The 288,358-nt window shown below is 38.4% G+C and overlaps 13 protein-coding genes and 2 non-coding genes across 32 annotated transcripts; 7 read left to right on the top strand and 8 right to left on the bottom strand.

The window, feature by feature from the left end:
* Window positions 1–106,843: 106,843 nt before the first annotated feature.
* Window positions 106,844–109,950, bottom strand: tmem53 (transmembrane protein 53). The gene is made up of 3 exons (XM_067363256.1): window positions 109,762–109,950; window positions 109,453–109,556; window positions 106,844–107,814 (listed from the first exon to the last, which is right to left on the bottom strand). The coding sequence occupies exons 1-3, from the start codon at window positions 109,814–109,816 to the stop codon at window positions 107,116–107,118; spliced, it is 858 nt and encodes a 285-aa protein (XP_067219357.1). The 5' UTR covers window positions 109,817–109,950; the 3' UTR covers window positions 106,844–107,115.
* A 3,031-nt stretch (window positions 109,951–112,981) lies between these two features.
* On the bottom strand, window positions 112,982–114,487 carry opn4.1 (opsin 4.1). Its single transcript, XM_067363033.1, has one exon. It carries the CDS (start codon window positions 114,485–114,487, stop codon window positions 112,982–112,984), a length of 1,506 nt encoding a protein of 501 aa, XP_067219134.1.
* Window positions 114,488–117,701: 3,214 nt separating this feature from the next.
* LOC137002813 (PX domain-containing protein 1-like) lies at window positions 117,702–119,752 on the bottom strand. Its single transcript, XM_067362715.1, has 5 exons — window positions 118,823–119,752; window positions 118,650–118,744; window positions 118,436–118,550; window positions 118,246–118,348; window positions 117,702–118,125 (listed from the first exon to the last, which is right to left on the bottom strand). The coding sequence occupies exons 1-5, from the start codon at window positions 119,070–119,072 to the stop codon at window positions 117,912–117,914; spliced, it is 777 nt and encodes a 258-aa protein (XP_067218816.1). The 5' UTR covers window positions 119,073–119,752; the 3' UTR covers window positions 117,702–117,911.
* Window positions 119,753–120,376: 624 nt separating this feature from the next.
* On the bottom strand, window positions 120,377–128,326 carry si:dkey-154p10.3 (zinc finger protein 260). The gene is made up of 8 exons (XM_067362714.1): window positions 128,061–128,326; window positions 127,016–127,532; window positions 125,341–126,043; window positions 124,830–124,917; window positions 123,650–123,874; window positions 122,786–122,919; window positions 121,108–121,231; window positions 120,377–121,016 (listed from the first exon to the last, which is right to left on the bottom strand). The coding sequence occupies exons 2-8, from the start codon at window positions 127,529–127,531 to the stop codon at window positions 120,797–120,799; spliced, it is 2,010 nt and encodes a 669-aa protein (XP_067218815.1). The 5' UTR covers window position 127,532; window positions 128,061–128,326; the 3' UTR covers window positions 120,377–120,796.
* Window positions 128,327–128,547: 221 nt separating this feature from the next.
* prpf4ba (pre-mRNA processing factor 4Ba) lies at window positions 128,548–141,483 on the top strand. Of its 3 annotated transcripts, XR_010891923.1 has the most exons (17): window positions 128,548–128,681; window positions 128,990–130,156; window positions 131,429–131,569; window positions 131,963–132,109; window positions 132,191–132,272; window positions 132,668–132,875; window positions 133,604–133,677; window positions 134,011–134,101; window positions 134,223–134,370; window positions 134,592–134,729; window positions 134,821–134,974; window positions 135,057–135,171; window positions 135,291–135,442; window positions 135,531–135,617; window positions 135,899–138,862; window positions 139,532–139,580; window positions 141,080–141,483. XR_010891923.1 is itself a non-coding variant. In XM_067362883.1 (15 exons), exons 1-15 carry the CDS (start codon window positions 128,635–128,637, stop codon window positions 136,100–136,102), a joined length of 2,955 nt encoding a protein of 984 aa, XP_067218984.1. In that variant the 5' UTR covers window positions 128,548–128,634; the 3' UTR covers window positions 136,103–140,549. The 3 variants fall into 3 exon arrangements, 1 of the variants encoding a protein (XP_067218984.1); XR_010891922.1 differs by having other exon boundaries at window positions 135,899–139,580; window positions 141,080–141,482; XM_067362883.1 differs by lacking the exon at window positions 141,080–141,483 and having other exon boundaries at window positions 135,899–140,549.
* A 234-nt stretch (window positions 141,484–141,717) lies between these two features.
* On the bottom strand, window positions 141,718–153,506 carry LOC137003793 (uncharacterized). The gene is made up of 4 exons (XM_067364074.1): window positions 153,438–153,506; window positions 145,079–145,148; window positions 143,200–143,282; window positions 141,718–142,780 (listed from the first exon to the last, which is right to left on the bottom strand). Exons 2-4 carry the CDS (start codon window positions 145,103–145,105, stop codon window positions 141,718–141,720), a joined length of 1,173 nt encoding a protein of 390 aa, XP_067220175.1. The 5' UTR covers window positions 145,106–145,148; window positions 153,438–153,506.
* Window positions 150,343–152,715, bottom strand: ccr9a (chemokine (C-C motif) receptor 9a). Its single transcript, XM_067362539.1, has 3 exons — window positions 152,414–152,715; window positions 152,186–152,256; window positions 150,343–152,042 (listed from the first exon to the last, which is right to left on the bottom strand). Exons 2-3 carry the CDS (start codon window positions 152,237–152,239, stop codon window positions 150,996–150,998), a joined length of 1,101 nt encoding a protein of 366 aa, XP_067218640.1. The 5' UTR covers window positions 152,240–152,256; window positions 152,414–152,715; the 3' UTR covers window positions 150,343–150,995.
* A 6,853-nt stretch (window positions 153,507–160,359) lies between the features above and the next one.
* zgc:136930 (uncharacterized protein LOC563946 homolog) lies at window positions 160,360–170,424 on the bottom strand. Its single transcript, XM_067363253.1, has 9 exons — window positions 168,412–170,424; window positions 168,236–168,296; window positions 168,017–168,112; window positions 167,257–167,436; window positions 167,041–167,166; window positions 163,465–163,685; window positions 163,079–163,116; window positions 160,551–160,583; window positions 160,360–160,403 (listed from the first exon to the last, which is right to left on the bottom strand). The coding sequence occupies exons 1-9, from the start codon at window positions 169,035–169,037 to the stop codon at window positions 160,360–160,362; spliced, it is 1,425 nt and encodes a 474-aa protein (XP_067219354.1). The 5' UTR covers window positions 169,038–170,424.
* A 7,078-nt stretch (window positions 170,425–177,502) lies between these two features.
* Window positions 177,503–184,700, top strand: bfsp2 (beaded filament structural protein 2, phakinin). Of its 2 annotated transcripts, XM_067363325.1 has the most exons (8): window positions 177,503–178,119; window positions 178,334–178,416; window positions 178,698–178,854; window positions 178,937–179,098; window positions 181,963–182,091; window positions 182,176–182,411; window positions 182,581–182,666; window positions 184,568–184,700. In XM_067363325.1, exons 1-8 carry the CDS (start codon window positions 177,691–177,693, stop codon window positions 184,609–184,611), a joined length of 1,326 nt encoding a protein of 441 aa, XP_067219426.1. In that variant the 5' UTR covers window positions 177,503–177,690; the 3' UTR covers window positions 184,612–184,700. The 2 variants fall into 2 exon arrangements, with proteins under 2 accessions (XP_067219426.1, XP_067219425.1); XM_067363324.1 differs by lacking the exon at window positions 184,568–184,700 and having other exon boundaries at window positions 182,581–182,762.
* Window positions 184,701–184,758: 58 nt separating this feature from the next.
* Window positions 184,759–196,008, bottom strand: klhl18 (kelch-like family member 18). Its single transcript, XM_067363323.1, has 12 exons — window positions 195,838–196,008; window positions 194,130–194,260; window positions 193,887–194,027; window positions 192,365–192,563; window positions 192,109–192,269; window positions 190,289–190,425; window positions 189,972–190,194; window positions 188,915–189,019; window positions 188,015–188,126; window positions 185,757–187,916; window positions 185,569–185,634; window positions 184,759–185,486 (listed from the first exon to the last, which is right to left on the bottom strand). Exons 1-10 carry the CDS (start codon window positions 195,970–195,972, stop codon window positions 187,530–187,532), a joined length of 1,731 nt encoding a protein of 576 aa, XP_067219424.1. The 5' UTR covers window positions 195,973–196,008; the 3' UTR covers window positions 184,759–185,486; window positions 185,569–185,634; window positions 185,757–187,529.
* Window positions 196,009–202,919: 6,911 nt separating this feature from the next.
* On the top strand, window positions 202,920–246,378 carry nrbp2a (nuclear receptor binding protein 2a). 4 transcript variants are annotated; one of them, XM_067363989.1, is made up of 20 exons: window positions 202,920–203,521; window positions 218,043–218,075; window positions 226,585–226,707; window positions 226,886–226,987; window positions 232,891–232,980; window positions 233,086–233,126; window positions 235,042–235,136; window positions 235,231–235,254; window positions 235,602–235,685; window positions 235,906–235,961; window positions 236,059–236,154; window positions 236,238–236,421; window positions 236,537–236,639; window positions 236,734–236,784; window positions 236,878–237,013; window positions 237,462–237,515; window positions 237,609–237,672; window positions 237,838–237,893; window positions 240,729–240,809; window positions 243,075–246,378. In XM_067363989.1, the coding sequence occupies exons 1-19, from the start codon at window positions 203,402–203,404 to the stop codon at window positions 240,780–240,782; spliced, it is 1,566 nt and encodes a 521-aa protein (XP_067220090.1). In that variant the 5' UTR covers window positions 202,920–203,401; the 3' UTR covers window positions 240,783–240,809; window positions 243,075–246,378. The 4 variants fall into 4 exon arrangements, with proteins under 4 accessions (XP_067220090.1, XP_067220089.1, XP_067220091.1 ...); XM_067363988.1 differs by lacking the exon at window positions 240,729–240,809 and having other exon boundaries at window positions 202,924–203,521; XM_067363990.1 differs by lacking the exon at window positions 240,729–240,809 and having other exon boundaries at window positions 202,926–203,521; window positions 236,238–236,370.
* A 714-nt stretch (window positions 246,379–247,092) lies between these two features.
* Window positions 247,093–265,328, top strand: puf60a (poly-U binding splicing factor a). 12 transcript variants are annotated; one of them, XM_067362697.1, is made up of 15 exons: window positions 247,102–247,165; window positions 247,953–248,023; window positions 251,015–251,124; window positions 251,725–251,820; window positions 252,833–252,922; window positions 254,550–254,618; window positions 254,914–255,075; window positions 255,172–255,264; window positions 255,368–255,581; window positions 255,890–256,080; window positions 256,385–256,441; window positions 258,236–258,307; window positions 259,671–259,782; window positions 261,721–261,968; window positions 264,617–265,328. In XM_067362697.1, the coding sequence occupies exons 4-15, from the start codon at window positions 251,740–251,742 to the stop codon at window positions 264,914–264,916; spliced, it is 1,689 nt and encodes a 562-aa protein (XP_067218798.1). In that variant the 5' UTR covers window positions 247,102–247,165; window positions 247,953–248,023; window positions 251,015–251,124; window positions 251,725–251,739; the 3' UTR covers window positions 264,917–265,328. The 12 variants fall into 12 exon arrangements, with proteins under 12 accessions (XP_067218793.1, XP_067218794.1, XP_067218798.1 ...); XM_067362696.1 differs by having other exon boundaries at window positions 251,683–251,820; XM_067362694.1 differs by having other exon boundaries at window positions 251,627–251,820.
* LOC137003963 (small nucleolar RNA SNORA57) lies at window positions 252,522–252,655 on the top strand. The gene has a single exon (XR_010892059.1). It is a non-coding gene; the product is annotated as a small nucleolar RNA SNORA57 (small nucleolar RNA).
* On the top strand, window positions 254,697–254,834 carry LOC137003962 (small nucleolar RNA SNORA57). The gene has a single exon (XR_010892058.1). It is a non-coding gene; the product is annotated as a small nucleolar RNA SNORA57 (small nucleolar RNA).
* Window positions 265,329–268,613: 3,285 nt separating the features above from the next.
* LOC137003307 (cystatin-like protein) lies at window positions 268,614–270,364 on the top strand. The gene is made up of 4 exons (XM_067363417.1): window positions 268,614–268,857; window positions 269,028–269,132; window positions 269,250–269,315; window positions 269,435–270,364. The coding sequence occupies exons 1-4, from the start codon at window positions 268,684–268,686 to the stop codon at window positions 269,570–269,572; spliced, it is 483 nt and encodes a 160-aa protein (XP_067219518.1). The 5' UTR covers window positions 268,614–268,683; the 3' UTR covers window positions 269,573–270,364.
* The last annotated feature ends 17,994 nt before the right edge of the window (window positions 270,365–288,358 follow it).

Genomic DNA, 288,358 nt, shown 5'->3' with positions numbered 1-288,358 from the left:
AGTTACATTTTTATATTTATGTAGACTACACAATAATATTCTTTTACACTGTAATCCTTTTGTTTTTAATATTTGGCATGTTTGTGTGATGCGCATCCCTGTGTGTAATAAGCAAAGTCAACGCACACTGTGGACGCGCCCAGAGGCACAGTTTCTACCAACGCGCTCTAACAAAAAAATATTGCGCCATTGACTTTAGACTTTAGACCAGGTTTGAGTTGGTCTATGGCGCAGTCTATTTTCAGCTCCTTGCTCTGTGCGCCTGAACACACCTCTTTTTTTAGACTAGCAAACTAGTAAACACACTTGTGCTGCGCCTTGCGTCGCATTGCGCCGGGTGTATTATAGGGCCCAATGAGTTTTGATACAAGATTTGGCAACACATTCTAATATGTCATAATCTTCTGGTTCTGTGTTGTGCATTAAAGTCCATCTTGTTTTATCTTTATTAGCAGATGGTTTATATAACATTCAACCAGGAGCCTACACAGCAAAATCCCCAGAGTTAAATCAACTCTGCTCAGATTACATATAGTCCCTCTCTATATAGTGTTAAAGTAACACTGAAGCAAAATTAATGAGATAATTAAGCGACTAAGTTATGATTGAGCATTAGTGATGAACACCTGCTGTTAACAAGCAGAATCACTGAAGAGAAACACAATAACTACAAAGGACTTCCAGCCACAGCCTTAGATGAAATGAACTGAAGATAAAAGACATTAAATCTCTCAAGATCTGATTAAACAACTCCACAAACAGCATATCATCTCATTAATTTTAGCTCTGTTTCAGTGTTATTTTAACTCTATGTAGAGAGGGACCATATGTTCTCTGAGCAGAGTTGATTTAAATCTGGGGATTTTGCTGTGTACTACGAGGCCTCAGCAAACGTCCAATGAGAGTGCAGGAAGACTTAATATTAATGAATATTTTTTTTATAAAAAAATAATTAACAATAATATTATTAATATATTAAAAACAAACTAACTCACTCCCAGTTTCTGATAATAATATATTACAGTTGATTTCATTTACAGACAGACGGATGGACGGACGGACGGACAGATAGATAGTATGGACCAAAAACACTGAAACATTCTTTAAAATATCTTCTTTTGTGTTCCAAAATTCATACAATTTTGGGTGAAGTGATTTTTTGTTGATTTTAAGAACTACAAATGTGTATTCAGTTTTTAGTAGTATTCCCCAGCACTTCCTGATATCATGTAAGGCTTTCTGTGGCTTTTAAACAGCGAGCGACAGCAGGGAAGACAAAGAGAGGTGACGCTTATGACAAATAGACACTCATGGCTCAGTCTTTCACAGTCTGGTCAAAATGGCCAATCCATCATAAACTGGCCCTTCCCCAACAGTGAGCAATAAAAGTGAGCGGGGAGCACGGCGTGTCTGGCGGCATGCAGCAGGCCCATCAGGGACACGGCCGGCATACTGGAGTCAGGAGTGACAGCGCATGGACCAGGCTGATTATGCCGCCGTTTCCCTGGCTCGCGGTCCGCGCCATGTGATTTGGGAGGACAACGATCAGTGTATGAATGTTTTGGAAGGCTGTGCCAGCTTGTCAGAACATTAGACGTGCTAATGGAAAAGCTCCCCTCCACACACACACACACACATACACATGCGAGAGCAGCATTACTGCAGCCTGTCACACTTGGCTGGACACTAAACTAATGGTGCAGCAACAAAGAGACAGAGAGAGAAGCAGCAGGAAAATAGTTTTTTGGTGAGAAAGGACGAGAAAAAACTCTGATGGAGACAGAGAAGAAGAGGCTAACAGCGAAGAAGGATGGCAAAGATAGAAACGGCATACAAATTAGGAAAGCGGAAGAGTGTCAAGGTGAGATGAGCATGACGAGAGATCGAGAGGGAGAGAGACTCATTATTAGTTGTGAGTGACGTGGCGGGGCCATGATGAGCATTATGCCCTGTTGGCAGGGACGCCCAGTCAGAATGCAGCAGGCCTGCCACCTCTTCCCCCAATCTGGGAGAAAACAAGCCATCCCCCTGGGGGAAAAGACACACGGGCCTTCACCGCATGGCAGCTCCTGACACCCTCGCGTGGCACAGAAAACCAGACGAGCCGGGGCGGCCGACGGGTACAGCCAGGCATTATCATTCCCTGCTCTCATCCCAACATGTAAATATGTATTTTGTTATCGCAATATGTGCCAAAGAGGACGCTAGGTGTCCAAATCCGGACACATGTAAATAGCGAAAGTTTGTCCAACTTGTTCCAGGTGAACGCAACCAAGAAGATGTCAGGCGAGCGCTGTCAAATCAGCAGCTGGGGAAAACCGTCTTCGTGACTCGTCTTTGAAACCGAACGCGTGTGGAGGGATTCCTCCGGAGCGCCGGGATGGGTCGGATCATCAAACGATGACTACGGCGTGCCTTCCTGGATATGAATTCAAACAAAAGTCTACATACTAAAAAGGAGCAATTGGATAAAATTCTATTAGGTAGTTAGTTGGTTAGTCGTTATCACAAGTCATGATGACAACCAACCCTCTTTATCAACCGCAGCCATCTTTCCCCCAAGCCTGGACACAGAGGTGGCTGTGTCCATTCCCGAAGTCGCCTCCCCTACCGCAGAGATCCTGCCAAGCGTAAAAAGTCTCAAACTGTCGGCATCTACACAGCACTTCAAAAATTCATCAAAGCTAACAAAAGAGGGCATTCTGTCCCCACTGGACCCCCACATCTAAACACACACACACACACACACACAGAAGTGTCACAGTAAACCTACAGCTAGCACTTTTTCCTTCCACCTCTGGTCGATTCTTCTCATCCTACCCCTTCTCCTGTGCAAGCAAACAGAATATGAGTGTTAAAAAAGAGGCGCTCTCACCGACACTCTCTCTGACAATTGCTTTATTGCGTCTTATCGAGGAATATGAAACTGTGTTGCATGACATCTCGCGGTAAGCCGAATAGATATGCCAATTCATTTTTTTTTCCCGCAGCCAGCGATTTGACAAGCTAGACTGCCCCTCTTGAAAGGCATCAGTCAAGCGCGGCGCTGTCGCCCTGGCTTTTCTCTCCCTCCGTCGCCCTCCCTTCTCCCGCCGGCTCTCTTTTTCCCTGGCAATCTGTAAGCCTCGCCTCCAAAATTGAAAGGCCCAGTCGCTGACAAAAAGAATGAAAAGAAAGAAGAAGGTAGGGGGAAAAAAGGCATAGCCCCCCCCCCACAAAAAAAAGGAAAGAGGAGGAAAGTGGGGGGAGAAACGATTTAAGTATTGCAAATATAAAATGATAAGAAGGATATGTGGAGGCTGCTGGAGATAACATTGTGGATATCATAAGCAGAATGGAAAGGAGAAAAAGAGAGCGAGCGAGAAAAGGTGCTAAAGAGATTGGTGCCATAAGCTCCAGGTTGAGGAGATGACACCAGCACTAATACGAGTGTTTAAATATTTGATGCTTTGGGATAAAGAAGGATCGCCTTTGAACGGTATTGAGTGTCTGGGGGAGAATCTATTAGTGAAAATCTGCTGTGATTTGACAGCAGCACCACGGCCTGGTGTGTTATTCCTCAGTAGTTCCAGCAATCTCCTGCTCCTCTCTTGACTTTAATGTTTCTCTGCCTTGCTTCAGTAAGTGCTGATTATCACTTTCTCGGGTGGAGCGGGGTTGAGAGAGCCGATGGTGAGACGAGGAATAAGAGAGAGAGTGAGAGACAGAAGCAATGAGAAGGACATTATCAAATAGGGATGTACTACAAAAAGGTCATTTCCTCAGAACAACTACTGTTGAAAGTTTAAAGTCAATGTGTAATTTTAACATTTTACGGCAGAAGATCTCTCGCTGTAATCTTCAAAAACCAACTGAGGAGTTATAGCTGGAACACTCGTAGCCTTACTACCCTTGGACTATTATAAAAGAGTGGAAATATTTCAGCACTCGACTGAAATTTGGTATTATAGTGCAGCTGTACACTGTAAACCCGAACAGTATTACTAACTTATATAAAGATTGAGTATACTGCAATTAAAGTCTGTTAAATCACTGATGCAACTTAAAACAATTACATTTTCTGAACGAAGAGATTAGTTTTATTTCTGTGTAGCTCAACATTTTTGAGTAACCCCCTTATACTTAAATCATTATTTTTAAGTTTACTGAGCATCATCCATGTCACATCGTTGCTCTAACCGATGTTATTAGAAGAAACCATTCAACATTAAACTGACTTCCAGCAGATTTCAAGTTCCCAGTATGCTTTGCGTCACATTAAGGAGAATACATGTTGAAATTGAGTGTTATTTTGTGTGTTTTTGCACAAGATAAATACAGGGGAAGGTGTGTTATTGTTTAATGTTCTGTTATTTTGGTATTTATAGGCGTTTCTGTGATGCTGAAGTTACTGTGGTTAGGTCGAGAATGGGCTGCAAAACTTCAAGGCTATAAATACGGCATGTTGATTAACAGTTCATGCAAGTAAACAGTAATAGTCTCTTTGATGCTTACATTAGCGTATGCTATAGTGTGCTGTCAACTAACACTTAACCATAAAGATTAGGTGTTAGTTTATACAATATTTCAATTCAATTGTAATTAGCGAGTTTGTGTAGTAAAAAATATATATTTTTTAAGTTCTACTAAAATAATCTTTGAGTTGTTTACTTAAATGTATTGAGTATTCTGAACTTATCGGGTTTTACAACCACTGCGTCAGAATAATTGAAAAATGAGAAACATTACGTATGGTAAACAATAGTTTTAGGTACAGTGGACTTAAGCATTAAATACAATTTTTCAGTGTGACTTAATTGTTATTTATAATTATTGTTTACTTAAAAAATTTGAGTTGCTTTACTTAAATTTTTAGGGTAATTAGTGTCTACAAAATTTTTTGAGTATTCTGAACTTTTTGGGTTTTACAATGTAAACTAAAGTAATTTGTGCACTAAAACAGAACTGCAAAAATACATTTTCAAATGAGTGACATTTGTTAGTCAAACAGATAGCCTCGGCCAAAACTAATGCCATTGGTTGAGCCGATGTAGATTTGTTCTATCCAGTCACTTTTAATATATGTATAAATGTAAATGAATAAATGTTAAAATACTTTGCAATTTAATGTGCAGCGATAAATATAAATAATTTGTAGGTTTACCTCCCTGCAATGTGTGAACAAACAGGTTTACCACTTCTATATCTATAACTTTGGCTCAGATAAATAAAATAAAACAAAATAAAATAAAAAATTACATTACATAAAATTAAATAAATCACTTCTTTTCCGCATTGCACTTCTGCTTTAGCTTGCATACTAATTTAGCTTACACTAGAAACTTGGCATTGTGTACCGCAAATATTAATGACTCTTAAAAATGTTCCTCATTTGTAAGTTGCTTTGGATAAATGCAAAATGTGAATGTAACGGCATAAGTGGAGAATATTTTTTCTGCTATTTTGCTGAATATTAAAAGTGTACAAAAGACCTAAGGAAGTAACATGTTGAAAAAAAAAAAATGTCTACCTAAAATCAACCATCACATATAAAGTATAAGCAACACGTACCATGTATTTTGGCTTTTACTTCAGTACAGTTCTCTACGACCTCTGACAGCAAACGAAACATTGCATTTCCCTTCTCACCTGGTCCTGATTGAGACTAGGCCCTGGTCTAGCACCAGATTGATGTGCTGTAAGCTTATGGCCAACCTTTACCCTGACAAAATGAGAGCAGTGTTCTACAGATTGCAGGTGTTACTTCATGCCAAATAGCCGTGCCCCTACAAGACCCACAGCTGAATAATGCCTCTGCCTTCAATTTCTCCTCACATCAACACATGGATCTCTCCTTATGAACTGCTGTGAGTTATGTTCACTACTGCCAAGTGTTTTGACAACAGAAATTTGAAATAAAACGTTTAACCGCTTTTAAGGTTTTAAAATATTTATTTATTCATATAAATATAATGAATATTTATCAACTCATTTCAATATTTAAAAATCATTTTTTATTTATTTATGATTTAACGCCATATCGGCAGCAACATACTTAACCCTTGTTAACATTAAAATATATGTTTTCATTATAAATTAGGAGTGAATAATTCTGTTATTGTGGCTAGTTAGCTGATAAATTGCTCCAAGTATTTGTTAATGCTCACCATTTACAGAACACATGACTCCTTCCCTTTTCCATGAATCCAGAAGTTTGGAGAAGCTTACAACCCTAGTGAGGAACATTGGGCCTACTGAGAAAGTGAGTAAGATAATACACTGCCACACACACACACCACATAATGAACCAGACACACTCCATAATGCACCCATCCTGCCTCTCTCCTCCATCACCTTCATGACACCAGATTAGGGTGGTGAGCACACTTACACACACACACACACACACAGAGAGCCTTACAAGCAAACATGGCTGTTCCGTTTCATGCCGTCACGGTGTCTTGTCACATTTTCCTCTTGTCTGCCATGCAGCTGGGCGACGGCCCCCCATGCACGGCTGACATGTAAGTGGCCTCGTCTCCAGGCGATCGATAGCTGCTGGCACTTCCTTCCCTGGCCAGGAAAAAACAATTAAAACCCATCGATCCTGCGCCGATCCGAGCCATGAATATGCAGGAGCTTCTCCTTGACCTTCAAAGCTCGGGGAAAGCCAGGTGACTTCATTCTTCATGCGACTGGCACTACACTCACTGCTACTCTTTTTTTTTTTTTTTACTTGTCTATGGATATGTTTTTATGACCATATGTGGACTTCCTGTTTTCACCGCACCAGCATTAAATCTCTTCTGATGTATCATGATGCTCGATCAGCTTTTATTGTGTTTCTTTGTCATGTTGTCACATTGGCAGAGCATGTCTCTTGTATGCCACTGTCTGTTGTGCTTACAGATGACATGCTAATTATTGTCGGGCAGGGAGCAAACCCTGAAGATGTGTGGGAAATATTAAGAGCCCGTCTTTACTCTTTGTATGTGCGTGTGGGGCCAGACTCGACATGAAGCTCTTTGATTACCAACAGATCAATTATGCAAAAATAACAGGTGTAACGCATGTTGTTTAGCTAGTGTTTGTAATTTGAATGTGCACTCAGTTGAAAATGTTTAAATGAGTTTACACAGAAAATGTTGTTTGGGTCAAACTTTTCGATCCTGTGTCATTTAGGCTACATTGTGAACTGAGAATAAGGATTTAAGGATTCTCAATTTAATTTTATCATTTTATAATAACTTTATAATCATAAGTCATTGATGTAGTTGTCATTTGATTTATCATTTAATCATTTACTGACATCATTATTTGATTTATATCATGTAATCATTTATTCAGATTTTTATTTGATTTACACAATTTATTTAATCGTTATGTTATTTTATGTTTTTATATTTATATTACTTTACTTATTTCCATGCTCTTGCCATGCTCGCTGTTGTTGTTTAATCTTATGATTGTATGGTTTCAAAGCATGTTAGTCTTCATCAGTAAGAGATAAGAAAATGTCTCCATTTCAAGGTTTGTAACATCACAGGACGATGTTGTGAAGCAGTTATTTTCCATTGTTTTTGCTTTGGTATAATAATACTTGTAAGATTTGTACTGAGCATCAAGACATTCAGACAAAGCCTGAGCTGCACTGAAACATTCAGACGAAGTCTGAACATTGAAACATATGCAACTAAAATTATTCAATAAACTTTGTTCTTTTTACTATCATCACTTTGTCTTCTACTTCTGCTCTTCCCTGGCTTTCACAGTCAAACTCTCAGGCTGATATATCAGGACATATATCTTCTGGCAGGGATTCTGCGTCCGGGGTCGGATCTATTTGATATTTCTGATGTGAAGATCCATCCGACCTAAAATAGGCATAGTCGGCAAGATTTGGCGTAGTCGGCAGGATATCTAATAAGTGTATGTACTAAATACAATGTATAAAAGCAAAACAAATTTATGGCAAGGACAATGAAATATGATAATTACCTTCCAATATTTTCATGTCAACATAAAGCATTATAACTTAATATTGTTTCTAAGTGAAATAATCGGCTTTTATATTTACAGTGCAAGTGTAAGTATAAAATGTAAGCCAAGGCAAATCATTCAAATATTATCTGAAATATATTTGCTTTGAATTGACATAAATATTGTTGCAAATCAGTTTTACGGAGAATAGTGAACAAGCTATTTGTGACAATGGTGAGGAAAAACTCTAAAAGAACCAACAATGTAGAAAGATTTAACATGTGCACCACAAGACAGGACAGATGAACACTAAGAATTCTTTTCATAGCACATGAACATTTGAGTTTTATTTCTTAATTCTAAAAAAACACAGCTGCAGAATAAAATGTTATTTCCAGAAGAAAATATTAGTGTATTTTAGTAGGAGAATTAAATAAAAATATGAAATATTATTGAGTCTTTAGAAATCAGAACGAAACTAATACAGTAAAATGGTAGATATAAATTAGTAAATGTCTTAACATTTACTGTATTAGACATTTCCTTTATAGAAAAAGACAATCATTTTCACAGCATAGTTTGAAAACCCCTGATATGGGCAATCTGCAATCTCACTAAAGAAGGCTGATTGCTGAAACGTTTGATTGATCTTGATGTGCTTTGTCGCATAATAAAAAACTAATAATTCACAAAACTAATAAGACACAAGCGAGTGCAGATCTTTCATTCTTCAATTGAAAGTATTGCAATTTTCACTGATCCACACATCCAAAAAAAAAACAAAAAAACAATGATTTTATCTTTTTTGGCTATCTGCAATCTAAAAATCTTTTTTTTTCTATATAAATACTAATACAACTACTTTGAGATCAAGTCATAAGAAATAAAACTGTTCACTGTTTCAGATCAATTCAGATAATCTATCCAAGAAACACAAAAAAGTCAAAATAATGTGTCTCCTTGATTTGCGCCCGGCTTTGACGAGACTGATTATGTAGAGCTAAATTCAATAAGTCCCCTTTTATTGAGCTACAGCTTTGGTGAGGATCAGACAGACAACAGACTATGTGATGTGGAGTGATGTGTGTACGTGTGTTCTGTGTGCATTCTTGCATGTGTGGGTGTAAATGGCGGGTGTCAGCGTAGAGCTGAGAAACACATGGCTCTCTCTCTCTCTCTTTCTCTCTCTCTCTTTCCAGGCTAAGCTGAAGCGACAGGGTGTCCGTTCAGGCTGGCATGTTCTCCTGCTGTGAACCGAAGTGCAGCATGGGTGGAGCTGGAGAGGTTCAAGCTGCCATTTATCAGCTTTTCTTAGCATCTCTTCAGCCTGGCTGCCCCCCAACACATCCACTGTGTCTGTCGGCCCCAAGTCAGCTGACAGCCAGAGAGAGCAAAGAGAAAAAGACACAATGAGAAAGGCAGAGAGAGAGGAATAGTGATACAAAATGACTGCAGTCACACTCACCTTCATCCACCACACCAACACTAATATGGGCTTATTGGACCCTGACCACGGTCTCTTGAAAAATAACTGTTGTTTCCATCACAAGTGATTGACATGGTCCTGTTTGCCTGTTTTTGATTCTTTCTGGACCTATCGTATTATTATTTCAGCATGGGATCACAGAGGTTTTTTGGTTGCATGTTAATTTAAGAGCTGCAATTTTTGAACATTTTAACTGGAAATTTACATGACACAAAAAACATGGGAATAGACTTTAGTAGACAGTACAGATGTCAATTGAGTCACGGTACGGGCGTCACGGTTCGGTGCATGCGGTCAGATGACGAATAAAGTCGGTCACAGGGGATCCACACTCCAATCCAGAAGGGGGCGTACGCGGTAATGCAATGCTGTTTACTAACTGCCACAACAGGACAAAGCACAGAATAAGAACAGACAGACGATCTGTGCATGTTTTCATGCAATCTCTCAACCAGTGTTTCAACCACAGAAAGACATTAATAAAACAGCTTGAGAATAATATCTCACAAAGCATTACATTTACATTTGAAAACATATTTAAATCAGTTCATGTGAGTTCAGTGGTTCAACCTTAATATTATAAAGCGCCGAGAATACTTTTTGCGCGCCAAAAACCAATATAACGACATTTCAACATTATAGTGATGGGTCGATTTTAAAACACTGCTTCGGAGCTTCACAAATCGAATCAGTGATTCAGATCTCCTATCAAACGGCTAAACTGCTGAAATCACGTGATTTTGGCGCTTCAAATCAGTGATTCGATTCGTAAAGCTCCGAAGCAGTGTTTAGAAATCGGCACATCACTATATTGTTGAAAAGTCGTTATTTAGTTTTTTTGGCGCACAAAAAGTATTCTTGTCGCTTTATAATATTAAGGCAGAACTACTGAACTCACATGAACTGATTTAAATATGTTTTTAGTACCTTTATGGATCTTGAGAGAGGAAATGTCATTGCTCCATATGCAGGCCTCACGGAGCCATCGGATTTAATCAAAATATCTTAATTTGTGTTCTGAAGATGAACAAAGGCCTTACGGGTGTAGAACGACATGAGAGTAATTAATGACTGAATTTTCATTTTTTGGGTGAACTAACCCTTTAAAGAGAGAGACACAATTTGTTCAATAAACCACTGTTTAACAAAAAAGAAGCAATTTTATGTTTAGTTTTCACCCCCCTGCTGTACCAAACCCATACCGAACTGTGACTTCAATATTGAGATGCGTACAGAACCATCATGTTTGTGAACCATTAAACCCCTAATAAATATACAGTTTTTTATAGCAATTTTTAACAAACTTCAATGTTGTGACGTCAACTGCTCAGTTTCTGTGGCCATCATAACAGGGGCAACTATCAGTGGCCGGCCCAGTCTACAGCCAGACAGCACTTCCACTTGTTTAAAGCCAGAGTGGCCAGTGTGGCAGTAAACACTAAGGGTATAATCAATGTAGGCCAGCACTCATTGTGAGGCAATTTCATTTGAAGTGCCATAGGTCAGGCCATTCTTATTCCACACCACACCAGGCCAGGTCAGACAGCTGCACCATTCAATATCACTGGAAATGTACACATATTGAACACATCACAGGAACAGTTTCCCAAACCAACATCGATGGCCACTCTGAGCCTAACTCCACAGCACACGGCATCTGGAGAGGACACACATGCTCAAGTCTCCGTCACAGAATTTTAGAGCTGTGATTTTCTATTGTTTTAAAATGTGGGATGGTATCTCATCAAGAAAGAACAGGCTGCTTTCAACACAGAGTCAATTTGTGTCTTTTTTCTAGTTTCTTCAAAAGTTTGCCAAATATATATTCTGCAGGAATACATTAAATCGATAAAAAGGCCAGTAAATGACATTTATAATGTTACAAAAGATTTCCATTTCAAATAAATGCTGTTCTTTTTATTTAAAAATCATTTTATTTATCTAAGAATCACAGTTTCTACAAAAAAAATAAAAATATTAAGCAGCACAACTGTTTGCAACATAACATAAATAAATTACATTGTAAAATATATTTAAACAGAAGACAATTATTTTCATTTTGTATTATTATTTTACAAGATTACTTTTTTTACTGTATTTTTGAGCAAATAAATCCAGCCTAAGTGGAAACTTAAAAAAAAAAGAAAAAAAAAAGTAGCCTATGTATTATGTAATAAAGGTGCCGTAGAACTTCTTTTTAAAAGATGTAATATAAGTCTAAGGTGTCCCCTGAATGTGTCTCTGAAGTTTCAGCTCAAAATACCCCATAGATTTTTTTTTTTAATTAATTTTTTTAACTGCCTATTTTGGGGCATCATTAAATATGAGCCGATTTAGGCTGCGGCCCCTTTAAATGCTCACGCTCCCCACCCACGGAGCTCGCGCTTGCCTTTAACAGCATAAACAAAGTTCACACAGCTAATATAACCCTCAAAATGGATCTTTACAAAGTGTTCGTCATGCAGCATGTCTAATCGCGTAAGTATGGTATTTATTTGGATGTTTACATTTGATTCTCAATGAGTTTGATAGAACTCCTTGGCTAAAGCTAACATTACACACTGTTGGAGAGATTTATAAAGAATGAAGTTGTGTTTATGAATTATACAGACTGCAAGTGTTTAAAAATGAAAATAACGACGGCTCTTGTCTCCGTGAATACAGTAAGAAACGATGGTAACTTTAACCACATTTAACAGTACATTAGCAACATGCTAACGAAACATGTAGAAAGACAATTTACAAATATCACTAAAAATATCATGTTATCATGGATCATGTCAGTTATTATTGCTCCATCTGCCATTTTTCGCTGTTGTTCTTGCTTGCTTACCTAGTCGGATGATTCAGCTGTGCACATCCAGACCTCCTGCCCTTGTGTAATGCCTTGATCTGGCATATGCAAATATTGGGGGTCATACATATTAATGATCCCGACTGTTATGTAACAGTCTGTGTTATGTTGAGATTCGCCTGTTCTTTGGAGGTCTTTTAAACAAATGAGATTTATATAAGAAGGAGGAAACAATGACGTTTGAGACTCACTGTATGTCATTTCCATGTACTGAACTCTTGTTATTTAACTAAGCCAATATAAATTCATTTTTTAACTCTAGGGCACTTTTAAATGAAAAAGATTAAAAAGTTAAATTAAAAACACTCTGTTGTAGCATGGCCTAAGCATTGGTTCATTATTTCTTGACATCTCATCCATGTGTATAAATATAACTACCAAAAAAAAAAAAAAAGAAATCTAAAACAAGTCTTACCAAACAAACAAACCCAAAAACCTCCTTTCCTCTTCACTTGGCCTTCATTAGCCCGTCTGCCTGCTAACTGATCTAAACCTCGCACAGCTGGTTGACTGACTTCAACTCATCTGCAAATAATTCAGCCACAATTAAACAATTTAACAATTTCCTTTAAACCAAATATCAAATTATTCGGTCAATTGCTCACACCAGGGAGAATTATTGGCATGCGTTCATAACTGATGATCTCTGAGGCTCAGCGCTAGCTGAATGCCCAATGCAACAACTCAGAGGCAGCTGCCACAAAACACAGAGTTTACATTCATACAGCATAATATAAATGCTCATGTTATGGCTGTTTAGAAACCATAGCTAAAAGGAACCTTGAACCAAATTATGCCAAATCAGCCAGGGATACAGGTGTATAATCTGTCTGTAGGGTTTGTTGATGCATGTAAGATATATGGTGAGACAGACACATGGAGAGAGATCGGTGCGCGTAAAGCCACAGACGACCATGTCTGTTTGAGGGTAGTCAATTTTACAGCTCAACTCCTACCACAGACCTGACAAATCAATAAAAGTTAAGGAGATAAATTATTTAAAGCCAACTCTAATTAGTTAGCTATTCCCGTGCTATGGATTCCTCTACAATATTGATGATGGAGTCCAGTTTACAGAACGGCAGGTACTTGCTCTCACTCCCACTTAGAACTCAATTTCTCCAGCCCACCGCACAGGATCAGATGTGTTTAAGTGATTATTAAGAACAGAATATAAAGATTTAGATGCGAAAAAATAAACATCTCCTTCACAAAGCCTATGCATTAAGAAATGTATGAATAGTTGAGTAATAACAAAAAGAGTGCATTTTTGCTGTATTGGGGGGTTGGATTTGAGCTGGTATTGATCCATCTAGCTAAATATAAACATGGCTGCTTTAATATTTATTTATTTTGTGCGAGTGTGTGATTTGCTTTGTGTTGTAATCTATCTTGTAGAGAAAAAAAAACGAATCCTTTTTTAGGATTATTATAATTATAATTAAAATCCTTAAGTTAGGATTATTACAGATTGTGACTTATTCACAAAACACAAAGCACTAAGAAAATAAAATAACTGTTCTCTATTTTAATATATTTTAAAATGAAATTTACTCTTGTGATGACACTCCAGACTTCAGTGTCACATGATCCTTCAGAAATCATTATGCTGATTTGGTCCTCAAGCAACATTTCTTATGATTTCTATTATTATCAATGTTGAAAACAGTACTGCTGCTTAACATTTTTGTAGAAACTGTTATGTCTTAGTATGTAATATTGTGAATGTTATGTAACGTCATTCAATATTTTTCAGGATTCTTTGATTAAAAAAAATAGAAAGAAAGCACATTTAGTTGAAACAAAAATCTTTTGTAAAATTATAAATGTCTTTACTGTTACTTTTGATTTAATGTGTCCTTGCTGTAAAAGTATTTAAAACTTCTGAACGGTAGTCCACACATGGTACATGGTCTTGTGCACTTTCTGCATTTAAGAAAAGCCAATTCAGGTGTTTAGATTACAGTGTTGTACAGTACCTATAAAATAGGGTTTGCTAATCCATGGGGGTTCATGAAGAAAAAAGCTAATTGACTAAATCATAAAAATGCAAAAATTAAAAATAATTAAAAAATAAAACCAAATCAAAATTTGTTAAATTTACCTGCAAGTCATGTGACCATCAACCAACATCAGAGAACAATAAACATACAAATGTGTTGTTAAATTATTGAAACATTTAAGGGGGTACTTCATATTTTAGGTCAAATGGGTTCAACTGATTCACAAAACGTTTGGAACAACCTACTTATCAAAATAGATTTCCAAGATCAGGACTCATGCAAAGTGCTGATCATGGTGTTATCGATTCAAATCATTCCTTTAGTGAATCAGGTGCTAAAACAAAGCAAAAAGCATGCGACTCCTTGTATGTCCCATCTGTACAGCACTGTATCCTCACAATAAAGAGATTCTACTGGATATTATATATATATGTGTGTTTAAATAATGAACAATTCAATGCACATCTAATCATCAGATAAAAATGCATTTGCTAAATTATAATTTATTATTTGCTTTTCCATTTAGCTCCCCTTTTGTCTGTTTGCTTCTTTCTTGTCTGTCCTCGCATCTCTTCTATCCTTTGTTTGGGAGAGAGTTGTTATCAGACACAAGGGGTGGTGGGAGGGCAGACTATTGATCATCTCTTTTAATTACCCCCAGTGTACCAAGAGGCCTAAATTAACTCCCCTCTCCCCTGAAATAGCCATGAATATTTCAGAGGGACGAGCGCCCACTGTTTGTCACTCACGTTCACTCCTGTTCATCTCTTATCTCACACAGTTTCCCCTCTTGGGTCAACACACCACTCACAAACATGTCTGACACTCTCAAGAGTCTGAGATCGTTACACACGCTAATAGAGACAGATTTAAAAAATTAACCACCTAAAATGTAGTATATTACACTTATACAAACATTTATTTTACTGTTATACCCAATATTATAAATCTATACTTTTTTCTGCTCCCAATAACAGCCCAATTGAACCAATAATGATTACATAAAACCTGTTAATTGGTACTGTTGCATCCAATTGCACATATATAAACATGCAAAGTACACACACGTATATTATGTAAACACAAACTTTTATTTTGGATGCGATTAATCAGGATTAATCGTTAAACAGCCCTATTATTGCCATTACCAATATGTTCACCATTATATTGTGTATCCTTAGAGAGGAAACTCTATCTCTTTCTCTCTAGAAGCTAGAGTAGGCAGCCACATTCTCTGTATCCCCCAGACTCTGTAAGCCCCTCCATCCTAATGACAGGTTTTAGTAGGGACATCTGCATGGCAGCCAGCCAGTGACACTCCGTAATCCACTGCCATGTCGCAAGCTGTCAGCCATGCCAAGCCCTGGCACAGGCCACCACTGGGCCAATCAGCCGGCATTAGGGCGAGCTCTACACCCGGCAGCTCTGAATAATGACCAAGGCCTACAGCAGCAGCGAGACCCATGGAGACAACCCAGATCAGACACATACACCCTTGTCCTAACTACCCTCCTAGGCTCAGCCAGTTCATTACTACATCAGCCGACCTGTTTCACTGCTATTTAAAGTTGTATGTACAGTACTACTTTTTCAGAGTTCAAATGCTTTAAATAACAACATATATAGACAAATTTAGACAAAATGAAGTTAAACACACATAGAGAACACTTATTAGCACTGGGAAGTTGGTAACACTTTACAATAAGGTTTCATTAGTTAACATTACATTGTAAACCCTGACGCTCAAAATAATTAATTAGATTGAGTAGGGCAAACTCAAATTAAACAAATTAGTTCAATCAAATTAACTTTTATGAGTATTTAGAACTTTCTTTTTCTTTTGAGTTCACAAAACTGACACATTTTAAGTAATCAGAATTGTTTCATTGTTTTGAGTTTTATGAACTTGTTTCTTTTAATTTAGACAAACTTAAATTTACCTGAAACTGGGCTGGGATTTCTGTTTCCCAGCATGCTTTGCCATGACATTTGAAAGGGAGAACAAATACAAAAATTAAGTGTTGATGCTCAAAATACTCAGATTTTTCAAGTTAAGAGTAATTAAAATGTATGACTACAAAACTGAAATCTGCCAGTTCTGCTTAGTTAAACTGATTACATCATTTTTTTTGAGTTTTGCTAAAACTAAGAATTAACAATGCTTCTAGCATTTATTAATCGTATAGTTAATGTTAATTTCAACATTTACAAATACATTATTACAATCAAATGTTGTATTTCTTAACATTAACAAATTATTATTAACAATGCACTGTGAACTAACATGAACAAACAATTAACAGCTGGATTTTTATTAACTAACATTAACAAAGATTAATAAATATTATAACAAATGTATTGCTCATTGTTAGTTCATGTTAGTTAATACAGTAACTAATGTTAACAAATGAGACCTTAAGTGTTACCGGGAATTCATTTTGGCGAATTGGTTTGTTCAGACAGTTCACTGATTTGTGTTCCCTAAATTCTCAAAAAAGCACACTATGTTAATTTTTTTGGTAATAAAGTTATGCTTTCATTTTTAATAATAATAATACTAAAAATAAAACAAATTATTATCAGTGGGAAGTCTGATTCCTTTTAGTAAATCAGTTCGTTCAAAAATTTTTGTTTTAATGAACCGGTTCAAAAACAACAACAACAACAAAAAAAAAGAAAAAGATTCGCTGATTTGTTAAGTCTGTCAAAAGTCTGTCTCCATCATTAAAACAATTGAAAAACAGCAAAAATGTAAATAAATAATAATAATAATAATCACCATCATCATCATCTAAAATAACATTAAAACAAAACAATAATATAACCATGATAAAATAATCGTATAATTTATAATGACTTTTTTTTGCAATTATTTAACAATTAATAATAATTTTAGTTTTTCCAATTAGGTTGATTTCATCAAATGTTGAGTAATTGACAAACGCAATTTGCTAATCTGTTCGACTGAATTTTCAAAAGAAACCGGTTGCCGGGAACAATTCATTCACAAATCGGACTTGACTACTTTTTACAATACACCAGCTAGACCTGCTGTAGGATGCCGCTGAGATTATGTATGAAAATCTTGTCAATAAAATGTTTGTTCGCTTTTCCTTCTTGTTTTCACCCAATTTCTTTTTTCTTTTTCTGTTGACTCAAGTAATAAGACAAAAACATCAAGAAGACAACAGCCCGGCTCCCTGCTGTAAGCTAATAAGCTGTATCCAGGCTCTGCGTTCGTGCAGCAGTCTGTAGGTAATACGCCTGTCAGACAAACCCTCATTTGTGTATCAGTGGATCAACAACTCCCTGCTCTGAGTGGAAGAGAGACAGAGACACAGCAAGGCAGAACAGCGGAGCGACGCCAAGAGACGAGAGCAGACACGGGACCGGGGCAGGAGCGAGGGAGGATGGGACATGCTGTTCTGAGGATGAGTGAAGGTTGAGCAGGGGGAGACACGGGCCTCGTTCTCCCCTCATCCCGACTCTCTTTCTTAATTGAAAAGGAAGAGAGTGTGGGCCGTTGTCAGGGCAAACAGTAGTCAGTCAGTCAGTCAGTCAGTGCATTATTCCACAGTGCTTGGCTAGGCTCCCCTTCACTGGCTGTAATTTAAATGACTGTCAGGTCAGTGGCGAGAGCAGCACCTCTCCCACTAAAAGGGAGGCTGCCATTGCCTTCGCCAGCCTGCCACGCGGCTGATTGTCTCTCTCTCTCCTCTCCCAAACCAAATGGCAGGGAGGCACAGCTGTCACCCACTGGTCACAATGCATTTACTTAGTGACAGAATTCTAATTAGTCGGCAAGGTGGTGTCACTAGACTGAGAAGAGCGGAGATGGAGAGAAGGAGAGTGGGATAGAGGGAGAAGGAGGGGGAAGTCAGTTGGAGAGGATAAAGCAGGAATCGGATGAAGTAACACAGTGAGGTTGCAAACAAACCGCAACATTCACATATTTCTCTGCTCGTAGGACTAAATTACAGACTCTAGAGTCACCAAAGCAGCATTAGATGAAGCAGGGCTGCCAACTTCGGAGTTCAGCTTGGAGTGAGAATTTCACAATTAGATTTAATTTGATTCATAAGCTTGCAATTTGATTCTGATCTTGATTTCAATTAAATTCAATGTTGATTCATTTCAATATATTGTATATCCAGTACAGTTTATGTTATTTATTCTCAAGGAAAAAAATCTCTCTGAACTAATACTATAAACTACAGCCTACAGGGAACCATGTCAGCCGTACAGGGTTAGTTCACCCAAAAATGAAAAAAAATTCTTACTCACCCTCATGTTGTTCCACACCCATAAGACCTTACGGAACACAAATTAAGAATTTACACTTCAATCAGTGGTTCTGAGTGTGTATCAAACTGCCAAATTCATGTGAACCATTGAAATTTCGAAATGTTTCGAAACACATTTCGAAGCCTCGTTTACTGAAATCACGTGACTTTGAAAGTTTGATTCACACTCCGAACCACAGATTCGAAACAAAAGATTTGTAAACCTTCAAAGTTTCATGAAGCAGTGTTTTAAAAATGGCCATTACTAGATATTGTTGAATAAAGTCGTTGTTTTGTTTTTTTTGGCGCACAGAAAGTATTCTCGTCCCTTCATAAAAATAAGGTTGAACCACTGTAGTAGTCACATGAACTGTTATGTCTTTAGTACCTTTCTGGGCATTTGAAAGTGTAAATTAACTTGCTGTCAATGGAGGCCTTTAAAATTAACAACTGATTTGTATACAATTGCATATACAGTAAGGCAATTATTTTATAATAACACCATTGTAATCACTTTTTAGTGATATAAGTGAATGTAATAGTGCAGTTCTTGTTGTTGATTTGAAAAAACATTGTAATCAATTGTAATCGATGTTGAAACAATGTTGAATTTTGAAAACAGTTGAGGCAGTTGCTGTGATTCTTTAATGAACAGAAAGTTCAAAAGAACAGCATTTATTTGAAATAGAAATCTTTTAATACACGTCTTTACTGTCACTTTTGACCAATTTAATGTATCCTTGTTGAATAAAAGCATTAATTTCTTTTAAAAAATACAAATACAAACTTCTTAATAGTTGTAATGTATATAAAATAATATATTTTATATAAAGTAATGATAAGCTCAAGAAGTGAGTCATATGTTGATTCAATAACTCTCTGGGGTGCGTTTCCCAAAAGCATTGTTAGCCAACTAATATCGCAAGTCCTGTCGTCACTACCAAAGTTCAAAGATTTGGTGTTTACCGAAACCATAGTTTGAAGAGTGTGCATGTGTGTACGTGCTCTGGTACGTAAGAAATAAAGAGAATTAGTCCTCAGATGCCATGTCCGCAATTTATAGCAAAAAGTCTAGCCTTAATTCGATCTCAAAATGATTCAGTTAAAAGGTGCCCTAGATTCAAAAATTGAATTTATATTGGCATAGTTAAATAACAAGAGTTCAGTACATGGAAATGACATACAGTGAGTCTCAAACTCCATTGTTTCCTCCTTTTTGTATAAATCTCCTTTGTTTAAAAGACCTCTGAAGAACAGGCGAATCTCAACATAACACCGACTGTTACGCCCCCAATATTTGCATATGCCAGCCCATGTTCCCAACATTATGAAAGGGATTACACGTCTGGATGTGCACAGCAGACTCATCAGACTAGGTAAGCAAGCAAGGACAATAGCGTAAAATGGCAGATGGAGCAATAATAACTGACATGATCCATGATAACATGATATTTTTAGTGATATTTGTGAATTGTCTTTCTAAATGTTTCGTTAGCATGTTGCTAATGTACTGTTAAATGTGGTTAAAGTTACCATCGTTTCTTACTGTATTCACGGAGACAAGAGCCGTCGCTATTTTCATTTTTAAACACTTGCAGTCTGTATAATGCATAAACACAACTTCATTCTTTATAAATCTCTCCAACAGTGTAGCATTAGCCGTTAGCCACGGAGCACCATCAAACTCATTTATAACCAAATGTAAACATCAAAATAAACACTGTACTCACGCGATTAGACATGCTGCATGACGAACACTTTGTAAAGATCCATTTTGAGGGTTATATTAGCTGTTTGAACTTTTTTTTATGTTGTTTAAGGCAAGCGCGAGCTCTTGGGGCGTGGAGCACCATATTTAAAGGGCCACACACCCTGAATCGGCTCATTTATAATGATGCCCCAAAATAGGCAGTTAAAAAAATGAATAAAACAAATCTATGGGGTATTTTGAGCTGAAACTTCACAGACACATTGAGGGGACACCTTAGACTTATATTACATCTTTTAAAAAAAAAAAGTTCTAGGGCACCTTTAAAGAAGTTATTACTCCACCACCTGCATGACATCATTCACCAACGTGGCTGATCAACAGGTTTGTGACAATACGGTTTCGGGAGCTAGCTAGCTAGTTGATTTGTTCAACGATGCATCGTACTATGGTAGTGAAGCAGCGAGGTACGTCATTGTATGGGAAAATGCACCCCTGATGGTTTCATCAGACTGAACTAGTAAGTCTTACTGGAGTTTGTGATTTACTTTTTTTTTTAATGACGTACCAAAATCTGTAAAACTACAAGTGAAAATACCTCAAGAACACCCATGGCCAAAAGAAAAACTGTGCCATTTCTGAAGTAACCATATTCCTCCCAAGAAACTAAACTGGAAACCTAACAGTTTAGAGCACTCAAAACAACCCTGTGGACCTGAAAGAGGGCAGTAATAACTGGAGGCAGTGATGAGTGAAGCTGCAGGGAATGCACTGCTTCACCCCTTCCCTGTGCGGACTGCAGCGACACGAGTGGGCCTCATCTCCTGCTCTCTCCACAGTAAAATGCCTCCTGAACAAGAGGCTTTTAAGGCCCTTGAAGAGTTCATCCAGGCCCCATTACCATAGCTCAGGAGTGGGATGTCGACACCTGGCTGGCCGAAGCACCAGAAGCAGATCTTGAGGGCCCTCCAGGAAGATAGCTAACAAGAGCCCTTTCTCTCTCTTCTTCTCTGCTTCTCCCTCCCCTCTCTTTTTCATCCCTGACTTTCACCCCCAACAGCACAAACGCAATACACAAGCACCAGTGGAGACTGGCAGGCCTGTCAGGGGTCTCCTAAGGTGGCAGCTGAAAGGGTCGAGGGTGGCGATGGAGATTGCGTGTGAGAGGCCCAGGTCACAGCACATTTACTCAGTGACACAATTCTAATTAACCAGCTACTGCTGTGTCACTGCACCTCACAGACAGGGCGCACACCCACCCGTACACACACATACCAACTGTGACTCAATACAAATGCTTCCGATTTCATAAAGTGCAGAAGGTAAGAGAAATGTTTTAAAAACTAATTTACAAACTCTATGGAAGATGTCTATTACAATTGATTGATTGGAGGAATTTCTCCATGATGTCTATTTTGAGTGATTTTGTCACCTGTGCTAAATTTTTACAAGATGCACCATAAAATGAGTTCCTGATGATCTCTTTATGAGGAGATTATGAAGAAATAATTTCCTTAAAAGACACTGTTATATGGTGTACAGGTTTCATTGCTGTGATTTTGTCACGTATTGCACTTTCTTTAGACAGGTTATTGAAATGATTGCAATTGATGACTCAAAATCAGCCAAACAGCTCTTCAAACTCAGTTATTCAGACATAGTGCTCATGCCGATTCCTCAGATTCCTGCAGTCTCAAACCCAAACAAAAGCATATCAAAGGTTTTTAAAGTCTTAAAGGGATAGTTTCCAAAATGAAAATTCTGTCATTAATTGACCGTTCGCAAATACCTGCCTCCTTTAGTTACTGTTATTATGTTCGACAAGTCATGCCGCTCTCATGCCACACATCATGTTCTCAAAAATACATTGCGGAGCAAAGAGGACACTGACAACTAATCGACAGACAAGACAGAGAAGGTTACTTTTGATATGAAACAAAGTCTCAAATTTCAAATTTTGTAATTTTTAAATAAAATGTAAACAATAAATACCATTTTGTGGCTCTTTAATGTGTAGTGACAGATCATCTCTTCTTACTAGTTAATCTATATCATCAAATAAACCTGAATGAGCCACATTTCAACCACAGAAAGACGTTGTCACGGAAAAGAAGACTGGATACAAATGCAAGTTAATATCTCTTTAATAGAGCTTCACGCCAGGTAAGCAGACAACAAACACACAGCAGCAACACAGACAGCAGGAGAGGGATAACACAGGGACTTCGATGGGCGATGAAGTGTCCGTGATGAATGATGGTCCTGAATGATGAGTCCGTGTGTCCGTGTGAGTATCCGTGAATGAAATCCAGAACGAGTAATCCAACGAGACAGACAGGTAACAGGGAACAGCGATGAGAATCCAATCCAGGAACAAGAAACACGAGAAACAACGGGACAACACCAGGACTTCAACAAACGATCTGACAAACATGAGACGAAAGACAAGGCGTTATATAGGCAGGTGTAATGATCCACAGCTGCCGCTGATTGCAATCAGAGAGCAATCAGCGGCGACGCCCACACAGAACAATCAAGTGACACATCCCAAAACCTACACACAGACAACAGTATGAGACAGCGGATTAGTGAACCGTGAAAGTACCCTCCCTCCTAGGAACGCCACACGGCGTTCCCAGAACTCCTTACCTGTTGATTGTAATCATCAATAAGGGAGTGATCCAGAATGTCCCTAGCAGGAACCCAACTTCTCTCCTCCGGACCGTAACCTTCCCAGTCCACCAAGTACTGGAATCCGCGTCCCCTCCGCCTAGAGTCCAGAATACGATTAACCGAATAGGTTGGTTCCCCGTCTACGAGTCGTGGCGGAGGAGGAACCGGAGTAGACGGATTAAGATGAGAACGGAAAACAGGTTTAATTTTGGACACATGAAAGGCAGGATGAATTCTCCTGTACGCCGGAGGCAATTTGAGGCGGACTGCCACTGGACTAATAATTTTAGTGACAGTAAATGGGCCAATGAATTGGCAACGGAGCGGAGCGGAATGTTCTTAGTAGAAAGCCACACTTTTTGACCCACGACGTATACGCGAGGCTCCGACCGGTGGCGATCGGTCTTAGCCTTGGTACGCGCCCTCACTTGCAGCAGAGTCTCGCGGGCTCTGTTCCAAGTGTGGCGGCACCTCTGGATGAAGGCGTGAGCGGAGAGGACCGCGACCTCAGACTCCAGACTGGGAAACACAGGTGGCTGGTAACCTAGACTACATTCAAATGGAGAAAGGCCCGTAGAAGACACTGGCAGTGAATTGTGAGCGTACTCAATCATAGAGAGTTGTTGACTCCAGGAGGAAGGATTCTTGGACGACAAACATCGCAACATTCACTCTAAATCTTGGTTGGCCCTCTCAGTCTGACCATTGGTCTGGGGATGGAACCCAGAGGAAAGACTAACCGTCGCCCCCAGTAACTTACAAAACTCCTGCCAGAATTTGGACACAAATTGGGGACCCCTGTCAGAAACCACATCCACCGGGAGGCCATGTAACCGGAAGATGTGATCAATGACCGCAACCGCTGTCTCCTTAGCAGAGGGTAATTTGGCTAAGGGTATAAAATGGGTCGCCTTCGAGAATCGGTCCACCACGGTCAAAACAACCGTATACCCTTTTGAGGGTGGGAGGGCGGTAACAAAATCTAGTGCGATATGGGACCAGTGTCTCGAAGGGACAGACAGAGGTTGGAGTAACCCATCTGGAGGTCGGTTGGAAGTCTTACCTGTGGCACAAACTGAACAAGCCAAAACAAAACTGCGAATATCACGAGCCATGGCTGGCCACCAGAATCGTTGCTTGACTAAAAACCTAGTTCGATTAACCCCTGGATGGCAAGCCACGTTAGAACAATGACCCCACTTGATAACGCAGGACCTTATCCCCTCTGGCACAAACAAAAGGTTTGTGGGCATCCGGGAGGAGGCGTTACCCCTTCTAAGGCCGCTAGGACCTTCGATTCGATCTCCCATGTAAGAGTGGAGACCACTAACGTCTCGGGAAGAATACACTCGGGAGTGGACGGGCGTTCGGAAGGGTCAAAAATACGAGAAAGAGAATCAGGCTTGATGTTGTTGGAGCCCGGGCGGTACGATAGAGTAAAGTCAAAACGTCTGAAAAAAAGTGCCCACCGAGCTTGCCTAGAGTTGAGCCTTTTAGCCGATCGTATATACTCTAAATTCTTGTGATCAGTCCAAACAATAAAGGGAACCCCCGATCCCTCTAACCAGTGACGCCATTCTTCCAACGCTAATTTGACTGCCAACAACTCTCTGTTACCAATGTCGTAATTGCGTTCGGCAGGAGACAAACGATGCGAAAAATACGCGCATGGATGCATCTTGTCGTCTGAGGGAGATCGCTGGGAAAGAACTGCACCTACCCCCACCTCTGACGCATCGACCTCCACCACGAACTGACGCAAAGGATCAGGGGCAATCAAAATAGGAGCCGAAACGAAGCGGCTCTTCAGTTTGGCAAATGCAGCGTGGGCTGCATCTGACCACCTGAAGGTCGTTCTGGGGGAGGTCAAGGCGGTCCGAGGCGCGGCTAGTTGGCTGAAATTGCGAATAAAACGCCGGTAAAAATTAGCGAAACCCAGAAACCGCTGTAGGGCATTACGGGAATCTGGGTTTGGCCAATCCACCACAGCCCTAACCTTGTCAGGATCCATGCGAATTCCCTCAGACGAGACGATGTACCCTAGAAAAGAAACAGACTGTGCATGAAATTCGCATTTCTCCGCCTTGACAAAAAGCCCATTCTCTAGCAGCCGCTGAAGCACTCGTCTGACGTGTTGAATGTGCTCCTGGAGAGACGATGAAAAAATCAATATGTCGTCCAGGTAGACATATATGAACTGGTCAACCATGTCTCTCAACACGTCATTGACGAGTGCCTGGAACACCGCAGGCGAGTTGGACAGCCCCGAAGGGCATGACCAAGTATTCAAAGTGTCCTCTGGGGGTGTTAAAAGCGGTCTTCCACTCATCCCCCTTCCTGATGCGGACCAAATGATAAGCGCTCCTTACGTCCAATTTAGTGAAAACGGACGCTCCTTGCAACCTCTTGAAGGCGGAAGACATCAACGGCAAAGGGTAGGTATTCTTTACCGTGATGTTGTTCAGCCCCCGGTAATCAATACAAGGTCGCAAAGATCCGTCCTTCTTCCCCACAAAAAAGAACCCCACCCCCGCTGGAGATGAGGAAGGGCGGATGAACTTAGCCGCTAGAGAATCAGAAATATATTTCTCCATGGCCTCCCTCTCAGGAACAGATAGAGAGTAAAGTTTGCCTTTAGGCTGAGACTTACCGGGAACTAAATCTATCGCACAGTCATAGGGATGATGAGGAGGAAGAGAAGCAGCCCTGACTTACTGAACACTTCCTTCAGATCGATGTACTCCATGGGCACGTCAGACAAATCCACCGCCTCCTCCTGTAAAATAGAAACAGACACCGTGGGACAAGCAGACAAAAGACAAGACTTGTGACACTGGGTGCTCCACTCAGTGATGGTTCGATGTTGCCAGTCGATGCAGGGATTGTGTTTGGTGAGCCAGGGATGTCCAAGAACAACAGGTGCATGAGGTGAGTCCATGAGCAGAAATTGGGACATGTAAGTGTGATTACCAGATGTGACGAGGGTGATGAAATCAGTAGTATGGGAGACACTGGGAAGAGACTGTCCATTGAGAGCGTTGACTGATATGGAGTGCATCAGAGGTGATGTGGGTAAACCGTGTTGTCGTGCGAAAGAAATGTCCATGAAGTTGCCCTCCGCCCCAGAGTCCAGAAGTGCGTTGCAGGTGATGTTATGCGTTGCCCATCTCAGTCTTACCGGGAGGAGGGTGGCTGGCGAGGACTTCTCGGCGGAGATCCCTCCCGATAGTAGCCTTGAGTTTACTATCGGGCTTGGTCTTTTACCGGGCAGGTCCTGATGATATGTCCTGATGCCCCGCAGTACAGACAGAGACCCTGGGACCTCCGCCTCTCTCTCTCCTCCCGGGAAAGCCGAGCTCTCCCCACCTGCATGGGCTCAGGATCAGAAACAGGACCGACCGTATCCACCACGGAGGAAAAACGACTGCCGCCTCCGCTGTGCTTCTCTCCAGATTCTTCTAAAAGCTCTAACCTCTGTAAACGAGAGTCCACCCGTAGAGCGAGTTCAACCAGTCCATTGAAGGTCTTAGGTAGGTCCAGTGCGTAGATTTCACGGTGGATACGATCGGCCAGCCCATGCAGGAACACATCCCACTGTGCCTCCTCGTTCCACCGGCACTCCTCCGCGAGGGTGCGGAACTGAATGGTATAGTTGGCGACTGTGCGGTTGCCCTGTTTCAGGGCGGTGAGTTGATGGGCGGCCTCCTTTCCTGCCACCGCACGTTCGAACACCCTCCTCATCTCGGCGGAGAGTGCCGGGAACGAGGAGCAGCATTGATCTTGATTTTCCCACACCGCCATTCCCCAGAGTGCCGCCTTACCGGTCAGGAGGGTTAGAACAAACGCTACCTTAGATTCTTCCTTCTCGAAGGTGCGTGGCTGCAGAGCAAAGTGAAGAGAACACTTGTTAAGAAACGCTCGACAAAAATCTGGCTCACCAGCATAGCTCTGTGGGACAGGAAAGCGGGGCTCAGGCAGGTCTCTCTGCTCCGGTGATGGTGGGGGAACAGGCGGTGGGGCTGGCGCAGTGGGAGCGCGAAGTTGTTGCAGCTGCTGGGAGAGCTCGGACACCTGTGTTACCAACGCCTGAACAGCGCATCCGGTGGAAGAGATGCTCTCCTGCTGCTGATCCATGCGAGAAATACTGTGGTTGATGAACTCCGTGATAGCTGCTGAACTTGCTGCATCCATGGTTGGTCAGATCGTTCTGTCATGGAAAAGAAGACTGGATACAAATGCAAGTTAATATCTCTTTAATAGAGCTTCATGCAAGGTAAGTAGACAACAAACACACAGCAGCAACATAGACAGCAGGAGAGGGGTAACACAGGGACTTCGATGGGCGATGAAGTGTCCGTGATGAATGATGGTCCTGAATGATGAGTCCGTGTGTCCGTGTGAGTATCCGTGAATGAAATCCAGAACGAGTAATCCAACGAGACAGACAGGTAACAGGGAACAGCGACGAGAATCCAATCCAGGAACAAGAAACACAAGAAACAACGGGACAACACCAGGACTTCAACAAACGATCAGACAAACATGAGACGAAAGACAAGGCGTTATATAGGCAGGTGTAATGATCCACAGCTGCCGCTGATCAGCAATCAGCGGCGACGCCCACACAGAACAATCAAGTGACACATCCCAAAACCTACACACAGACAACAGTATGAGACAGCGTATTAGTGAACCGTGACAGACGTCAGTACACATAATTTTCAAGTTCAAGTCCACCAACGTTAATCTACTAACTCCCCTGACTGCTTTGTCGGACAAAATGGCAGATTCGGCCTTATGATTGGTTAGATCGCCTGTCAATCAAACTCCCGGCGAAGGGTCAATTACTCACTCACATGTCGTTCCAAACCCATTAGACTTTCGTTCGTCTTCGTAACACAAATGAAGATCTTTTTGGTGAAATCTGAGAGATTTCTGTCCCTCCGTGACAGTCTATGCAACCAATATTTTGATGCTTTAAAAAGTTCATAAAGAGATCGCAAATCTAATCCATATGAATCGGACGGTTTAGTCCAAATTTTCTGAAGACAAGATCGCTTTATATGATGATGAACAGAGTGAATTTAAGCTTTTATTCACATATAAACATTGATCAACGAACATAAAAAGAAGCTCAACCTTACATGCTTGACGCACGAGAACAAACGTCATTGGTTCTTGCAGAAGCTCAAACATGAACCTCATTGGTTCTCGCACGGCAAGCAAACATGCTACAGCTTCGTTTACCATAACTGATGTGTGCGTTAATTCATTTTAATATGTGAATAATGGCTTAAATTAAATCTGTTCATCATATAAAGCGATTGAGTCTCTTCAGAAAATTTGGACTAAACCACTCAATTCATATGGATTAGTTTTATGATCTCTTTATGAACTTTTTAAAGCATCAAAATCTTAGTTGCATACACTGTCTATGGAGGGACAGAACACTCTCAGATTTCTTAAAACATATCTTCATTTGTGTTCTGAAGATGAACGAAAGTCTTAAGAGTTGGAACGACATGAGGGTGAGTAATTAATGACAGAAAAGTAAAGTAAAATACTTTTAAAAAGTAAATGTCCAGATATGTAAATTACTTAGATGATTCCACAGAGGTAAGTATAAATAAATAAATCAATTTTACATTTTTATTTATTTATTGTAATCTATTATTATTTTTTATTTTTCATTCCCATTTTAAATATATGCCCACATGTTTCACACTTTGAAAACTGCTGGTCTAACCCACTGTCGCAAGCCATACTCTCTCACTGAACGTAATGGCAGGCAAAATAACAGGAGAGATCACAGTACGGGTCACATGAACACTGGCAGGAATGTCAGCCGATGACCTGACCTTGTCTGCTCCACACACAAACTGCTCTGGCCACATTATGCAAATCAATCTCTGCCCAGATACACCAGCACAAGGAATAATCGTGCATATGTATGTGTCTGGGTGTGCATTTGGCTGTATCTGTTTATTTGTGTGAGTGTGTGTGTGTGTGCGTGTTTGTCTCTGCGCACAAGAAACAGTCGATGAGGGGGTATTTGAAAGGCATGCCTGATAAGGTGATGTAGCCAGATTCATTTGCGCTTGGGCATAAGGATTAAGAGGACAGAATCTGAAGATAGAAGACAATTGAACCCTGTTTAAAGCTTTTCCCTCTCTCCCCCCTCTCTCTCTCCCTCTCTTTTAATTTGTACATGTGTCATGTCCTCCTTCCCACCCCTCTCTCCCTATTCAACAAGCTCGAGTCATTAGCGGCTCAGGTGGTCGACTCAAGGTTAAAGAGAAAGTCAGTGAGGAAAGATAAAGGCTACGGCTATAAGACAATAATGGAAAAGTCAAATTAAAATCACTGCTAAGTTGGTTCTGGGGCGAAAAATAGAGATGATGGCTCCATTAATGAGGGGAATATGGCTGCTGCTTTCCACGAATATTTCTATGATCTGCCCTTTTTGAAATTCATGCATCACTCTGGCGGAAAACCGGTACATGAAGGCCTAAGTTAGAAAGGAAATGTGGTGGGGCAAAGGAGAAGGTCAGGAGGAAATCTGATGTGTGTGGATTTGCACTTAACCGGTCTTAGTTAAAGCTGACATGGCAATGGCTGCCCATCAGACTGTTTTGACAAGTGCCGGCAGAAATCGTTTGACACCACTCTTCTCCTACTCATCATAATCATTTAAGGGAACTTATATTCGGCATTTCAATCTTTCAATTCGAAGACATAGAAGCTAAAAGATATGTGCTAATATAGGCTGATTAAATCAGAAAGTAGAGGAGACTGACCACTTACACAAATATATGGGAGAGATTGTAATGATAAAGTAATGATAAAGGCCTTTAATAAAGGCAATGCGTTTGTGTAAGAAAAATGTCCATATTTAAAACTTTATAAAGTAAAAAACTAGCTTCCGACAGACAGCCGTACACATCGATTTATGGCGAATGAGTAACCCCTGACATGACGCATTGACGAACGCAGAAGCAGAGGATAGAGCAAAACAAAACACCGGTCACGAATTAGAAGTCTAAAATGAGAGAAATGTCGGAGGATTTCGATATAAGAGAAGAGGAGCTTGAGATTGTTGCACAGCCCTATTTGTTTGAACCACGAGAGGCACCTAAGCTCTAACTCCTACATCGTGTCAGGGGTTACTCTTTTGGCGTAAGTCGACTTTGCATAGGCCGTCTGCAGAATATAGTTATTATAGTTTTTAAAGTTTTAAATATGGATATTTTTCTTACACAAATGCATGGCTTCGCTTCAGAAGGCTGTTATTCAAGCAAGTCAGCATATTAGAATGATTTCCAAAGGATCATGTGACACTGAAGACTGGAGTACTGATGCTGAAAATTCAGCTTTGCCATCACAGGAATACATTACATTTAAAAAATAATAATAATAAAACAGAAAACAGCTATTTTAAATTGAAATAATATTTCACAATATTACTGTGTGTTCACACCGCCGCCGGCAAGAGCGTCAAAATCCGCCTTGGCTGCCCTGCCAACAACGCTGTACTGTGCGTTCAAACAGCCGCTGACGGGAGGGTCAAAGTAAATGACAAGTTGTGGCAACCAATCGGAAACCTCTCAAGCGAGGACCTCTACATTCCGATTGGTTGCCGCCAAACCGCGTCATAGCTCATTACCATAAGTTGACTTCAACTCTCCTTGATGCTCTCATCATCCAAGACGTGCTCACATTGAAAATGAATGACTTCCTGTCACTTTGACAGTCTCGCCGGCGGCGGTGTGAACGCACGGTTACTGTTTTTACTGTATTTTTTAACAAATAAATGCAGTCTTGGTGAGCATAGGATGCTCCATTCCTGACTCCAAACTTTTGAATGGTAGTGTAAAAGAAAAACATAAGTTATCCGTCAAAAAAAAAAAAATTACAATTTCTGTTTCAATCTGCGTTCTAAAGTCGGAGTCAGAAAGCAAGGGATTAATCAAAAGTACTATTCTTTTGATGACCACGGTTCCTCTTTATCCATCTAACGTTACTGTAATAATGGTTAGAAAAACATACATTGTCAACTTACTCCAAAGAGACAGGATCTGTACTTCTATAGCTATCACAGAAAATAGCTGAATGGGGTGTTTCCAACATGGCCGTCGACTAAACTGACTTGCTTTCAGGTGACTTTAGATTAGAGAGAATCTATAAAGCCAACACTGGCCCCTTTCAACTTCAACCAGCTCCAATTTCTGATGTCAAACCACAACAGGTCATAAGTCACAACAGAACTTCCATGCAAAATGGATGTCATAGGAACACTCAAGTGACAGTGGGCTAGTTAATTTTAGCCTGAGAATGGCAGGCAGAAGAGCTTCCACTGTTTGGAGGCTTGTTCACCAAGGCCATTGCTCTGACTCCGGTGACCTCACTGGTGAAGTGGCACACTGGAGTAGGGCATAGGGGTGCAGAAGTGTGACCTGTAGGAGGTTAATACATGCTCATACTTCATACTGAGAGGGTGAGCCCATTTAGGGTAATTTCTCAGAGTGCACTAGCCATAGCTACTTCAGTGTTAAGAAGTGGCCGGCGAAAGTAGGGCCGCTCTGTTCATTAACATGCCTGCCGCAGTGAAGCACCTGCCACAGTGGTTTGATGGAGTGCTTTTGCATGGCCCCCTCGGCTTCCCCAAGCCTCCGTGGCTCGATTACACTTTGGATAACTTCACTGGCCTTGGAATAATTCATTTCTGCTAATTCCTCCTCTTTCGGGTCCCACCATGCTGGGCACAAAAACCCCATGCTGTCATCGGTCCCCCATCTCACTGCTTTCCCTGTAAAAAAAAAAAAAATGTAAAGAAAACGCCCAGGCAGGGAAATTAAATGTCACCATAAATAATCCCTCCTACTGTACAGGCCCTGCGGGATCAGGAACTGGCTCTTCTCCATGTTCTTGGGCAAGAGACGACAGCGCTAAGTGATCTTTGGCTCTGTTGCGGCACCCCTCTGAGATTTTCACTCTACACTTTATTCAGAATTAACCAATCAGAAGCGAGATCTGCAAAAAACAACCCAAGCCGTTTTATTACTCCCTTATTTTCACGTGCTTGTTGTACTATGATGTAATAATCATGCTCTATGTAAATGACAGCGATATGAATGTTCTCACCGCCGGCACATAATGATGATCGCGTGTGTCATACAGCCTCCCCCGAGACCAACCTACATCCTTTTTATGGTAGTCATTCTCATAAAATGAAGAGCCATTCCTAGGCATGGTGAGGAAATAAATTAAGCTTGTTCTTGTCACGTAGGAAATAAAGCCTGTAAGTTCCATAGTTTTATCTATATGCTCTTCACTCAGATACAAGCGAGAAGCAACAAAGAAATCAAAATAATAGTTTTTTTTTTTTTGTTTTTTACACTTACTGTCGATGCAAATAAGGGAGTCTCAATAAGTGCCTGCTGTGTCCTGGAATTTAATGACGGTGTTCTCTGTCCCACTCCAGAGCCTGGCCTCTGAGAGGAGGAGAATCCAGCACATGGGAATAGGATGATATAATGATAATCAGTACACATGGTAGCCACACATATTCCCATTTTAATGGCCGATTGTCCTGGAGAAGACTCGTTAATTGGAGCATATCTACCCGAACTTGTGTTTAAAATAAATAACAACCCCAAAAAGTACATATTTTGATTATTGATTCCCAGCATCCTGTTTGATTTTGGACAAATGAAAAAGCAGATGATGATGAACCCTCGCCATGTAGTATGTGTGTGTCTGTCTTGAGCAGTGTTGATGTATTTGTGTCTAATGAGTGGTTTAGTGTGAGAGCTAGTTAGCACGGGGGAGTGTTTGTGCAGAATCGAACGGGCTGATTTAAGGTACGGAGGTCAAAGGCCAGCCCAATTACGTCCTTGGCGAGGGCGCCTCCTGGCTCTTTGATTCTGCACTTCTAAAGGGGCAAGGGAGGGGCAGGGGTCTGTGGCAGCCGCATTATGGGGGTGTTAATTGGAGCATGTTGTTTTAGACGGCCTAGCCATCAGGGCAGGCCACAACACCACCACTGGTCTAATTGCAGAGGCAAAGGCCTTCATGTTCCCTCACAACTGTAAGCTTTTACATGTGCCCGTACACTGCAAGCACACATTCTAGTCCACCAATGTAAAACAGACATTTTAAGTTGTATATACAGCGAAACAGTGCAACTTGTTTAGCCTGTCAGCTAGCACAGAGCAGTAAAAGTTCACACATTATATTTTGAATAATCCCTGCTTTGTTATGGCATGTTGTGTAAATTCTAAATCTCTGTGACACAGAGAGGATGGGATCTATTCAAACTCCTCATTTGCAAGCCTGTCACCCAAGCCATAGCTCTCTGTAATGTTTAATTACAGACTTAACAGAGACAGGCTTATAATCAGTCAACTCTGCTCAAATAAAGCCATCCTGAAAGATGCAGGAAGCTTGTTTCTGATTTATGAGTAATACAAATTTAAAATAATTCAAAAATAATTGTAACTTTGTATCTCACAATGTAACACTATTATATATACAATTTTACACTCACAATTATGACTTCTCTCAGTGTGACTTTATATGTAATTTTACACTTACAAACTACTTCTCTCAAAGTGAGAGTCTTTAATCTAAATTCTAAATCATCGCAGGGCAAAGAGGACACTGACAACACGTCGACAGACAAGACAGAGCAGGTTACTTGATATTAAACAAAGTCCCAGCTTTCAAACTGTGTAGTTATTAAAGAAATTCAAACAATAAAAACTGTTTTGTGGCTCTTTAATGTGTCGTGACCATGGTCATGACAGATTGCTGTAGCGCCTCAGCTCAAGAGGCTCGTTAACTGATCACCTCTTCCTACTGGTCCATTTATAGCGTCAAATAAACATGAATGAACATGAGAATCAGTGTTGTTTCAAACGCGGAAAGACGTCAATATACACAATTTTTCAAGTTTAACTTCACCGAGGTTAATCTTCTAATTACTGGCTGCTTTGTCGGACAAAATGGCGGATGCGTTCTGATTGGTTAGATCGCTTGTCAATCAAACTCCCGGCGAAGGATCAATTAATCTAAAAAAAGTTGCCATCTAAAAGTGGTAACTTTTATTTCTACAATGTGACGTAGTATCTCCCAATTCATTTTTTATAAATGTATTTCTCTTTCTATTTACAATTACAACTTTTTCTCCCTATGTGACTTCATATCTCACAATTACGACTCATCTAATTGGGACTTTATTTCTCACAATTACATTTCTCAAAATATGACTTCTCACAACTGCAACTATTTCTCAAAATATAATTTAATTTCTCACAATTGCAACATTTTTTTTTATAATTACATAGTTCTGCCATTAAACTCTAGATGGTGCAAGCTGATAGGTCTAACTTATTTGGTAGCGATCATGTCATTATCTACAGAGCACAGCTGATTGGTTGTTGTTGCATCAGTGGCCAATGAGCTATAGCTCAACATTGAAACAAATACCGGAAGTGTATGCAGTCTGCAGCGTGCTTTCAGAAACCCTCCACCTTCCCCAGCTCCACCTGTATAGATAAGCTATGGGGGTTAATTCATATATGTTACATGTGCAGCAGCAGGAGCAGCATGTCTTACATGTTCACAGCAATATCTGTGAAAGTATTGGCAGTAGCAAGTCTCTGTTCTTGCTCTGCAGAAGCAGCAGCAGCAGCAGTGTAACAGATCTATTTCGCCAAGACCAAATACATTAACATTGCCATATCTATTACCATGCCAATCTCCATTACCATACCAATCAGGTTAATTTCGAGCTACAGGCAAAACAAGTGAAAAATGTCAATTTTGGTCAAAATTGAGTTTTTTTACAAAAATTAGTTCATTAAGCCCTCGTCTAGCAATCCCAATGCTCAAAATAGCAATTAAACATCTAAAAGTATCTTTATTTGTACATTTTCTGAGAGGAGTATCCTTTGACCATGAAAAATACCACATTTCTCTGTTTGCTTCTCGACAACTTGCACTTCCCCTTAGTACAAGTGCAGCTTTCCAACTTTGTGAATATTCACTGTGAATTCTCGATGGCATGAGTCTGATCCAGTGAAATGTGATTTTAAATCTTTGTTGTAGACATTTTAAAAACTCTGTTGTAAACAAAACGATCTTAGCACACGATCCCGATATACACATATACACAGAATTACAGTATTTCAAAAAATCTGTCTTCATGCAAATGTTGTTTTTTATGACTTAGGTGAACATTTGGTTAACTGTTTGGGGAAAACATGTGATGTGTAACATTATATTAGATCCGTTTGGTACAGTAGGTCTTAATATATAGACTGTCTGTTTCATTAATGTTAATCAAACAATTGTGGAATCATGGAAAAAAGTTGAATATGTATATTTTTCCTACAGATATGGGTTTTGACTTGGTTTGTGCCAAATTTGGTGGTATTGCTAGGGATGTGGTATGGTTGCTAGATGATTTTGTTTTGGAACCTTCAGAAAACTTAAACAACTTTTTCTCAAAATTGACTTTGCTGACTATATCAACTTCAAACAGGTGTAGCTCAGTCATTTTTTTGTTGGATTCCAACAAATCATACATCATTTTGAAGTTTTTTTAATAGAGAATATGAGAATAACAACTTTGCTCACTGCGACTCATTTTGCCAGCACGGATCACATATGATTTAATTTCTCACAATTGCAATTTTTTCCTCAGACCGATTTCTACTTTCCCACAGTACTACTTAATATCTCACATTTGCTAACTCAAATCTCACAATTGTGATTTTTTTTCTTATTTTAATCTCTGTCTCACAATTACCTTATTCATAGCCTTTTTCATTTTTTTATTCTGAGACAGAAGCAGGCTTCAATATGGTGCTGTGCTGCAGAAAGACGACACTGAGACACATTCAATAACTGAATGAAAATGCAACTGATATTATCATTGATATTGTCTTCTTTAGGTTTGTTTCAATTCAACAGACTTCAACAGATACCACTGACACCATAACGTCAGCTCAACCTAAATGGTTGTCCACATATCTACCTCTCTGCCCTCTTCAGTGTAAGAGAGATATTTGTGTTGTGCTGATTATTGCTCTCTTCTGCTCGTCAACACAAAGTAATTTGTGCGAGATGAGGTATTGAGCGGTTAAATTGTGCCACCGGCACGTTTAGCCTGTCATAAAGCATGTCTTCTTTATTGGGGTGGCTCTCCAGGCCAACACTGTCCACTGCTCTATAATCCAGTGCTAAGAGCTCTCTCCTGGGCCTCCATACAGCGGAAAATGCCTCTGATCAATGCTTGTCACAAGAAAACAAGGTGCCGAAGGACTGCTGGGATTTTTAGACATGCTCAGGTGCTTTTTGAATATGAGCTACATTCCCTGGTTACAACTTAGCTACAGATAGTACCTCTTCTCATTTGGTCAGAAAAAAATGTTTGGTATTGATTGTGAACAGACTGCAGATAAGTCCTGAGTCAGCACTCACTTTTATGTGTGAACATTATGACGGGACAGGGATGAGAAGTGCCCCAACTAACAAATAAAGAGGTCTGGAGACAAAGAACCTCATTGGAATTACAGATGCATTTCAGAGCCATGCACGTGCAAAAACAGATCCACAGATGTCTAAATTAATTGATCGCATTATAAAAATTTTCCCTCTGAGAGTAATCAGTCAGAGCTATTGATAATGGGGCCTCGTGCCATTGGCCTTGTGTGTTTATTCATAGTGATATGTTACTATGCCTTTGAGTGCCTGAAGCTGGAAAGATGGATGAGGCTTCTGCTACCACAGCCACTGTATGAGCTATTGTGGACAGTATATTGCAAATCTCTCTTTCTCTCACTCTCATTACACTTAATCTTTTTCAGATCTTGGAGCATTCACTGAAATGATGTCTACAATTATGTCGCCTGCTCAACAAAAACGTAATAAGATATATTTATACATACTTTAATGTTCTTCGCAGATGTTTTTTTTTACCCAAGCGAACTACAAAAGAAAGCTTAAGAAAATAAAAATAAAATTACCTACACATTAAATTGCCTGTGTCATGTCCTGATGCCACTTATCTGTCTAAACTATACACTCCTACAGAAAAAATACTGCTAATTAAAAAAAAGATGTATGTACAATGTATATTGTCCATACTGGTATGTGTTGTATAATGTTATGCAATTTCCTACAGTATGCCTACTGTCAAAAAAGTTCAAAATCGTTCAAAAATTGTACTTCAAACATTGTATGAACATAAAAACACTAACATGGGGGTCAGATTTACTAAACAGGGCAAATTAGCGTGAGAGCGCAATTCCACAAATGTGCAGATGGGAGTGGCAAGTTTTGCACGTGATCTACTGCTGATACACAAATTAAAGAACACAGATGCAGTCAAATTACATTAAAGACATGATACTTTGAGCTTTATTCTTCAGCTACAGGTAGTCAGAAACGTGAGGCATGTCAACAGAGCTTGAAAACTGCAAGGGCTTGTGGTCCACAAAGTTTAGGTGCCAGAGCATGGTAGGACCAGCAGTGCAGCTGATGACAGACCTTACAGATCAGTTATAAAGCAGAACAGAAGAGTATGTCCCTTGTGGGACACCGGGAATGAGGGTTAAGGGTGTACATTTCCCACTGATTTGATATAATCGGTTATCCACAGAGGGCACAAGGCTTACATTTTAAACTTTCAACATTTCAAATTTTTGAATTAATCAGAGCTTGTCAAAGTCACACAAACTTACAGCCGCATTCTAGATAATCAAAACAATAAAACAATGCAGGATTTCTATTCAATTACATTTAATTTTACAATTACATTAAATTAAATTAAATTTACAATTACAATTAAATTACAGCACACAAAAAAGTCTCATGATTAATCCAGAATTACTTTCAGAAGACTGACATTGTGCTTACATCTCAGTTCTCTGACCTGTGCTAAATCCAGTTTAAAAAGCAGTGAATCTCACAGTCCAAAAAGTGTCAGAGCATAGTATAAATCAGACCATGTCTGTGTCAAACAAAATACAACAACCCCACCGATCCTGCAGCCCAGCGCCGGGGCCTTTCCACCCCCATGTTACGTGATGCATGTAGCCTGATGGATGGTCCCCTTTCCAGGGTAGACACCATGATGAACACAATGCCTGGAGACAAACCATGCCCCCCTCTACAGGCCTCTGCTCCTCAGATGCACCCCCCCCCCCACCCCCCCACTCCCCCACTCCCTGCACTTCCATTCATTCTGCTGCTTTTATTTATTCACACGCTCACGGCCTGTTTGTTTTTTTAAGCAAAACAAATTGAAAGGAATAAAAGCAGGCGTGAATTGCGCTTTTTATATTCCTCTTTGTGTCAAGAAGTTTAGCTCAGGGTTATGCATCATGCCACATAGGTTATGCATAAGATCTCGGCTGTAAAGTATGATTAAAAGTGCAAAAGGATACTCATAGAGATGTGTAGGGTTATAAGACATCCTTTCAGGTGAAAGGTCCAGAAAATTTCTAAAACTGCAATGATATTCAAAAAAATAAATGCAAATGAAATGCAATGCTATCTAGAGGACATCAATCTTCTTTCCACACTTTATCAATTTGTAACTTATAGCCGTTTTGGCTTGACTCTCCAGTAAGGGATGCGCCTGAAGCCTTATTCTGAAAGGAACAAATCATCTCTTTATTCTGGAAAAATTGAAAATAAAACACTTATAATAGAATTATAGACAGATCATCCAACAAGGACAAGCACAGTAATATTTTTGTATGTTTGGTAGACTGATTATACAAAAAGTACAAGGATGTAGTAATATTTTTAATAATAGAAAAATAATCATTAGACTGATTACCTAACAAACAAAAATATAGTGAAAATGTTAACAAAAAAAACATTTTAATGAACATTCGTAAAATTACAATGCAATGGTAAGCCTGTAAAGCCAATATGACTTAGAGTGAATTTTATAAATGCTAAATCTTATTTGAATTTTTTATCTTTATTCTACAAAAAAGGTTGTAATAAAAATATTTTTAATATCATATCATTTTAGGCTGGATGATTAATTGAAAAGTAGTCGAAACCTCTAACTGAGGTAATTTCCCCATTTACTTTGGTTTTTTATTAATACTTTCCCCTTAAAAACATACTACCTCGTGTGTAGTCACGTGACTCTGCCCCATCCAGTCAGTGGCATGGAAGCAACACGGAGGCGAACTCAAACGGTGAGTCAACACACAGCGCGCAAGCGGCGAGCCCCGAAGCGAGATCACTTTCACTTGCGTCTTCACTAAACTTTGTCAACTGTATGTGTTTTAAGGCCTGCCAGTTTGGACATTTAAGCGATTTTAGATCAGATGTGTATTATTATATTGAGCTACTGTGCTGATGCATTGTAGAACACGAACACTCATACAGACAGCAGCTGCACATCACATGAAGACTGCGCACACAGAGAGGAGCGCAGAAACTCGTTGTCAATGCTGTTGTTCTGTGATGTATTACTAACGTAGCTTAGAAACTCAAAATTATAGCATATATTTTTTCTACTTTGAAGTAACTACTTACAACCCGCAGCTTCACAATTAATAGAGAGATGGTATGACTAATTCACACACACAATCGCTCTCTCATTAATGCATTCAAATAAATGTACTGGTACTGTGCTAATTTTTCTGATTTACAATAAGCAGAAATCTGTAAGAAATGTTACGAACCATAGACAAAATAACTGTTGAAAGAGAGCTGTTATGTCAGGGCACTCTTTCATTAGGAAAAAATATCCCACCTTTAATAGTCAAGCATATTTACAGTACAAACCTTGTCAGTGAACGATGAGGGTAATCGAGGTAAAATGTTCAATTTATTGAGATTTTGATTTTAGGTCATATCGTCTAGCCCTAAATCATTTATAACATTCATGAAATCAAATTTTATGAAATATACAAGGCATATTTGCTAAATGGAACTTAATAGAACATCTAAAACTTCCTGTTTAAGCCCATCCACATCTGGTTCTATCCAAATTTGGATACAGATAATTTTTCAATGCAACAAATACACATATACTATATACACATAATGGCACACCTCCACTGTCAATTTCAGTATTAGTGCAAAAGTTTCCTTCAGCACCATGGACAGCAACTGTGTGGCAAAATGGCCAGCAGATCATTTCCACCTGCTTATGTTGACCAGATAGGACAGTCTCTTAAACACCCACTTTAAGACTGGTATCTGTTCAATTACACTAGTTGGCTAATCACATACTAGGCATAGTAAGGTGAAAGCGCTTTGAAGGTAGGATCTAAACATCAAAGCTGCAGTCATTAAAAGCAGGATGAAGGAAGAAGCTGCAGTATGTTTTAGAAGCTCCTCTTCATTAAGAAACAGATGGGGGGAAAAACACAACACAAGTGCAATCAAATGAAGTTTCCCGACTCGGCTTGTTCGGGGCCAACTGCTTTCGTCAGCAGGACAAGAGCACGTGAGCGTGCAAACGGGAGAGAAAGCGAGACAAATCCCCCGAGTGTAACTCAATAAAGGCGAAAGTGTCACATTGACAAATGAAGATGGGGAGATATTATTTATAGCTGAGACTATGTTAAACAGCCTGGGTTTGCTCTGTGTACTTTTACTCCGTTTGGAAAAAACGACCAGGCTAAATCTTCTTCTTGGCGGGCAGTGATAAATAAGGATGGAGGGAGTCACCGCCGGTCTGCCGGGCAGGCGGCAGGGATGTTGTTGATGCTCATTCATGTTTACCCTCAACCTCAGGCTGCTCCATCACTCCTCTTCCCCACCCTCCCTCCTCCTTAGCTATGCTCTGGCCCTGCGGAGGGAGGAAGTGTGGGAAACAGCCAGTCGAGAAGCTTGACAGAGAGCACTGACTTTAATTTTGTCCAGAGGGGGATCAAGCCTCTCTCTCTTCCCCACCTATTCCTCGATCTCTTTCTCTCGCCCCCGGAACAAACAAATATTTGTCCTCATTATTAATTAAACAGGGCGCCGAGAAGCACAAAGGTAAATTGACGACAAGCCGTCCTCAAGCCCAGCACACAAACCGCCGTGCACAAACACTGCACAGAGCGGAGCTCGTGGAAAAACGACTCGCCGGTTGTGATTTACGAGGCCCGTTGCACGCAGGCTCGGGCCTGCACCAGTAAGCTATTCATAAACAAAAGCAGCTAAATAATGAATGTCTCTCTGGCTGTGCGGCCTGCCCATGTGGCGGTTAAATGAATAGGAATTAGTGGGGAGGAGTGGAGTCGGGCCCTGTGTGATGTTGTTTATGTGTACGGGGATATTCATTTATCTCTCCCAGTGTTCGCTGCCATGTGGTGAGGGCTAGACCACAGAGACTATAAAATGTGTGCGTGTGCTTCCTGTTCATTTTTGTCCTATCTAACAGGCCACTTGTGGAGGTGATGTGATGCCAAAAGAGAGCATTTGTCTGCTGAACACTTGCGATTTTGAAATACATTACCAAAGTAGTATGTCTTGGCCCAAAAGAGCATTAAAGAGAATCTGAATTATCATGATCTTGGTTAAACTTTCCAATAAGTTTCTGTACATTACTATTAGTTCATTTCATACATGCCTAAGATAAAATAATTCTACATCTTTTACAGCATTTATTAATCTTGTTTAATGTTAATATTTACATTCACTAATAAATTTTTAACATTTCATGTTGCATAAATTAACATTCGTATTATTAGAATGTACAATAATCAATAGTGTATTTCTTAAGCAAGCAATAAGGTACTTGAGGCTGTGTTGTATCATGAATAAGTCACGACTGAAGGCCGCTGCAACCCCTTCAGCTGTGACTTATTCACGATACAGCACTAGCCTAGAGTACCTTATTGTTTTATAAAATGGTTACCACACAATACAAGTATTAAAGCCACACTTTCATGAAGTAAACTTTCACTTTAAGCCTTCCTTCCGCCGGAAAAAATAGTCTCTGACAGTGAACAGCAACAGAAGTTACATTATTACGCCATAAGATGGTAGCAAAGACTACACTTTATGAGTGTGTCAGTTAGTAGAATTTACATTGAAAAGACTGAATTGTTGTGAACACAAAACAAGACGCAACTGACAAATGCTTTGACTAGCGCTGTCAGTCACGGGAAAACCCCTTAATGTTAAAAGGACAAGTTAATACATTGGACATTAACATTATTATTAATGTTAATGTCCAACATTAACATTATTGCAAATACATTTTAAATCATATGTAAAATGTATAATTTATTCCTAATTTTTTTTTTTTTTTTTTTGGTCATATAAATTCTTGATATATTTACAGTCTTTAAATTTATTTTGTAAATTCCTCACAGGAGGATGGTGATCATATATGATAGTGATTTCCCTGCGCATAATTTCTAATTAGTGTTACAACTGACCCCATGTTACAGTACAGCCATCCCCAGTCTCCCTCTACCTAATGTTATTACTAATGTCAACGTTTGTAACATTTTACCATGATCTCCTATCGGGACGTCTAGCAGCTCAGATTCAGCTTCTCCAAGCCTCCAGGTCTCTGTTTAAACTGTTTCTTATGTCCATGATTCAGCTGGATGTTAGGAATGCAAAACGCTGACCTTTCCTCAGTCCAGCGGCCCAGCCTTCAGTCAGCACTCGTTTAATGGCACCTGCCATCCTCCACTGGCCGTCCATGCTTTTGCAGGGGGCATATCTGTCAGCAGTGCTGAATTAGTGATCCGTGTGATCTGATAGCAGAAGGGGCCCAAGGCCCACCGCAGCTCCTGATACCAGCCAGAGAATTCTCACCTGAGGCTGAGTGACAGCCAAACAGCAGGGGATGGACAGGCAACCCATGTCATTCATATTCATTCAAACGTGAATACATTCGCATGGACATGCTGGCGCAGACACTCAAGCAGGGTCCTGGTCTCGCACACTAAAGATGGGCAAGATATTCATCCGCATTCTTAATAGGAGTAAGCATCACATAACATTCAAACGAATGATGAATCACTGATCGTAACTCTCAGTGTGTAAAATCAAAGTCTCATCACAGTGATCAGCTGGATTGAGGGAGGTCCCTCTCGACTCATTAGGGCCCTCACGCTGACCCTAGAGCTTCTTATTGACTCTGATGTGAAGAGTATCACAGGCAGCAGAGAGAGGACTAGCCCTGAGCCATCCTTTAACCTCCAATGACATTTAACTAAAACCCAATCTCCATCTCTATGAGTGCTAGCTCTGAAACCAAGGGTAAGAGAGAGAGAGAGAGATCATGAAGAAAAGAGAAAATTTGGATCTATTCATGCTCATCCATGATCACGATCAGTTTGATATGTAGAACATCATTTTGAGTTATAAGTTTTAAGTAAGGCTAACATTAGATTAAAATGTAGAAATTGTTTAAAAATGACACGTGGACATTCGATTAAAATCCTTAAGCCTTAAAATCCCTGGTTATACCACCAAATGTGGCACAAACCAAGTCAAAATCCATATCTATAGGAAAAAATATATATTCAACTTTTTTTTTCCATGATTCCACAATTGTTTGATTAACATTAATGAAACAGACAGCCTACATATTAAGACCTACTGTACCAAACAGATTTAATATAATGTTAAACACATCACATGTTTTTCCCCAACAAACATTAACTATGTTTACTTAAAACAGATAATACACATAACACATAAAACAGATAATGCTTGCATGAATACTTGCCAAATACTTTTTTGAAATATTGTAATTCTGTGTATATGTGCAGGCCTATATCTGGATTGCACGCTGTCTAAGGCATTAGTCAGCATGAGTAAAACTGTTTTATTTACATCAGCATGAGTTTAAAAATCACATTTCATTGGATCAGACTCATGCCATCAAGAATTTGCTATGAATATTCACAAAGCTGGAATGCTGCACTTTACAACGATACCAAACTTCAGAAAACATACAAATAAAGATACTTTTAGATGTTTAATTGCTATTTGGAGCATTGGGATTGCTAGATGAAGGCTTAATTAACAATTTTTTGTTAAAAAAAATAAAAATAAAAAAACTAACTCAAATTTGACAAAAAATGACATTTTTCACTTGTTTTAATTGTAGCTCGAAACTAGCCCGTGCGCATTCCGACTCATTTTGCCAGCATGGGTCACATATATATTTCATTGTGTATGTGTGTGTACAGTACAGTGTGTATATGTACAGTGTGTATATGTGTGTGTCTACAGGAGGAGTAGCCACAGTGAGCTCTATTACCAGGAGAGAGGTCAAGGTCCAACACACTGGGACATCATCATCTCCATCTTATCAGCGTTGTAATAATTTGACGATAAAATAAAATAAATAATAAAAAGCACCATAATCTCAGCTAGCTGGAATTGGAAACTTATACAAGGGTTAGCGACTGGAGGTGGATGATGCCCTTGGGCCTCTGCTGTGCACTGGCAGCAAGGGAGAGAAAAACTGAAAATGTCCTTCTGTTTGACATATTGCACATCATGTCGCCCCTCTTTTACGGTTCTGCAATCTTTAGCATTTCACAGAAGGGTTTCCGTGTGCAGGTTAACTAGTAGCCAGGGGCTACAGAATTTCGTGTGACAAATGGAACAGTCAATTGGAATGGGGGAGTGCAGCAGGCAGGGTGGGGTTTGGAGGGTTACAGCGCATGTAGGTGGACTGATCTGTAGTTATTGGGGGGGGCAGATAAATCTCTTCCTCTGTAGCTTATGATGGCTAGATCGAGGTTTGGGGCTTGAGTCCTTGCTCAGGGGCAGAGGTCAAGAGCCGGAGATTGTAAGGAGCCATGAGGGGGAATCAAGTAGAGGTGGGCCTTTTTACGACATTCTGCCCCCGTACCCGACATTGTTCTTGGTCATATTCCCTCAGTACAGAACTAAAGCTTTGCAGTCTGTAAACATAGTCAAAACATTCCTAAAAACTTTAATGTCAATCATTTGCACTGCCACTGAGGTGCAACTCCATTTCTTAGATAAACGATAGATAGGACGATAGATAGTACAATAGATAGTACGATAGATAGAATGATAGTACGGTAGATAGTACAATATAGTACGATAGATAGAACAATAGATAGTATGATATAGTATGATATAGTACGATAGTACGATAGATAGTATGATAGTACGATAGATAGTACGATAGATAGATAGACAGTACGATAGATAGACAGATGGTATGACAGATAGTACAATAGATAGATAGTACGTTAGACAGATAGTACGATAGATAGACAGATAGTACGATAGATAGTACGATAGATAGTACAATAGATAGATAGTACGTTAGATATAGTACGATAGACAGATAGTACGAATGATATCACGATTGAATGATAGATAGTACGTTAGATAGACAGACAGATAGTACAATAGATAGTATGATAGATATTACGATTGAACGATAGATAATACGATAGATAGTACGATAGATATTCCGATTGAACGATATAGTTAGATAGATAGATAGATAGATAGATAGATAGATAGATAGATAGATAGATAGATAGATAGATAGATAGATAGATAGATAGATAGATAGATAGATAGATAGATAGATAGATAGAGCCTATACACACACACTCAAATAATTTCTAATATATAACTATATTAACATTACTATAATATGGCCACTTTTTAGCTTTTTTTTAGTTCTGCACCAAGCAAATAAGAGTCAAAAACTCACTTTAAACATTCAACACATTCATTAAATGTCATTTATACTGGCACTGAAACTCCATTTCTAAGTTCATTTATAATGTCCTAATATGACAACGAAGCACCTGTGAAGAATCCCTGGAGTTTTGCCCTTTCACAAAATTGAGCACATTTAACAACCCTGTTAAAAGTCTCTGAAATACATCAGCTGAAGGACTCATCGTTTCTCCTGTCACCTTTCACTCTCAGAGGAAGCAAGTTTTCCAACAACCCCATCTCATTTTTCATCCTCACATTCTTTAGCTCACACACACACACACACACACACACACACACACAAATGCTCCTTCGATCACCCCTTCGTTTCTCTGCTCTACAAATGCATTTGTTCAATTCCTTCAGCAAACAGATTAGAGGCTTCTTATCTGAGGCAGGAGTACGTGATAATGGCTTTCACCAGATCCTTCCACTGTCACAGATTAAAATGGCTCTGGCTGAAGCGTATTAGCAATCACTTTTTTCTTCTACATTTTTTTTTTTTTTTTTTGTTTCTGCTTGCCATTGGATTTCCTGTCCAATCTATTGTAGCAGGACCCTAAAGATACAAGGAGAAGTCAGTTTCAATCTGATAGGTGATTGTTTTTTTTTCCATCTCCCTGTTGCTGATTCCCTGGTCTGCCATCGATCGATGATTCGCCTGGCTGCTCGTCACCTTGGTGTGCGTGTGTGTAATAGTGTCAGTATGCAAGTGTGTGTGTGAGTGTGCGCACAAGTGTCTTAATGCTCACCTCCAACACTTCCTTTAAACTTGATACGAAGTGATTGATCTTTGGGTCCAGTGAACAAAGGCAGACAAGTAGGCCTGCCAGAGAGGGACAATGTGCTTTTCCACGCAGCTACAGAGGCTCAATTACAGGGTTTACCTGCAGTCCTTATTTGATCACAACCCGGGCCGCATCTCAGAGCTTTGCACTTCCTGCTCTCCACTGCAACACACTAACAGACACTCCACTTTGCTTAATGTACTATAACTGGGATCAGACTGCTGGGATTGCAGCTTGAGTAGGTTAACCCACCAGCTTACTGCACAATCCATTAATAACTCTCTCCTTTACTGGCTTCACAGAAATACCTGTCCGACAGAGTATCGACGCACATACTGCAGCTTACGAGATCACAGAAAGAGGAAGTTTGTCTGATGTGTACAAAAGTACATTCTGTCCCATATGTGACAGTAAAATGTGTTATATGGACTGGCTAGCTCAGGAAAAAAAAACAGAGCTGAAAATAACAAAAAAAGGAAATGACACACCTCCACACTAAATTGATCTGGTTGACCTTTAGACCTTTGCTTTGACACTTCCTACTCCCCCAGGTCGGCTGTGAACATCTGAGACACGTGCAGATTCCTCTTAGGCCCCCTTTCACTTGGCATTAACATGTGCCTTTATAATCTGTTTTTACTCATTTACATGTTCATTCCGACGACAATGCGACCAATGCATTCAGATATAGGGGAGAGTGGGGTAAGATGAGGTAGTGGGTAAGTTGACCCACCCCCTGTAACTTGTATCATCAAAGCAAATTCATACAGGTCTCAAATATTTGTGATACATATTGGTGATTTAGCAAATGTATAAAACCATGCAAATCATTTAAATATTAGCCGGATTTGGTAAGCTAGCTATTTTTTTTCCAAAACGTCAGCTATGGGGCGAAGTGAGCCAAATTCTGTGAGGTAAATTGACTTAACCCACCATAAGGCACTTAAGTTAAAGGGTTAGTTCACCCAAAAATGAGAATTCTGTCATTAATTACTCACCCTCATGTCGTTCTACATCCGTAAGACCTTCGTTCATCTTTGGAACACAAATTAAGCTATTTTTTGATAAAATCCAATGGCTCAGTGAGGCCTGCATTGACAGCAAGTTATTAACACTTTCAATGCCCAGAAAGCTACTAAAGACATATTTAAAACAATTCATGTAGCTACAGTGAGAAAAGCAATGAGAAAAACAAAATAACGACTTGATTCAATTTCTAGTGATGGGTGATTTCAAAACACTGCTTCATGAAGCTTCGAAGCTTTACAAATCTTTTGTTTCGAATTAGTGGTTTGGAGAGTGTTTCAAACTGCCAAAGTCACGTGATTTATGTAAACGAGGATTCGTTGCATCATAAGTATTTTGAGATTTCAATGGTTCACCACTGGGGGGCGTGACTTTGGCAGTTTGATACTCTGAACCACTGATTCGAAACAAAAGATTTGTAAAGCTTCAAAGCCTCATGAAGCAGTGTTTTGAAATCGCCCATAACAAGATGTTGAATAAAGTCGCTATTTTGGGTTTTTTTGGAGCACAAAAAGTATTCTCTGCGCTTCATAACATTAAGGTTGAACCACTGTAGTCACATGAACTAAATATGTCTTTAGTAGCTTTCTGGGCATCTGAAAGTGTTAATTTTCTTGTTGGTAATGGAGGCCTCAGTGAGCCATCGGATTTATAAGAAGCCATATTTTTAGAACCCTTTGTCTCAGTTGTATTCTGATCATTTAAAATGATAGGTAACATCCTGAAATTATTTTAAATACTTTCATTGTACTTCTGCCTCATTTTCCCTTATCTTGAGGACAACATATGTGAAAAATGGCTCATCTTACCCCACTCTCCCCTACCTGAGAGGTTGTTAAATGAATTTAAATGAATGTGCTTTCAGTCGTTTCTTGTATTTCCTTTTTTTTTTTAAATCCCTCAGTAAATGTTTAATTATGCAGTGAAAAGAGGAAAGAAAAATTATAAAGAGCACTCTTTGGAGAGAGAAATGAGAGAAACAAGATTTTAAGTATAATTCACTAAAATAAATCAATTAAATAGAGTGAGCAAGAGGGGAGTGTCTGTTGTCTTTTTCACATTAAACAAGCAGAATAAAAATCAACAACATAGCACTTTAATGTCTTGGTCAGTCAAAGTGATGTATATTATTTTGTAACCCGTGTAACTTTATTACACTACTGTTCAAAAGTTTGGGGTCAGTAAGCTCCTAAATGTTGCATAACTTTATGTAAAGTGTGATTCGGAAGCTACTGTGGTGTCAGTGAAGCTCCCTGGTCATGCGGGGTACATTAGCAAGCCGGTGCAGCCTTCACACACATTCCTCAGCCATGTCATCGACAGGAATTTACTGCATGCAAATGAAGCCGAGACGTGCACGAATGGCTTGGAGATGAGATATACATATTTAATGAGATAAAATGAAAGGTGGAAGAAGGAGGTAGGGAAGAAGGGGTTAGGGTTCCAGATCCTCTCGTTTGCTTGTTTTTATAGACTGGTCCCTTACAAGCAAGCAAATGTCACAGCTGCTGTTAATCCTGCTACATCTGGACTAATGAGGCAGCAATACACATACTTGTGAGAGTGCGTGGGTGTGTCGGGAAAAAAAAGAGAGATACTAAACCACTTGTGTATATTTGCACATGACTGTGTGTATATGTGTTTCTCAGCAGTGCTGCCCGCTGGAAGGTCCCTCATTTCCCCTGGGGAAGATGCTCACTGTCTTGGTTTTATCTGCGGTTAGAGTGATTATAGAGACGGTCTCTTAATGAAACCCTTCTACAAAAGTGTGTTAGGGCAGTCATCGTCAGCCCAGCAGGGTATTGTCTTAATCACAGAATGGACCTGACATGGAGATTCTCACAAAACACACTAACTAGATTCGTCTCTCTTTCAGTCCTGCAACCCAGTTTTACTAACTGATTCATTCTGTTTGCTCATTAGGGTGCCTATGTGCGGTAGACACTGTAGTGTAGTGGAAGTGACCGAATGCGTGGTGAAATGTATGTATACTGACACTAAATTAAATCTAAATTTTTTTTTTTTAGAATGTTCTTTTAATTGGAATGGTGACTCAGAAATTAGAACGTACAAAACACTGCATAGTTCCTATGAGTCAGCATTCAATGAAAACATCTTAAATCATTTTGACATCATAAAAATAGTGAAAATACACACTTATAGTGTGTTGCATAATAAATTAATAAATAATATCCAAAAATATTATATAATTATATAATAAATAAATGTAATAAATTATATCAAAACATATATTATTTAAAATACAATTTAAATTAATTTTTGTATGTTTGTATTATAAAAATTAAATATACATATATGCATATATTAAAGGTGCCCTAGAATCAAAAATTGAATTTACCTTGACATAGTTGAATAACAAGAGTTCAGTATATGGAAAAGACATACAGTGAGTCTCAAACACCATTATTTATTATTAGGGAGCGCGTGATTTAAAGGGGCCACAGCCTGAATCGGTGCATAGTTAATGATGCCCCAAAATAAAAAAATTAATAAAAAAAAAATCTATGGGGTATTTTGAGCTGAAACTTCACAGACACGTTCAGGGGACACCTTAGACTTATATTACATCTTGTAAAAACTGGTTCTAGGGCACCTTTAACAAAAATATAGAAAAAAATATAAAAGTAAAGGCTAGACAACCACTTACAATAATATATTAATTATAAAAATACAATAAAGATAAACAACACTTGCACAGAGATGATCAAAAATATTCAAATATTAAAAATTTATCTATATCTATATATATATATATATATCTATCTATATATATATATATATATATATATATATATATATATATACACACACACACACACACACAATAATTAAAATAAATGTATGTGTGCATTCACCGGTTAATCAGTGTTTGACAACACCGGTAATACCGGTGTCACTGGGACTTGGGGGAGGTTGAGTTTTCCCCTCTTTTTCCACCTCACTTTAAAAGCGCTTACAGTGTGTGTCCACTGGCGCAGAGCAGTGTTTTCTATTAATTCCCATGGAAGCTCAACTTTCATAGGAATGAACTGAAAATGCTCGCTTTGCTCCGCACCAGTGGACACACACTGTGCGCATTTTACTTTTGAAAATTAATGCCAATTCATGTGCTGCAATTGATTGAATGATGGGTTCTTTATTGATCTTCATGAAAAACACAACAAAACAGTACAATAACAAACTAGCTTAAATAGGCGCTTTTACATTTCACTTTGAAACCAAATCTTCCACCATCGCCATAAGGTGAAATCTGACTCCTGCTGCTGATCTGTGCCAACTCTTGTTCAGCTTGTTCATATATATATTTTGTGTGTGTGTGTGTGTGTGTTTGTCCGTTAAAAATAAATATTGTTTGTTTTTGATAAAGGAATTGCCTATTTATCCTGCTTCTTGAGTCGGTCTCAGTCCAGGTCAGTTCAGTTTACATTGAGTTCTGTGCTGTAATTGTAGGACAGTGTTGGTGTGCTGGTCTAGAGTTGCCAGGATCCTCAGAGGTGAAGAGAGCCTAGACCTGCTATGGGTTTAAATCACTAGAAAATTGTTTCTTGCAAGCCTGATTGTGTTGGTAAATGAAAGTATATGTGACTTTGGTGTCCCTGTGTGTATGTGTGTGTGTGTGTGTGTGTGTGTGTGTGTGTGTGTGTGTGTGTGTGTGTGTGTGTGTGTGTGTGTGTGTGTGTGTGTGTGTGTGTGTGCGCGTGTGAGTGAAGGAGCGAGCGACAGAAAGAGTTTCTTTTTTCCATGGCTTTCTGATGGAATAAAATGGTACAACTAAGTGATTATAAAATTACTGATACTAAATCCATGATCATAAGTGGATGTCTAACCTTTCTTTTATAACGACTTTCTAAGAGAAATTTCTAAATAATAAAGTCATTCATATTCTGTATTAAACATGATGCTGAGCAGGAAGCTACCAAAAATTACACATGAACCCCAAGGCTATGAAGGCACACCGATAAACAACTGCATTTTAGTACAGTAGGTTGCATAAAACGGCAGAATCACGTGGCAGCGAGTTACCTGTAAATTATTGAGCACCCTACACATGCCACAAAGCTGCAAAATGATAAATCATCTTCGAATCAAATAGAAACATCTCCATATGAACATAATGAAAAAAAACAGGGAGGTAACATCTCCATAGGGCGACGGGACGGAGCTCATACTGGGGATGGGGTTCTAGTGCCCTGGGCTGGCAGCATCTTCCCCATTACTCTATTGTGTTGTCCTGGCCTGGCCTGTCTCTGTCAGCATACCATTATTATGAATAGTGAGCATAATGCGTTGCCATGAATAGGATTGTCTGCCTGATTGTGATGTATAGTTTTTCATTACTGCTCCCCAGCCTCTGCCATTAGGCATGTGGAAAACTCTATTTATCCCCTAATTTGTAAAAATCCCCTCCCTGTCTGATAGCAATCAGAGGACTGTAATTGTCTGTGGAGCAGTGACGGCTATGGCTTGATGAAGAGCTATGTGCGCAGAAGAGCAGGCCGCCACCGCTGGCCAGGCCGATCGCCCCCGTACAGCCGCCACGAACCCCCGCGTACAACCCCGCACCTCATCCCTGCACGCAATTAATAACCATTTGCAAATGGCAGACATGTAACAACCCTCCCGTCTCCATCTTCCAGCATCTTCCTCTCGCACACACACATACAAATGCAGACGGGTGAAAAGGTGTGACGCCAGTGAACGGACAGGCAGGAGAAATGAAGACGTGGCAGGGTGGTGTGTTAATTAATGCAAATGTAGCATGGAGCGATAACTTCATCCACAGTCTGAGCCCCGCTGTCTCACCATTGCTACAACCGCCTAAATTTTTCCAGCTCAACTCTGAGGCTTCTCTGTAGGCGACACTATGTAGTAAACTCCGCCGTTAATTCCTACTGATGAGAACATGTACGGACAGCTAAATGAAAGTCATTGTTGCAATTTTGGAAAACCACCTCCTCCATCCTCCACCAGTGTAATTCTTCTAATTTGCAGCGAGGTCTTAATATATGCGTGTGCATTATTTTAGGCAAATTTGAGAGTTTTGCATGTTAATCGGGTTATTCTAATTTATGATACACCATTATGCAGATAATACTGAATTACTTCTTGATTGAGGACCACTAGCGAAGCCCCTACCCCCACCAAAATCAAAAAAGAAAAATTGTAAACGCAGTAGCTACACTCCTCACAGTTAACGGTCTTTGTATTTTAAAGGGATCCTTTTAAGTAGATGTCCGTCTTGATAAACACTTTATGCATATCAGCTTCCACTTGTGGCCTGGCAGTGAGAATAATGGCTGTCTAATTGACTCATTTAGGGGCCTTTTGCCTACAGGAGGACTTTGCATTAAATGTTTGATCGGCCTAATTTCCAAACACATCATTAGGGCCATCTCAGGCCTCTTAATAACAACTTTATGAGGCTGCTTTAAAAGTCTTGCATCTTTTTTTCCTTTTATTTTAGGCCCCTCTCTTGTTTCGCCAAGTCGCTGGTCATAATTAAGTCAAATATTTCAAAATATGGTAATGCAGAACCTGTTTGAATAAGTGTCTTCCATTTCCATAATTCTATTATGGTGTAGAGCACGTTAATTGGTTGAGAGTGTGGGTATAGCTCGGTGGAAATGTTGCAGTAATTACAATCAGAGTGGTCCACCAGAGTTTATGTAAACACACTGCCTCACTTCTCTTAAGGAGTGGACAAAACGTAAACTGCAAAATGGATATGATATACTGTAGTGTATTAGTTGGTACACATTATTCCATGCAATTACTACTGGTAAAACACATTATGGAAAGAAAGCATATGCTATAGAAGAAAAGTGCAGAAAACACTAAATTAATGCAAAACATTGGACACAACTAAGACAGTGAAAATAAATATATTATCCAAAACCTAAATGAAAGAGTAAAATACTTATATTTATACTCATTTGTATAGTATTACAAATCATATTGGAAATAAGAAACAATATTTATCATGAGTCTTATTTGTTTTTAATTATACTTTCTTTTCCATACTTGTGTGTGCGTGCTGGCACGCTTGTACATCTGTGTTGATTACTGTGTTTCAGCAGATCATGCTGTTGACATCCTGTCTAATTTCCATTCAGTTCGTGATGAGGAACTCATTATACGTACTACAGAAATATGTGCAAGTCTTTTAAAGATGTACATTAACACTGAACATATGTGCTCTAAATATATAGAGTCCATGCCGTTAATGTGACAAACATAAAATGATTACAAATATTACTGTAACATCTTATGTTTTAAATAGATTAAACATTAAGGGCCATATTTACTAACAGCCTGCATCAGCGCAAACCCTCTTTGGTGTTAAAAAAAAAAAACTACTGTCAGGATTTACTAAAGACACACAGTGAAAAATTAGCACTGAAAAGGCATGGACACAGATATTTTTGCAAATGATCTTATTGCACATGCATTTGTAGGAGTTTCCCTTTCAGACGCAAATCTATGGGAGGAGAGTATTTAAATGAATCGTGCAAGGTGATTTACTAAGGTTTGCACTAGTCAATTTACTCGTATTTGTGTCATTATTTGCGTCAATATAAAGATTCTGTTTCTTATCTGCAAATATGTTGTGCAATACAATACACATCTGAATGTTACTGATATTTCTAAACTTTTTTCTTTTTTTAAGGTTTCATTCCTTATTCACCACTAGAGGTCACTTATTCAAAACAATGACAAAGATGTAGCTTGATGAAACAGTGATGGAGCATGGAATCATGGGAGCTGACGTGTTCACCTCCACAGCCGTTTTCACTTTATAAGGTAATCTTAGGTGACAGAACCCACATCAAATAATGAATAATTGTGGTCCATGTGTAAAACAAACAACTGTGGCTTGCTAGATGCTACCAGAGATTGTCGGCTTTGACGCTACAACTACTACTTTCGTATTTTTTTAGGAAGTGCACTTTTTCCATGGTTCTACCGACAACTGAAGGTAGGGGGGATGTGATGCCATTGACAGGCGACATGATGACACGAGCAATGTCACTGGTAAAAACTGCGGATATCGTTGGATTTAAACATTGTTGCATACATTTGGGATAATGCAAGTACACAAGTCAACAAAATATATAACATCAGTGTTTTCTGGATATTTTAATGCAAAAATATTACATATAGTACCTTTAAGATCCAGTCAGCCCTCCTAAACAATCTATAATCTATGTTTAGTTGAGAGGGCATGTTTGTCATCTCTCCTCAGCAGACAGATTTCATTACAGAGGAATATATGTCTTCCATTTAATCCCTACTAAGGTGGAGAGAGGCGCAACCCAAAGTCATACCACATAACAATCAAGCATAATTTTTAATCTTCAGCATTCCCGATTCGAGACTGTTTACCCTCCGCCCGTTGTTAGAGAAACAGTGTCAAAACACTTTAAGTGAGACAGCAAAGAAACAGCGAGAAAACATTGTGCACACTTGTGTCTCCAGCATCTGTAATTAACCTTGATGCTTACTGCTGTTGTTTCCATTGATTTTTTTGTTTCACATGTAGGTGAAAATTGCACTTTAAGTTACCCTGAGTGTTTAAATTAATAATGAAACCACAAGAGTGCCCTCCTCTGACTTTCAATTAAAACGATCAAGCTTATCGGATCAATGAGGAGAGGAGAGGAGAGGAGAGGAGAGGAGAGGAGAGGAGAGGAGAGGAGAGGAGAGGAGAGGAGAGGAGAGGAGAGGAGAGGAGAGGAGAGGAGAGTGCACTGCTGAGCTGGACATGGTCGGCACGAGACAGCAGGAAGTTGGAAGCATAAACAAGCATGTTCCAGAGGAAGCAGGTGCTGTAGGTTTGTATCTGTTAGTGTTTGGAGCTGTGGATCCCCAATCAGATGCTCATCAGGCAGATGCATCCGGGTCTCATGGCCAACACACCAACAGACAGCAGCACCGCCCACATACTGGCAACATAAACAACCAGTCAACCGGGCAAACAGGCTGACCTGTCAGGTCACAAAGGCCAGATGCCAATAGAATGATCACATTTCTAACACTGTCTATCTGCTTCTGCTTATTATAGTGCTTGCAAGACAGCTTTGTACTGATATTTCTCAAATATTCGTGTAATAGTTTATTTTAAGCCTGTGCTAAAACTTTAGTACTAAAGCTTTGGACTCCAAAGGTGTTTTGTGTTTTTTACAACTACTTCAAGAAATTTTAAATTAAAGTTTGAATTTTTCCCATTTACTGGCACTGAATCTCTGTTCAGCATATAAAATGTGAAGACATCACTGTGACATTCACATAATCAATCATTATTGGGCTTGTCTTCTCTTACATTTTATTAGTATTAAGTCTCTTGCTTACCAAACTTTTATTTTTGTTCAGATAAAACAGTAAAAACATTAATATAGTGAAATATTACAATTTAAAGATGTAATATAAGTCTAAGGTGTCCCCTGAATGTGTCTGTGAAGTTTCAGCTCAAAATACCCCATAGATTTTTTTAAATTCATTTTTTTAACTGCCTATTTTGGGGCATAATTATAAATGAGCCGATTCAGGGTGTGTGGCCCTTTAAATCTGGTGCTCCACGCCCCAAGAGCTTGCACTTGCCTTAAACAACATAAAAAAAAGTTCAAACAGATAATATAACCCTTAAAATGGATCTTTACAAAGTGTTCATCATGCAGCATGTCTAATCACGTAAGTACAGTGTTTATTTTGATGTTTACATTTGATATTGAATGAGTTTGATAGTGCTCCGTGGCTAACGGCTAATGCTACACTGTTGGAGAGATTTATAAAGAATGAAGTTGTGTTTATGCATTATACAGACTGCAAGTGTTTAAAAATGAAAATAGCGACGGCTCTTGTCTCCGTGAATACAGTAAGAAACGATAGTAACTTTAACCACATTTAACAGTACATTAGCAACATGCTAACGAAACATTTAGAAAGACAATTTACAAATATCACTAAAAATATCATGATATCATGGATCATGTCAGTTATTATTGCTCCATCTGCCATTTTTCGCAATTGTTCTTGCTTGCTTACCTAGTCTGATGATTCAGCTGTGCACATCCAGACCTCCTGCCCTTGTGTAATGCCTTGATCATGGGCTGGCATATGCAAATATTGGGGGCGTACATATTAATGATCCCGACTGTTATGTAACAGTCTGTGTTATGTTGAGATTCGCCTGTTCTTCTGAGGTCTATTAAACAAATTACATTTATATAAGAAGGAGGAAACAATGGAGTTTGAGACTTACTGAATGTCTTTTCCATGTACTGAACTCTTGTTATTTAACTATGCCGAGGTAAATTCAATTTTTGAATCTAGGGCACCTTTAAAATAACTTATCTATTTTTAATATATATTTTAAAATGCAATGTATTCCTGTGATGGCAAAGCTAAATTTTCAGCATCATTACTCCAGTCTTCAGTGTCACATGATCCTTCAGTGTCACATGATCCTTTAGAAATCATTCTAATATGCTGATTTTGTGATCAAGAAACATTTCTTATTATTATCAACATTGAAAACAGTTGTGCTGCTTAATAATATTACGGACATTGTGATTTTTAGCATTCTTTTATGAATAGAAAGGACATTATTTGTTTGAAACAAAAATGTTTCATAATGTATGAGCAAAAAACAGCAGTAGTGAGTATATATATATATATATATATATATATATATATATATATATATATATATATATATATATATATATATATATATATACACTTTTATACTTTTCATTCCAGTTTATAGCTAAGGCATGTGCTGCATTATGACAACACAAAAAAACAAATAATTTACAAAGATCCAAAACCTAAAATTTTAACTATTCTTTTGCTGCCTTGCAAGCACTGATATTTCAGGAAACGCAAATCTAACCGGTACTCTCACACCTCTGACCAGGACTTTGACAAGAGCAAATCTTTAACTGTGAGGTAATGTTACCAACCTGGGGCGAGTGATTTCATTGGCAGGGAGGTGAAAACAAGGGGAGGATCCAGTCAATTGTCAGGCCAATGTCAGAGGGTGAAAGTGCAGCGAGGTGACTCAGCGTTAGCCTAGGTAATGGCTTCCTCTTCCTGCAGGCCCGGTGTGTCCTGCTTCATGGACCCACCCACAGTTTTGGCCATGTGGAATCATGCCTACAATAACAGCCTCCAACACACGGGGAGGGCAGCAGGTGGGGATGGGCCTTCACATCTCTGCGTCAGTGCTCATATTGTCTAACTCTCTGACCGCGAAACAGGAGGATGTTTGTGAGAGAGAAGACTGTTTCTATCTCCCCTCCGTCTCATTAAAAAATGCCCTCATGGGAAAGTCCTTCATAGTTAAGTCACAACATTTCCCCTCAGTGAAAATAGATAATGAGAACGGTTGGGGCAGAACATTACTGTGATTCAAAATGGTGCAAATCACACTTATCAAGTCATCTGGACTCAAAACAAATTATGGAACATGGCTAGAGGCAATGAATGCACAACAACATGTTCAATCAATGCTAAATTGAAGCAACAGTGAAGATCAGCGATAATATTTAACTTTTTTATGGTCCAGCATTTAATGAAGTTAATTCATATCCCATTCCTTTAGTCCATGATCCTCCACCAAAAACAATTTCTCAGTTTATGACAGAAATCATTGGCCCATGATTGTTGAGCTGCTTGATTGCTTGGCACATTTAGTTATGGATGAGTGACACCTGCTGGTGGTTAACATAAGCAATGCATCAAAGAGCATCTTTAGTCTTGGTGAAAAACGCTAGCACAAAGCCATCAAAACCATATTGCCCACTGTATGTAGAGGACAGTATGGGAATATGGGAATGATGACCTGCTGACCAGGGTCCAATGAGTTTCGGGACAGTTGACCTTGCAGACCACTCTTGCACTGCCACTGAAAATTGTATGTTTTACTTTTCTTTTGTACATTTATTTTACGCCTTGCAAACTGAAACGTTTGGTTTCATGTGATTGTATTCTAGAAATTTCTGCTCATTTGTAATTAATAATGTTATAGCTGTTTCATAGATGTGGTTTGTGTCAAAATTGCAAAAATAAGTTGTTATCATTTTTAAAGCATCAGTAAGAACATTTTAAATTTTAAAGTTTGGCATTGTATGCTAAAATGCAAAAATGTGTTTATGAATATGAAGTAACAAACCTTCAACTGCTTTTATTTCCAGCAAATGTCTTAACTTGTAAATACTTGTATGAACATAAAAATATTCAACAACTGACGCATAAACTAAACAAATTTCACAGAAATTTGATTAACAGAAATGGAGTCCCTGAACAAAGCGGGGGTCAGTATCAAAAGTGCTACAGTGCACCTCATCCTCATGGACTGCAGCAAATCTGCCAATTCTTGCTGTGAGATGTTACTCCACTCTTCCACCAAGGCACTTGCAAGTTCTCAAACAAGTCTGGAAGGACACATGGTTACACGTGGATGAGCAGTGCAGCGACCATCAGCTGTTCTTCCTATGTTGCTTCCTGTAGCAATGTCTTAGGCATCTTAAATTATGGACATTGCAGTTTATTTCTCTGTTCACATCTGCAGTCCTAATGCTTTCCTGCAGCAGGATTATGGCATGTTCACGCAGATGAGTGGAGACCCAGGGCATCTTTCTCCTAGTGTTTTTCAGAGTCAGTAGAAAGGTCTCTTTAATGTCTCGCATTATTGTAACTGTGACCTCAATTGTCTACTGCCTGTAAACTGTTAGTGTCTTACAAACTGTTCCACAGCTATATTGTTTATGGTTCATAGAAAAAGCATGAAAAACATTGTTTAAAGTTTAAACCCTTTCCAATAAAGATCTGTAAAGTAAAATTATCTTTAAAATACAGTATCCTGAAAAGGGAAATTTAGCTGTAAATTGTTAAAAAAGAAAATTTAATAAAAAATAAAAAATATTTATAATTTATATGATATAAAAATACTATATATACTATAAAATATAATTATTTTGGTATATAAAATAATCATACCAAAAATATAAAAATACTTTGCTATAAGCAAAGTATATTAATTTATATTATAATAAAATATACAATAAAAATATATATTATTATATAATGTCATTGGTCCCACTGATCCCTCTGAATCAGTCACAAAGTTAAGAAATAAGCCAAACGGAATCTGGTTGGGAACTCGTTCTAAATTTTCCCACTCATCATTGGAAGAAATAGCAAAAACTGTAATGTTCAAATTTAAATTGATACAAAAACACATAAAATGAGCATCAGCATACTTCGCCCTCAGAACAATATGCTACTAAATTTCCTAATTTGTTCTAATCCCTAATGTAAGCAGTGGCGTCCTGGGAGGAAGTCATTGGAGTCTGGCTCCATAAGAACTTGCAGTGAGTGGATTACACATGCAGCTCTCCTAAGCCCAGGCAGCCCAAGCTGCATTAAGTACAGTTAAATATCAACCACTAAATGAGATCTTCTCTTTGCTCTGGGAAGGGGGAGAAGATATGGGCGCAAGGGGATGGAGAAGCATCAGAGGGAGACGCAAAGAAAAGGGAGGACTGTTTTCCTGGTCACTCCGCCTTTCTGACATACCCGCTGAACACAAATATCATTCATTAACAGTAATCTGCCATTTTAACACTGATGTATGGTCCCTAAACACCAAGCCACTGGTTCACATCCCTGGCTATAAAACACAGGGACAGTTTAAATATGGACCTGCTGGTCCAGGGATGACTGGCTATCCGTCTCTCCCTCCCTCCCTTTCTCCCTCCCTTCATCCTCTTGTCCTACCCTCAAGCAGAGCTCAGGTGCCGCACCATCGCGCCGCAAATGAACACATTTCCAGCGACCAGCACCTCTGATGGCTCTATGATTTCTGACAGGTCAACAGCTGGAGAGAGAGAAAAACAAGCTGGAAAGAAAGAGAAGACCTTTTAAAATCATCCTAGAGTCCTTCTGCTTAATCAACACAATATAGTAAAAAAATGCCTTTAATGATTAAGAAATCCAAGATGTATACTCAACTGGTGTATACAAGCTCAGATAATGGCAGAATAGAATAGAATAGAATAGAATAGAATAGAATAGAATAGAATAGAATAGAATAGAATAGAATAGAATAGAATAGAATAGAAGCAGTAGCTACACATTTTCATCTAATTCCATGGCCCACAGAGAAGACGGGGACTAATTTGGCAGACCTCTGTAATCAGCTCCGTTTAACATTAAGTTGATTAAGGCAAGTTAATGAACACTGCGTTACTCGAGTGCAAATAACGTGAAAGAATGAACACAATCCACTCATTTACACCGAATTTAATTGTGCCTCAGCATTCAAACACTGAGTTAGTGGAAAAGTTCATTTTTAAAAAAAAGGCAAGAAAGTTCAGACACGTACAACAAAAATATCCTTAAAATAATAGCATAATTGTTGCCATGAAAAACAATGTGTCACGTAAGCTTATCGGCAGTCTTGACAATTTGGTCTATTTAAGATTATTATTTCAAAAATAATAATTGCAATTGTAATTTACAAATTTGCACTGCAAGACAAAAAACACATTGAAAGATATACATTTGCAATTGCAATAAAATTAAAGTTGCAGTCGTGATATACAAAGCCACTTTGCGAGATATGAAATTCACTTGCAAATTCAGTTACACAAAATGCAGTCAGAATAGCAAGAAATAAAGCCAGATTTAAAAAATTAAAAATAAAATTAAAACAAAGTCAGAATTACCTTTTTAAACCTCACTGTTTTTAAGAATAATGAAAATAAATTCATCATGCATTAAACATTTCAATGTCTTTAAAAATAATACCACACTTTTTTTGTGGTATTTGTTCCCCTGCAATTTGTACACACCCCACCAGGGGTCTGCAGCCCGTACTTTGGTGAAAGCTTGATAGTTACCTAATTATTTTATTCAATTAAACTTTGGATGATAGTCCAAATGGCAGCATATTACTATTTATTTACACAACAACAAAGCACTATTTGCACTGAAGTACAATTAGCATCACTGTCTATATGGCATCCACCACATGCAAATACTATATGTTACCATTTACAAATATAAAAAGAAACACTAAATAGCATCTGTTCTCTTAATTTATCACCTAGAGTTGATGGAATTTGCCAGAAGAACATTCACACTTTTCCTTTCTGTGTATATCGTACACAAATACAATGGCAAAACAAGATTAATTCAGCTATTGGTTCGTTTTACCCATTTGAACCTGCATAATGAAGAATTTAAGTTTTCTCTGAGAGACCCCTGGTGTTGCGGGAGACGGTACAGACTGTGAATCAAGGCAAAACTCAGCGCCAACCCCGGCCCAGCTAATGCAGACATAAAGCTTTCCCCTACAAATGAATAACTGCATATCTTAATCAAGTTAGCATCCAGTTATTTCGGCTGGCAAATAAATATTTCTATAATGTTATACATGGGACTCTTTCCCATCAGGGCTGGGCTATTAAAGTGATTACATTAGAGCCCCGATAGTATGAGAGATGGACATACTGTGACTTTTATGTGCCGGTGGGCCACAACATACAATTACAATAGCAAAAAAGTCATTTAGAAAGATCGCAGTAATATGAGAATGGACACGGTGAGCTGACCTCTCTGTCCTCTCATTTCAATGCAGCCATTTTGTTTCATGCAGTGAGGATCCATGGTGGCTCAGGGGGTAGTTTGTCCTCATTAGAGCGGCTCTGAATGGGAGCGTGGCACGGGCGCGTGTCCGACACAATCTGATAACACAGCTGAGGAGTGGGGAAAATCAATCTGCTGTCGGCATGACGAGGGGCAGTGTGAGGAGAGATGGCTTCCGTGGCATAAGAAAGCAGGAGAGGGTCGGAAACAGAGTTTAAGTGAGGGGAAAAATGAGTCATGTTGTTGGCACTCAAACTGTAGTGATAGTGATGATGATTTTGTGTGAGCAGAAATGTGCTGACACTTTGAAGACTAACATATAGAGCATATAGACAGACACATACACACACACTGCTGCCACTGCAAAGTCACTGCGATATTTCATGTAAATGCAGAGTGAATAAAGAGGCTGGATAAATTGGAAGCTCCACAGTTAAGTTTATCATGACCTCATTTTTTAGATGATCTTATAAGTAGTTACGTACAATAAATTTTATTTCCACCTTTCCATTTTCTTTTACTTTTTATCTCTCTCTCTCTCTCTCTCTTCAAGGCTCAGAACTGATCAGATGTACACTACCCTTCAAATATTTGGGGTCTGGAAGATTTTTTTTTAATGTTTTTGAAAGGTCTCTTATGCTCACAAAGGCTGCAATTATTAGATCAAAAAATACAGTAAACAGTATTATTGTGAAATATTATTACCATTTCAAATAACTAAAATGTAATTTCTTCATATGATGATAAAGCTGAATTTTCAGCATCATTACTCCAGTATCTAGAGTCACGTGATCCTTCAGAAATCACTCTAATATGCTGATTTGATGCTCAATAAACATTTCTTATTATCAATGTTGAAAACCGTTATTCAATATTCATTATTTTTGTGGAAACCTATATACACTTTTTTTTAAACTATAATTTTTGTCACAATGTAAAATTCTTCACCGTTACATTTGATTTAATCAAATAAACTTGATAGGGGTCATATTCAAATGCACATAAACATGACACATCTGTTAGCCGTAGGTGCAAACAGCGCTCATGTTAATTTGTGCCAAGCTTGAACCTCTTTGTTCAGATTTTGTCTCCTTCCACATTAAATTTATGAAAATTGTGTTTCTAATATTCCTTGAGCCTGGCCCATAACGGCCTTATTAAATCAATTGGGTATGATTACACTGGATAAAAAAAAAAAAATCAATGCCAGCCTGTAATTGCATATTACAACGTTATTTTCTGCATTGATATTGATAATATGTATGTTTACATTTCACATGATTAAAATCAATGTTGTAAAGTGAGTTATGACAGTTCCCGTTGATGAGTCACATTTATGGAGCGTGGTTAATAGGGTAGTTGATGCTTCACACAGAGTGCCATCATTTATCTCTATATAGAAAGCTTCCAAGGCCAAACAGAAGCGCTTTCTCTCTAGCTATCATTCTAGTGTTTCCTGATTGTATATATATGCAATTTTACTATTAATTTACCAAACTAACAAAAGAATGGTGCATGTTTAGTAAAATTGTTTTTTGTTGGACTATCTACAATAAAAACAAAACATTTTTCAATTTGTAAATTTAATTAAGGGGAAGTGTGTAACATTCTTACTTATTCTGGAAGTAAACTAATCGTAAGTTGATTTCTAAAATAATTAAATACATTGCTCAGTTTGTGTGAGCATTACAACTAGCCTGACATAGCAACAACGGCTAGTGGGGGCAGGATTATCTGTTTGTCGACCAATAACAGACAGGAGGAGTGTTCAGGGAAACCTGAAAAAAGTAATTATTTTTCGCAATTGCATTTTGACCAGGCAGTAGCGCAGAAATTAGATACTTCACCATCAAGTCCCTAAATAGATTTACATTAGATTTAACTGAAATATTTATAAAAAGTTAGAGGGTTGTTTACTTGCATTCAACTGGAAAACAAGGTAAACACAAAAAAACGGAAAGAAAGTTATTTACAACGTAAGTGCATTAACATTTGACGAGTGGTGTACAATTTTAAAACTGTCCCAATTTAATCTTGAAAATTTCCCCACTTTTGTATATTTGCCTCTGATTCAATCTTCTATTACAGACAGAATTTGCACTTCCATTCCTGCTCGAGTGACGCGCCCATCACCCAAATGAGATTGGACTCCTCTGAAGGATGGATGCCCCTCTCCAAACTGTTTTCCCCCCTCTAAATAGCTGCGGCACTTTACGCTGCCACTCAAAGAGCGTTTTGTTGGTGCTCGGCACCTATGACGGCCTCACTCCTAATTGTGTTAGGGGGCTCTTTGGATTATGCGTTTTACTTTGGGATGCAATGTTTACTGCATGTTCCCCATATCAGGTGCCTCTCCTGCAGTTTGTGTGCGTAACCAGATCCACCTCAGGGACGCCTCTGCAGTAAAAAAAAAAAACAACAACACACAAATGTGGGGATACATTTGGGGACACATACGCGTGGTGTAACAAGAACACACAATCCGCTCTCTGAACTGACATCTTGATCTTGAAAATACCCCATCACCCACTGTAAGAGCAGGTTAATTTAAAAAAAAAAAAAAAAAAGGAAAGTCAATAACAAAATGTATATAGATATTAAATTCAAGTAAATTTATTTTAATAGCAATAAATTAATATTTGAATTTATTAAGGATACTTTTTTACTTTGTGTTCTGATGTATATATTAATATTATTAGCATAACCTACTTAAAGGATTCTGTCATCACTCACCCTCATGTCGTTCCACACCCGTAAGACCTTCGTTCATCTTCGGAACACAAAAAAAGCTATTTTTGATGAAATTCGATGGCTCGTCAGGCCTGCACTGAGAGCAAGTTAACTTTCAAATGCCTAGAAAGGTACTAAAAATATATTTAAAACAGTTCATGTGACTACAGTGGTTCAACCTTAATGTAAGGGCGATTTCAATACACTGCTTCATGAAGCTTTATGAATCTTTTGTTTCAAATCAGCGATTCGGAGTGTCAGAGTCACGTGATTTCAGTAATTGAGGCTTTGTTCGAAATTTCAATGGTTCACGTGATTTTGGCAGTTTGATACACGCTCCGAACCACTGATTCAAAACAAAAGATTCGTAAAGCTTCAAAGCTTCATGAAGCAGTGTTTTGAATCCCCAATCACTAGATATTGTTGAATAAAGTCAATATTTAGTTTTTTTGGCGCACAAAAAGTATTCTCGCCGCTTCATAACATTAAGGTTGAACCACTGTAGCCACATGAACTGTTTTAAATATGTTTTAGTAGCTTTCTGGGCGTCTGAAAGTCTAAGTTAAGTTGCTCTCAATGCAGGCCTCACAAGCCATCGGATTTTATCAAAAATATCTTAATTTGTGTTCCGAAGATGAACAACGGTCTTACGGGTGTGGAACGACATGAGGGTGAGTGATGACAGAATTGTCATTTTTGAGTGAACTAACCCTTTAAAGTATACTTGTGAATTAGAACTTTACAAGCAAATCTGGATTCTTTGGGAAGGACATATTGTCAATATACTAAATTGAGAAAGACTACATTTCTAAGAACTAATGTAATTCTAAAAAATAATAATAATACTGGCACTGTTTAACAAATAAATAAACACTTGGTATTTCTGAAAAAGAAAAAAAAAAGGTTTGTGCACTCCAGGGGAAAAGGCACTTTCCTTTTAGCTGTCAGACCATTTTTTGTTAAAGACATTTGGTCTATTAGGTAAAATTCATAATCCAGCCTTCTTACATGTATGATCATAAGGCCAGGATTGGGAAGTGTAGGGAGAGGACCTGCAAACCCCACCCCCCGATCCCCAGGTCTCAGTCTGCTCTGCCGGTGAAGCTTTAACTTTAATTAAAAGTTTCTTCCCTGTAGGTGACCTACATCCCTCTGCAAGGTGACTGAGAAAGAGAAGAAACTGATTATAAAAAAAGGAAAGTGGGAATAAATGATGGAAGTGTGGCAGAGCGAAAAAAGCAAGACGGAAAGTTGATTCGCTAGTCGAAAACGGAGCCAACACATAAAATAAAATAATCAGTAAAATAAAAAATATATGTAAAAATCATTATATTATATTATATTATATTATATTATATTATATTATATTATATTATATTATATTATATTATATTATATTATATTATATTATATTATATTATATTATTCACACATACAAAATAAACTTTATAGCATATATACTGTATATAATATACAAGTATATATCTAAGATTGTAAAAACCTTTGTAAAAATCTTTAGCGCACTTTTTCTTTTCTTTTTTTTTTTTTGTCTTGTTCATCAATCATGTCTGATAGACAAAGTTATCTCTAAAGAGAGAGGTTCATTACAGAGGACATCTTTCGAAGATTCTTTTATCAGCAAGTGTTGAAACACTATGTCAGTGCTGATCATAAATCACAGAGTCATGATTATAAGACAGCAAGCATCTGTCTGCTAACACTTCCCCTGGCAAATGATAATTGAGAATCAGACTCTCAGGACGTGGCACCACGTTACACCTCCCTGAGCTCACCTAACAGAGGACCCCGATCTTCAGGAGCTCCCCGTGTTCCTCAGCACGGCCCGAGGGGAGAGAGATGGGAGAGAAACACGGGGGGCTGGTGGGTGGGTCGAGGACAAGGGAGCTCTCTGTTTTACTTAGTGTCTGTCTCCCGGGCCGGCTCGCAGCTGAGCCCTCCTCTGACTGGGACTTTATCTGCGTTCAATCACAGCGCAGCTCCAGCAGGCCAGATCGTTGGCCACCCCGGGCTCCCGGACAGTGAAATATGGCCACAATTAGCCCCGGACACAGTTCAATGATGATAAAGCGCATTCGCACCTTTTACGCCATGATTAAAAGGCCTGCCCGCTCAGCCACTGATAGAGAGAACTAATTTCACATTATTATTATTATTATTAGCATTCCTTGATTGTAATGCACTGACCCATTCCTCTTCCTCTCCCTCCATCCCTTTCTTTTGTAGCATCCAAGCCTCGGATAGATGCCGAAGGGCTCTTTATCATTTACACATCAGCGGCTGTGCATTGCTCCCCTGTCTGCCCCATTTATTTCGCCTCTCTTTTCTATGTATACCTATACCACTCAATCTTTATTCACATCTATCAGCGCATACGCAGGGCGGCCCATCTGCCCGGGGCCACTTCTCTGGTGCCAAACAAACAAGACACCTGCAGAGAATATTACACAGTTCCGTCAGCGGACACCCTCCAATGTCATCCACGCAGATATGAACCCCACTACCATGGAACAGATACACATATACAATCACACCGAGAAAAAAACAGGCGCAAAGTCACTCCTCACCCGAAAAGAGTTGATAAATGGAGGGGCCATAATGAAATGGAGACATCAAGGAGCATGAAAAGAGAGGACGAGAGAAAGAGAGGGGAGGGGGCCGTAATCCTGCAGGAACAGAACTGTCTGCGGAGAGAGGGGAAAAGAACAGGGGAGTGAGAAAGAGGCAGAGGAATAAGAAGGATCGCCTTTCGTCCGTGTTCCATCAAGGGAGAAATTACACATTTACTAAGGTTTTTTCTTAGGACGACGGCCCCCATAGATCAAACCACTGGATGTACGAGCCAATTTTCAACATGAAATATAGACACCAAGAATCAATTTCACCTGTGTTCTCCCCCACCACCCCCTCCTCACACCAACGGCCGGACCCATGGATCAGACCATGGTTTATGTCTTCCCGTTATCCGTACACTGTCCAATACACCTCCATTACGAATGTCGAGCGTGTGTAAGATATAAGTATATTAAATAGACTTATTTAAATAAATCATGCTAGCTGGATCTGTAATTGAGTCTGGAATTTTTCCGGAGGTAAAAACCTGCTTTTTATCCTTTTACCAGGACGCCATGGGACACTAAATTCCAGTATTATGGGAATAACCAACAAAGCAAATGTACAAAAATGAAATGAAGCAAAAACTATAAATCAATAAAAATGCATACGATTTGATTACCTTTAAAATATAAGCACAATTTGCATAAGCACAAGTATATTGTGTTTATAAATAACATCGCAGCGTCATATGTGCATTCCCGGTGGGAAAGTTAATTACGACACTCCCAGCACATATCCAGACATTATCAGGGGAGAACGAGCTTGTGATAAAGAGATTATTCTCATGGTTTGTTGTGTATGAGGCAGTGGAGTATACGACATGTGGTAATGCTTTTAATATTCACACAAGCAGCGTTGATGCTTACACAGCTGTGCGTTCTGCACCTGGACAGCAGGAAGTGACTCTTAAGCCCACTTCCGCTTTGCTATAAGAAACACACACAGCGGATGTTCGGTGTGAACTGGGTTCTGTTCTTCACTGGCTGATATACAATAGAGAAACTTGATTTTTCTACATAGCTGAGGGAACAAACTTAAAAAAAAATGCAGCAAAAATACTCTAAACAATGTTTTCGAGTCTAAACTGTACACTACTTACATAGTCACAAGTTAAACCTGTTAAACATATTTCCATATGATATAATAACATCTATGCAATGTGAATTAATCAGGATCAAAACTGTGTATAAACTAACAATAATTATAACAACTGAGTATTCACTGTGTTTTCTGTACATTGATGATTTTCAACATTGATAATTATAAGAAATGCTTCTTGAGCACCAAATCAGCATGTTAGAATGATTCCTGAAGTGTCATGTGACACCGAAAACTGGAGTGTTTGCTGCAGAAAATTCAGCTTTTCATCACAGGAATAAATTAATTTTAATATATATTAAAATGGGTCAATGACATGACGGGTCTTTTTTTTTTCTTTTTTTTTTTTTGTCTAAAAGCCTTAATAACAATAAAAAACAAAGATATGACATTTGGAGTAACCAATATAAAGGGACTATTTTGGATTAAGTCATGCATTCAATATTGTGTGACAGGATGCAGTATTATTCACCTGCAAAGGACCACATGATCATGAAGCAAAGTAACTAACTCTCTTTTAACTATTTGAAAAATTCTTGTTTACACTTGCTCATACGCATGTCCCGAAATATCAGGTCATTCAGTACAACCGCTATAAAACATGGAAAATGTTGTAATATTTAAAAAAAAAACTTGTACTGAATATAATATTTTTGATTGTCCTTTTGCTAGCCAGCTAGATATAAGCCTGTTAGCATTGTTTGAAATTATTGTCATTCAGTATAACTAAAAGTTTAATTTGGTAATACTAAAATTTTGGTTAAACCGACTGACTTTTTAGTGACAAATTTTGTCCATCTTGTAAGAAATTACAAAAGCAGTGCTAACTGATTATAAAAACCACACAATCTCATTGTTAACACTTAATAAAACTTAAAAATTAATTATATCTCCATTATTATTATTTTTTTACACTTCTAAAAACCTTATTTGTCAATGACCCAAATAGAAAATAATTATTTTATTATATATATATATATATATATATATATATATATATATATATATATATATATATATATATATATATATATATATATATATATATAAAACACTGTTTCTCTGTGTGCATGACAAGTCTTCTGAAAGCTGCCTCCACTCACCACTGAAGTTCACCTACAGTCATTGTCTCTGTCAGAACACAATTACTCCACGTCCAGGAAAGGGGCCCCGGCGATAAGCAGTGGGAGGGTCTTCATGTAAAATTCACTTAGGTGCCATATTTTTCCTCCTGGACAAGATTAATTGTATTATAACTCGTTTCAGGAAAGAATAATGGCAGGGCCGCCGTTCTCCTCAAACACTCCGCTCACGGGTATTTCTTAATCCATCCTGCAGAATTGAGGTTAAGAGGGATCTCCTGGAGGTTATCTGACTCCCCTACAAGAGCCAGCAGAGATTGATGGGCTAAAGAGACTGAGATGCGATGGTCATATTCATATGGTAATGCCCCATTGTCGCAAGCAGCGCATGGTTTTCCTAATCTCAGCTATAGTGAAATTGAGCCAAGCGCTTTATCATGTGCTGCAATGATGCGGCAGAAGACGCCACAAAGCAGAGTGTGTTCGGAATTAGATGCGTTTTGTAGAACATGGATTATTTCCGGTGGAAATCCGAGAAGTAAAATAACACAATCTGTGGCTCTTTTGGTGTTTTTTTAATCTACAGTATGAATTCCAGTATGTGAACAGATGAAACATCTTGCAACTGATAAAACATTTTTTTAAAGGGCCGTCCATTCAGGATTATAGTGTCATGTCATGTTTTTCCTATATCCATCAACAATGTATGTATAACTGAGCACATATTATCAGATTTAAATCCTTGTAATATATTGTGCAATGTATAAATGTCAGACAATTCATTGTGTGATCATGACTAATAACACTGAGTTTCAATAACTGGCTCTGTCTATTCATCCATGATCTGTCCAATATGGATTTTTTCATATTTATTTTGACTGCTGTTCAGTATAATGCCATCTTAATCCTACCACTTGTAATGCTCATCACTAAACACCACAATACAAGCTTAAAGCTAAGCCAAGTTATATAACAAAAATGACAATCACAAAGCATTTTGCAAAAATTAAAAAGTGGTGTTGTAGAAACAGCTGCTTAGTGTTTAAGTCAACAATATACTTCATAATACTTAATCAAATGTCATGTAGCAACTTTCAGTGGAACGGGAAACTATCCCTTTAAACATTTTTATAACTGTCAAGTGGTCAGAACAAAACAATGGCTTAGTGGTTAAAGTACATGCTATTTAAACTCATGCAGGTGATACAAGTTTCAAATCTAAGGATGTGTTCACACTTGTTGTTTGACTCTCTTGAGGGCTTTTCACACTGCGCCTAACCCCGGGTTATCGTCGTTCTAAAAACCACTTTTAACCCCAGGTAAAGGACCGTTTCACACTTCTAATTTAGATGCGAGGTTAGCACCACTTTTTACCCAGGGTTATAAAACCCTGCTGTTAACTCCGCATTGCGGTGCCAAACTTGTACAGTGTGAAACAACACAGTGTCAGAATGTTACAACTAGATGCTTAGCAGACAACCAATCACATGCCTTATATTCACACGCTTTGGGCAGCCATGGAAATGAATAAACCGCGTAATGTATAAACAATCATTTCTGGTTAAATGATAGGAAAAATGTCAAACAGCGATGGAAAACGCAACAATTAGAGTGAAGAAGAGACTCTCATTCTTACCTTTATAGTTCAAAAAGTTCACTCAGAAAAAAAACTTGATATTACAGCAATGCGTAATATGAGGATGTGCAATGCTAGAGCCTTTATGTAAACAGGTCATGTGCTGTGTTTGTCCAGTCAGTGACAATGACACCGCAAATATGACTTTATCTCAAGGTTTAGGAATGTGCAGTGTGAAACGGTAGCTTATGAATACTAAGGATTAATTGTTAACCCCGGGTATAGTATGATCAGTGTGAAACGTGAATAAAGATAACCCAGGATTTCGTTTACCTGGGTAGAGTGACCCAGGGTTAACTATTTCAAGTGTGAAACGCCCTTTGGTTCTTTTGGTCCGGACCAAGAAAAGAAAATAATAAATTTAGTCCTTGTTCGCTTGTACACTTTTGTTTTTAACACCAAACCTAAAGATACAAAACTAAAAAAAAAAAAACAGCTTGACACATATTTTGCAGCGGAACTTGTCGAACATCCAAAACAATGTTGTGTGCTGGGCTGTGTGTACATCGTATATGATGGAGCTGACAACTCGTGAAGTGCTTATAAAATGTGTAAAGGAGTCAAAACAGCAGCAGGAATCCCTCTGTCACACACACAAACAAAGATCTGCTGTAAGGAGACGTGGTTCTAATGCCCATACCAAACTGTGATGGGCAACATCACGACTATGAAGAGAAAAAACAGGTATGCTTGAGCATTCTGTCCTTTTTAGGGTCGCATCTTTAAATATCATGTCCAGTTTTTGGTTCATTTACATGTCTTTGGTCCGTGTTGCAGTGTTACCAAGTCTGCGGTTTTCCCGCGGAATTGGGCTACATTTACACCGTTGCCGCGGGTTGTTTTTCATGTCTTTTTCATGTCAAATAACGTGATATTTAGCCACTGGAATGCGAATTTTACCAGGGGAGCCCCGCCAAAAATGCGCGTGTGTGTTCACACTTATTCAAATGAACTGCACTAACAGAGCAATCACACCAGGGTTCATTTTAATCAAACCAAACATGCCAAGTGTGAACGCACCCTGACTTGTGACACTTCCTGATCCTGTTCCCCCTCTTTTCACCCATTATTTCCTGTCCTCTCACTGTCCCTATAAATAAAAGTGTCAAAAGGCCAAAAATAATATTGTGCACTCTGATTAAGCAGAGTTGATATTGTGACTGCAGCAAACCGTCTGACCAATAGCTCGTTCCTGCAGTGGCATGTGGACAGATATCTGTAGGAGGTTTTGATTAAGTTGGATGCAGTGTTTTTGACTGCTGGTCAGTCTTTCAGCACCCATTGGATTTCTGTATCCAAGTGCTTGTGCGTGCATTTTTCTCCATATCATCTGCACACCGCCCAGGTCGCTAATCAATAGGCATATTAATCATTCAGGAGAAAAAAAATGTGACAAACCAATTATTAATCTGCCCTGTCAAGTCCAATACAGTAATGAATTTACTAAAAATGGTCTTCACTTCATCCATTCATTAACTGCTGATGGGTGGCAGACTTCACAATGTCACTGGATTTTCTCTAGTATTGATGCCGGCCTGGCAGCTAATTTACAACCTTGCCTCTTGTGCAGAGCCCTAGTCTGCACTAATAAAATGGAGCTTGATAATCGTTAAGGGGCCTGTCGGACAGCAGGCATGGCTCTGTCTGCCTGCACCAAACCCACAAGCACAACACCATCTCCAAAACTAACAGGTGTGTATACAAAATGTGGATGCGCCTATTACCAGCTTATGTGTGTTCTTGTGTGTAGGTTTACTCTCTACAGCTGCAGTAGTTGACAGAAAGGCAGGTTGCACTCTGGGAAGAGAGAGCCACTCACTGTCATTTCCATAGTGGGCAGCCATCTCGCCGTCTGCTCTCTCGCACACACATACAGCCTATTAAGTTCACAGCAGACTATACACAACTCCACGGACCCACAACTGTCACTGCAGGGGGCACCAACTTCCCTTAATCATTTACTTACAGTATGTCTTCATCAGCCTTTATTGATGGGTGTTTTATACCCCACTAAACCTATTGACTACATAGAGATCAAAGACAGATGATGCATTGAGAAATCATTCACTGGGTGCAACTCTCCCTAGTAAGTTCAATTAATGATCATTCCATGAGCCAAGCAGCTTGTGATTCTTTATCTGCAAGAGAAGTGATTGGAAATATCACAAACAAGCTGGATTTGTTTTAGCTAGGCTTCAAGTCCAAATCCGCATCAGAACAACAACAGCTCTGGTGGGCCTAGACTAAGATCATGTACTATTTATACACTTACTATTGTCGAGTGCTGAACCCTCTTCTCAGCCCCACAACCCCGAATTTGCATACAAATGAAGTTCTAAATGGGCTCAATGACATAATTGACTTGCAATTAGAAATATTCCAGAGCTGGTCACTTTGCAGTGGACAGAGCACGAGCAAAATGAGGGGAAAAAAGGCCTGTTTAGCATATTAATGAAGCTCATTAGCTGTCACTTCACCGAGCTGACAAGAGGACTTATATATGCAATGGCCCCACAGCTTAATTTGAAATGTGAGTTCTCAACACTAATTGTTTTTGAGCATGTTTCTTTAGATCATTGTGGAAATCGTGTCATTTTGGCAGCTGCGGAAGACGACTGCGGGCAATACAGACTGCACGCATCAAATCTAATATCAGAATGTTTCTTTAATTCAATTGACATTCAAATGCGCAAGATGGGATATACAAACATGAAAAAATATGAGCAAAGAAGGGTCTTCATGCTCAGTAGCTGTGCGTGTTCAATCGAATCAACACACAATAATGAAATAGAGGGTACTTTGGTGGTACTTTCATTCATTTGATGTAAACAAAAATTGCAATATTTAAATATCATATTGTTTATATTGTACTCCAAGTTATTATCATGGTCTCTGACCACAAAATGTTATATCATCACCACGCTAAATTTATATTTATGCATTTAACTGATGCTCATAGGACCAGGTTTAAAGTTTTCTCTTTTATTATTACTATTATCAGGGTTTTTCCTGCATTGAGAATTACGAGGCGGACGCCTCCATCAAATTTCGTGCCGTCTCCGGCTGTCGAGTGTTAACAAATCTCAGACAGGGAGTCACATGCTCAGATACCCCTTTACCACAGTTACGTTGTGGCTTCCTGGCCTGTGTCCATTCTCAATCCGTTCCGCCCATCCCCACTGCAGAAAATGGGATTCCGTGCCGAAAAGATTGCCTTCGCTGATTCGAAACAAAAGATTCATAAAGCTTCTAAGCTTCATGAAGCAGTGTTTAGAAATCGCCCTTCACTATATTGTTGAATAAAGTCATTATTTTGTTTTTTGGTGCACAAAAAGTATTCTTGTTGCTTCATAACATTAAAGGCAGGGTAGGTAAAAAATGTATAAAAAAACTTTTTTTCAAAATTTGTTTAAACTTTATTTATATATCAATACATAATTAAAATGTAAGTACTCTGGAAAAGAAAGTATAAAAATCGAGTGTCTGTAGACCTCTCACGACTGTTTTAAAGACAGCTCATTATTTCCATTCAGTCCACCCCCTCCCTTCTGGGCTCCTTCCAAAGCCACGCCCCCAAAACGCATGAACGCGCGACTCCGACCACTGAGCTGGAAGACGCATTATTTACCTGACACGAGCAGAGAGGAAGGAGCACAGTGCATGTAGTGACATCTTGTCAGAATCACATGTAATAAAAATAACTTTATAATTATGAAGATAAACAAACAAGATGTATTTTAGTACTTACTATCAAGCTAGCATATTGATATTGGTAAAGTTTAAAATATATATTTTTTGATTAGCTAACGAGCTAGTTATCTAATAAGGCAAAGCTAAAAACAGGTTGCATGATACACGTTTTTCCATTACCATCATTTACACTGTGATGAAGATGAATTTCGTGTAAGATTCATAATGTAACGTCTGGACCAATCAGCCACACAATTATTCATTGTATTTAATGAATTACCCATAAACTCACTCTCCCTATCAAAGTTCTCTGAACTCATCCCCCTAAAACTGTAACCAGCATCCCAATGTTGCTAGCACACAGGCCAACCTAGGTGTCCTGTTACAGTTATATGGTACTTTTATGATCCAGAAGAATTCTGGAGAGACTAGTGACTCATTCTTCCTGAGAAGGACAAATAAACTCTCTTAATCCTATGTATTCTCTATATAACCACTTGGGAAATGTATAAACATGTATCCAAGTTTCCCATCTCATGACTTTCCTTTTATAGGCTTTATTCTATGTATTAATTCTCTCTTTTGAACTAATTTGGTATTAATGTTCCATAGTTGCAAATGTATAGTTAACTGAGATCACATTGGCAGCATGCTTGGTATCTACGGACTCCAACTTTCATTTCCTATTTGGTAATTTATGTCACATGTTACTAACTCTGTGACACATTAGTATTATAAGAATCTAGAAGGTTATTCTCTCATTCATCCAATCCAGTGTCTTATGCTAATATCTTGCTACAGAACAAAGACTCGTAAAACTTCCCTCTGAAAGGGGAACTCCTTATTGGCTCAGACACCTCAAGAGGGTGTGACATCTTCACCCCTTATATTCACTGATCACAAGGAACCCCCTCTCTTCCTGCTCTTCCTCCTCTTCTTCTCTTTTACTGATGAATGCTGACGTCAAGATGATGCTTTAAGAAGCTAGAAGCTTCTAAGGAACCCCAAGCTTGTGCCAGGCCTCGGCCTAGACCTTCCATTCACCAAAGATCCTCTGAATCCAGCCGGTTCTCTTTCGTCAAGAAAATATCAGCAAAGATTCAACGGGAGCCTCCACAAATTGCATCAGGACAGTTTTAATTCAACTTGGAGAGACATGCAAGTATCAAACTTAGTCTCATTATCGGATACATTGAGTATCCTTACCCCTTTTAAAGAAGGGCCTGTTAAAACTAAACTGATGGTTTGCTCAAGGCTGTTGATCTGCTGAATGTCCAACTATGCTGTAACTTCTTGCTTCCTGTACTCTGCTTTCTCTCTCTCTTGGTAAACTGTATGCATGTATGTGTGTGAATGTTAGAGTAGTTTAAGTGTTTAGTCTAGTTAATAAAGTCTTGTTCATGTCACACGTAAGGTTGTCCGTGTTTTGCGCTCATGTACGGGAGTCCCTATTCATGTCGGTCCTGACTACAGGCTTTTAGTAGAATAAGATTGTTATTTCCCATAACCTGGAAATGAACATTTCTTAGTTAATAAACAATTAACACTGTGTGTTCATTGAACAACAGGTTAATTGATTGTAATATTAATTTTATTACATTAAGTTAATTTTATTGACTGATTAAAATATTAATAATTAATTATAACTAGTTATGATTAATTATTTATATTTATTTTGAGCTAATTTGCTACAAATGGTGGAGAATTCGGGGCATGAATAAACAAAGGTTATGAGCTTAAACCACTGTCAATTTAAAAGTGTGCATTTGATAATTCCAGTCAGAATATGTCAGACGATGCGCATTTTGGTCACTAATTGCTGGCTTGTTAGATGCTGATAAAGTGATGGCTTGAATTGACATCTCTACTGTAACTGAAAGAGTCTACTCTTGACACATTTTAGCATATGTTCAAATGGTATCAGTGTAAAATTAATCTGATTTTAGCGAAGAAATCCTAATCTCAGTATTAGAGCGTAAGCCTGTGTTGACGAAGGAATCTCAGCTCAGCGGCATGTAAACTGTACCAGAATTGATTATTCTGCTTTGGTTGGAGAAATACCAATTGCAGTATTGCTTAACCTGTTTCTGATGAATGAATCTCAGTACAGTGTTATATAAATGTAGATTTGGGTAATGCTCCACTGTTATAGTTAAGATTGATGTCATTCATCTAAACTTTGCCTGCACCTACAAGCATAGCTACCTTTTGACCAAAACTGTGTTTCACTCGCTGAAAGGAACATCAGTATTCATGCACAAGACGGACTTAACTATATATGCTTAAACAAGCTTTGACTTACAGCAAACTGTGTAATTACCCTTTAAACAAGTACAAGACGTTGTTTAAAGTAGAGAGAAGAGTTTACATGAGTAAAATTTGCAAATGCCAAAACATATTTGCATTTTACTGAATGTAATATCAAGTTTTTGAAAATCTGAAAGTATAAGCGTCACATTTTAACTCTATACGTAACTTGTTTGAAATGAGCAGACAGTCTCAATAAACTGTTTGAATTGCCCAAATGTGCATTGGTTCCCATGACAACGACTTGTCACAGGAAGTGCTAACTCATCACCCTGTGATGCCATATTGTAAACAAACCAGGCTAGGTGGCTAAGCTAACCTCACCTAGCAGCCCTGCACCTCAGGCTAAGCTAACTAATAGCTTCTACAGTTAGTGGTTAGCATCATTTACGTGAAGCCTTTAACTATAGCTTGTGTGTATGCAGTGTGAACTGATCTAAACCAATTTCCCTTAACCACATTCCTGGTTTTCTGATTTCTTTCTTTCCTTACCTTTAATTCTTCTCAGCTAATTTCACCTGCACTTAGGTGCATTTCTCCCTGAACACTGTTCAGCTAAATCTGCAGTTACTAGGGTGATTAAATCTAAATTTAATTACATGTAAACTGTTTAACTAAAGAAGAATTCTAGGATTTATTGAGATATTTCAATAACACGTTGACTAAACTTCTGGGAGGGACACACACATGGTGTGGTCCTGAACACGCTGCAGCTGTGACCAACTATAGAGTGATTTCCAAAGCTAATCTAATTGTTAATCACTAGTGCTATTGACTATTCCCAATACCAGGTCATTCTGCTGTTTTAATCACTTCTTTAAATATTTTATTGATTTTAATTATAATAGCAGTCAGCTATTTATTTTTACTAGTATTTCTTTCATCTATGTGATTTATTTACATTTTCCTGTTTAGTCTTGTGTGGTTTAATTTCCCAATATAACCACAAGCAACTAGACATACTCTCCTTCTTGATTTTGTTTATTTACAACAGTTGCTTCAATTTTATGAGCCAGTTACAAAGGAATCCGAATGATTGCTATGGCATAATTTTGAGCACCACTAATAAGCACAATCTAATAGGAAAGCTCTCCTCTTCCTCTCTCTTTCTCTTTTCCATTTGTTCGGAGGTCAAGCCTGTTGTGAGCCATCAGTAAGAAATACTAAGAAATAATCTGACCACAAGAACCATCTTAAGTCATTTATTAAAGCTAGCTGTATTTTATACACCTGGCTGCTCACTGTGCCTTTAGCCCTAAATTCTGTTTGATCTTGCAGTAGTCTCTTGCCCTTACTCTCACCACAAGCGTGCCTAAATGTTGCAGATGCTCAGCCTAACTGCCCAGATGGCAGACCAAAAGGACTGGCTATGTGTCGTGAGGAACACCCTCCTAACCAGTGCTGCTGAGCAATTACGGCACCAGAGCCAAAAGCAACTGGACAAAGATGGAAGAGAAGTAAAGGCAGATGACTCAAACCAGAGGTGTGATCACAATGATCTGACTGAAGTCAACTTTTTCTTGGCCCACATCCTCGCTGTTTTGAAACAGGAGGTGGACAACCTCAAACTCCAGATCACAGAGACTCACAAGGAGCTGATGCATGCTAAAAGCCACATAGACCAGCTAGAGATGGAGGCTCGGGACAGACACAAGGACCTGACAGAATAGAGACACAGAAGAAAAGAGAACTGAGACTCTCTTACCTGCAGCAAACAGAACCACTGCAGGAGAAACGTCTCACTTCACCGCATGGAGTCAGCAGAAGAACCTCCCCAGCCAAGCACAGAGGTACAGAGGGGGAGGCCAAAGCCTTCTGCTTGACACCTTATCAGCCAATTTCCTGAAATCCTCTGCAGCTGCAGAAGGAGAAGGATTAATTCAGACAGACCCAGGTACCAGACCTACCACAGGGAGAAGCCAGGGATGGGAGCATCCTCTCCCTGCAGACACAGCAGGATCTCCAACAGCAGGCAGCCCAAGGACGACTGGACACGCCTGCATCGGACCTGCAGGAGCTTCTAACGCTAGTAAGATAGCTCCTTGAACAGTTCTTACCTGAGGAGTACTCAGCAGTACAAGCTTCTGACCACTCACACAACACCAGCTCAGAGACCTGAGCTTGTCTACTGTCTACATCAACCGCAATGGAACGACCACCACTCCAGGAGACACATACAACCAGAGCCCATCACAGCCTTCCAGCCTTGTGTGCCAGTGGTGTGTCTGATCTTTCTACACCTTCAACGTCGCTCGCTGGTGTCCATAGAAAGAACAACAACGACCGAAAGGGGGATGTAACGTCTGGACCAATCAGCCACACAATTATTCATTGTATTTAATGAATTACCCATAAACTCACTCTCCCTATCAAAGTTCTCTGAACTCATCCCCCTAAAACTGTAACCAGCATCCCAATGTTGCTAGCACACAGGCCAACCTAGGTGTCCTGTTACAGTTATATGGTACTTTTATGATCCAGAAGAATTCTGGAGAGACTAGTGACTCATTCTTCCTGAGAAGGACAAATAAACTCTCTTAATCCTATGTATTCTCTATATAACCACTTGGGAAATGTATAAACATGTATCCAAGTTTCCCATCTCATGACTTTCCTTTTATAGGCTTTATTCTATGTATTAATTCTCTCTTTGAACTAATTTGTTATTAATGTTCCATAGTTGCAAATGTATAGTTAACTGAGATCACATTGGCAGCATGCTTGGTATCTACGGACTCCAACTTTCATTTCCTATTTGGTAATTTATGTCACATGTTACTAACTCTGTGACACATTAGTATTATAAGAATCTAGAAGGTTATTCTCTCATTCATCCAATCCAGTGTCTTATGCTAATATCTTGCTACAGAACAAAGACTCGTAAAACTTCCCTCTGAAAGGGGAACTCCTTATTGGCTCAGACACCTCAAGAGGGTGTGACATCTTCACCCCTTATATTCACTGATCACAAGGAACCCCCTCTCTTCCTGCTCTTCCTCCTCTTCTTCTCTTTTACTGATGAATGCTGACGTCAAGATGATGCTTTAAGAAGCTAGAAGCTTCTAAGGAACCCCAAGCTTGTGCCAGGCCTCGGCCTAGACCTTCCATTCACCAAAGATCCTCTGAATCCAGCCGGTTCTCTTTCGTCAAGAAAATATCAGCAAAGATTCAACGGGAGCCTCCACAAATTGCATCAGGACAGTTTTAATTCAACTTGGAGAGACATGCAAGTATCAAACTTAGTCTCATTATCGGATACATTGAGTATCCTTACCCCTTTTAAAGAAGGGCCTGTTAAAACTAAACTGATGGTTTGCTCAAGGCTGTTGATCTGCTGAATGTCCAACTATGCTGTAACTTCTTGCTTCCTGTACTCTGCTTTCTCTCTCTCTCTCTTGGTAAACTGTATGCATGTATGTGTGTGAATGTTAGAGTAGTTTAAGTGTTTAGTCTAGTTAATAAAGTCTTGTTCATGTCACACGTAAGGTTGTCCGTGTTTTGCGCTCATGTACGGGAGTCCCTATTCATGTCGGTCCTGACTACAGGCTTTTAGTAGAATAAGATTGTTATTTCCCATAACCTGGAAATGAACATTTCTTAGTTAATAAACAATTAACACTGTGTGTTCATTGAACAACAGGTTAATTGATTGTAATATTAATTTTATTACGTTAAGTTAATTTTATTGACTGATTAAAATATTAATAATTAATTATAACTAGTTATGATTAATTATTTATATTTATTTTGAGCTAATTTGCTACAATAACATATACGTTGTTCTACAGATAAACAGAGTAACATACACTCAAATATCAACTCACAACTGCATTGCAGACACAAAATAATAACACACACATACAACAAAGTGTGTACGACACACACAGATACAAGATAAAGACATCAGTAAACAGAGGTAGAGAATATAAAAACAAAACAAAGGCGAAAAAAACGTGCAAGTAAACTTACAGGTGAACATGGTAAAAGAGTTAGACAGAGGGTAAATATAGTTCTAAGAAAAGTTCCTAGATGCGGAGTAACGTTAGGCCTACTATCTGTTAAACATGTATTTAGTTATCTAAAGCAAAATTATGCACAATTCAACACTATAGCTATCATCTTGAGCTAGGCCTATAGATTATTTATCGTTTCTACTACGGCTCGCTAAGTAATGTAATCTAAGTACGTGTGCTAATGACACATGCTTCATGAAAAAATAAACAAAAAAATATGTATGATCAAAATACAAAAAGAAAGATTTACCTGTCCAGCAGAAATAAAGCCATCAAGGAGTCACTTTTCAGCCCCTTGAGCTCCCTCAGTTGAGAGGGAGTAAAATCTTTGCGTGGCAGGGGGAGCTGCCACTGGACCTGCCACGGTTATGCGCGCCTGCCTCGGGACCTGCCACTGTTATATGATGCATATATGATAAATGCTGATTGATGCATGCGTGCAAACTGTGCACAATCCTGCTCTCAGTTCTCGCCATCGCTGGAAAGCCACGCCGATATTAACTCGCGTTTTATTTCTTTGTTTATCCAAAGACTTTTTGTTCATTGCCTTTTCGTGTACTTTTACTGTCTTCCTTTTTTTGCCTGGTTTGCCTTCACTAACTGCATAGGCCGGTACTGTGAATTTTGCTTGCTGTTTCTCTGCCATTGTTTTGGTATTCCTAGGATCCACGCCTCTTGAATTCCCCAAATCAAACGTGCGCGCGCAAGTGGGCAGGTCATGTGTGGCAAAAGGGTGGTTGCCATGGTTGCGAGAGAGTGACGGTCGCCTCAGCCAATCCTATGTTTCGTCCCGGATGGAAATAATGAGCTGTGTTTAATACAGATTAAACGGTCTAGAGTCACTCGATTTTTATACTCTTTTTATCAGAGTTCTTACATTTTAATTATGCATGGATATATATAGAAAGTTTAAACAAATTTGGAGCAAAATTTTTTGCCTACCCTGCCTTTAAGATTGAACCACTGTACTGACATGAACAGTTTTAAATATATCTTTAGTACCTTTTTGGGCATTTGAAAGTCTAAATTAACTTGAATGTTTTATAAAACAACTAGAAAATTAACTAGAAATTGAGGCCTCACTGAGCCATCGGATTTCATCAAAAAATATCTTAATTTGTGTTCTGAAGATGAATAAGGGTCTTACGGGTGTGGAACGATATGAGGGTGAGTAATTAATGACAGAATTTTCATTTTTGAGTGAACTAACCCTTTAAAAAATATAAAAATACATTGCTAAGAATACAGATTGATCAATCTTTTGTGGTGGGACCAGAGACTGCAAGGCAAGTGAAAAGATAAACTATTGGCCCGACAGTAAAAAAAAAACAAAAAACGTATTGTTGAGCCAAGGTACTTTTTGTTAAGCGCATTTTTGGTGAATGCGCCAGCATTATCTTGCCAGAGTTTATATACAAATGAATCAAAGACACACTGAATAGAGCAGTCAAGATGAAACGTCTGTGGTCGAACAGCAAGCTTGAAATAGTCTGAGATACAGAGCCATCTTCACTTCGTAAGTGACGGGCCACTGCAGCTCTCCACTGTAAGGAAGGGTAAGGAATGAAGCCAGGCTGCCTAATTATCCACTGGTGTAGTTTGTGCCAGCCTCGGCATGTGTGTGATGTGTGTGTGTGTTTGTGCGTGTGCCGAGGAGGTTGGTGGTTATCGCATAGACAGCTTTAGCACCCCCACATTGTAAACACGGGCCCCAGTCGCTTCCCCCGGCTTGTTAACATCATCTGCGTCACTCAGCACACCGTTACTGTCAGGTCCTCGCTGCGCCTGCCGCAATCAGCATTAACCATGTCAGCCCCTTAATGGGCCCGCCATAAAACCAGCTGACAGGCCAGCCAGCGTCGATCTGCGCCTAAGACAAACTGCCTTCCCGGCCTGCGCGCACACACACACGTGCCCACACACACATACTGTAGACACAGGAAGCGTACACAGTCTAGTTAGCTCAAATACACACAGCCACATACACAAATAGTGTCTCATCACTCGCCATCTCCCCAGCCTGCCAGACTCACTAGTGCGATGGAGGTTGTGCTATGAGATTATAATAACAAAAACAGGGCCACCCAGATCCATTCTGCTGTCAACAAGTGGAGAAAAGCCACTTGATAACGCCGCTCTTTCTAAGCTGCCATTTTTCTACCATTCACTGACCCTCCACTGGGTCTGTAACTGCAGTGTGCAAAATATTACTCTATCATGTCTATGAAACTGTGCCATTTTTTTGCGAACACACACTGCTTTTCCTTTTTTTCCCTTTTCTTTTTATACAATGAGCACTAGCGGTGTTGCAAAGCCGTTATACGGCTGAATGGTACAGTAGTTGATGTCATTATCCTATTGAAACAGAGACGCTCTTGGTGTTTGTTGTTTGTTTTACACTTCATGTAAGTGATATGCACTTGTGTATGCACACAAGTGTTTTGGAAAATCAAATTGCCTGGTGCTAGATGACTGAAACCTACACTTTGTGGTTATACAAATTGGTGGCTTGTACTTTGGAAAGCCTTATTTTGCAAGGTGAACTGCAAAGCGCACATTTCACATATTGGTCCTGCCTATATATTGGATGAATGCTGGATCAAATAAGACAAAGTGCCCCCTGCAAGGTTAAGCGCAACTTCAGATGAGATCTGAACAGGGAAAACACAAAGTTATAGCTTTTAAGTAATAATAATGCCCTACTGTGATCTAATGGCAATATACAGTAGAATATAAATACAGTAATGGCAGAGTTCATACAGGATCAACACTCAAAAAAAGTTTGGCTCATTATTCAATTTAGATTATTAAAATTTGCGGTTACACTTTATTTTAAGGTGTCATTGTTACAGTGTAATTATATATTTATGTACTGAGTAGTATTAATTAACAACATGTACTTACTATAGGGTTAGGGTATGAATAGATTTGGTTGAGGGTTCGTTAGTTGCATGTAATTATGCCTAATTTACTGCTATTACTATGGTAAGTACATTTAACATATGTAATAAGGACACTAAAATAAAGTGTTACCATATTTGCTAATGCAACATATATTATTATATTACACACATAAAAATTAACACACACAAAAAAATTATTTCTTTTCTTGATGTATGGCAGAAAAAAAAAAATGTCAACTATCAAACAGTGTTTTGTAAAACATAGTAAAAATGTTCTAAAAACATGTGAACCTGGACCACAAAACCAGTCATAGGTATATTTGTAGCAATAGCCAACAATACATTTTATTAGTTCAAATTATCGATTCAAAAAATTGACCCTTATGACTGGTTTTGTGGTCCAGGGTCAAATAATAAGGTATTATGAAGTAATATATTGTGTTAAAAATTAGAAAAATCTTTAGAAAATTATAGGCAGTGCATGTGATCTAATGCATGTGTGCAGGAGACCCAGGCTCAAATCTCGCTCAGTCCTCCTCATTCTCATTGTATCTAGTAGTCAAAACTAAATTTGTACAACACTACTAAAAAAAATCATTAAAAAATGTTAGCTAAAATGTTTGAGTGAATTAGAGGCACTATGTATGTGGTCCCTACATGCATAAGGGTAACTGTATTTGTGCTGATTAGTTTATTTATTAAACTGATTAAACTGATTATAAACTATAAACTAAACTGATTAGTTTATAGATTTTTGTGCTAAAGCGATTTGGTATCTGAACAGGTTAACAATGTCAGCTATCAATGGTATCAGCTGAGAGCATCAGATCAGAAAGAATGACAGCCCAAAAAAAAAAAAAAAAAACATCCTGAACCACTCTACTGAAATCAGACACTTGACATTCAGATTTTCACATGACTTCACTATAACAAAACTCAACATCCTGAAGCACAGGTCCTTCTGCAGATCATTCAGGTTGAAGACGCTCTCACGTACAGTGCCATCCGTTGGGACATAAAAGCAAGGGGACGCATGAGCATGTCAGATGCTGGCCTTTACGTAAACGGCTCTTGGGGCACAAAGGCTAACTACCTCCTCGCCCCCAGCCGACGGCTGCTTTTTCGGACGCCGCTCTGAGACGATGCCTCTCCAGGTAGACCGAAATGGCCACCACTGCGAATGCGCTTGACCTTTCCCTCCCTGCTCTAATCTGATTGTGCCTCCTTTATGTAATCAGCCGCTAAAGGTCACTGAGCTATTTAACATGGGAACCCTTTAGCTATGGAATTTGCCTTGCAGTAAATTACCTTTATTATGTTTCACTCACATGTCACCCATGCAAAAAGCTACTTAACTCCTTGGGTGTCAAGAGTCTTACAAGCGATAATGTTAATGGTTAATCGTTACTGTAACACTGTCCCATTTGAGGGTAAATCATTTGATATATCGGTAAATGGAATGAAGTGACAAGGATTTTACATGAGGGCTACTCTGACTCACAGGTAAGTGCAAATGACCGGTTGAGCAAATTTAATGGCACCTTTGAACATAATTGTGTGTGTATATATGTGAAGTACATTTGATGCGCACAAAGTAAATCCATCCGTTGGAAAAGAGGATAAAAAATACAACCAAAGAAAATATCAAGAGAAATTAGAGCTTGACCATTGTATATGTCTTGATATTTATTACTGCAGAGATGAAGCAAAGCATAGACCATCAGATAATATAAAATCCGTACATGGACAACTGTCAGATGTGTAAAAATAAAATATTAGGCTCAGTATGTCATTCAGTGCTAGGGAATGACAAGTCAGGGGAAAATGATGGATTTATCATTAATTTTGCAGTTTCTTAAGTCTCCAAAATATGTTTTCTAACCTTTCATTGAAGTAAAAGAATTGAAAATGTAGGGAAAATCTCTTTATGAAATAAATGTTGGCCACAATTATTGGCACCCTTTTATTCAATACCTTTTGCAGCCTCCTTTTCCCAAGATAACAGCTCTGAGTCTTCACCTATAATGCCTGATGAGTTTGGAGAACACCTGACAAGAGATCAGAGACCATTCCTTCATGCAGAATCTCTCCAGATCCTTCAGATTCCAGCTCCATGATGGTGCTTCTTCTCTTCAGTTCACTCCACTCATTTTCTTTAGGGTTCAGGTCAGGAAACTGGGACGGCCATGGCAGTAGCTTCATTTTGTGCTCAGTGACACATTTTTGTGTTGGTTTTGATTTTTGTTTTGGATCATTGTCCTGATGGAAGATCCAACCACAGCCCATTATTGAATTTCTAGCAGAAGCAGTCAGGTTTTGATTTTTTATTGATATTTGATAGAATCCATGATACCATGTATCTGAACAAGATGTCCAGGACCTCCAGCAGAAAAATAGGCCCACAACATTGAAGATCCAGCAGTATATTTAACTGTGGGCATGGGGTACTTTTTATCCATGTTTGCACCAAACCCATCTGGTGGGTTTGCTGCCAAAAAGCTCTTTTTAGTTTCATCTGACCATAGAAGCCGGTCCCTTTTGATGTTCCAGTCGTGTCTGACAATTGAATATGCTGGAGATTCATTCTGGATGAGAGCAGAGGATTTTTCTTGAAACCCTCCTGAACAACTTGTGGGGATATACATGCTGCTTGATAAATATGAACTAATTTCTTCAATTCTCCAGCTGTGATCCTTGGAGAATCTTTGGCCACTCAAACTCTCCTTCTCACCGTGTATTAGGACGATTTAGACACACGTCCTCTTCAGGCAGATTTGTAACATCTTTCGTTGATTGGAACTTCTTAATTATTGCCCTGATAGTGGAAATGGGGATTTTCAATGCTTTAGCTATTTTCTAAACAGCCGCTTTCTATTTTGTGAAGCTCAACAATCTTTTGCTGCATATCAGTAATATATTCTTTGGTTTTACTCATTGTGATGAATGATTATGGGAATTTGGCCTTTGTGTTTCCTGTTTATACTGCTGTGGAACAGGAGGTCATGACTGCACAATTTCATGTTCATGATCACCCTGGTGTGCTAAAAAAAAAAATGTAAATATGAAGGGGAATGTACTTCAGAGATATTTTACTCATAAAAAATTCTAGGGGTGCCTATAATTGTGGCCAAAGTGTTTTGGAGAAAAACATTTATTTCATAAGGAGCTTTTCCCCCCACTTTCAATTCTTTTCCTTCAATGAAAGGTTAGATGTTTGCTAATTTTATGAATTAAAGATCAAAAGGATACACAGTCATCTTTGATCATATTTACCAAGGGTGCCAATAATTCTGAGCACAACTGTATATATACACCAATCAGGCATAACATTATGACCACTGACTAACGCTGATTATCACTTCATCACAGCAAATGTTAGTGGGTGGGATATATTAGGCAGCAAGTGTACATTTTGATGCACGAGGGGAGTGAAGGCTGGCCCATGTGGTCCGATCCAACAGACGAGCTACTGTAGCTGAAATTGCTCAAGAAGTTAATGCTTGTTCTGATGGAAAGGTGTCAGAATACACATTGCATCACAGTTTGTTGCATATAGGGCTGCACAGCCGCAGACCAGTCAGAGTGCCCATGCTGACCCCTTTCCACCAACAGTGGGCACGTGAGCATCAGAACTGGACCACGTAGCAATCAAAGAAGGTGGCCTGGTCTGGTGAATCACGTATTCTTTTACATCACGTAATGTCTGGGATGTATGTCGCGTACCTGAGGAACACATGGCACCAGGATGCACTATTTGATGAAGGCAAGCCGGCGGAGGCAGTGTGATGTTTTGGGCAATGTTCTGCTGGGAAACCTTGGGTCCTGCCATCCATGTTATTTTGACATGTACCACCTACCTAAGCATTGTTGCAGACCATGTACACCCTTTCATGGAAACGGTATTCCCTGGTAGCTGTTGGCTCTTTCAGCAGGATAATGTGCCCTGCCACAAAGCAAAAATGGTTCAGGAATGGTTTGAGGAGCACAACAACGAGTTTGAGGTGTTGTCTTGGCCTCCAAATTCCCCAGATCTCAATCCAATTGAGCATCTGTGGGATGTGCTGAACAAACTAGTCCGATCCATGGAGGCCCCACCACCCAACTTACAGGACTTAAAAAGATCTGCTTCTAACATCTTGGTGCCAGATACCACACCACACCTTCAGGGGTCTAGCAGAGTCCATGCCTCAACGGGTCAGGGCGACAAACACATTTAGATTAGACTTTTTAGACATTGCCTAAAGTATACCTGCAAAGCTCATGACACATTACATTATGAAGCCCACTGTCTTATACTGTGCAGAAATCGGAGTATGTGTCTTCACAGAGTTCACAAATAAAAAAGATTTCAGTTCTGTCCTTCAGATTTCCTCTCCGTTTCCACTGCAGAGGAACAATCGCCACACACACTGTTTTCAAATGGAAGCAAGAAATGGTAAGGCTCTTAAACCCCTACAATATAACATAGCACAGTCCTGAAAAGGGTCCAAATGAGATAATTCATGTCTGTTTGCTCTAAATGGGAAAGCATCGTTTTCTAATAGAATCATATTTCACCCAGACTAAAAGCTTCCTCAGGAACAATTAAAGATAACGAATGAGCAATGCCTTATTCAAACTGATCCCTCCACATATGCACCCATAATTCTAGACCAATTGTAAAATTGCCTCTTTGCGAATGTGCTGCTACGTTTAATATGATGTTACAGTCTCTTTCATTAATCAACTGCTAATGAGATTGAAGCCTTACTGTTGACCAGGGCTAAGTCCTGCTTACTCAGGTTGTGATAGCCATTTTCACAAAGAAACGTTTTTCAATTACACAGGCTATACAGTTTAGTAAAGAGAATGAATACATAAATACTGATTCAAGAAGGCAACAAAACACTTGTCAACAATTGCTTAATTTTTGTGATAATTCCAGTAAGCATCAAGAGACCCAACAAATCTACTACAATATACAGTAAAAAGTTATAAGAGGAAAATATTGCATCAGAACTACTGCCTACAAGGACAACAGCCTTTCAAAGGCACAGCTTTGTGGAGAGACTTTTTACCTGTTAGATTTCTTTTAACCAGGCTCTATTTTATTTAAACAATCAGGTAAAACAGTAAACTAAAATAATGCATAACAAGAAAAAGGAAGTACTACATCTGAATAAGTGCAGTAAGAAACCTCTGTAAATCCTTCTGGTAGTTTTCATCGCCTAACTCTTTTTAGTAAACTTAATTAAATACAGGATAAAAGTAGTACAAGAGGATAATTCCCAGTAAGACAAGTGGTACAAATTAGCATTAAAAAGATAATGTTCCCTCATTGGTGTACTTTATCTTAAAGCAATATTAGAGAACACTCTCTCCTCTGGTGTAATATTCTTAAAACTTATTCATGCTTATACGGTACCAATTACACACCTCTATCCGATTAAAAGTGATGTAACAGTGCTGAAAATGCCATCTCTCCGCAGTACTTATGACTATCCTTTCAGAGTAGTGTCATTTAAATGAAAGACACCCAGTGCTGCAGGGCTGACCAGTCTCATTCTATTACTGAAACTAGGATGTAGTCTATTTTCTGACAGTGTGAAATTTGAGTGCAATAAAACTTTTACTTTTCCCAAGAGAAAAAACACTTTGGCAAAAGTTTAGAAAAATATTCCTATTCGAAGCCAAAAAGTATCTCTAGATTGCTTGAGGATGTGAAATGAGCACTTTAATGTCGCTTCTTCCCAGCCAGGGGTCAGGTAAATACTGTTCAGATCACGTAATGTGCCGTTAATATTTTGTAGATCATGTTTCTATTATTTAAATGACATTGTGCAAGGGAGGGAATCACACTGGCACATGGAAAGGTTGAACAGTGGAGGGAAATGATTTAATGTAATGGGAGGAATAAAGCATCATTAGCGCAAATTAACTATTGTCAGCCGAGGTGATCTTGTTGGGTGCTAATGCCATTGGCAGCCGCTGAAGGTGGCAATTTATGCACAGGGGGTGGGGTGAAGTGAAGTGCACATCGGCACGCATTTAGCGGCCAATGGCAGCGGTCACAGTCGTTCCATTGGGTTTTGTCTCATAGAGTTTAAGTAGTGCCAAGATGAGGAATGCCCATGTTTAATTCACGCCGCTTATGTTTAACTTCAGGCCAGGAATGGGCCGCAGTCCATTAATTAGTACCAAACGGCCATTCAAAACAAGATCTGCCTTGTACAGGTCGCCCATTTTCCTAGGTTTGAGAGGCTGCGGTTTTACCTCCGTCACCTGCCAAGCACTTTGACAGTAAAAATTTCCACAAAATTCTGCACAGCACTGATTCTACTACTAAAACAAAAAATAAATAAGTAAATCGCTTTCAGTGCCAGTTCCTGTGGGTTTCTTACTAAAGTTGCCAAATAACATTTAAATATGCACTTAGTTTTTTGTTTTTGTTTTGTGTGTTTGTTGAACCTGCTGAATTTTCATGTTTCAAAAAGTATTATTCATATGTAAAACTATTCAATGAGGACAAAAATTACTGAGTGCACCTTAAATGTCTATTCTGAGGGAATGAAGATAGACCTCAATAGAGTGCAACAGTAGACTTCCGCAAGTAAAAGCTAAATTTCTCCATAGGGAAATGGATTTTTAACTTATAAACCTTTAAAGATATAGCTACTGTGCTCTACGAGGTTGTTAATCAATAGCGTTTGGTTCTGTTGAAGTCATGAGCCTGCATTATTTCAACTTATTTTTTTTAAATAATTGTGTTTAACAGTGGAATTCATGGTGAAAAACTACATTACTCATTATGCTGTACGGGATTTAAATTCCTGAAGAAATGGGATAAACTTTCTCAATATTACAGATTTTAAACTATGGTAACTTTTTAATGTCTTGTTAGCTAATACCTTCATCTCGTTGTATTGTGTTAGTTTAGCAAAATCATTTGCTGAAGTCTATTGCAGATATAGATAATCATATATGCGTCTAACTACAGTTGCAGGCGCACAGTCAATTTGCTCACAAGTGTTCATGTACCACTTTGACCGTTCCAACATGGCGGCTTACGTATCATGGCCCATAGAAGCAGCTTCCAATGAGGCATCTATGTATATAACTATGTTCCCTACACTCTCAAAATACTTAAATGTGTGCATATTATATATATATATATATATATATATATATATATATGCATATTTTGCATTAAATTTTAAATATATATTTTTTATATATATAATCAACATTTTTAAATGAGTAGTTTTATATTTTTAGCTTTTCGCAATACTTCAAGGAATTGTAGTTCTTTCCCTCACTAAAGCCATTAAAGGGGACCTATTATGCAAAATTCACTTTTATAAGGTGTTTGAACACAGATGTGTGTACACAATATGTGTAAACAACCAGCCTATAATTGTAAAAAGCCACCCACTCCTTTTTTTATAATTAAATAAGACAGCTAAAAATAAGGACAGAAAATACGTTGTTCCAGATTTCCCCCTACTGTGATGTCACAGCAGGAACAAACCCCGCCCATGACTGGTGATGATCTGCCCTACTAGCATAGATCCTGCACTGAGTGAGCCGCACATAGTCTGTCATGTTTATATCCTGAATATAGCACCTATTGATATAATGTCTACACTACAAATTACAAATGTTCATTTTTGGATGTACCAGTGAACATAAGAATTTCCATAGACTTGGCATCTAAGCCACAGTGGATGAATTTCATTTATGATTGAAATGTGGTGAAGAAATTAGGCAAAGCCTATACGTTTGTGCAAATCATTGCACATCATAAAGTTATCTAACCCTTGTTTCTGACTGTATTCAGACCAAATGCATAAAGTATGTCATAGCAGTGGTGTAGCGTCTGGGCATGCAAGGTATGCACGTGCATATGGAACTGGGCGGATTCAGGGGCCCGCTATTACGGGCTTAACCCTAAAGTATACTTCGGGCGTCCGCGCACCGTCCGCATCACGAAAATTCATCATCAGAGAGGGTTCGCGGACGTCCGCACTCCCTGTCCGCGTGCAGCCCAATTTTTGTGATGGCACGGACAGTGTTTGTACTGTTCAACAGCCATGCAAGAGTGAATTTAGTGCTTGAAAACAAAAATCCACTAGATAGTGCGCAGTGCACACGCCGAACGCGTCTTTCTGCAGCCAAATAGCTACTTTAAAAGGCTCGCACGCGCGTCTGTGCGTAAGACAGAACCCGTGTACATATGTTCAGAAAAATGAAGTATAAAAGGTGCCCTTGATTATGTTTTTAAAAGATGTAATATAAGTCTAAGGTGTCCCCTGAATGTGTCTGTGAAGTTTCAGATCAAAATACCCCATAGATTTTTTTTAATAAATTTTTTTAACTGCCTATTTTATTTTTATGCTGCGGCCCCTTTAAATCCCGTGGTCCACGCGCACAGAGCTCGCGCTTGCCTTAAACAGTGCCTAAACAACGTTTACACAGCTAATATAACCCTCAAAATGGATCTTTACAAAGTGTTCGTCATGCATGCGGCATGCATGCTTCGGATTATGTGAGTATTGTATATTGTTTACTTCTGATTTTGAATGAGTTTGATGGTGCTCTGTGGCTAACGGCTAATGCTACACTGTTGGAGAGATTTATTAAGAATGAAGTTGTGTTTATGAATTATACAGACTGCAAGTGTTTAAAAATGAAAATAGCGACGGCTCTTGTCTCCGTGAATACAGTAAGAAACGATGGTAACTTTAACCACATTTAACAGTACATTAGCAACATGCTAACGAAACATTTAGAAAGACAATTTACAAATATCACTAAAAATATGGATCATGTCAGTTATTATTGCTCCATCTGCCATTTTTTGCTGTTGTTCTTGCTTGCTTACCTAGTCTGATGATTCAGCTCTGCACATCCAGACGTTAATACTGCCTGCCCTTGTCTAATGCCATTCATAATGATAATGTTGGGAATGTGGGCTGGCATATGCAAATATTTGGGGCGTACACCCCGACTGTTACGTAACAGTCGGTGTTATGTTGAGATTCGCCTGTTCTTTGGAGGTCTTTTAAACAAATTAGATTTATATAAAAAGGAGGAAACAATGGAGTTTGAGACTCACTGTATGTCATTTCCATGTACTGAACTCTTGTTATTTAACTATGCCAAGATAAATTCAATTTTTCATTCGAGGGCACCTTTAATGTTGTCAATAACTTGCTATAGCCTATCTATTTTAAATGTACTGAAAATCACTAAGAATCTGAATAAATGGACCATAAAATAGTCCATGCCATGTCCAGCAATGATCTATTGTATTTGACTGGTATTATTTTCTGTAGTTTTTCAAGTGGGTTTCTGAAACTTATGCATGCAGTAGCCTAATAAACATAATTTTAAATTAGTCATAATGGTTTTCTGAAAAAAAAAAAAAGACTACGTCTGCACATTTTAAGATAGGCTACTGCACAAGATGTGAATAAAAGTAACTCGTACTCGCTGGGGTGGATACTATTTATTCAACGAAATAAAATGCACATAAAACGTGATGGAAACATTTAGAGAATAAACTTTTAGTAGCCTAAATTTATTAGAAATAAAACATTAAAAAAAGTCTGTGACAAAATAATTAATTCATTACATAAATCTTAGTATTCATCGCATCTGAAATGATGCTTTGATCATTCTTAAATTCCAAAGCTTGAGTCAAATCGGTCGAATTTAAACGTAGACTGTGTTGAAAAGCCGTTTTTTTTTTTGTTTTTTTTTTTTAAATGCAAAGTCAAAATGATGGAGGAGAGCATATAGTGTTGTCATCATATAATTGTCTGCATGTTAGTGATAGATAAGTGATAATATCTTATTCATATTAAAGTCCATGGACTCATTCGCATAAGACACACATCCCTTCCACCCCCTGCAAAACCGAGGGGGGCCCGTGAAAATTTTTTTGAATATGGGCCCGGGGCTGACTTGCTACGACATAGCATGTCATAAAATAAAGATGATTATATAAATTATAACCGTAATTAAAACGATACCTGTTCTATCTCCATGCAGCATATATTCTCTCGCTCTGTAGGCATCCTACTACAGTTCTCACATAAGCAATTTATAGATGATTATGACGGAACATGCTGATCGATAAGTTGAATAAAGTTAACCATTCAGAAACATCCTGTTGCATTCTAAAATTTCTTCCTAAGTCTCTGGAGTATCCGAAGCACAAGCTGTAAAGGCTCTGCCCTCTTCTTGAAAAGGGGCGGGGAGCAGCAGTTCATTTGCATTTAAAGTTACACACATGTTATCACGTTCAGCTACCACTTAAGCTTGCTCTTACCTGAGACTCCATGACGGTGGTCTACTGAATCATCCAAAAGAACCCATTTTGCAGCCCCTTAAAAAAAATTCAATCATATTGTAAGTTTGAAAACAGGCTACCAAAAGCACAAAATGTGAATGTTTTATAAGAATTATAATTATTACAACCGTGCTGTGTTCTCTCTCTCTCTCTGTGTGTGTGTGTGTGTGTGTGTGTGTGTGTGTGTGTGTGTGTGTGTGTGTGTGTGTGTGTGTGTGTGTACTTGTTTTGACTATACTTGTGAGGACCTAATGTCCTTACTTATAATGTGAAATACTTTCACATCCCACTAGTGAGGACATTTGATTGGTCCTCACTAGTTAAAAGGCTTATAAATCAGCCAAAAGAAGTTTTTATTGAAATCTAGTGTGTGTGTGTGTGTGTGTGTGTGTGTATGTGAGGCAAACAAAAGGCTTTAAACTGACCGAATATGGAAAGGGGGGGTTAATTTTCCAAGAAATGTCAAACTGTCCATTTAAACAAGAAAAAAAGTGTGACAGCAGCCAAAATTAATATCACAGGACAGACAAAATGCTGTTTTCTCTCAGGATGTTAGCCAAACTGATTTATCTTACGTCATTTTCATAATAAAGATTTGATACGTTGTGTTTAATTGGTTTGGTTTCCATGCCAAGAAATCGTTCATTACCTCTTGCTGTCCGCCAAACTCTCACGCTCATACAATATTTCTCCCGTTTCTTCTGCAACACCAACTACTATGCAATATTGTTTGAAAAAAAAAAAAAGAAAAAAAAGATGAATTCTCAAATCACGCAATGACTTCATAACAAAGACTATATAATAACACAAGACAAGATGCGTCACTCGTATTGTTTTGAATGGGAGAAAGTGCAACGCGCAATGTGGCAGAATAAGTCCCGCCTTCTAAATAAGAGCCAACCGCCGATTGGTAAAGTCATCGCGTCACGCGCATTTAGGACTGCGCATGAGCTTGATCCAGCCTGAAAAATACCGTTTTTTGTCATGATTCGAGTGTTTAGAAACAAAATTAATGAGACAGTTCTTGTCAGATTTCATTGGTGATTTCAAATATGAAATTTAATCGAGAGCTTGGCAAACAGCTTTGGAGAATTTGATGTTTCCCCATTCAAAGAGATAGGAGCTGCACTCTGTCAAAACCATAGACATTATATAACGATCCCCGTTCACACGGACCCGCGAAAATGATTATGCCAGTCAGTAGTCAGGCGATGTGATGTCACTTTGAGACTAAGCGCCTGCGCACATACACATTCTTTAACAAACACGTAATACGCATGTGCACGCCGTCACCGTTTTCACAGATCTGCGTTTTTGTTGGTTACCATGATAACGGTTAGTTTTCAAAAACTTGCACTTTGAAACCAGTTTTTCAAAAGTTCCCATTTTCAGACCCCCAAAACGCCGTTGACGTGTAAATGAACGGCCAAAACACATAAAAAGTTTTCCATTTTTAGTTGAAAACGGTGTTGTGTAAAGCAAACAGCCCCTCAGACGCCATCTTTGTTTTTTAGCTGAAAGCATAGGGTTGTGGGATATCAAAGGTAGCGAAGGATACATCTAGCAGCCTTTAAAAATGGATCAGATGATGGTATCTCAGGAGGCAGGAAGTGAAGCTAACTTTGGATTTGGATGTTTGATGCCTTCTTACCTTGGCCAAAGAGTATAGTGTATATTCTTTGCCTTGGCGTGCATAGTTTTCGGACACAGCCAATTAGCAGCTTACCTGATTAATAACACATCTGGCTTAATAGGACATTTGAAAGTAGCTAATGCTATTGCCCCCTGGTGTACGGAAGTTTGTTACTGTCAGACAAGAGACATGCAGAACACAAACGTTACTGCAGGTTGAACACGTTTAACATGCACTTTTTTATTTTTCTATGTAAGGTTCAAAAATATGAGGCCACTAGTAAATACACTGATTTTTATATATATATAATTTTGAAAAATGATATACACAATTTATTAGGTAAAATGAAGAAGAAATAGCCTATTTAAGATTTCAAGAAGCAAATTTGTGGCCTCAACCATTGTGGATTTCATGTTGGTGCCAGTGCTAAAAGAGGACAGCCTGAATACTAAAACATTCTGAAATTCATCTAGGTTTTCAACAAAGCAAAAAAAGTCTATTACATTAGACAAATGCAAGCATTTCCACTAGCAGTCTGAACCCACTGTATACAATATATAATTACCAGTAAACACAGCAAGGGTTTATTGTTATTAATTACATTTATATGACTGAGACAAAAGAGCAGCAGGGAGACACATGATCATCTCTGCTACATTTGTGAACAGCTAGTCACGTGTGTGGTGGAGGAATAAACCCCTGCGTGTTAATTAACCCAGTGATAAACAGGCTTTTCCCACACAAACGCGGCTGTTGCCATGAGTCTCCTGAGTGCTTCTCGCACACGTTGAACCCCTCATGGGGTGCGTGGGAGGGGAAGAGCAGATTAATTGTGGTACGATAACAGATATGCTGATAAGTGATGTGTGTCCAAGGGAAATGGCGGCTGTAGAGGTTTCTTTTTAAACACCAGACTGGTGTGATGTTCTGAAGAGGTGGGGCCCATCATCGCGGTGACATATCTAAATCTGCTTAGTTGGCGAGGTCTAACAGATTATCAGCCAGATTTGAGTAATAGACTCCTCATTTAGCCTTAATGCGTTTTGCATAGAGAGCAACCTCCTCTCATCATTCTTTAAGATGAATCGTTGTCCCAGGCAAAATTTTAAAGATATTAGTCTACCGGCAACTGCATAAATCATAAGATTTTTACTAATGGGACCAAAGCTAAACACAGTCCTACCCTCTTAAGCGCACAAAGAAGATTATTATAATGATGTCAAGGTTGTTGCTCCCCAGGAGAATCTGTTATTTACATGAGGTGTTTTTTGCAGGAATATAACCCACTTAATTAAAAAAATAAAAATAAAAAATCACAGAATTTGTAAGATGGCAACAGATCATTTTTAAAATAATTCTTTATAATTAAAATAAATGTATGCTTTTGAATACATTTTTCATTCAGGATTGATATACAGGTTGTCCTAATAACACATTGGCTATGCAGTGCACAACGTTATTGAAAATAACAGCTTAAAACACTAATTAAAAGATGAAAAACATTACAGCAAAATAAATAAATAAATAAAACAGAGTAATCTATGGTTCAGCTGAGTCACTGAACAAAATGTCAAGGTTTTCTCTTGGCTCAGCTACCTGACACTGCAGAGACAGAGACCACTGCTCAGTCCAAATCTGTAATAGTGGGATAATGTCAGAATGCCCACTCAGACTAATGCAATGTTGAATGGCCTCTCATTGTCATAGACAAGAGAGCAGAGCCTCTTATATATATATATATATGTATGTGTGTGTGTATATATATATATATATATATATATATATATATATATATATATATATATATATATATATATATATATATATACAAAGAGAGAGAGAAAGCCTTGTCCAAAGCAAATTCAAGAACAGAAAATATTTTTCCTAAAAAAATCATAAAATAATAACATAAAAAAGTACACATTATATATATATATATATATATATATATATATATATATATATATATATATATATATATATATATATATATAATATAATAATTATATATATAAAATAATATAATAATAATAATTATATTTTATATATATATATATATATATATATATATATATATATATATATATATATATATATATATATATATATATATATATATATATATATATATATAATAGCCTAGAATTGAATTCATACAGCCCATCCAAAGCAAATCCAACAACACAAAATATTTTTCCTCAAAAATCATGAAAACATAAAAAATAAAATAAATTAAAAATAAAATATACATATATACACAAATATATAATATAAATATATAAATAGAAGTAAGGACAACCTGAAAATATTATATCTAATGGGAGGAATAAAGTTCTAAGTATAGTTTTATACATTTGTGTATATATTAATTTAACTATGGACAACCTGACAGTGTCCAAATGATTTTGCCCTAATTTAGGACAGTCTCTCAGTTGGTTTGTAATTTAATGCTCTATTTTTCTTTCAGATAAATGCCACTGGGTTTGAAATTTTGTTATCTAATGCACATGACATTCAAATATTTTTAAATGTGGAATGTCCAAGTACTTTTTTAGGGCCACTCTATATTTCTTTGCTCTTATCTGAGTATAATATAGGCCTACTTGAAAATCCAATAACACAGAACGAATAACAAAGGGACTTTTTCCATAGAGAACAAGAGAAGCTGAAGTGTCAGCTGTACAGCAGAATCAAAAGCCCGCTGCTTTGTTTCTGTGCCTCTGTAGAGCTTTTGTGAGCCCTTGCTTCTGGAGGGCTGTCACACAAGAGTACATCTCTCCCCTTCATTAGACATACTTCCGTCTGCGGCGCCCTATATCAGTCAAATTAAACACACCCCACGCGTGCTCGGGGACCAGTGTCGTCGCACTTTTACACTTTCAATCTTTCAAACTATGCGCCGTGGAGGCACACACGTGCTCTCGAACCAAGTCCACCTCTAGTGTAGCATGGGTTTGTTTTGTAGATCTAATTCGACAGTGCTTTTAACAGGAGCCCGCTGCTTGTCAGATGCGATGGCTGTGAAGAGCCGGAGATGTTCTCTTGAAGCGGCTCTGTGAAGCGCAGTCACTTTGAACAATATCGCTCAACCCGCGCTCCGAGAGGTGCTGTTCGCACGCTGAGGGCCCCTCTCTCTTCCTTCACCCTTTCTTCTTCATTTCTCCTCTTTTTCATAAGTGGAAACTTGCAAGGGGGGTTGGAGAGGTCGGTTGCAAGCCTAGTCCGACTGGAAGCCCTTCTCTTTTCTCTGAGTGTCCAATTCCTCAAGTTACACACCAGGGAAGCTTTTCATGTTTGTCAAAGCGGAGACGACTTTGGTCATGTCTCTCTTGCGCTTTCATCCCGAGTGGGAGGGGGGCTGACGCTCGATGTTCCTTTCAGTGGGACGCTTTGCTCATTAGTGGAAGGGACTTGAAGCTCTAACACAACATGTCTCCTCTGAAACAGGTGTGGAGGAAAAGGCCAGCGGGCCGGAATGGCCCCTGCAGGCTTACTGTAAGCGCCACGGGTCGCTGTGCCAAAAAAGCGGGGGAGTGAAGGAGACGGAAGGACAAACATGGGCTGATGTGATGTGTCTGTTTCCTGACACCAGACATCCAAAGCTGCAAAACAAAAGATGACACAAATACTGCGGATGGAAGAGGAAGAAGCAGACGGAGACATCGGCTTATGGTTAACCTCTAAACCTGAGACACCGCATAAAATACAACAGTGTTGACACAACCAGCTTCAGGAAAGACGGGTCATAACCCAGGCATGGGCAACAAGGCTTTGGAATTGACTGGACTGGAAGTATCTTCAGTTCAAAAACATCTCTGCATAGGTTTCATGAGACAGATGGATTGTTAAAAGGATAGTTCAACTAAAAATATCAATTTACTCACACTCACATCAAAGAATATATGTTGTTTAAAAAGTCATTGACTTTCATTGTGGGAAAAAATTTAATATGACTGAGTAAATGATGACCAAATTTATATTTTTTGGGGGGGAGTGTCCATTTAAGAATTATTTTAAAATGCACATTTAGGTAGCCTATATGGAGCTTTTAAATCATCCAATAGCCTACATTTTATTTATATCATCAATTTTCTGATTGTTCAGAAGGCATGTAGTTTGATCATTTAAAATCCCATGAAATATCGAAACTTCTTCTTTCCTTGGCTATCTAATAACTTGCAGTCATGACAGATTTGCCCATTTCCCCTTGGATAAGGGCAACAATATCATATCAGATATTGCTCTTCAGAAATGGAGCAATGAGTGCATAGCGATTGTATATGGCAGTATATCTTCACAAGCAGTCTATCTCAGTTATCCAAAGGGCAATGCATGTAAAAACAGATGTACGATTTGACATTAAACTCAAAGTAAAAGAGGGTGACAGTCACAAAATCCCAAAACAGATTTAGAAAATTCACAGAAATCCCCCTCTGCGTTTGATGGCCATTGACTGTAAATGTCAATGCTGCGGGTTATCTTTTAATTTCAGGTTATATGCTTCAAAAATAAATAAAATTTCTTCTGTTTTATATGGTCAAGAACATTACCAGCTGTCCATCAGCACCAGCAAAAAGAAAGTGCTGCTATCATTAAAAAAACATCTCAAATCACTGTGCATATGATAACTTATGTGAATGGGCTCGTTTAATCCTGCATTCTGAACTTTCTTTTTCTTTTTTGCAAACAGTCTTTGATAAATGCATTGAATAAGTGTAAGAGAAGTAAAAGTCGAGCCACGGGAGTTTTATGTATAAAGGAAAGTGCATCCTAAGGGGTTGTTATACAAAATTAGACATTTCTCTGTGATTTAGCCTACTGTTTTGCTAATTTTTCGACTCTAGCGCTACTGCTGCTTTGTCTGATACTGCCATCTGTGGTTAAAGATTGGACATTACACCCAGACCTACAGCACTGAAACGAGCAGGTAAGTCTGAAGGATGTGTTCGTAATAGAAACTTGAAACTCTTACAATTGTTGCATAGTATGTATACAATACAATGTATACTTTGTGTAGACCTATATTTTCTGTATTGAATACATGGATGAGCCTAAATCCCAAAATGTGCTGCATAACAAAGCTTATTGCATTGGGTAGTCTACCACATCCCACAAAGATAAGTTCATTTTCAAATGAAAATTACCTCAAGCTTTACTCACCCTCAAGTTGAATATGGAAGGCGTAGGACATATCGTAAGCTTTTTGAACTGCTAGAGTTTTACACTTTCTTTGTAAGTAGAAAACGGAAGGCAGTCTGGCGGAAGCTATTTTGCTTCAAAACATGTTAAATATTGATATATTTTTTTACACAAACGCATCGCTTCGCTTCAAAAGTCCTTTATTGACCCCCCGGAGCCGTGTGGAGTATGTTTATGATGGATGGCTCATACTCGTTTGGTAACGCTTACTGCCATTATAAAGCTCGGATGCATCAGGATATTTATTAATATTTGATCGATTGTGTTCATCAGAAAAAAAGAAAGTCACATACACCTAGGATGGCTTGAGGGTGAGTAAAGCTTGGGGTAATTTTCATTTGAAAATGACTAATCCTTTAACTTGACCATCTTTTTTTTTTTTTTTTTTTTAGTAGTAGTGTGCAGTGTACACTAAGCAGTATTCGGTTGTACGTGGTATTCCATTAGACAGTGTTGTAGAGATACATGACTGAAGAAAATATTTAATGTAAATTCTAAAAATATATATATCCATTTAATTATACAACCATTTTAAGAGCCTACTTTTCTTTCCCTACATTAAAAACGAGGCTTGTCTGCCAAACACTGCTATTTTAAATCATTAATCTCTGGGCATGTGTGCTGTGTGGGCATTCAGATTCCCATAATGTTCAGCGGCTGACAGCAGCCATTTTCCATGGACGAGAGGGCTGAAGAGGCCTGTTGACCCCTTTCCACCACAATCTTCCCTCATCACACTTTGCGACTTCATTAACTCTCAGGGCAATTTCAGGACTTTTTCCAGGCGTTGCCATTATACAGTGTGCTGTCAATTACACATGCCTGCTGCTTAAAAGAAATCCAATGATAAAAGTTCTCTGAAAGCCAAAAGGTCATCTTCTCCTCTTAACCTCAGATTGAATGTTTCTTAATCCCGGTCCGAGTAGATGTGAACAATAGTATAAGCTTTAGTTTACATCTTGTGCTTAATTATTTGGCATAGACATGCTTCACATAATAGAAAGTAGCCTATAGAAAACAATGGCGTTATAGCTAGGTCAGTGAAAAAGGACAGTTAGTATGTGGTCACACAAAAACACTCAAAGGCAAAGGAACTGATAGGTGGCTTTGTTAAAAGCAGAGCAGGTGAATCATGGAGAAATGCTGCCCTCTACTGAAACTAATGTGCTACAGCTGAATAAAGACGGAACAGTTGCCAATGAACTTCAGAAGTGGCTCACAGCAAAACAAAGGCATGAAGAAACAAGAGAAAACTACATTGTTTGATTTAAATCAATTGAAATGTGTTAAACTAAAAGTCATCATATAACCATTCAATCGTAACCATTTAAGTTGAAGTCAGTCCCGAAACACCTTTTTCAAGAAAACACACAAGCAACGCCAGCTTGACAAACCAGACAGAAACAACGCAGTTCATTCATGATGCACTCCAATAAGCGATGTTCATCTGTCTAAACAGATAAATAAACTCCTCTTTTTCTCTCTTCCCAATCATTGGCTTAAAATGATATATGAAGTGCCACAGATGGCTTTCCAGAGAGACAAATGCCAGTGACTCGCTCTGAAATGTCAGACGTGACAGTCGGAGACATGCCATGAGAACCTCTGCCTGACCAATTTGAAGCCCTCCTGATCACAAACTGGCTGGCTGTCAAGACTGACAAAGGCCAATTTTACCTGCCTGAAGTGAAATATCTCTCTATGACAAATATAAGGGTAGTGAAGATACTGCTCATGAAAATCTTCTATAAGGTTGGTATAGGATAGTATGTTGGATGGACTCTGTAGGTTAAATGATGTCACAATACCAGCTAGCTGAACCAAAGAATCTGGTTTAGTGTTGTAAATACTGGGCAAAGTCACAATATGAATACAAAGAAGCATTGTTACTCAATGGAAGTGTTTGTACTGAGTGACCAGTCTGTCAGAGCAGTTCCAGTTTCAGGGTTGAACAACGAATTTCCACGACCCATCCTGTCGTTTGTGATTACTGGATGATGATTTTTATGAAAACCATCTTGAATCAAACCCAATTTTCTCCTTGAATGAATCAGTTCAATCTGCTTCATTAACACTCTGAGGTCTGAAAACGCGCCGGCGCGTTTTGCAGGTTTTTTTTCACATTGCAGCAAAACAGACTTAAAATACTCCGTCAGAGAACAGACACAAAAGAACAATTCGCTCACAAATCGTAGGCTACATCTTGTGAGCAGAGCATAAATAGAAATACGTACTGTATAATAGTAATGAGCGAAGCTTCGAAGTCTTTGTTTCAAATAGATTTTTGCTGCATTATCATTGTAATTACACTGCATTAACCAGCAATGTTCTTAGTGTGCAGTGCTTCAAAATTGATTCAATTGATTTGCATTTTTGAAGTATCATTTTCCCACCACAAATGTATATTTAGGGCCAGATTCAGTTTAAGACACAATATTAAGAACTAGCCTGACCAGCAGGGGCCAGTTGTATAAAGTTTATGTTGACTATGTCTAACTAGTCTGACCAACCAACAGTTAACCATTTTTTAATTTAAATTAGACCAATCTATGTTTTTATGTAACTGACTTAAAAAAAAGTTATGACCAGTCTTAGAGAAAAGCATTAGATGACTAACTTGTAAGACTAGTTTAAGCTGTTTATGCAACTGGCCAAAACAAGCAATTAGTCAACAGCTCAGGTAGCAACTTTGTGCCGGCCCAGATCCGGCCTACATCTGCCACTTGTGGTGTGATGATCTGGTCCACATGTGGTGTGGAATGATGGCACTTGTGCGGAGTGCTCCTGTTTGCCAGATCTTGTCAGAACATGTCAGCCAAGAGCAGAGACATAAACCAGAACTGGACCTTATCTGAGCCACAAGATCTTTATATATTATTTATAGAATCATCTTAGCATTAACAAGCCTGTTAACAAGCAGAATCACTGAAGGAAAGTGGTTAAATCAAATCTCTCCAGATCTCAGCAGAGGAGGATTAAACAACTCCACAAACAACATTACAGCTTCACATAATACTATCCAGACTGGCTTTATTTCTGTCATTCATCTCTTTAGTTCTTATTGAGAATTAACAGAAGTTTAATACTCATGTTTGTTTCATTTGAAGTCACCATAATGGTGATGTGTGTTTCCATTAGTTAGGCTCTTAACTTTTTTTAACTTGTTTATTTTCTCTGGCTGCCGTGACAGTGTGTTTCTCTAACACATTAACAAAGAAAGCTGAAATTAGATCAGATGATGATTTTTTTTTTTTTAGCTGTTGACAATTTTATAATCATTGTAAAGTAACCTGAATCACTGATGTTATTTGAACATAGTAATTGTGTTGTGCCATTAATACATTTAAATAACAAACCCTGTTTTATTGCAATATGAGATCACACTGTGTTGCAGAAATCAATTAGTTTGAAAATCAAAACCATGAACTACAATGATAAACACAGATATGAGCAATCAGCATATGAATCTCAACAATGGTGACAACTAAATAATCAATCAGATCAAATCTGGACATCACAAAAACTTACTAAAAGACAGAACAAAAGCCAAAGCAAAAAAAAAAAAAAAAAAAAATGCAAATAGTTAGAATTAAAGAAATTGATAGGACAATTCAGCTGCATAATGTATACATGTTGTGATGCATGCATTGTGGCATGACACTTTTGATTGTCACCATTGTTGAGGTTCATGTGCTGATTCTTGATGTCTTTGTGTCATCTTTAAATAGTTTTGTGTGTTTTTTTAATCTTCTGATTTTTTTTTTCATTATAAGATTTCAGTGATGATTGTTTTTTTTGTTTTTTTTGTTTTTTTTTGATTGCAAGATTTCAATGATGGTCAGTTTTGTTCCTTTACAAGATTTTAGTGACAGTTGGATTTGTTCAGTTACAAGATTTCAATGACTGTCAGTTTTCAATGACGGTCGGTTTTCCTCTGTTACGAGATTTCAAACACAGTTTTGTTTCATTTTGAGATCTCAAAGACAGTCATTTTTGTGATTTTAGTGACTACTTCTTTTGTTCTACTCTGACATTTCAATAATGGTCGGTTTTATTTCGTCACGAGAGTTCAATGATGGTCAGTTTTATTTCTTTACGAGATCTCAATGACAGTGAGTTTTGTTCCTTTAGAAGATCTTAATAGCAGTCAGATTTGTTCCTTTACGAAATGTCAACAACTGTACGTTTTGTTTCATTACAAGATTTCAATGACAGTCAATTTTGTTCCTTTACAAGATCTCAATGATGGTTGTTTTTTTCCTTTACAGGATTTCAATGACAGTTGGTTTTGTTCCTTTATGAGATTTTCAATGACGGTCTGTTTTCTTCTGTTACAAGATCTCAAAGACAGTCAGTTTTGTTCCATTACAAGATTTCAATGGTGGTCTGTTTTGTTCCTTTACGAGATTTCAATGACGATCGGTTTTGTTCCTTTACGAGATTTCAATGACGATCGGTTTTGTTCCTTTACAAGATTTTAGTGATGGACAGGTTTGTTTCCATTACAAGATTTCAATGACGATCAGTTTTCCTCTGATACGAGATTTCAAAGACACTTTTGTTTCATTATGAGATCTCAAAGACAGTCAGTTTTGTTCCTTTACGAGATTTCAGTGATGGCCTCTTTTGTTCTACTACGACATTTCAATAATATTCCATTTTGTTTCATTACGAGATTTCAATAATGGTCGGTTTTATTCCATTACAAGATTTTAGTAACAGTCAGATTTGTTCGGTTACGAGATTTCAGTGACTGTCAGTTTTCAATGATGGTCTGTTTTCCTCTGTTACGAGATTTCAAAGACATTTTTGTTTCATTATGAGATCTCAAAGACAGTCAGTTTTGTTCCTTTACAAGATTTCAGTGACTACCTCTTTTTTTCAGCTTTGTTTTTTTATGAGATTTTAATGACAGTTGGTTTTGTTTTGCTACAAGATTTCAATGATGGGTGGTTTTGCTCAATCATAAGATCTCAATGATGGTCAATTTTCAGTATCAGTCGTTTTGTTCTGTTATGAGATTTCAATGATGTTCATTGATGGTCGCTTTTATTTTCAGAGATTTCAATGATACCAACTTTGTTTCATTGTAAGATTTCAATGACGGTTAATTTTGTTCCTTTGTGAGATTTCAAAGACGGTCGGTTTTGTTCTGTTGAGAGGCAATCAGTCTTACTTTTCGGGTTCAAATTTAACAAATCTGTTAATGTAACTGACTTAAAATTGTATTACGTTTCTTAAAGAAAAAAAATATTTGACAAATTTGTAAGACTAGTCTAAGCAGGTTTTTCACAACCATGGAAACTTGCAGCTTACTGGTACCACAAACCCGCCTTTGGAAAGGTTGACTTCAAGTTTAGTTAACATAAGCTTTTATTTAAGGAAGGCACATTAGTCAAATACATTAATTTATTCATTCACAATGTCTAAATACACAAATGTACTCATTCACAATGTCTAAAAATCTCAATAATGTGACAAATCAATAACCCCCTAAATTACAATTTAATTCACAGCATAAGACAAATACATCAGAGATTAGGGTACAAATTTAACCCTGTTAAAACGTTGAGTTGGGCTTAAGATAAGATTTTTTTATTATTTATTAAACAGCAGTGCGTATATTTCACAAATAGCATGTGCACATATAAATTTACAGTGTGTATATTATATAGCCGGTCAAGAACTGTATAATCAGTGATGCACTTGGAGACGCTTTTTCGTCAAGGTCTCCTCTGAAGTAGTCATGCAGCAGGTCAGAAACGTCCTGCACCTGTTGGAATAGTCCTCTGGACAGTCTCTGTACAGGCTCACATGGGCAGGGGTGATGAAATCAAAACTTTCAACCGTCAACCCTTTCTCCCGCAACACTTTAACCATCTTCTCCACATCCCTGTATCTGATCACCCGGTCTGCTCTGGAATAGAGGTACATCTGAGGCCAAGGCGCCGGGTGCTCCGTCATGGCATCATAGTGGTTCTTGTGAAAGTACTTGGTCACAGGATACAGAACAATCCTGAGAAGAAAAACCGCCACAGCAAACAGTGCCAGGAGGAAGTACTGCAGTAAGACATTGACTTTAGGCCCTAAAGTGGTTTTGAGCGCTCTGAGCGCTCCTATAATGTTTTGGCTGCCCGGGGCACTGTCCACAACAGTTCCCACCACATACAGAGTGCTGAACTGCTTGTGACTGTGCAATAACTCAACCATGTAACGGTAAAGCATGAAGCCCCCATTGCTGAACACATGGAAGAAAATTGGGCTGTTCTCCACCTCGTAGTCATACAGAAGTTCAAGTAATTTGTGCGCGGTGCTTCTTAGTTCCTTGTAGCCCAACGGTTCTGAAATAAAAACAGTCTTCAAAGGAGCCGTGTAGCGTAGAGTCACACATCCCTGCGAAGAAATGAGAAGCTGTTATAAGTGGATCATTGACGAATAAGGTTTTTAAAAGTGTAAAAAAAATATAATGGAGATAGAATTAATTTTTAAGTTTTATTAAGTGTTAACAATGAGACTATGTGGTTTTTATAATCAATTAACACTGCTTTTGTCATTTTTTACAAGATGGACAAAATTTGAACCAAAATTTCGGTTTTACCAAGTGACTATTTTTGGTTATAGCGAATGACGATATTTTCAAACAATGCTAACAGGCTGATATCTAGCTAACAAAAGGACAATCAAAAATTTAATATTTAGTACAAGTTTTTAAAATATTACAACATTTTCCATGTTTTACAGCGGTTGTACCGAATGACCTGATGTTTTAGGACATGCATATGAGTAAATGAAAACAGGATTTTTTCAAATAGTTAAGAGAGAATTAGTTACTTTGTTTCATGACCATGTGATCCTTCACAGGTGTCTGAATGATGTCACATCCTGTCACATGATACTGACCACATGACTTGATCCAAAATGGTCCCTTTATATTGGTTACTCCGAATGACATCAATGAAATTCATTTTTCCAGACATTCTTTCTCATAACAAAGTAATGACTTCTACACATAATTTTAATACCATTTTGCACTATGTTGATATATGATGTTATAAAATCATGCCATATATGTAGCAAAATATAATTAAAACCTTTTGGATTCAATAAAAGTGATCTAGTTGTACTATCTGACATGCTTTGGATGTAATATCTTTGTTTTTTATTATTATTAAAGCCTTTGGACAAAAAAAAATACTTTTTTAATCATATCACTGACCCAAGTACATTATACATGGGTGTAACTTCAACTTTTATGTACAAGGGACCAAATTTTATTAAAACAAACAGATTTAAACATTTTCCAATTTTTTTTTCTTTTGTTTTATTAAGGTCACATTAAGATTAAAACCTAGAAAAAAATTAAAATGCCTTTTATTTACAAATTTTAATGTTTTATATTCAATCTGAAAATATAAAAGACATGAAAAACATACTAAAATTAAAAACATTAAATATTTCTAAAAATAATATAAGACCTATGATAATCGAAGAAAATTAAACATTCAATATTATTGTGTAAAAATTATATAATTTTTTACATTTTAAATGTTTACATTTTTCACCACAAAAAAAAACTACCTTTAATAAAAAATTCTGAAAGGTTATGCAAGTTATAAAGTTTGATATTAAATATTAGACGTGTGAACACAATAAAAAAATATAACCTGTAAAAAAATTCTATTGTAAAAAAAAAAAAAATAGTTTTTATTGTGTATCATTTCCATTTATAATTATAAAAATATAATTTATATTGGATTGGTACAATGGAATGTGGGTAATCATGATACACAAAATAGTATGCCTGCGTGAATTATATTAAACACTATACATAATATCAGATCATTGTAATGGAAATGTTCATGACTGGAAAAATGTCTGGCAAAAAAAAAAAAATGCGTATGCTAATAGAATGATTAAAGATCCTAGCGAGAGAGTTGTTTTGTTTGTTTTTTTCCACAGAACCAACAATGCCCATAATTGAAGAAACACCAACATATGTATGTTTTCAAAGACTTTAGGACAATGTCTCACCTGTTCATTATAAATGGAGCTGTATTTGGCGAGATGTTTGTCTCTGCTGCCCGCCCAACCTAGGAGGATAACCACTGGCTCCTTTGATCCGCGCCAGTGTTTCTCTGTCAAGACAAGAATAATGTATCCAAATAACACGGATCCAATGATACACACACTTAGATCCTATTAAAGCTCTCTAATTTAACACCTCTAATAAACACAGCTTGCAGGCTTCCATGCATTTGCTCTGAATATACTGAACACAGAAGCAAAGAATTAGTCAAGCAAGCAACCCAGTGCTGCTGTCAGCCTCACAGCATCACTTACCTGAGATCAGTGCCTCTGGAAAAACTATGTTGTAGTCTATATCATTATCCCCCATATTGACAGTTATTTCCTCAGTCGTCTGTCTGCCATTAATAATTTGCTTCAAATGAGTGTCTTGTTTCACTGCTCTTGTGCTGCTGAGCGGACAGTCACATACAGGGGCGATACACGATAATACAACTCGAGTGAAGTCGGCAACATCAGTGTGTCATTGTTTCATTCGACATCCGGGTCACAATTCTCAAGCGACAGACAAATTCAAAATAAAAGCCCTTTAAAGGCAAAATTAAGTCACTTTTCAAGCACTTTTCAAATACATTAAAGTATATGCTGTTTAAAATTAATACGACTCCTTCTAACTGTCAAATGCAACATGAAATTAGTTCTGAGAAAAGATGCATTGTTTTATAATTCATACAGTTAAGTGTGCTTTAAAGGGTTAGTTCACCCAAAAATGAAAATTCTGTCATTAATTACTCATCCTCATGTTGTTCCACACCCTTAAGACATTTGTTCATCTTTGGAGCACAAATTAAGATATTTTTGATGAAATCTGAAAATTTTAAATTAACACTTACATTACCCAGAAAGCTACTAAAGATGTATTTAAAACAGTTCATGTGACTACAGTGGTTCAACCTTAATGTTATGAAGCGACGAGAAAACTTTTTGTGCGCCAAAAAAACAAAACAAAATAACGACTTTACTCAACAAAATCTAGTGATGGGCAATCTCAAAACACCGCTTTACGAATATTTTGTTTCCGAATCAGTGGTTCGGAGCATGAAAGTCACGTGATTTCAGTAAACAAGGCTTTGTTACGTCATAAGTGTTTCGAAATTGCAATGGTTCGCTCGCGTGACTTTGGCAGTTTGATTCACGCTCCGAACCACTGATTCGAAACAAAAGATTCGTAAAGCTTCATGAAGCAGTGTTTTGAAGTTACTCATCACTAGATATTGTTCAATAAACTCGTTATTTTTTTTTTTTTTTTTTTTTTGTGCACAAAAAGTATTCTCGTCGCTTTACAATATTAAGGTTGAACCACTGTAGTCACATGAACAGTTTTAAGTACATCTTTATTAGCTTTCTGGGCATCTGAAAGTGTTAATTTTTAGTCTTGCTGGCGATGCAGGCCTCACTTGGCCATTTGATTTTATGAAAAATATCTTAATTTGTGTTCAGAAGATGAACGAAGGTCGTACAGGTGTGGAACGACATGAGGGTGAGTAATTAATGACAGAATTTTCATTTTTGGGTGAACTAACCCTTTAAGCGCCTACATTTTTAGAGCAGGTGTAGGAATATGTACACTAAACAAAATGTGACCTCATGTTCTGTTTGGGAGATCCTAACACTCTTTTCATAAAATTAGAATATAAATACACAATACAATACACAACAGAATAAGCAGGACTATTGATGGTATTTGTATATGCTGTTTTATTTAAATAAAAATGATGCCAAACATAATTCACATACATTTACTCACACTACATGCCACAATATCTTCAGATTAAACCAGAAAAAAATAGATGGTTATTTATAATTCAAATTAATAAATACATTCTCTGAATTCACATATAACTTGAAAATCATTTAATTTCAAAAAATGAGTTCACAAAACTAACAACACATGTTGTTCACAACATGCAAAGAGTAAAGAAGGACATATGATTATATATTCTTAATAAAAAATAATAGGTCAAAGCAATTACTACTAAAGTTACTAATACCCTGAACAGTGTTGGGCAGTAATTAGTAGTGTAACTAATTACTAATGAATAAGATTTCAGTAATAATATTACAGTTACCATCTATTGTTACTTGCTGCCTCAACCCGTACTAATTTGAAATCCAACAATCTAATAATTCCTAGATTTATTTTCCTAATTTTCATGACTCGCACAGGCTCATGAAGTCACCAGTGCAGCAGGCAAGCTTGGAATATGGAAACGCTTACATTCAGCTGATTAAATATTGCCATTACATTGGTTTCGTCAGGAGAAAAGATGATCTGAACACTGTTGTGTAAGCTGTGGCATTACTTTACTCTGGCATTACATGGCTTGCCCACCCATATCCCTCTGATCCCGATATAAATTAAACTACTATAATTAAAAATATTTTTGCAAAAAGAAAAATTTTCTTACAAACTTATGTGATTTCTTTTGATAAAATACATCAAGAAATATAATTGCATATTGGTAACAGAGAAATTAAAGCTACAATTAGCTTCAAGCTACACATTTATAATACAATTAATGAAATTCAATTAATGAAACACTTTTACTTAAAAGGGGGGTCTAATGCTATTTCATGCATTCTGACTTATTTATACTGTTAAAGATTTGGATTCTCTTGCTAAACATGGCCAAAGTTTCAAAAAACGAGTTGGATGTACTCATTAACTAGAACAAGAGTCTGAAAGTTGCAATCACTTTTTTAATTGTTAAAATGAATGGAGAATATCTTGTGTTTTCCGTGGCTGCTCGAGCCCTCAGGATCGATGCTTATGATTTTATAAACAAGGCCCAGTTCGATGCTGGATTTACAGATCGTTTGAAACTGAAAGATGGAGCGGTTCAAAGCAGTAATGATCCCGCTCATGAGTCGGAACCGCAGGTGTGAGTAAAACTGCATCAAATGTCTGTTTTGTTGGCAGTCAGCGAGTAAGTGCATATAATGTAAACAACACGCACGTATAATGAATCACAGGTTTTCCAAGGATAATGCAATGGTCGCCCAAGGCACGCCTCCGGGAGCTTGGCTGTTTTTGGAAAGACTCAACCTTTCTTTTATAAATCTGATAAAACTAAAGACTTTTCGGAGATATGAAGGATGCTATACTCTATAGGTACTCAAGGTTAACATGAGATTGGCCAAAACTGTGTGTTATGTACCCTTTAAAAGTCACTATCAATCACCATTGAGTGTTTGTAATAACTTCTGACTGCAATCCAATGTAGATTTTGGTGAAATGATGAGGCAGAAATATGTTGTTAGTAACATTTTATGGGGATACACAATTACAACTTCTATGGGGCGAGAAGAAAAAGTATATAACTAGTACTGTAACTAATTACTGTTGCCAGAAAGTAAAAAGTAAAGTAACAATATTACTTTCGAATGGAGTAACTATACCTAGTAATAAATTACTAATTAATTATACATTTTAGTAACGAGCCCAACACTAAACCTGAAGCGTTGCATCATTCCCTTAGTTCCCCCCGGGAAGCAAAGCCTTTCCATCAGACAGAGACTCCCCATCTGCAGCATCTGATTCAAAAGTAATAGACGGCACTGGTACGCTTACAACTTTGTGTGCTTTCTCTGATTTCTGCCCACTGGTGGTGCTAGTACTTGACCCTGGTGAAAGAATGATAGTATCTGTAGAGATCTCGGTGGACACACGACGACCAAAGGTCAGGGAACTGACGCTGGAACCATCAGCCTCACTCTCAGTCCAGCAAGAATCACTATCTGAAGCGGAAGACAAGCGTGTCTTTCCCCAGCGGCCGTTAGCTCGCGCTGCATTGCCGATGCTAACTCCCAGGGAGCACTGGCTGCTGACGGTCGGACGACGGGAACTAATGCTGCCGGAACTAAAAGAGGAACGGAGATCCTTCTCTTTCACACGTAAGATGAAGCGGAGTATTGGAATGTAGCGGGCAATAGCCGCCCGATACTTTGGATGCGTAATTGCGTAGATGATGGGATTATGGATGGCTGAGGCCTTGGCAATCACAGCAGGTACTGAATTCATGTAGGGGGTCAGGAGATGGGAATAGCCAGCCGTGGCGGTAAGGGCCACCACAGAGTAGGGCGACCAGGATATTACAAAAAGCAAAATGACCAGGAGGGCGACTTTCGCCATCTTCCATTCGTTCTGTATGCGTTCATACACCTTGTGCGTTTCCCCGCAATCCAGCTCTCTAATTTCCTTCCCCGTTGCTCGGATTGCTTGAAAAATTCCAAAGTAGCAGCTTCCAATAATGCCGAGTGGGATGAAGAACACAAAAATAAAGAGGAGGATGGTGTACGCACGAACTGATGGAGTGAAGGTCATATAGTCCCAAGAACAGGAAGTCTGAAGCCCCTCTGGAACATAAGCGCTCCAGCCAAAGAAAGGTGGAAGGCTCCAGCCCAGAGAGTAGAGCCACACAATGGCCAACACCGCGCCTGCTTTGCGTCTGCTAACATTGCCCACCAAGGCGAGAGGCTGAGTTATGGCTAGGCAGCGATCAGCAGCGATTGCAGTCAAAGTCATCATGGAACAGATCCCAAAGAGGGCACCACAAAAGGCATAGAGCTCACAAATGCGCTCGCCAAATACCCAGCGCCTGTGCAGGCTGGCTGCAAAGAACATGGGCGACTGAGTGAGGGACATGAAGAAATCAGTTACAGCCAGGTTCACCACAAACATATTCCCTGCAGTGCGAAGAGTACGGCTCCGGCAGAACACATAGATCACCAGTGCGTTTCCAATCACTCCAGTGATGCCAACCATTAAGATGACAGAGCCAATGATGTAGTGGGCATGATCAGGAACATCCACTGTGGAAAACGGTCGTGGAGGCTCATGGTGGTGGCTGTGGGTCGACCCATGGAAAGGCACATGGAGTAACTTGTAGTTCCTGCTGGCCAAAGACTCCTTAAAGCCTGCTGTGCAGTTGATGTCTCCAGGGGCACAATGATGCCCTCTCCATGAAGAGTGATGGCTCATGTTTTGTGGCTTGATGTTTCCTAAATTTCTCGTAAACAAAACTGAAGGTAATTCTGTTAAAATAAGTGAAAAAGTGGTTAAATTCTCGTTTTAAATAACCAGTGTTGTTCTCCTCTCTGTGTCAGTCTGTGAATGGTGGCTCCCTACATTAGCTTTTTATATACTAATCAATGCACCAACAAGTTATTATTGATCAGTAAGTAGTTCACAACTTGGCTTGCTGTAATGGTCAAAAATGGTCACTTGGCCAATGGTAATGGTAAACAAAACACTTAAAATGATGACCTTATATTAAACCTGTTGCTATTACTGGACTATTTAAGCATTATTATAAAACTGACCCATGATAAGCTACTAATGCCTTGTATATCTGAAATTAAAGAAAAATATTTTTGAGTATTAAAGGATTAGTCCACTTTAAATAAAATTTTCCTGATAATTTACTCACCCCAATGTTATCCAAGATGTTCATGTCTTTCTTTCTTCAGTCGAAAAGAAATTAAGGTTTTTGATGAAAACATTCCAGGATTATTCTCCTTATAGTGGACTTCAATGGCCTCAAGATGGTTGAAGGTCAAAATGACAGTTTCAGTGCAGCTTCAAAGGGCTTTAAATGATATCAGACGAGGAATAAGTGTCTTATCTAGCAAAACGATCAGTCATTTCGAAAAAAATACAAATGTATATGCTTTATATAAACAAATGATCGCCTTCCAAGTGGTTCCGCCAAAACCGCACTTTCATATTCTTCAGAAAGCTTATGCTGTATGTCCTACGCTTTCCCTATTCTACTTATGGAAAAAATGGAACTGGCGCTGCGTTCGTTCCATAAGTAGAATAGTGAAGGCGTAGGACATACAGCATAAGCTTTTTGAAGAATACGGAAAGCGGAATGGCGAAACCACTTGCAAGTGTTTATAAAGCATATACAGTTGTATTTTTTGAGAAAATGACCAATCGTTTCGCTAGATAAGACCCTTATTCCTCGTCTTAAAGCCCTTTGAAGCTGCACTGAAACTGTCATTTTTACCTTTAACAGTGGAGTCCATTGAAGTCCACTATAAGGAGAATAATCCTGGAATGTTTTCATTAAAAACCTCGACTGAAGAAAAAAGGACATGAACATCTTGGATAACATTGGGGTGAGTAAATTATCAGGAAAATTTTATTTGAAAGTGGACTAATCCTTTAACATAATTTATGAATCATATTAAATTATCAAACATATTGAAATAATATAATTTTTATTTGTATAGCACCTTTTATATAAGAAATGCAGCTCAAAGTGCATTACAACAAATGATTGATTACAAAAAGCACTTATGTATAAACACATTGAAGATGAGACCCATTTTACAATAATAATAAAAAAGATCAAGATGGACAATAATGTTTTGTTTTGTTTTTTTTTACTTTTAGTTAAGAGATTTGAGAGAGAACATTGGATGTAGACCATTTTATTTATCGTGTTTGATAATAACTGTCACTGACACAGAGAAACATGTCCTCTTCCACACGAATGACCCTATTTTCATAATATCATTTGAAGTTTGAATATGTAATATGAAATGTTAGCAAACACCCGAGCAGTGAGTTGGACAACCCTGTGAGCGTTAAAGAGGTCACCAGGAGGAAATGTAGACAGCGAAAAGCTGTTTCGATTTTTGGAACTCATTAGCTACAAAAAATGCTTCCTTTGTTTGTTGTTTAGAGTAGTAAATTAGGCCAGATGTTGATTGAAAAAAACTCTTTTTGACTCAAAATAAGGGTGTATGGATTGTCTGAGTGGACGCAGAGAGCCAGATCAATCTATGCAATGCGAAAGTGGAGCACAATGACTGTTCCAATAAGGACTGATTAACATCCTTCATCATGTGAAACTGCTCACTGACCTGGATGTGGACTGAAATGATTCTCTGTTCCAGTTAAATAATGATCAGCAGCCCATAGCCTTTATTCTGTTTCACAACAGAAACTTTACCTATTTTAGAAAAAACAGATGTAATATTCTCACCAGTCATTATATAAAACTGAATTTAGTTTTATTTTGACCTTGAGTTTGAGTGAAACACTAATTATTGTACCATGTCAGCGCCGCAGCTTCTAATTAATGGGCAAACTATTTGGCTAGACCCTTTAGTTTCAGGGAACAAAAATCTAAAATACTCAGACATACAATGGCATTCTTTATAATGCATTTCCAAAATTGTGACGAGGGATTTTTTTTTTCTTTCTGTCTTACAACATGACAGTGCCCCCTTTGTGCACAAAGCGAAGCCCATAAATTAATGAACACTTTAAGTGTTAATTTGGCACTGTTTTTTACTGTGTACTGAAGAAGAACTTGCCTACACAAAAGCTCAGACTTGAACCCCACTGAACACCTGTGGAATAAACTGGACTGCAACCATCATTCAGACTGGCTTCACTGACACATGTCAGATTGGGAGCATATTTCTGTAGACATGTTTGATGATTTACAAGAATGAAAACCATTAATGCCAAAGAATATTATATTAAATGCTCATTGATTAAATATTATTTGGTGTGGTGTTTGGATATCAGCATACAGTTGGCTATATGTAAAACATCCTAAGGATATATTCTAGAGATGCATCTATATAACGGCCAATAATTGGTATCGGCCAATAAAAGCAAATTTTCACACTATCGACTATCAGCTGATAGTTTAAAAACAGCTGATAATCTGGGTAAAGAAAATGCTAAGAAACCAGTTTGATGTTTAATATTAATTATATGAATTAATAACATTCAGAAAGTTAAGAGATATTAATTTAATCTTCAGAATTTAGTTAATGTGTGTTAATATTAATTTGAGTAATGTGTTTGTTTACAACTGATTCCAGTTACTCTGATGAAATGGAGAAAATAACGTTTTATTTGCATTTTTTTTTTCAAAATATAATAATTAAAAATAAAATAATTAATTAAATTATCATTGATTTAAAATAAGGTATAAAAGGCAGAACCCCCAAACTATAGGCATCATATCGGCAGATATCACTCTGAATAATGGGTTATCGGTATTGGTGAAGACATTTTGTATCAGTGCATCTCTAACATAGTATAAAATAACCTTCATTCACAATAATTGATCTATTCAAGCTAACTAAACATTTTATATGATTTGTAAATGCCAGAAAATGAACAAAGGTCTTCGAGGGAAAAAAACCCAACATTAATCAGAGCTGGTTCAATATTTTTATTAATATTACAGTTCATCTTATAAAAATATTAATCTATCCATTTTTACAAATCTTATAGTTATTTAAATCTTTATAAATCATTTAGAAATGTATTATTTTATTTTAAAAATATTCTTAAAGACAAAACTTTAAAAATGACCATTTCTGTACACTTTCACACTAAAAAAGATGTCTACGACGTGGTCAAGTGCATTAAGTCATTCAAGGATATCTGTCTCACAGGCTTGTAGGTGGAGGTACGTCAAGTTGCTATTGGTAATCTGTGATTTTTTAGGTTGATAGTCTGTATCTTTACTTTCAGTGGTACCAAGAGTCATGAAGCCCTTTTCAGGTTTGTGCACAGTTTCCTTAACACATTGGACTCCATTTTGTATTCTCATTCCCGTCCATATCTGGGACTCAATCTCAGAGCTGGATGTGATGAAATAAGACTCGATTACGTACATGTTGATTCCACATATGACAAACTCACATGAGCAATATAAGATTTAGAAGAGTGACTATTAGGATTTTCATTTGTCAGATATTTACCTGTACTTTGAAGATGGCTCTGATCCTCCTTCTGCTAGTAAATATGCATCAAAAAGAACAGTTTCTGTATTGGCCAAACAAAACCCATTGGCCCTTCTGACATCTGTAGAAAAGTATAATATTATATTAGCTTAAAAATGTGTTTAAAAGTCAGTTCTCTGTAAGATCAGGAGAACTCATGAATACAAACCAGCTACAGTGACAGGACTCTGGTAGAAAGGCTGGATTGGTTCATACATAGTTTTCAAGGTATAGTCAAGTGGAGAAGTCTTGAAAAATGTAAGAACTGCCTCAGACTGAGAGAACTGTAAAGTAAATGACTTGCATAATTATTGTACGTACAATAGGGCATCAATACAATTATTATTGACATAAGGGATGGGCGGGCTAGTCTATAGAATCACCTTTTGTGGCATTTTGATGATATTTCTCAATAATTTTTCCACTTCATCCAACCTATCGACATTATTTTCTTCTGCTTCCTTTATCCTCTGTAGTGCTGATAAAACATAAACACATACAACAATGAAGTCTCCAATCAGTTAAATGGCCACCTATTTTAAATGTCACGTCATACCCTCAAGCATCAATGACTGAGGTAAAAGTTCTCTGTCGTCTGGAAATGATTTGCTCAAATTCTTAACAAGTTTCACTAGATCGTGATATCGCCTTCGTAGATATGTTATGCCTTTTTCAGCCCATTCAGTCCTAATCTCGAAAAACTCCTCTTCTTCTCCAGCAGGACCAACAGCGAAGCGCTCGAGCCCAACGACCCAACAGTCATTCACGCTCAAGTGAGGCAAGAAATCCATATCAGCACCTGCCATAACTGAATCGTGTCATAAACACATTGAATAGAAATTATCTCTAAATTAGATAAATACGTTAGACAGAAAATGTATTCCGCTGCAAAAACGTAAATTAAAAATTAAAAATTTAAACGGCTAAATATCCATCAAAATCAGAACGCAAATCGTGGGATTACTTTCGTGGGATATGCAAATCTTCTGACACAAGTTGTACAAACTTCAAACTCCTTCGCTTTCCTCTTCGCCTGCAGGTAATGAGCTCTAAAAGCCCCATTTGTGCGCATTCCCCGTGAACTCTCATCCAAAATCATGAATTTCTCGAGTTCAGACACTAAACCGTTAAAGGTCGTCGAATGAATCTGTTATTCCTGTCAGATGCTAGTGGGCGTTCCTATTCTCCAGCAGTATCCAATCGCATCAAGTTGCAGGCCACTAACTGCAATCTCATTGGTTGCCGCCGCAATAGTGCTGTTGGTTGTTGTCATTGAAAAAAATACAAAGTGAGGTAATTTTACCTACTTTTTTCCTCTCGTTATTCCTAAAGTAAATACGTTAACACAAAATAGTTAAATAAATCAATTTAAAACAAACATTTAAAAAGACTTGTAATCCTCTGTTAAAGGATGAGTCCAACTTTTCCTGATAATTACTCACCCCCATGTCATGTTCACGTCTTTCTTTCGTCAGTCGAAAAGAAATTAAGGTTTTTGATGAAAACATTCCAGAATTATTCTCCTTATAGTGGACTTCAATGGGCTCCAAACGGTTCAAGGTCAAAATTACAGTTTCAGTGCAGCTTCAAATGGCTTTAAACAATACCAGACAAGGAATAAGGGTCTTATCTAGCAAAACGATCGTCCATTTTCGAAAATTATGTAACTGTATATGCTTTATAAACACAAATTATCGCCTTGCATGTGGTACAACTTTCCGTATTCTTCAAAAAGCTTACACTGTCTGTCCTACACCTTCCCTATTCTACTTACGGAACGAACACAGCGCCAGTTTCGTTTTTTAGAAGTAGTAGAATAGGGAAGGTGTAGAACATACGGCATAAGCTTTTTGAAGAATACGGAAAGCGTAAACACTTGCAAGGCAATCATTTGCGTTTATAAAGCATATACAGTTATATTTTTTTTTAGAAAATGACCGATTGTTTTGCTAGATAAGACCCTTATTCCTCGTCTGGTATTGTTTAAAGCCCTTTGAAGCTGCACTGAAACTGTCATTTTGACCTTCAACCGTCTGGAGACCACTGAAGTCCACTATAAGGAGAATAATCCTGGAATGTTTTCATCAAAAACCTTAATTTCTTTTCGACTGACGAAAGAAAGACATGAATATCTTGGATGCCATGAGGGTGAGTAAATTATCAGGAAACGTTTATTTAAAAGTGGACTAATCCTTTAAAGTAAAATTAGGCTGCTCGTGCACTGGGCAACAGGTGGGATAATCCAGTTTCTATTGGATTGGTGGTGGGATTTGCTTGTAGTTTTAAGCGCAGTATTACAAATGCTGTGTCATGGCATTTGGTCAATCCTTTAATCGCTTACTATTTTAAAGCTTTTATTAACCACCCACTGAAATAGAGTAAATTACATTCACCTATATTCCACCAAACTTATCAAATCATAAGAAAACAATACTTTGCTTTGTCATTCTAAAATAATTGACGGAAATAAAAGGCAAGGGAATTAAAACATATATAAAAATCAATTTTATCTACAAATCAATCATAAATATCATTTGGATGTCCGTGCTCTTTGAGAAGGTGCGGATTGGGAGCCAGAACCAGAGCTGTTCCTCTGCCCCAGTGCGGCGGTTTGTTCAGCACTGTGATGTTTCCTCATGTGTCGCACCAGAAGCTGGCGGTCTGGTGTGGAATACTGGCACAGGTGACAGGGGAACGACTCTCCTGTGTGATGACGGCGTGAATGGAGGTCTAAGCTCTTCTTCTGGATGCTGAAGCGAAACGCAGAGAATTATTCTTAGCTACAGACGTAGTATGAAACAAGTGTAGTCTGTCGACTTTATGACAGGCGACTGCATGTACCTGCTGTATGGACAGTACTGGCAGCAGTAAGGCTTTTCTTGTGTGTGCGTCCTTGAGTGTCGGCGCAGAGAGCTTCTGTCAATAGAAGCATAGGCGCACTGCGAACACTTGTATGGCTTCTCACCTAAAGCAAACAGAAAAACACATCACTGGAATTCTCACACTCAGGCAGTGCAATGTCATGGCAACTGTTCTATGAGAACCAGTCTTTTGAAAGGAAGCTCTAAATCTCTGCATGTCACCATGAGCCGTCTCTCTCCATATATTTGCTACATTTCTAATTAAAGTAGCGTGGGAAAGTCATTTAACGGCCTGGCTCTGGTCATAATTTCAGTTTAGTGACCAGGACTAATAAAGGTGATGGACAAGATGTGTCACTGTCATTCTGAAAACAATGATCTATTGCCACTGCAACATTTGTGTAATATATATATATATATATATATATATATATATATATATATATATATATATATATATATATATATATATATATATATATATATAAAAAAAGTGTTTAATATTAAATGATTAGTTCACTTCTGAATTAAAATTTCCTGATAATTTACTCACCCCCATGTCATCCAAGATGTTCATGTCTTTCTTTCTTCAGTCAAAAAGAAATTAAGGTTTTTGATGAAAACATTCCAGGATTGTTCTCCTTTATAGTGGACTTCAATGGACTCCAAATGGTTGAAGGTCAAAATTAGTTTCAGTGCAGCTTCAAAGGGCTTTAAACGATACCAGACGAGAAACAAGGGTCTTATCTAGAGAAACGATTGGTCATTTTCTTAAAAAAAATACAACTGTATATAAACACAAATGATAGCCCTGCACATGCTTCCGCTTTCTGTATTCTTCAAAAAGCTTACGCTGTATGTTCTACGCCTTACCTAGTCGACTTACGGAAAAAAAAGGAACTGGCGCTGCGTTCGTTCCGTAAGTATAATAGGGAAGGCGTAGGACATACAGTGTACGCTTTCTGAATAATACAGAAAGCTTAAACACTTGCAAGGCAATCATTTGTGTTTATAAAGCATATACAGTTATTTTTTTTTAGAAAATGACCGATTGTTTTGCTAGATAAGACCCTTATTCCTCGTCTGGTATCGTTTAAAGCCCTTTGAAGCTGCACAGAAACTGTCATTTTGACCTTCAACCGATTGGAGTCCATTGAAGTCCACTATAAAGGAGAATAATCCTGGAATGTTTTCATCAAAAACCTTAATTTCTTTTCGACTGAAGAAAGAAAGACCTGAACAGCTTGGATGACATGGGGGTGAGTAAATTATCAGGAAAATTTTATTTGAAAGTGGACTAATCCTTTAAAGCGGCAGTCCTCGATTTTTGTCCCTCTAGCGGTTAATAAACAGAACTGTACACGTCTTGTGGAAGAACATTGTAGCCAGAGTTACTTTTCTCTGTATATATTTATGGCGAGTCACGCAGTTACTGTGATACTCTGGGGCGGGTCCTACCAGTCCTGTCTGAAATAGTCAGAATATAAACACTTATTATAAGTGTACCATAATGATTCAGGGTAAGACAAAAACACGGTTTGGAAAATGGATTCATGTTGTACATTCTCATTATATAATTTTTGTAAATTTTGAACACAAAAAAAAGTTACGGTCAGCAGCTTTAAAGAAAGATATCAACAATGTGCTTGCAACTGCACCTGTGTGGATGCGGAGGTGCTGTTTGAGCGAGGCTTTGAGACGAGTGCAGTAGTGGCAGTGTGGGCACTTAAATGGCTTATCTCCTTGATGAATGCCCATGTGACGCCGCATGGTCAACTTGGTGGAAAACTTCCTGTAGAGAGATAGATAGAGATAAACTGACAATTAAGAGTTATCTCAAAGGATTCTATATTCTATTCCTATTCTATATATTAAATATTTTTTCGTATATTCTGACAGATACTTCACATTTGTACTATTATACACTACAGTTCAAATGTTTGGGGGCAGTACGATTTTTTTTTTTTTTTTAAGAAATTCATACTTTAATTCAGCATGGACATTAAATTGTTCAAAAGTGACATTTATAATTTTACAAAAGATTTCCATTTCAAATAAATACTGTTCTTTTGACCCTTCTATTCATCAAAGAATCCTGAAGAAATACAACACAATTTCTACAAAAATATTAAGCAAAACAACCTTTTCCGATTGTGATAATAGTAAATGTTTCTTAAGCACCAAATCAGCATATTAGAATGATTTCTGAAGAATCATGTAACACTGAAGAAGGGAGTATGATGCTGAAAATTCAGTTTTGCCAACACCATAGTAAATATGTTTTAAAATATATTAAATTAGAAAACAGTTGTAATAATATTTCACAATATTACTGTCTTGTAGTATTTTTGGTTAAATAATTGCAGCCTTGGTGATCATAAGAGACGTCTTTCAAAAATCTTACCAACGCCAAACCTTTGAATGTTAAAGTATGTACTATAAAAATGCAACCAGATTAAGATGCACTTCAATAACAGTCTCTTTGTCAAGATAATATAACAAAGAAAAAAATATTCTTGTACTTGTCACAGAGGTTGCAGCAGAACTCTTTCCGTCTGGAAACAGGGAGTCCAACAGCTGTCTCACCCTTCAGGTGACCCATTCTGTCCTTTCCTCCTTCATTGCTCTTTTCCCTTCCCACAATCCTGTTTTTTAACCTCTTCTTCCTAACCTGGGACCATGACTCTGGCTTCATACCTCTGAGGCATTCTGGGTATTTGGTGGATTTGTTAAGTTGCTGGTTTTCTCTGAGTACAAACAAAGAAGTCATCATTAAACAGGGGTTTCTGCAGTCTGACAGTCAACCATCTCACCAAATACTCTTTAATAAGGCAGTGACTCTCAGCATTTTTGACTTGGAGACCTCTGTTGTCCACAAGAACATTTGAATAAATTTAATCTACAGACACTCGTTGTTTCTGTAAATTTCAAGATTCCAGGGGCCTCATTTATAAATCCATGTGTACGCACAGATTTGATCTTAGAGTGTGTGTACGCTTAAATCCACGCCAACGCTCATATTTATTATTTGACGTGGAAAAGTGCTTAACCCCAAGTCAGGGTCTGAGCAGACGTACGCACATTTCCTTGTCAGATTACTGCAGGCTTTGGAAATCTAAGCTATTCTTGCAGCTCACCATTCTAAATGAAAGGATTTGGACGATGACTGTTGATCTTTTAGATGTAAATGACATTAATTAGGTGTCGTTTACAACGCGGAGAACTGAATCCAGCTGGATGCGCTTAAGTTCAAGATCATTTGCGATTTTTGAGATTTTTTTTTTTTTTTTTTTTTTTACAGTCTTTTGTGATTTACTTGATAAGGATTTAAGATAAGGATTTTTTTTTTTTTAATATTTACTCTTATAATATTTTATTTTTACTCAATAAAATGCTGTAGACTTTAGCATACCTAGAAAAATGTATATTCATTATAAAAATACCTATGATGTTTTAGTATTTTATTAACTTGATTTTTAACTTGATTTTTTAACATGACTTTTCCAGGTCTAAAACTCATTCTTTTAAAATTAGGCCACCTCATATTGTATATCCTGGTTTTCCAAGACAGTAGGATGTCTTCAACGAAAAAGCAATTGATTTATTTTAAATAACTTTAAGTTACCCCTGTTGAGTACCACTGCTTTAAAGCATTTTGAATTAGATAACAAAAGATGAATTTGGATGACACTAGATACTTACATACTGTGATCAATCTGTTTCTCTTGATTTTTATCGGCCTGTTGGTGTTGAGTGTGAATATGCTTCAGAGTTTTCTTCCATGACTTCTCTAAAAGACAGATACAAGAAACAGCAAAACTAGGTAAAGCAAAACTCGAAACAACATACAGAGCAAGACAAAGAAAAAAGAAATGAAATGTTTAAAATTGTTAAACTCCAGGTTTATGATTTTCACTCTCCTGAGATTAAAAAAAAACTTTAAAAAATATCTTATTGCATGTGATGGGTGTGGACAAATATTAAAACACATGTTATAAAGAACAATGCTACTATAGCGATCATGCTTTGTATCACAACCAATTCTTAGGGTAAATCTAGCCAATCAGTTCAGCAAAGACAATTCTGATCTGTATATCCTGTCTATACACATATTAACAATTTCAAAACTTGAAGCCTTTCAAAATTTTCACTCCAACCTATAGCTTTAAATTTTAGCATACAGTAAACCCAGTTCACTGAGAATAATTTGTACCTTCGAAATCACAGTGTAAGCATTTAAATCCTCCTTGAAAATGACATTGTTGGTGTATTTCCCACTCCTTCCCTGAGTGACACCATTCCAGGCACAGAGAACACTGAACTAGCCCCCCAGACTCAGATCGACAGTGATGCCGCTGATTATGCCTTTCTTCATGTGCTTCACGAGAATCAGCTCTTCTAAATGTCCTGGGGCAAACACTACATTTATGCCTCTTTGAGCCTTTTCTTTTTCCATGTCCCCTCCAGTGTTGCTCCATATCAACCCACTCCTCTGATTCGCAACCGCAACGAGGGCACCTGAAGCCCTGGTCTCCACTATGGCATTTCAGGTGCACCTCTAGCATACTACGACTGGATGCAACTGTCTGGCAGAGGATACAGGCCAATCCGCCATCCTCCTCGGATGGCTTCTGCATTTCAGCTTCAATGCTAGCATCTCCAGCATCCTGCTCATCTTCTGGATGGGATAGGCTTTTCACTGAATTCACAGACTGAGGTTGACACTTAGTGCTGGAGATTCTGCACAACCCAAGAGTCATGAGATGAGCCGACTGGGCCATCTCCTCATCCTGAACCTCTGTGTCCATTCCGCTGTTCAAAGGAACAGCCAGATCTGTGCTAGCATCCTCCAGCTGAAACACAGGTTCCTCCTCGCTGTCCTCGTCGTGCCTACCCTCCTCAAAGAGTGTGCTCACCTACACAAAACAAAAGATTACAGGTTAAAGGATTAGTTCACTTTCAAATTAAAATTTCCTGATAATTTACTCACCCCCATGTCATCCAAGATGTCCATGTCCTTCTCTCTTCAGTCGAAAAGAAATTAAGGTTTTTGATGAAAATATTCCAGGATTTTTCTCCATACAGTGGACTTTAATGGCCTCCAAACGGTTGCAGGTCAAAATTAGAGTTTCAGTGCAGCTTCAAAGGGCTTTAAACGATACCAGAAGAGGAATAAGGGTCTTATCTAGAGAAACCATCTCTAATTTTCTAAAAAAGAAAATTTAATTATATACATTTTAACCATAAATGCTCATATTGAACTAGCTCTCTTCTTATCTATTTGAATTCCAGCAGTGTAGACACTGCTAAATGTATTACTGCCCTCCACAGGTCAAAGTTTGAACTAAATTGTCATATACAATATGCCAGTGCAAGTATATAACAATTAATTCAAACTTTGAACTGTGGAGGGCAGTAATACACTTAGCAGTGTCTACACTGCTGGAATTCAAATAGAGAAGAAGAAGAGAGCTAGTTCAAGATGAGCATTTATGGCTAAAATGTATAATTTTTTTTTTTTTTTTTTTTTTTATGATTGTGGTTTCTCTAGATAAGACCCTTATTTCTCATCTGGGATCGTTTAAAGCCCTTTGAAGCTGCAGTGAAACTGTAACTTCAACCATCTGGAGTCCATTAAAGTCCACTTTAAGGAGAATAATCCTGGAATGTTTTCATCAAAAACCTTAATTTATTTTAGACTGAAGAAAGAAGGACATGACCATCTTGGATGACATGAGGGTGAGTAAATTATCAGGAAATTTAAATTTGAAAGTGAACTAATCCTTTAATTCTCTCATATTGCAAACTAAATTAAAGGGATAGTCCACCCAAAAATGTGAATTCTGTCATCATTTGGACTATAACACTGCAGGAACCTTTATATTCACCTCACAAGTTTGTGCTACATGCAAGTTGCCATCAGAGTTGGAGCCCAGGCCAATGTCACATGACCGTGGGCTGATGTTTTGAAACATGCTGTACATCGGGAGGAGGAAAGACATCCGCTCCATTTCCATCTGATCCTCGTTGCTTTTTGAGCCAGAATGGAGGTCGCTGTCTAGGTCGTATGGAGAGCTGTTGTGATCGACCTCCTCTTCATCATCAACCCTCATTCCTACGCCCAAACTCTCCTCATCCTCTTTCTCCAGACATGGCAGATGGGGGCATGGGGACACTGGATCATGTCTTTCCATGACATGATGGCTAATCTTGGCTTTTTGGTTGCTGGTAAATTGACAGACTCTACATCTGTATACTTCAACTAAGAAAGCTTCCACTAAAGTGGACACATGAGCTTCAATGCCCTCGGCTGAGCTGCAGTAGAGACTGGAAGTGACATTTTCTTCTGAAATTCGAAGGGTTACTGGTTGAACGTCTTGGTACGTGTCTTTAAACCCACCCATTCTAAGAAACAGTGGAGGAGAAGGAAAATTGATCAGTTAGTCATTAGACAGTCTTGAAAATTATCCAAAGTATGAAACATTTATTGTTGTGGAATTAATGTTAGAGAAAGGTATGTATTTGGGTCATTGAAGAATATGTTTTTTAAAAGTGTAAAAAAACAAACATAATGGAGATATAATTAATGTTGAAGTTTTATTAAGTGTTAACAATGAGATTATGTGGTTTTTATAATCAATTAACACTGCTTTTGTCGTTTGTTTTGATGGACAAATTTGTCACCAAAAAAGCCATTTGGTTTAACCCAAATTTTTGTTGTTTGTTGCTGAGTTGTTTGATGAAGAGAATCGATTAGCAATGTCTGGCTGTGATACCAATAACGTTAATAACTTCAAAATAAACAATCAAACTGTTTTCCAAATATTAATTTCAGAAAGTTCTGATTAGATATTTGGGAAAGGTGTACATAATAAAGTGGCCGGTGAGTGTATGTGTGTATATGTGTGAAGGATGTGCAAATTAAGTACGTACCTGCATCAAACAGAGAGGTTTCTTTAAATTACGTAGCTTGTGCTGCGGAAGAAAACGTGTGGTTTAGGGACCACGGCGTAATTACCATCCACAGCATAAAATGTGATGAAATTTGCTATATTTGTCTATGTACTGACAAAATTAAACGTTGTTTTCGTGCACGACGCTATTTTACAACTTGTTTAAATTGGTTTAAGTGTGTAGGGCAAAACAGCGAACACTAAATTTATGACAAATGTTCGTAAACAAGTCATTTTCTAAGATCCCCTTCGTTCTTCTGCGTTTCATACGCACTGCGCATGCGTGGTTTGGAAAAAAACCAAACGATTGATTCACCCCAATGAACTTAACAGATGAGTGTGTCGATTCAGTGATTCAGTCAGTTCAATATTCCCTTTGCGAATAGCCACTGTATAATGTATAGTGAGAGGAAAATGTTGAGAACTTTTTAAATAAATATTTGGAAGACAAGTTGACTGTTTATTTCAAAGTTAGTAATGGTATCACAGCCAAACTGAAATGTGAATCGACTCTCTTCGTCAAACGACTCAGAAGAACAGCAGGATAAATCAAAATGGCGAACATGGACGCATTAGCCAAAACAATAGCGAAGGATTATGTGTAAGTAACACCGTTACTGTCTTTAGATCGCATTATTTGGGTTCTTAGATGTTCAAATATAAGTTACATGTATTGAAAATGAAAACATTTCTGTATAACTTTTCTGACACGCGGTTTTCGTCAATTTCTGTTAACACACTTCCGTCTGTCTCTATGGTCGACGAAAAGCAGATGTATGATTTTTCTATAAAGTTTAAACTAACAACAGTGAAACAAGTCTTGAATACCTCGTAATTGTAGTTATTTATCTTCATAAGTTTGTTGTAAAGTATATTAATATCATGTTACTATTCTCTACTGTTTTCCAGGAATGACATGGAGAGCTCTGACAGTGTGGATGAAAATGAACATGTGTCCGGCGAAGATGGAGCTAGAAAAGCAAACAACATTGACTTTGCTCGGGTGGAAAGACACAAGAAAAGAAAACACAAACATCGAAGCAAGCACAGAAAACATAAATATCCCTCACCAGATGAGAAGGACCACAAACACAAGTACAAACACAAACATAAGCGGAAACACAGAGACTCATTCAGTGACAATAAAGACTGTTCTGCTGGCTATGAAGGTGCAATCATCTGTCCAAAGCGATCCAGACTCGACGATCTTGCTGCTTTGGAGGATCTGGAGAAACAGAGGGCTATGATTCAAGCAGAGCTTGATAATGAGCTAATGGAAGGGGCTGTGCAATCAGGTATGGGACTGATATTACAGGGTTATAACTCTGATTCAGAGGAGGATGGTGAGATCCAGGAGGCTGTGCGAAATGGTGAGCAACAGAGACAAGATCTCAGTGAGCATGTAATGGCAAAGGCACATGCTGAAATATCTCAAAAGGATTGCGTAGATGAAAAATTTGATTCCTGGCTGGAAGGCAGAAGTATGTCTGATGAGATAGCAGTCCCGGCCCATAAATCAGAAATTAGAGTTAGTAAGGCTGCGTTAGATGTTAATATCGGTGAGAGGCCTAGTGGTCCCAGCCAGGTGAGAGAGCGGAGACGATCCCGAAGCATTGAGAGATCCAAAAACGGTAATCAGAGGTCCAAATCTCCTGTGAAGTCCAAGGGATTGCCATCAAGCAATAAAAAATCAACTACACAGCCTGAAGAGCAAATTGTAGACCACAGATCCTCAGCAAGAAGGAGCAAATCTAGATCTAAAGAAAGAAACGCCAACTTGCTAGAAGCTGACAGGGAGAAAGACAAGAAATCAGAGAAGGCACCCTCAAAAGAAGCCTCATCTGGAAAAGAGAATCGGTCTCCTAGCAGAAAACAAGATCCAGAACAGCACAGCCTGTCTGTGCGTCCCAGGGGCCACCGCTCACCTGAAGATTTCCCTGTTGTGCAGAGCACAGACAGGACATCCAGACAGGACAGATCTTCATGCCACAATAGATCCCCTCCAAGGAGAGGGCGATCTCGGTCGTTTGAGAGGAGACGGAGAGAAGAAGAGCGCCAGAGACTCCCAAATGACAGGTTATTTTTCTTTCCTGATCTGTTCATTTAAATCTTTAATGGAAACGATTGTGTCATTGCTCTAACTTTTCAAACTGGCTAAAGTTCCATCACAAGCTCTTTTTTTTTGTGTAATCACATCCATGTATTCTGTCTGTTAAAGTGTTAGTTCACCCAAAAATGAAAATAATGTAATTTATTACTCACCCTCATGCCGTTCCACACCCGTAAGACCTTTGTTCATCTTCGGAACGCAAATTAAGATATTTTAGTTGAAATCCGATGGCTCCGCGAGGCCTTCATAGGGAGCAATGACATTTCCTCTCTCAAGATCCATTAATGTACTAAAAACATATTTAAATCAGTTCATGTGAGTACAGTGGTTCAATATTAATATTATAAAGCAACGAGAATATGTTTAGTGCACCAAAAAAAACAAAATAACAACTTATATAGCAATGGCCGATTTCAAAACACTGCTTCATGAAGCTTTGGAGCGTTATGAATCTTTTGTGACGAATCATGATTCGAATCGCGTGTCAAACTGCCAACTGCTGAAATCGCGTGACTTTGGCGCTCCGAACGCTGATTCGACACGAGATTCATAACGCTCCGAATCTTCCTGAAGCAGTGTTTTGAAATCGGGCATCACTATATAAGTCGCTATTTAGTTTTTTTGGCGCTCCAAAAATATTCTCGTCACTTTATAATAATATTGAACCACTGTACTCACATGAACTGATTTAGAAATATTTTTAGTACCTTTATGGATCTTGAGAGAGGAAATGTAATTGCTCCCTATGCAGGCCTCATGGTCCACGGAGCCATCAGATTTCAACAAAAATATCTTAATTTGCGTTCAGAAGATGAACGAAGGTCTTAGGCGTGTGGAACGACATCAGGGTTAGTAATTAATGACAGAATTTTCATTTTTGGGTGAACTAACCCTTTAATCAGTGTTGTTGTTAACTAAAACTAAATCTAAAAATATTAAAAAATAATTTATTTGAAAAAAATTGCAATAAAAAAACTTAAATATTGGATAAAAATTGTAGTTGAAGTACTATTTACTAAAACTGAAATATTACCAACACTTAAACTAAAATTAGATTAACTGAAAATATGCAAACACAAGCTAAAATGCTAATAAATACTATAATGGATTTAATTAAAAATCTATTAATAAGTTATATAGTTAATAAAACACCTTATTACTAATATTGTTCATATGTTCCTTGTTACCCCCCTAAAAAAATGTAAACTCACTTTCATACTTTTTTGTTATATTCCCAGGATGCGATCTCGTGATGAGGTCGGGGGCCGTAGAGAGGAGAGCCCCTGTCTGAGCTCCAGACGAAGGTTAAACCACTCGCCTTTCAGACGAAGATCCCGTTCTCCTAGAAGACGAAGTAGCAGGTCTCCTTTCAGATACAGGTGATTGGTGTACTGTAGCTTTTAAAATTGTGCAACACTGCAATTCCTCATTTAGAGGATACAACTGTCCAAGTGGCTTCAAAATTTTGGCAAGCGAAAAATAAATTCAAAAATAATTCTTAAATTTTTCCTCTGCAGAAATAATGGTAAACAGATTTGTTTGTTTTTTGAATGAGGAGCTTTTAATGACAAGGGCCATGTCTCAGTGCTGCCACTGTTTTCAGTCTTGCTTCTGGGACGTTTACATGTGTGTTGTGAATGCTGTAACTGCTGAATTATGTGCCACCTAATGTGTAAAGTGGATGATTAAGTCCCAAACAGCTGTTTCTTTCTGCAATGCCCTTTTTAATCTCTCGGTAGCATTAAAACTGCATTAATACTGTGTGGATCTAGGGAGCGTGACAGGATGGAGCGCCGACAGCAGGGGCGTTCGGGATCCCAGGAAAGGTGGAGGAGAAGGAGCAGAGAAAGAGAAGACATGTTTAAGGGCAGTCTGTCTGAAGGGATGAAGGCTGAGCAGGAGGACTCGGATGATGAAGTGTGAGTATTAAGGAAAATTATGTTTTGCTTTAATGTTGTTGATCATTTGTTTTAAATATGTATACTACTATCTGTGTCTAGGATGGAGGACTATGATGTTGATGAAGAGGACGAGGAGGCTTTGATAGAGCAGAGAAGACTTAAACGCCTAGCCATCATGCAGGTCAGAATATTTCTAATTTTTTTCTGCATTAAATTGATTTTAAAAAAGTGATAGTAAAGACAATTATAATGATTTGAAAGATTTAAAATAAATGCTGTCTTTATAATAAGAAATGTTTCTTGAGCAACAAAACAACATAATTCGAAAGATTTGTGAAGGCTCGTGTGACACTGAAGACTGGAGGAATGGCTGCTGAAAATTCAGCTTTGCCATCACAGTTTCAATAATATTTCACAATATTGCTGTTTTGACTGTATTTTTGATTAAATGCAGCCTTAAGAGATTTCTTTAAAAAAAATAATAATAATTATAATTTCAGTTAATATCTTACTGACCCCAAAGCTTTGAACGGTAGAGTATGTAATATGATTGTATTTGTAATATGTCCTATACAGAAATATAAGCCAGTGAATGAGGACAGTAACATGTCAGGACTCTCAGATCATGGCAGTCCTCAGAGTAGCTCTCGTAGCCGATCGCCGTCACCTGATGACATCCTTGAGCGCGTGGCTGCTGATGTCAAAGCCTACGAGCAAGAGAACCTGGACACATTTGAGGATAATGTGAAGGCGAAGCATAGTCTTGTCTCTCAAGAGAAAACGGGTATGTAATCTGCAAAATAACCTTTAATTAAACTTGTACTTTCCGCTTTAAAATGTTTTACACATAAAGAAATCAGTATTGATTTTGACAAAAAATGATGTACACTCACATGAGAGAAAGACTTTAGTCAAATCAGTGGTCTAGACCAGTGTTTCCCAACCAGGAACAGCTCGCGAATGCCAAATTGAATTCTTTTTCTCGCGGCTTGTTGCGCTTAAATGGTCCAATACACACTAAAATATTGTCACAATGTTGATTATGCCAAGTATTCACATAAACGCAATCGTTTAACTTAAGTTCTAAGTGAACGTAAACTTACCTACTACTGTTAAACCTACCTGGAAAAACTTAAGCAATTTATTACATTTGTATCTTTTATTCTATTGTATTTATTTGTGCTATCGTTAGTAATTTGTTTATTCTTATTTTACTACTGACTGTTTACTGAATCAAATCAATTCATAGATTCACATCCACGCTACTACTTTTGTAATGTAACCCTCCTATTTTTGACATTTCTGTGACAGTACTGGTTACCGAAAACATTTGCTTGATGCTACAACCATGCCAAGATGTCAGTATAAAGTCCAAAACACCTCTCATATCAGTTGTTAAGGAAGGCGAAAATATGAGACATGAAATATTCACTCTAATGTGATACAAGGTGGTCTGATACATTATCAGCAAGTCTACGTTCCTTTCATTGCATTGTTTTTTGTTTTTTTTAGGTGCTAATCTGAAAAAGCCACCAGCCCCTGATATGTTCACAGAGTCAGATGACATGTTCACTGCTTACTTTGACGTGAGTAGTCAAGTTCCTGCTTTCCATTGTATAGGTCAGTGGCTTTGCAAGCCCCTAAATTTGATTGAATTTGTCCATGTAAGGGGATCTCTACAGGTAGAGTTGCATAGTACTCTGCAAGCTGTTGTTTCTGTACTGGAATCTTTGTTCAAAGCTTTTTTTTGCCCAAATGGGTAATCTGACTCTGTGGTGCTCACTGGATCTCGAGGCCCCTTAGACTTTCAAATGGTCTCTTACGCTGTCAGTCACTCGTTCATGAATGAACTTTTTAATCAACTCTCTGAATTCAGTTGTGCTGACAATGTGGATTTGTCATCTAATCTCTCTCCACAGAGTGCCAGGTTACGAGCTGCAGGCATAGGAAAGGACTTTAAGGAGAACCCAAGTCTCCGAGATAACTGGACAGATGCAGAGGGCTATTACCGTGAGTTTGTGTAGCAAATGCTGTATTTGAATCTGTAGAATCCAGAACTTGTCTGAAAAATATCTGAGGTGTCATGTTGAAAAGAAAATCAAAAACGTGATTGTTCTTTTAATGTATTCAGGTGTGAACATCGGCGAGGTGTTGGACAAACGGTACGGGGTGTATGGCTACACTGGACAGGGTGTCTTTAGTAATGTGATCCGAGCCAGAGACTTGGCCCGAGCCAATCAGGAAGTGGCGGTGAAAATAATACGCAACAATGAGATGATGTAAGACACTTCCCTTAAAAGCTGAATGCTTAACCTTTAAACATTTCTGTCTGGTACAGTTGGATTTCTTAACCAACACCATACATTGTGATTTGATATGTTTACAATTGAGAACAATGTTCTCAATAAATATTGTAAGGATTTATTTGGACAAGAAATGAGATTTAGAGCAGATATGGATGTGGTCTTCATGTGACCGATGCCTTTGTTTTGTCCCACAGGCAAAAGACGGGCCTCAAAGAGCTGGAGTTTCTGAAAAAACTGAATGACGCCGATGCAGATGATAAGTTCCACTGCTTGCGTCTGTTTAGACACTTTTATCACAAGCAGCATCTGTGTCTGGTGTTCGAACCGCTTAGGTACATTACAGACAACACATTCACATGCATAGTTTCTTATCAAGGCAGCTTGAGCTCTTCTCTTAAAGCAACTTTCTTGTTCTGGCATTAGCATGAACCTGCGGGAGGTGTTGAGGAAGTATGGCAAGGATGTTGGGCTACACATCAAGGCTGTGCGCTCATACAGCCAGCAGCTATTCCTGGCTCTAAAACTGCTCAAACGCTGCAACATTCTGCATGCTGACATCAAACCCGACAACATTCTGGTGAGTCGCACTCTCTTGCTGTAAATATTCTAGCTTTCGTTTCTGTGTCTTATAAGTTGAATGTATTTGACTCTCCCTGAAGGTTAACGAATCAAAAACCATTCTCAAGTTGTGCGACTTTGGCTCAGCGTCACATGTTGCTGACAATGACATAACACCATATCTCGTCAGCCGTTTCTACAGGGCACCTGAGATCGGTAAGTGTACTGTGAACTGAACTAAGAAAGCAAATGTACCTAATTAACTTAACAAATTAAAGATAAAACTTGGGTTAAGCTTGTTTTTAAGATTAGAGTTTTTCTTCCTCTTTTTGCAGTCATCGGAAAATCATATGATTATGGAATCGATATGTGGTCTGTAGGCTGCACTCTCTATGAACTATACACAGGGAAAATCCTTTTCCCTGGAAAGACAAATAACCACATGCTAAAACTCGCCATGGACCTGAAAGGAAAATTGCCTAATAAAGTAAGAATTAATTTATAGGACAGATATTAGGAAAATTAAAACAAAATATACTAAAAAAAACAGACCAAATATTCTTTGATATTCACAGATGATCAGGAAGGGTCTGTTCAAGGACCAGCACTTTGACCAAAACTTGAACTTTTTGTACACAGAGGTTGATAAGGTCACTGAGAGGGTAAGTGTTATATATATTCCATTCACAGTTGTTTTGTTTGTGTAAAGGAACAGCGCTGCGCTTCACTCTGAAACACACAGTGCATTTTATTATTACTATCGAATTAAATTGTAGCCTTTTCAATATGATAATCTCACTAAGCCATATTGTGAATTCTGTTTAATTCCTATTAATTGTGCAGCAATACTTACAACTATGACCATTTTCTTTACGAAATACTTCAGACTATTTAAAGCCATTTATTTTCTTTTGACCTTTCACATTCTTCTCTTTCTCTGCAGGAAAAGGTCACGGTCATGAGCACCATTAACCCAACTAAGGACTTGTCGATTGACATGGTGGGTCGCCAGGCACTACCAGAGGACCAGCGAAAGAAGGTCTTCCAGCTCAAAGATCTGTTGGACCAGATCCTGATGCTGGACCCTGCCAAGCGGATCACCATCAACCAGGCATTACAGCATCCTTTCATCCAGGAGAGGATATGATCAGCAGCGTACCTCAGAGACTCATGATGGTTTTGTATCTGCAGATATGACTCAGAAAACAAAAGACATTTGCATATTTTATTGCCATGCTATTTTATTTTTATTTCTGATTTGTAGTAATTATCAGAGCAGGACACACTCAAGATTTACTTTATTTTAGATGACCTACAGTGCACCCCATAAAATGTAAAGAGAAAATTCTTTCAAGATAATCTATATTGTTCAGATTGCATGTTTCATACACAGCTTCTTGTAGCAGCTAAAATGATATTGTCAGATATATTTGATATTATGATCAAGGTTCAGAATGTAAGAAGAACGAAAGTTCGTACAACGTATATTTTATGTAAAATACTAGAATTTGATGTAAACCAAATATTACAACCACCAAGGACTGTTTAGAGTGTGACATGAGTCAGGCCAGCATAAATGCTGTCTATATCCACCCTCCCTTAGGTGTGAGAGTGAGAACGCAACCTGGCGTGCAGGCCCACGGCATGCCCCTTGCCCTAGGTGTGTTTCTGCTGAATCTGAGGTCTTGGGTCCTGCTTGACCTGGTCTGCAGGGAAAGCCTCCTCTGTAAAGGCAGGTTGTACACCTCTATTGGTACACTGAAGGTAAGCTAACCCTTCCAAAACAAACGGCATCGTCATTTTGCGTTCTTTTCAAGCCCAAAATAAGCCCTTTTGGCTTCTCCTGCATTTTTAACAAAATGTAATTTGGAGAAATGGACACGTATTAAAACATTTTGTCTCCTTGTTGCTCTGTTGCAAAGCCTAGTGAGGCATCATAGATATGCAATTTCTTACCATTCAAATGTTTGGGGTTGGATTTTTTTTTTTTTTTTTTTTTTTTTTTTTTTTTTGCAATTATTTGTTCAAAAATAGTTAAAAACAGAAATATTATGAAATATTAAATTTTTAAATAAAAAGCAGTTGTGCTGCTTAATATTTTTGTAAAAACTGATAATTTTTTTCTAGATTCTTGATGAATATAAAGTTCAAAAGAAAAGCATTTGTTTGAAATAGAAATATTTTGGAACATTTTAAATGTCCTTACTGTCACTTTTGATCAGCTGGATATGGAAGCTTGTTTCCGCCATGAAACAAATTATCATAAAGGATAATTGTGACTTTTTTTTCTCACAATTGAGTTTACATCTCATAATTCTGATTTTTTTTTTTTTTTTTTTTTTTTTTTTTCAGAATTGTGTGATATAAAGTCACAATTGCTAGATATAACTTGCAATTGCAAGTTATAAAGTCAGAATTGTGAGAGATAAACTATATATATCGCAATTAGACATTTTTCTTACAATTCTGACTTTTCTCAGAATTGTGAGAGATACTCGCAATTGTGAGTTATAAAGTCCAATTATGAGGAAATAAACACTGACTTTTTCTCAGAATTCTGAGTATATATCTCCCAATTCTGAAAAGTCATTCTTTATTTAGTCATAATTGGACTTTATAACACACAACTGTGACTTTTTAATCACAAAATTCTAACTTTATAACTCACAATTGCGAGTTTATATCATGCAATTCTGAGAAAAAAGACAGAATTAAACTCGGAATTGTGAGGGGGAAAAAATTAGAATTGTGAGATAAAAAGTTGCAGTTATTCCAACCACAGTTGGAAGCATCCTTGCTGGATAAAAGTTTCAATTTCTTTAAAAAAAAACACAAACAAACAAACAAAAAAACTACTGACCCCAAACTATTGAATGTTAGTGTGTATTGCTCAATAATGAAATTTGTCATTTAAAAAAAAAGTGTAAAACGATTAAATACTGACTCTTTTACCCCAAGTGTGACCACTAGGCTGCCTAAAGTAGACGGTGAGGTAGCTCACTAGGTTTTGGAACAGAGCTTCTGTTGTGGTGTTTCTCACAGAGACAAAACAGTCAGAATGAATGAAAAGACTGACAGTCGCTGTCTCAAAAATGGATGGCACCGTTTATGGTTGACATTGAGGGTAAGAGTGAATCCAAGTATTTACAATGGACCAAGCACCTTCAGTGTACTGCCTCTGATAGACATACCTCACCTTTTTCAGAGTTGTCACACTTAAGTGTCATAGTTTTTGTATAACCTATTGAGTGCTTTTCAATATGCATGAGAATATGTATGGTTTCCAATGCACTACTGTACAAACCCTCTGGTGTGTTTTTCGCTATGTGTAGACAATTTAGATGTCTTTTACTGTGACTGTTCTCGTGTTTGTGACCATGTTGTCTTTTGATACAGGGGTTTTCCTGCTCTGATCTATGAATCTGCTTGTTACAAGCGGTAATTGCTTCTTTATTCATATCTCAATTCCTTAAAGATACAGCGGTCATAAAGTATAGCTCATGCTGGAAGAATTATCTGCCTGTTATCTTTTGCCAAGTCTGTCCTGCATGATAATGGAATAATTTGAATTTACTGTAAATTCACATTATTTGTCATCATTAAACAACATAAAATAAAGATGTTTGGTGGTGCAAAAAACACAAATTTATACTTCCCGCAAGTTGTCTGTCTTTCAAGTTAATCTTAATAACGCTGTAAAAACATAATTCAGCGTCTTAGGAACCTTTATGGTGGGTTTAGTTTCATCGACACTAACTGCTGTTTGTGCTATTTCTCCCATTGTTTCTTTGTGTTCGAGTATATACTCTGGCCAACGGAGACACGTCTGTCCATCATCCTCCTGCCTGCCTCTGCTTTCAAAGGGACAAGACCTCTTCAAGGCCCTTTATCCAGGTCACTCCTAAAGGCATGTTTAGATCTAACACAAAGCAAAGCTCTGATTAAAAATAAACAGCCAGTTCTGAGAGCTGATGCTTATGGGATTTATGTTCCCCATCTCATCTGTAGCATCACTAAATCTCTTTTTTACGTTTTTAAAATCTTTTTTTTTGCCTTGAGCTGTAGATTTGTTCTACAGTGATACCTTTTCTGTCAGGGACTCTGTCAGGGCAGCTATGTATTTTCATGTATAAAAACCCTTGTATATTGTGTATGAAATGTGATGTTATCATGAAAACATACTATATATACATACACAAAAGCAATACAATATTCAATTACATCCCTTAGTAATTACCCAAGTTTAGCCCCAATTATACGGAAAAACTAAATTTTCCGTACTTTTATCAATTTTATCTGCCAGCATTAATTGGTCTCATCACAGAATAAACTGTCCATATTCAGCTTCATGACGACCTTGCATTCACTTTAGTCAACCACAGAGGTTTGTTCCGGGAACTTTTTTTATATTATTATTATTATTATTATTATTATTATTAATTATTTAACACCTAAATGGACTAATTTAGTCACATTGTGTGTCGGCTGATAATTGTGTATTTCCCCAGGATATTTCAAGAACATGTGCTTTATGTAATGTACCGAGATACTGGTATATTTATTTTCTGTATTGTAGGTGCTGTCTGATAAAGAAGACTCTTTAAGGAAATCTCATCTGGAAAAAGGTTTCTGTTTTAGAGAGCGCTCTTAATGAGAATTAAGCTGTTGATTTTAAATTGACAATGCAGTATTATCCTTTGAACAATTTGACAAAGTTAGATACTGTTGTTGGCCAAATCCAAAAGTATTTATAATAAAGTATTTAATGTTAGATACTGTTGTATAGCCAAATCCTAAAGTATTTATGAAGTATAACACTATTATTATTACAAACAATTCATGTTTGAGTGTATATATACAGTTGTAAGAAAAAGTATGTGAACCACTTGCAGAATCTGTGAAAATGTGAATAATTTTAACAAAATAAGGTCATACAAAATGCATGTAATTTTTTTTAGTACTGTCCTGAGTAAGATATTTTACATACATTTGTTTTATATATATATATTTAGTATATATATATAATATATACTAAAAAAATGCTGAATTTATTAAAATAACTCTGTTCAGAAGTTTGTGAACCCTTGATACTTAATACTGTGTGTTGTTACCTGGATGATCTATGACTGTTTTAATGTTTTGTGATGGTTGTTCATGAGTCCCTTGTTTGTTCTGAACAGTTAAACTGAGCTCTGTTCTTCAGAAAAATCCTCCAGGTCCTGTGGATTCTTCAGTTTAAGGATTTTTTTGCATTTTTTTGCAAAACTTTTGAACAGGATGAAGATGTCCATTTTTTTTTTCTTTTTTTTTTTTTTTTTTCTCAGTACTGCCCTTTGTTTCACGGAAGACAAATTAAGTACACTTTACTTTGATCTTCAAGTTAAAAAGTTTTCACCCCTGACTCTTAATGCATCGTGTTTCCGTCTGGAACATTCGAACCTGTTTTAATAGTCGAGTTTGAGTCCCTCAATTGTCGTCAGTCTGAAAAGACGGATCTCAAAATCATACAGCCACTGCTGGAAAGGGTTCAAATATGCAAAAAATGCTGGAAAACTGAAGAATCTGCAGGACCTGGAGGATTTTTCTGAAGAACAGAGCTCAGTTTAACTGTTCATCAGGACAAACAAGAGACTCATGAACAACCATCACAAAACAAAACAACAGTCGTAGATCATACATATAACCACACAGTATTAAGTATCAATGGTTCACATACTTTTGAACAGTCATTTTATCAGTTCAGCTATTTATTTATTTTTTTTATGTCTTGTGGACCATACGTAAACATCTTTTATGTAAAATATCTTACTCAGGACAGTACTAAATAAAAAAATAACATGCATTTTGTATTATATCTTATTTATTTTGTTAAAATTAACGTTTTCACAGATTCTGCATGTGGTTCACTTACTTTTTCTTGCAACTTTATATAATAGAGTATATACATATTTCTCACAAATTATCGGCTCAACAAACATAATAGTTTTAATTTGGTATTACACATTCTAAATTTATCAACCAAAAGGTAATGCTTTTCTTTTTTATGAAATGCATGTTTGCATGTCACCCACTAAAGTTACCTTTACTTTAAACCACAACTAACCATTTTCAATTTTATTTTCAGGGTAAGTGTTAAAAGTTTTGCCTACTGTCATGACCACATGTGACTCCAAGTGTGTGTGAGAGATCCTGACGGCCAGCTGCTGTCCTACTCTATTATTGAAGTGCCTTTCAAGAGCTCATCTCCTCATCCACTCATGGGGGAAATTACCTACATCCGTGCACAGCAAAACAATGTTCATTTTGTGTCACATTATACAGCCAGTATTTCACATTTTATAGAAACCTGTCAATGTGTTAATAAATAGTGAATTTTATAATTACTCGTCCTTGTCTAGTTTCATTTCATTTTTACATAGCATTTTGATATATTGATAAAACTGTAGTAGGTAGTTCTGCTAGTTGTGGTTATTTCATGTCTATTATCTTTTGTCTGTATCAATGAAAAGCAGCCAACATTCTAAAAATAAAACGAAAAGCTACTGAACAAAATGTTCTAAGTTAGTGTGTACAAGATTTTTTTCCCCCTCAAAACTTAGGGACAATTCAAAGTTATTTTTCTGTGGTAACTGACAGCAAGCCACAAATGTTGTTGGTGGAGCTCAACTTGTATTGAATTTGGAACATTAAATACAGTGACATGCACACATTTAATAACACACTGTCAATCTTCAAGCTTAAAACCCTTTTAAAATAATTATATCACGTTTTCCTACAAGGAGCTTTAACAGGAACACTAGTCTTTTCAGAGGAAGTCTTCTGAGGCTTTGGCATGGCTTTCTTTGTGGGTTTGTGTCTCTTAAAGCTATTTGGACTATTGCATTTTGGTGACGTACTCGAATGAGCATTAAGATCATGAACAGGTGCTTCAGTCTTCTTTAATTTGACAGCACCAAAATGTGGCTTCTTGGGTAAAGCCGGTGGTTGCTCAAATCTAATCCACACCTTCCCATCATTTGGCGAGGGACGATTATTACGATGCATAGACTTTGAATGAGAGCTTGAAGAAAGCGTGAGTTTTGTTACATCATCTAAAATTGAATTAGTGCCTTTATTCCTCAAGTGTTCTGCCTGGGAACAAGGGCTTTCCGCCTGCCTCAGACGATTGGCGCTTCGTACCAAAGCAGTTGCTGGACGAGATCTGGCTGCCTTTCCTTGTTCTCTCTGTATAGTTGCAGTCTGAAGTTTCTCCATCTTTATCATGCGCGCCGCCATAGCTGCAAGACAAGGGTCGGTTAAACAAAGGTTGTGCTGGCTCTCCAAATCATCCGCTCTAGATAACAACTGACTAAAGTCGAGATCTTTGAGTGGAAATGGAAGAACCTCAGGATACACTTGCTCTCCTTCTCCAGTCTCTGTAGATTCTAGATCTATATCAAAAAAGTCTGGCCTCAGGTCCAATTCTACAGGAGTTTCCCATTTTAGTATAGGAATATTGTCTTTCTCTTGGTCGGAGAGGTCACTGTTTTCAGACTCAGCTGACACCTGGCTGGAGGACTGTTTAGCCGCTACTTCAAGAGGTTCATTGTTGGAGCTACTACAAAGGGAATTGCTGATTGCCTTGATCTCATCCGGTCCTTCGTCCCTTGAAGAAACAATGCAGCTGACCTGTATGGAGTGGATTTCCAGTGTTGGTCTGGATTCTGCCTCAGGTCTATGTTCAGAAATGTGGTCTTGTGTGTCCCAGAGGATTGGAGGCTGAAGACCAAGCCTCTGCCATCTGTGTGACAGCATCCTTAACTGGGTTTTATGATGTTGCTTCAGCCTGAAGAAAATAATTTGTATAAAAATAGCAATTATAAGATAAATATTTCTCTAGATGCCATTTAACCTCTTCAATAGATATCCAAACATTGGAGTATCAGTTTCAGGTTGGCAAAATGTGAGAAGTCTAGTGTTGCAGCATGAAACAAAGGTACATTCAGTTCACCAAAAGGTTAAGATTCCTGGCAAACACAGCAAGCCTTTGTGCCAAGACCTGATCTGATCTACTTTTCTAATATATTCATTTTACTTTAAACCTGAAGTGTAAAACATCTGTGTAGGCAAATAGTGCATCTGCAGCATATAATACTGACAATGTCAGCGTAATCACTAATGAATCGATTGATATTTCAAAACACTCTATACTTAGATGTGGCTGACAATGCCTGATGGGTCAGTAAGAAGTCAGTATCTCCTTACACCTGGGATGATTTTGTTTGGCTGCAACAGGTGGTTGGTTCCTGTGCCGTAGAGGCATTAGAAATGCAGGATGCTAAGGATACCTGCGAAATAAAATGCATTGCTTTGTGATCTTCATCTAAATATACAATGGGTTAAGTACTTGCATACAAATTATTTACAAATGCATAACTGTTACTGAATGTCACAAAATATCAAACGTTAAAACTCACTAATCCTAGGTCGACACCCATCACATTAACTATGGACATGTTCCACTTAAGCTTGACAGCCATTTAGGTCTGGTTTCAAAGACAGGACTTAGATTAAGCCTTAGTTTAATTAGGACATTTAAGTTACTTTCATAAACATGCCTTAAAAACATTACTGGTGTGAATCTTGAGACAAAACAATGGCACTGACATATTTTAAGATATATCAGTGCAAGTTTCTTTCAGTTAAAACAGCTCAAACATGCATTTTAGTCTGGGACTAGGCTTAAAGGGTTAGTTCACCCGTAAGACCTTCGTTCATCTTCGGAACACAAATTAAGATGTTTCTGATGAAATCGGAGAGCTCTCTGACTCCTCCATAGACAGCAATTTAAAGGAACACTCCACTTTTTTTGAAAATAGGCTCATTTTCCAACTCTCCTAGAGTTAAACAGTTGAGTTTTACCATTTTTGAATCCATTCAGCCGATCTTCGGGTCTGGCGGTACCACTTTTAGCATAGCTTAGCATAGTTCATTGAATCTGATTAGACCGTTAGCATCTCACTCAAAAATTACCAAAGAGTTTCGATATTTTTCCTATTTAAACTTGACTCTTCTGTAGTTACATCGTGTACTAAGACCGACGAAAGTTCCTTGATTATTACGCCAGAATGAGAGTATAGTTCCATATCGGCCTAGAAAATCGCAACTTTTAATTTTCCGTCAGTCTTAGTACACGATGTGACTAGAGAAGAGTTTAAATAGGAAATATATCGAAACACTTTGGTCATTTTTTAACGAGATGCTAACGGTCTAATCAGATTCAATGAACTATGCTAAGCTATGCTAACAGTGGTACCGCCAGACCCGAAGATCGGCTGAATGGATTCGAAAAACGGTAAAACTCAACTGTTTAATTCTGGGGGAGTTGGAAAATGAGCCTATTTTCAAAAAAAGTGGAGTGTTCCTTTAACAACCACTTTCAAGGTCCAGAAAGGTATTAAAGACATAGTTAAAATAATGAGTCAGCATTCTGATGTAGAAAATGGCAGCGCTGGACGTAAACAGCGTAGGAGAATGACACAGAAGAGAAGATATTGTTGAATAAAGCCATTATTTTTGTTTTGTTTTGCGCACAAAAATTATTCTCATCGCTTGATAAAATTAAGGTTGAACCACTGCAGTCATGGACTATTTAGGGACCTTGAAAGTGGTGGTTAAATAGCGGTCTATAGACAAGTCAGATTTCATCAAAAATATCTCAATTTGTGTTCTGAAGATGAATGAAGGTCTTACGGGTGTGGAACGACATGAGGGTGAGTAATTAATGACAGAATTTTTATTTTTGGGTGAACTAACCCTCTAAGCCTTATCTGTGAAACCGAGAGAAAGTGTCCAGGTATTTTTTGTATTAATTTTGAACAGTATTCAATTTTTTGATAATATAAAATGTAATAAACAACTTTTTGTCAAATACTTTAAAAGACTTGACACACGGTTTAATACCTTGTCATTTAATGCAATGACATTCAGACATTTTTAAGAATGGCTTAAGTGTCAAAATACATTTTGGAGCCACTGTACTTGCATCTAAATTCATTTCTAAATGACATAAAAACAGACTAATACTCATGTTACAATGGCAGCTCAAGTAACTTCATAAGCAGAAGAAACACTATCATGATACCTGTTGTGCGTTCACTGCCACAGACATGTGCAGACTTTCCAGCTGATGTACTAACAGTAATGTAGACGTCCTGTGAACACAGAATATTCAAACAAGAGTGTCAATAGAAAAGGGATATGTCATCTAAAGTTACCTCTCGGGACGCTCTGTCTAGTTATACATGTAATATGAAAAACTTGCAGAGATAATATTGTTTATTAATAATTGAAACTTTTTGTTGGTAGTTTCAAAGTTTAAAAAAGGCATTTGCAAAACTCCAATTGATGACTATGATAAGAAGGTTTTGTTTCTTTTGGATCCAATATAAGTGTCATATTTATATGAATAAACCCCTTACCTTATTATAACAATCTTCCGAAAAAAAGGCACCTGTTGGCCAGATAAAACATCCCTTAAAGTCTGCAGTGCAACTATGAAAAGTGTAGCATAGACGTGCACTCACCTGCAGGAGGAGTGAGATCTGATCGAAGCCTGCTCTGCTCCTGCCAGTTACACTAAAATGATGCATAAGCCAAATTCACTGGACGATAGTCCTCTATCAGAGACTTGTGCAGTTTTGAAACTCTCAAAATTCTTTGTAATAATTCCCATGAAAACACAATTCAAACTTTGGATTTGTGGATCATTTCTGTAAGGTTCTGAAGAAACCTTAAAGTTTCCCTCAGACACTTTTACAACGTTTGGCAGGTAAGCGATGATGTCATGCCAATATTTGCATACTGAAATGTGATTGGTTTTCTTCTATTTACATATTAAATAGTGATTGTTTCCTTCTTTACATCTATTTAACCGTATATATTTCATATTACTTAACTTAGTAGGTGCGGTTTTCAGGTAAAAGGTATGTTGATAGCCATAGTCAGGCCCGGATTAAGAACACATTGAGCCCTGGGGCTATAGCAACACCAAGGGCCCCCTTTCATATGATTGCCATGCCACAGTGTCTTGTACCACAAGATTTTTTTTTTTTTTTTTATTGTCATTATTTTTATATTTTTACAAAGTTCATTTTATCAAATCATTTTATATAAGCACAAGCACACTAAATATTCCATGCTATTTAACATATTTTAAAATATATTTAACATATAAAATATTTAACATATTTTAAAATTGTATTGCATATATTGCTGACACAATAATTCTTTCCTCTTATTAACACAAAATAAACTATTTTGAAGAAGGTGGGTAACCAAACAGTTGATGGTCCCCAGTGATTTCCACATTATATATATTTTTTTCCTACTATGGAAATTAATGGGGACCAGCAACTGTTTGGTTACCCACATTCTTCAAAATATTTTATTTTGTGTTCAACAGAAGAAAGAAACTCATTCAGGTTTAAAACAGCTTGAAAGTGAGTATGTGATGACAGGATTTTAATTTTTGGGGTGAACTATCCCTTTAAGGACAACGGTCCGCATGCTAACTATTAGGACGCTGTCACTTTAAGACCTGCATGCGTCCCATTTTCTCAACTCACTTCAGACATAACCAACTGTGTTTATGTAAACCTTTTGTGTATTTGACAGTATTGTGGCGCAATCAGACGCGAAAGATGAAGTCCAGTAGTCAGGTGCTGTTTGACAGGCTTAAGTGTGTGTGCACGCTTCGGGTGTATGGGGTCAGAAAAAGCGCAGCGCACGAATGACATGTTTAACTGGCAGGGCTTTAAAGCACATGCAAATAAAGAACTTTTGTGATTGCGAATAAGTGCAGTGTCCCGTGAGTAACTCTACCGCTGTGTTAACGTGTGATGTGAATGTGTCGAGGTCGAGTTGTACGGATGGAGGCACCAGAACTGCAACTGATAGAATGTGCTTCAAAGGCAGATAGTGGAGACAAGTCACACGACATTGGTGTTCGTCAAAAAAACTGTAGGAATGTTAATTCTGGATTTTTACACGGGTGATGATGATGAGAGAAAAACACTGACATTCTGAATTCAAACGGCAATAAAATCAATCGACTCGTCCCTGCAAATGTTGAAAACACCTTACGTTTTCATGAGAAACAATTACCATCCATCCGAATAGGGCTTAACTCGTTATAAGAATAATAACTTGATGCAGCTGCTATCTCACCTTCTTCAACGTGTAAAGCATGATCGGCGACGGTGTCGGTGGGTGAAGATAATTGTAAGCTGCCGCTGCACGCGGAGTCTTCCACTGGTACGGATGTTTTATGTGAACCGAAGAAATTAGTTTTGGTATTTTTGCTATAAGATTAGCATCCCTTTTCTCGCTTTCAAGCTTATTTGTCCGTTTTTGCGCACCACTATCACTTTTTTTAATCATTTTTTGAACACCAGCGAGGCTGAAAAAGCAAAAAAGGCCAATTTTCTAGTCTACATGCCATAGCGTAACGCAAAGAGGCGTTTCCCGATGTCATGGCACGAATTGTAAAGTGATTTTGATTGGACGATGATTTATCAGTCAGGCACATTTTCCAATAATTTTTTCTTGTTATTTTATTAGACACAAATCAACCACCTATGACTTGTCAATCTCATTTCCTCCAGCCAATCACGGGCCCCCTCTACCCGCGGGCCCTGGGGCTTCAGCCCCACCTAGCCCTTATGTTAATCCGGCCCTGGCCATAGTTATGTCACTAACGAAGATTATACTTGAAACCTAAATGTAATTTACTACTAGTTAAATTTCTTAGCTCTTTTAATGGCTTCATTATCTGTATTATATGACGACTCGCACGATATATTTAAGGTAAATTACCATTTTTAACTTTAATATTGAACATCTGTTTCATGATGGAAAAAAAATGTCCATGTCCATCACTAGGGGGAGTCATACAGACAAAAACAAACGATCATCTCACCATAACTATTTAAACATCAAAATTGGATGTGCATATAATGTTTATACATTGTATTATAGGCCTATGGGCCTAAATTTATATACATATACATTTTTTAATTATATATTTAACCTAGATTTATTTGTTTGATTGACAGCCAGCGCGTGTCAAATGTCACTCTTTGGAAAGAACATTTGTTGGCTTATCTGCCACTTCCTGTCGTGAGCACAGCAGACTAACAGATTCAAGGTGTTTATGCTTTGTGGTTATTTGCCCTGTCTGCACTTCACAAATATATTTAGCAGCAGAGAAGCGGAACATTTTGATCTTTCGCATGTACTGCAATGCATTTTTTAATCACTATAAAACAAAAAGCCTACACTTGATATGAATATTTTTATTCAAGTGTTTTTTCTTTGATTTTTAAATCAGTGGGGATAATATATTACACTTTTAGAATTTTTAAAGGGTTAGTTCACCCAAAAAATGAAAATTAGGTAATTAATTACTCACCCTCATGTCGTTCCACACCCGTAAGACCTTCGTTCATTAACACAAATTAAGATATTTTTGATAAAATCCGACGGCTCAGTGAGGCCTCCAGAAAATTAACACTTTCAAAGCCCAGAAAGCTACTAAAGACATATTTAAAACAGTTCATGTGAGTACAGTAGTGCAACCTTAATGTTATGAAGTGACAAGAATACTTTTTGTGCACCAAAAAAACAAAACGACTTTATTCAACAACATCTAGTGATGGGTGATTTCAAAACACTACTTCATGAAGCTTCGAAGCTTTAGGAATCTTTTGTTTCAAATCAGTTGTTCAGCGGACCGTTAAAGAACGCAACCCACACGTCTCCTGGTCATCCTGTAGAATTCCACCAACCAGATGACGACTTTGAAACTCCTGAAGTGTTTCCAGATAAGTGTGCCATATGCACCAGACGTTCAGCCAACGGTCTGTGGGTGTGAGGTCTTCGGCTGAGACTACTAAACGAGGCTTTGTTACATCATAAATGTTTTGAAATTTCAGTGGTTCACCACTGGGGGGCGTGACTTTGGCAGTTTGATACACGAAACCACTGATTCGAAACAAAAGATTCGTAAAGCTTCATGAAGCAGTGTTTTGAAATCAGCCATCACTAGATATTGTCGAATAAAGTCGTTGTTTTGTTTTTTGGTGCACAAAAAGTATTCTCGTTGCTTCATAACATTAAGGTTGAACACATGAAATGTTTTAAATATGTCTTTAGTAGCTTTCTGGGCGTTTGAAAGTCTTGCGGTCAATGGAGCCTTCGGATTTTATCAAAAAATATCTTAATTTGTGATAATGAACGAAGGTCTTACAGGTGTGGAACGACATGAGGTTGAGTAATTAATGACAGAATTTTCATTTTTGGGTGAACTAACCCTTTAAGCACTGTGAAAGTAACAAAAGAGCACATTTTAATAAACTGATAAGTATGTGGAAATTTATGTAATTTTCTGTGCTCCTTCCTGAAGCTCTGTTGAATTCAAGGTACTTTTTGAGCACATTGTCTGCTGATTTTTGAAAGCAAGCACGTGTTTGTTTTCTAGTGAGTGTATCTGTCTCCCCACAATACCACAGTGAGTAAACCAGACAGATAGTGTACGTCAGTCCCAACGGTTCTCGCCACAGTACGCACTTGTGGCATCCAGCCAGATTCGAGTACCACAATTAAAACATCTTAGTTTCTCTCATGTCATTATTAAATTAAGTACGCTTGGATACACTGTCAGAAAAGTGCAAATATTGTACCCTGGCCTTGTCACTGAGGCAGTATTCTCACACATTTTAGTACCTTATTTACTCAGTTGTGACCCTGGACCACAAAGCCAGTCATAATGGGCAATTTTTTTAAAATTGAGATTTATATATCATCTGAAAGCTGAATAAATAAGCTTTCCATTGATGTATTACATTTGTTAGGATAGAACAATATTTGCCTGAGATACAACTATTTGGAAATGTGAAATCTGAGGGTGCAAAAAAATCATAATATTAAGAAAATTGCCTTTAAAGTTGTCCAAATGAAGTCCTTAGCAATGCATATCCACTCACAAAAATATATTTTTGATATATTTACAGTAGGAAATTTACAAAATATCTTCATGGAACATGATCTTTGCTTAATAACCTAATGATTTTTGGCAAAAAAAAAAAAAAAAGATAATTTTGACCCATACAATGTATTTATTGTTGGCTATTGCTACAAATATACTACTTTTGTGGTCCAGGGTCACTTACAGGGTACATTTTGTGGGTACTGCCCCGTGAAAAGCTGTACTTCCCCTTTCCTTACCATTTTTTTCACAGTTTTTTCTGACAGTGTACATCCCAGTGATATCAATGTATGATGGAGAAAATGTGTTTTTGCATACGTGTTTATATAAGAGAAAGGGAATAAGACAATTAAGAAGACTGTATATCAGGTTTTATTAATATTGTCTATATAATATACTGTTTGAAATTACAAAATGAGCAGCAAACACTTATATACAACGTTATGTTTGGTGTGATGTGAAAAAAAAATACAAATACAAAACCCTGAATGTACAAAACTGGCTTTAAATCATGAATGAAACATTCACAGTTATACATTTGCAGCAATTACAAGACAAAAATAGCATCATAAAATAACATTCATAACATCTTTTAGAAGAAAAACAGTTTTAGAAGAAATTCAGTGCTCGTACATGACAAATCATGTTGGTATCAAACATATGATAAACTGGAAGTATTAATGCTGAACAAGAGATGGAAAATATCGTAACAGTTAAATGGGCAAATCAGTCCCTGCCGCAACACTGTTCACACATACAGTACACAATTATATGATCAGGATTTGACATTCATATTAATGGCTCAGTCAAACAGAGAACTCTTGTTATGCAATATTCAACGGTGCAGCCATCTCATTGGCTTACTTCACGCTCCAACATACAGCATGTTTTCAAGCATGCAAAGAGCTCTTATGGAACGTTGAACTTCTGTTTTGAAACTCAGATGCTAAGCACCTGCATCAAAACGTCAAAGTCTTTTGCTAAGCAAGCCTCACTAGCAGTGTTCTTACACCGTTCACAACGAGAGCGCATTGGTGGTGTCTGTGTCCGACATAACAGATGCTCGGTGAAAGCTTCCCGACTTGGAGCTCTTGAGGGTTGGACAACAGCCAAGGCTTTGGAAAATTCGGATCACATCTTTTCGGAAACGCACTCCAACGAAGGCGTAAAGGAACGGGTTTAGGCAGCTGTGCATATATGCGAGACTCTTCATAACTTGTCCGGCGATGTCAAAGCGCTGGACCTCGTTGCAGTCTGTAATTGTCGTGTTGGCTGCCTGAGTGGCTTCAAAGACTAACATGCCATTGTACGGGAGCTGAGAGATAACAAACACCGCCACCACTGCCAGGATGACCCGCAGGGCCTTGTGCTTCTGGAAGTTCCTCGTCTTGAGCAAGGTGCGGATGATGTTGGTATAGCAGAAGATCATCACTATGAGAGGGATGCAGAAGCCCATGCAGATCTGTAGAGCCAGAACCAGTATTTTAGTACGGTTGTTTTCATTGTTCCAGTAGACCATGGTGCAAAAGTGATTGCCATCATCGTCTTCTTTCGTACGGGCGAAGAGGAACTCTGGAATGGACAACAAGGCCGCCAGGATCCAGACTAAAACGCAAATGAGCTTGCTGTACAATAGACGGACCCTCTTGGAGTTTTGCGCCTTGGTCGTCTGGACAATCACTATGTAGCGGTCGACGCTGATGCAGGTAAGTAGAAACATGCTGCTGAAGAAGTTGATTTTGTAAACGGCGGAGACGATTTTGCAGAGAGCCAAGCCAAAGGCCCAGCCATAGATGGAATCGGCGGCCCAGAAGGGCAGAGTGCAGAGGAAGAACATATCTGCCAGAGCCAGATTCAGTAGGTAAACATCCGTCATCGCCTTCAGGCGGTTTGTGAAGTGTGTGTATATCCAGACCACCAGAAAGTTGCCAATGGCTCCCAGAATGACAATTATCCAATATAAAGCAGGTTCATAGTAGCTTCGAAACTGTCGCACTGAAGATCTGTCACACACTGCCCCATCCTCATAATCACCCATAGTTGTGGAAGATTCATCATAATCCTGTGAAATATGGCAAAGCATGAGTCTTACTTAGCTTCCTTAGATTATTAACCACAATAATGTGCATTACAAATGCAGATAAACATCAATTATAATGAGAGACAGAGTTTTCAGCATGCACTAAATATTCAGATTTCACTTACATATTCTGAAGTCATATTCTCAGCGAATGCTGTCACAAGCTCGGTTATGTTCATCGTTGATCTTCTCTGTTCTTGAATAAGTAAAAAAAAAAAGATTGAAATATTAAAAATACTCATTAACAAAGATTTGCACTTAACTTTAAATTGTGTGTGTTTATTAAATTAAGCATTAGCAATCTGTTCCTTTAAGTACTCTAAAACACCTAATGGTGTAAAGGCAGTACTTACTCTACTATCTTGGAGAAAAAAGCGAGTAGTAATAGAGATGAGCTGCTGTCTGCTACCTTCCCGTTCACTAAGAACACTTTCACGTTGTTTTTTGGCGCCGTCTGGAAAACGTCTGTTTTGCAGAAGCTTTTAAAGTCTGAGGTTTAACCACAGTGACGCACAAGAGGCATGAACTCTTTCGCACTTTTCCTCCCCCTCTCTTAGAATCACCTCCAAACACAACAGCCAAATCTAAACCGTTTATTTACAAGACCATTATATACATAGTGCAACATAAAAGAGGAAACTTTTTTTAGCTTTTATTTTAGCATTTTTTGGACATGCTCCCCAGTATCATTATTTCCTGATGCAGCGTTATCTGTGGTGCAACATAATTGCATGCAAAGGACTAAAATGTGTTTTGCAATTACACAACTTGACAATAACAACAGCAAAAATGTAAATGGCACGTCTGCCAACACCTTCTAATCAACTTTTCTGATGTGAAAGACTGTGAGTGCCCTGCCTACGTGCCATATGTATACTGACTCTGTCTGGACATCCAGGAAAGATCACTCAATTCTATTATTATACATCTAGATTCATTTTGATATTATATATATATATATATATATATATATATATATATATATATATATATATATATATATATATATATATATATATTGCCTGCACTGAACTCTGTTTTTTACTCACTTGAGTAACACTTTGGTATTGTCATGATTGCAATGAAATTGCAAGAAAGAAAACAAGGAAGCACCTGTAACAGTATAATCTTCCCTTTTTCGCTGTTTCCTATAGGTTTGTTTGCCACTGTGGCCAGTCACATTGACATGACATGACAGGATCCAGATTCTTATCAGCACAAGTAAAACACTAATCATTCGTTAGCTGATGAATTAGAGCAAAAGCATACACAGCAACTTCTTTACCAACAATTTACGTAATACTTTACCAACAATTTACGTAAAACTTCTGACCTTGGCTATGCATCAATAACGTTTAAAGTTTTATCATAACTGACCTTTAATTACTTCAATTTACGTAATTTGCACATTGCATGCATGGATCCTTGGTCAAGTATGAATCTTCGTGCTCCAGACATCCTGTTTATCATCAATACTGTCACACCAGACACTTATTACACTTATTTTTATTTGCAACATTATGCCATATCCTGTGTCAAAGGACATTTCCTCTTTATCACGTCAGACAAACTAGAGCACGCTCTCCCTTGGAGTAAATGTAAATATATAATATTTTATTTCATATAATATTTCAATGTAATATTTCATATACAAGTTGCAATAAACAGCCCTGATGCTTAGCATGTATATGCAAGATCATTTTTAGGTCACGCTGTTGGGCGGCTTCTCAAAACAAGTAGTTTTGGGTTGCCTTCGATCTTTTGCTGCCATTGCTGAATGCAATACTGATTGCTCAATTCACAAACTCATCTTATCGCTTGTTTTCAGACAAGATCAAAAAAAATTAGGGGCAGTGCCCTTAAAAGTATATCTTTGTAGCTTATTAACCTCTTAAAGATTCATAGTAGTACCATAAAGTATGTACTGCTACTCTGTTAATGTTGTAATAATGTCCACCTTTAGGAATAAAAAAGGTATAAAAATGTCTTTTTAAAGGTGCCCTAGATTCAAAAATTAAATTTACCTCGGCTTAGTTAAATAACAAGAGTTCAGTACATGGAAATGACATACAGTGAGTCTCAAACTCCATTGTTTCCTCCTTCTTATGTAAATCTCATTTGTTTAAAAGACCTCCAAAGAACAGGCGAATCTCAACATAACACTGACTGTTACGTAACAGTCGGGATCATTAATATGTACGCCCCCAATATTTGCATATGCCAGCCCATGTTCAAGGCATTAGACAAGGGCAGCCAGTATTAAAGTCTGGATCTGCACAGCTGAATCATCAGACTAGGTAAGCAAGCAAGGACAATAGCGAAAAATGGCAGATGGAGCAATAATAACTGACATGATCCATGATATCATGATATTTTTAGTGATATTTGTAAAATTGTCTTTCTAAATGTTTCGTTAGCATGTTGCTAATGTACTGTTAAATGTGGTTAAAGTTACCATAGTTTCTTACTGTATTCACGGAGACAAGAGCCGTCACATTTTCATTTTTAAACACTTGCAGTCTGTATAATTCATAAACACAACTTCATTCTTTATAAATCTCTCCAACAGTGTAGCGTTAGCCGCTAGCCACGGAGCACTACCAAACTCAGAATCAAGATGTAAACATCAAAATAAACACTATACATACGTGATTAGACATGCTGCATGATGAACACTTTGTAAAGATCCATTTTGAGGGTTTTATTAGCTGTTTGAACTTTTTTTATGATGTTTAAGGCAAGCGCGAGCTCAGTGGGCGTGGAGCACGAGAATTAAAGGGCCACACACCCTGAATCGGCTCATTTCTAATTATGCCCCAAAACAGGCAGTTAAAAAAATTAATTAAAAAAAATCTATGGGGTATTTTGAGCTGAAACTTCACAGACACATTCAGGGGACACCTTAGACTTATATTACATCTTTTAAAAAAACGTTCTAGGGCACCTTTAAGGATACTACTCATCACAAGCCGTTGTACCCCTAAAGCAGGGGTGTTCAATCCTCCTTCTGAAGGGCCGCTGTCCTGCAGAGTTTAGCTCCAACCCCAATTAAACACCTGAACCAGCTAATCAAGGTCTTAGGCATACTAGAAACTTCTAGGCAGGTGTGTTGAGACAAGTTCAACTCTGCAGTGACCCTCCAGGACCGAGTTTGGACACCCCTGCCCTAAAGGTACACTGTAAACCCTAAACCTCAAAATACTTAATTGGTCTGAGTAGGACAAACGTAAATTAAACAAATTAGTTAAATGAACTGTTATGAGTATTTAGAACTTTCTTTTTCTGTTGAGTACTGACATATTTCTAGTGAACTGCACTGTTTCATTGTTTTCAGTTGTATGAACTCATTTCTTTTAATTTCGACTAACTTACTTTTAACTGAAACTGGGCAGGGTTTTTTTTATTTCCCAGCATGTTTTGCCTTTGGCACTCGAAAGGGACAGTAAGTGCCAAAATTAAGTGTTATATAATGTTTTTTTGTGCAAGATTAATGGTAAGGGAGATTTAGTAGTGATCAATGTTTTGTTATGCTAATTTGGAAGAGTTCCTGTTAATGTGTGTTTTTAGAGAGTTACCATCATGGTGACATGTGGCGCATGCTGCTTGGGTTGAGAGCAGGTTGGTGTACTCATTCAGTATGTCTTGTGCCATGCTATTGTTAACTTGTTAGTAGAAAGTTGACATTTTCTGAATTAGTTTGTTATAGCTAGCAAAATATTTACATTGAGATAACCTGATAATTTTAAGTTAAATGTATAAATTAGTGTACTTAAATATTTCAAATTATTTTTTCTAAGAGTGAAGGTGTATGTCACAAAAGGTGATAGACGTTCATGCTCTGTGTGTCTAAAATTAAACCCAGTGGCATCTATAGGTGACATTTACGCAAGCCAACCATAAACTGTTCCTCTTTCTTTTCAGTTTCCAGTGACCAGGTCAAACAAAACACATGCACGCACACATATGCGCTGAGGCCTTCCTCAAACTGTGGTTTGAGCCCTGATTGGTTAAAACTCGAAAAACAGTTGAGGAGGTAGCATGTGATTCATGTTAGACTGCCTCTAAAATCCTGCTAAAAACTTTAACAGATTCCTTATCTGGGTTATTTCACTAAACTGAGAACTGTTATAAAGTGATCAATCGCAAGTGTAAATAGCAAAAAGCTGATGCAATGCAAGTCTTGTATTAAATCAGTGCAAACTGACGTGAAAGTCAGTTTGATTTAGGTAGTGTCCCTCCTAACTTGGCAGTTTGCATGACAAACCTGCATAACCTAGCAACGACTGTTGCACTGAGAGATCAGGACAAACATGTCATTTAGTACCTTGAACTACTGAGAACATTCTGTGGTAAACATTTGCACGACATGCTAAGACCACAAGGTTATAGAGGAACAAAGCATAGATAACACCATCTCTCATATACACCCCCTCAATAACTACTCTTGAGTGTGGAGGGCTTATTTATTTACACTTTGCAGAAACCAAAAAATGCATTTTAATACTATTATGTGACATTACTATTACTAGTAATAGTAATTACTAATACTATTGTGTGACACATTGTGTGATGATCTGTAGCTGCTTTAGTCACTCACTTTTTGTTTTCATAACTCTCTACTCTAAAATAAGGTTGAACTGAGGTGTACATTTGTTTGTCTGAGTGCCTACGTTCCCATTATACCCTTCAAGGTCACATGATGTTTTGAAAGGTGTCATAAGCTCTGTGGTATTACAGTGGTAAAGTGAAAAATTAAAATAGCAAAAATGTGAGAAAAACAAATGACATGATAGAAGCGTGATTTCAAAAAAGCATGACTTCCTCAATTTTCTTGAGAAAGCAGCATGAGATCTAACAACAACTGTCTGAGAGAAACCATAAAAGACATCTAAGGGAGTTTATAGCTTCAATGTGTCTAAGGGAGATAGTTGATTTCAAAGCTTTAATTTGGCATGGAAAAAAAATCACAGTCTTTTTTTCTAAATGCATGCTATATTGTAAACAATTCATCCATGCATGATTTTTTTTTTTGTGTATGTGTTTCGTAATGTTTTTTTTAAAAGGTCATGACTGGACCTTCCAGTGAAAATGACCAACTTCTCTATAGTGATACCCAATGTACTTTGTAAAAGGAATTTTCTGTATTGTTTCTTCACATTGTGTTGTGTTTTAGGGTGTGTAATCAGTGTACTGTTGGGTAGTAACTCACTAAATGTAGTATTACTTACTCAAAGGGATTCTGTCATCATTTACTCACCCTCAGGTTGTTCCAAACCTGTATACATTTCTTTGTTCTGCTGAACACAAAGGAAGATATTTGGAAGAATGTTTGAGATTATTAACGTTACTGTAGTATGAATCAGAGCGAGGCCGATTTGAGTGTACTGCTGTGAGACACTGCAGTAAGATAGATCGATATTGGAATATTATATTAAATGCTGGATGGCTTGTGCTGATAAATGCATGCAATTGAATACAAATGTATTGTATTATGGAGAAAATGCTGTATTACTGTTACTAAAAATAAAGCTGCATCTGATAATGCTATGTTAGCTACTTGACAAAATAGTGTTTTTCTCTGAGGCATGGTAAAGCATGGTACTCGCGGAAAATCAAGAGAACGAGATTTAAACAATAACACTAAACATGATGAGCTATATAACAATAATTAGTTTTATAATCAGTCTATAACCAAACAGTTGTAAATTAAAGCGTCTTTAGCTTTTACATGGTTTCTACGGAAATCAAGGGTAACACGGGTATGACATCACTGATAGGTGACGCACGGACAGTCGGACACGTCCATGCCCTGGTTAAAAAGTGCTTATTTATCTGGATTTAAATGTTCTTGGAAACTTTTGGGATAATGTAAGTACACAAGTCAACAAAATATACAGGTGCTGGTCATTATATCATCAAAAAGTTGATTTATTTCACTAATTCCATTAAAAAAGTGAAACTTGAATATTATATTCATTCATTACACACAGACTGATATGTTTCAAATGTTTATTTCTTTTAATTTTGATGATTATAACTGACAACTAAGGAAAATCCCAAATTCAGTATCTCAGAAAATTAGAATTGTGAAAAGGTTCAATATTGTAGACACCTGGTGCCACACTTTAATCAGCTAATTAACTCAAAACACCTGCATAGGCCTTTAAATGGTCTCTCAGTCTAGTTCTGTAGGCTACACAATCATGGGGAAGACTGCTGACTTGACAGTTGTCCAAAAGACGACCACTGATAACTTGCAAAAGGAGGGCAAGACACAAAAGGTCATTGCAAAAGAGACTGTTGTTCACAGAGCTCTGTGTCCAAGCACATTAGGGACTTTAAGCAGCAGCTGCTGATACAACGGCAACGTCATTCTGGCGTTCCATTGCGCATGCACAAATTTAACTGCTACTTCTTGACGTTCTACTGTAACCGTCTACTACGGCAGGGTAGCCCATTTGCCGTAGTCGATAATACGTGACAGACTAGATAAGTAAATGTTATGTTCTATGGTTATGTGGTATTTTAGTTGTATCTGTATGTCATTTAATGCCAACAGCAACCATTCTCTTGCTTTTATTTACATGTAATGTATTGTTTACTATGTCAAATGTTTAAATGATCCACGCCATCTTCTTTGTTTGTTGCTTAGTGATTTTTGCGTTCTTTAGCTACAGCAGTTGACAGTTTACTTCCGGTCGTCGTTGCCGTTCCATCAACAGCTGTTGCTTAAAGTCCCTATTAATAGAGAGGTGAAGGGAAGGAAAAGATGTGGTAGAAAAAAAGTGTACAGGCAATAGGGATAACCGCACCCTGGAGAGGATTGTGAAACAAAACCCATCCAAAAATGTGGGGGAGATTCACAAAGAGTGGACTGCAGCTAGAGTCAGTGCTTCAAGAACCACTACGCACAGACGTATTCAAGACATGGGTTTCAGCTGTTGCATTCCTTGTGTCAAGCCACTCTTGAACAACAGACAGTGTCAGAAGTGTCTCGACAAAAAGGACTGGACTGCTGCTGAGTGGTCCAAAGTTATGTTCTCTGATGAAGGTAAATCGGAATCAGGGTCCCAGAGTCTGGAGGAAGAGAGGAGAGGCACACAATCCACATTGCTTGAGGTCTAGTGTAAAGTTTCCACAGTTAGTGATGGTTTGGGGTGCCATGTCATCTGCTGGTGTTGGTCCACTGTGTTTTCTGAGGTCCAAGGTCAACGCAGCCGTATACCAGGAAGTTTTAGAGCACTTCATGCTTCCTGCTGCTGACCAACTTTATGGAGATGCAGATTTCATTTTCCAACAGGACTTGGCACTTGCACACAGTGCCAAAGCTACCAGTACCTGGTTTAAGGACCATGGTATCCCTGTTCTTAATTGGCCAGCAAACTCGCCTTACCTTAACCCCATAGAAAATCTATGGGGTATTGTGAAGAGGAAGATGCTATATGCCAGACCCAACAATGCAGAAGAGCTGAAGGCCACTATCAGAGCAATATGGGCTCTCATAACACCTGAGCAGTGCCACAGACTGATCGACTCCATGCCACGCCGCATTGCTGCAGTAATTCAGGCAAAAGGAAGTATTGAGTGCTGTACATGCTCATACTTTTCATGTTCATACTTTTCAGTTGGCCAAGATTTCTAAAAATCCTTTCTTTGTATTGGTCTTAAGTAATATTCTAATTTTCTGAGATACTGAATTTGGGATTTTCCTTAGTTGTCAGTTATAATCATCAAAATTAAAAGAAATAAACATTTGAAATATATATCAATCTGTGTGTAATGAATGAATATAATATAAAAGTTTCACTTTTTGAATGGAATTAGTGAAATAAATCAACTTTTTGATGATATTCAAATTATATGACCGGCACCTGTATTGTGCCTTTAAATAAACAGATTCGCAAAAAAAAAATCGAGTCCCTTTACTATGTATTCGACTCAGTTATGTAAATTAAGGTGCTTTTGTTTAGTATAGCTACATACTTGTTCAAGTTTTATACTCTCACCCTACCTTTCATTCAAAGAACAAATATATGTTTGTACATACTAGTCAATCTGGCATTAATTTTAAGTGAGTAAATAAACAAAACAATTATACAATTTTTCATGAGACTTTTTTTTTGCAGAAAACTGATGATACTGAATGCCTTAGAATTATATATTCTACTGAGAAAAACAAAACACGTATAGATTTCATCATAAATGCAGCTTTATTGAAGAAAGAACAAATGGGACTCCACACATTTGGGCCAGGGGTCTGCATTCATCAGGACTGCATTGACTCGACGCCTCTCAGAATTCAAGAGGATTCAGTATCATCTGCATCAGAGATGACTGATGTCTCTGTGTAGAAAAGATGAGGGGAGTCACATGCTGACTTTGTTCGTGACTTGGTAAATACTAGTCACATGGTGAATGCAAGTACAACTCATGAACTGAACAAATAAAAGTTCACTTCAAATCAAAGAGTGGAAATGATTGCGCACGTACCTGTAATAATTTCTTTGACCTTTATTTGTCCTGCTGTTGGTAGAGAAACAGGGACAATGGAATAAAGACACACAGTAATAAACAGAGAGAGACAGAAAAGGAAAATTTGTCAATGTTCATAAACCTGAAGCAGTTTCTGTCCTACACTGCCTTTGCATGTTAGAATAAAACTTGCCTGTCAGGATGTATCTAGTTTGTATGTCCTTTGGGACAGGGTTATGGGGGGAGTCCTGGGGGGTGCTGGTGTGGGGCAAAGCCCTCCCTACAGGATGGAAAAGTGCAGATGAGAAAGGGCCCCCCCTTCCCATGCCCCTGGACTTTTCTTTTCAATAAAAAAGCCTATCATCAAAACTATTTCCATTTTATCAATATGTTATTGAATGCACTGTTTTCCTCATAATTCTTTTTGCTGAACTAGTGAAAGCCAGACGTCAACAACATGTGTCACTTCATCATGTGTATGAAAGGGGAAAACATAACGATGATCCTATCCACTTTGTGACGTCAAAGCTGGTTAAAGGGACAGTTCTCCAAAAAATGAAAATTTTGCCACTTATTCACCCACATGTTTTTACTAAACGATGAGAGTTTCCTTTTTTCATGGAACACATAAGTGATGTAATTGACCAGCATTGGACCAACCAATGGAAAACACTATAATAAAGTGACTGAGGACTTGGGCCGTCAAGCTGCAAAATGGAAAATAAAAATCAGAAACTGCGACACAGAACCTGATTTCACCAAGTACAACATGTTCCTGGGTCAACATCTTTGTTGATCCTGGAACAATATTCCAATCACTCAATCAGATTTGAGGGACAACTTTATGTCAAGTTTAGGCTTACAGCCAGCATTAGGTGTTTCAGTGTTCATTTCCCTCTGGTTTTAGGGATAACTTATGGGTTGGGTTGGGTTGGGTTAGGTTGAGGGGTAGGAATAGGGTTAAGAGGACTAATTTTCAGACAGGAATGTTGTTCCAGGATCAACAAAATATGTTGACCCATGAACACGTCTTCCATTCATACTGAACATGATGCGATAAAGCAAGGCAAATCGCTGACGAACGGAGATTTCACACGCGAAACGATATAACGCCTTTGGCTAATTCATTCCTGCACACTAGGTGGCGCTGACTGATGATGCATTTTTCTTATGCAAATATCTCGTAGACAACGCTGTGGAAGAAAATGAATAGTGCTCATCAGATTGCATAATTCTGTGAATAATGATATAAAAAATTTGTGTATACAGAAATATTCAAGTAAACGTGAGAATGAATCTGTTTTTAGACACTAATGATAACAAAAACTCAACATCCATTATCTTCTCTCTTCTGGAATAGCCTATTTTTCTTTGATGTTTACCTGTGCTTACACTGATTTTCAAAACCAATTTCACTCTTTTGTGCTACAGCAGCTGCTAAGCTCTAATTGGACGGTCCAGTTCTTCGCCTAGCGACAGGGAAAACTACACACTGGACGAAAAAAACCTCGTTTTTCACGATGCAAATGCGATTATTCGTGCCCGATGTAAAGAGCGCCATAGAGATCTATTGTTTTCAAAAAAGCCATCACAATGAACATTTGTGCTGAATGATCACGTTCAGTGCGATTTGGAAGATTTTTTGTAGCAGATTTTGCCCCCCAATTGACTACCATAGTAGGGAAAAAGATACTATGGTAGTCAATGGGGGGCGAGATCTGCTTGGTTATAAACATTCTTCCAAATATCTTCTTTTGTGCTCAGCAGAACACATAAATTCACATATTTGGTTTGGAACAACTTGAGGGGGAGTAAATGATGACAGAATTTTCATTTTTGGGTGAACTATTCATTTAACTTGGCAAAATCAGGACGTGTAACTGTCCATATGACTTGATGCCATAATGCAGCCATAAATTATTATTTTTATAATCTTTTTACATTAATTGGATCCAGTTTACAAACCTGTCTAAATGATTGACTCACAAATCGGATAGATCCGTTTCTCACTAAAGCAATGATGCTGTTAACAGCTGATTAAAGGGGAAGATTATTGGTGAATACAGGCGTATATTTGACTCCTTTTACCACACCTTTGAAAACCTGAACTAAAAAAAATTCCTTTTCTATTACACAGAATAAAGAACGTCATATGGGTTTGGAATGACATGAGGATGTGTAAATGATGACAGAGTTTTGAAATCTATCTTTCTCTCCTATCTCAGATAGCAAGGAGATCTTTCTTTGTCATCATTACCATAATCATAGTAAACTCATACATGTACTAACATTCTGCTGGTTTGAGCAGTCATGCAATGCATGCTCATAAATATAACAGTTTTGTTAACAGTAACCAAGAAAACACTCAATAAGACTCAACCGTCTGACCACAGAAGCTTTCCAAGGTAGTTTGGAAACTCCCTGATGACTGTCCCTAATGCTTCTGATACCATTGTTGCTGTGGGTCCTTGCGATTTGTTAAACTTGCACTAGCTTTTGGTTTCCATTTAATCAAAGATATTGAAACTTGCAAAAGCAGATCTCACCTGAAAAAGTGTAGGATGACTCTGTGAACTCAGGCACCCTGAAAGTTAAACAGTACGAATGAAAAAGAATGAAAGATCATCTAAATCCCTTTATATTTATCACCCAAAAACTGTAGATGACTTGACATTTCTAACATTTTTAGAAGAGTCCTATGTTATGTTATGCTAACACTTTCCAATTTATTTATGATACAAACCAAGCAACTACATGGAATACTTGTATTTTACAGACCATCACTGCCAGTTAAAATGAACTAGTGAAGGCAAAAAGGTGATTATGGTGGAAAAACTTGACCATATATCTACATTTTAACCTAAGATCCTGATGTTGAATTAATCACGACCATGTTATATATCAACTACCCATATGATTATGATATATTTACTTGAAGTCGTCTCCTTCCAGTAGTTTTCTGTAGGTTGAGATTTCAACATCCAGGGCTAGTTTGATGTCCAGCAGCTCTTGGTAGGCCAGGATCTGTTTGTGAAGGTCTGCTTTAGCCACCTCTATAGCCGATGTGAGGCTAGCAATCTGTGCCTGATACTCAGCAACACCCACACTAGACTGGGCCTGGGCTTCAGCTAAACTCTGCTCCAGACTCATGTTCTGAAAAGATAAACAACAGACAACACCATTGTCAAAATGATCCCCATTCATACGAATACGTGAAAATGACAAAAAACGTTGTACTCTTCTGGCTGGCCATTAGATGTCAATGAAACACTATAGACTGAACATGTAATGCACATATGCTTGACGTCATTGTTTTCACAGATTCGTGTTTTTATTGTTTAGACGGAGACCCTTTTTCGAAAATTTTCCAAAAATTTGCATTTTCAGGCCACCAAAACGCTGTTGTCATGAAAATGAATGGCCAAAGTGCATAAAAAGTTTTCCATTTTTAGTTGAAAATGGTGTTGTGGAAACGGCCCCTAGCGAATGTGGGCAGCAATTTATACTAAAAACCCAACAATCGCAATTTTCAAACATAAGTGGCCATTTACACAACACCATTTTCAACTAAAAATGGAAAACTTTTTATGCGTTTTGGCCATTCATTTTCACGACAACGGCGTATTGGTGGTCTGAAAATGCAAACTTTTGAAAACGGGTTTCAAAGTGCAAGTTTTTGTAAACGGTCTCCGTGTAAACCACAAAAACGTGAATCTGTGAAAACGATGATGTCATGCACATGCGCATTACATGTTCAGTCTATAGTGTTCCAACGCCATCTAATGGCCTGCCAGCAGAATACAGTGTTTTTAGTCATTTTCACAGATTCATCTGAATGGGGATCGTTTTGACATTGGTGTTGTGTATGCGGAAAACTCAAAGGAAAAACTTCTCAGTTTTAAGCATAGCGTTGTCATGAAAACATTCCCAAAAACGGGGTCTGCAGTGTTTTCCAAAGTATCAGTATTTGAGGTGGCATAGTGTAAACGACAGGCGTACATAAAATGCATACATTTTGCCACGGTTAACCCCTTAAGCTCGAAATGTCCCGCCGGCGGGACACCACCCCCCGCGAAAAAATTCATAATCAGATTATTACCACTGACAGGAATAACTCAAAATAGGTATCATTTTAAAGCTTAGAAAGCTTTTTAATGCATCCAACCATTTTTTTCAACTCTTAAGGAGTGCTGAGTTGTTACTCTTAAACAGAGTGCACTGCCCACAGGCGCCACCTAGCTATAAAAAAAAATAATAATCATATTTTTCAAAACTCCTGCCAAGATAATCACAAAATAGGTGTCATTTGAAAGCTTAGAGTCTGAATTTTACAATGAATGTAGACAATTTGATTAACTCCTGAGTACTGCTGAGTTATTTGCTGAAAAATAATTTTAAAAATTCATAATTTAGGAAAAAAAAAAATTTCTATGTAGTCCAATGTGTCAAAAGCATCATACAGCTCAGATAATCATGTGTTATATGTCCTTTGAAAGGTCTCACGGAGTAGAATACAACGAGTATAATTGTTTTGGGCTTTGACTGAACTTGAGTGGGTTTTTGTACATGCAGCCCCGCAAGACCCATATAAATAATAAACCGATGGAGCAGTTATGTCACGAAACATGCTCTGATTGTGGAAAATTGGACATCATTATTTACAGAAGATACCCATGTGAGTCCAACATCGGCATAATCCAGTAAAATGATCACAAGATATTGATCATGCAGTTATGACACAAAAAACCCCGCAGGCGCACAGATGCTAACTAAAACTAAAATGTAGCTATCACTTGGCATTTTAGCTTATAACTTGCATAGATTGTAGAAAATGGCACATGATTACTTACAGTGGATTTTCCCGACGGAAATGAGTCCAAGATCATCATAATCCAATAAGGCGATCACGAGTTACTCCACGTGAAATAACGATTTTAAAAATGCCCGTCGGAGGCGGCAATTGATAAACAAAAGGGCTACCTTGGTTCCAAATGCTGTATCTTTTGATTTCTTTATGGCATCAGCACGAAATTTGACTCAGATACAGCTCACATATAGAGGAACATCACCAATATGAAATATATGTAAAATTTCCCTTGAGCAAAGTTTTATTTTTTGTCTTTATCAGCAGTTTTTCAGCATGAGAATGTCCAAATTAATTTCTGAAGTTTTCTTTCAAACAATACCAACCTTTTGACTCTCCTTGCTAGAGATTTGAAGTTATGAGTCATTATTTTTGTGCATGTCACTAAGAAAACAAAAACATACAAATGCCCAACTATAACTTGCAGGCACCACAAACCCAAATACAGCTCACATATAGAGGGACATCACCAAAACTGCTACTTCATTTTCTTCATGAGATATTCCATTTTAATTAAATTAGAAATATATGTAAATTTTCCCTTTTTCCACTTTTTGTTTGTTTTTTGCTGTTTTTTTGCAGTTTCTCAGCATGAGAATGTCCAAATTTAAATTTAAAATATAAAAAGTTTCCTTTCAAACGATACCAACCTTTCAAACGAGTCTTTACTTTTTTGTGTAAAAGAAAAAAATCTGAAAATACCCTCAGGGCTTAAGGGGTTAAAAACGAAAACACACTATTGTAAACGGGGCCTAAAGGCCTGTTCACAAGAATGATAACTTATAAAGATATTACAATATTAGCTTCCACACCAATGGAAGTTAACATGTTGTTTATTATTATGTGCAAGCTGCTGTTTTGTTGTCTGTCGCTTTAAATGCTCAATTCTGATTGGCTGTCAGTAGTTTTTGTTTATCAGCCTGGGAAAAAAAAAAAATCTCTGATTCCACTGATATCGTTCCTCTGTGTCGTTATTGATATAGTTATGTGGTGGACCATTATTCTCACAGAATTAGAAAAAATTATTAAAATTGTATAGTTTTGATTTAGTTTTAGTTTGTTATCATTACATTTATCTTCCTTGGTGTGAATGGGCTTTAGTGTTTTTTGTTTGTTTGTTTTTGGCTCAGATTGGTTTCATTGTCTTAATTGCACATCTTTACCATAAGAGCCCAAAAACACCTAATTCTTCAGCACATTTTGATATCGCATGTTCTCAGACATCAAGTTTATTGTAAATGATGTCAGAAAACTCTTGAAGTGTCAGAGTTGTTTGGGAAACTGGTTCTTTTGCAGCATTGCAACTTCTTGTGGCATTGGGGCTTTTGCTGCCAATTCGAAACGGCTGAGATCGATAAACCACTTCCTATGTCATCTGTTTCCTGTCTCAGACAGCTGTGATTTATTCAAGAGATGTTTATAGTATCCTGAGAACCTGCGCTGAAGCATTTCACACTGCTGACAAACCCAGTTTCTCAAGGGACCTGTTACTGTTGAGCAACTTTACTGTCTGAACAGCCCTAAGAATACCTTCCTCATGCTCATTGGTTGATTACATTGCATTTCTTTTCATCGATTTGGCCAACATCACACATTCTTTATTTTTGTACCGAAAGTGCATTATTTAATAAGTCTAACACTTACCGCAGCCGCAAGCCCTTGCAGCTCTAAATTCAGCGTCTGCAGCTCTTTCCTGGCTGCTGTTATCTCAACTTTAGTCGATGACACAGCTTCTGTATTTTTGGCATTGGTCGTCTGCATCTCATCCATCTAGATTCATGAGTATATAATATAAGATCTATTAGTTGGAATGCCAAAATTATCGAAACATGTGAGCGACTTCTTGTGTTGTGTGCAGACCTTGAGTTTGTAGTAAGCCTCAGCCTCCTCTCTGTGTTGCTGCACAGATTTCTCATATTCCATTCGCATCTTGTTGAGTGCTACAGAGATGTCAAAGGACTTCCCGGTGTCTACTTCAATCATTGAGACTGAAGTGTCCATTGTTGTTGTGCCCAGTTTCGATTGCAAAGATGACAATTCCTACAGCGATAAACATAACACAGAGAGAGAAATCAATACTTGTATTTAGCTAGGATGCGTTAAATTAACGTAAGTCTTTACATTGTTACAAAAGATTTTTATTTCAAATAAATGCTGTTCTTTCAAGCTTTCTATTTGTTTAAAGGTTCCTGAAAAATATGTTTCATGGTTTCCACAAAAAAATATTAAGCAGCACAACTATTTTCAACTGATAATAACAAGAAATGTTTCTTGAGAAACAAATCAGCATCTTAGAATGATTTCTGAAGGATGATGTGACACTGAAGACTGGAGTAATGATGCTGAAAATTCAGCTTTGTCTTCACAGGAATAAATTACATTTGAATATATATTTAAATCCAGTTATTTTAAATTGTTACAAAATTTCACAGTATTTTTTTACTGTATTTTTGATCAAATAAATTCAGCTTCGGTGATCATTATTTCATTTTTTTATATTTGTAATTTAAAACAATTAAAACAAAATAAATATATTAGCTTTTTTAAAGTAAAAAAATCAGTTATCTTGATTACTCCTTGCATCTTTGCATTTCAGGCTTTAATTGACGGAAAAATGTACCTCCTCTTGTGTTTTGCTAACAAAGTCCAGTTCATTTTTCAGGCTGGAGAATTTGGCATCCAAATCTATTCTTAAGTCAGAGGCCAATTCAATGTCCTGAAAAGGGATACATGCATGTGTGGTTAAAATTTTTGTTGTCTATGAGCAAGAAGCTAAATTTTAAGTCAATAACAGATCAGTTTGGATATACATTCTGTGACTGAATGTCATCCTGCTCACCTTTTTCATTGCAGCAATATCAGACTCAAGCTGAAACTTCACTCCTTGTTCAAAGTCAAGCCTTAATGAAAACCCAAAAAAAAGAACAATGTCATTTATTGACAATATGCATATTTCAACTGTATGAATAACATTAAGCATTAAAAAAAAATGTCATTGAAAAAGGAAACACTCACTTAGCCTTCAGCTCATGGGCAGTTCCACGGACATTGTCCAATTCAATCTCCAATTTGACAGTGTCAATGGTGAGAGTTTCCAATGTGTTGCGATATTCGCTCAGCTGGGCCTCATACTCTACTGTGGCAGTCACAGATGACTCTTGGGACACATCAGTCCCCCCAGTCAGCTGAGACAGCTTGGCCTCCAGAGCTGCGTTCTCCTGCTGCAGCGCCCGTACTTTGGCCATGTATGAGGAAAAGCGGTCATTCAGCCCAGAGAGTGTGTGCTTCTCAGCTGCTCTGGAAAGTATTGGGGCCATGGCAGAGCCTGATGCTGAACCGGAGGCGAGCGCGGCACTTGCACCGAGTCCACCTGCAGCAATGGCGCGACCCATAGCGAATGCAGGACTGGCAACCAGTGCACCGCCACCACCCCCTAGTGCCAATCCTGCACCAGCTCCAGCACCTCCACCAAGGCCAAGACCTCCACCGGCTCCAAAGCCCAGCCCTCCACCCAGGCCAAGACCTCCACCTAAACCAGCACCACCACCTAGCCCCAGACCCAATCTTGCTCCACTACTTGCACCAAAACCTCCGTATCCCCCAGACATCCTGGAAGAGGCCAAGGATATAGACAAAGACATGGTGAACAGCTATGGATGAGTGCTGAAGAGTCTGAACCGAGCAGAGAGTGCAGGCGGAGCGAGACACTAATGCTCGCTGTTTAAATACATTTCAGTGAGGGAGGGCAGTGTAAAAAAAGACACTCTATAGAGAAAGAATAAGCTGTAACTTGTCGCAGTGGCAAGGTGTGGCGTCGGTTGTCTGTTAAATCGCAAAATATTCTCACCTGCAGGCACATTTCCCTTCTAGGACGGGCCTTCAATCTAAATTTGCAGTGAAAGCTGAAAGATAAATATCACCCCTAAAACTCAGAATTTTGAAACTGCCTTATTCTCATTTGAATGACTCAAGAACTTTCTGTGCAACTAGCATCACTAGACTGAAATGCAAAAAACAACAAAGGATTAGTTCACTTTCAAATTAAAATTAGCCCAAGCTTTACTCAACCTCAAGCCATCCTAGGTGTATATGACTTTCTTCTTTCTGATGAACACAATCTGACTATATAAATAAATATCCTGACGCATCCGAGCTTTATAATGGCAATGAACGGGTCCAACGAGGATAAAGCTGATGAAAGTGCATCCATCCATCATAAACGTACTCCACACGGCTCTGGGGGGTTAATAAAGGCCTTCTGAAGTGAAGCGATGCGTTTGTGTGTAAGAAAATTATCCATATTTAACAAGTTATAAAGTAAAATATCTAGCTTCCACCAGACCGCGCCTTCCATAGTCAACTTAGGAAGAAAGCGTAACTGACGTTGCGTCAGTTAGTTTTTTTCATAGGATGAATACGGAAGGCGTAGAACGTAGTGTAAGTTCTTTTTGCAAGTTGATTGACTGAATGCAATCATAGTCTGAAGCTAATAAAAGAAAACATTGCCCATCATACACTGTGCATTTTTCTGTGAATTTTGTCAACTCCAGCCTTTATGTAATTATTAGCACAGATCTCTTACATAAGGTCAGTGCTTGGTATCAGTGACATTAATAAAAGGTGGAATTTGACAGGCATCTGCTTAGTCTTGAAAGTCTATGCTGTGCTCAAGGGCAGACTCTACTGATAGGTTTGAGCCTGTTCAGATGCCAGGTCAAGCATACCTTCACTCATTTTGCAAATTCAAGGCATGCCCATGGCATAATTATACTTAGCTGTCACATCTGTGTTCCACGTTAGAGAAATTTTACCAATACAACTCAATTGTTGTAAAGATTGTGGAAAAAAAAAAAAAAAAAAATCATTCAATACTAGATTAGGATGCCTGGATGTAAATCAGGCATGAGTATCAATTTTAAAATCCCCTCAACAAAAAATGATGGAGAAAGGGAAGGGGAAATCACACCCTGTTGTTCTGCTATCATAGAAGAGGAATTGTCTGTGGTTCAGTGGAAAACAATGTGACTTTTTTTTTCGTTTCTTTTAACGTCAGAACAGTCTGAAGAACATTATACACTTATCCCAGGGTTATTTAGAATAGGAAGAGGTTTTATTCCATTACTGATTATTTTGATATTTGGGGTTTATTGCAAGAGACAAATTCATAGGTTAGGTTAATCCTTCTTTATTTGCATATAACAATAGATTTATTTATAATGCCGAAATAACCAGCAGAACTCTGGTGACGAACTTGGCAGGAAGTCAAAAAGTACATCAAATGTACATGGTGCATCTTATTTGGTTCAAAAGGCCCCTTTGAGCAAGATAATCTAAGAGCTCTTTGCTGTGAGAAAGAATTACGAAACTAAAGTTGAATCTGGGCTACACACTAAAATGCCTATGTTTTTTTTTTCATAATACATTTTCAGTTTCATACAATAGGTCCTGAAAGCCCCAGAATTTACATAATGTCTTCAAACAAGAACCAAAAAAAAACAGAAAGACGATAGGTAGAAGCATAATCTCTTATGTAACGTTAATGTTGCAGCTGTACTTAAGCCTCAGGCCTCTTCAGTAATCAGTCACCGTTAGGCCTAGTTATGTATCGGATTCTCTCTGGGCCCTACAGCACCAGTTTCTAGTCATGTGAGGTTAACAGGCCAAAGATAAAGAGTGCCAAATCATCAACATCACACAAATTGATAATTCCATCTCAAAGCTAGGCTAATGGACTACATGCATGGAGCGTTCTTTAGAACTTCCGCAATAATATAAGCAAGTGAAATGTTGGTGTGTTGTGAAGCCCAATACTTCGTTTATAATTAGAATAAAGTCACTTAAATAGTCAGGCCTAGCCCACCGGCAACTATACTGTAGTTGCCAAAGAGTATAGTTGACATTTTCCTTTTGTAAGTATTTTTATAGATGTTCCATCTTATCCATCCATGTTTTATGTCTCAATGACATGCAAGAAAACAACCAAATAAAGGATTTCAAGAATGAATTCTTGTCACATGAGGCTGCCAACTTCCAACCCCTACTTCAGGAAGCACAATGAAGGCAAACCCTCTCAAAGAAACGTAAATTTCTTTTTTAGTTTATTATCTATATATCTATATAATCGTGAAGGTCTCTAGAATCATCCAAACAAGACAAATCTTAAAAGATATCTATAGTTTTTGGCATACTTAGTCCAAGTGGCAACTATAGTTGCCGGTGGGTAAATGACTTACATATATCATGGGGAAATGGGGTATGCTGTGGATAGATTAATAAATCAAGGTTATTGGTCTTGTTTAGTGCTTTTTGCTTTCATAATATCCCACCTAAAGCATACACTCTAAATAATGCTGGGTTAAAAACAACCCAAGTTGGGTTGAAAATGAACAAACCCAGTGGTTGGGTTAAATGTTTGACCAACATGCTGGGCAGTTTTATTTAACTCAACTATCGTTTAAAAATTACTATATGGCTGGCTTAAAATGAACCCAAAATAGATTGCAAATTAAAAATCAGACACATTATTACTAGAGGCAACAATAATGATCAAAAGGTGAACATTTATGAACAAGCAATTTAATAAATGTTTATTGATTACTTACTAATAAATCCTAATTTATGAAACATTAAGGTTAATTTTCAACATATTTTGGGTTCATTTTAAGTGAGCAATACAGTAATTTTTAAACAATTGTTGAGTTAAATAAATTTGCTGTTTGTCCATTTTCAATCCAACTTTTTGGGTTGTTTTTAAGAGTGTAACTTCACCCTTTAACTGACAGTTCTATAAATAGAATAAAATGAATAAATCTGTCAAATGGAGGAGATAAGAGAGCAATTTTTCCACAGTTCTACTGTTTCAGCCCCATATCCTGTGTAAGTTTTTCTTCATTCTATTTATTTTTTATTTATTTATTTTCATTTAACTTTTTGATACACACTGCCCTGCTGGGACAACGTAATGGCTGCACTTTGTTCTGCACTATGTTCCACCACTTTAGAACAAATGGACTTGTTCATTGTTTTTTCATATTCAAGAGATTTTAAGATAGATGCAGCTTTTTTGTGTTCACATCAAATGTTCTTCAATTTTTATACATAATAAATCTGTTTTTGATTAAAGATTGATCAGTTGAAAGCAGTTATTTTGAGTTAGATCCCAAAATTTCTCCTCCTATTTAAATTTTACATTGAGGGGGTGCATACAACATGCCACCAGCAACTATAGTTGCCACACATTCAAATCAGATTTTCAAGAAAAAAAGAAAAAAACCTGGGGAAAATATATGCAGAACATGTTCACATAGGACACTATTAACCCAACTATATGCATGAAACCATTCAGAACAATTTGGGCACAAATGGGTTAATTTAGTAATTCAAACGTAAGACAACATAAATAAATAATAAAAATAAGTAAAGACGTAGGCCTACCTCAGTGTTCCTCCTCGGCTAAATTCAATTCAACCATCAGTTTTCACACTTCCGTGTGAAAAAAGCATCAAAATTATTATTGTGCACTTCAGTTAGATTAATTGAATAAAATGTGAGTTTTCACAAGTGTGACAAATTTATTGAACTTGCTCTGCAATCGAAGGGAAATCAGTGATTGCTTTCTGTGTGATTCATTCACAAGAAAATTAGATTTTGTGAGTACTTCATACTTAACCTTGACAAAATTTTTTTTATAATGTTTAATATTTATTCAAAAGTGAAACTGAGTGAAAAACTAGTGGCTAATATGCACAAATAAATGCTATTCTGCCTCCACCTGCTGGTTATAGTGGTAATAATGTCTTTTTTATTTTTAAATAAAAACGTTTTATATCAAATGTTGGATTTCCTACATCTTGAAAAGTTTGGTTTTTACAAATGAGGACAACTTTAGAAGGATGAACAAATGATGTTTGAGGTCATCACATTAAAAATAACGGTAACGCTTTAGATTACAGCCCGGAAAGTACTGCGTAATTACAACGAATTTACAGCATAACTTTCAATAATTATAGTGTAACTTTACAGTAAGTATGTGTAAGTATAGGGGAACAATATGTCAAGTATTGGGAATAAAGGGGTAACAACCAGGAAAATAACAAATTATTTATACTGTAAATATTTTATATCTAAGGGGTACTTATGACATATAACTAAGGGGTAAGTATGACATTACGGGCCGTAAATTAAAGTGGCGCTTGTTACCCTCTTATTTCATGTAGTTACAGGGTAAGTATGACATTACGGGCCGTAAATTAAAGTGGCGCTTGTTACCCTCTTATTTCATGTAGTTACAGGGTAAGTATGACATTACGGGCCGTAAATTAAAGTGGTGCTTGTTACCCTCTTATTTCATTTAGTTACAGGGTAAGTAATTAATAAAATGCAAACAATCTGATATCACTGACTCCGAAACCTTTATTTGAAAAACAACTTTATTAAAAACAGGTCTACAACACTTATTATTCATTTTTTTAAATCAACTTTTCATTTCAAACTCTAAAGTCCTGACAGAAAGTAACAAGTTTTGTCCTTTTTTTGGTTGTTGTTGTTTCTCGCTTGGCTTACACCTGCTGTTGTTTCTCAGCTGATGAATCTTAAGAAGGAATCTCATTGCTGTTCTGTATTATAATAAAATACAGTACACCCCGAAATTTTCTCATGGTTTAGGCTATTCATCTTTTCGCTTCCGACCAGCTGTCACCAGCGCCTGCATGAGAGTCGACTTCGCGTTCGACGAAGCAACTTGAATCTTTCATGACGTTCTCGCGGGAGATTCATGTGAAACTCGCGCGAGAACGGACTATATGCACGGAGCGTTCTTTAGAACTTCCGCATTAATATAAGCCAGCTCGAAAACTTCCGGTGAGATGTCATTTGCTGGTGTGTTGAGCATCAGTAGTGTAATACTTAGTTTATAATCAGAATATAGTCACTTAAATAGTCAAGCATAGCATTAATTTAGTTATTCAAACGTAAGACAGCTTAGAAAATAAATAAATAAAGACATACCTCAATGTTCCTCCTCGGCTAAATTCAATTCGACCATTAGTTTTCACACTTTTATGTGAAAAAAAGCTTCAAAAATTAAATATTTATTGTGCACTTTAGTTAGATTGATTGAATAAATGTGTGTTTTCACAAGTGTGCTGAAATCATTGATCTTGCGCTGCTCTGACTGACATCTGCTGTGATTACAAAGGGAGAGCGCGGTGCTCTCTTTCTGTGTAATTCACAATAAAAGTTATTGTTTTTCATAAGATTTTGTGAGTATTTCATACTTCACATTGACAAAATGTTTTTTCAAACCTAGTTATTTTATAATGTTTAATATTTAGTCAAAAACGAAGTGAAAAACGTTTAGAGGAAATGGCTGATATGTGCGCAAATAAATACTACTTTGCCGCCACCTGCTGGTTAAAGTGCTAATTACTGTCTTTTTTATTTTAAAATAAGTGTTTTTATCAAATGTTAAATTTCCTACATTTTTTAAACGTTCGGTTTTACAATGGGGACAATCTCAGAAGGATGAACAAATTATGTTTGTGGTCATCGCATTAAAAATAACATTTAAAGTCCTGGGGAAAAAATGTCTGTGTGTGTGTCTAATTACAGACACGGCATTTAGCCGTGTCTGTAATTAGACACAGTCCCAATAGCTTCGTCTTTATTGCAATCAATAAAACTGGTTTATTGGCAAATTGGTAAATGTAATAACTGCATTAAAATATAAATACAACATTAAAAGTCAACCATAGATGGTTTTGTGTCGATGTACAACGACTACAGAATGAACAGCTAACAGTTCACCGGAAGTGCCCGAGCTGGCTTAACGACAACCAGGAAGTAACCCGTGCATATAGTCCACTGCCGTCTCTGTTATTCTGTCTTGTTTGTTTCTCATTCTCATTATCTGCTATTCTGTGTATTTTGTTGTGAGCATTACTAAAAAAATAATAATAATAATAATAAAAAAAAAAAAAAAACTGACGGCATCCAACATCTGCGTGAGTCTCTCGGCACGCCTACGTCACGCTTCAAGTTACGTCAAGCATAAACTCTCAACCCTCGCATGCACGCGCAGAAGACAGCTGGTCGAAAGTTTTAAAAATATTCAAATATTTGGTATTTTTCTTACAAATACGTATCGTTTCACTTCAGAAGACATCGATTTATCCATTAGGGTCGTATGGATTACTATAGTTATTGCTGTTTGTGCTGTTTGATGCTTCGACTTTTAGGAACACGTGAGTTTGCATTATAAAGCGTTCCCAGATGATTTATTTTTTTCCTAAAATCCTTTTTGTGTTCATCTTAAGAAGGAAAGTCGTATACATCTCAGATGGCATGAGGGTAAAAGATGAGTAAACGGTGAGCACATTTCCGGGTGTTCTGTATTTTTTAAATACAGAATAGCAAATGGGATTCCCTCTTAAGTTTCATCAGTGGAGAGAAAGAAAAAGAGGAACAAGAGGAGGAAGCCAAGCAAGAGAAACAAATAAGAAGTGTTGCAACTTTAAATCTGTTTTGAAATAAGTTGTTTTTCAAATAAAGTTTTCCAAGTGATATGACTGTTTGCGTTTTTATTTATTTATTTATTTATTTTTATTAATTACTTACCCTGTAACTACATGAAATAAGAGGGTAACAAGCTCCACTTTAATTTACGGCCCGTAATGTCATACTTACCCCTTAGTTATGTCATAAGTACCCCTTAGTTATAAAATATTAAAAGTATGAATAATTTGTTATTTTTCCTGGTTATTACCCCTTTATTCCCAATACTTCACATATTGTTCCCCTATACTTACACATACTTACTGTATAGTTACACTATAATTATTGAAAGTTACGCTGTAAATTTGTTGTAATTACGCAGTACTTTCCGGGCTGTAATCTAAAGTGTTACCAAAATAACATTTGAAGTGCTGGAAAAATCTTGCCGCGTTTCTTATTCAAACATTCACAATAGCTTTGTCTTTACTGCAATCAATGAATCTGGTTTATAGGCAAATTAGGCAAGAGTGTTAATTAATTAAAATATAAATACAACATTAAAAATTCAACCATTGATGGTTTTGTGTCAATGTACAGCAAGTACAGAATAATCAGCTAAACAGTTCACCACAATTGCCCAAGCTGGCTTAACGAAAACCAGGAAGCAACCGTGCATATGATCATTTATTGTGCAGATTAAAGTGTCCTGGTGTGCCATACAGTTTCCATGTTTAATACGATTGAGAGCATGATATTGTTATACAACAGTTCAATAAAGAACTTGAGAAACTTACATTTTAGATATAATATAATAAGGTACTTTGTCTATTTTTGGCCTCCGCCAGCAAACATGGTTTGATAAATGAAAACCACAGCAGTGATAGCAACATGACACGTGACGTTGCTGTGTGAACAGCTGTTTCTGAACAAACTAATTGGCTGAAACTGAATTAATGATTCACTCGTTCACCGTTCCTGAATAAATCAATCGACTGAATAATCGGTCAACCACATGCAGTTATAGCCTAATTGACCATATAAATGCAATTTTTTCTAAGTATCTGTGATTAAAAAGACACAGATAAATAAAAACCTCATGGTTATGGGCAGAAAATCATGGGTCAACCACATGCTGTTTGTAGCCTCATTGACCATATAAATGCACTTTTTTTCTCAGTATCTGATTAAAAAAGATATGTGTGAATAAAACCGTGTTACTTTCTCATGGGAAAAGAATGTTTTTCTGACTTCTCTGTTTTGATGACAGTTGAATAGCTGACACCTGTAAACAGGAAGATGTGGTAAAGACTACTTATCAAATGCAAAATCATCTTGTGAAGCAAATAACTCTATTTTTTCACGTTTACCACTCTTTATTTATAGGAGATGATTCTGTATCTCATAAACCATTGTCCTACCACATACACAGAAATGTATACTCTCTTGGGTCATTGTGATGATAGTTTAGTTTCCCCACTGTCATTGTCAAACGCAGTCATACATACTGATGAGAGCGGGACCTGGATTGGTCCATAGAGCTTTCCTGAGAAGACCACTGTGCTGAGACAGCTGAAAACTTTCTAGCGGTAATGAACAAAGAGAGTGACCAGCATCACCAGGTCTCTGTCACAATAGTATTAAAACAAAGAGCCTGCTTTCCAGAAGGCCAGGCCACCATAAAGAGGCATGAGCTGGTAGCGGTTGCCGTTTAGCTGAGGGCAGGTCAGTGGATATTTACTCTTGCATTGTGGTCATGTCTATGGACTACTAGTCGCCTGTCACTTAAAAAGCATCAGGACAGGAATGCCTCTGCCACGACGCCGATCCTCCTTCCTGGGCCAGGCTGCTGCGGAGCGGCCGGGCGGTGTGGGCCGCATGAGTGGAGCGGGGACCTCTGCGCCTAGGGGAGTGTTTGTAGGCATGGCTCCCACCGGAGGTACCAGCAGCCTGGGTGCACGCGTGTCCCGCAGAGCTCTGGGCATGAGCAGCGTGTTTCTGCAGAGCCTTAGAAGCAACACCTTTACTGTGGTGCCCCAGCCTGGGGATCGAGGTCACCAGCATAACTTCGAAAACCTTAACACGTGCCTGCTGGAGTATCGCGATAAAGTTCACGCTCTGGAGCAACTCAACCAACAACTGGAGGAACAGATCAGACACTGCTTGGAAAGGAAAGCCGTCAGCGCCGGAACATGGACTGGTTTAAAACAAGACTGGGAGGATGTTTATTTAAAGGTAGGAGGATGATTGACAGGGTTGGAATTTATGCGTCAAGCATAGAGGTCAAAAACAATTTATAAAAAGGTTTTCAGTGGAAAAATAACCATTAAAATCATTTAAATTGATACTTTTTTTTTTTTTTTAATGAACCTACCTCCTAGTACTGAGGAAGTAAAAAGATGCTCATACTTACTGGTGTACATGCTAACATCTTCTTGCTTTCTATAAGGTCAGTGACAATATCCTGGACAATGCTCGACTTATGCTTCAGACTGAGAATGTTCAAGCCACTGCAGAGGACTTCAAAGACAGGTGTGAGTGTGCTTCATTGAATAAAACAGAGAAACAGATTTTGATCGCACTAGCATTTATCTACATCAGGGTTGTCTAAACTTGGCCACTGTCCTCCAGAGTTTAGCTCCAAATTGCCTCAACACACCTGTCTGGAAGTTTAGCATGCCTAAGACCTTGATTAGCTGGTTCAGGTGTGTTTAATTGGGGTTTGCAGGACAGTGGCCCTCCAGGATTGGACACTCCTGCTCTACATCAACAGATTTCCAGCAAATGGTGTGTTTTTATGCACGATTGTGTAGGTACGAGAATGAGCAGCCTTTTCGTAAAGCAGTGGAGGAGGAGATTAACTCTCTGTACAAAGTCATCGATGATGCAAACCTGACTAGGATGGACCTGGAGAATGAGATTGACAGCATGAAGAATGAGCTGATGAATCTGGAGCAAAGTCACATGGAGGTGAAATAAGACCTGATCAATGATAGAATTCTCTTTGAGTTTCAGTGTTAAATTAGGTTCTTTTTTTGTTGCTCTTCTACAGGATGTTAGAGTGCTCTATAAGCAGATATCCGGGCGTGAGGTTGATGAGCCGGATGCTCCCACTGAGACCAGCCTGGACCAGATTCTGGCTTTCATCCGTTCCCACTGGGAGAAGGTCATTGAGAAGAACCGTGCTGAGACTGATACCTACCTCGAGTGCAAGGTAAACCATAGAATGTGAATCATGCATCCTCTATATATAGTGCTGGGTAGTAACTGATTACATGTAATCTGGATTACGTAATCAGATTCCAAAAAATTAAAGGATTAGTTCACTTTCAAATGAAAATTACCCCAAGCTTTACTCACCCTCAAGCTATATGACTTTCTTCTTTCTGATGAACATAATCGCAGAAATATTAATAAATATCCTGACGCATCCGCGGGACCAACAAGTATAAAGCTCAAGAAAGTGCATCCATCTAAAACGAAACATCATTTCATATTTACATGCAATGCAGGGATTCCCCAACTTTTTGGTCAGCCGAACCTCTGGATATTTTAAGTTAATAAGTCAGGCCAATAATAAAATTAATTAAATAAATAAATAAATAAAATTAAGTTCATGGTTCTCTGATGGCAGTTAAAGGTCACATGACATGTAACAAAAATATTTTTTCTTTTTTAGTATGTGTTTTATTTTGATTGCTTTATATTTTTAAATTATTTATTTTAAATGTTACATTTTTATGATTTAATTACATAAAAGCTTTTCATTAAACTCTAAAATCCTTCCAGTTCCTTCACAAGCCCCAGTCTGAGAAACGCTGACTTAATGTAATATTTAATGCATTTCATGTTGTTGATAAAGAATGGAATATATTTTCTTTTTCTTTGTAAATTTGTATCAACATGGTACAAGATTATCCTATTCAAATCAATGTGATAAATGAGTTAGGTCAAAAGTAATCTAAAAGTAGTCAGATTACATTACCTTAAATGTGTAATGTAATGGATCACATTACTAACTACAATTTTTGTCATGTAATTTATATATATATATATATATATATATATATATATATATATATATATATATATATGTGTGTGTGTGTGTGTGTGTATATACAGGGAGTGCAGAATTATTAGGCAAGTTGATTTTCTGATCATATTTTTTTTCCAAGCACATTTTACCAATTCCAATCCACATCAATCTTAATAACTACTATTAATATTGTTTTTAATCATTTATAAGTGATATATAATTGTTCATGAAGGCTGGAAATGAAAAATGCCTTATATTCAGGTGTGCAGAATTATTAGGCAGGTTTTCTTTTACAGATAAAATGAGCCAAAAAAAGAGATTTAACTCAGACTGAAAAGTCAAAAATTATTAAATACTCATGAGAAGGACGCAATACTAATGTAATACTAGAAATTGCAAAGTTAAAGCATGACCATTGGACAGTGAAATGCTCATTGGGTCAGCGGGGTCATACAAAAACAGCTGGAGAAGAAAAAACACGTTAACTGCAAAATAATTAAGGATTAAGGTGAAGAATTAAGTGTGAAACCATCAGGAACCCTTTAGTCACCAGCACCACATCCTCTTGTATCACTGTTTGAAGAATTTATCTTCAAGAATCTGGCAGTAAGTTTTGGAAGATCATTTAGTCCATCTCTTATCCTGAAATGTCCATCTTGCAGAGATGGACTAAATGATCTTCCAAAACTTACTGCCAGATTCTGGAAGATAAATTCTTCAAACAGTGGCACAAGAGGATGTGGTGCTGGTCCTTCAGGAGTCACTCTCAAGCTGTCTGTCTATAAGGCCTATAAAAACCCAGTCTTCATGTACTTTATAACACTTCAGCTTGTGATTCTTATTAAGAGCGGGTCATTTTTTAGGATTCTTCACCTAACCTAAGTCTCTGAGATCCTGACACCTCACACTTCTGAAGACTCCAGGTAGGTTTCAGTACTGGGAAATGGTGGCGCTGGAGACTAAAGGGTTCCTGATGGTTTCACACTTAATTCTTCACCTTAATTCTTAATTATTTTGCAGTTAACGTGTCTTTTCTTCTCCAGCTGTTTTTGTATGACCCCGCTGACCCAATGAGCATTTCACTGTCCAATGGTCATGCTTTAACTTTGCAATTTCTAGTATTACATTAGTATTGCGTCCTTCTCATGAGTATTTAATAATTTTTGCCTTTTCAGTCTGAGTTAAATCTCTTTTTTGGCTCATTTTATCTGTAAAAGAAAACCTGCCTAATAATTCTGCACACCTGAATATAAGGCATTTTTCATTTCCAGCCTTCATGAACAATTATATATCACTTATAAATGATTAAAAACAATATTAATAGTAGTTATTAAGATTGATGTGGATTGGAATTGGTAAAATGTGCTTGGGAAAAAAAATATGATCAGAAAATCAACTTGCCTAATAATTCTGCACTCCCTGTACAGTGGGTACGGAAAGTATTCAGACCCCCTTAAATTTTTCACTATGTTATATTGCAGCCATTTGCTAAAATCATTTAAGTTAATTTTTTTTCCTCAATGTACACACAGCACCCCATATTGACAGAAAAACACAGAATTGTTGACATTTTTGCAGATTTATTAAAAAAGAAAAACTGTAATATCTCATGGTCCTAGTGAACAATTTAAGGGGGTCTGAATACTTTCCGTACCCACTGTATATATATATATATATATATATATATATATTCATTGTAACAATGAAACATTAAAAAAATTCTTACTGATCCCAAACTTTTCAAAGATAGTGTAATTATAAATGTAGCATATAAGTTGTTACTGGAATTGTAAAAAAAAAAAAAAAAAAAAAAAGTATATGTAGAAATTAGCATTAACCAAAATTTATAATTGTTCATTGTTATTTTGTTAACATAAAACTTTATTGAAAAACGTTACAGATCATTTCAACTCAAATTAATATTTAATTCAGGACCACGTTGGGGTCCCTATCACCTTGTTGGGATTTATTTTGCGATAATGACCACCTGACCAAACATTATCCCTGTCATAAGATGAAAACCACTCTGTGTGATTGTACAGCAGGCTGACAGTGTGAACAGTAAGCTGAGTAAAGAAGAAGAGGAGCTTGAGAGTCTGAAGACAGAATGCAATGATGCCGGGTGCAAGATTCAGAGTCTGCAGGCCGAGACTGAGTCTATTAGAGCTCTGGTAGGACAACCTCCTCAAAGTGTGATGCAAAAATCATAAAGCACAACAATATTCAATTCACTGAACTATGTATGATTCCTGCAGAAACGAGGCCTGGAGAACGCCCTCAAAGATGCTAAACACTGGCATGATATTGAGCTCCAAAATCTGGGCTCTGTTATCGGAAAGCTGGAGGCCGAGCTCACAGACGTGCGTGGGGACATTGAGCAGCAGCGTCGGGACTATGAAACCTTGCTTAACAACAGGAAGAAGCTGGAGATGGAGATCGGAACATATCACGGAATCCTGGACGGCGAGGAGAGCAGATTCTACTCCTCAACGTGAGGCTCATTTTCAATCTGGGCCTGTAATCTTCACTCAGTCTTCTTTGTTCCTTTAAAAGTCTTAAATTCTCAGAAACAATCCCTTAGTTTCAGTTTCTGTGATCCCAGACAGATCTCTCAGGGGATATTGAATGTAACCACAATGTTTTCTGTACGTATACTGTAGGTTCCCCGGTGGTTCTTCAGTACCTGAGGGACGAATTGATCCCACATCTTCCACATCTGAACTACAGAGCTGTCCACAGACGGAAGGTACTGTTTCAATGGAATATATTTTATATACAAAATATAGTTCGTAAATGATCTGACTGTACACTCCAAAAATGTTGGGTTAAAAAATGAACATTAAATGTTTCTCCATTAACAGTTAAATGTTTGACCCAACCTGATGGATAGTTTTATTTAACTCAACTATTATTTAAAAATTACCATATTGCTCGCCTAAAATGAACCCAAAATTGGTTGGAAATTAACATTTATTAATATGTTTAACCTGTTAGTGTTCTACTGTACCGCCTGAGGTAAAATATGGACAAACCCAGAATTTGAGTTTTTTAACCCAGCATTTTTTAGACTGAATTATAAGATGAAAGGATTAGTTCACTTTCAAATGAAAATTAGCACAAGCTTTACTCACTCTCAAACCATCCTAGGTATATATGGCTTTCTTCTTTCTGATAAACACAATCAGAGTTATATTAATAAATATTTGATGCATCTGAGCTTTATATTGGCAGTGAATGGGACCAACGAATGTAAGGTGAAGAAAGTGCATTCATCCAAAGCGAAATAAATATATAAAGTTATAAAGTAAAATATCTAGCTTCCGCCAGACCGCCTTCCATGAAGAAAGCGTAACTGACGTCGCATTAATTTTTTTTCCTAAGTTGAATATGGAAGGCGTAAGACGTAGCGTGAGCTTTTTGAACGGCGATAGTTTTACACTTTCTTCGCAAGTTGGATATGGAAGGCGGTCTGGCGGAAGCTAGATATTTTACTTTATAACTTGTTAAATATGGATATTTTTCTTACACAAATGCATCGCTTTACTTCAGAAGGCATTTATTAACCCCCTCTGTAGCTGTATGGAGTACGTTTCACTTTGGATGGATGCACTTTCTTGAGCTTTATACTAGCTGGTCCAGTTCACTGCCATTATAAAGCTTGGATGCACACTGTAAAAAAAATCCCAGTAAAATTTACGGTAAAAAAAACGGCAGCTGTGGTTGCCAGAACTTTACCGTAAAAAATACAGTAACAACGTAAAAAAAAAAAAAATCTGTTAAATTTATGGTAAAATAACGTATTTCATTAACTGATATAATGTTAATTTACCAACCTAATGAAGTACTAATATCTGTTTCGTACCTTTATAATACACTGACAGTCACCAAACACAGTGGTGATAAGAGTCAAAGAGTCTTGTGATGAATCAAAGGTCATCACAAGCAGATTTTCCACAAGCTGAGAAGGACAACACTAATATATAGAAGGAGCACACAGTGTCATTCACACACACACACACTAAACACCATCATGGTAACATGCATGTAATTTTAAAAATGCAATAAACATTAATTTAACAACATTAGATGTAACATAAAACCCTAATGTACATAACTGATAAGAAAAAAATGAGAAAAACTAAGAAGAAACAGTTATTTCAACAAAAATATATCAAATGTGAAGTGTCACGCAGAGAATTGTGGGAATGTCAATTTGTTTTTCACTGTAAATTTTACAATGAATTGTTGTTTTTCACTGCCAAAAACTGTGAATTTAATGGTATTTTACTGTAAAGTTACATTAAATGTACCGTTAGATCTATTACAGTTATTCACCGTATATAGTACGGAAACTTTCTGTAAACCAATTGACAGTTTTTCACCGCAGCATTTTTACAGTTTTTTACTGTTAAAATCACAGTCATTTTGAGGATATTTATTAATATAACTCAGATTGTGTTCATCAGAAAGAAGAAAGTCATATACACCTAGGATGGCTTGAGGGAGAGTAAAGCTTGGGCTAATTTTCATTTGAAAGTGAACTAATCCTTTAACAGTAATGATGACAATGTTTTATAGTAAATATGAAGAGATGATCAAGGCTTTTTGGAGATTAAAAAAAAAAAACATTTTAATGTCCTCTGTCAGGTTCTAACGCTCCTGGTGCCCCAGAAGAAGGGAAGAATGAATGAAATGTTTCATTAATCTTTGCTAAAATCTTGATTTTCATTTATTTCTCCTCACTTGTATTTTTCAGCATCTATAGTCTATATGATTGCTGTGCAGGTTAAGAAATAAATAAAACATAAGACAAATTGAAGATGCACTCATGAAACATTGACTTCAATTCATTTTTATTTAGCATTTAGCTGAAGATTTTATATACAAAGACACTCCAGTGGCTTTCCTATATTCTGTTTTACTCCCACGGGTACCAAATCCATAAATGACAGTGTGGGAAATCTGAATAATTGACTATGGTCAAAACTGAAGCTCCTTAACACGATAATGACACCTTGTGGTTATAATGACACGTCTATGAAACAGCCACTTAGACGTTACTTCAAATCCATGTTATCGTTCTGAACTATCATTTCTTTGTTTAGGAAATCCTCAAATAGCAAGTTTACTGCATGCATGGGGAAAAACGCAAAGCTAAAACAAAAGACAATAGCTTACTGATATTTCTAGTACAAATAGGTAACCAAGAAAAACAGCCCCGCATTAACGCTACTTTAAGCATTTACTAAAAACATATTGAATGTAAAAAAAAAAGTGCAAAATTTTAAGAAATGACAGTCTAACATAACATACTAAAATATAGGTGCATAATCAGATTAAAAACAAGTTATCCTTTCCCACAGAAACTGGATGTTATTCATGTTTAGGTATATGAACTATGCAGGTATACATGTTTATTTGAATTTGGATATAGCAGATTTCATTTCTCCGGTCTTGTTGGGTCTCCAATAACTGAGAAGCATCCAGCACAGTAACGGGCCGGTTTCTTTGTGTTAGCAGAATTCGCTCTTTTCAGACGAAATCCAAGACTGCTGACCCTCACGTCCTATGAACATCAGCACAGCTGTAATATTCTTCATATGAACAAATAAGTCTGATTGGGTCACATCACAAAACACTGTTCTCACCTGCGAGTTTCCTAGTGTTACACTTTCTGACGGCTGTGGATCTGATGGTTGGACCAGTAGAGGTGTCTGCAAGATGAACAACAAATGCATAGCATCAGTTATTGTTATTCTTTTCAAACCTTAAACTGTTCTAATGATACATTTTGGGTTTATTCCCATTTTAAAAAGAAGATTCATATATATTATACCTTCTGAAGTGGCTCCATGGGAAAAGCAGCTGAGAAGTTCAGCACGGAGATGAGCAGCAACACCACCAGCAGGGCTCTTTGCATGTTCCCAGTCATCCTTCACTCTCATACTAACAGTGAACAGGCACACGTCTGTTCAATTAAAACACCACTCAAAGGGTGTGACCCAAAGTCGTCGTGCGTCACAGGGAAAATTACGGCACAGGGCGGCATTGTGTCCATAAAATCAATGTTTATTTAAGACATTTAGGAATTATGTGAAAAAGAATGTTTTAGTCCCACACAAAAGATCTCAGTTAATGCCATTCCTTCAGGTTAAATGGAAATGTTTTTAAAAGACACCAGGGCGACCGACTCGATATTTGTCCCTGTTGAGCTCTCCCATCTCATACGGAGGTAGCTGAGGAATATATTCAAACACATACAGAAAATGTGATTCATATATATATTAGATTTCTGTAAAACGTAAACTTGATTTGCATTTATGTGACTTAAAAACTACAATGTGCAATGCTACAAAAAGAAGAACGATTACAGCTAATAATAAATTAAAAGTAGAAATACTGCATCACAATTGGAAGTTAATACAAAATAAATCCTAAAATAAAATCAGCAGAGAAATGCAGTATTGGTAATATGAGAAAGAAAATATAAACCGTGTTAAAAATTCACAGTCAGTAATCCTAATTTCAGATGTGTTATTTGAAGTTAAAAATGTATACAACTATACAGTCTTGAACCATAATTTGGACATTTTTTTGCACAAAGCACGAGGGAACGTTCTATTTAAACCTCCAACACTCAAACTTCAACATGGTGAATAATCCTGAAAGCACATTTCTGACAAGAGTCCTCTCTAACTTTGTCAGTTAATGTCAATTTCACGCTCCCTCTTTTTGGTATGTGTGCTGATTCTCAAAAATATGAGAGAAAATGAAAAAGAAATGGGATTAGATGGGCACATCACAACCCATCCATCCAGTACACAGAGCTGGTGATCGGCGTTCCCAAAATCGAAAAGATCTACACACTAAAAACTGACCAAAAACCTGTTTTCTTTCAAATTTAGGAGAATTCAAGTCAATAAAGTGGTGAAATCAAAACATATTCTCATGTAGAGTGGAAAGTCATGGCACATCTAGCAGATGTTTTGCGCAGACACATAAGCGGTCATTCACTCACATTAAATTTCCATCATGATTTGCAACATTCATTATGAGCAATTTCCCAAATAAAATACGATTAGTACTTCTAAGTATGAAAAAATCTTGATAAAATAGAATTAAAAACAGCTTTATCCTCATTAATCATACCTACTTGATTATTCTCTCCCAATTATGGCATGGGTTAACAGTGGTTAACTTTCACCTGTCTAGAAATCTAAGTTGGCTTCCAGTTTAGAGGAATAAAAATGACAAATTTATATGATATTATCCAACAACTGATGCTTAAATGGGCCCACAATACACGCTATCTGTTAACAGTGCAAAAGTGCATTTTTTAGCAGACATCCGGCCCATTTGTTGTGAATGTCTTTGAATGCATGTATGAATTTTACATTTGGTTGTCAAAAGAACAGAACAGGATTATGTCACCAATAAAGGTGTACTGGCATATCTGCGTTAGGCTTTTCTAAGAATAAAAGCCTGAATAATGGTACCTCTGATGCAAACATGTGAAGCAAGGATCATGAGTGCATTTTGTTAGATTACTCAGTACAAAAACATTTTTTTTGGGGGGGGGGGGGGGGGAGGGCTGAGGGAGACTGTTGCGTTAAGTGGGCTGTAAAGGTATACAGCCTACCCCTACCCCACCCTCATGGCAAACCATTGGTGCCATAAACGTCCAGCGGTTAATTTCTGGGTCGTACATTTCCAAAGAGCTGAGATTGGACTGTCCATCATAACCTCCCACTGCATAGAGTCGACCGCAGTTGGCCACTAGAGAAATGCGGCTGCGTCGAGTGTTCATGGCCACAAGGTGGCTCCACTGATCTGTTATTGAGCTGTAAACCTCTGCTCCACTAAGGAACGCAGAGCCGTCATAACCTCCAGCCACATACAGATTGCTGCCCACGGCTGCAGCACCATGCCGACAGCGCTTGTTTATCATGGGAGCAACAGGGTGCCATAATGCTGTATGCTGGTTATAGTACTCCACCTAGTGGCAGAGACATGAAACAACAAGGAGTATTCTTTTAACATATTGTTGTATTTTGTAACTTACATCCTGTCAGTAGAATTATGATGTTCACTTACCGTGTTGAAGATCTGTAGACCATCATGACCACCTGAAACATATATTCTGCCTTCAAACACAGTAACACCAGCAGCACTGCGGCTTGCGCTCATTTCTGTCACTATTGTCCATCTGGTAGCACAAGACACACAAAATCAGACACATTCTGATTCCAGAATGAATCACAGCAAACGCTGCTACTGAACACGTCTTTACTTTATATTAAATATCAATATATTACATTTAATTATGAAAATAAAAATGCAGTGTAATAAGTAAACACTGTTTCAAGTAATTATTCAAATAATCAGCCAGCAATAAAATAAAGAACAAAAACAAATTATAATAGAAGAAATAATATTAATTACATTAATTTGCTATTTTAAACAAAATATTATATTAACAAATAAAAAATCATTATTAAATGATATAACAGAGAGAAGCAGGTCTTTTAGGCTGTATTCACACTTTCTATCATAAAGCAGTGCTCAAATATTGAACTATCATTTCTTTGTTTAGGAAATGCATGATAGGACCTTTCAAATTCAATATAGTTCGGCCAAGATTAAATAAGCATTAGATTTTAATATTCAATCGTAAAAGTGTAATAACAATCATAAGGCAGGGTAGAAGGTAGTAATAATAAATAAATAAATTATTATTAGTTTCTTTTGCAATATAATACAGCACACATATAAAATAACATTATGTATTTTAGTAGTATTAATAAAAATATTTTTGATCCAAACATTATTGTCACACAGTTATATGTATTTTGAAAGGCTTTAGTTTTTTTTTTTCCAACAAAATATTTTCCATTCCTTAAAATGCTGATTACTTGATTTACAAATTAATCATGTGACATCCCTACATTGATCCAAATAATTTTCTAAACATTTTCTAAAGAATGTATGACTCACCTGTCAGTCTCTGGGGAATAGCACTCAACTGAATTTAGAGAGGACTTGCCATCATATCCACCACAGACATATATATGACCATCAACAACAACTGTTCCCATCGCACTAATGCAGAAGAAAGAGAAGACCAAAAGCATCAGATATTATATATATATATATATATATAATGACATGTACTTGTATTTGCAAATTCAATTATTCAAATTCAATTTTAGCTTCAAAATAGCTTTTCAAATAAAATATATTATATATACACCAATCAGGCATAACATTATGACCACCTTCCTGATATTGTGTTGGTCACCCTTTTGCTGCCAAAACAGCCCTGACCCGTCGAGGCATGGACTCCACTAGACCCCTGAAGGTGTGCTGTAGTATCTGGCACCAAGATGTTAGCAGCAGATCCTTTAAGTCCTGCAAGTTGGGAGGAGGAGCCTCGATGGATTGGACTTGTTTGTTCAGCACATCCCACTGATTCTTGATTTGATTGAGATCTGGGGAATTGAGGCCAAGTCAACACCTCAAACCATTCCTGAACAAATGCTATGCAGCCCCATACGCAACAAACTGTGATTTACTGTGTATTCTGACACCTTTCTATCAGAATCAGCATTAACTTCTTGAGCAATTTGAGCTACAGTAGCTCGTCTTTTGGATCGGATCACACAGGCAAGCCTTCTCTCCCCACGTGCATCAATGAGCCTTGGCCGCCCATGACCCTGTCGCCGGTTCACCACTGTTCCTTCCTTGGGCCATTTTTGATAGATACTGACCACTGCAGACCGGGAACACCCCACAAGAGCTGCAGTTTTGGAGACGCTCTGACCCAGTCGTCTAGACATCACAATCTGGCCCTTGTCAAACTCACTCAAATCCTTACACTTGCCCATTTTTCCTGCTTCTAAAACATCAACTTTGAGGACAAAATGTTCACTTGCTGCCTAATTCTCATCCACTAAAAGGTGCCGTGATGAAGAGATATATTCCCTTCACCTGTCAGTGGTCATAATGTTATGCCTGATTGGTGTATTTCCCTCAACATTTCACAATTTCCTACCTGCGTTGAGTATTCATGCTAGCAACTTTGGTCCATGTGTCAGTTTCTGGGTTGTAAACTTCCACGGTTCTAAGCCGTGATTGACCGTCGTAACCACCAATGGCATAAAGCAGCCCGTTCACAACAGCAACACCCACTCGGCTGCGGGCTGTGCTCATAGGTTGGCATCGCTCCCAACAGTTTCCAATTGGATCAAATACCTCCACGACATTTAATGAGTCACCTGTTCATAAAACATTGACTCAATATCAAAAACTGACACTTGACAGTAACTAGAACATGAGTTTTCTAAAAGGACAGTGTGAAGGAGGAGGTACCAGCGCTGTTGAGGCCCCCGACTGCATAGATTAAACCTGCAATGGATGTGCAACATCTCTGTCGGGTCTTATAGGCTGGGAGGTGCGGCCGTCGCTCTGGCATCAGATGGTAATCTTTCGCCTCATCAACAAGGTCCCTGTCAGAGTAAAAGACAAATGCATGTTCATGCATGGATACTTTTGGAAATGCACAAACAATTCCCAAAAATAATTAATCCCCACATCCTTTCAAAAGTATTACTAAATAATGCTACCAGCCACCAATAATTTATATTTGGGTCATTGACAAATAAAGCTTCAAAACTCTTTTCAAAACTGATGTAATGCATTTTTTGGGTGGGACTGTTTAAATTAGTTTTTTGACTGTTTTTGTGTCAGGTGGTACAACCAAATAGTTATATGTATATACTGTAGTTGTACCACCTGACATGGAAAGTGTACCAACCTACACTTACTTGAAATCAGCGGATCAGTTGGGGCTCTCTGGATGATGCATTATCATGTTTACTGTTATTACCTTGTCAATTCATAATAAAAGAGCCATGTTTGCAGTTGTGCCACCCTGATATTTGAGAATATATAAATTGCTGAACAAAAGTGTTTTAATTATCTCAACAGCTTTAAAAATACTATTATAAAATGTGTTAATTTGAAAGGTTTTAAACCTGAAATGATGCCATAGTATTTAGTTTTTAATTTTTTATTATTAAGACACCATTTTAAATACTTAAATAGTCTGTTCATTTGTTCAGACAGTTGCACCACCTGACATATTGGGGGTTTAAGATAACAAAACATACAGTAAAATAATATGTATTATTTAAATGTACTAAAAATGAATAGAAACTAAATTGGTTTTATAGAATAAAGTGATATGTGTTATGAATTTATCAAATTATTCTAAAAGGAAATAACTCACTTGGACACATAAATATGCACGTCATGTCAATGACCCATATGCTAATAAAATAAAATAAAACAAAACCTTAAAGTCATCATGAAATCAAAATGGACCATTATTTAATGGAATTTTGAAGCAATTATTATAAATGTTTCATCTGTAATCATTTTTGATGACGTGTTTTTCAGTGTAAGGGCAAGACAACCAACACCCAGGTGGAAAAACAGTACACTTCTCTAATGTACTTAAAGTGCTCTATTTTTGCGTACTAATTTTGTACTTAATACACTAAAAATTCTTCTTTAGTACTACTTAAGATCATCTTCTTATATTTAAAAAACCTATTTATTTACCATTTGTAGTACACTATGGGTTCAAATGTACTATAAGTGATATCTAAATAAATTTTTTAAATACAGAGATAGTATATTAAAAGCACATTTTAGTTCATATTTCATGCTGTCTCAAAATAGCACAGTTGAGTACACTTAGATGTTCTTCTTAAGATTATCTTAAGAAGTACTAAAGAAGAATTTTTAGTATATAAAGTACAAAATTAGTGCACGAAAATAGAGCACTTTAAGTATATTATAGAAATGTTTTTTTTTTTTTTTCACCTGGGCAATTACATGAGATCACAACAATAGCAAACAACTTTGATCCAAATTAATTTCCAATGACCAAGTCCTGCACTACATTTTTTCTTGTTCATCAAATTTCACTCAGATTTACATCACAATAGGGATGAAAAGATTATCGCAACTTCCGCTGCTGGTTTGAAGTACAAATATTAGATATTGTATTGAAAATGTATTTCATGTAGATTTGCATCTGCAAAAATAGCATATTTTGGATTTGAAACAGTGCGTTTCCCCATAAGGTCCATCTATGGGGAATAAGTTATCGAACAGAAACTTGCCTGCATTTGTGGCAGCAGCGTACAAGCTCATCTTGTTGGACTCGGTCAGCGAGGAACTGAGGTCGACATAGAGGCAGTCGGGTTTTAGACAGTAACTCCGGTAACCGTGGTTCCCGATCTTCACGTGCATGTCGCACCCAAGCAAGCACGGCTTCAAACACCTACAAACAACAAATAGGATCAGGCTCTCTCTCGTTTTATTTTGTCTCATTAAAGAAAACATTATGTCACTTTATGTTAGTCATTAGAATCTGACCTGCTCCTCTGCTTGGATATTGAGCTCATCGCAGCCCACAAGCTCAAACACCTCCTCCGGTCGAAGGGCCAGGAACTCCTCGGACAAAGATACCTCCACAAAGTGCTGGTGAACGAAGATGTTGGCTGCATCGTAAAGTGTAGTGCACATCATAGTCTCTGCGAACTGCCGTACACCAAGGCAATTCTTTGGATGCAACCTGTAAATTAGGAGCAACTCTACAATGATCTGTGTATATGAAATGAATCACTTTCATATCTCGTTTTTATAATCTTTCTAACTCCATAACCTGAGAGAGGCCTGTCAGTGTTATTACATGATGGCCTGATTACGATTATTTGATCCTATCATTATTATTTGATTATACCGGAATTAAGTGTGTTGTCTACTTCTGTGGCAGGAGTTTCTACAAAAGTGCGCCCTCTGGCTTTCAGATGGAGCAGCATTTGCTACTGATCAAAGAGCCGTACAGCTCTGACAAGCTGCGCATAAAATAGTCGCAGTCTTTGCCAAATCTTGTGTAAATTGCAATATTTTGTGCAGCACTAATAATGTGATTATAAAATAAGAGTTTATTTTTGTGTACATAAATAAAATGTAAAATAAATGTTTTTGAAAGCAGTCATTTATTTGATCAAAATACGGTAAAATATTAATAATGTGAAATAATTAATAATGTGGTTTTTTTTTTACTGTTTACTTATATTTTAAGATGTAACTTATTTCTGTGATGGCAAAGCTGAATTTTCAGCATAATTACTCCAGTCTTCAGTGTCACATGATCCTTATATTAGGGGTGTAACGGTACATGTATTTGATTAATCCCAAACCGTCACGGTTTGGTGAATACAGTCAAACGATGCATACAGTCAGTCACAGGGGATCCACACTCCAATCCAGAAGGGGGCATAAAAAAATTGTCATGAAAACAAGTTGACAGTAACTGTGTAAATGATCGTATTTCAAAAATTAATCAGAGTAGAAAAATAATTGAAAAAATAATTTTATAAAAAGATTCAGAAGTTAATGCTTTACCAAACCTGCATTTTTGTGTATATACATACAAATCTACACATATATGTACATATATATACACACACATATACAAACACCTGCATATATATATCTATATACATACACCTGCATATATATATATATATATTATACACACCTAGGACAAAAGCTGTTTTAAACACAAAGGGTGACACCAAATATTAATTTGATTTAGTTAATAGAAGTTAATTGATAATTAAAATCTATTTATGACATTGTTTTTGAAAGCATCCTCATTTTTACAACAAGTGTGTAAGACTTTTGAACAGTACTGTGTCAGTGTGTGTATGTGTGTGTGTATATATATATATATATATATATATATATATATATATTATATTATATTATATTATATTATATTATATTATATATATATATATATATATATATATATATATATATATATATATATATATAACAATATCTATATTATATGTTATGAAGAAATCATTATGTGTTTAATCTGTACCTCTGCTGTAGAAAAGAGCAGCAGGCATCTTTGACATTTTGAAGCTGCAGGAAACTGGCCCCTATCAGGAGGGCTTGGACGTTCTGCTGGTCTATGGCTATGTGTCCATTGTAGGCAAAGTTTATTAGAGCTTCAAGTGCACTGTTTAGAGGCAAAACAGAGATGAAAGTATTAACAAACACTTACAGACTAAAAAAGACTATGTCTAGAGATCTTGATTGTTGATTGGTTTTGCATCTTCACCTGGGGTCCATGCCCTGCATGACGATCTCATCCTGTTTGCATTCCACCATGTCATTGGTGAACATGGCATGGAAGTACGGAATAGAAGCAGCAAGAACTATTCTGTGAGCACTGAATTTGTGCTCTCCTACCTGCATACACACAGACAGATGCACAAATCTTGATCAGAAATCATCTCATACACATAATACATAGAAATGTGTAATGTGTAATTCAGTCAGTGGCATTTTATTGAGTGCCAAATGAAAAATCTGAAACATTATTATCCCTTCACCCAAATGATCACAATGTATATCCATTCTCTAGGCCAGAAATTAACAGACAAGTGGAATTTTAATGAATAAAGCAGAAATTTTGGGGGAAAATGGAACATTGAGGGATTAAGAAAACCTGATATACTGAAAATATACCATAATCCTAAGCATGATCTGTAGTATGTACAATAAGCCAGCTGTCAGTTAGCAAAGACATGTGTACAGCAGGTCAGGTGAAAAAGATAAAAGGATTATTGCTCTCTGTGACCCACATAAAGGGCTGATGATGCAACAGTTAAAGCACAGCAGCAGATCAGAGACAGGTTTCATTAGCTGATGCTTCTTCTAATTGTGCTTTATACAGCAACATATATAATAGTAATTATATACACATCACTCTAAAACAAGGAGGCAGCAGCAAACCACCTCTTTTTTTTGGTATAGAAAAGTAATTTGCACTATTTTGCACTTTTACCTTTCATATAAAACATACATTTCCATATATATATCTTAATGTCTCATTTTTAAACACTTATGTCTCTACTATATTCTACCTTTCTTTTCTTTTCTTGAGCTGCAGAAACAACATTTCTGTTCCTCCATTTACTGTTGCATGCTTTATTGAGGTGCTTTTAAGAAATAAACCTTAACTTGACTTAAGGTATTTGAATTTAGTATGTAATGAATCTGAAGCTGTGGTTCTCAAACAGTGGGCTGGGATGACAGCACACTTCCAATGGGGCCTCAAAATTATTTAAAACAAGCTTTAAGATAGGCTAAAACAGCAAAAGAAATCTAGATGTAAACTGACATCATTATTTTAATTAATTTTTTATTTATTTATAAAAAATGTTTAATTAATTCCCTCAACAAAGTAATGAAAATTTCGAATATAAAAAAAATATATTGCATAGAAATTATTATTTGGGAGGGGAAAATAGTTTTAAAAATAACTTATCGCGTAATGACAAACAAAGGGGGGGGGGAAACAGGTGTTTCTATCAAACTCAGCTTGACAATATAGTTAAACATTAAACATAAGGAAATGACAACTACTCAACAGACCATGTAAGGCGAATTCACAGCCCAAGCCGTTTATAATTTCTCTACCGGTTAAAATAATAATAGCAATAACAGTAGGATGAACTGTTCCTCTTCCGTGCTTTAATAGTTTATAATATCCAGCTTATATGCAGCTGATGAGGGTGTTAGCTGTACATGCTAACTAAATAACACTAGAGTAAATCTCCTTCAAAACTGATACAAAATATATAAAGCTCAATTTTGTATGCAAAAGAGACATATTAGCAAACGACCTGACATGCTTGAAAATTACAGCTCTTCCTTCTGCTAACAGTGTCTGGACTTCACTAGCCTCTACCATGCTGACAGCCCAGTGCTACTTGGTTAGCATTTCACTAGCAAATTAACCCTAACAAAGAAGAGCACAGTACTTTTAGGGTAACGTCACACAGTTTCCCTTGTCGTCGGATCTCCTCCATCACTGCATATCCACGAGCGGGCAAATCGGCGACAGAAAAATGCATCAAATCTTCTAATTCTTCAAAAATCGTGTCACCCATCGTCATTGATGGACTGGAAACGACACTTTTTGTCCAAACCGAGACGCCGTAGATCGAGCTGTTTTACTGAGTGCCCTCCACCGGCGGTGTCAGTTCCTCCTTATCATGCAGGGGTCATGCATGCTCAAAAGCCAATTTGCTGCCCTAGGCAAGATTTAACTTGGTGCCACTTGCATCGCAACCAATTCCACCACTGATCATACATTCACACTAGAGCTGCACGATTCTGAATAAACTGAGAATCAGTTTTTTTTTTTAAAAGATAGGTTAGATGGTTCAGTGTTTTTGAACAAATCTCTTAAATATTCAAAGACAAATAAATTTTTTAACTTGTCAACACCTACTGGTGAAACGATGTAATTGATACATATACAGGTGCTGGTCATATAATTAGAATATCATGAAAAAGTTCATTTTTTTAATTGTAAATTATTTTAAAAAATGAATCTTTCATATATTCTAGATTCCCTACATGTAAAGTAAAACATTTCATATGTTTTTTTGTTTTGTTTTTTAATTTTGATGATTAGAGCATACAGCTCATGAAAGTCCAAAATCCAGTATCTCAAAATATTAGAATATTTCCTAAGATCAATCAAAAAATTGATTTTCAAAACAGAAAAGTTCAAGTTCTTTAAAGTATGTTCATTTGTGCACTCAATACTTGGTCGGCAGCACATATTACAGCACATGACTTGATCCTAGCACAAATTACAGCATCAGTGAAGTATAGCATGGAAGTGATCAGCCTGTGGCACTGCTGAGACACTATTGAGCCTTCAGATCATCTGTATATTGTTGGATCGACTGTTTCTCATCTTTCTCTTGAAAATGTCCCATAGATTCAGGGGTCAGGCATGTTGGCTGGCCAATAAAACACAGTAATATCATGGTCAGCAAACCATTTGGAAGTAGTTTTTGCACTGTGGGCAGGTGCTAAAGTCCTGCTGGAAAAGGAAATCAGCATCTCCATAAAGCTTGTCAACAGATGGAAGCATAAAGTGCTCCAAAATCTCCTGGAAGATGGCTGCATTGACTTTGCACTTGATTTCAACATGAAATGCAAAATTTACTTTTATCTGAAAAGAGGACTTTCGACCACTGTTCACTGTCCAGTTCTTTTTCTCCTTAGCCCAGGTAAGATGCTTCTCACGTTGTTTCTGTTTCAGAAGTGGCTTGGTAGTCCTTTTCCTGAAGATGTCTGAGTGTGGTGACTCTTGATGTGCTGACTCCGGCTTCATTTGACTCATTGTGAAGCTCTCCCAAGTGTTTGAATCGGCTTTACTTGACAGTATTCTCAAGCTTGTGGTCATCCCTGTTGCTTGTGCACCTTTGCCTACCCAATTTCTTCCTTCTAGTCAACTTTGCATTTAAAATGCTTTGATACATCACTCTGTAAACAGCCACCACATTGAGTAATGACCATCTGTGACTTACTCTCTTTGTGGAGGGTGTCAATGAGTTTCTCCTGGACCATTGCCAAGTCAGCAGTCTTCCCCATTAGTGTGGTTTCAAAGAACAAGAGATACCCGGAATTTATACTGTAGGGATGGTCATTTAACAAAACTCAAATGTAAAAATTTTTATTTTATTATGAGTCGTTACTTTCAAAGGGTTACAGTTGTGCTCAAAATTATTCACACCTTTAGTAAATATGACCAAAGAAGAAGAAATGTGAAAATAAATCTGCATTGTTAATACTTTTGATCTTTTATTTAAAAAATATACAAAAATCCAATCTTTCATTGGAGAATAATTTTAAATGGGGGGGGGGGGAAATCTCATTATAAGAGGAATGTTTTTCTCCAATACACATTGTTCACAAATTAATCGTACCCTTTTATTCAATACTTTTTGCAACCTTCTTTTCCCAAGATAACAGCTCTAAGTCTTCTCCTATAATGCCTGATGAGTTTGGAGAACACCTGCCAAGAGATCAGAGACCATTCCTTCATGCAGAATCTCTCCAGATCCTCTCCAGATTCCAGCTCCATGTTGGTGCTTCTTCTCTTCAGTTCACTCCACTCATGCATAACTCAAAGGGTTATGACACTTACACATTTTGTCTATCAAGATAATCTTTACAAGTTAACACAATATTTATACATTTTGAAGCCTAAATAAAGTCGTCAGATATAAAAATCTAACAGTAGGCTATAAACGGACTACAGCACACCATAGTCGCGGATCAACGTCACCACCACCAAGCTTCCTCAAACTTTATTTAAAAAACAACTTCATTTAAAAACATGCTCGCTGATTATGATCTGCGCTGTGTATGAATACTTATCCACTTTTTCATGGATAAGTGTCAAATGTCCTGTTTGTCATGATGATGTCTAAAGTCCCCGCCAAAGGAAGTAGTCCCTTTTAGCAACTTGTTAGCAACCGCCATTTTTAAGACACAATAAAGGTTTAAAAAATCACAAGCGGGTTATAACTGGTGTGATTTATGTCATAGATCAAAACATGAAAATATTTAGAGGCTTTGTTAACCACAGACCTTATTTCAGGCGATTTAGCAAAAACCCATAGCCCTGATAGCACACGTACATCTCGGAGACGTCTATTTGATGTGTGTGTTTACATCTGGAAGACGTATTATTTAGGGTGTTTGCTCATCTGGAATACGTCTATAGGACGTATCCTGTCAGATGTCAAATAGACGTTTAGAAGACGTCTTTAAGATGTTTATGATTTAGAATGTATGTAAAACTGACATCTTAAAGACGTCTATTAGATGTTTGTAAACAGCAGATGCTTTCCAGATGAAGTGATCTTTAACAGACGTCTTGCAGACGTACGTGTGCTATCTGGGAGACTTTAGGGCGATGGGACCGGAAGTCCTAAAATGCTAACTTGCTTCTGGGTTTTGCCTACAAAAACACGTCATCTCTGAGGTACTCTATGGAGGCCTCAATGAGCCATTGGATTTCATCAAAAATATCTTAATTTGTGTTCTGAAGATGAACAAAGGTCTTACAGGTTTGGAACGACATGAGGGTGAGTAATTAATGACAGAATTTTCATTTTTGGGTGAACTAACTCTTTAAGGTTTAAGGTAAAAATAACTGTCATTATCTCTATTAGCTAGTTATTTCAAATTAGCGAAGGTTACTATCAGATTTATGTGGATGTACTATATGAGACCAGACTAGAGTCCTGTGTGTGTGTGTGTGTGTGTGTGTGTGTGTGTGTGTGTGTGTGTGTGTGTGTGTGTGTGTGTGTGTGTGTGTGTGTGTGTGTGTGTGTGTGTGTGTGTGACTAGTGTGGAAAGATGATTGTTCAAGAAGTTACATTATAGATTTTGAATTGCCTAAAAGAACCTTTATTGTATCCTCTTGGTTACTGTGGATTTTCTGTATTGTTCTTCCTGTTCAGGTGACAGAACAGCTTGTACACAACCAACACAAGTACCTATGATCGATAAGCATGGTTCAGTTATTAGATATCAAATATTAGAGCGTTGATTAGATATTCGTAATCTTTTGTAATTACACAACTTCACCAACAGGTGGCTCAAAATCTCCAGTAAGAGATGTCTAGAGGTTTGTACAAATTCTATTTACAAAAATAAACAGAGAACAGACAGTCATTCTGGCAGGCATTAACTGGCAGGGAAATAAGTTGTTCAGGTATAAGAGTTGTTACCTCAGGGGGAATTTAGTAGAAGTGCTTTTCTAAGAAAGTAAGCTAAGAAAGCGTTAGTAAGTAAAAAAAAAAAAAAAAAAAAAAAAAAAAGGAATATTATTTCCAATAATGAAATGAAAACTTTTTAGAAAGTAATAGAACAGATGTTGGTAAAATGAACTTTCAGGAACTGAATGAAGAAACAAGGTTGTAAAAAGTGAGTCTTTTTATATATGTATACAATGAAAGAAAATGATGAATGCCGTGTTCGAGTACAATTGCTTATTAACGCCATGTTCAAGTATAATGGCTGACAATAGCCTTATGCAACTTCTCATTGAATTTCGCAAGAAAGCGTGTGAAAGGTAGAAAAGATCAATGAGTGTGAGATGCTACACGGTGGGTTAGCCCCAAACAGATATGTGGACACTTTTGGACACCTAATATACTAAATACTAAAACTAGTATACTAAGAATGTCTAAATGTAATTGTATTCATCCACGAACAAATGATGTAAGACCTTTTCTCAGAACTAACTTCCCTTTTCTGAGCAATTCTGTAATTTTACTTTTAAACAAATAGTCTCAGGGTCATTTCTAGGGCTTGTAGGCTACTGTATAAAGTTTATCTCACATTTTATTAGCAGAGAAACCACAGGTCAGTGGAACTACATGTTTCACTAACATTTGAAAACCAGAAAATGTCTAAAGTGTCCTAAATATCTATAATTGTTTAATCTATATAATTTAAAACAGAAATGTCTTTTTGTCAAGTGTGTTTGTGCTATATTTCTATTTTAAAAAATGCCACTTGGTTTGATGTACTGTAAAAAAAAAAATGCTTTTTTTAAAGGTGGGGCTTATGTGTCCAAATACATTTTTTGAGCCATTGTATGTGATCTGAGAAAGCGTATTAAGAGGCTGCGGGAGGTTTTCACACATGTCTAAACCCAGTCACCCCATTTAAATACTAGTTTCAACAGTCATGCAAGCCTTGACTTGATGAAGCCTAAATCACATACACAATTCACTGTTTACACCCACTGCATACACACTTCTCATTTACAGTTTACTCTCTTAGAAGAAAATGTTTGTTTAGAATCTAAAGGGTTCTGTCAGGCGCTTCATAAATAGACCATTTTAGGGGATTCCATTATGGGATCATTTTTAAATCATTTTTCATCTTAATTAAATGTTATGAATTAAACAGCTCATAAATATACTCCATCAGTAAAATAAAAAATGTAAAAAAATAAAATAAAATAAAAAAAACCTGTTAAACATGTAAGTATGATGCAATCATTTCAAAATTCTGTCATTTATTACTCACACTCATGTCATTCCACACCTGTAAAACCTTAATATTAAGATATTTTTGATGAAATCCGAGAGCTCTCTAACTCCTCCATAGACAGAAATTTAATTTACTAAAGACATTGTTAAAATAGTTCACGTAACTGCAGTGGTTCAACCTTAAAGGCACAATATGTAAGATTTTTTAAGTAAAATATCCAAAAACCACTAGGCCAGTTATATATCGTTGGTTCAGTTGAGTACTTACAATATCCCAAATGTTTCCAACTATTTGTAAATCGTAACAAAATCGCAATTTTAACCAAGGATACGGGACGTGTCCGGGAGTCACCTGTAAATGCCGTCATATCCGTGTTACCCTTGGTTTCCGGTTTTATTTTGTAGAAACCGTGGAAACACTAAAGACGCTTTAATATATTACATGTTTTATTAGGCAAGGGAACAACTGTTTGGTTACATTTATAGACAGAAAACAAATTATTGTTATATAGCTCAATACGTCTTATTGTTTAAATCTAGTTCACTTGATTTTTTGCGAGTACCATGCTTTACCATGCCTCAGAGAAAAACACTATTTTGTCAAGTGGCTAACATAGCATAATCAGATGCTACACTTGGGTTAAAAACAACCCAAGTTGGGTTAAATATGGACAAACCCAGCAGGTTGGTTTAAAGGGCACCTATTATGCCCTCTTTCACAAGAGTTATATAATACAATGGTCTGGTCAAGTTTGAGCTTAAAATACCCCACAAAATTACTCACACGCATACATCGTGCTGCTCGTATGAACAGAGTTGGCCAATACTGAGCTGGCGATCTGATGTAGAAACTGGAAGTGCTGAACATAAACAGCATAGGAGAATGAAACAGAAGAGAAGAAATTGTTGAATAAAGTCGTTATTTTTATGCACAAAAAGTATTCTCGTTGCTTCATAAAATTAAGGTTGAACCACTGTAGTCATGTGGACTATTTTAACGATGTCTTTAGTACCTTTCTAGACCTTGAAAGTGCGGTTAAATATGAAGGAGTCAGTGAGCTCTGAATTTCATCAAAAAATTATTTTTGTTGAAATCCGATGGCTCCGTGAGACCTGCATAGGGAGCAATGACATTTCCTCTCTCAAGATCCATTAATGTACTAAAAACTTATTTAAATCAGTTCATGTGAGTACAGTGGTTCAATATTAATATTATAAAGCGACGAGAATATTTTTGGTTCGCCAAAAAAACAAAATAATGATTTATATAGTGATGGCCGATTTCAAAACACTGCTTCATGAAGCATCGGAGCGTTATGAACCAGCGTGTCGAATCAGCGGTTCGGAGTGCCAAAGTCACGTGATTTCAGCAGTTTGGCGGTTTGACATGCGATCTGAATCATGATTCGAAACGCTGATTCATAACGCTCCAAAGCTTCCTGAAGCAGTAAAATCGGCCATCACTATATAAGTCGTTATTTTGTTTTTTTGGCGCACCAAAAATATTCTCGGCGCTTTATAATATAAGTATTGAACCACTGTACTCACATGAACCGATTTAGATGTGTTTTTAGTACATTAATGGATCTTGAGAGAGGAAATGTCATTGCTCCCTATGGAGGCCTCACGGAGCCATCGGACTTCAACAAAAATATCTTAATTTGTGTTCCGAAGATTAATGAAGGTCTTACGGGTGTGGAACCGCATGAGGGTGAGTAATAAATGACAGAATTTTCATTTTTGGGTGAACTAACCCTTTAAGACATTTCTCCATATATAGTCAAGAACTATTCTACATACTGAACCCTTTTTTTTCTAAGGAACTCAATACAAAATTGTATTAAATGACATTGTATTAAAGCAACAAAACAAACGTGTACTGAAATTTGAAACTGTTTTGTTTTATGTTTAGGCCATTTATAGCCCAATCACCCTTTGTACTGTATAAATTATGACTGGGGTTGAGTAATCTGACATGCACTGAATAGTTTTATGGCACAGGACAGTAAAAGGATCTCAGTGTGTGCATATTGTCTAAGCTTTACGGTAGCATATTAAAAAGAGGAAATTCAGAAAGCTCCAGCCAGTAGGGAAAGCTGGACTGAGATGAAATGATGTCTGTTGGTCGGGCTCTTTAGAGTATGTGTAGGGTGGACTGTCTGCGACTGAACGTCTAGAGACCCACGTCTCTCACGTAGGACACTGTCTGCTTTCGGGAGCCGTATCCTGTTTTCTAAGAATCCGTAAGGATGGGATTAAATTTACCAGAACAGTGAATGTTTCGCCTCGCTTTTAAAACGATTTTCGCGGTTCGTGTCGTTTTTACTGCTTGTTGCAGTATTTATATGGGGTTGACGACAGTACTGTAACTTGAAGTCGTGACCAGCAGGATTCGTCACTCTTCTATATTCAATGAAACACGTTTGCAGCTACAACATCGCTGCAAGCCTCAGGAGGTCCTGCGTGCTCAGTTGGTCTTAAAGGAGCCGTCAAAGCAGCACACAAGGGTAAAATGACTATGTCCGTCCCAGAGAACATATCGGGGTCCGGGGGGAAAGAGGAGGAGAGTGAAGATGAGAGTGAAATCTTGGAGGAAAGCCCCTGCGGCCGCTGGCAGAAGAGACGGGAGCAGGTACGTCTCGAGGTTAATGGACATATTGGAAGCATCACTGTCATTATCGACTGGATCAGACTTAAATGTGCATTTAACTATTATTTAAGCATTTAAAGGGCTCTGCAAATGAAAAAACGCTGTATATGGTGTGGTTGTGGGTGTCCTCGTGAAGTACCAGCCCAGTTGGTTTCTCCACATGGAGAGTTTATAGTATTTGTAGAGGTTAAACACACTGAAGAATGGCCGTTATGACAAATAACATGTAAATCGATGCATATATGCTTGAACAACAAGTATGTGTGCTTTAAGCACATTTAAAATCATTTTATAAGTGTTGCTCGTAGTTTTCGTAAGAGATTCAATGTAAACTCGTTGCTTGTAGTTTTCGTAAGAGATTCAATGTAAACATTTGAGTTCACGCGCACAGCCCCTCCCCCTTCGCCCACGTACAGACGCACACGCCAATACATAGTATAAGTCACTATTATTGTTATTCATTTGTGTATTATATTTGTTCTTTTTTGTTGCATGAGATAAAATGGGCGTGGAGGAGGTGTCGGCTCATCTCCTTCTGGCTTGTGTTGAAGCGTGATCTCGGCTTTCTTTGAGATAAGTCACAGATACAAGTAAACTAAAGCTTATCAGTCCTGGCACACATTCAGTCTATCTATCGTAAAGGACACTGGAAACTTGTAACCTTCTTTTTTTAACCATGTGCTACTTGTAGTTCTTATTGTTAAACTGTATTTGTATGCTAATTAATGCTAACCTCTTCCATCTAAAGTGTAAAATCTAGTTGGTTGATTTTATTTTTAAGAAGCACGCAAACCCTGATTTCTAAGTTGCCATTTTAATATTTACTTAGGATAATATTTGCTAAATGTTGTTCAGCTAATCTGAGATGTCACAACTAAACTGTCAACCATTCAAAAATTATTATTTTTTTTTTGTGAATATTTAAAGGGTTAGTTCACACAAAAATGAAAATAATGTAATTTATTATTCGCCCTCATGTCGTTCTACACCCGTAAGACCTTCGTTCATCTTCAGAACACAAATTAAGATATTGTTGATGAAATCCAATGACTCCGTGAGGCCTCCATTCACAGCAATGACATTTCCTCTCTCGAGGTCCATAAAGGTACTAAAAACATATTTGAAACAGTTCATGTGGTTCTATCTTAATATTATAAAGCGGCAAGAATACTTTTTGTGTGCCAAAAAAACAAAATAACCTCTTTTGAACAATAAATATATAGGCCAATTTCAAAACACTGCTTCATGAAGCTTTTTGAATCCTTTGTTTCGTATTATTGATTCGGATCTCCTATAAAAAAGCTAAACTGCTGAAATCACGTGACTTTGGTTCTCCGATTCATTGATTCAGTTCGTAAAGCTGAAGCAGTGTTTTGAAATTGGCCCATATAGATATTGTTGAAAAGTCTTTATTTTGTTTTTTTGGCACACAAAAAGTATTCTCTTTATAATATTAAGATAGAACCACTGAACTCACGTGAACTGATTTAAATATGTTTTAGTACCTTTATGGACCTTGAGAGTTTGAATGGCTTTGCTCTCAATAGAGGCCTCATCAGATTTAATCAACATATCTTAATTTGTGTTCTGAAGATTAATGAAGGTCTTACGGGTGTAGAACGACATGAGGGTGAGTAATTAATGACATTATTTTCATTTTTGGGTGAACTAACCCTTTAAGACCTTCAATATATTATGTTGATTTGGCTATTTCTCCACATGAATGCAAGTTTTGTCACCTGAAATAATGGTGATTTTTTCTTAATCACCATTTATTTATTCTTAATCATTACACAAGAATACACAACTCAAATGAAAGGTTTGCTTTGGTATGTGTGGAGATTCTCACTTACTCGTCTCTGGACAAGCAGGCCCAGTTCTATGGAATGCAAGAGCACCCTCAGTTTAAACTGTTATAATAGTATATTAGAGGAACAGATTTGGCAAATGCTCCAGTTCGTATTTGTGTTTACGCTCTGGAAAGCATCAAAGGTTTCTATTTACAATGTGTTTTTGCTGCATTGAGCAATGTAGCCAATTAGAGTCGTGTCTGTTGATCTCTTGAATGCAATGGCCAATCAGAAGTGTTTAAATATTTTTGAAATGCATTAATTAGGCTATTTGTAAAAGTAATAACTTTTAAAGGTGCCCTAGAATCAAAATTTGAATTTACCTCGGCATAGTTAAATAACAAGAGTTCAGTACATGGAAAAGACATACATTGAGTTTCAAATCCCATTGCTTCCTCCTTCTTATAAAAATCTCATTTGTTTAAAAGACTTCCGGAAAACACACGGATCTCAACATAACACTGACTGTTACGTAACAGTCGGGATCATTAATATGTATTACCCCAATATTTGCATATGCCAGCTCATGTTCAAGGCATTAGACAAGGAAAGGCAGTATTAACGGCTGGATCTGTGCACAGACAAGGTAAGCCAGCAAGAACAACAGCGAAAAATGGCAGATGGAGCAATAATAACTGACATGATCCATGATAGCATGATATTTTTAGTGATCTTTGTAAATTGTCTTTCTAAATGTTTCGTTAGCATGTTGCTAATGTACTGTTAAATGTGGTTAAAGTTACCATCGTTTCTTACTGTATTCACGGAGACAAGAGCTGTCGCTATTTTCATTTTTAAACACTTGCAGTCTGTATAATGCATAAACACAACTTCATTCTTTATAAATCTCTCCAACAGTGTGTAATGTTAGCTTTAGCCACAGAGCACTATCAAACTCATTCAGAATCAAACGTAAACATCAAAATAAATACTTTACTCACATAATTCGAAGCATGCATACAGCATGCATGACGAACATCTTGTAAAGATCCATTTGAGAGTTATATTAGCTGTGTGAACTTTGTAAATGCACTGTAATATAGTCGAGAGCTTGTGTGGCAGGGAGCAGGCGAATTAAAGGGGCGGCGCACTGCCAAAATCAGTGTATAGTTAATGATGCCCCAAAATAGGCAGTTAAAAAAAAATAATTAAAAAAAATCTATGGGGTATTTTGAGCTGAAACTTCACAGACACATTCAGGGGACACCTTAGACTTATATTACATCTTGTGAAAAAGCATTCTTGGGCACCTTTAAATTACTTGTAAATCTCTTACTGTACACTACTATTCCTGTTATGTTGGTGCTTAGAAGCTGTTGCTTATACAATTTCTCTGTACTTTACTAGAGCACCCTCACTAATTTCAGAAGCACATTCAGTAATTTGATTGTGAAACCAGGCCTGTGGTGGACAAGAGTGCGTTCTTCTTACAACACTCCAGTTTTACTGCAGCAGCATAGCCGGCGCTCCAGTCTGTGGATTCACGTCAATCTGCATTTTACACTTGGCCTACTGCCTACTTTTTCAGACAAGCAGAGCAACCTGTCCCTCACATGAGATCGCAGCAGTAGCAAACAACAACGATCCAATCAATTCCCGATGGACAAAATCTCGCCCTACATCTTTTCTTATTCAAGAAGCTGTTTCACTTGGATATACATAGCAATAGGGAAGAAAAGACTATTGCAACAACTTGTTTCATGCAGACTTTTAAATTAACTAGTTGCAGCTAGACTTAACTCAAATTTGTGATTAAAGTATTATTGTTTTAACTTTAAATTCTCAGAATTAAATAAAAATGGAAATGGCATATAAAAAAATATTATGATGAGCAGGTAGTATATGATATTTTAAAATGATTTATATTACATTGAATGATATTTTACATTAGAAGTCATTTTTATTAGGACAATTTTATTGTTTTAGTTATGAAAACGTATGTGTTTACTGTGTAACGGTAACATACTTAAAACTAACAATTGCGCTGAAGTTAAGCCACCAAAATTGTTTAATTTGAAATACCTGTTTTTTACTGTGTACTCAAAAGCGTGAAACATAATGCACACACTTTATGTGCATATTTGTGAAAGTTTTCCATTTTATGTTTACAAGCCATGTGAGTTTGAACATGGCGCGGATTATGTGTTCTTTTTCCTTGACACTTGATTGTGAAAAGCAATAAAGATGCAAAATTTGGCTAAAAACAGTGGGACAAAGTGGCTGGAACACAACGAGTAATTATTTCCTCCTCGTGAATAGCCTGTAAGTGTAAGAATGTTATTAGTATGTGTCTCACTCTCTTATTGCGTCAGTGTTGTTAATGATGCCAAAGCGCAATGTGTTGGCTAACAGAAGGACAGGCATGCTTATACAACAAAAGTGAATTTGTTTTTTTGCGGTGGATGTTTTCTTTTCTCAATGACTCTGAATGACAAGGATCATGCATTACAGCCAGGGTTGCCAGGTTTGCGTAACCAGGCCAGTCATGGCCTAAACTTGCCCAATTGTGGTTCCGGGGGTGTTGGGTTGGTTCCCCGGTAAAAATCAACAAAACGAGTTCGGGGTGGGGGTGGGAGTTGGGACTAAAGGCCAACCTGTAGACTAAGAAGACAACCCGCAGCAGGAAACGGTGTAAAAGTAGCCCAATTCTGCGGGAAAACCACAGACTTGGCAACACTGATCACAGACTCTGTTCTGCAGGTTGCTTCATTGTGTAACTGGAGTGTAAAAAGATGTAATGTTGGGAGTTTTTTTGGTAGTTGCAAAACTCTGGCATTAATGTTTGTTTTGACAGTTTTCAACCTTGTGACATTTGGATTACCAGCTGTGTTTGTTTAATAAAGTTGGCTTTACTTACTACATTCGAAAAATGACAATAAAAGACTACATAAATAAATAGAGAGCCCACCATATTTTTTTAGATTTTAATATTTAGAATATTTTTAATCAATGGAAAAAGTTCTGCAATTAATTTATGGTGCGTTCAAGTCATGTCGGAAAGTTTGTATTTATGAGCTGAACGAACACGAATGCCACCACAATGTCGTAAATATGAAGTTCAGGGGGCGTGTCAGTGAGAAACGGAATACCACAATACCGATAGCTATTTAGCAGTGACATTGTCAGGATTTTCTATTTACAACGAAGTCAGCTAACTGCCTATACAAAATATGGTAGCATTATATAATATAACAATATAAAATGTAAGTGCCTTCATAAATTAAAAACATTAAAAAAGCAAAACACACCTGATGCACATTCTTTGTTCTTTATTTTCTAGAAGTAGAAGTGCTGTATTTTTGTGTAATTTATTAAAGGTGCCTTCGAATGAAAAATGGAATTTATCTTGGCATAGTTAAATAACAAGAGTTCAGTACATGGAAATGACATACAGTGAGTCTCAAACTCCATTGTTTCCTCCTTCTTGTATAAATCTCATTTGTTTAAAAGACCTCTGAAGAACAGGCGAATCTCAACATAACATGTTACGTAACAGTCGGGGTGTACGCCCCAATATTTGCATATGCCAGCCCATGTTCCTAACATTATGAAAGGCATTAGACAAGGGTAGAACGTCTGGATCTGTGCAGAGCTGAATCAACAGACTAGGTAAGCAAGCAAGCAAGGACAATAGAGAAAAATGGCAGATGGAGCGATAATAACTGACATGATCCATGATAACATGATACTTTTAGTGATATTTGTAAACTGTCTTTATAAATGTTTCATTAGCATGTTGCTAATGTACTGTTAAATGTGGTTAAAGTTACCATCGTTTCTTACTGTATTCACAGTATATTATAAATCTCTCCAACCGTGTAGCATTAGCCGTTAGCCACGGAGCACAGCCTCAAATTCATTCAGAATCAGATGTAAACAATATAACAGTATACAATACTCACATAATCTGACGCATACATGCCGCATTCATGATGAACACTTTGTAAAGATCCATTTGAGGGTTATATTAGCTGTGTAAACTTTGTTTATGCACTGTACTAGGCAAGCGCGAGCTCTGTGGGCGTGGAGCACGAGAATTAAAGGGCCAGTAGCCCTGAATCGGCTCATTTCTAATGATGCCCCAAAATAGGCAGTTAAAAAATGAATTTAAAAAAATTTATGGGGCTGAAACTTCACAGACACATTCAGGGTACACCCAAGACTTATATTACATCTTTTTAAAAAAAGTTCTAGGGCACCTTTAAGCGAAGGTACACCGCCATCATTCTCCGACGAAAGTAACTTGAACATACCAGCTGACGTAAACACGACTTCCTACTTCGTAAATACGAACTTCCTAGGGCTTGAATGAACCATTACTTGCAGATAGGTTGTAGCACACCCCATAGTAAAAAAAATAGACGTCTCTTTGATATCTCAATTATTTGACCAATAACATTAAATGGTAATGAAATCAAGAATGGAAGTCTCATTCATCTCAGATGTTTCTCCTGAGAAAAAGGCACGAGTTTTCATGAGTTACAGAAGAGTCTACAATCAAAAGTTGGTGATTTTAATTTTATTTATTTTTATTTTTTGGTGAAACATCTGAGATAATGTTTCCCCTCTGGGAAACCGTTTTTTGAGCAGACGTTTACCACAGTTCAATCTCTACACTTAATTAGCACCGAGCACATGTGTGTGAATGAGAAACCTGAGGTGAAAATGAGTCAGTGGACAGATGGGCGAGCGATGATGTTTTCTGGCGGTGGTGTGTTATTTTTCACATGGGAATGATGCATACAAACGAGTCCAAATCGAGTCCGTTGTTGGTTTCAATTAGCTTTTATTCTAACTTGCTTTTTATCAGTACTCTGTTTAGTACGTTTTCAAGTTTAGCAGTAATCCAGGCAGCAGAATAGAGTCATTATTAAAGAGATTTATATGATCACAACCAGCTTGGCATCGCTCTTAAAGACTTTTGTTATGCAACTGTTTCCACCGTTTTGTTGTTTATCATAAGACTTATCTTTGCAATTTCATCTGATACATTAATACGCATCTGGAATTAGGTTAGCAAAACTCATAATTGTGTTGTCGACTATCAGCATGGCTGTATGTAACAGTATAGCTATTTTTACTTTTATACAGTTGTTCAATAAACAAGAAGTTAAAATGATTACCTTACATTTTAAACACTATGTGTCTAGATATTTTGTCTATTTTCGACCTGTTAACAGTAATAATTTTATTACGAGGACCTTTAGTAACTGTTGTATAATGTTCACCAATTCTTTTTTATCACCTGTCTTTCCTAATGTTTAAACACTGCAATTACTAAATCCATTCCAAAGGAGCGTGCTGGATTACAGATTACATAAATCAATGGATTGAAACGAAGGGAATTTAATTAGACAGAGAATGCGAAAAGTGTACACATGAGTCAGCATCGGCGCTTTGTCGTAATCTTAGCAGATAACAGGTTTCTTGTCTGAACTAAATGAGCCGCATCCTAGAGACTAAAAGCCCAGTCATCATCACTTTCTGAAGGGCATCAGCATAGGAAGAGAATAATTAGCCTGTGAGGAGGCTCAGTAGGACTAAAGTTCACCTAGTCTCTGTGTTTAATGAGCAATGCTAATCAAATGTTCTAACAGTTAGAACTGTGACTGTTAAATTGTCCCAGAGGCAAGTGCTTTTCATGGCTGTGCCTGCATTTACAACCGGCTTTGAGTTATAGGCACCCTCACTGACACAAATCTGCGTAAACTTAGTCATTCTGCTCAGCATGCATCTCTGTCTCCCTCCTACTCTAACATCTTTCTGTCTCTGACTCTCACACACTAACACAAATGAATGCACATTCACCAGGATGTAGTAAATGTTGTCTTTAACTGCACATTGCCAATGGATTAGCTTTGCCAACCCACTGATCTCATGATGCGGTTCTCGTCAATGTTGGTGCTTTACTGAAAGTTTCTCAAGAAGACCCTGTTCTTCCTTTGACATGACTATGTAATAGGAAATTGCATAGCAGCATGCAGGTTTTTTTTTTTTTTTTTTTTGTCTAGTGTTTCTGAACTGAGGTTTGTGACAAATTGCTGCAGGTCTGTTCTGATAGGGCCACAGAAAGCAGGAAACAAAGGTAAATGCAAATAATGAAATGCAACTGAACTAACAATATAGCAACTAAGAGAGCAGAAATAAATAGCCTTATTTTAATGTTAATAATTTAGCATTTTGTCGGATATAGGGTTACCCCCTAATAGTCGACTAAACCTTAATGGACTAGAAGAGCCTTTGTCGACCAAAATTTTATTAGTTAGTTTGTCGCAGAAAATAAAACTCATGCAGTCCATGAGGGACAAATCGTTAATGGCTGGTCATTGTAGTAATTACAGTATGTCGGGCAGGAAATCCAAACATTCGCCCATCATCCATCGACCTCAAATATGGCTTATCATTTGAAACATGTAAGTAACTTTGTATGGCTTCTTGCTCTAACGTTAACCGACAGTGCCCTCCACAATTATTGGCACCCTTAGTAATTATGAGCAAAGGCGGCTGTGAAAATAAATCTGCATTGTTTATCCTTTTGATCTTTCATTCAAAAAATTCACAAAATTATAACCTTTCATTTAAGGAAAATAATTGAAAGTGGGGGGAAACTCACATTATGAAATGTTTTTCTCCAAAACACGTTGGCCACAATTATTGGCACCCTTTTATTCAAAACTTTTTGCAACCTCCTTTTGCCAAGATAACAGCTCTCAGTCTTCACCTATAATGACTGATGAGTTTGGAGAACACCTGACAAGAGATCAGAGACCATTCCTTCATGCAGAATCTCTCCAGATCCTTCAGATTCCAGCTCCATGATGGCGCTTCTTCTCTTCAGTTCACTCCACTCATTTTCTTTAGTGGTCAGGTCAGAGGACTGAGATGTTCATGGCAGAAGCTTAATTTTGTGCTCAGTGACCCATTTTTGTGTTGGTTTTGATGTTTGTTTTGGATCATTGTCCTGATGGAAGATCCAACCACTGCCCATTATTGGATTTCTAGCAGAAGCGGTCAGGTTTTGATTTTTTATCTGTTGGTATTTGATAGAATCCATGATGCCATGTATCTGAACAAGATGTCCAGGACCTCCAGCAGAAAAATAGGCCCACAACATTGAAGATCCAGCAGTATATTTAACTGTGGGCATGGGGTACTTTTTATCCATGTTTGCACCAAACCCATCTGGTGGGTTTGCTGCCAAAAAGCTCTTTTTTTAGTTTCATCTGACCATAGCAGCCGGTGCCGTTTGTTCCAGTCGTGTCTGACAATTGAATATGCTGGAGATTGTTTCTGGATGAGAGCAGAGGATTTTTCTTGAAACCCTCTTGAACAACTTGTGGGGATGTAGGTGCTGTTTGTAGCTTTCTGAAACTCAAGACTAATCTCTGCAGTTCTCCAGCTGTGATCCTTGGAGAGTCTTTGGCCACTCAAACTCTCCTCCTCACTTCACATTAAGGACGATTTAGACACACGTCTCTTCCTGGCAGATTTGTAACATCTTTAGTTGATTGGAACTTCTTAATTATTGCCCTGATGGTGGAAATTAGGATTTTCAATGCTTTAGGTATTTTCTTACAGCCACTTTCTATTTTGTGAAGCTCAACAATCTTTTGCTGCACATCAGAACTATATTCTTTGGTTTTACTCAATTTTGGCTTTTCATGTTCATGATCACCCTGGTGTGCTAAAAAATGTAAATATGAATGGGAATATACTTCAGAGATATTTTACTCATAAGAATTTCTAGGGGTGCCAATAATTGTGGCCAACATGTATTGGAGAAAAACATTTATTTCATAATGTGAGTTTTCCCCCACTTTCAACTGTTTTCCTTCAATGAATTTTTTGAATGAAAGATCAAAAGGATAAACAATGCAGATTTATTACAGCCGCCTTTGCTCATAATTACTAAGGGTGCCAATAATTGTGGAGGGCACTGTAGATAAATGTGTGCTTTTATTAGGAGCACATTCAAGTGTTTGTGCGGGGTATGCTAACTAAAGTATGGCGCGTTTACTGCATGACATGGAGGTGCTGGAGCGATCGATTGCATTTTTTCTTGAAAAATCTTTAGTCTGGGGCAGCCCTAGTTCTATATATATATATATATATATATATATATATATATATATATATATATATATATATATATATATATATATATATATATATATATATATATATATATATATATATATATATATATATATATATATATATATATATGTGTATATATATATATATATATATATATAAAATGTATATATATATATATATAAAATGTGTATATATATATATATATATATATATAAAATGTATATATATATATATATATATATATATATAAAATGTATATATATATATATATATATATATATATATATATATATATATATATATATATATATATATATATATATATATATATATATATAATATATTCAAAACCTTTATCTGTTTCTAATATCACCTAGTATCTTATGATCTTATGATATTCATTGTTGACAATAGTCTGTCCACAACAGTAAATTCAGGGGCTGTTGGCCCTTATTTTCACGTCAGGCAGTTGTTGCTTAAACGGTTAGTTCTCCCAAAAATGAAATTTCTGTCATTAATTACTCACCCTCATGTCGTCCCAAAGCCGTAATACCTTCGTTCATCTTCAGAACACAAATTAAGATATTTTTGATATCTAAATCTGAGAGGTTCCTGATCCTCAAGAGAAAGCAATTGAATTACCTCATTCAAGGTCCAAAAAGCTAGTAAAGACATCGTTAAAATAGTTCACGTGACTACATTGGTTCAACCTTAATGTTATGAAGCGACGCGAATACTTTTTATGCGCAAAAACAAAACAAAAATAACGACTTTATTGAACAATTTCTTCTCTTCCCTGTCATTCTCCTACGCTGTTTACATTGTAGAGGTTTTATGTCAAAACGTTGACTCAGTATTGGCCGATGCTGTACACATGAGCAGCACAATGCATGCTTGTAATGCAGGAGCCGGCCACTAATGAATCGGTGTTATTCTGTGTTTTTGCGCACAAAAAGTATTCTCGTCGCTTCATAACAATAAGGTTGAACCACTGTAGTCACATGAACAATTTTTAACGATGTCTTTAGTACCTTTCTGGACCTTGAATGTGGCAATACGTTGCTTTCTCTTGGGGATCAAAAACCTGTTAGATCTTAATTTGTGTTATGAAGATGAACGAAGGTCTTGCGGGTGTGGAACGACATGAAGGTGAGTAATTAATGACAGAATTTTCATTTTTGAGTGAACTATCCCTTTAAGGTAAAGTTAGTTTTGCATTCAGCCTGCCTTTTTAATTCCGTTCTCACAATGACAAAAGATTCCACAAGCATTCGTGAAAAATGCTGAGCTTGATGTCTCAAAGGTGAATAAGCAAGTGGCTAGTTTGCATTTTTCACAGATGGTTATGAAGTCTTTTGTCATTTCCCAGAAAGGAACGAACCTTTCTACTGGAGGCCCTCATAGTGAGGCTAGAGGAAAAAGATTGCATTAAAATAGCTCTGAGTTCACTCACTTTTCTGTCTTTTAAGAGATTCGCTGTGTTTCAGGCGAGCAGACAGAATGTTCCTGTGTCTATCAGGATTACAGATGTGGAAATGAGAAAACTAAGGGTGTTGGCCTCATTCTTTCCTGCAAACTTTCAAACTAAAACAATTGTTTTGGATAACACTTTATTACGATTCACAGAATTGCTTTTTCACAGATCATTCATTGACATTTAGATTGTATTTCTTCTAGTAGGGCAGGGTGTTATGACATTATTGTTGTGTAAAGTTAGAGAGTGTAGAGATTCTGCTATATATATTCTGCTATACCTGATGTTATCGGATTCAAAAATGCTATTTAGTTTGGTTGGTAAAGGCTATTTTCACTAACTTTGCCCACTATTGCTCAGACAATTTAACATAAGTACAAATAGAATATCATGTCTATTTACACTTCAAGTAAATAGTATCATTTACTATTTGCACTTTTACAATATTTACTAAGATGCTATTTGTTGCTATTTACTGGAGCAATGTAAACAGTTTAGGCTTAATGTAAATAACCACTGCCGACAGGTTTGCTGATTATAATGGGGGCAACCACGGATGTCTGGCATAAACACGTGTTTGTAAGTGGTTATGGTTGACGAGCAACATCACAATTTGGCTCATTAATACCGAATTCTACTGTGCAGTCACATTGCCACTGTCAGGGAACATGCGTGATTCATCCAGGCATATTTATAATGCATTACTGTTTTACTGTTATTACCGTTATTGAGCTGATTTTATATTATCCCAAAATTATCATTCATTTGTTATGAATAATGTAATCATTTTTGAATTTTCATTTCAGGGTTGAGTTTCAAGCAAATATATGTACTCTACTGTTTAAAAGTTTGGGGTCAGTAATATTTTTTTTAATACTTTCTTCAACAAAGACACATTAAATTGACTATGTTTTTGATCAAACAAATGCAGCGTTGGTGAGCATATAAAACATTTTAAAAATCGTTCTGATCCCAAGCTTTTGAATGGTCGTGTATATTGAGATATTACTGTGACAAAAACAAAAAAACAGTCATACTGTAATATAAGATTTTGCTTAGGCCACACACTCCAGGTATATTTGTACTGTCAATTTCAGACACTCACAGTTAAACCCTCTAACCCATTGAAAGGTGGTGGTAATGCATTTACAATAATTAACCCAGTGGAGAGGAACGGCAGACTCACTGGTGTGTGTGTGTGTGCGCGCGTGTGTGTGTGTGTGAGAGAGAGTGTGCATTGGCTAATGGCCAGTGTAAAGCAAAACCAACGTGCGCCATCTGTCTCACTGCATTAAGCCATTCATATGGTATTTCTCTGTCTCGCTTGCTCTTATTGCATGAGCATTTGTCCAGTTGCTAGGAAAACAATTATGTTGGCCTTTTATTCTGACCACTGCTCATCTTTCTTCGACACACTATATTATCAAGATGGTTTTTATAGACCCTCTCTGATTTGTGTTTGGCACTGGGCACTAGAAGATTGTGCCAGCCTCTCTCAAAGTCCCAGAAGACTGGCTGGTTTCCTGTGACACAATGTTAAAAGGATCTCCTGTTTTAGAGATTTGTTTTGAAAATGCGTAGTGCGTACATTGCATTTTAATTGTATTTAATACAGTTTTAATTTGGAATGGACGATGAAGCTGACCGATAGTTCACCTAAAAAAGAACATTTTCATCATTAACTCATGTTGTTCCAAACCTGTACAACTTAATTTTTTTCTGAGGAACACAAAAGATCATTTTGAAGATGTTTGGATCCAAACAGCATTGATTTGACCCCAATGACTTTCATTGCATGGCCAAGAAAACAGAGGCACTGCCTACGAATGTCACAGACTTCTGAGATATTATTGTATTTCTAAAACCACTTAGGTTTACTGCATCACATTTGAAGTTTCATATTTTGCGAATTCAATGTAAAACTGAATAACATTTACACAATTTCAATTCCATCTGTCTGATTCAGATGCAGAACTACCTTCAACCGCAATTAGCGTAAGATTCACTCTTTCCGTCGGGAGTTGGACTGATTTAATTGTGCGAGAGTAATCTGCCGTGCTTCTTCTATCAGTTGAGACAATGCATCTATTCATGGATGTGAATCCAAAGATGCTAGATGACAGCGATAGGTTGTTCGAGCTTATTAGTGTCATGTGTGAGTCTGCAGAATGAGCTTTTGATGACAGCTTGAGTATTTCAGCTTGCTCACGCTTCCAAATGAATCTCATGTGACTGACTAGCAGTAACTAGACCAGAACTGTCAGATACAAGGTATAACTGGAATTCCATCCAGTTTTCAGCTTTACTTCCGCTTGTGAGGGTTAAATAATGGCTAAAATCATCCATAATGTACGCCTTCCCAAATGACTTACTTTACACAGTTCCCATGGTTCTGGAAAGCCTGCACATATCAAATTGTGTTTTCCAGGCCTTGAAAATATAAATGTAGAAAATAATGTAGAAAATAACCATTTTCTTGTTTTATTCTGCTCTAAATGTTTTTCATCAGCTATAGATATTGACCATGTATAAAGTAATATTTCTTCATTTTTGAGTTTTTTTGGAGTTTTATTTTCAGTGAATCGGACAAACATATTCACAAATTAGTCTGAAGATTCACTAGCAAATGTATAGAATGCATTTCTGTAAAATATTACTTTGTGATAAATATAAAGCTTCTTTATAAGTTGATCCACCCCTGATATTTCAACAAGTATTATGTGTTTCTAAAGAACAGGCATGAAGCAGATGGTCATTTTGATTGTGGATTACGCTGTGCCATTGTGTGAGCTATACAAATCATGTTAAGTCCCGTAATCATCCACATACTAATACGTATTGCTATCATTAGACATTATATGAAACCCCGGACCTTTAATGGCATAATCTTGATGTAATCCAAATCTCGTCATTCCAAACCTGGATGCATTTTTTTTATTATTCTTCTTCTTCTGTAGAACAAAAAAGAAGATATTTTGAATAATGTTGGGATCCAGGCAACGTTGGAGCCCACTGACCTCCATTGTATGGACAAAATAAACACTGACACATTTCTAAAAACATCTTCTTTTATGTTCCACAGAAGAAAGTCACACTGGTTTGGAATGACATGAAGGTGAGTAAATGATGACAGAATTTTAATTTTTTGGGGTGGAGTATTTAAGGAGTGGAATAGGTTTAGTATTTGAAATTGTTTTTCATAATGTCACAAGTAAAGACAAGACACTCCTATATGCAGCTTCCCATATTCATGTGTCACTCTAGGAGAACTTTGCTTGGTTCTCCATTCACTTGTCAGCAGGGATGGATTAATGCATGAGTTTAATTTGTTTTAAGACCAGATTGTGTATAATAATTGTGATTGTTGAAATTAGGTTGATCCTTCAACCAACGGAATAGTTGGGTGGAAAAAATAGTTTATGTTATCAAAGCTGGATAGTTTTGGTTTGGTTGCTGCAGGTGTTCTTCTCTTGGCACACCATTTGAAAATACCGGTTTTCAGAACTTTGCGACAGAAAGTGAAAGCTAGTAGAAAAAGGAAGAAAAAGAACCACTGGAAGTGGAGACAAAGCTTTCAGTCCGTTCACACCATGGCTTCCCACATCTTCAGCGTCACAATGTAGGGCATTCATGTGTCGTGAGTGTGGTGACTAACACAGTTTTGTGTGGACATCACATCATGCTTTTATTCTATAATGCTCTTTGTTTACTTTCCCCTCATTGTCCTTCTCGCTACTTCTCTTTTTACGAAGTCATTTCATGTAGTTTGCTACATATTGCACCATTTTTTTTGTTCATGATCCCTCCAAGTCCATCAGCATTGATCACTTTTCGCATTAACCCCTCATTCAAAGCCAGAGCTCTAAACTCAGTTAATGCTGCAGACTTCGATCCTACAAGCCTACAGATCCTCAAATGTGCCAGTCATGTTCAAACCCAGTGGTGCACTTGTCCTGATGTGGCTTTTCAAAATTTTCGGGTTTATGTAATAAAGTGTTGCATTAGGTACCACTGGCCTGAATTTGAGCTTCTGAATCCTGGTGTACAGAACAATTCTGCAGATCACAAACAGCAACTGAGCACATATTTACGAAAGAGTGCAACTGTAGACCTGCCTTAGGTTACTTTTACACAACAATGATTCACTAAAAATGGAAATGTTGTTTTCTTTGTACAGAATGCTGTAACGTGCATGCCAGACAAGTAGTTGGCGATGTCACTTTGTAAAGAAATACTATGCACCACGAACATACACATTATTTTATGCATATAAAAGACTTTAAATTGAAGATTGAACATTTTAAGCCCGATTTGCACCCCCAAATGATTAGAGTGCACGGCCCAATTTTAGGCTTGTTGCAAACTATTTTTTGTCCAAAAAATCCTCCATTATGTGGTGGTGTTACGATTATTTAAAGGATTAGTTCACTTTTAAATGAAAATTACCCCAAGCTTAACTAACCCTCAAGCCATCCTAGGTGTATATGACTTTCTGATGAACACAATCTGAGAATTATTATTAAATATCCTGATGCATCTGAGCTTTATAATGGCAGTGAATGGGACCAACGAGTACAAAGCTGAAGAAAGTACATCCATCCATCATAAACATGCTCCACACAGCTCCAGGGGGTTCTCCTGAAGAGAAGCAAAGTGTTTATGTAAGAACAAATATCCATATTTAACAAGTTATGAAGTAAAATATCTAGCTTCCGCCAGATCGGAAGAAAAAAAAACGGTTGATTTGAAAATCATGTGTGTCCCAGGCCTTAGACTCCTTAAATTCCTGGCTTACATTTCATCTTCCTACTTTCACAAACACACCTACTTTGCTCTGTTTACCCAAAAGCAGCGCTATTCATCACTTACTGCTGATTTTGCCAACTCTTTTATTTCATATGTGAGCGTAGGATAAAAGGTTGTGCGCTTTGGGAGAGGGAAACCCTGAGGCAGGAGCTGAAAATACGACGCCTCTGTCAGCACTCTTTCTGTGGAAGAAGTTACACAATACAGCTTAAACTGGTAGAGGATGTAGTGAAAGCTTGATGAGTGCGACACTTTACTCGTAGGATTATTACGTTGAGTACTTCCTTTAAATGACTGCCAAGTGTGTGAATCTCAGGGATGGTCAAGCTGATAAAACATGCTCGGCTCAGAGCATCTAGGTGCCTGACGATCAGCAGCTTGTCTTGTATTTGTGATTCATTACATTTTGAAAATGTCTAATTCCTAGATTAACATGACCCTTGTTTTTTTGTTTTTTTTTACTCTCGGTTAGCAATTAATCCTTGCAATATCTGCACAATTGGATAAATTGAGAATCACATTTTTTGGTTTAAAATGGAGATTAATAGAGATGTAATTTACTAGAGGTTCTGACAAAATGTAATTGATGCAGTGTATTTAAAAAAATATATATATATATTTTAAATTTATAAGTTTGATTCAATGACTCACTCATAAAGACTTTACTTGTTTCATTAATAATAATAACGCCAACGAATGTCAGACAAGACACAAAGCGAAAACACACATACACACAAAAAAAGAGAAAAGGGAAATACAAAATAAAACAGAAAATAAACTCTACCAGATCAAATCATGTGGCACTGTTTTTATATCATTCAAAAAGTTTTTCCAGATTGTATAAAATAATTCACCTCTCATTGAATATGTGATCTTCTCTAAAGCTACACAGCTGCAAACCTCCGACAGCCACAATCCAATGGGCACATCAATGTCTGCTTTCCACTTCAAAGCATTACGTTTTTTAGCTCTTCTCAACAACATTTCAGTAAGCTTAATATCTTAACTATGTGGGAGGTTAGAGTTGGTAAAAATAAACACACCTCTTGGTCCATTGGAAAATCAATTCCATGAATCTGTGATATAATATCACATACTTACACCACAACCAGGTAGAATGCAAAAAGCTTCCTTCATCAAGACAATTACATTTTTAATAGTCACTTGTCTCCAACTATGGTGTAATAATGTATTTGATACAATCTCAGGTTACTTTCAAAAACTGATTTACTCTATTTTGATCAATAGCGTAGACATCAGTGTTTATATTTGAAATATAAACTTTTATCCCAGAACTTCTGTGATGATTTGAATTATTGTAACAGAAATAATGATACAGTGTGGTTGAAAAGACTGTTAATGAAGCTGTTTCATACCTAAAGACCTTAGTCAGGGTAGCGCCATATTTAATTTTTGACAGGAATGAAAACGAGGCTGTGACGGATAGAATACAGTGCATTCAATGGATTTGTACTGTTGTTTAACAACATACCAACTGTTCAGCTAGTTCTGAAAGTATTTAAAAAAAAAAAAAAATTCAGTAGACAAATCCATGAAACAGTTTTAAAAGTTGATCTAGGACCTTTATACAGTGTGTGTGCCATTGTAAAGACAATGCAATGTAAAGTCTATCCTTCACAGCCTCGTTTTCATCCATGTTAAATTTAATATGGCGGCCAACCTGATGAAGGTCTATACATGACAACTGCTCCGTGTCAACGACAGCACGAACACATATTTGAATGTTCGCTGTGATCGTACTTATCAAAGGTTTAATAGACATTGCCGAATCTTTGTCATTTAGGAATAAGATTGTGTGGGTGTTTGAATTGAGATCTTTTAACAATAAATTATGTAGCTCTACATTGCACATTGGTAAACTTTGAATAATTGTGTTAATTAATTGGGCGATTAATCAACTAGGTTAATTAATCGACTGCTCAATTTGAGTCAATTTGATTTGACTCTGATTCAGTTAAGTATATTACAGTTATAATGTCTCTTTGCCTGCATATGAAAGTGATTCTCTCTCAGCCGCCAATGCTGTAAATTATACAGGGACACTTCTAACATTAACGACAGGATCAAAGCGTCAAAGATCAAGTTACAAAGGCAGTCTATGGAAGGACAGCATGCTGTCAGATTTAATCAAAAAGATCTTTATTTGTGTCCCGAAGATGATCAAAAGTCTTAGGGTTTTTGGAACAACATGAGTGTGAGTAATTAATGACAGAAATTTCATTTTGGGCTGAACTAACCCTTAAAGGATTAGTTCACTTTTTAAATAAAATTTTCCTGATAATTTACTCACCCCCATGTTATCCAAGATGTCCATGTCCTTCTTTCTTCAGTCGAAAAGGAATTAAGGTTTTTGATGAAAACATTCCAGGATTATTCTCCTTATAGTGGACTTCAATGGACTCCAAACGGTTGAAGGTCAAAGTTAGTTTCAGTGCAGCTTCAAAGGGCTTTAAACGATACCAAACGAGGAATAAGGGTCTTATCTAGAGAAACGATCTGTCATTTTTGAAAAAAATGTAAATGTTTATGCTTTATATAAACAAATGATCGCCTTCCAAGTGGTTCCGCCAAAACTGCACTTCTATTCTTCAGAAAGCTTACGTTGTATGTCCTATGCCAGGGATGGACAACTCCGGTCCTGGAGGGCCAGTGTCCTGCAGAGTTTATCTCCAGCCCTGATAAAAACTCACTTGCCTATAACTTTCTACTAATCCTAAAGACCTTAATTAGCTGGTTCAGGTGTGTTTGATTAGGGTTGGAGCTAAACTCTGCTGGATACTGGCCCTCCAGGACCGGAGTTGTCCATCCCTGTCCTATGCCTTCCCTATTCTACTTACGGAAAAAATGGAACTGGCGCCGCGTTTGTTCCATAAGTAGAATAGGGAAGGCGTAGGACATACAGCGTAAGTTTTTTGAAGAATACGAAAGTGCGGGTTTGGCACTTATATAATTAGTACTGTACATCTGTTACTTTTTTTAATGTATTTAACATATATGCTATGCTAATGCAATGGATCTTAAGACGGCCTAATTTTTGACAGACGTCAAATAGACAATTTATAATTGTTTCTGTTAGCTCATAAATTGCTTGCAACACTCTGCAGATCGAAGTGCCTTGTTTTCCAGTTAAATAATAGGGCGGTGAATGACAGATGGAATACCAGCATTTCTGCTCAGGCAACTCCTCAGTTCTTGAAGAGAGATTTACCACAAGAATGCAGAGCAGCATGTTTGTATCTCTTTCATGTCATGTCATGTAATGTGTTCATCTCCTCCCCCAGACCCCTGAGTAGGGTGCCCTCAGGCTGTTTGGTGGTCTTGAGTGAAACTAGTACTTTAGCTAACAAGGATTGCTTGTTTTCCCATCTGGAACATCTGGAATGGGTCTCTCTCCAGCTAAGAGTGTTACACAAACCATTTTGTTCCAAAATTACAGCAGAGCGCAGACATGAGTGTCTTCTGTATGTCAGTTAAAACCAGTGCTCTGTGGCGTCTGGTCTCCTTTCTCTATCAAAAAGGTAGATTGAGGCTCTTCTCTTTGAGTACTCAGACAAGAAGTTTAGTCCTTTCTAGGGGACCCAATATGCATCTGGGGTTAGTATGCTGAATTGAAGTACCATTCAAGATGATAATTGTATAGCTGAAAAGCTGTACCTAGATATAAAGCTCTGATTCATCCAGGTATTCATGCAAAGCCATTCACATTTTCTCTCTGTTAATCCTCTGAGATGTTTAATAGGATGTAGAAGAGAAAATTGAGCATTCAACAATTAGGTTTCCAGAGATGAAAGTAGTCCCACAGAAGCACAACTTATTAGATTTCATACATTATGCAGGAAGAGGCAATACCGCTGGAAGCGTATCGGTGACAGACACAGGTTAGGGGATGAAAGGGCAGGAAATGAAGATCGTAATGTTTGTTTTCGTGGGGAAAGCTGTTATGTGGGGTCATATCAGAAAGGATTTCAAAGCACTGAAAGTGAGATGATATCATTTGTTTTTTGGGCACAGTGTTCCCTGTTATTTGGTTTCAAACAACTGATTGTCAAAACATTCTTTATAAACTTCACACAAGACAGACCAGAAACCCAGAACTTAACACCACAACTACATTTTGACTGGTTTATTTTATTTGTGGGTAGTTTAATGCATTCCACTAGATTTTTTTTTTTTTTTTTTTTTTTCTGTGCTGTAAGTTTGATTTATTGACTGATGAAAAGAACTGGTTTATAAGTTATTCATTCAGTAATCGGATTACACTGATCACACTGTATGTTGCTGATTCACTTAAAAAAATAAAAAGAATCATTCATTCTAGAATCTGATTACACTGTTTTGATTCACTTAAAATAATTGGCTCATAAGAGTCATTTGTTCCGGAATCGGTTTACACTGGTCGCAGTGTATGTTTTTGAGTCACTTGAAAGAACCTGTTCATAAGAATCATTCATTTGGGAATTGGATTACACTGGTTTCACTGTATGTTTTTGATTCACTTAAAACAACCGACTCATAAGAGCCATGTGTTCGGGAATCAGACTTAACTTGGTCATCTAATGTTGATGTTGTTCCATTCCGGGGTTTTTTTTTTTTTTTCTCTTTGATACTGGTTCTGAATAAAATTGGACTTAAAAATGCTCCTAAATGAAATAGTCTTAGAACATCACAGTAGTTGTAGGGCATGCTAAAGACCTCATGTCAACAACCCATATGCATACAAATTGCATCGATTTAAAATGCGCCATGGCTAATAGACCATAATTTGATCAATTCTAACATTATATATACACCAAACAGGCATAACATTATGACCACTGACAGGTGAAGTGAATAACACTGATTATCTCTTCATCACGGCACTTGATAGTAGGCAGCAAGTGAACATTTTGTCCTTAAACTTGATGTGTTAGATGGAGGAAAAATGGGCAAGCGTAAGAATTTGAGTGAGTTTGACAAGGGCCAAATTGTGATGGTTAGATGACTGGGTCAGAGCGTCTCCAAAACTGAAGCTCTTGTGGGGTGTTCCTGGTCTGCAGGCGTCAGTATCTATCAAAAGTGGTCCAAGGAAGGAACAGTGGTGAACCGGCGACAGGGTCATGGGCGGAGCGAAGGCTGGCCTGTGTGGTCCGATCCAACAGACAAGCTACTGTAGCTCAAGAAGTTAATGTTGGTTCTGATAGAAAGGTGTCAGAATACATAGTGCATCACATTTTGTTGCGTATGGAGCTGCATAGCCGCAGACCAGTCAAGGTGCCCATGCTGAACCCTGTCCACTGCTGAAAGCACCAATGGGCACGTGAGCATCGGAACTGGACCACAAAGCAATGGAAGAAGGTGGCCTGGTCTGATGAATCACATTTTTTTTTACATCACATGAATGGCTGGGTGTGTGTGCGTCGCCCCACCTCGCAACTTACAGGACTCAAAGGATCTGCTGCTATCATCTTGGTGCCAGATACCACAGCACACCTTCAGGGGTCTAGTGGAGTCCATGACTCTACGGGTCAGGGCTGTTTTGGCAGCAAAAGGGTGACCAACACAATATTAGGAAGGTGGTCATAATGTTATGCCTGATCGGTGTACGTCACTGAGATACAATACTTATCCAGGGTCAGCCACCTTTGTTTGCCCATAATTTTGAGTCTCCAGCTGGGTGGAAGTATACTCTCTGGCTCTCAGAGGAACTGGAAAGTTTTTCTTATTTGTTTTCAAAGACATTCCTTGTCTGTTTGTGCGGCATCTAGGGAATTAATTAAGCCCAAATGTAATTGGACATGCTTTTGGTGTCCTTGTGTTCTCTGCCTTACGTAACCCAGCTTTTCTGTGCTCTGCCATTATCAGTAAAAGTGTCATAAAACTTGCTCTGTTTTACTGTTGCACTAAAGTTGATTTATATCAGTCGGTCCTTTTAATGGTCACTATTTAAACTCTGAGCCTTGAACACAATGGCGATTGACAGTCGATGCACTTAAAATACCAAAATAAATTTTTAAGATAAACACTCATACTCTGAATTATTGTATTGTGCTTGAATTGCTACTTGATACTATTTAGTGTAGTAAACATTATAATGACTCTCCAACATGCACAGCTTGTTCTACTCTTATTTTATTGTTCCTGAATGCCCTGACAAATGGAAAAGCTCTTTGTTGAAGCATACCAAACAGTATTATCAATTTGCAGTCATACGTTTTTCAATGAGATACAGTTAAATCCAAGGCCTTTTAGAGGGCAGCTGGATCTCAGCATGACTGGATCATGTTGTGTCTGTCTCCAAAACACATAGCTTGAGTTCACTGATCAGCAGGAGGGGAGCAAATTCAGGCTATAAATATAGAAAATCAAAATATGAAAATGCTGGATGGTTTGTTTTCCTTTAGACAGTTATGATAATAAAAGAACTGGTTCTGTCCAAAAAAAAAAAAAAAAGGTGGAGACTTGAAGTGTTTAAGGAGCAAACAACTGTGGAAAAAAAACAGCATTACAAAGACCAAAACGGCCATTCAAAGTCTTTCATACTCGCTCCTCACAGCCCAAACCACAACGCGCACCAAGAGAGAGTTGTGAAGCAGGGGGGCGGAGAAGGGGGCGTGTGCTTTTTCTTCACAGAAATACTAATTTCCAGTACTGACGATACCAAGAAGTTGATGCTAAATATCACATGTAGAAAGTTGTGCAATGTGAAGTAAATATTGCAGATATCAGTGGCTAAATGGTACTTTGTGTGAACTTGGCAGCGCTAAAACTGTCTTTCCACTCGTTCCTCTCTCTCCATGTCCCTTTTTTTCCTGGTTTAGGTCAGTCAGGGAAATGTCCCAGGCATTGAGAGTGCGTACTTGGCCATGGACACTGAAGAGGGGGTGGAGGTGGTGTGGAACGAAGTGCAGTTTTCAGACAAGAAGGTTTTCAAGTCCTTTGAGGTACGACTATGTTTGTTTTCCAATATCAGTGTTCTGGGTGGGATACTTGGCATGCTACACCACAAACATCTGTGAAATGTTACTGTATTAGAGCGTCATCATTCTGGAATGGTGGTACAGTGACAGACAAAATGCTTGAAATGTAAAACCAAGCGCTGATGTACTTTGTGCTATGCAGGAGCGGATACGAGAGATGTTTGAGAACCTGATGCAGGTGGAGCATCCGAACATCGTAAAGTTTCACAAGTACTGGCTGGACATGAGAGAGAGCAGAGCGAGGGTGAGACTCAACACACACCTGCTAAAAACAAACGCTTCTGTGAACTTTGCCTTGAATTCAGATATTCACGTTCCCTTTCGATACTTCACTCGTACTGCGTATGGGGAAAGGTCTCCCTTTTTCCCCGCTGCTGAAGCCTTTTTCAATAACGCAGTGTAACTGCACCGTCATTGGTTCACTCATAGACAAGTTGTTGAACCAATGGCGGCGCGGCATAGCTGCGCGGCCTATGGCGACAAAGCGCGCGAATATTCCCGCCGAAATGGGCGGGGTATAGGGCTATATAAGCAGGCGTTTCGCCATAGGATTTCAGTGTTTTCTCCTTCAGCGACGACATCTACTTCTCTTCGCTGATCTCCGCCTGAAGCCGAAGAAGCTCGCCGCCTTCTGCTCTCGCCGCCGTCTGAAGAGGCTCCCGCAGCGGACTCGCCTGGACTCGCCGGTGGAAGAAAGCGCCGGCGCCCTCGCGGACTGCAGCTTCTAGCGCCGTCGCCGAGCCGCCGCCTCCCGCTTCCCGCTTCCGGCCGCTTCCTGTGCGTCCCCTGCCGCCATCCGGCGCGCCGCCTGAGAGCTTCATCCGCGGCTTAAACGCCGCTCTAAAGAGCGATTTCCAGCGGTTTTCACCGCTTTAAGAGCTTCCGCGGCCCTCGCCGCTCTAAGAGCCACCCAATTGCCGTTTTCACGGCAGCGGCGTCTCACGATGCCCCGCCACTCATGTGGTACTTGCAGGGCCCCCCTGCACGGCCGACGATGGACACAGCGAGTGTGTCGCTTGCCTGGGCAAGCCCCACGCAGACGGCGCGCTCGCTGGAGACTCATGCCCGCACTGCGAGTGCGCGCGGGTCTCGCTTCCCTGCGCTCGCGGGTCGCCTTCTTCACTGAGGGCGATCTCGCCGCTCGCGCCCTCCCGTCTCCTTCCTCCCGCGGTCCGGCGAGGAAAAGACAGCGGGGTAGAGCGACTCAGCGCCAGGAGTTGAGCGAGCTCACGCCGGCCCAGCCCCCGCGTGCCTCGCCCTCTCCTCCCAGGGAACTCTCTCCAGTTCTGTTCTCTCGCCCTGAGCAGCGTCCCTCCGCAGAAGCGAGTGACCTCGTCTCATTCGGGGGAACAGACGACGAACAAGACGACTCCATGTCTCTTGCGGCTTCCGAAGCGGAAGGATGGGCTGGCGAGCCGGAAGGGACCCCGCTCCACCGCCTCCCTTGGAACCCATCGAGCATGGCCAGGGCATGGATGCCGAGCTCTTCCGCATCCTGTCTAGAGCCGTTGAAGAGCTGGACCTCGAGTGGGCCCCTCCAGAGGAGCCGTCTCGCAGCCGCCTGGACGAATGGTTTCTGCCAGGCCGCCGCCAAGCACCTCGCCAGCGTTCAGCGCCCTTCTTTCCTGAGGTCCACGAAGAGCTGACGAAGTCGTGGCGCGCTCCTTACTCTGCCCGCCTCCACACTACGCACCGCTCCGCCCTCACCGCCGTCGGCGGGCGCCGAGGGAGAAGGGATACGAGCGCTTGCCACCCCTAGATGAAGCGGTGGCTGCTCACCTCTGTCCTCCCGCGGCTGTGGGTTGGAAGACGAAGAGGGCCCTTCCTTCCAAGCCCTGTCGGACCACCTCTACTCTGGCTGGACGGGCTTACACCTCGGCGGGCCAAGCTGCCTCTGCGCTCCACACCATGGCCATATTTCAAGCATTCCAGGCCAAACTCCTCCGCTCTCTGGATGAGTCTGGAATCGACGCGCCAGCCTTCAAAGATCTCCGCAGCGCCACGGATCTTGCCCTGCGAGCTACGAAGGCTACGGCCCAGGCCATCGGTCGTTCCATGGCCAGCCTGGTCGTGTTGGAGCGCCACCTGTGGCTCAACCTAACGGAGATCAAAGACCTAGACAAGACGGCCTTCTTAGACGCCCCGGTCTCGCCTTCTGGTCTCTTCGGGCCTGCAGTGGATGGCTTCACTGAGCGCTTTACTGCCGCGCAGAAATCGTCTCAGGCTGAGGCATATCTGGCCGAAGCGCTCCAGCTCCGCTTCTGCGTCTAGCCGCCCCAGGACTGCGCCGGCTCAGCAGAACAAACCAGCCCCACCTGCAACACAGGCAGCGCCGCCCCAGGAGCATCGCCAGCGCTCGCGCCCTGCGAAGCGCCCTCCCTTCCCGAGGCGCCAGGGACCCCGGCCCAGGATTGTGCTGGACCCGGTGCCTCCGAAGTCGTCCTGATTCGTCGGACAGGAAGAGGATGGGGGACCGTCCCGTTACGACCGGACCACCCCAAAAGCTCCCACGGGTAATTTCCCCTCCGCCTCGTTTATTTCCGGGCGTGGGAAACATACTTCAAGTGACAGCTGGGCCCACACCTGTTGCGCCCACTCCAAACGCCGTTTTCACGGCGGAAAAAATTTTTACCTCATCACAAAAGAGCAAATTTCCTCTTCCACCCCTCGCGGTGTACGACCCTCTCAACGGCGGTCTGTCACCCAACATTATTCAACCCCTAGCCACTCGGGCCGAGGCCTGGCAGGCCATCCCCGATGTGTCAGAATGGGTCATGGGGATCGTAAACCAGGGCTACTCGCTCCAGTTTGCACGACGGCCCCCCAGCTTCGCCGGGGTGCTTCAAACATCGGTCAATCCGGACGACGCTCATGTCCTCCGGGCCGAAGTCATGTCGTTGCTGGAAAAAGGAGCTGTGGAAATGGTTCCTCCGTCAGAGAGCGAGACAGGCTTTTACAGCCGCTACTTTCTGGTCCCCAAAAAGGATGGCGGTCTCAGACCCATCCTAGACCTCAGGCTTTTGAATCACTCCCTCACGAGACGGAAGTTCAAAATGCTGACGCTGAAGCAGATCCTCGCGCACATTTGCCCCGAGGACTGGTTCTGCTCGCTGGACCTGAAGGATGCGTATTTTCACATCCAGATAGCCCCCCGTCACAGACGATTCTTGAGATTCGCATACGAAGGGGTGGCATACCAATATACGGTCCTGCCCTTCGGGCTGTCTCTGGCTCCCCGCACTTTCACCAAGTGCATGGACGCGGCGCTTTCCCCTCTGAGACAGATGGGAATCCGGGTTCTGAATTATCTCGACGACTGGCTCATCTTAGCCCGTTCGCGAGACGAGCTGGAACGCCACAGATCCGTGCTCCTCAGCCATCTACAATGCCTGGGTCTCAGGGTCAACTTAGCCAAGAGCTCGCTATGCCCCACTCAACGAATCTCGTTTCTGGGAGCAGTTTTCGACTCGGTCCGTATGACGGCAGTAGTCTCGCCAGAGCGCGCCCTGGCAATTCAGCAGCTCACGGCATCTGTCACGAACAAAGCCTATCTCCCTCTGAAGGTTTTCCCCGGTGCTGCAGCTAGGCCTTCTTCGGATGCGGCCTCTTCAGTACTGGTTGAAGTTCCGGGTTCCTCCCAGCGCATGGCGGCACGGCCGCCTATGTCTCAAGGTCAATCGGGCCTGTCTTCTAGCCCTGGAAACCTTGGATGGATCCAGTATGGTTCCAACGCGGAGTCCCTTTACAGGCGGTCTCACGGAGGGACGGTGCTCTCAACAGACGCCTCCAACTTGGGCTGGGGCGCTGTGTGCGAGGGCAGACCGGCCTTCGGCTCGTGGAGCCACGAGAAAGCCATTTACACATCAACTGTCTAGAGATGCTAGCAGTGATGAAAGCCCTTCAGTTCTTTCAGGCTTACTTGACGGGACGTCATGTTCTAGTTCGGTCAGACAGTATGACGGTGGTGTCATACCTGAACCACCAAGGCGGTCTTTCGTCCAGCCGCTTATGCGCTCTGGCGAAACGTCTGCTGGAATGGGCTCTTCCGAGGCTTCAGTCGCTCAGAGCGACTCATGTTCCTGGCAGGAACAATCTGGGTGCGGACATGTTGTCACGGAGCAACATCCCCCTCCGACGAGTGGATGCTCTACCCCCAAGTGGTCCTCACGATCTGGGAGTTCTTCGGGAAGGCAGAGGTAGACCTCTTCGCCTCAGAAGACAACTCTCATTGCCCAACATTTTCTCGAAGGAAGTAGATGCTCTGGCCCACACATGGCCCAGCACGCTCCTTTATGCTTTCCCTCCGATCGCACTGATCCCCCAGGTCATCAGGCGTATCAGAGAGGACCAGCACAGAGTCCTTCTGGTGGCCCCGCTCTGGAGGAACCAGGTTTGGTCCTCAGAGCTATTCCAGGCTCTCTCTAAGAGCCCCGTGGCCGATTCCCCTGAGACGGGACCTCCTCTCTCAGGCAAACAGAACAATCTGGCACCCACAGCCGCAGCTCTGGGCTCTGCACCTCTGGTCCCTCGATGGGAGCCGACTAGCCTCCCCGAGGACGTCCTAAATACCATTTCTCAGGCTAGAGCCCCATCTACGAGCGCCTCTACGACCAGAAGTGGTCAGTCTTTGTTGATTGGTGTTCAACACGCAACATAGACCCTGTGGAGAGTGACGTATCTTCCATACTGTCTTTCCTCCAAGAACGCTTGGAAATGGGGCGCTCCCCTTCCACGCTTAAGGTTTACGTAGCAGCCATTGCAGCGTTCCACGCTCCTATTGCTGGCCAATCGGTGGGACGAAACGGGCTCGTGATCCGTTTTTTGAGAGGTGCTAGGCGTTTGAATCCTCCTCGCCCTCTCACTATTCCCTCCTGGGACCTCTCGTTGGTCCTCAGGGCCTTGAAAGGAGCCCCCATTTGAACCAATGGGTTCAGCCGACCTCAGGCCCCTAACGCTAAAAACCGCTCTGCTACTAGCACTAGCATCGGTAAAGCGTGTTGGCGATTTGCAGGCCCTCTCCGTGAACCGTGCGTGCCTCGAATTCGGGCCTGGTGACTCTAAGGTCGTTCTGAAACCTAGGCATGGCTACGTCCCTAAAGTGCTCTCAACTCCGTTTAGAGCTCAGGTCATCTCGCTCTCTGCTCTTCCTCCCTCGGCGGACGAACCAGAGCTGCAGCTACTCTGCCCAGTCAGGGCATTGAGGACCTACATAGACCGATCACAGTCTTTCAGACAGTCAGATCAGCTCTTTGTTTGTTTTGGCGGCCGCACTTTTAAAAGGGTCTCCGGTCTCGAAACAACGCATTTCCCGTTGGATAGTGGATGCTATTAACCTGTGCTACTCCTCACTGGGCACTAATTGCCCCATAGGAGTCAGGGCCCACTCCACTAGAGGAATGGCTTCCTCGTGGGCTTGGTCCAACGGAGTTTCCATCCAAGACATCTGTGAGGCGGCCGGCTGGTCTTCGCCGTCCACCTTTGTCAGGTTCTATCACCTCGATGTCCCGACCTTACAAGCTCGGGTCCTGTCGGTGTGATTAGCGGCTTCCAACAGGTCCCGCTTCACGCCACCATAGGAAGTATCTTCCTTCAGTGTAACCATGGGTTCGGTTAGGCTTTGCCTCCGCTTGTCCTTTTTGCCCCCCTCTGGGTGGCCAAATGCAAGCTATATCGTTCCCAGCCGTGGCACGGCGTGGTTGAATTCGTTCCCCATACGCAGTACGAGTGAAGTATCGAAAGGGAACGTGCTCGGTTACTAACGTAACCTCGGTTCCCTGAGATACGGAACGAGTACTGCGTCACTTGCCGTGCCACGAGGCTGCGGCTCAGGGTCGTCGCTTCAGTCGATTGACACTGAAATCCTATGGCGAAACGCCTGCTTATATAGCCCTATACCCCGCCCATTTCGGCGGGAATATTCGCGCGCTTTGTCGCCATAGGCCGCGCAGCTATGCCGCGCCGCCATTGGTTCAACAACTTGTCTATGAGTGAACCAATGACGGTGCAGTTACACTGCGTTATTGAAAAAGGCTTCAGCAGCGGGGAAAAAGGGAGACCTTTCCCCATACGCAGTACTCGTTCCGTATCTCAGGGAACCGAGGTTACGTTAGTAACCGAGTACGTTTTCTTTCTTTTCGTGCCACGCAGGTGATTTTTATTACCGAGTATATGTCATCTGGAAGTCTCAAGCAGTTTTTGAAGAAGACCAAGAAAAATCACAAAACTATGAATGTGAAGGTGAGACGTTTCATCGATCTTTGAAAGTGAAAAGCTGGAGGACAACGCCACCTTCTGGCAGAAATATGACAAAATCTTAACACTGGTGCTTTCTGTGTGTCTCAGGCATGGAAGCGTTGGTGCACGCAGATACTTTCTGCACTCAGGTAGGGCATTGAGAATTCAATATTATCCCCTAAACTCATCTGCAAATTTGCTGTTAAAGTTGAAGTGTGTAGGTAAACTAAAAATATTTTCCCAGCTTAATATACAGAGACAAATATGTGTCGGTTGATTTGTACAAAAGTGTAAACACTGTGGCTCTGTGGCTATCAAAACATTGCTTTGTTTGTTTGAGCATCTTGACCATCCCAGCATAGCAACACTGACTCAACCAATGGTGTAAGTTTGGGGGCGGGGCTTTGTTTGTTTGGCCAATGGCAGATGAGGGGAGTGTTTGAGGAAAAAAGTTTGACATCTTTTAAAGGGATAGTTCACCCGAAAATGAAAATGATCCCATGATTTACTCACCCTCAAGCCATCCTTGGTGTATATGACTATCTTCTTTCAGCCAAACACAATTAGAGATATATTTAAAAATATATATAGTCCTCCAAGGTTTATAATGGTTGTGAATGGGTGGCCGTGTTTTGAAGTCAAAAATAATGCATACATACATAAAAGAAGTAATCCATACAACTCCAGGGGGTTTATAAAGGTCTTCTAAAGCAAAGTGCTGCATTTTTGTAAGAAAAATATCCATATTTAAAACTTTATAAATTCAACCGTACGCATACTCATGTAGTAAATAATGGGATAATTTTCATTTTTGGGTGAACTATCCCTTTATCCCTTTTCATGACACTTGAAATTACACACTTCAGCTTTTTAACTAGTACTTTTTCTCTTATAATTTTATTTTATTAGAAATAAAAAAACTTTTTTTTATAAATGTTTATTTTTTGAAAAAATATTTCTTATTTTTAAAACATTCAGTGTTTTGACACTTTATACTTTTTTCTTTTATAATATTATATTATTGTAAATATACACTACTGGTCAAAAGTCTCTTATGCTCATTAAGGCTGCATTTATTTCATAATAAATGCAGAAAAAACAATAATATTGTGAAATATTATTACAATTTAAAATTATGGTTTTCTATTTTAATATACTTTAAAATGTAATTTAATTCTGTGATGCAAAGCTGAATTTTCAGCATCATTACTCCAGTCTTAAATGTCACATGATCCTTCAGAAATCATTCTAATATGCTGATTTGATACTCAGTTATTATCAATGTTGAAAACAGTTGTGTTTCTTAATCTTTTTTTGGAACCTGTCATACTTTTTTCAGGATTTATTGATGAATAAAAAGTTAAAAAGAACAGCATTTATTCAAAATATAAATCTTTTCTAACAATATAAATCTTTACTATCACTTTTCATCAATTTGACACATCCATGCTGAATAAAAGTATTAATTTCCTTCAAAAAAAAGAGAAAAAAAATTACTGACCCCAAACTTTTGAAGGATAGTGTATATTACAAAAGATTTCTATTTTAAATAAATGGATTTTTTTTTTTTTTTACTTTTTATTCATCAAAGAATCCTGAAAAAGTATCACAGTTTATAAAATAATATTAAGCAGCACAACTGTTTCCAACATTGATAATAAATCAGCACATTAGAATGATTTCTGAAAGATCATGTGACACTGAAGACTGGAGTAATGATGCTGAAAATTCGGCTTTGCATCACAGAAATAAATTATATTTTAAAATATATTAAACTAGAAAACCCTAATTTTAAATTGTAATAATATTTCACAATATTATTGTTTTTTCTGTATTTATTATGAAATAAATGCAGCCTTAATGAGCATAAGAGACTTTGTTCAAAAACATTAAAAATAGTAATGTTTCCAAACTTTTGACCGGTAGTGTATATAAATATTAATTTTATACATAATGTATAACATTTTCATTTGTATGGAAAAATTCATTTATTTATTTATTTATTTTATCAGTATGGGTGATTTGTGGGTACAAGTACTGATGTTTTACCCTTTCGTTCTTTAGTTACTTACATTCATGTGATCCGCCCATTATCCACGGTAACCTGACCTGTGACACTATCTTTATCCAGCACAACGGCCTCATAAAGATTGGCTCAGGTTTGACAGTAGTCAAAATGATTTGACTTTTAATCATTTCTAACATAAACCATCTGTTTTAAGAAGATGCTTATGTCTCTTCTTTCTTTCACAGTTTGGCACAGGCTGTTTGTAAATGGTGAGTCCACTTTGAGCTCCATATGCCATGTGCACAGGAATGTGGTTATCTCATCAGAAAGAAAACACAGGCCGTTTCTTTTCCTTCCTTCCTTAAACAATGCTTTGCGTATTTTGGCCGAAAATCCTGGCAGTTATGTAATGTACTGTAACATTTCTTGTCAGCTTTGACAATCTAAGACATATATAAAGAAAATAAGACCCACATCCCCCTTCAGAGTATTCATTTTGGACTCTAGCTCATGTACTACAGATTTTATCTATGTTTACTGGCTAAAATTCTTCCATCCATATAAAGTTATAAATAGAGTTTGATTGTAATGTTGTGTGTCTCTCCTTTTCCCTCAGTATTTGCTGAGGCGATTCATGGGAACGTGCATCAACATCGAGATGAAATGCGTAACCAGCATTTTTTTGCTCCAGAGTATGGAAGTGAGTATCTGATGCCTTTCGCAATCTGGGAAAAAAAATTCATTTAAACTTGGACATTAACAGAAAGTTTTAATATTCTTTTTTTCCCAACAAAATCATTCTTTTGCTTATTATTTGTAATTTGTAAAAATGCAAAATAGAAGTATTTTCACTTGTGGTCTGAGGCTTTTTGACATCACTGTAAAAAAACATTTCTCAATTTTTTTTTTTTTTCCTCCAGTTGCTGAAGATGACTATGCCATCGATATATTTTCATTTGGTATCTGTGCCTTGGAGGTCTGAAAATTACAATCCAAAATGGCAAATAATACTACTTTTTTTTAATCAATATTGAAGTATGACCTTTAATTATGTATTCCACATTCACCTTTAGATGGCAGTATTGGAAATCCAGGCCAATGGAGACGCTGCAGTTTCGAAAGAGGCCATTGATCATGCTGGAGAGTCACTTGAGGACCCTCTCATGAGGGTAAAAGACTCTAAGCCCATATTTATAACTAAAACAGAATTCTTTTTGTTTAATCGAATGCCTTTATCTCTTTATGCTGACAGGAATTTATCCAGTCGTGTGTACGCACGGAAGCCAAGTCGAGACCCACAGCTCATGACCTGCTGTTCCACAGAGTGTTATTTGAGGTCCACTCCTTAAAACTGCTTGCTGCGCATTGCTTTATCAATAACCAGTGTAAGTGGAACATGGAAAACACTGCTGTTCATGCCTTCCTGACACCACAGAGTAATAATGCTTTCATTTCTATCTCAGACATAACAGAAACATATGGATGGCCCAAAAGGAAATTATTGTTCCTTTGTATTTCCATTTCTCTTAAACTTATTTTAATTTTTTTCAGATCTCCTCCCTGAGAATTGTGTGGAAGAGAAGACCAAATCTTTTGACCCTAATGGTATCATGGCAGAGATTAATCATCGTGACCGACCTGGAGTCCATCTAAAGTGGGTTTTTCAAACAAAATGTGAAGTTTCTGTGATAATTTCCCACTTTTAGACATTTTTCTCAATTTTATTTATTTTTTATTTTTTTTTCAAGGTATTCTCATGTCTCACCTCTGGAACTGGACAAATTCCTTGAGGATGTGAAGTGAGTCATGGAGAAGATCAGCTGATCTTTCATTTAGACTGTGTTTGTTTCCATGCTTGTGGATTTGAAACCTTTCCTCTTCTGCATGAACAGAAATGGCATATATCCGCTGATGAACTTTGCTTCCCACCGGCCGCATCCTATCCCCCGCGCTCTTTCTTTGTCGCAGGAACAGATGGAGACTGTGAAGACCCCAACCCCAGAACCACAGGAGACTGAAACCAGAAAGGTTAGAAGAAGATTTATATTAGAAGCAGTGTTGGGAGAAACTAACCACAAGTAGTGATGCTATCCTCATATGAAGCTTTAGGAGTGTGAATCTGTTAGTGAATCAGTTCATTCGCACAGTTTGTGTAAATAAACAATCCACTAAACGGATTCATTTTAAACTCTACGTTGTCTTTTTTAAGCAAAATATTAGCCAACAAATGTTGGCTGACTAATGGGAAGTGTGTCCAGTTAAGACACTAATGATGTGCAAGGGTCAATTTGAAAAAGCTGACATTAGCTGACATATTTCCCAGAAATTGTGATCAATGCATCTCAACCATGTACAGTATTTTAGCTACTTTCTGTTAGTTTATAGAATATTTTTTTAAGACTCTGTCCAACCAGGTGTGGTTGGCTTGTACAACAGAAAAGAAGCATGTAAAAGCTAAATGTGTGTTTCCGTACAGGTTGTTCAGATCCACTGTAATCTGGAAGCAAATGAGGAAGGCACGAGGAGTCATGTGAGGTTTTTTTTGGCTTGTAGTTTTGCTTAGCTTCCTCTCCAAAACAAACCTGTAAATATTGTCCTTCATCTATCCTTTCTTTCCCTGTAGCTCTCTCTCTTTTTAAAAATGGATGACAGACTTCACCGTCAGCTTAGCTGTGATGTTTTGCCATGTAAGTAATTATCACATTCAAATGTGTCATTGGTGCTTTTTTTATGGTGCAATTAAAATGTTAAATGTTATGAATAAAAAAATATATATTTTTTAAAGAATAAATTAAAATGAGGATATATGAAATGTAAAAAAGTACATTTAATTTTTTTTTTTTTATCCCCAGCTGACAGTCCCAAAGATTTGGCTAGTGAGTTGGTTCACCATGCTTTTATCAGTGAGGTAAGCATGAGATCTTCTAACCATCAGGCTTCATTATTTATCTAAAGGCTAGATACACAACTTTTGATCAGATTTTTGCCTCGATTTGCAGTCTATATGAGTTGACAATAGTTGCCGAAAGTCTGTGCCGGTCTGCAGATTTTGGGCAGTCAGAGTTGACAAATTTCACAGAAAATCGTGTAGTGTATGATCAGCACAGACATTCTTTTTAGCTTCAGACTATCATTCCATCCAGTCGGATGATATAAAAACATGTTTGATATTTTGAGACGATTTTAGAGCACATATCGTAGTGTATGATGTGTCACCACTCAAACCAAAACTGTCCTCTATCTACCAGTGTTGCAATAAAATACAATATAAATACAATAACAATACAACAGTAAATTGACAGAACACGCGTAACATATTAGCCTCAATATTTGACTCATCAGCACAGATAAACAACTGACTGTCCCACTCACCTCTCCCACTGAAATCTGTACAGTCCATACTGACCACCTCTACCCACCTAAGACCACATCCAAATGCGCTTAGCTCATATAACAAATAATATAGTTTACATATTGAAACAATACAAACAGTCACACAATGAAGTTGGATGTACTATATTAAACTTTAAATATATCGTTGGGTGATGATATGGTTTACATTTTCTGACATTACATTAAAAATCACTAAAGGATTAGTCCACTTTTAAATAAACTATTCCTGATAATTTACTCACCCCCATGTCATCCAAGATGTTCATGTCCTTCTTTCTTCAGTCAAAAAGAAATTAAGGTTTTTGATGAAAACATTCCAGGATTTTTCTCCATATAGTGGACTTCAATGGAGCCCAAACAGTTGAAGGTCAAAATTAGTTTCACTGCTGCTTCAAATTGTTCTACATGATCCCAGATGAGAAATAAGGGTCTTATCTAGTGAAACCATCGCTCAAGTTTTAACCATAAATGCTCATCTTGAACTAGCTCTTTTCTTTTTCTCTATTTGAATTCCAGCAGTGTAGACACTGCTAAGTGTATTACTGCCCTCCACAGGTCAAAGTTTTGAACTAATTTTTATATGCAATATGCTAGTATATAACAGTTAGTTCAAACTTTGACCTATGGAGGGCAGTAATACACTTAGCAGTGTCTACACTGCTGGAATTCAAATAGAGAAGAGAGCTAGTTCAAGATGAGCATTTATGGTTAAAATGTATATAATTTTTTCAGAAAATGAGCGATGTTTTCACTAGATAAGACCTTTATTTCTCATCTGGGATCACGTAGAACAATTTGAAGCTGCAATGAAACTGTAATTTTGACCTTCAACTGTTTGGTGCCCATTGAAGTCCACTATATGGAAAAAAAATCCTGGAATGTTTTAATCAAAAACCTTAATTTCTTTTCTACTGAAGAAAGAAAGACATGGACATCTTGGATGACATGGGGGTGAGTAAATTCTCAGGAAAAGTGTATTTAAAAGACTAATCCTTAAATTGAGATTTGCTATAATAGTATATTTCGATTTACATGAGTGTATTTTACGTATTAGGGGTGTAACGGTTCTCAGTAAAAAATCAAACCGTACCATTCTCCACCCATGGTTCGGCACACACTTGCATCTATAATATGGTTTGTTAAAAATAATGTGTAAGGAGGGTGACAATAGCAATAGTTGTAGCAATAATAATAATAATAATAATAATAATGGCCCTCCTCATCCTCCATTTTCCTTTTTTTTTTTTTTTTGTATAATAAATACTATTATCATCATTATTATTATTGTCATAATTTTTTTTCCTTATTTCATTTATTAATTTATTTTAACTCTGGTCTGTTGTACTTCTCTACATGTTTCTTTATTCATATATTTTCATTCCCACACCCAGTTACACTTACAGACACACACACACACACACAAATCTTATTGGCTGTTATGTATGTTTTGTTGGTCTTTGTATTTGTATTTTGCATTTGTTTTCTCATCTGTAAATATTGTAATTGTCTGTATGCATGATTTAAAAAATAAATAAATAAAAAATAACGTGTAAAACAGACAGATTTCGGCTAATGCATGTTTCTGTCAATGGAAACGCATTCTGGCTTCCATTACAATATCAGCGATGATCAAAAAAACGTGGACAAAACAGTCACTCTTTGTAAACTTTATTCAGTGCAAGTGCCGTATGCTTGAATATGACCAATAATTTACGCCATCATCAACCGGGTGCTCGTATGAGATCTGAACAGCACACGTTGCTATCTGTGTTTAAACTAAACTAATTTAAGCCTTGCCAATTTAAACATTCAAGAGCCAGAAGACGTGAATGAGAACTCTTGTGCGCGCGGTGTAAGATTTATGTGCGCTCATCCGAAGCGCTCAAATATTGAGTTCTCTTTCGAGTTTTGCACTTGAACGGACAAATTTGCACAAAAATTAGGCTAACATGCCAGTCTTGGTGAGTATCCTAGCAGAAAGAGTCGGTTAAGCGTACAGTATCAGTGTACTGGATCCGTGCATTGTCTTAAAGTGACAGCAGCCTAATATTCCTGCTGTCTGTGTTTTTAATGATAATCAAACAAAAAAGACAAGGACATCACTCACTGCTCTTGATTGAATAGCTTTTGTAACTTTAATAAGGATTCATCTTTAATTTTTACAGTCAAATATGCGCTGTTATTTTACATTTGATTACTTTATTCGATTTCTGTACCTGAAAACTAATGTTGGACCTACCTTAGAAACCTGAAAAGCACTGTTTATTGTATCTTTGCTCTGTTGTATTTATTTGTGCTGTTGCTTGTAGTTAGATCATTTGTTCTTATTTTCTTTATTTTTATTTGACAGCATAGTCATTTTTTCCCTGAACATAGCACATACCGAACCGCACAGAAGACGTGACTTTAAAACCGTGATACAAACCGAACCGTGAGTAATTTGAACCGTTGCACCCCTAGTATGTATGCAGATAAAGTTGGATCTACCAACTTTAAATACATGTAAATTGGCGATGATCTAAACAATCAGGCAGTTGAGATTTGTTAGGCTTTATGTCACTTTACATGAGTGCACTGTATGTAAGTGGGTAAAGTTGGATGAATCCAACTTTAAATATTTTGCCAATATAGTTTACATTTTGTTATGATATAAACAAGCAAATTTGCAGTATAGTATGTATCACTTTACGTACTTGTACTGTATGTATGTGAGTTGGATAGACTTATAGTAATGGTAGGTTGGAGTTATTAATTTGTGATGTAATGATATGGGGGATCATGAAGCCTGTAAGGTTTTGTTTAATTTATAAAAATTTGGTGTAGTGACAAGCCTAATTATAATGATGTGTATCACTGCCATGGTTAAATGATGCATATAAATGACATGGTTAAAATTTTGATCATTTCACCTACCCCTAAGCAGTTTAACCTACAAACCCAAATCCAAAAAAGTTGGGACACTGTACAAATTGTGAATAAAAACAGAATGCAATGATGTGGAAGTTTCAAATTTCAATATTTTATTCAGAATACAAATAGATGACATATCAAATGTTTAAACTGAGAAAATGTATAATTTTAAGGGAAAAATAAGTTGATTTTAAATTTCATGGCATCAACACATCTCAAAAAAGTTGGGACAAGGCCATGTTTACCACTGTGTGGCATCCCCTCTTCTTTTTATAACAGTCTGCAGACTGAGGAGACAAGTTGCTCAAGTTTAGGAACAGGAATGTTGTCCCATTCTTGCCTAATACAGGCTTCTAGTTGCTCAACTGTCTTAGGTCTTCTTTGTTGCATCTTCCTCTTTATGATGCGCCAAATGTTTTCTATGGGTGAAAGATCTGGACTGCAGGCTGGCCATTTCAGTACCCGGATCCTCCTTCTACGCAGCCATGATGTTGTAATTGATGCAGTATGTGGTCTGGCATTGTCATGTTAGAAAATGCAAGGTCTTCTCTGAAAGAGACGATGTCTGGATGGGAGCATATGTTGTTCTAGAACTTGGATATACCTTTCAGCATTGATGGTGCCTTTCCAGATGTGTAAGCTGCCCATGCCACATGCACTCATGCATCCCCATACCATCAAAGATGCAGGCTTCTGAACCGAGTGCTGATAACAACTTGGGTTGTCCTTGTCCTCTTTAGTCCGGATGACATGGCGTCCCAGTTTTCCAAAAAGAACTTCAAATTTTGATTCGTCTGACCACAGGACAGTTTTCCACTTTGCCACAGTCCATTTTAAATGAGCCTTGGCCCAGAGAAAACGCCGTGCTTCTGGATCATGTTTAGATATGGCTTCTTTTTTAACCTATAGAGTTTTAGCAGGCAACAGCGAATGGCACGGTGGATTGTGTTCACCGACAATGTTTTCTGGAAGTATTTCTGAGCCCATGTTGTGATTTCCATTACAGTAGCATTCCTGTATGTGATGCAGTGCCATCTAAGGGCCCGAAGATCACGGGCATCCAGTATGGTTTTCCGGCCTTGACCCTTACGCACAGAGATTGTTCCAGATTCTCTGAATCTTTGGATGATATTATGCACTGTAGATGATGATAACTTAAAACTCTGCAATTTTTCTCTGAGAAACTCCTGTCCAATATTGCTCCACTATTTTTTGCCGTAGCATTGGGGGAATTGGTGATCCTCTGCCCATCTTGACTTGTGAGAGACACTGCCACTCTGAGAGGCTCTTTTTATACCCAATCATGTTGCCAATTGACCTAATAAGTTGCAAATTGGTCCTCCAGCTGTTTCTTATATGTACATTTAACTTTTCCAGCCTCTTATTGCTACCTGTCCCAATTTTTTTCTGAATGTGTAGCTCTCATGAAATCCAAAATGAGCCAATATTCGGCATGACATTTCAAAATGTCTCGCTTCCAACATTTGATATGTTATCTATATTCTATTGTGAATAAAATATAAGTTTATGAGATTTGTAAATTATTGCATTTCTTTTTTATTCACAATTTGTACAGTGTCCCAACTTTTTTGGAATCGGGTTTGTAGGAATTAATTGAAAGTTATTGCATAATACTTATACATTACACATTTTACAGAGTATATCTTTAGTCCCCTAGTGTGCAATCCAAAGGCCAACTGTGGAATGAAACTGTCAAATGAACTGAATAGCTCATGTAGTTTTGCTTTATGTGTGATTGTGATTGTCTTGGTTTTGTATCCTGTAGGAAGACTGTGAGAAGATGGCATGTTTCCTTGAGGATGCATTATGTAAGCATTGGTCAGGGACGTCCACCTCCCCTACTGCCATGGCTGTGATGTACTAAGCCCAGCTGGTCCCATAATAGACAGACAGTGCTTGAAGACTGGGCCAGAGCTTGAGGAAGAAGAGAGAGCGAAAGATCCAGACTGACAAGAGGGAAATGAGACCAAAAGTGCAACATTACATAATGAAGGTCATGACAAGATGGCTCGAGAATGAGCGATGGACCGGGAAAGAAAGCTCACACCACACCGCATGGTACCTGCACAAACTCCAAAGAGCTCAAACTTTTAACTTTGATCTTGACGTTTAATTACTGATGTCATTTTACTATAACGAAGAAATACATTTCCATTACTTGCAGAGATTCTGCCTTCAGTGCCAGCATTTTGGGTTGTGAATTTTTTTTTTTTTAAATGACGGATTTTTAAAAACATCATGTCTATGGCGTAATCCATCCTCATCTAGCAAAGGACAAAGTTTGACACAAACAGATGATTTTAGGATGACAGAGCTTCAGGAACCTGAGAGAGGAGGCTAAATGTCCAAGAAATATTTGCTGCTTCCCATCAGGCAATATGATTGGAGTCTGTTTGTTCCAGACTTAAATGTATTATTTATTATTTTAAGCAATTAATACATGGTCTTGGGATACATGTTTTAAAAGGAAAGCGTATCAAAATGTTTAATTCTACATTATCTTATTCTGTATGCTTTAACAAGCTGACGTTGAGCAAACGAATGTACGGTACAATGACAAGTGCTCTTGGAACCTGCTATAATTATATTTCTTTTTCGAAGTTTTTTTCAGACCTTCAAATTAATTTCTTGCTCTTAATCTTACAGTTTTAAAATGTCTCTGTTCTGATTTGCTTCCATGACACTATGTGTTGATCTCAATAGCTTTTCTCATGCAGACAGTAATGAATTTGGCAAATATTTGTAAACCGTGGCAATACTGGTATCCTAGAATGGTATACTATCGTTTAAAAGTTTGAGGTCGGTGAGATTTTATGAAATTAATACTTTTATTCAGCAAGGACGCATTAAATTGATCAAAACTGACAGTAGAGACTTGCATTGTAACAACAAATCTATTTTGAAATAAATGCTGTTCTTTTGAACTTTCTTTTAAGGAATTCTGAAAAAACAAATCACAGTTTACACATAAATATCAAACTGTTTTTAACAGTGATAATAATGAAATGTTACTTGAGCACCAAATAAAAAATCTTGAGCATTCAGTTTTGCCATCACAGGAATAAATTACATTTTAAAATAAAATATAAAGCAATTATTTTAAATTTAAATAATATTTCACAATATTAGTGGTTTTTTTTAACTGTGTTTTTGATCAAATAAATGCAGCCTGAGTGAAGTTTGATCTGATATTTCCACTGTTTCAATCAATAAAGCAGAAGAGCACTTAATCCAGATGTCTTTTATCAAGAAACTAACAAATAGCTCTCAAACTCTTTCCCTGCCTTCCTTTTAAAAAAATAAATAAATTAAAAAGTTGCCAGCCACTGCCAGCTTTTTTTTGATAATTTTCACCATTTTTTTTTAAATTTCTATTAGCTTCACACTTGAATGTGGGTAAGTTTCGTAAAAAAAAGCAACATTTTAAACACAAATCGCGTTTTTTCTGTTTATCAAAGACTACAATGTGCATAAGCTTGTTTCTTATCGCTTGTTTCTGCTTCTTCGCCATGTTTGGATACGGAGACTCTGTACTCTTTCAGAAGTTGCATAATAGCGATGCCTAAAGGTATACTTCGTTTTTTTTTTTTTTTGCGTACACAGGCGTTCGACGCATGCATAGTTTTCAGCAATCTCGCCACGAGTTACAACCCATGTAAAAATCTTCACACAATGTCTCGTCTATGTAGGCCTCCATTGTCGCTGTAGGTTGCATGAGCTCCAGTCTGTTCTTTTGATGCAGTTTGTCTTTGACTAATTATTGCAAAAAATAAATAAATAAAATAAATGCACATGTGCGACCTTGCGGTTACAAAAATTTGGCGGTCTAAACACGCATACTCTTCTGATGATGAAATTCGCGTCACACGTACTGTTCGCTGACCCTCGCGTACTCGTAAAAAGTGAAGTATACTTTTACCTTAACGTATAACAGTGAAAACGCGGAAAACTGGAAAATTCCATCAACGGCGGGGAAAGAGTTAAGACATCTACTTTTATTCATTTAGCAGACGCTTTTCACCAAAGTGACTGATACAAACAAACAATCAAAGCATTTTGAGCAGCTGATGATAGGTTCACAAACACAGGGGTCCTGTTCATGACTGTAACAGTGTTAACATGGGATTTTTTAATTTGCCTTCTAAATGTGAATATGAGCTGATCTTAGATCAGCTGACTGCTCAGAGGTGTTTAACATTTATCTGTTTCTTTGTCCATTATACTGATTAATGCATAGCTACAATAAACTGACCATGACTGAATTAGAAGAAACAAAGGTTTGCTGTAATAAATCCCTCCTTTGGGTATGAAGGGCTGTTAATCTTCTTGGCAATTAAATATTACCACAGCATGTGTATATTTTATGTCATGCAAAATGATTTATACACTACTTTCTATGTATTCTACATGCAAATGAGAACTTGAACCATGTCAAGGCCAAAGACTGGGTGCAGTGCTGGCAAGAATGAGTACTACATTGCAAGTATAACATCCTGTGTTTGACTGACACTTGCATATTTACAACAGTATTCATTCTATGAAAACATCTATGTTGCCATGCCGTCCAAAGCAATAGTATATTTTAGGGATGCTTTCAGTACTGTACTCTCAAATGACTTTGACTTCCCAGTATCCCTTAAAAAAATATGTGCATGTCAGGAAAATAATGATTTTTTTCATTTTTGTATATTGGCATGGATGTATCGCAGCTTTAGAAAACTATTACAATCTCCATTTATTCTTGCAAATTCAAATGATTCAGATGTCATGGGTAAAAAAACAAAAAAACAGTCACCATCTTCCCAGTGTTATTATGAGACTCAACTGTCTTGTGTTGAATGTCAAATGAATGTGATTCATTTGTATGTATATACAAGAGATATACAGTATGAATGTACAGTGAGCAGCTGTTAAAATGTACTCTTCATAATTCCTGGTCTCCTTTCTCATCTAAATCAAATGCATTAACCAGACTTTTGTTTTGGGCAGTTTTATTTTATTTTTTTATGTGTTGAAATTGTATACTGTGACATGAAATACTATAACATTAAAATATATTAATACTTTAATATGACTACATTTATTTATTCTGTATAAAAGCATAGAAAAGCTATATAGCTAATAAATGTAGATTTCAGCTGACACATTTAATGCTGTCTGGACAAGAGGATTTTCAGGTCTGGTAGGGGCTTGTTAAGTGTTTTAACATTTTTTAATTTCTACAATTAATTATAGTAAATGTATTTTTTTTTTTAATGCATTTTACGTTTTGCTGCTTAATGAATTTAGTTTTTCATAACTGTTTTAAAGTGCTGAAAATCATATAATAGACTGCTTAATGTCAGGCAATATATTTATTAATAATGTTTAATAGCCTAATATTTGTCCCTAATGTGTGTTCATGTTTCTCCTGGTGATGGAAATGTTTAATCTCTTTGTTGTTGTTGTTGTACGTGTCTATACAGAAATTTACTTTAGTTTCATAAACCTGCAGAAATATTCACTGGAGTATAAAGTGTGACAACTACTCCCGGTCTTCCCTATATATGAAGTTTTACGCAATTTCTTTAAAAAATATATAATTTCAGTTTTCGGGAACGTCTTATCAGTGGCGCCACATATTATTACAAGACAGCTGAAAAGTTATGCTTTATTACACTCTCTAAATACACTAATATATTTTTTGTTAATATTCAAATTGCTTCGAGGCGCTCCTCCAATCAGAGCCATAACTGCAGCTGCGCGCCTCTTACCTAACGCTGTCCTCGATATCGCGAGATTTCATAGTCTTCCTCGCGGTGTGGACGTTAGTGCTGGAAGGTGTGATCAATGGCGGTGGCTGTTTCAGCGGTAAATGTAATATTTTGCTTAAGTTCCCTCTTGATATTCACACAGTATTATTTCATCCGCATACAGTAATGTTTCCGGACAGAGGTTTCATTTAAAACAGCGAGATGCACAGGGGTATGGCTAACTAGCTTAGCACACTGAGAGCGGGATTTTCATCCCGGCCTGCTGCAGCTGCTGCGCGTCTCTTTGGAGCCACAGTGATTATTTAATATTTCACTGATCACATAATTTCTAATAGTTAGGATTTATGTAGAACGGTTGTTTTTAGCGGGTTATTGCTAGAATGATAACCTAAACGCATGACTTACTCGCTTTCTGTACTAGTTAACATGAGCTAACGCGTTAACCCTTTCACATTGTCCTCCATGAGCTGATTCAACTTCGCTGCTGCTCGACCCGACGCTCCGTTTCAACGTGTTCTGCTCTGAGATTTGGTTGCAGTTACAATTAACTTATGGAAAAAATCGCATCGCCCTCATGCATCTTATTGAATGTCGTTAAACCCAAATGTAAGGCCTTATGCCCGGTCAGAACGTATAGGAGGGTGGGATGCATATTCAGCATTTATCGAATGCTGCTTTTTGATTTCCTAGTCAGTGTGGTTACTTAATTTGTCTACGTTAGGTGATGTATGCATTGTAAATCAGTACAGGCCACATGTAACTTTATAGATAAATGTGTCCATCCACCAAGGTCTGTTCTACAGACATCGCATAGCCCACCTTGTGAAAAGTAAGTTGGGAAATGGACGCAGTGTACATGAGTTTACTGAAACCTCTCTCTTTCCTTATAGACTCTGTTTTGAACAGTAAAAGCTCCCCATATATAATCTCACAAGACACCCCAGCGGAGAGCAGGCGCTAGGTAAGGGGTCAATCCACTGCTCACCCCGAAACCACACTTACCCTTTTGTTATCAAAAGGGTTTATTTTTTTCAGTTATTGCATTATTGCATATATTTGATAAATAAAAGGTTGCATAAGACAACCTGTACTTATTTAATATAATCATGTCGCCTGTGTGTGTGTGTGTGTATATATATATATATATATATATATATATATATATATATATATATATATATATATATATATATATATATAAAAAGTGTCAGAGCGCTAAGGTTTGGTAAATAGTTTTTTTGCATAGTCATTACAACAAAAGCACATTTTCATTATCTTGTTGTTCATTATTTGTCAATCAAACCTGTCGTACCATCCTGGTAGCGAACATCCTGTAATTTTTGGATGAATTTGAGGGATGTGCCTGTTTTTTTGCAGTAATATGCATTAGGAAATTTTGTTTTCAGTCAATTAAAGGAATAGTTCAGCTAAAAATGAAAATGATTTGCTTTTCACGATGTTGTTCCAAACATGTATGAATTTCTTTATTCTCTTGAAATTGGGGATTGTCCTGGTTGCTCTTTTCCACACTATAATAGTAGCGGATCATTTTAATGACTAGGATCATTGAATCTCGTTCAGCAAAATGAACAAATCTTTTTTTCAAGTCATTTCGTTCATTTCAGCAGAATATAATTGAAGGATTACATTTTAAATTCCTCAACACATACTACTTACACAAACATGTATCACTAACTATTTGGAATAAAAAATAAACTATTGGCTAATACAGCCACAAAGGCCAACTTATGAGTAAGATGAAGTAATTAAGATTAATTAATTGCTTAGCAGGGTCTATGCAGTCTGTTAGTTCACCTCCAGATCCGAGTCGTTCGTTCTTTTGTCACCTCACATTTATCACGTCTGTTCCCCAGAAATATTAGATACCTCTCGTGTCTTTGGGTTCGAGTCATTAGTTCTGTCAGCGTCTGAACTGTCTGTCTAAACTGTGCCATGACAGCCCCACATGCAATTGACCCTTCGCCGGGAGTTTGATTGACAAGCGATCTAACCAGTTATAATGCAGAATCCACCATTTTGTCTGACAAAGCAGTCAGGAGTTAGAAGATTAACCTTGGTGGACTTGAACTTGAAAAATGGTGTGTACTGACGTCCTTCCGCGTTTGAAACAACATTCCTTCTGATGTTCATTCATGTTTATTTGATGCTATAAATGAACTAGTAAGAAGAGATGATCGGTTCATGAGCCACTTGAGCTGAGGCGCTACAGCAATCTATCACGACACATTAAAGAGCCACAAAATGTTTTTTATTGTTCCAATTTCTTTAAAGTACACAGTTTGAAAGCTGGGACTTTGTTTAATATCATAAGTAACCTGCTCTGTCTTGTCTGTCAACGTGTTGTCAGCGTCCTCTTTGCTCTGCGATGTATTTTTCACTGCGTGTGGCGTGACAGTGCGATGTCTTTTCGGACAAAGCAACAGTAACTAAGGGGGCGTGTCTTTGCGAAGGGTCAATTGCAGTACTAGAAACAAATGATTAGTTCGCGCCTCGAGTCTTTCAGGTTCGAGTTATTCGTTTATCCCGTCACAGCCCCATAGGCTATAATGCAGTCTGTACCAGAAAGAGAAATAATTATTCAACTCCCGAGTCTTCGAGTCCTGAGTCTGTCAAAATGAACAATTCATTAATGAACAACACATCACTACAATGTAAGTGGACTGGCTTTCAAGCTTCAAAAAGGATGGGAAGTAGTCAGTGCATCTTAAACCTTGTTTTTTTTTTTTTTTTTAAGTCTTCTGAAGCCAAAACTAAATTGAAGTCGTTATTCAGTGAAAATCTTGACATCTGCCATTACTCTAGAAAATATGGGTTTGGAACAACATGAGTAAAGGCCTGTTCACACCAAAAATAACTACAGCATCCAACGGATGATAATGTTCTTTTTATTTTAAATGTGGGCTGCAGTTATGTCATCTGACGCTTTAAATGCTTGAGTTCATTACATTGGGTTGGTTCTGATTGGATGTTAATGTTTTTGATTATTCATCAGTAATTCCAGTGATATTGTTGTAACTATAGTGTGAACTTTCTTCTCATTAAATTAGAATGATTAATAAACCTTATAGTTATCATTTTTGGTGTGATTGGTCTTAAATGACAAAAGTTTCATTTTTGGGCGAACTGTCCTATTAAAGGATTAGTTCACTTTAAAATTAAAATTACCCCAAGATTTACTCACCCTCAAGCCATCCTAAGTGTGTATGACTTTCTTCTTTCTGATGAACACAATCGGCGTTATAGTAATAAATATCCTGATGCGTCCATGCTTTATAATGGCAGTGAATGGGGTCAACGAGTTTGAAGCTCAAGAAGGTGCATCCATACATCATAAACATACTCCACATGGCTCTGGAGGGTTAATAAAGGCCTTCTGAAGCAAAGCGATGTGTTTGTGTAAGAGAAATATCATATTTAACAAGTTATAAAGTGAAATTATCTAGCTTCCACCAGACCGCCTTCCATATTTAACTTAAAAAAGCGTAGCGTCGCAGATACAGAAGGAAGGATGGATGCACTTTCTTGAGCTTCATACTCATTGCCCCCATTCACTGCCGTTATAAAGCTTTGACGCGTCAGGATTTTTATTAATATAACTCAGATTGTGTTCATCAGAAAGAAGAAAGTCATAAATGCCTAGGGTGGCTTTAGGGTGAGTATGTCTTGAGGTAATTTTAATTTTAAAGGGAACAAATCTTTTAAGAATCACTGCCAAAAAAAAAACTCTGTCTACAAAATATGTTGCCGAAAGTTATGTCACAAAGGGTTTTTGGTCCTAAACATTAGAGGCAACTCCTTTTCCCTGGATTTGGATGTCAGTGATCTCAAATTGTTGTCTTCCTACCAAGTTCTCTTGTTCTAAGTAGGTTTGTGTTTTTTCTTTTCCTTTTTTTCTTTTGTCGTTTCTCTCTATGTGTCGTCTGTGCTGTAGAACATATCTCTTGGTTGTACTATATTTCCAAAGCCAATGGCAGAACTTTTTGGGTTCAAACCTCCTTAAGGGGGGGGCAGTGCACCACTCTGGAGTTCATTTGAGCAAAGGTACTTAAGTTTTCTCTTGTGTAGTATTAAATAAGAGGGCTCTATTACATTAGCATATGCACTCTAAGGTTATATGGTCCTGCAGTGACCGACAGAATCAAGTATTTGTTTCCACTGAGGGGAAAAGTCACCATGTTCCCCTTAAAGTTCCCCTTACCATTTTGTGAGGAGCCTGTAAATTGAACTGAAAGGCTGAAAGCCTTCTGTATACACTCAATGTAAAAAAAATAAAATAAAAATAAGCCCTATGCTAAATTGAAGGTGTCCAAAATGTTCCAAAATGTAAAAAGCGGTTTTAGAGCAAGCCCAAAATTATCTAGAATTATTTGCAATTTGTATTTTTCTTTCCCTCGCTAGCCCTAACACTGATTTTATTAATGCATCTTTAAAGATCAAGAAGTAAATTATTAGCATAAAATGCATAATTCATAAAATTCTTCGAGGGAAGAATTATCCTGATGTATCTCCTGACTGATATCATTTGAGTTTGCTCTTAAACTAGATGATCTAAAAAGCTGTAAGGAAGTTGTCCAGTGTGGATGTGCCATTTCGCTGCAGCTCACATTCATCAGGTCTGACAGATGCCTGTGCTCTGTGCAGGGAGGCGAGGCTCTGATGATGGAGAATGGACAGAGCACGGCCTCGAAGCTTGGCCTGCCGCCCCTCACCCCCGAACAGCAGGAGGCGCTGCAGAAGGTGAGACTTTGCCCAGATACTTCTACTGCACATGGGTAATGACTGTATAACTATTAGTGTTGTCAAAAGTACCAACCGCGATACCAGAAGTCGGTACTGAAATTTTAAAAATGTGATGCTTTTAGCGCCATTGAGCGGATTCGTAAACACCTCTAATTGGCCTCTCTCTACACGCGCTCATCAGATATGTCTGTGATTGGCTACAATGATCAACGCACTGGAGCATTTGAAAGAACACGGAAGTGTTTGAATTTGAAAGTGTTTTAAAAGCGGAGCGGGAGCAGTGTGTCTACCTGCTTTCAAACACTCCGTGTGTAAGCGCTCGATGAAGAGCGTCATTGACTATTTACAACGTTTTTGAAGTGTTGATCATTGTAGCCAATCAGAGACGCATCTGATGAGCGCGTGAACACAATTGCCAATCAGAGGTGTTTACGAATCCACTAGAGTGCTCGCATTTTTTAAATTTCAGTACCGACGTATCGCGGACTTGCTTCCCATGCTGCCATTTTTTTTCCTGCTTTCTTAAAATGAAAATGGTAATTAATAACCTATTAGTGTATGATGCTGAAAAAAATAGTTGTATAATTTCAAAGACTCATATTAAGCATAGCCTTGTGATATCTGCACATTTTGATTTAAGCCAAAGTTTCTGTAATTTGTCATGTTGAGTCTTCCTTGATTTTCTTTTTCCATGTCCTCTAGCTTTTATAAGCATGTGTTTGCTCTGTGCACATGTAAGCAAGCAGTGGACAAGAGCAGAGTCAGTGCTATGCCTTCGGTACTAGTGGCATCCGATTATCTGCTAGTACTATTCTCAATTGCTGGTACACATTAAACTGGGAGATCATTCTCATTTATTAATATATTAAATTTTACGAGGTGAAACTTAGTTAAACTAAAAGGTATTATATCTAGCAAGAGCCCTGACTATTTGTAATCCTGCTGAGGTGGTTTGAAGATATGTTACTTTAGTGGACACTCATTTGGTGTAATGTGCTCTCAAATGTAGGCAAAGAAGTATGCCATGGAACAAAGCATCAAGAGTGTCCTGGTCAAACAGACCCTCGCCCATCAGCAGCAACAGCTCAGCAACCTACAGGTAAAACTGCTCAAGAACATGGAAAATGATGGGGGGGGGGGGGGGGGGGGTTTGTGGTAAAAAAAATAGACCTATGCAAACAATAGCATTTAAAATGACATAAAATACATATAAAAGAACAATGAGGCAATAATTCTTGGTTCAAATAAAGAATCAAAAGCAAGTAAACATGGTTTTGTAGAACAACACTATTAAAATACTTAATATAATACACAAACAATCAATTTATGTACATTACGTATTATAACATGCTTGCATGTTGTTTGGCAATGGCCTGGTGATTGTTGTCCCACTTTACAGCAGATCAAATTCTTGTTTAATATTGGCCAAACATTCATGTTCACTTAATATTTAATATTTGGCCATTTCTTTATGATAGAAATTGTATAGCCACTGTATTTCTTGATAGAAATATGTGTGATAGAGAATATGTGGACATCAAAACATGCAAACTCAGAGCGAGTGTTTTCAGTTTTATTTTGAAATCACAAACCATTTGCATATTTAGAAGCATATTGATGTATTCTCATGTGTTGGCATAGGTTTATAAATACAAATCTAATGAAATGGAGCAGATTGTGTTCCCAGATAAATGTTATAAACAACCCAAACTCAGCATATGCAGAGATTAGAGATATAACGGTTCAAATTACTCACGGTTCGGTTTTTATTGCATTTTTATTGTCACAGTTTCGGTATGGTTCTGAATGTGCTGTGTTCGGGGAGGGAAAGGACTACTATCAAATAAAAATAAAGAAAATAAGAACAAAAAATCTAACTACAAGCAACAGCACAAATAAATACAAAAGAGCAAAGATACAACATTTTTCATGTATCTAGCAATATTTTTCAGGTACAGAAATTTAATAAAGTAGCTAATCAAATGTAAAACAACATTGCATATAATCTTCGCTGTACAAATTAAAGATTAATCATTAAGTCACAAAACCTATTCAATTAAGAGCAGTAAATGGTTCTTGTCTTTTGTTGATTGATTAACATTAAAAATACACAGACAGCAGGAATATTAGGCTGCTGTCACTTTAAGACATAATGCAAGGATCTAGTACACTGAACGCATGTGTTCTTTCTTGAGTGTTTAAGTTCAAGACATAACCTACTGTGTTTGCTAGGATACTCGCCAAGACGGGCATGTTGACAATTTTTGGTTGAATTTGTCCATTCAAGCGCAAGACTTGAAAGAGAATTCAATATTTGCACGCGGTACACGCGCTTCCGTGAGCACGCTTCTGATGAGTGCACAAATCTTCTCGCAGCTAATGCGCAAGTTCTCTTTCCTGTCTTGCAAAAAGAGAATTGCTGCCTTTGTGAATTCACACTAGCACAATGCTATAGTTTAGTTTTTAAATGGTCTTGCAGCCTAGGAAAATGGTCTAATAATGCGATTCATGGATGCTCGTCTGTGGAATGCGCCACTTCTGGTATTTTGCCGGTTAGTTGAGACAGATAAATTGCAATCAAGGTTTTATTGCATTCACAAGTGATTGTAATTATGTATCATGTGAGTGTTATCTCAAGGAGCCTTTCTACACTCACCTGACAACATCCCACTGTTTTACAAAAAGGGTACCACAGTCATTGACAGCTGGTTTGTTTTTCCTGACAGCTCCCCAATTCCCTTCAGATGGCCTCATTAACGATGGGCTTTGGAGATCCCCTCTCACCACTACAGTCTGTAAGTCCAGCACAGTTTCTTAGTGTAACGCAGTAACCTTGCTCTACTTTTTGCGAATGCAGTAGATGTTTGTTTTCCCCTCCTTTTTGTTGGCATACATGTGGCTGTTCAGTACTCATGTGTGTAATGGGTGGAGGTAAAGAAAAGCCAGTGCTATGTCTTCAGTGCCAGCATGTTCATTGTCTGCTGGTTCTATCCTCAATCATTGGAACAAGCCTATAAATGATACATACCATGAATGATGAGCATATGCCTGGCTTGGCACCATCTGATCATTTCAGTTGTCCATTTACAGGTTGCAGCACAGAGGCAACGGGCATTAGCCATAATGTGCCGTGTTTATGTTGGGTCCATCTACTACGAGCTAGGAGAAGACACCATCAGACAGGCCTTTGCTCCTTTCGGTCCCATTAAGAGTATTGACATGTCCTGGGACTCTGTTACATTAAAACACAAGGTCAGAAGATCTTTTTCATAGTTGTGGAATGTTTTATGAATTTATGTTATTGATTTTTGCTGTATTTTAACTGACGATATGCTGCTCTTTCTGCAGGGTTTTGCATTTGTAGAGTATGAAGTACCAGAAGCAGCACAGCTCGCTTTAGAACAGATGAACTCCGTTATGCTGGGTGGTAGAAACATTAAAGTGAGCACTTTGTTAAAAAAAAAAAAAGAAAAAATTAACACTTTTTTTTTCTAAATCTTTCAAATGTATTCTACAGTTTCTGATCTGTTTCAACACTCCGTAGGTGGGACGGCCGAGCAACATTGGTCAGGCTCAACCGATCATAGACCAGCTAGCCGAAGAAGCGCGCGCCTTCAACCGGATTTACGTGGCGTCCGTGCATCCCGATTTGTCAGACGACGACATCAAGAGCGTGTTCGAGGCCTTCGGGAGAATCAAGTCTTGCACCCTGGCGCGGGACCCCACGACGGGAAAGCACAAAGGCTATGGCTTCATAGGTGAGCGGGCGACTGCTTCACCCATTCGGATGAATATAAATGTATCTGACTGAGAGCAGTCAGTCATGGCAGAATGCTGTTCTCTACATGTCTCACAGGGGATAGAGAAGGGTGGGGGCAGGTTCCTCACATGCTTTCATAGTAAGTTTTTATTTCTGTTGTCGTTGTTTTCTTAGGCTCTGTTACGGACAATTTGTGCCATAAGTACCCGCTGGTAATTACACAGTAACTGTCTCAGAGCTCTGGTAGATTTATGCTGAGTCTTCTTGGATGCTGTTGAGTCTTAGTCCTCCCTGTTTCCTCTGTAGAATATGATAAGGCCCAGTCTGCGCAGGACGCCGTTTCCTCCATGAACCTTTTCGACTTGGGCGGGCAGTACCTGCGAGTGGGCAAAGCCGTCACTCCACCCATGCCCCTTCTGACTCCAGCGACGCCGGGCGGACTGCCTCCCGCTGCTGCCGTAGCCGCTGCAGCCGCCACTGCCAAAATCACAGCACAGGTGAGCATTTACACACCTCAATCATCTATTGTTAGTCAGGGAAAGTGTGTGTGAGAGTGTGAGCAGCTGCTTCCTTTGGCATTTAAAAGCCTTCCTTTGTAAAGTAAGGCAGCGTGAATTTTTTTTTTTTTTTTAACTCGCTTAGCAAGGCTAGAGCAGACACTTGGTGCTGTATGTAAGGGCTTGATTTGAGTCAGCTTAGGCTTTGACTGGCATGAAGACTCAGTTATGACACAGCATTACTTATTTGAGACAGAGCTTTTACATGCAGAAAGATAACATAGCGTGTAAACTCCAAAAACAGATGGCATGGAATCTGTCCCAGCCGGAGAATCGGACAGAAGACTTCCTCAACTGTCTGGTAAATCCTTCAGGAAATTCTGTTCAAAGCACGCTGGTGCCTTTTTGTTTTGTGTAGAATATGAGTGTGGGGAGAGACTTGTCTTCAGGACCTCCCAGTAACAGTGATGCACATTGCTCTATAGTGTGCTAGGTAGAGAATGTTTACTAGACAGGCCTGAGCAGTTTTAGTCACAGGTGACTTTAAGTAGCACCTCTGCCAATATTTTTGAGCTACATCATCATGCCTCTTATCTGTAATCTGGGTTCTGGCCCACATAATGATGAATTTATTATTCTGGATGTCTGTTTAATCTCTTGAGGCTTTTATTATCTCTTGATAGTTCTTTGTTAACCGGTGTGCCATTTAATATTTTAATACTGAGATACCATTTTGGCATTTTCCATTGTGGATTACTTCCATTTTATTTAATTTTATTGCATCTATGCTACAGCATGGATCATGCTAAAAAAAAATGCTATACTATATGCTACTCAGTATACTGTAAATCTGTATGATCAGTAATGTAATTGTTCTGTGTTGTCTCATGCTTGTCATACATAGTTTAGTTTAAATATATATTGTGTAAGCAAATGCATAACTTGTTTAGCAGTGTCTAAATTAATTTATATTTAATTTATAAAGTTTTTTTATCAATTTAGCTTGTTTTGTTACATGTTCTTGACCTTTATTTCAGGTCTTGGGCCTAGTTGCATGAAATGTTTGAATGTCTAGCAACTTTATATTTAAGCGGTTAGCTTTAAAGCTTTTTATACATTAACTGTTTGGGGTGGGAATTATTATTTTATTTTTTTTAAATGTTTGTTAAAGTCTTGTATACAGTAATTTGCATTTATGAAAATACAGTAAACAAAATTGTAAAATATTTTACAATTTAAAAACTTTTCTATTTTAATACATTTTATGTAATGGAATAAAAATGTTATTTCCTGTGATTGCAAAGCTGAATTTTCAGCATCATTACTCATACAGTCTTCATTGTCACATGATCCTTCAGAAATCATTCTAATATGCTGATATGCTGCTCAAGAAACCTTTATCATCAATATTAAGAACTGTTGTGATTTGTTTAATGTATAAAAAATGATCTGACCCTGTACTTTTTAATGGTGTTGTATATAATCAAATTTAGGCTTTTATATTGTTTAAAAGGCCTAACTAGCATTCAAATTGTATATTGCTTCATCTATTAATTGACAGTGTTTAGGATTTAAAGCCCCTCTAGGTAGTCCAATGAACAAAACCCAACTTTGCTTCAGAAATCATCATTTTAAAAATGTTTAGATTAGGAGTGTGCACGAGTAGTTTAATATTTGATCTGCAATAATTATTTGAAAGTTAAAAATACTATATAAATTTCTCTAAATGTTGCTTTGATCCTTGATCAATGCATTGTATCCATGATAAATCCTAAGTACACAACCTAAAACTATAACTATAAATGCATTGGGTGGCGCTGTGGAGTGTAAAAACAAGTTGATCTTATTTGATGACAGAATGGCGGCGTCTGCCTATAGGCACAGCAGAGTTTGCAAATGCTTTGATCAAAATGTTGGGTGCGATCTTTGTCAGGTGAAACTGAGTTTTATAATAAAGTCACCAATGCAATAAGTAAACGCATGAAATGCAGGTTGGTGCAGATGTAGCCCCGAGCAAGCCGAGAAGACCACTCATCTGATAGCAAAATATTGAAACGTCAAAGTTTCATTGAGGGAGATTGTTTTAAGGACTGAAATCACATAGCTCTGTAAGAAATTGGTCGCTTAGCACACTATTATCTTTGTGTCCCTGCAGCATCTGTTGGTGGAGCGATTTTTCTCCTCATCTGGCCTTATTGACAGACTGAACCAACTTTCATCCGAACATGTGGATATACTTGTTTTTCTCAACATGTGAAACACTATAAACACGATAACCATATGCTGACTCGAGTGTATATATACGTTCTGTATCATAATTGACAGTCTGCTTTATTAGTGCACTGCGTGAGCTTAAATGCTTTTCTCTTTTTGCACACATTGTTTTCAACAAAAAAAAAAAAACTATATAATGTATGTGTATAGCCTATTAGAAATAGTGACAAAAACTTAAAGACTGAAAAAAATGAAGTCTTTCTTGTTAAACTTCATTTAAATAAACAATCGAATATTCATTTGAGCCCAAATATTCGAATACAATATTTTTGAAATGCCCATCCCTAGTTGGCGTATATCTTGTATACAAAGGCTTACGGGACAGCTGAGCATATAGCACATAACTGAACTTGTATGTTGACTGTGATTGAGTATATCTTCTGCTCTGGAGACTGTACAATATATGTAGATAAATTTTATGTATTAAAGGGTTAGTTCACCCCAAAAATTTAAATTCTGTCATTAATTACGCGCCCTCATGACGTTCCACACCCGTAAGACCTTCGTTCATCTTGAGAATACAAATTAAGATATTTTTGATAATCCGAGAGCTCTCTGTCCCCTCCATAGACAGCAATTTAATTACAACTTTCAAGGACCAGAAAAGTAGTAAAAACATGTGACTGCAGTGGTTCATCCTTAATGTTGTGACGAGAATACTTTTTGTGCACAAAAAATAACTTTATTCAACAATTTCTTCTCTTCCATGTCAATTTTTGAAGCTGTTCACATTGTAAACGCAGTGCAGCCATTCAGGGTTCTGCGTCAAAACGTTGGATTATTATTGGCTGGAGTTCTGACACACAACCCGGAAATGCTGCACTGTTTACAACGTGAACAGTGTCAAAAATTGACATGGAAGAGAATAAATTGAGTAAAGTTTGTTTTTTTGCACACAAAGTATTCTCGTCTCTACTGTAGTCACATGGGCTCTTAACAATGTCTTTACTACCTTTCTGGGCCTTGAAAGTGGTAATTAAGTTATAGTCTATCGGAGGTCAGAAAGCTCTCGAAAATATCTTGGTTTGTGTTCTGAAGATGAACGGGTGTGGAACGACATGAGGGCGAGTAATTAATGACAGAATTTTCTATTTTGGGTGAACTAACCCTTTAATGCAGACCAAAAAAATCAAATTTCTCAATAATCAATCCATAAGCTAAAACTGCCAATTTTTATGCAGCTGGCCCAAGGCTTGTCTGTGTGTGCGAAGGTCTGTTTGTCCGTGACGTGTTTGTCCACTCGTGTCGGTGTTATGTGTGCTTTTAACGGGCGCTGTCCAGGCGGTGTTTCTATATGTCCCACTCTGTTCTTCCAGGAAGCGGTAGCGGGAGCGTCTATTCTGGGAGCGATGACCGGCGGGTCGGGCCTGAACCTGCCCCAGCTTCCACAGGCCGTCATGGCTGCTCAGGCCCCAGGGGTCATTACAGGTAGGTGCATTCAGAAGTGGTTTGTAGTAGTGTTTTGTCAGTACTGTGGCCCTCTTCAATCGGTGTTTTCACTTGTGTGCCTTAATCGTGCTGTGTGTGTCTTTTAGTATTTTGGTTTTGCATGTAGTTGACTTGTGTAAGAGTGGGGCCCTTTACTTGGATGTCTTGTGCATGAATGATAGCATTTCATGTATCGTTTTTGAAAACAGGATTGTTAGGAACATTTACAGGAGTCAGAACAAAAGATAATTACAAACACAGGCTTTATTTTTCTTTCAAAGCCTTAATTTGGCAGGCATGACCGCCCACACATTACTTAGGGCTACACCATTTAGATCGGATCACTAATTTTAAGTGGTTGTGCTCAGACCTGTGTTTGTTTTACTTGCAAAGCTCATTCTGAACGCCCAACATGTTTTCCCATTTCCACATTAGCTTATATGTGCACAATCTCTCTCTCCCTCAGGTTTCTGTTGTCCTACACAGTACTCAGTTTAACGTGGCCTGTCGTGGGACGTGTCCACTAATAGATTTCTCTTTTATTTTCTCTTCTCTCCTTGTCTCTCTTTCTTTCTCCTTTTCTCTCTCCTCTCTTCCCCTCCCTGTCTTTATTCTCCACATTCGCCATGACCCTTCCCTTTTGCTGCACACTGATCAACCAAGTTTGAAGAGGACTGTTTCTAACCCCTCCCCTCATAAACAAATCTCTCATTCCTATTGGCCAGTGAGTCTCTCAGATCCTGTGTGGGTTTTGTTTTTTTTTTGTTGTTTTTTGGAATTGATCGTGAAGCCAACCCAAGAGAGGACGGATGGGGTTTCAAATAAATAAATGTCGAGTGACTGGTCAAAGAGGGGAAAAGTTACCCCAATCTTGCTCAAATTTTTATTTTTATGTTTCAATATAAAAAATGTGCAGTCACAGAGGCAAGAAGTGAGCAGGTACAGAGGAAGAATGCTTAAACAATGCCAAATCTGTCTGATTTTTACGTGTTTTTATGAATCCATTACATGAAAGATGAAAGTTTCCTGTTATCTTTACATTTTTCTTTATAGAATAGTTCAGGCAAAAAAATCTGAAATTTAAGACATTATTCAGTCAAATTCTTGACATCTGCACTAGCAATCCTTGGCACTTTTGTAAGTTAAGTAGCAATGCTGGATTCATGAACAAATCTTTAAGTCAGATCATTTCAATCAATTGATTGCTCCATTTCATTTACAAACTGAATTTCATTGATCTATTGATTCTCAAGTTCATCTCGGTGACGCTGGGATCCAGTTATTAGTTAACGTCTCAATGGAAAAGATTAGTGAATAACTAATCATCAGTTCTGAACATGAATTGTCATGCAGACCAGTGGTTTTCAAAGGCCAAGAACAATATTCAAAAGCTCCCCTATATAGGCTATTAATTGACACAGCTGCTTGTTTTCAAACTTTTATTTTTATTTTTATTGAACAGATACTGAGGATATTGATATAATTTAAATAAAATTTATTTTTTAAAAATCGTTTCATTTAATATAATATAATAATTGTGGTCTACTTTTATTTTTTTTAGATTAGATTATTTTTAAAATGTTAGTAATGATGATTTATTGGGCTCGGCCACTTGGTAATTGTGTGAAAAAAGAGAGAGGGGGAAAAAAGCCCAATACCCTGCTTATGTATTTCTAATATTGCCTTTTTTGTTTCATAGTAAATTTAAAAAAAAAACTAAAAACATGGGTTTCAAACATCAATCTAAATGACCATGTTTGGGTGAACCTTTTCTCAAACTGTGCCTCAGATGTTTTTCTGTTTGTTTTGTTTTTCTGTAATGGCCATGTAGTCTGGTAATAGTCTATTTCGCTTGCATAGAGAGGGATTTATAGGTGTCTAGCAGAGATTCACATGTCAGACCTCGGTTAATGTACTGAATCCTGTGTTTCTGTGCAGGGGTGACGCCAGCCCGGCCCACGCTGCCTGTTGTGCCTCAGGTGGGCCTTGTGAACCCGGTGTTGGCCTCTCCGCCGTCACTGTCGGCAGCTGTGGCTGCAGCCCAAGAGGCAAAGAAGGAAAAAGAAGAGGAGGAAGCCGCTCAAGACGGCACGGGCCAGGAGATGCTCAGTGAACAGGAGCACATGAGCATCTCTGGCAGCAGCGCCAGGCATATGGTCATGCAGAAACTGCTGAGAAAACAGGAGGTTAGTTCTTGTGCTGGAAATTTGCATAAGTTAACTTAAGTTAAACCAGGTTCCTCTGATACCTACAAATTTATACTCTGCGTCTCCACGTCGACCTCTTCGAGTCAGATGGCATTTCGTCCCTTGTGAACACTGGGAATAATGTCTCTAGTGTTGCCCTTCAGCACTATCACTTGAGAATAGAAGTAAAATCTCTAGCGTGCTGCACAATAGTAATCAGACAGACTCCAGACAATGCCTTCGAATAAGCTTTAATCACTGCCGGGAGGATCTGAGACCAATTTCTGAGAATTCCCCCAACAAAGAGAAATGCAGTTTTTATAGATTAGGAGCATGGCATTCATTACATTTTTTTTTTCTCCAATATGATTGGTTCTTCATATGTATAATTCTGTTACTAGGTAAAAGCAAATTTGGATTCCTTTACTTCAGCTTATTATGGTCATGTGGTTAGACATATATATATATATATATATATATATATATATGTGTGTGTATGTATGTATGTGTGTGTATATATATATATATATATGTATATATATGTGTATATGTATATATATGTGTATATGTATATATATGTGTATATGTATATATATGTGTATATGTATATGTATATGTATATATATATATATATATATGTATATGTATATATATATGTATATATATATATATATATATGTATATATATATATGTATATGTAACTGTCTAGTTTTGTTTCCTCTTCTGTTATATACGGTCATGCTAACTTTGGCCCAAGTGTTGGGGTCATTTAGTTTAGTCGCAGACGCTTCATAAAAACATCCGATTTGAAAGTTTAACGTGCGTGTTAATGAATTCCAATCATTCATAAAATGAATGCACGCTCATTCACAATTAGCATAATCTCCACCTATGGATTACAACGACGTAAACTGCGTGTCCAGGAATGCTGTGGTGTCTTCTGGACTCCCTTCTCATGACTGGCTCCAGTATATTGCATAAATGCAAAAAAGACTAATAGGCCATATGCCTAACGATAAATATTAATTAACGTGTGTCCACAAAACGATTTTTAGCCAACTGAAATCATGCATGCTGCTCTTCTGAAAACAGGCAGCTGGTGGCATTCGAGAGCTCTTTGGAGGTGCAGCGTTTTTCCAGCTGATGATGATACGGAATATGTCAGGCAGTGATGTTACTAGTATCGAATTGTGAAGAATATTACTGAATATAAAAACGCAGTAACCAGCTAGGGCTGGGTGATATTTTGAATGCTTTTGTCACGTGCATTTCGTCAGTAAAGCCGGTTCCCTGATTACCGCTAAATCGCCATCACCTGCTTTCAAATGGAGCCGTAGTTCACTGACAAGCCACGCAATATCGCGTTCAATATCGATATGAATCTCCGTCGATATTGAACGCGATACTGCGTGGCTTGTCAATGATCTACGGCTCTGTCTATTAAATGGCGCTCCATTTGAAAGCAGGTGATGGCGATTTAACGGTAATCAGGGAACCGGCTTTACTGACGAAATGCGCGTGACAAAAGCATTTGATATATCGCCCAGCCCTATAACCAGCAATATTAACTTCTCCGTTGTTGTTCGTGTTGTACAAGTAGGATGGTTGGTCAGTGTAGTATTTGTCCCGCCCCCTCCTCCACTGTGATTGTACGGTGATAAGTGCTGTGTTTTACCTAAAGTTGAACAAGTTTTTCACATCTGTCATGAATGACCCATTACTCCAGTCTTGAGTGTCACATGACCTTGATCCTTATGATTTGATGCTCAAGAAACAATACTGAAAACGGTTAATTTTCTGAAAACTTTTTTTAGAATTCTTTGAAGAATAGAAAGTTTAAAAAGCAGCATTTAATTGATTTAGAAATCTTTTGTAAATCCCACTTTTGATCAATTAATGCATCCTTACTGAATAAAAGTATTTCTTTAGAATAAATAAACCTTACTGACCCCAAACTTTTGAATGGTAATGTTTAGGTCTGCATTATATATCGTGATTTATCGCAAATTTTATCACACATGATTTGGCAAAGGCTGTGAATATTTTATGCGCAGCTTGTCAGAGATGTACGGCTCTGTTTAGTAGTAAATGCTTCTCCATCTGAAAGCCAGAGAACTCCAAATATGCCCTGCTGCAGAAGTAGATAACACGTGTCATTCAAGGAAATCCACATGAACATCATACTATCGCTGTAGCTGAATAAACAGAAGATTGAAATGCTTGGATTGATTAAACATGACTAATAAACACATGACTGCCTTATTCTGTGCAAGAAGCCACATCATCTCACAGAAGGATGCTCAACTGTCCTTAAGTGATTTGAGTAAAAATGTTATTAAATGTTGTCTTTTGTTGGACAAGATGTTAATAAATGCTTCTCATGTCTGGAAAGATGTTTGACGCGTGTTGCTTTTTCAAATGTACGTTATAAGTGACTCAAACTCTGCTTTCAGATGGATCAGCATTTGGAGCCAAACTTCATTGACAAGCTGCGCATAAAAAAATAATCGTAGTCTTAATAGCGTTTAAGAATAGCATTCAAGCACGATTTCAATGTTATTTTTGCGTATCATGCAGCCCTAGTATTGTATGCAAGTGATCCTTTATCTCCTAGATTGAAACACTTTTCTGTACGCTCTTTCCACAGTCTACGGTTATGGTGCTCAGGAACATGGTTGGCCCTGAAGACATAGATGATGATCTGGAAGGAGAAGTAACGGAGGAATGTGGGAAGTTCGGAGCCGTTAATAGAGTGATCATTTACCAGGAGAAGCAGGGTGAGGAGGAGGATGCCGAAGTCATTGTGAAGATCTTTGTAGAGTTTTCAGCAGCATCAGAAATGAACAAGGCCATTCAGGCGCTCAACAACCGCTGGTTCGGAGGTCGCAAGGTCATCGCTGAGGTGTACGATCAGGAACGGTTTGACAACAGTGACCTCTCCGCATAGACTGTCAAATACATCCTGCCCTTCATAACTTTTTCTTCTCTCTCATATCTCTCCTTTTCCTCTTTCACACTTACACAGACGCAGCCGCCAGCCACTCTTCCCAGTGGTGCTGGCTTCTCTTTATAACTTGTAATTATTTTTTATCGATGTTGATATTAATATTATTAATGATCCCTTCTTGGGACAGAGGCAAGGAAACGCTCATGAATATTTTTTTTATTGTTGCTGTACTTTAATGTGAATGACTGGATGCCCCTCCCCCCTTTTTGGTTCATTGGTTTACTCCCCATTCCACCAATCAGATGTTAATTCAGTTTTTTTTTTTTTTCTTATTGTTTAAAATATTGTCAATAGCCTGTTATGATGCTCTTGGTTTCAAATGCCAGAACAATAAATTCTTCAAATATGACATTTGGGTCTTTTCTCTTTAAGAAATTTTGTTTTGGTGATCTTTGTCCTCTGTTTAGAAGAATAACTGGCACTGGAATTATGGTCAAAGTGTAGTAAGTGAAATAAACAAGGTATAAATAGTGGACATAAAGCAGTCTTGAGCCAAGGGTGATATTTGTGTATTGTTGGTTTAAGTTCAGATCAAACATTGAGTGTTTTATCAGGGGTTGTGTAAACTTTCCATTTGTACTTTGAAAGCAGGAAAACAAATAATGAACTTCATGAGCAAAACCTATATGATATATATCATACTAATAAATCACTAAATGCGTTATTGAAGGATTAAAACAGCGGTCCATCTCAGGAGCATTATCTAATTGTCATGTTAATATTTGAGGAGGGAAAAAAAATACTAGACAGATTAAAGTCTTCAGTCAGTCCATGTAATTTTACAGTATTCAGACTTTGCTTTCAGTTTGTAATTTCCGTTCTTGGTATAACAACGCATTGGAAGTACCATATCTGTTCCACAAAAAGATAATTCATTAACTGTATGATGAAGAAATTTTAATTTCAAATTCTTGTATTTTTGAGTAACTCGTAACTTATTAACCGTTTTAGGTCACAAGCTATGTCTACATGAGGGGAAAAAGCCTACTGTGTGGAGTCAAAATAATGCCGCAATATATGCAAAAAAATATTGTTTTGTTTGGTTAACTGCATGTGTATTAACAGTGTTTGTTTAAAATCTCTTAACCTGTGGGATGACACCAGCGCACAGAAGCGTTGCAAATAAATTAATAGATATGACCATGGAAAATACGTATTGCAAAATCATTGCTTTTCGTTTCATTTATGTTTTGCAATTCTTTATTTTTGTTTGCAAAAAGCGCATTTATTTTCCTCAATACTTTAATTTCCGTTTGCAAAACTTTATTTTTTTGCATATATATGCGGCATTATTTTGACTCCTACTGGATCTTTAACTGTTTTGGATGTCAGCAGCAGCTGTATCAGCATGCACCAATAATCCTGCAGATTGTTTCCCCATAAAACACAAATAAAGGTCTTTAAACATATTTACATTTCTCATCTGTATTTAAAATATGCCAGTGTTTTTTTAATGATGTTTCACATCCTTGTTAATGGAGGCTATATGTGGTATAACAAAATCGACGATTTTTTCTTTCTTGTAATATAAGTCTAAAGGCGTGTTCACACCGGGACGAATATCTCGCGCGATTTTCGCCGACGTTTAACGCCTCATGACTAAACAACGGGCGCCAATGTGAGTGTGCACACCGACGCGAAAAACGCGAGGCGTAAAAGCATCATTTTTAAAAAGACGCCTCGGGTTCGTTGGCCGACCAATGAGAAACTGGCCGACCAATAAGATTGGCGCTTTTGTTCACGTGCCTGGAGCTGCTGAAGTTACAGTAAAACACGACTTGGTGGCGCTCAAGCACAAAACGTTCTTGCCGAGCACACAAGACGACGAAGAGAAAGTAAGTAGACGAGGAAGACCCCTACAAACTATCCCTGCGTCTCATTCAGCTCCCTAGCTTCCTAGGTCGTGTATCAGTATACCATATAAATGAATGTGGCCGAATCCCTGATCAGTGCCCTGACTAGTGAAGTAGAGAGCTGATTGAAACGCACACTATGGGTGCTCTGCCACAGTATTATTTCTGTATTTTTACTTTTTTTCCCCTTTTACATTCAAGAAATATAGTTGAGAATGTCTGTTTCATAAATATGTTTATTTACACTACCGTTCACTTGCACTATATGTATGTCTGCCATTTTATATATGCATTTTTTTTAAAAATCTTCTCTAACTTTATTAATATCAGTTTATTTGCACTATCGTTAAGCACAAGCGCCACATACTGTCAGGGAGTGAATTTGCACTTTCACTCGGCGCATCGCCAGTGAAAATCGCTTGGGTGTGAACACAAAAAACGTCTCGAAAAACGCTGACAATAAACGCGTGCGATATTCATCCCGTTGTGTACGGGCCTTAAGGTGTCCCCTGAATGTGTCTGTGAAGTTTCAGCTCAAAATACCCCATTTTTTTTTTTTTTTTTATTGATTTTTTTTAACTGCCTATTTTGGGGCATAATTAGAAATGCGGCGATTCATGTTGCGGCCCCTTTAAATGCTCATACTCCCCGCCCACGGAGCTCGCTCTTGCCTTAAACAGTGAATAAACAAAGTTTACACTGCTAATATAACCCTCAAAATGGATCTTTACAAAGTGTTCGTCATGCATACTGCATGCATGCATCAAATTATGTGAGTATTGTATTTATTTGGATGTTTACATTTGAATTAATTTGAGGCTGTGCTCCGTGGCTAACGGCTAATGCTACACTATTGGAGAGATTTATAAAGAATGAAGTTGTTTATGAATTATACAGACTGCAAGTGTTTAATAATGAAAATAACGATGGCTCTCTTGTCTCCGTGAATACAATAAGAAACAATGGTAACTTTAACCACATTTAACAGTACAATAGAAACATGCTAACAAAACATTTAGAAAGACAATTCACAAATATCACTAAAAATATCATGTTATCATGGATCATGTCAGTTATCGCTCCATCTGTCATTTTTCGCTGTTGTTCTTGCTTGCTTACCTAGTCTGATGATTCAGCTGTGCACAGATCCAGACGTTAATACTGCCTGCCCTTGTCTAATGCCTTGATCATGGGATGGCATATGCAAATACTGGGGCGTACATATTAATGATCCCGACTGTTACGTCACAGTTGGTGTTATGTTGAGATTCGCCTGTTCTTCTGAAGTCTTTTAAACAAATGAGATTTATATAAGAAACAATGGTGTTTGAGACTCACTGTATGTCATTTTTATGTACTGAACTCTTGTTATTTAAATATGCCAAGATAAATTCAATTTTTAATTCTAGGGCACCTTTAAATGGAAGTCTTCATATCCCATATTACATTTAATTGAATCACAAAAACTGTTCATATACATATGGAAAGATTGTATATTAATAACTGTCAGTGACCCGTAGGAACTTTGGGTCTATGGATCTTTTCTGAACATTTCAGCTTAGAGTTGTTAGGGTTGGAGTGTCCCCACCAAAGCTGAGACCAAACCTACGCCCATGGTATTTACTGATATTATACCCTTTGATTTATTCTAAATTTCTATGACTTGATCTTAAAAGGGTCTTAAATTTATCTTCATAAAACCTGCAGAAGCTCTGTCTTATTTCATCATCCTGGAGAGGGTCTCCACCTACAAAGCAGACCAATCACAGCTGTTGTGTTCAGTGTAGACGTGACACCAGTTACTGCTTCTGACCAGATCAGGCAAACAGTGAAGGACTTCAGTTATTGTTCAAGATGAGAGGTTCACTGTTACTTCTTAGTGCTCTGTTACTGCTGGAGTCCACAGACGGAAACGGATATGATCAACTAAGCCAACAAGATAAAAAAATTATTGACAAGGCAATACAAAAAGCCAATGAGGGACAAGGAAAAACCAAACACCTTGATTTTGACTCCATTTTAAATTCTGTAAGTTATTCAAATGTTAAACCTTTTTTACATTTGACTGTAATTTGTCTGTTTTGGTTGTTTTCTGTGCTTATGCATTGGACCTAAAGTGCTTGATCTTTTTTTTTTAAACATCCTACATTTATGATTGTCATCTTTATGCTTTACCTGTATCTTTCTCTATATGACAGGATTCTGCTAAGCGCATGCTTAATGTGTTATTAAAACCCACCACATGTGACAGGACAGAACCGTTTATCCATCGGAAAGACTGTAAAATCCAAAATAAGGCTACAGTAAGTATCTATTCACTCTCACAGAAGGATCTTGATTGTCTAAATGCCTATAGGAGTCATTGTAGAATACACTTTTTTAAAAAAGCTTACAGTTTCACACTGTTCTGTTTTTCTCAGCCTCAAGTTTCTTGCGTTGATTGTCGGGGAGTGATGACCTGTTTCCTTCTCAGAGAACAAGAGAAGGTACATCACATATTAGTCACATATTGGGGACAAAAACCTCCTTAATTCACCATCATGATTCAATATTTTTGATGTCAAGACTTTCCTGCACTAAACGTTTTTAACTGTTCTCATTGCAGATTAAACAAACTGTATCCAATTGTTTGAATCCACCACCAACACATATTCATGGGGCAGCACATCCTATGTCACTCAAAACAGGAAAAGAAGAACAAACAGAAAATTACCAAAAAACTGGATGTCTGGGATGCATCTGAGAAATAAAAACAATCAAGAATCTTTGAAATGAGCTATATATGAATTAAATAAAAACTACTAATGAAATGTATGCATAATATGTTTCAATGTTATGATGTAATTTTGAGAGAAATATGGAAAATACAGTAGCCTCCATTAGTGTGTCCTAGTGCTGATAATTGTTTAAAAAAAGTTTTTAAAATTTCTAAATATTCTTTATAGAAAACATTGTTAAATTCAAATTATTCACGAATAAAATCTTTTAGTTTTTGGCACTGAATTTGAGAGGTCCAGGATCTTGAAGAGATCTGTAAACAGATGTCCTGCAGTGAGACGCTGGTATTTACTGGTTGTTTTCATTAGTGTTTTAAATTGATATAGATCAATTCAAATTATATTAAGGGACCTGAAGGTCAAATGCTAACTGTTGGCTTTGTTAAGGACTTTTTTTTAATTAATCATAACTAACATTCCTTTTTCTTGCAGGATTAACATTTATATGTTTTAGAAAACTAAATATCCCCAACACTTGTGCCAAAATGTGTCTATAGCAAAAGGGGAAACTAAACTATACAGCTGTCTAAATATATAACCTCATGACTTGAGTAACAAGCTGAAAGAAACCCAGATTTGCTTTTACCTAGTGACAGAGAATTATACATATGAAGAACCAATCATATTGGAGAAGAATTATGTAATGAATCATGTCACCATTTGTCATGCTCCTATTCTATAAAAAACTACTGTACACTTTTTGTCAAGAGGAATTCTCTTAAATTGGTCTGAGATCCTCCAAGATTAAAGCATATTTGAAGGCATTGAGTCTGTCTGATTACTGTTTTGCAGCAGGCTAGACACTAGAGATCTTGGGTCTCATTTATAGAATGTTTCTCAGAAACCTATGGCAAGCCGTTTTGACTTTTATTTATTCTCAGGATATGAATTCTTGATATCAACAATTAAATTTTCACTATTGAAATGCTAATTCTTGATATCAGGAATTACATTTCCATTAGTAACAAAGTTAATTTTTGATATCAACAATTATATTTCCACTAGTAAAAACTAGAATTCTTGATATCAGCAATTTATATCCTGCGAAAGGCAGTTTGCCTGATCGCTCACAGAAATAGGTATTCTTGATATCAACATTTGAATTGCCACTAGCAAAAATTCTTGATATCTGTAATTGTATTTTCACTAGGGAAATGTCACCATAGGCTCCCATTCAAATTCAATTGTTGATATCAAGTGTTGGCGCTGCCATCTCAATTTGAGCTAGGTAACCTGTAATACATGACGAAGGATTGAAAAACTGACAACTCAGACAGGCCCTGCGTTCCATTCGGAAGGGCTCATCCCTATGCCCTAATCCCTTCAAAGGGTTTACCCTCCGGAGTGAGAGCTTCGAAGGGATGAAGGGTGTAGGGATCGAAAAAACTCTACTTTTGGAACGCACTTCAGCGTCATCTTAACGAGACAATCAAAGAGGATAGATTGTGCAAGCTGCACCCTTTGTTTAACGTTAGTTTATTTATTTATTTAGGCTATTTTAGGTTTATCGCATGTAGGCTATTGTGTCTATGTATTTTAAACATTTGAATAGACTGATAAAGGGAGCTGTAAAGTATTTTTGTTTAAGTACAATGTTGTTTTGACCATAATAATGTACCAAATCTAACTCGTATAAATATTACAGTAGTATAGAAAAATACTATACATACATAGTTAAACTCTGAGCCTCCTGTACCCTCCTGTACTCCTGTCAAACTTCCCTGTGCAAAGGATCATGGGGGCCCGAAGTGTCCATCAGTTGTTCCCTTCGAAATCCTTCATTCCGAAGGGCCCTTTGAAGTGGCCAGTTTTGAGCACTTCGGTTTGGAACGACCCTTCAATATGGCCATGATTATTTTCACTCCGAAGTGCCCTTCGGAGAGCGATATATGCCGTTTGGAACACACCGTTCATCTGGCGTTTAGCCTGCACACCCGCACAAGAGAGCAGCGGCCATTTTATTAATGATTGCACACCTGTGTATGTTAATCCACCCACTTAATGAAAACAGATCACAGTCAATTAGAGAACATAAATGTGGCAGGTGACAGTGGCAGGTGACAGTGGCTACGTCCGAAACTGCCTACTTCTCTACTATTGTAGGGGAAAAGCAGTAGGCGAGCGAATAAGTATGTCAGAAGCAAAAAGAGTAGGCGAAAATTACCTGGGTGACGTACTAATTCTCGCAAGATTCAGCCGTGCGCCTACTTAAAGTGCGTCCGAAAACGCCTACTTACCTACTACTATATAATAGGGGAAAAGCAGTAGGCGAGCGAATAAGTATGCCAGAAACCAAAGTAATCATAAATAAGTAGTCGAGAAGTTCCCGGATGGCCTGCAGCTTCCGCCCAGATTCTGAAGTGTTCCTCGATAAATACTTTTCTATCCCAGGAAGCCACGGGAGATGATACGTCATATCAAACACGGAGGAGAAAAGCGACGCGGATGCTGTCAAATGTGAGTATTGAAAACCAAAAACACGGTTCTTTCACGGTTCGATTCAGCAGTTTACTCTACAGTAGTTCAACAAATGTGACTTTAACATCACATTTGTTGAACTACTGTAGAGTAAACTGCTGAATGTGTAAAGATGCTAGACACTATAGTTGTGATTTTACTGTAAAAACATGTTTTATTATAGATAACAAGCTCTAGTAAACACACATAACTTAATTCTCCGAAGAGGATACATCTTAAAGATGCTTACTAAATGTTTATTTAACATCTGACAGGAAAATATTAAGAATATATAAAGTATTATGACTTATGCATGATGGATTATGTTCCATGAGTGATGTGTGTATGTGCTATTATGTAGAATTCACTGTTGTCAACACTGTTTACATTACATGAATGCAAGTAATGTAAATAAACAAATGTACACTTAACTTGTAACGGTGGCTGCCCCGATTTAATTTAAAGCATTAAAGTTTCATTAAATTGTTCGGGCGCCAGACAAGTCAAAACTTGTCAAAAAATAATAATAATAATTTTAGTTTCCCGGTACAGCTCAAACCACCAATACAAAAAAAATGAATGGCATTCAAAATGGCTTAAATGACAGTCACAGAATGAAGGCTTTTAGTTTAAGATAATGTTATTTAAAGAAAAAATCAAAACCAAAAACATTTTGATTCACATTGCATAATTCACAATCGACTTTTTCCTTTTAACCAGTTTTCATAGAAAATTACTACATTTTCAAACAAACAAAATACAGAAGAGGAAAAAATAAACAAACAAAAAAAACAGACAAGCGATTATCTCGCTTGGTGTATGTGTAGTGAGCGTGTGTGTGCGTGTGCAGACATCCCAACCTGCAAAAAGTCATTTCAGGGAGGTATCATCCCTTGGCAACTAGCCTGAATAATATGCACATGAAATGAAACTTGTCAACTGATAATTGATTGGTTGATTTGCCGAAAAAGGCCATTCGGGATGCTCTCTGTCATACATGCGCTTCGCATACATGCACACACACACACACACACACACACACACACACACACACACACACACACGCGCGCGCGCAAGGTCTCTCTTTCGCTCCCTCTCCCTGTCTGCCGTGCGCACGCTGGTTTGAAACAGTCTCTATGTGCGCTCTTGCTCGCTCGCTCTAGATTCCGGGAGATTTTAACTAATTTGCGGGCATCAGGGAGCCGCTATCAATATGCGGGAGACTCCCGGAACTTCCGGGAGACTTGGGATGTCTGCGTATGTGTCCTGCGTTGCGGGCTGCGTAGTGGCCACACTACTGGACGGAGAGCCCTGGAAATAGATTAGAGATTTGGCGTGGGATAAAAGTCAATGCGAATAACTGGGCAGGCGAGTCAAACTCGGGTTACGTTGCACCCGGCAGACGAACATGTGGAGATCAAACATTCTGCAGTCACTCTGCGATCGCGTCCGGTTGCCAAGGAACAGGTTAGGCGATTTGCCATGAGGTTAGAAGATGTCGGAGTCAATCAATGCGAATACCTGTAGTAGGCCAGTCAAACTGGGAGGTAGGAGGTATGTTGCGCCAGGCAAGCAAACAGTGCAGAGCTCAGTTCCTCTCGTCACTTTAGGATTGCACCCGGTCAGCGCACAAAAAAAATCCAGCAACAACAATGGCAGGCCTTCGGTTCAGGTAGCATGTGTCCCAGTTCAATAACCAACATGTTTCTTTCTCTCTCCCCCTTTTTTCTTTTTTTTTTTTCTTTACCCCTCTCTTCCTTCCATTTCCCCTCTCTTTTATACAATTTCCTCTTTACTTCCTGATTGTTAATTTCCGCCCATTTGGAAAAGTAATTTGTATGCATTTTTTTCAGATCGCCACACTCTCCCCCCCGGAGAAGACAATCCCCGTTTGTTAAAAAGGGAGTATTGTCAGAAACCAAGAAACTCCTCGTCTTCATCAGTAGATTCATGGAAGATTTCCAAAAGTTTGGACTTTTCCAGATGATAACTCCTCAGCGGTGGGAAAGCATGGCTTCAGATTACATACATGAGTGGTACGCACATCCTCACAAGTGTCTTCTAATGCCACACGGTAGTTTACTGGTCCCAGCTGTTTTATTATTCGATAGGGACCTTTCCATTTGTTGGCAAGTTTAGCACTAAAATGGTGAAGTGCACTTGACTGTGGAAAATGTCTCAACCATAACCGATCTCTTTCGTTATAGGTGACATCTCTTCGGGATTTGTTGTAGCTACGGAGTTGTCTTACAGAGGCTTTCTTGATGCATTCTTTGGCTCTAGCTTGCAACTTAGCCAGAAGTTCTGTGACTTCGTAAGATGGAGCAGTAGGAGAAAGATTTTGCCCATGGAGCAGCTTGTCCATTGGTCCTTGTAACTTCCTCCCTAGGTGAAGCTCGGCTGGAGACATACCAATGGTTTCTTGTACCGCTGAATTGATGGCAAACCGTAGCTCAGGTAAGTGTTAGTCCCACCTTTTATGGTTATCATCCACGTATGCTGAAATCATCTGTTTTAACGTTCTTTTCACTCGTTCTGTCAAGTTTGTCTGTGGATGGTACGCGGTAGTCATTTTCTGGGTGACTTTCCATTTTGCACAGATGTCTTGAAAGACGGCAGACATAAACTGCGTACCCCGAACAGACAGGATGAAATCAGGTACCGCCCAACGAGTGAGGATGTCTTCTCTGAGATGGGCAGCAACAGTTTGAGCAGTGGCCTTTCCCAAGGGGAAAAATTCAACCCATCGGGAATAGTAATCCACGAACACTAGTAGATATTCATACCTTTGGGGGCTGCGAGGCAGAGGACCCATGATATCTACTCCCAACATCTCATTTGGGTGAGTGGTGGTGGTCTGTTGAATTTTCCCAGCAGGTTTGCGGTTTTCACTTTTCAAGGTTTGATATTTTATACACCTTTTAACATGCTGTTTGACAGATGTCCACATGGCTGGCCAGAAGGCGACCTGGTGTACTCTCTGGTAAGTTTTGTAAATTCCCAAATGACCACTTAAGGGCTGGGCATGATAATGTTGTAGAATGTTTTGGATAAGGGTGGCAGGAACATAGATTCTATAGTGCACTTGTCCATTTGTCAGATGACTTCGGTGATATAATTGGTCTTCAATTACTTCGTATTGGTCTTGCACAGAAGAATCTTTTTCAGAAGAAAATTTTCTGCTAGTGACTGAAATATCTTGGTAATTTCTGGATCTTTGCGTTGTTCTTCCCAGATGTGTACTGCTGAAATGGGAAACCCTGGTTCCTCCTTCTGAGTGGAGTACAGGTGGCATCCAGGTGCAGAGTGCATACGGGATAAAGCATCTGGGGCTTCGTTGAGTTTTCCCTTTTGGTACTCAACTACAAAGTCGAATTTCTGCAGGCAGAGTGCCCAACGGATTAGACGTCCCATGGTTTTTGTGGAATTCATGACCCACTGAAGAGCTGAATGATCTGTGACTATGGTGAACAGTTTTGGTTCCAAGTAATGTTGCCATTTTTCTAGTGCCCACACTATTGCCAGACACTCATTTTCAGTAGCTGAATAATTAATCTCCGCCTTCATTAAAGTGTGGCTGCCATAGGCCATGACTTCCTCCAAGCCTTGCATTTTTTGTTGTGTCAACACCGCACCCAATCCTGAGTCACTGGCATCAGTGTAGACGACAAAAGGAAGCTGGAGATCCGGATGTCCTAGGATAGGAGGTGACGTGAGACAAGACTTCAATTTCTCAAAGGCCTGTTGACATTGTGGTGACCAATGGAAAGTATGTCCCTTTTTCTTCAAGGCATTTATAGGCTCTGCAATCTGAGAGAAATTGGGCACAAACCGATGGTAAAACCCTGCAAGTCCAAGAAATCGTTGCACTTCTTTAAGGTTCTTTGGTGCAGGGTAAGAACGGATAGCCTCTACTTTACTGGGGTCAGCAGAGATGCCTTTTATGTTTACCACATGTCCCAGAAATGTCAGTTCCTGAAGGCAGAATTTACTCTTTTTCAGGTTGATGGTTAAACCAGCTGTGTGCAACCAGGAGAAGACAGTATGCAGATCCTGAAAGTGTTGGGTGACAGAGGGTGAGTAAATGATAATGTCATCAATATACACAAAACATATTTTTCCTCGTAGTTCACCTAGCACAGTCTCCATTAATCGCTGAAATGTTGCTGGAGCATTCTTCAGCCCAAATGGAATGACATTGAACTGGTATAAGCCAGATGGAGCGATGAAAGCAGTCTTGGACTTGCTCTCTGGTTCCATCGTCACCTGCCAGTACCCACTGTTGAGGTCAATGCTGGAGAAAATAACTGAGCCGGAAAGGGATTCCAAGATCTCAGTAATATTAGGTAGAGGATAGGCATCTCTCAGTGATAGCATTGACCCTCCTGTAGTCCACGCAGAATCACAAGCTGCCATCTTTCTTTGGGACCAGGACAATGGGTGAAGCCCAAGCAGAGTGTGAAGGTTCGATGAGACCATTCTTTAACATTTCTTTAACTTGCTCTTGTACCAGATCTTGTTTCTCTGGGGTTAATCGATATGGACGCTGTTTGTTGGGTACAGGGTGGACAGTATAAAGACAATGCTGGAGTACAGTTGTTCTTCCGAGCTGGAGGGTACAGACTTGAGGATTTTTCTCTAGGAGGTGAAGTAGTTGACACTTTCTTTCAGGAGGTAAGTGTGCTTGGTCTACTAGAGTCTTTATCAAAGTTTGGTCATCCAGATTATCTGTAGGCTGGGATACCGTTGTTATTTGTGGTGGAGGAATAGAGCTGAACAGTGAGCGAATTTGGGCTGACTTTTTTCTGTGTGCTTTCTTTTCTAGATGCAGGATTCATCTAGCAGAAATGCTAGCTTGTCCAGGCTGGAAAGGATATTCGTTGTTCGGAGTGGACTTGAAAGAATATTTTCCATCTGCAACATTGATCTGCAGCCCACTGGTGAATATAAAATCCAATCCCAAGACCACTGAGTACACTAGAGCTTTGGAGGAAAGGATGGCTACAGGTATGGAAAAGACTTGGTTGTGGAGGGTTATATCCGTTTGTGTCCACCCTGCAGGTACGGCAGTCTCACCATTTGCCAAGTAGAGGGGTCCAAGGGACCAAAGGCAGAGTGTGTCAGCGGAGGTGAGCTCTGTCCACAAGCTCTCATGTAAAATAGTATAGCTTGCCCCTGTGTCAATGATAGCCTTTCCTGTCCAGTGGCCAATGGTTACAGGCACAACTAACTGTTGAGGTATGGACTCACATTTAGAAGTAAAAGTTTCAGTTTTGGCAGATGGCTAAAACCAAGTTTTACCAGTTCATCCACTGTACTTACTCTGCTGAGAAGTTGACTGGCGAGGTATGGTTTAATATTCTTTAGTATCATTTTAACTAACTCATTCTCTGGCAGTGAAGGTTTCCAACACTTACATAGAGCTCTGTACGTGACAGCGAAATCTCTAATGGGCTCCTTTTCTCCTTGATATCTGGTGCGTACACGCTCAGCAAGCTCGTCTTCATAGTCCTCAGAGAGAAATTCTGAAAGAAATGCTGTCTCAAACTCATTCCAGGTGCTAACAGAGGACCTTGCCACTTCCCACCAGTCCCGTGCGGTTCCATAGAGGACAGTGCGAAAGGTTGCCAGAATGTCTGCATCATCCAAAGGGTGTAATGCCATAAAGCCTTGACACCTGGTTAAATATAACAGAGGGTCACTATCATCCGATGGTCTGCCAAATGTGGGGAAGGTAAGCTTCAAGTGATCACTCTTGACCACAGATGTTGGGTGCGGAGGAAGTGGAAACATAGACGGGGTTGTGTGGGGGGCTGTTTCATCTTCTGCAGCGGAGGTGTAAATGGGTGATTTGGGTAAACTTTGAAAATCAGTCAGTTTTTTCAGATGTCTTGAAATAACTATCCATTTCTTCTTTTAGCTCTGTCAGGGAGTCATTGAAGGTATTCAGTTGGACATTACATTGACTAATTTCATGGGTAAGTTGGTCACAGTCCTTTTGAACACTTTGCTGCATGCTTTGGATGTCTTTTTGCACCTCTAGCTGCAATTGTTGTACCATGAACTGAACTTCAAAAACTATGGTGCGATCGCTTTTCTTTAGTTCTCCCGTTACCATCACTTTCAGGGCTTTTGTCAGTTGATCAGTGTCCTCTTCTTCATTTTGTCTCTGAGCAGTGATCGTGTTCTGAAGCTGCTGGTGGTTGGATTTAATTTGAGCAGTCAAGGTTTCAATCTTGGCATCATGCTGTGAAGTTGCAGTTGCAAGTTCCTTGGTGAGTACTTTCAGAGCTTCGTCCTGCTGTTTGAGGTGATTAAACAGGGTATCCCAGTTCCCTTGTACTTGCGTTGACAATTGATAAATTCCTCTGCCAGGAGTTGGGAGAGATCCAGGCAAGTCCTTCTGTATTCCTGAAGGAGGCGACATTTGCGTAGTTTCTGTGGAGGTGCACAACTGCATAGCATTGGTTAGTGGAGGAACATTTTCCCCTGGTGGTGGAATAGCAAAGCGCACCTGGGCTCTTGGAGGAGGACTAGGAAAGTGTGTGGGTGTGGAGTAGAAGGTGGGAACATGAAGTGGTTGTCGAGGTTGTTGTGGGGTTTGTTGCACCGGGGCCCAATTGGGTGTTGCAATATCTGGAGGATCAATTGCCACAAAAGTGGATGGTGATGGAGGGGTATGGGCCATGGTTAACGTGTGTATAAATGGCAATGTCAAATTTGAAATGTTGTAAAAAATAAAAATTAAAGGAAATACTAATGGGCCTGTGTAAATTCTTTGGGGAAAATGGGGCACCAAAATAACAAAACTACAGAGGGATTACACTGTCATAATCTGAAAAGATACAGAATTTACCAGTTCACAGAGGTTTACAAATTCACAAGTTTTTGTTTTTTTTTCTTCCCACACAGAATTTACCCAACAGTTCTTAATGATACTTGTGATATCGTTAGTCACACAAGTCCCTTGACTTGAATGGCTTGACAGTTTTCCAAAACAAACAGTTGACCAAAGTTCATAAAAGCACAAAAATACTCAATGTCCAATTCAATTAAATCACACACAAAAAAACTCAGTCCAAAAAAAAAAAGTTCAAAGTTCCCCAGCAGCAAGTATTCACAGATCACAAATTTCAAAAATCCAGTTCAAAGTTCACAAATTCAAAAAAGTTCAAAGATCACAAAATTAAAAAAAAAAAAATTCAAAGTCTGTTATGTACTCAAAGTTTGGGTTCAGGTCCCTGTTCGGGCGCCACTTCTGTAACGGTGGCTGCCCCGATTTAATTTAAAGCATTAAAGTTTCATTAAATTGTTCGGGCGCCAGACAAGTCAAAACTTGTCAAAAAATAATAATAATAATTTTAGTTTCCCAGTACAGTTCAAACCACCAATACAAAAAAATTAATGGCATTCAAAATGGCTTGAATGACACAGAATGAAGGCTTTTAGTTCAAGATAATGTTATTTAAAGAAAAAAAAAATGAAAACCACAAGGCAAGGCAAACCACAATTCATTTTTCAACAGAATTTGTATAGCTATATATATTTTTTCCAGTGACAAACTAAATACCAAAACCATTTTGATTCACATTGCATAATTCACAATCGACTTTTTCCTTTTAACCAGTTTTCATAGACAATTACTACATTTCAAACAAACAAAATATAGAAGAGGAAACAAACAACAACAACAACAACAAAAAACAGATTATCTCGCTCGGTGTATGTGTAGTGAGTGTGTGTGTGTGCGTGTGTGTCCTGCGTTGCAGGCTGCGTAGCGGCCACACTATTGGACGGAGAGCCCTGGAAATAGATCAGAGATTTGGTGTGTGGTAAAAGTCAATGCGAATAACTGGGCAGGCGAGTCAAACTCGGGTTCCCTTTCGATACTTCGCTCGTACTGCGTATGGGGAAAGGTCTCCCTTTTTCCCCACTGCTGAAGCCTTTTTCAATAACGCAGTGTAACTGCATCGTCATTGGTTCACTCATAGACAAGTTGCTGAACCAATGACGACGCGGCATAGCTGCGCGGCCTATGGCGACAAAGCGCGCGAATATTCCCGCAGAATGGGCGGGGTTACGGGCTATATAAGCAGGCGTTTCGCCATAGGATTTCAGTGTTTTCTCCTTCAGCGACGACCTCTACATCTCTTCGCTGATCTCCACCTGAAGCCGAAGAAGCTCGCCGCCTTCCTGACAGCTCTCGACGCCGTCTGAAGAGGCTCCCGCAGAGGACTCGCCTGGACTCGCCGGCTGAGGACAGTGCCGGCGCCCTCACTGACTGCAGCATCAGCGCCGTCGTTGAGCCGTCGTTGAGCCGCCGCCTCCCGCTTCCTCTCGGCCGCTTCCTGTGTGTCCCCTGCCGCCATCCGGCGCGCCGCCTGAGAGCTTCACCCACGGCTTAACGGCGCTCTAAAAGAGCGATTTCAGTGGTTTTCACCGCTCCTAAAAGAGCTTCCGCGGTCCTCGCCGCTCTAAAAGAGCCACCCAACTGCCGTTTTCACGGCACCTGCGTCTCACGATGCCCCGTCACTCATGTGCTACATTCGAGCACAAGCCCCATGCGGACGGCGCGCTTGCTGGGGACTCATGCCCGCACTGCGAGTGCATGAGTCTCAGTTCCCTGCGCTCGCGGGTCGCCTTCTTCACGGAAGGCGATCTCACCGCTCGCGCCCTCCCGTCTTCTTCCTCCCGCAAACCGGCCAGGAAGAGACAGCGGGGTAGAGCGACTCAGCGCCTGGAGTCAGACGAGCTCACGCCGGCCCAGCCCCCGCGTGCCTCGCTTTCTCCTCCGAGGGAACCATCTCCCGTCCTGTTCTCCCGCCCTGAGCAGCGTCCCTCTGCCGAAGCAAGTGACCTTGTCTCATTTGGAGGAACAGAAGACGAGCAGGATGACTCCATGTCACTTGCGGCTTCCGAAGCAGAAACATGGGCTGGCGAGCCGGAAGACACTGCTCCGCCTCCCTTGGAGCCCGTTGAACACGGCCAGGGCATGGATGCAGAGCTTTTCTGCGTCCTGTTCAGAGCTGTGGAAGAGCTGGACCTCGAATGGGCCCCTCCAGAGGAGCCATCTCGCAGCCGCCTGGACGAATGGTTTCTGCCAGGCCGCCGCCAAGCACCTCGCCAGCGCTCAGCGCCCTTCTTTCCCGAGGTCCACGAGGAGCTCACGAAGTCGTGGCGCGCTCCGTATTCCGCCCGCCTTCACACGACGCACCGCTCCTCCCTCACCGCCGTCGACGGCGCCGAAGAAAAGGGTTACGAGCACCTGCCACCCCTAGACGAGGCGGTGGCTGCTCACCTCTGCCCTCCCGCGGCTGTGGGATGGAAGACTAAGAGGGCCCTTCCTTCCAAGCCCTGTTGGACCACCTCTACTTTGGCCGGACGGGCTCACACCTCGGCGGGCCAGGCTGCCTCCGCGCTTCATACTATGGCCATATTTCAGGTCTTCCAGGCCAAACTCCTCCGCTCCCTGGACGAGTCTGGGATTGACGCACCGGCTTTCAAAGATCTTCGCAGCGCCACCGACCTTGCCCTGCGAGCTACGAAGGCCACGGCCAAGGCCATCAGGCGTTCCATGGCCAGCCTGGTAGTTTTGGAGCGCCACCTGTGGCTCAACCTAACAGAGATCAAGGACCTAGACAAGACGGCCTTCTTAGATGTCCCGGTCTCTCCCTCTGGTCTCTTCGGGCCTGCGGTGGACGGCTTCACTGAGCGCTTTACTGCTGCGCAGAAATCGTCTCAGGCTATGAGACATTTCTTGCCAAAGCACAAGCCAGCCCCACCCGTAACACAGGCGGCGCCGCCCCAGGAGCATCTGCTGCGCCCTCCCTTCCCGAGACGCCAGGGACCCCGGCCCAAGATTGTGCTGGACCCGGTGCCTCCGAAGTCGTCCTGATTCGTCAGGAAGGAAGAGGATGGGGGATCGTCCCGTTGCGACCAGACAGCCCCAAAAGCTCCCACGAGTAATTTCCCCTCCGCCTCGTTTAATTCCGGGCGTGGGAAACATGCTCCAAGTGTTAGATGGGCCCACTCCTGTTGCGCCCACCCCAAACGCCGTTTTCAGGGCGAACAATATTTTACCTCATCTCAAAAAGAGCAAATTTCCTCTTCCACCCCTCTCGGTGTACGACCCCCTCAGCGGCAGTCCGTCATCCGATATCATTCAACCCCTCGCCACTCGGGCCGAGGCCTGGAGGGCCATCCCCGATGTGTCGGATTGGGTTATGGGGATCGTAACCCAGGGCTACTCGCTCCAGTTTGCAAGACGGCCCCCTCACTTCGGCGGGGTGCTTCAGACCTCGATCTATCCAGACGATGCACATGTCCTCCGGGCCGAAGTTATGACATTGCTAAAGAAGTGAGCGAGTCAGGCTTTTACAGCCGCTATTTTCTGGTCCCCAAGAAGGATGGTGGTCTCAGACCCATTCTAGATCTCAGACTTTTGAATCACTCCCTCATGAGACGGAAGTTCAAAATGCTGACGCTGAATCAGATCCTCGCGCACATTTGCCCCGAGGACTGGTTCTGCTCGCTGGACCTGAAGGATGCGTACTTTCACATCCAGATAGCCCCCCGTCACAGACGATTCTTGAGATTCGCATACGAGGGGGTGGCGTACCAATATACGGTCCTGCCCTTCGGGTTGTCTCTGGCTCCTCGCACTTTCACCAAGTGCATGGACACGGCGCTTTCCCCTCTGAGGCAGATGGGAATCCAGGTCCTGAATTATCTCGACGACTGGCTCATCCTAGCCCGTTCGCGAGTCGAGCTGGAACACCACAGATCCGTGCTCCTCAGCCATTTACAATGTCTGGGTCTCAGGGTCAACCTAGCCAAGAGCTCGCTGTGCCCTACCCAGCGAATTTCGTTTCTGGGGGCAGTTTTCGACTCAGTCCGTATGTCGGCAGTAGTCTCGCCGGAGCGTGCTCTAGCGATTCAGCAGCTCGCGACCTCTATCAAGAACAAAGCCTGTCTTCCTCTGAAGTTTTTCCAGAGGCTACTAGGGCTGATGGCTTCCGCCTCCCCGGTGCTGCAGCTCGGCCTTCTTCGGATGCGGCCTCTTCAGTACTGGTTGAAGTTCCGGGTTCCTCCCAGGGCCTGGCGGCACGGCCGCTTATGTCTCAAGGTCAATCAGGCCTGTCTTCTAGCCCTGAAACCTTGGATGGACCCCACGTGGTTCAAGCTCGGAGTGCCCTTACAGGCGGTCTCACGAAGGACGGTGCTCTCAACGGACGCTTCCAACTCGGGTTGGGGCGCTGTGTGCGAGGGCAGACTGGCCTTCGGCTCGTGGAGTCACGAGGAAAGCCATCTTCACATCAACTGCCTAGAGATGCTAGCAGTGATGAAGGCCCTTCAGTCTTTTCAGACTCACTTGACAGGACGTCATGTTCTAGTCCGGTCGGACAGTATGACGGTGGTGTCATACTTAAACCACCAGGGCGGTCTCTCGTCCAGCCGCTTATGCGCTCTGGCGAAACGTCTCCTGGAATGGGCTCTTCCGAGGCTTCAGTCGCTCAGAGCAACTCATGTTCCTGGCAGGAACAATCTGGGCACAGACATGTTGTCACGGAGCAACGTCCCCTCCGACGAGTGGATGCTCCACCCCCAAGTAGTCTTCAAGATTTGGGAGTTCTTCGGGAAGGCAGAGATAGACCTCTTCGCTTCAGAAGACAACTCTCATTGCCCATAAATCTTCTCGAAGGAAGTCGATGCTCTGGCCCATACATGGCCCAGCACGCTCCTTTACGCCTTTCCTCCGATCGCACTGATCCCTCAGGTTATCAGGCGCATCAGAGAAGACCAACACAGAGTCCTTCTGGTAGCCCCGCTCTGGAGGAACCAGGTTTGGTCCTCAGAGCTGTTCAAGCTCTCCCTGAGAGCCCCGTGGCCTATTCCCATGAGACGGGACCTCCTCTCTCAGGCAAACAGAACGATCTGGCACCCACAGCCGGAGCTTTGGGCTCTGCACCTCTGGTCCCTCGATGGGAGCCGTCCAGCCTCCCCGGGGACGTTCTAAATACCATTTCTCAGGCTAGAACTCCGTCCACGAGACGCCTCTACGACCAGAAATGGGCGGTCTTTGTTGATTGGTGTTCTTCACGCAACATAGACCCCTTGGAGAGTGACGTATCCTCCATACTGTCTTTCCTCCAAGAACACTTAGAAAGGGGGCGCACCCCTTCTACTCTTAAGGTTTACGTAGCAGCTATTGCAGCTTTCCATGCTCCCATTGCTGGCCAATCAGTGGGACGTAACGGCCTTGTGATCCGTTTCCTGAGGGGCGCTAGGCGATTGAATCCTCCTCGCCCCCTCACCGTTCCCACTTGGGACCTCTCTCTGGTCCTCAGAGCCTTAAAGGGACCCCCCTTTGAGCCAATGGGTTCAGCCGATCTCAGACCCTTAACGCTGAAGACCGCTCTGCTGTTGGCACTAGCATCGGTTAAGCGCGTTGGCGATTTGCAGGCCCTCTCTGTGAGCCCTGCATGCCTTGAATTTGGGCCAGGAGACTCGAAGGTTGTTCTCAAACCTAGGCATGGCTACGTTCCTAAGGTGCTCTCAACCCCGTTTAGAGCTCAGGTCATCTCGCTTTCTGCTCTTCCTCCCTCGGCGGACGAACGAGAGCTGGAGCTAATCTGCCCAGTTAGGGCATTGAGGACCTATGTGCAGCGATCGCAGCCTTTCAGGCAGTCGGATCAGCTCTTTCTCTGTTTTGGTGGCCGCACCAAGGGGTCTCCGGTCTCAAAACAGCGCCTCTCCCGTTGGATAGTGGACGCTATTAACCTGTGCTACTCCTCTCTGGGTGCAGACTGCCCCATAGGAGTCAGGGCCCACTCCACTAGAGGAATGGCTTCCTCGTGGGCTTGGTCCAACGGAGTTTCCATTCAAGACATCTGTGAGGCGGCCGGCTGGTCTTCGCTGTCCACTTTTGTCAGATTCTATCATCTTGATGTCCCGACCTTGCAAGCTCGGGTTCTTTCAGTGTGATTTAGCGGCCTCTAGTGAGTTCCGTCTCACGCAACCCCAGGAATTATTTCCTTAAAGTGTAACCAGAGGGTTCGATTAAGGCTTTGCCTTCTCGCTTGTTTTCTTGGACCCCCTTCCATGTGTCCAAATTCAGGCTGTATCATTCCCAGCCGTGGCACGGCGTGGTTGAATTCGTTCCCCATACGCAGTACGAGTGAAGTATCGAAAGGGAACGTACTCTGTTACTAACATAACCTCGGTTCCCTGAGATACGGAACGAGTACTGCGTCACTTGCCGTGCCACGAGGCTGCGGCTTCAGGGTCGTCGCTTCAGTCGATTAAACTGAAATCCTATGGCGAAACGCCTGCTTATATAGCCCCTAACCCCGCCCATTTCGGCGGGAATATTTGCGCGCTTTGTCGCCATAGGCCGCGCAGCTATGCCGCGTCGTCATTGGTTCAACAACTTGTCTTTGAGTGAACCAATGACGATGCAGTTACACTGCGTTATTGAAAAAGGCTTCAACAGCGGGGAAAAAGGGAGACCTTTCCCCATACGCAGTACTCGTTCCGTATCTCAGGGAACCGAGGTTACGTTGCACCCGGCAGACGAACATGTGGAGATCAAACATTCTGCAGTCACTCTGCGATCGCGTCCGGTTACCAAGGAACAGGTTAGGCGATTTGCCGTGCGGTTAGAAGATGTCGGAGTCAATCAATGCGAATACCTGTAGTAGGCCAGTCAAACTGGGAGGTAGGAGGTATGATGCGCCAGGCAAGCAAACAGTGCAGAGCTCAGTTCCTCTCGTCACTTTAGGATTGCACCTGGTCAGCGCACAAAAAATCCAGCAACAACAATGGCAGGCCTTCGGTTCAGGTAGCATGTGTCCCACTTCAATAACCAACACGTTTCTTTCTCTCTCCTCTTTTTTTTTTTTTTTTTTCTTTCTTTACTCCTCTCTTCCTTCCATTTCCCCTCTCTTTTATACCATTTCCTCTTTACTTCCTGATTGTTAATTTCCGCCCATTTGGAAAAGTAATTTGTATGCATTTTTTTCAGATCGCCACAAACTAGACAGACATAAGTTATCTATTTTATTTGTCCGTTAGTACTTTTAATAAAACAAGGAACATTTATGTTGGATAAAAAGTGAGTTAAAACAAATCTTCAACTACCTCAAAATTTAAGGATTTGTAGATTTGAGCATATATATAAAAATATAAAGTAAGATCATTTTGTTACTTCTAATACAGAAATCAGATGACATTGGGCTGCTATAATGACTGCTTTTGTATTATGTTTGTAGGATATGAAATGTCCTCAGACTGGTGTGAGCACTGAGGATGGAGAGACACAGCAGATCCTGGGAATGGTTCAGTGTCATGGATGAGACCCTCCATCACTCCTCCTGCCCTTACTGCCTCATCTGACCTGATGTTGATGTGATTTCTTCATCCTCAGTGAGCCCAGAGCCAGCGAGAGCATCTAGACAAAGACCAAACAGTAAGGATGTGATTTTGGTCAAGTTTGTTCTGCTGGTTTCAGTTCATACACTGAAGCTTCAAAAGCATCATCAAATAATATCATGAAGCTTCTGGAAGTCAGGCTCCATTGATTGATATTGTAGAAACTAGCTGGACAAACTTGATCAAAATCAACTTGTTCAGAAAAAAAAAAAAGAAAAAAAAAATGAACACAGGGATTGAACAGCATGAAGGCAAGTGAATAATGACTGAATTTATTTGTTTGGGTGAACTAACCCTTTATGCCCCCAAATAGAAATATGTATGAAATGTATGTATTAATTTATATTATAGTAGTACCTTGAAAAAGTAAACTTTAAGAAATAAACATAAAAAAATCGAATTTACATTTGGCAGATGCTGTTATCCAAAGTGACTAACAGTACTCTTATTACAGGGATGACTCAGCTGGAGTAACCTGGAGTAAAGTGTCTGGATCAAGCACACACTGGTGGAGACGCTGCAGAGATCAAACCAGCAACCTTCTGCTGACCAGCTCAGTGGTTTAGGCCACCACACCACAAAAGTAATGAAGCTACAAAAGAAATCATCATGTAATTGTAAAAATATGAAATGAAGTATGGCAAGAAACTGAATGCTGACATGAATGAAGTGTAAAAAGTTTTAATCTGTTTATTCAGTCATGCTGATGGAGAGCACATGAATGTTTGCAGCAGCACACAGCAGAGCCAGATTGTCCCGCACATCTTCTCCCACTCTTGCTTCAAGCTTGTGGGGTTCAGCGGTCCATCATCATGGTCTTCCTCATCCTCTGGATCAACAATGTCCCCATTGAGAAGAGCAGCGGTGAGGGACATGATGGATGAAGGTGTTCATCAGAATAAAGCTGCAGAATTGGCACAGCTGTGTTGAGATGGAAGCAGGACTGTAAATATGATTGTTAGATCAATACATTTGAATAAAACTTTGTTTCGTGTGTTGTTGACTTGCATTCATGCATTTATTTAATTATTGTCTTTATTACTTTTATTAATTCTTTACTTATTAATTATGCTATTATCAGTAAATGTATATATTTTATTACTTCATGCTTTCATTGACTGTAAATGGAGATGTATTCAAATCAGCTGTATTTGTATAGTGTGTGTTCATGCAGAGCTGTCATATAACAAAACATTACATTTTGCTTGTTTTACTAAAGAAGTAATATGAAAAGTAATATAATTAAGTTTTGGTTTATGGTTAATGTTGGGGTGTGCTAGCAAAGCAATTCATTCTGAGGTAATCTTAATTTCAAGTAGATTTTACTTACATTTTTTGAGTATAAAATCAACAGTCTTCTTCAAAGGTGAGCTCTTCGAGCAGATGCTGATGTCTTCTTTGTGCAGACATTGCTAACACTGAGGGAAACCGCACTAGGTAGGGTTGCGGAGTTACTGGTGCTGTGAGGTGTTAGTGCACCTGTCACTCATCTTTATTTTATTGCAGGACCTATAATAACATACAAGATCAGGGAAAATACCAGTTGTATCTTTAACAATGAACAATAATAATGAAAAAAAAATGTGTTTGTTTACATCATCGTTTGAAATTATATACACACATAAAGCATGATGACAAGGTTAAATATTTTGAATACATCATAATGCATAAAAGTATTTATTTTATTTATTATTTTTAAGCCTGAGGGATGAAACTACAGCTAATTCAACAAGAAAAGGGGGAAAAATTGAGGCATATAAAATAAAGAAATTACAGTTTTTTCCAATTGCTAACACACAATTTTTCAAACTAGTCTGGTTTTATCAAAACACTTAACACAATTCACAAAACCACACACCCAAACT

Source organism: Chanodichthys erythropterus, chromosome 16, assembly GCF_024489055.1.
Source record: "Chanodichthys erythropterus isolate Z2021 chromosome 16, ASM2448905v1, whole genome shotgun sequence".
Taxonomy (NCBI): Eukaryota; Metazoa; Chordata; class Actinopteri; order Cypriniformes; family Xenocyprididae; genus Chanodichthys; species Chanodichthys erythropterus.
This window is presented reverse-complemented; position numbering and strand designations above follow the sequence as displayed.

Bases quoted from the DNA above. Each gene is read 5' to 3' on its own strand.
- tmem53 (XM_067363256.1), bottom strand. From the start codon at position 109,816: ATGGGGGATAATGATATAGACTACAACATAGTTTTTCCAGAGGCACTG. The intron at 109,557-109,761 runs GTAAGTGATGCT...TTGTCTTGACAG, and splicing joins TCCAGAGGCACTGATCTCAG to AGAAACACTGGCGCGGATCA. The intron at 107,815-109,452 runs GTGAGACATTGT...ATTTCTTCGCAG, and splicing joins GCTCCATTTATAATGAACAG to GGATGTGTGACTCTACGCTA.
- opn4.1 (XM_067363033.1), bottom strand. From the start codon at position 114,487: ATGAGCCATCACTCTTCATGGAGAGGGCATCATTGTGCCCCTGGAGAC.
- LOC137002813 (XM_067362715.1), bottom strand. From the start codon at position 119,072: ATGGCAGGTGCTGATATGGATTTCTTGCCTCACTTGAGCGTGAATGAC. The intron at 118,745-118,822 runs GTATGACGTGAC...ATGTTTTATCAG, and splicing joins TCAGTCATTGATGCTTGAGG to CACTACAGAGGATAAAGGAA. The intron at 118,126-118,245 runs GTAAATATCTGA...CATCACATCCAG, and splicing joins GAGCCATCTTCAAAGTACAG to CTCTGAGATTGAGTCCCAGA.
- si:dkey-154p10.3 (XM_067362714.1), bottom strand. From the start codon at position 127,531: ATGGGTGGGTTTAAAGACACGTACCAAGACGTTCAACCAGTAACCCTT. The intron at 122,920-123,649 runs GTACAAGAATAT...ATCTCTCTACAG, and splicing joins TGCTGCAACCTCTGTGACAA to GAAGTTTTCCACCAAGTTGA. The intron at 121,232-122,785 runs GTGCAGTTGCAA...TGTTTGCTTTAG, and splicing joins GCACCTCCGCATCCACACAG to GTGAGAAGCCATACAAGTGT.
- prpf4ba (XM_067362883.1), top strand. From the start codon at position 128,635: ATGGCGAACATGGACGCATTAGCCAAAACAATAGCGAAGGATTATGT. The intron at 130,157-131,428 runs GTTATTTTTCTT...TTATATTCCCAG, and splicing joins CAGAGACTCCCAAATGACAG to GATGCGATCTCGTGATGAGG. The intron at 134,371-134,591 runs GTAAGACACTTC...TTTGTCCCACAG, and splicing joins ATACGCAACAATGAGATGAT to GCAAAAGACGGGCCTCAAAG.
- LOC137003793 (XM_067364074.1), bottom strand. From the start codon at position 145,105: ATGTCTGTGGCAGTGAACGCACAACAG. The intron at 143,283-145,078 runs GTATCATGATAG...TTTATTTCGCAG, and splicing joins TGGCAGTGAACGCACAACAG to GTATCCTTAGCATCCTGCAT. The intron at 142,781-143,199 runs GTAAGGAGATAC...TATTTTCTTCAG, and splicing joins CAAACAAAATCATCCCAGGT to GCTGAAGCAACATCATAAAA.
- ccr9a (XM_067362539.1), bottom strand. From the start codon at position 152,239: ATGAACATAACCGAGCTTGTGACAGCATTCGCTGAGAATATGACTTCA. The intron at 152,043-152,185 runs GTAAGTGAAATC...CATATTTCACAG, and splicing joins AGAATATGACTTCAGAATAT to GATTATGATGAATCTTCCAC.
- zgc:136930 (XM_067363253.1), bottom strand. From the start codon at position 169,037: ATGTCTTTGTCTATATCCTTGGCCTCTTCCAGGATGTCTGGGGGATAC. The intron at 167,167-167,256 runs GTCTGCACACAA...TCATGAATCTAG, and splicing joins AGGCTTACTACAAACTCAAG to ATGGATGAGATGCAGACGAC. The intron at 160,404-160,550 runs GTACGTGCGCAA...TTTTCTACACAG, and splicing joins GGTCAAAGAAATTATTACAG to AGACATCAGTCATCTCTGAT.
- bfsp2 (XM_067363324.1), top strand. From the start codon at position 177,691: ATGCCTCTGCCACGACGCCGATCCTCCTTCCTGGGCCAGGCTGCTGCG. The intron at 178,855-178,936 runs GTGAAATAAGAC...GCTCTTCTACAG, and splicing joins TGGAGCAAAGTCACATGGAG to GATGTTAGAGTGCTCTATAA. The intron at 179,099-181,962 runs GTAAACCATAGA...GTGATTGTACAG, and splicing joins ATACCTACCTCGAGTGCAAG to CAGGCTGACAGTGTGAACAG.
- klhl18 (XM_067363323.1), bottom strand. From the start codon at position 195,972: ATGACGATGGGTGACACGATTTTTGAAGAATTAGAAGATTTGATGCAT. The intron at 192,270-192,364 runs GTCAGATTCTAA...TGTTGTTTGTAG, and splicing joins ATATCCAAGCAGAGGAGCAG to GTGTTTGAAGCCGTGCTTGC. The intron at 189,020-189,971 runs GTAGGAAATTGT...CTTCTGCATTAG, and splicing joins AGCATGAATACTCAACGCAG to TGCGATGGGAACAGTTGTTG.
- nrbp2a (XM_067363988.1), top strand. From the start codon at position 203,402: ATGACTATGTCCGTCCCAGAGAACATATCGGGGTCCGGGGGGAAAGAG. The intron at 235,962-236,058 runs GTCTGAAAATTA...ATTCACCTTTAG, and splicing joins TTGGTATCTGTGCCTTGGAG to ATGGCAGTATTGGAAATCCA. The intron at 237,014-237,461 runs GTTAGAAGAAGA...GTTTCCGTACAG, and splicing joins AGGAGACTGAAACCAGAAAG to GTTGTTCAGATCCACTGTAA.
- puf60a (XM_067362690.1), top strand. From the start codon at position 247,139: ATGGCGGTGGCTGTTTCAGCGGTAAAT. The intron at 255,076-255,171 runs GTCAGAAGATCT...CTCTTTCTGCAG, and splicing joins CTGTTACATTAAAACACAAG to GGTTTTGCATTTGTAGAGTA. The intron at 261,969-264,616 runs GTTAGTTCTTGT...CTCTTTCCACAG, and splicing joins AACTGCTGAGAAAACAGGAG to TCTACGGTTATGGTGCTCAG.
- LOC137003307 (XM_067363417.1), top strand. From the start codon at position 268,684: ATGAGAGGTTCACTGTTACTTCTTAGTGCTCTGTTACTGCTGGAGTCC. The intron at 269,133-269,249 runs GTAAGTATCTAT...TGTTTTTCTCAG, and splicing joins AAATCCAAAATAAGGCTACA to CCTCAAGTTTCTTGCGTTGA. The intron at 269,316-269,434 runs GTACATCACATA...TTCTCATTGCAG, and splicing joins TTCTCAGAGAACAAGAGAAG to ATTAAACAAACTGTATCCAA.